The sequence below is a fragment of the Kogia breviceps genome, chromosome 3 (genome assembly GCF_026419965.1).
Source record: "Kogia breviceps isolate mKogBre1 chromosome 3, mKogBre1 haplotype 1, whole genome shotgun sequence".
Classification (NCBI taxonomy): Eukaryota; Metazoa; Chordata; class Mammalia; order Artiodactyla; family Physeteridae; genus Kogia; species Kogia breviceps.
Genome location: NC_081312.1, coordinates 148781564 through 149028050, shown reverse-complemented (window position 1 = coordinate 149028050; position 246487 = coordinate 148781564). Strand labels below are relative to the sequence as shown.

General features: G+C 39.9%; 4 protein-coding genes and 1 long non-coding RNA gene across 9 annotated transcripts; 2 read left to right on the top strand and 3 right to left on the bottom strand.

Moving 5' to 3' along the window:
• Positions 1-5069: 5069 nt before the first annotated feature.
• Positions 5070-90675, top strand: TMOD3 (tropomodulin 3). Its single transcript, XM_059056297.2, has 10 exons — positions 5070-5255; positions 40223-40418; positions 45479-45635; positions 69413-69535; positions 70839-70928; positions 74141-74271; positions 75990-76097; positions 79601-79744; positions 81563-81707; positions 86564-90675. Exons 2-10 carry the CDS (start codon positions 40293-40295, stop codon positions 86596-86598), a joined length of 1059 nt encoding a protein of 352 aa, XP_058912280.1. The 5' UTR covers positions 5070-5255; positions 40223-40292; the 3' UTR covers positions 86599-90675.
• On the bottom strand, positions 89139-106344 carry LOC131752899 (RNA polymerase-associated protein LEO1-like). Its single transcript, XM_067029861.1, has 9 exons — positions 103363-106344; positions 102588-102733; positions 101751-101835; positions 100561-100655; positions 99851-99985; positions 98989-99124; positions 97550-97691; positions 95229-95305; positions 89139-89480 (listed from the first exon to the last, which is right to left on the bottom strand). Exons 1-8 carry the CDS (start codon positions 103444-103446, stop codon positions 95250-95252), a joined length of 879 nt encoding a protein of 292 aa, XP_066885962.1. The 5' UTR covers positions 103447-106344; the 3' UTR covers positions 89139-89480; positions 95229-95249.
• Positions 106345-108785: 2441 nt separating this feature from the next.
• LEO1 (LEO1 homolog, Paf1/RNA polymerase II complex component) lies at positions 108786-156613 on the bottom strand. Its single transcript, XM_059056256.2, has 12 exons — positions 156373-156613; positions 143028-143780; positions 140340-140444; positions 136102-136196; positions 134997-135142; positions 134197-134281; positions 124310-124404; positions 123637-123771; positions 122402-122537; positions 120949-121135; positions 117875-117972; positions 108786-108997 (listed from the first exon to the last, which is right to left on the bottom strand). Exons 1-12 carry the CDS (start codon positions 156428-156430, stop codon positions 108893-108895), a joined length of 1998 nt encoding a protein of 665 aa, XP_058912239.1. The 5' UTR covers positions 156431-156613; the 3' UTR covers positions 108786-108892.
• A 15603-nt stretch (positions 156614-172216) lies between these two features.
• LOC131752182 (uncharacterized) lies at positions 172217-182531 on the bottom strand. Its single transcript, XR_010839813.1, has 3 exons — positions 182216-182531; positions 175806-176017; positions 172217-172297 (listed from the first exon to the last, which is right to left on the bottom strand). It is a non-coding gene; the product is annotated as an uncharacterized lncRNA (long non-coding RNA).
• A 4994-nt stretch (positions 182532-187525) lies between these two features.
• MAPK6 (mitogen-activated protein kinase 6) lies at positions 187526-222410 on the top strand. Of its 5 annotated transcripts, XM_067029860.1 has the most exons (8): positions 187666-187833; positions 205136-205280; positions 207582-207655; positions 207769-208949; positions 210717-210861; positions 213150-213314; positions 218788-218989; positions 220046-222410. In XM_067029860.1, the coding sequence occupies exons 4-8, from the start codon at positions 208395-208397 to the stop codon at positions 221145-221147; spliced, it is 2169 nt and encodes a 722-aa protein (XP_066885961.1). In that variant the 5' UTR covers positions 187666-187833; positions 205136-205280; positions 207582-207655; positions 207769-208394; the 3' UTR covers positions 221148-222410. The 5 variants fall into 5 exon arrangements, with proteins under 5 accessions (XP_058912221.1, XP_058912224.1, XP_066885961.1 ...); XM_067029859.1 differs by lacking the exon at positions 205136-205280; XM_059056238.2 differs by lacking the exons at positions 205136-205280; positions 207582-207655 and having other exon boundaries at positions 187526-187833.
• The last annotated feature ends 24077 nt before the right edge of the window (positions 222411-246487 follow it).

Sequence of the window (246487 nt, the reverse complement as noted above, 5' to 3'; positions counted from 1 at the left end):
GCAGGTATTCTAGATTTAATCTGAGTGAAAAATCTGTTATTTGTTGAAATTCTATCAAATATAAATGTATATTGCTAATCGGATAAGTAAAATGCTGTAATAATTGCTGATTGTGAAAGGTTTCTTTTGTCTTCAACATCGATTAAAAATAAATTCAAAAATTATTCAAAAGTATTAAGAACTTTCAAGTAGATAAGTAGGGAAATAGGTTGACGTTGCTACAAATATAAAGAGAGACTGCATTAGTTAGATAACTTAGGAAGAACAAGAATATCTTTTTTAGTCAATATATGCTTAAAATTTTAAAATAATAATACAAGGAAAGATAAGTAGAGATTACATCATACTATTATTCTTTATAGAAATCTTTGGGGGTACCTAGCATGTATAATTTAAAACCAGAATTTAATTCTCATTTAGTTCCATTTAGGACATGGCTCTGTTCATCCACTCACCTCTGCTGAAATCTGACTCTCCGGTGACTGTAGGAGAGTCTAACAGCTCACAGAACTGGGAAATTATTGTTCCTATGCTATAGTATGTTAAACTTTACTATTTTAGCACTAACATTTTAAATAATATTAAAACGATCATTTAAATTTTGGCATCAAAATTTAGGTTTATTCGTGTATCCAGAAGTTGCTCCGGACACGCAGTGTCAGCGGCCATGGTTCACGGGCCCAGCCGCTCCGCGGCATGTGGGATCCTCCCGGACCGGGGCACGAACCCGCGTTCCCTGCATCAGCAGGCGGACTCTCAACCCCTGCGCCACCAGGGAAGCCCCAGAAGTTTATTTTTTGATAGTGATATCTGTGAGCAGCCTTGGCTTCAGCTGAAAATTTAAATTCTCAGCCCTTTGGCACTTAGCTGAAATATGCATTTAGTGCACCTTCAGCGGAGGCACAGTAGGGTATGAAAATATGAGGAATGGCAAAATCAATTCCAGCTGATGGCCTTAGGGAAGTTTGAGTCAGAAACAGGCATTTCAGATGGGCAATGAAACATGAGGAAGCTTCTAACAAGCAGAGATGGGATGCTAGGGAAAGATATTTGAAGCGAAAGGCTTTGCTTGAATCCTTTCTATAAAATGCCCCAGCTATGGTGTTTGTCTTCTCTGATTCCTCCCTCCCACTGCTTTAACCAACTCCAAGCTCCCAGGGATGAAATCCTTACCTTTTAGTTACAACTTGATGTCTTTAGCTTAAGTTTTCTCAGTTCTCCTATAAAACACATTAAAAAAAAAAAACAAACTTCAGTATATTAAGGAAACTATTTCCCAAAGGAACTTTTGATAACAAGAAAATTGCCACTGGCATTAATTTGCAAATGATGATTCAGTGTGACATGCTTTATGAGTTACTCTGGCAGGAAGTTTAAAGATAACACTACTTAGGGCTTGTAATACATTAAGTAAAGTCACAGTGTCATTTTGTCAGTCACTTTCACCCTGACGAAACCCTGGAAACTAACAGGATGTGTACTCTGTTCCTTATTCAAATATTTTACCTAACAGTCTCAGATGTGTTCTCTTTCCTATGTTGAACTTAAACTGTTTTCCATTACTTGAAGTGGGATTAAATGTGTGGGGGAGGGGTGCCAGACCACTTTTATTTCAGAGGATCGCCTTTCATGGAATAGGCACTGCAGTAGTCAGCTTTGCTAGGTCAGTCTATAGTAACAAACAAACCTAAATCTCTGTTTACTTCTTGCTCGCATTACATGTCAGCACCTGTGTTCAGCCGAGGCTCTGATTCCACGTGACTTCTCATTCTAAAACCCAGGCAGAAGAACAAGACTCTATTTGGGACACGCCATTCTCTTGGTGGAAGGAAAGAGTAAGCACACGAGTAGGAAATGGCACTCTTAAAGCCTCCACTCAAAGCTGTCATATTGTCGCTTCAATTCATTTTATTGGCCAAAGCAAATTCATGTTTGTAAGCTTTGAGATTACAATATGACAGTATTTTTGTGAAGAAAGAAGGAAAAGAAGCCTGAAAATATCTACAGAGAGGCACTGCGAGTCCTATAACAGTGGGTAAGGTAGTCTTTTCCTCTACGGGAGAGCAAATAGTTGGGAACAATATTGGCAATCCACCACAGGCATTTAGTAGATTAACCTTTTCAGTTATTTGCCTTTTTTTCCCTCTTCTAGAATTGTGCTTTATCTAACTGTAAGCTAATAATGGCAACTCATAAAATGTAGTCCTTTTAAGAGAGCTCTGTCTCCATTTCAGGATGAGTTTCACTGGATCTTGTCCTGTGGAGCCAAACCCTGTCACAGCTGCTGTTTATAGCTGCATCAGGACCTTGGCTGGCATTTACCATGAACCTTGTGATCTGTATCCCACTCGTGCAGGAGGGGGAGGGAAAGTTATTCATTTATTTACAAATATTTATTGAATACCTATTGTATGTCAGGCATTGCTGCAGATGCTCAGGAGAGAGGGGTAAATGATGCAAACTCCTTAAGCTTACATGAGTAAATAAAGCAAGATGTTAGGGAGTGACAGGTGCTAAGAAGACAAAGCAAGTAAAGAGGAGAAAGACAGGGTAAGAGGATCAGAGAAGACCTTTCAGAGGTGACATCTGAACAGACCCTTCATGAAAATGAGGGCATGAGCCACGAGTATTTGGGGAAGCATTCTCCTGTGTAGTAGAAAGAACTTGAAGTGAGAAAATACTTGGCAGTATTGAGAAACCTCAGAGAGGCCACTATGACTGGAGTAGAGCAAAAGAGTGTATGTGTGGTAGGAAATAAAAATTTTCATGTAAGGACTGGTGGGGTGGATTGAATTGTAAAGGAATTTCCTTTCCTTTCCAAAGGAAATGTGTTAGGAAGCCCTAAGTGGTTTGGAGCAGGAGGGTGACATGATCTGATTTATTTTAAAAAGATCATTCTGGCACTGGTACACAGAATAGATTGTAGTTAGAGAGAGAAAGCAGTGAGGAAGGTTCTATTTTTTTACAGTTTTATCCAATACTAGGATGTTATTCTTAATATGTCTGTTACCATATGTGGTATTTAATGTATATGGGTTTAGGCGATTCATATTTGTGAGTCTTGTGATTACAATATGATAACACTTGTCTGAAGAAAGGAAAAGAATCCATCATCAAATCACTTTATTTTAGAAAAAAGAATTAGAATAAGATGAAGGCATTTGTTAGGAAAAACTTAAAGAGCTAAAAAAGAAAATATATTTAATGTATGCCCAATACCCCATATTGGAAGGTCAGGGAGGAAATGTGTCATAGTTTAAATCAGTCAGACATTGAATTAAAAGCCCTCTCTGCTTCTTAAAGAGCAAAGCAGAAGAAGCCATATTGCTGTAAAGGAAAGTCCTTCTTAAACCATATCTGGATAACCATGGTTCTCTGCTTTGCTTTTTCAGGAACTCTATTTTGTCAGTTTCCCCAGAGATGTAGCAGGAACTCACAAGAGACTTGCCAGTTACCATAACACCTATATATTAACTTATAATGAAATACAGAACTACCAAATGAATCCAGATATTCAGCTCATCCAGTCAGAACACCATCTCCCTGGATTGTGTTAGATAAGTTTTTTTTTATGTACCTTGGACATGGTCACAGATGATCTTACTTTAAAGAATTTGATGAAATTTAGGAGACAGTCTGATCAACAGTGGAAAGCATGCTAGAATTTAAGTCAGGCTACCTGTACTTCATTTCTGGATCTCCAGTTACTGGCTGTGTGACCTTGCACATATTATTTAACTTTTCTGAGTCTTAGTTTTCTCATCTGTAGAAATGGAGGATACTAATATATTCTTTGCAGGGTTATTTAGAGGATTGGATGAGATATTATAAAGGGAGTGCTGGCACAGTTCTTGGCGTGAGTTAAATATTCAATAAATATTAGATGAACCTGAATTCTGTAGGACATTGCTCTCAGCTATTATCTCCAAGAATATTTGAGAAATTGATTCCCACTAAGATGCTATAGAAAATAAGATGCAATGGCACAAGATTTAATGTTAATTGCCTTCTAAGTGTATTTGCATTTTGGAGGGTTTTTTTCCCCTTTTTTTCTCTTTCTTTCTTTCTTTTTTTTTTTCCTGAAAAACTCCAAATCATCAGTGATCTTCATGGCTAGAATCAGTGGATGTTAATTTCATGAAATTCCAGGGTGTTTACCTTGCGTGCTCCCTGCACTGAGGGGAAGAAGTAAATGCCAGGGGAGGCTTAACAATTAGTTGGCTCCCACACTGGGTGTAGCTGGAATGTATCTCAAGCAGGCACTTCAATCCTCTATCTGGCTGTATTCTTTGAGAAGGCATATCAAAGCTGAGCATTACCCCGGGGAATGGTTTATTCCTGAAGAGCAGGCCAGGAAAATTACCGGTGAGTGATTAAAGGAATGAATGCAAGGCCGTGGCTGTTCCCTATCCACAGAGCCCTGGACAAAAGGCAGCCATTTCATAGGCCACCCTGGAGCTGCCATCTGAAGTATTCCCGCTGTCTTCCTCTTCGCCTTCAGAGTGCCCACCTGCCTCAGTTCTCCCCTTTAAGCAGCCCTTCTACTTTTTTCTCCCACTTACATCAGCCCAGTTCCACTCCCTGTTGTACAGCTTGAAGCTGGAATGCGAGGATGGGATGGGGTAGAAACTGATCGCGGCGACATCACCCCTGGTTGCAAACCTAAGGAAATCACTAGGGCCACTATGCGCTTGAGGTGACATCCGCCTGATTTACGTCCCTCTCGTGCTTGACCTGTTTCCTTTTCTATCAGTTTTTCACAACAAGTTTAAAGGTCTCCATGTTATGTCCTCACATTAGCAACGAAGGGTACAACACAAGTCCTGCCTTGTGTCCCTCTTGACTAAAAGTCAAAGTAAAGAGGAAATCCTAAAAAGGAGCCTCTAGCTGCTGTTTATAGCTCCCAAAGGGTCCAAGATAGATATTTCTACTAGTAAAGGACGTTTTCTCAGGCTGGTGTAAGGCTTGGTATCCACTTCCAAAGTTCTGCACACAGAGAAGACCAGGGTCTGCGCCGAGCCGCGCCCTCCTCGCTCGAACTACAACTCCCAAGATGCCCCGCGACATGGGAGTGCGCACGCGCATCGGCGGCGGAGTGGGAACCAGGGCCGTCGAGTTGGGGGAGCTGCCGGCGCTGGATCAGACAACTCCCTGGGAGGCGGCAGCAGGCAGACGGGCGGGTACTGGGAACTGAGCGGCAGGCCGTCCCCGCGGGTCTGTGAAGGAGGTCGGTGGCCCTAGCGTGCTCCAGTCAGGTAAGCCAAGCCCGTGCTTTCCAGGAAGTCCGTCTGCGGGCGCGGGCAGGGAGTCGCACCGGCCATGGTGGCTGAGGCGGGAGACGTTGCCTTCCAACTGCCAGGCTGTGATATCCTTCCCTCCAGTCCCTCTCGGGGAGCCAGGGGACGCTGGGTGCTGCTTCGGGGCTAACGGGCCGGGGTAGGAGCCGTGGGACGCTCTGGGCGTTGCCCGCGGTGGAGGCGCGCGAATCCTGAGTTGCTGATGAATCACTCGGGGGGCCCGGCCTTGCCGGGTTCGGGACTGGCCCCTTCCCCTCCCGGCTGGAGCCTGCGCGGGCCGCGACCGTGCGAGCTCGCGGTACCTACCCTTTCCACCCCAACGAGGTGTAGCTCGGGGGACTAGTGTCTGAAAAAGTTTTTTTCACCAAGACTCCTTCAAGGGTTTCTGCTGGGTGAAAGTTGCAAAGAAGAAGAAGAGAAAAAAAAAAAAAAAGGGCACACCCTTTTCTTTTTGATTGAAATCTGGCTTGTCTTGCGTTCGCCGTTTTGATCTATCTGCTCTTAGAATAAATTCCTGGCTCCTGCGCAGCACAGCTGGAGCCGGCTGTGAAGTTTGTATGTTGGTTTGTTTTGAGGACGTGACTGGGTCGTTATATTTTTGCTAACAGAAATTGGTGTGTTTCCTCTGCAAGCCCGCATTCTGATTACAAACAAATGAGAAACAGCCGCAGGGGGATTTTTGTTCTGGTTTTGGGGTTTTTTATGTTTAGTTAAGAATCACATTTCCAACTTGCCCTTGGCTTCTCTTAAAACCAAAAGTCATCTGGTAATGAACACTGCAGTAAAACTTATCCCAGGAGGTCATACTTGAACAGGAAATAAGCCTGTGGAGATTTAAGTTAGTTATGTGCGATCTCCCTTGGTTTGTAACATTTTCATGCAGCTCATGTTTCTTTTTCTGAGAATTCCTTTAGATTTATTTTTCAGCAGATTAAATTGATTAATTAATTGGCCTGTCCAAAAGTATATTAGGCTTAGAAAAATAGTTTTGTCCAACCTCATTTACCTTTGCCAGTCTCTTCTTCCTAGTCCTAGGCACCTTTTTACCCTATCACTTCTTTAAGAGCCCACAGTCATTTTATTAGAATACTTAGAAGCACTTTTCTAACACATTACTAGGAAAGGAAAAATGTGAGATGCAGCATATTTTGGCTCGTTTAGCTTGCTTGCTTTTCAATCTCTCAGGATTTCTAGTTTGCTCATCTTTAAAATGAGGTTGTTTGGCCAGATGACCCCAAGATTGTCAGCCCTAGATATCTAATTGTAAAAATTCATTTATTTTATTCAGTCAGGAAACACTGGCCACACCTGTCATTCCAAGCCCAGTGCTAGGCATGAAGGAACAAAACTGAGTTCTTCAGGATGTCACTGACCTAATGCTCAATTTCTTTTAACAAGTTGTTACGACTAGTTACAAAGTTTTGTGGTATACTCTCCAGGCCAAATTACTCTGTAATTAATAACTTAACCTAAAGTTAAATACATACAGATCAAATCCAATTACAATGATCAGTTTCCTCTAATCAAAGATTTTTCAACTGTTAGCTACTGGTCCATTTAAATAAAACACAGGTTCAGTACAACAGAAAGGACTTGAATGGTGTAGGTGGTGCTTCTCAAATTTTAACAGCCGTAAATCACCCAGAAACTTGTAGTTTTGAAGTGGGGGCTTGGAATCTGCTGGTCAGAAAGGGAATACTGTAGTTGCAGTGGGAGGCCACACTTTGAATATCAAGGGTTGGGAGATATTTTAAGGTGTTTATAATGACAGTTTAAAGACCAGTGTTGATAAATGCTGGAGAGGGTGTGGAGAAAAGGGAACGCTCTTACACTGTTGGTGGGAATGTAAATTGATACAGCCACTATGGAGAGCTGTAGGGAGGTTCCTTAAAAAACAAAAAATAGAACTACCATATGGCCCAGCAGTCCCACTACTGGGCATATACCCTGAGAAAACCATAATTCAAAAAGAAGCATGTACCCCAATGTTCATTGCAGCTCTATTTACAATAGCCAGGACATGGAAGCAACCTAAGTGTCCGTCGACAGATGAATGGATAAAGAAGATGAGGCACATATATACAATGGAATATTACTCAGCCATAAAAAGAAACAAAACTGAGTTATTTGTAGTGAGGTGGATGGACCTAGAGACTGTCATACAGAGTGAAGTAAGTCAGAAAGAGAAAAACAAATACCGTATGCTAATACATATATATGGAATCTAAAAAAAAAAAATGGTTCTGACAGACCTACAGGCAGGACAGGAATAAAGATGCAGACATAGAGAATGGACTTGAGGACATGGGGAAGGGGAAAGGTAAGCTGTGACGAAGTGAAAGAGTGGCATGGACATATATACACTACCAAATGTAAAATAGATAGCTAGTGGGAAGCAGCCATATAGCACAGGGAGATCAGCTCGGTTCTTTGTGACCACCTAGAGGGGTGGGATAGGGAGGGTGGGAGGGAGACACAAGAGGGAGGAGATATGGGGATATATGTATATGTATAGCTGATTCACTTTGTTATACAGCAGAAACTAACACACCATTGTAAAGCAATTATACCCCAATAAAGATGTTTAAAAAAAGGCTAGTGTTGAAAGCTGAGACATGAGTGCATAGCAATAGCTTTTTCCAACTCTCAATTTAAAAAAAGTAATCCTACTCTAACAAAAAGAATTTCCTTCACAAGTTTTCTTTTCTTTCTTCTCTTCTGCTCCTTCCCTTCTCCTTTCTCTTTGATGTATCCTCTCAGCTTTTTTTTTTCCTCTCCTCCTCTGCCACCCTCAACTGTTTTCATTTACGTTAATTCAGTAATTCAATAATTCAACTTGTGTTTTGCCCCATCCTGTTCAAGGTATTGTCTTAGGCTCATGGTGAATACAGACATAGAAGACATGTTTTTTGTCTGGGAGCCTACTCCCTCTGAGATTAGGCATGTGTACTTGTTTGTAGTTCAGAGCACTGTAAGAGTTGTCTGTAGGGAATAAAAACTTGCAGTAGGAGTTCAAACGGAGAGATCTACAGTTTTCAGGGTAGGAAACAAGTGAAGTCATCTTTTTCCCACTCAGTGGTCATCTGTTTTCCCCCAGGCTGTACTCTCTATACTGTTTGAGTGTGTTTATGACATATCTACATAGAATATAGTACAATTTCATAAATTAATTTATTAGGAACTTGGGGTGAGCTGGCTATATGAAAATCAGTTAGGTCTGAGCAGTATCCTAGGGAGGATGAGAGGTGGTGAAGATGAAAATAGACCTGGAAAGAGGCGCAGAGGAGGACTCAGTAAAACAGTAGAAAAGGTCTTGGTGGTTTTCAGTCGTCTGTCTGATGTACAGTGCTCTTGTTATTTAGGATGCATTATCTTTTAAAGTTCAAATTAGCTGGCAAATTATGCCAGCTTTTCAATTGTTCTTTTTTTTTTTCCATCCAGAGGTCTTTATTTATTTTTTTCACATCTTCATTGGAGTATAATTGCTTTACAATGGTGTGTTAGTTTCTGCTGTATAACAAAGTGAATCAGCTATACATATACATATATCCCCATATCTCCTCCCTCTTGTGTCTCCCTCCCACCCTCCCTATCCCACCCCTCTAGGTGGTCACAAAGAACCGAGCTGATCTCCCTGTGCTATATGGCTGCTTCCCACTAGCTATCTATTTTACATTTGGTAGTGTATATATGTCCATGCCACTCTTTCACTTCATCCCAGCTTACCCTTCCCCCTCTCCGTGTCCTCAGGTCCATTCTCTACATCTGCATCTTTATTCTGGTCCTGCCCTTAGGTTCTTCAGAATCATTCTTTTTTTGTTTTTGATTCCATATATATGTGTTAGCGTACGATATTTGTTTTTCTCTTTCTGACTTCACTCTGTTTGACAGACTCTAGGTCCATCCACCTCACTACAAATAACTCAATTTCGTTTCTTTTTATGGCTGAGTAATATTCCATTGTATATACGTGCTGCATCTTCTTTATCCATTCATCTGTTGATGGACACCTGGATTGCTTCCATGTCCTGGCTATTGTAAATAGAGCTGCAATGAACATTGGGGTACATGCTTCTTTTTGAATTATGGTTTTCTCAGGGTATATGCCCAGTAGTGGGACTGCTGGGCCATATGGTAGTTCTATTTTTTGTTTTTTAAGGAACCTCCCTACAGTTCTCCATAGTGGCTGTATCAATTTACATTCCCACCAGCAGTGCAAGAGTGTTCCCTCTTCTCCACACCCTCTCCAGCATTTATAGTTTGTAGATTTTTTGATGATGGCCATTCTGACTGGTGTGAGGTGATACCTCACTGTGGTTTTGATTTGCATTTCTCTAATGATTAATGATGTTGAGCATCCTTTCATGTGTTTGTTGGCAATCTGTATATCTTCTTTGGATAAATGTCTGTTTAGGTCTTCTGCCTATTTTTGTATTGGGTTGTTAGTTTTTTGATATTGAGCTGCATGAGATGCTTGTAAATTTTGGCGATTAATCCTTTGTCAGTTGCTTCATTTGCAAGTATTTTCTCCCACTCTGAGGGTTGTCTTTTGGTATTATTTATGGTTTCCTTTGCTGACAAAAGCTTTTAAGTTTCATTAGTTCCCATTTGTTTATTTTTGTTTTTATTGCCATTTCTCTAGGAGGTGGGTCAAAAAGGATCTTGCTGTGATTTATGTCATAGAGTGTTCTGCCTATGTTTTCCTCTAAGAGTTTGATAGTGTCTGGCCTTACATTTAGGTCTTTAACCCATTTTGAGTTTATTTTTGTGTATGGTGTTAGGGAGTGTTCTAATTTCATTCTTTTACATGTACCTGTCCAGTTTTCCCAGCACCGCTTATTAAAGAGGCTGTCTTTTCTCCATTGTATATCCTTGCCTCCTTTGTCATAGATTAGTTGAACATAGGTTCATGGGTTTATCTTTGGGCTTTCTATCCTCTTCCATTGATCTATATTTCTGTTTTTGTGCAGTACCGTACTGTCTTGATTACTGTAGCTTTGTAGTATAGTCTGAAGTCAGGGAGTCTGATTCCTCCAGCTCCGTTTTTTTCCCTCAAGACTGCTTTGGCTATTCGGGGTCTTCTGTGTCTCCATACAAATTTTAAGATTTTTTGTTCTAGGTCTGTAAAAAATGCCATTGGTAATTTGATAGGGATTGCATTGAATCTGTAGATTGCTTTGGGTAGTAGAGTCATTTTCACAATGTTGATTCTTCCAATCCAAGAGCATGGTATATCTCTCCATCTATTTGTATCATCTTTAATTTCTTTCATCAGTGTCTTAGAGTTTTCTGCATACAGGTCTTTTGTCTCCTTAGGTAGGTTTATTCCTAGGTATTTTATTCTTTTTGTTGTAGTGGTAAATGGGAGTGTTTCCTTAATTTCTCTTTCAGATTTTTCATCATTAGTGTATAGGAATGCAAGAGATTTCTGTGCATCAATTTTGTATCCTGCAACTTTACCAAATTTATTGATTAGCTCTAGTAGTTTTCTGGTGGCATCTTTAGGATTCTCTATGTATAGTATCATGTCATCTGCAAACAGTGACAGTTTTACTTCTTCCTTTCCAATTTCTATTCCTTTAATTTCTTTTTCTTCTCTGATTGCCATGGCTAGGACTTCCAAAACTGTGTTGAATAATCGTGGTGAGAGTGGACATCCTTGTCGTGTTCCTGATCTTAGAGGAAATGCTTTCAGTTTTTCACCATTGAGAATTGATGTTTGCTGTGGGTTTGTCGTATATGGCCTTTATTATGTTGAGGTAGGTTCCCTCTATGCCCACTTTCTAGAGATTTTTTATCATAAATGAGTGTTGAATTTTGTCAAAAACTTTTTCTGCATCTATTGAGATGATCATATGGTTTTTATTCTTCAGTTTGTTAATATGGTGTATCACATTGGTTGATTTGCATATATTGAAGAATACTTGCATCCCTGGGATAAATCCCACTTGATCATGGTGTATGATCCTTTTAATGTGTTGCTGGATTCTGTTTGTTAGTATTTTATTGAGGATTTTTGCATCTATATTCATCAGTGATATTGGTCTGTAATTTTCTTTTTGTGTATTATCTTTGTCTGCTTTTGGTATCAGGGTGATGGTGGTCTCATAGAATGAGTTTGGGAGTGTTCCGTCCTCTGCAATTTTTTGGAAGAGTTTGAGAAGGATGGGTGTTGGCTCTTCTCTAAATGTTTGATAGAATTCACCTGTGAAGCCATCTGGTCCTGGACTTTTGTTTGTTGGAAGATTTTTCATCACAGTTTCAATTTCATTACTTGTGATAGGTCTATTCATATTTTCTATTTCTTCCTGGTTCAGTCTTAGAAGGTTATACCTTTCTAAGAATTTGTACGTTTCTTCCAGGTTGTCCATTTTATTGGCATAGAGTTGCTTGTAGTAGTCTCTTACGATGCTTTGTATTTCTGTGGTGTCTGTTGTAACTTCTCCTTTTTCATTTCTAATTTTATTGATTTGAGTCCTTTCCCTCTTTTTCTTGATGAGTCTGGCTAATGGTTTATTAATTTTGTTTATCTTCTCAAAGAACCAGCTTTTAGTTTTATTGATCTGTGCCATTGTTTTCTTTGTTTCTATTTCATTTATTTCTGCTCTGATTTTTATGGTGTCTTTCTTTCTACTAAGTTTGGATTTTGTTTGTTCTTCTTTCTCTAGTTCCTTTAGGTGTAAGATTAGATTGTTTATTTGAGATTTTTCTTGTTTCTTGAGATAGGATTTTATTGCTCTAATTTCCCTGTTAGAACTGCTTTTGCTGCATCCCATGGGTTTTGGATCGTTGTGTTTTTTTTGTAATTTGTCTCTAGGTATTTTATGATTTCCTCTTTGATTTCTTCAGTGATCTCTTGGTTATTTAGTAACGTATTGTTTAGCCTCCATGTGTTTGTGTTTTTTACATTTTGTTCCCTGTAACTGATTTCTAATCTCATAGCGTTGTGGTCAGAAAAGATGCTTGATATGATTTCAGTTTTCTTAAATTTACTGAGGCTTGATTTGTGACTCAAGATGTGTTCTATCCTGGAGAGTGTTCCATGTGCACTTGAGAAGAAAGTGTAATCTACTCTTTTTGGATGGGATGTCCTATAAATATCAATTAAATCTATCTGGTCTGTTGTGTCATTTAAAGCTTCTGTTTTCCTTATTAATTTTCTGTTTGGATGATCTGTCCATTGGTGTAAGTGAGGTGTTAAAGTCCCCCACTATTATTGCATTACTGTCGATTTCCTCTTCTATATCTGTTAGCAGTTGCCTTATGTTGCCATATTGAGGTGCTCCTATGTTGGGTGCATATATATTTATAATTGTTATATCTTCTTCTTGGATTGATCCCTTGATCATTATGTAGTGTCCTTCCTGTTTCTCTTAACAATGTTTATTTTAAAGTCTACGTTATCTAATACGAGTATTGCTACTCCAGCTTTCTTTTGATTTCCATTTGCATGGAATATCTTTTTCCATCCCCTCACTTTCAGTCTGTATGTGTCCCTAGGTCTGAAGTGGGTCTCTTGTAGACAGCATATATATGGGTCTTGTTTTTATATCCATTCAATGAGCCTGTGTCTTTTGGTTGGACATGTAATCCATTCACATTTAAGGTAATTATTGATATGTATGTTCCTATTCCCATTTTCTTAATTTTTTTGGTTTTGTTATTGTAGGTCTTTCCCTTCTCTTGTGTTTCCTGCCTAGAGAAGTTCCTTTAGCATCTGTTTTAAAGCTGGTTTGGTGGTGCTGAATTCTCTTAGCTTTTGCTTGTCTGTAAAGGTTTTAATTTCTCTGTTGAATCTGAATGAGATCCTTGCCAGGTAGAGTAATCTTGGTTGTAGCTTTTTCCCTTTCATCACTTTAAATATGTCCTTCCAGTCCCTTGTGACTTCAGAGTTTCTGCTGAATGATCAGCTGTTAACCTTATGGGGATTCCCTTGTATGTTATTTGTTGTTTTTCTCTTGCTGCTTTTAATATTTTTTCTTTGTATTTAATTTTTGATAGTTTGATTAATATGTGTCTTGGCGTGTTTCTCCTTGGATTTATCCCGTATGGGACTCTCTGTGCTTCCTGGACTTGATTGACTATTTCCTTTCCCTTATTAGGGAAGTTTTCAACTATAATCTCTTCAGATATTTTCTCAGTCCCTTTCTTTTTCTCGTCTTCTTCTGGGACCCCTATAATTCGAATGTTGGTGTGTTTAATGTTGTCCCAGAGGTCTCTTGAGACTGTCCTGAATTCTCTTCATTCTGTTTTCTTTATTCTGCTCTGCAGTAGTTATTTCCACTATTTTATCTTCCAGGTCACTTATCCATTCTTCTCCCTCAGTTCTTCTGCTATTGATTCCTTCTAGAGAATTTTAAATTTCATTTATTGTGTTGTTCATCATTGTTTGCTCTTTAGTTCTAGGTTCTTGTTAAACATTTCTTGTATCTTCTCTGTTCTATTTCCAAGATTTTGGATTATCTTTACTATCATTACTGTGAATTCTTGTCCTGAACTCAGCTCTCCCACCTCAGAGGCACGGGCCTGACACCCAGCCAGAGCACCAAGACCCTGTCATCCACACGGCCAGATATGTGGGGAGTTTCTTGCCTTTTGGGAAGTCTGAGGTCTTCTGCCAGCATTCTGTAGGTTTTCTGTAGGAGTTGTTCCACATGTAGATGTATTTCTGATGTATTTGTGGGGAGGAAGGTGATCTCCATGTCTTACTCCTCCATCATCTTGAAGGTCTCCCCTTCAGTTGTTCTCAAATTTAAATATCTATGACTCTGTCTTGATAAAAATAGTTGAGAGCCTTTTTCTTTAGGCTGTGATAGTGTTCAAAGCACTGTTGTCCTTACTTGCTGACATTTGATTTACATGCCTTACTCTTTCTCAGTCAGTTTTATATCTGACCCTTTAAAATGACAACTATAAAATCATTGAGAGGAAAATGGTAAAGAAAACAGAAAATTCTACTGAACTTCTCATAGTCCATTAGGTATGTATTGAAATTGTGAAGAATCAAACTTGATTTGCCATTTATGAAAAATTAAACATGAACAGATACAATTATATTGATCTACCTATGTGCATCTGTAATCCATTAGGTGATTTGCAAAAATGAAGGAATAGAGATGTCAGTAATCCAAAGTGGAAAGTAATTGAACATGTGGTGGGGGGTATTCTAGAATTTCATTTGAAACAAAATCATATCTTGAGTGCTACTTTGTATTGTTTTACTGAGGTGTAATTAACATTCTATAAAATGCACATATCATTAGTGTCCAGTTCAACGAGTTCTGCCAATTTTGTACACTGTACTTCTACCAAAAGAGATAGAAAATATTTGTGTCACCATAGAAACTACCCTCATACCACTTTCCAGCCATTTCCCTCACCCACCCTCTGAAAGGTCACCACTCTCTTACTCTGTATTTCTGACACCATAGGTTTGTTTTGCTTAGTCTTGGACTTGACATAAATGGAGTCATACAGTAGTATGTGCTTTTTGTGTCTGCCTCTTTCCTGTAACATGATGTTTCTGAGATTTATCTGTGTTGTGTGTATCAGTGGTTTGTTCTCTTTTATTGATGAATAGTATTCCATTGTATGAATATACCGCAATTTGTTTAACTCATTTCTTCTTTTAAAAAAAATTTATTATTTATTTTTGGCTGCATTGGGTGTTTGTTGCTGTGTGTGGCTTTATCTAGTTGTGGTGAGCAGGGGCTACTCTTCGTTGTGGTGCACAGCCTTCTCATTGCAGTGGCTTCTCTTATTGCAGAGCACAGGCTCTAGGCACGCAGGCTTCAGTAGTTGTGCCTCCTGGCTCTATAGTGCAGGCTCAATAGTCATGGTGCACAGGTTTAGTTGCTCCACGGCCTGTGGGATCTAACCGGACCAGGGCTCAAACCTGTGTCCCCCACATTGGAAGGCGGATTCTTAACCACTTCGTTCTCAGGGAAACCCTACACAGTTTTAAAAAAATATTTGTTTATTTGGCCGCACCAGGTGTTAGTTGCGGCATGCGGGATCTTCATTGCCTTGTGCAGGATCTTTTGGTTTCGGCATGCAGGATCTTTAGTTGCTGCATGTGAACTGTTAGTTGCTGCATGTGGAATCTAGTTCCCAGACCAGGGATCGTACCAGGCCCCCTGCATTGGGAGCACAGAGTCTTAGCCACTGGGCCACCAGGGAAGTCCCCAGATTTTAGTTTTTAATGTTGCCAAATGTTAGTGCTATCAGCCTTTTTTATTTTAGCCATACTAGAGGATGTAAAATAGTACCTCATTATGGTTTTAAGTTGCATTTTCCTGACGATTAAGGATGTTGAATGCTTTATCATGTGCTAATTAGCTATCCTTTATTTTCTTTTGTGAAGCATCTGTTCAAGTCTTTTGTCTATTGTTTTCATTGGGTGGTTCATCTTTTTATTGTTGTTTGCAGGAGTTCTTTATATATTCTGAGTACAGGTCTTTTGTCTGGTATGTGTGTTGGAGATTTTTTTTAACATAGGCTTTGGCTTCTCTATTTATTTTCTTAATGATGTGATGAGCAGAAATTTTTTATGGAGTCATTTTATTAACTTTTAATTTTATGGTTAGTGTTTTTTATGCCAATCCCATCCCCAGGGTTGCAAATCTTTCTTTAAAAAAAGCTTTTCTTCTTTAAAGCTTTCTTTTTCTAGGTTTTACATTTTAGATCTTTGTTCCATCTCAGATTAATTTTTGTGTTATGATGGGAGGTAGGGGTTTAGGTTTATTTTCCTTTCATACAGATATCCAGTTGTTGCAGCAACATAGGTTAAAAAATCTTTGCCATTAGATTGACTTGGCAACTTAATTGAAAATAAGCTGAGCTACTTTGTAATTTAGTTTTGCTTATATTGTCAGTTTCTTAAGAAGGGTCCTGGATCTTTAAAACAAACAAACAAACAAACAATGCAACAACTTTTATGCACCTTTTCCATACTGCAGCTAGACTGAGATTGATCCAGGGCTAGTTACCATTATTTCCTGATGGAGGTGCTAATAATGAATTTGAATTTTATTTTATTTATTTATTTTTTGGCCACACCACGGGGCATGTGGGATGTTAGTTCCCCATCCCTGCACCCCCTGCAGTGGAAGCACAGAGTCTTAACCACTGGACCTCCAGGGAAGTCCCTAAATTTTAATTTTAAATGGCTTTTCTGTGGGTTGAGTTAATGGAGCCGATCTCATTTCAGTAGAAGTTGCACCCTGAGCAAGCTATAGAGAGCTTAATATTTTCCTGTTTATTGACTTGGTCAAAATAGATGTAAATATATATATACATATAAGACCCATGCATTTTAGTTTTCATCTTCCTACTACACTACTCCAGTCCAATCCTTTTTGACACAGTTCCCGAATTTGTCTTGGAACAGTTTCTAAGGAGACAGGTTGGTTCTTTTTTCTTCCAGATTTTACTGACTGATAACACAATACAATGATAACATTTTTAAGAACATCACCTTAACCATATTACTCTAATGTAACTGTTTCATTTTTCCTCATTTCCTTCCAGGCTTTGTTCATTCACACACATATTTTTGTGTGGTTGAAATCATAGTGTACATGTCCTTTTCTGTGGTAACCAGTGGACATCATGTTCTGTATGTGGGTCACCCTTGTTAGTAAAGATAAATAAAGCTGGAGATGGAGATGAGACCACTAGGGGACTTAGCAGTGGGAAATCTTGAATCCAAAGCTTAATTAAAATTGAAGTAGAACAAAGTTAAGATTTTCAAAGACAGGGTTACCCTTCCGTGGAAATGCAGGACAACTTTGGTTTCCTTATTCTCTCTCTCTTTTTAATGTATAACAGCTTTATTGAAATATAATTCACATATACAATTCACCCATTTAAAGCGTACAAGACAGTGGATTTCAGTATATTCACAGAGTTGTGCAACCATCACCACAGTTCATTTTGGAACATTTTCATCACACCAAAAAGAAACCCCTGGGACTTCCCTGACAGTCCAGTGGTTAAGACTCCAAGCTCCCAATGTAGGGGCGTGGGTTTGATCCCTGGTCGGGGAACTAAGATCCCACATGCCGTATGCTGTGGCCAAATAAATAAATATCAATAAATTAAAAGAAAAGAAAAGAAAAGAACCCCCTTGACCATTAGTAGTCACTACCTACTTCCTCCCAACATGCCTAGCCATAGGCAACCATTCTGCTTTTTGTCTCTATGAATTTGCCTATTCTGGACATTTCATATAAATGGAATCATACAATGTATAGTCTTTTGTGACGGGCCTCTTTCACCATTATACTCTTAATAGTTTGCTTTGAGAATCGTATTACAAGGTAGGTTCCTCCACAGATGTGCACACTTTTTGACCTGTAGAGAGATACACTCCCTTGGGTACATATGCTGAAACATTTACACCTACTCACTAAGGGAGGAACACAAACACACCAAGATGAACTTACAAACTAAGGTAACTGATACATGGAGATAACCCTTTACAAATAAACAGTTTCATATCTGGGCATATCTAAGCACTAATATCACTACACGTACACACATGTGAACACAACTCCTGAAGCATATGTGAGAAAATGGGTGAGAATATGATAAACTGGGAGGAAAAGAGGCCTGAGTGGACAAGAGTGAATGAGAGTGTGATGGCAAGTTGTGTTTATTTCAAAGTGTATTCTCCTGGTGTTTAAAACACTTTCTAGAGCTTTTCATCTTTTAAACCAGTAGCAATTGTCTGTTGTTTGTATTATTTAATATGTATATAGACTTGTAGGAAAGATTGTTGTAATTAGTTTATTATATAGCAGTCCTTTTGAGCAGGATGTTTTTCATTGTAAAGTAGGGGATTTGCACATGGAAAAGTATAACCAACAAAATATTTTAGTTCCCTGGGTGTGGTGTTATCATTTTAATGAGGAGTTGTTAAGGAATATTTCCTTGATATGCATACCAGTGAAAAGAGGATACACTGTAATGTATACAAACATATACATTATAAGTCTAACATCTTCAGGCAGCGCTTACCCCGGAGCAAGTATGGCAAGATTTGATATAACCCCAGGATTTATTTTTGTTAATGGTGGGCGATTATTAACCCAAGTTAGTATTCTTAAAGAACTGTTCCTTTTTTTTCTTTTTTTTTCTTTCTTTTGTCTTTAGTGGCCACTGGGATGCTTGCTTGGTGTGAGGGTGGGATTAGGGGGTGGGGTGGGTTGGGAGGGGTGGGGAGATGGGGAAGAAAGTTTAATTTGATTGGGAAATATCAATAAATGATTATTTAAAATTCAGGCCCCACCCCTTTTTTTCCACTCATTTGTCCCAAAGATCTACAGTTTCTTAGAGAAAATCACAGAACCATACACAGAAATGGACCTCGACAGATTTGCACAGTTTTATCTCTGCAAAGCCTTCTGTGCAGCTCGGCCCTTCTGTCAGCTATCAGCACACCCTCTACACCTGCTTTTTCTTTGCCACTTTTCTGGAGCCGCCATTACTCCTCCTCGTCAAATGATCTCACTTCGTACTCTCCTAAGATATCAGACGACATCGCAAGTGAACTGCTGGATATAGTTTGCTCCCCACCACAGGACAGCCCTCGTCACTGCATTCAGCTTCTTAGTTAGCCTTCCCATCTGCCCTATCCTCTTTTCTGTCTTTTCCCACTGCCAGAAAGGAATTCAGGGTTATAACTCCTTTTGAATGGGATACCAGGAGAGCCTCTTCAAAGAAATGTTCTAACTGGTCCCTGAAACATGTGAAAGGATTTGAACATGAAAAAAGGTAGAAAAGGATATTTCAGGTGTAACGAACAGTGTAGTCTGTGGGCTGGAGGCGGAATAGCAGGGAACTGTATTTACTTCTTTGGCTATGATACAGGGTGTGTGAAGGTCATGCCTTCCCCTTGACTATTCTTCCTCTTTTCCCCTGGCTCCCTTCCCATCCTCCTTCCACCGCTTTTTAGCATGTACTTTGATGTCTTTGCTTATCCTCCCCACTTCTATCTGGCTAAATCTATCTTTCCCTGACCACCCATAGCGATCTCTGAACTTCTGTATCACTAATTGCCAGTACCATTCTTTTGTCAGTTAAATATGTATTGCCTTGACTTAAAAAGGAAAAAAAAGCTTTATGTGCATGTCTCATTTTCCCAAATAGAGTTTATTAATCAAGGTTCTTAGGTCTTAGGGAACACCACGCACTTAAGCTAGGCTACTAGAAGATAAGGCAGCAGGGCTGGGAGTTGTAGTGGGTTTTTACCCTGTTACCGCAGCTGTGCTCCTTGAAATGAACTACAGCTGGGACCCAGAGCAGGCACTTGGAAAGTCCCTGTCCTTTCTCCCTCTGACTGCAGCTTTGCATGGACTGTCTTCGGCTTCTTTCTGTGCCTCTGCTTCATTCCAGAACAGTAATTTGGATTTTTAAAAATACTGTGCATAACACTATTATCTATCTTGATTACTGAGTTTCTTGGCATCCTCTTAAATCTTGCACCTGAGGCAAATGCCCCAGCGCTGCTCCATTCTCTCCTTTATAGACTGGCTTTCTCTACTCTCTCTTGCTTTCTTTCTCTCTTTTGCCTTCACCTTAGCTTCAGCTTAAATGTGACTTTAGCTTGCTGTGATGCTGCCTCCAGACTGGATGATATATGATCTCTCGGCTTAGGTTTTGTTTCTCAGCTTTCCAAATTCCTGGAGAAGAGCTGGATTTGATCTGTCTTGCTTGGGCTAGGGGTACTGCCTGTACTGAATATCTGTGAGGAGGGGCATTGTTACGGTTGTGTACTTCACAAGGCCTGGGGTAAGGGTCCCAGAGAAGGGGGTTTAGGGTTGGTCATCCCCAAACACGCTTACTTTAGTACCAGAGGTCAGAGGGAAGTGACCATGTCATTGTTTTTGTATCTGCACTGCATTTGGCAGATTAACAGCTAAAAAGTGGGTGTGCCTCTTTAGTATTTGTTTATTGCTATGACTCCCTGACCATTTGACCATTAGGATTACCTTTTGGGCATAACAGGCTAATCAGAGAAATATTTTTTAAATAAATTTATTTATTTATTTAGGCTGCATTGGGTCTTTGTTGCTGCATGTGGGCTTTCTCTAGCTGTGGTGAGTGGGGGCTACTCTTCGTTGTGGTGCATCGGCTTCTCATTGTGGTGGCTTCTCTTGTTGCAGAGCCTGGGCTCTAGGCATGCGGACTTCATTACCTGTGGTGCGCAGGCTCAGTAGTTGTGGCGTACGGGCTTAGTTGCTCAGCAGCATGTGGGATCTTCCCGGACCAGGGATCGAATCCTTGTCCCCTGCATTGGCAGGCAGATTCTTTTTTTTTTCACTCTTTATTTATTTATTTTTAACATCTTTATTGGAGTATAGTTGCTTTACAATGGTGTGTTAGTTTCTGCTTTACAACAAAGTGAATCAGTTATACATATACATATGTTACCATATCTCTTCTCTCTTGCATCTCTCTCTATCCCACCCCTCTAGGTGGTCACAGACCACCTAGCTGATCTCCCTGTGCCATGCGGCTGCTTCCCACTAGCTATCCACCCTACATTTGGTAGTGTATATATGTCCATGCCACTCTCTCAGTTCGTCACAGCTTTCCCTTCCCCCTCCCCATATCCTCAAGTCCATGCTCTAGTAGGTCTGTGTTTTATTCCCATCTTACCCCTAGTCTCTTCATGACATTTTTTTTTCTTAGATTCCATATATATGTGTTAGCATACGGTATTTGTTTTTCTCCTTCTGACTAACTTCACTCTGTATGACAGACTCCAGGCCCATCCCCCTCACTACAAATAACTCAGTTTCATTTCTTTTTATGGCTGAGTAATATTCCATTGTATATATGTGCCACATCTTTTTTTTTTTTTTTTTTTTTTTTTTCTGGTACGCAGGGTTCTCACTGTTGTGGCCTCTCCCGTTGTGGAACACAGGCTCTGGTTGCGCAGCCTCAGCGGCCATGGCTCATAGGCCCAGCCACTCCACGGCATGTGGGATCTTCCCGGACCGGGGCACAAACCCGTGTCCCCTGCATTGGCAGGTGGACTCTCAACCACTGCGCCACCAGCGAAGCCCACATCTTCTTTATCCATTCATCTGTTGATGGACACTTAGGTTGCTTCAATGTCCTGGCTATTGTAAATAGAGCTGCAGTGAACATTTTGGTACATGACTCTTTTTGAATTATGGTTTTCTCAGGGTATATGCCCAGTAGTGGGATTGCTGGGTCATATGGTAGTTCTATTATTTGTTTTTTATGGAACCTCCATACTGTTCTCCATAGTGGCTGTATCAATTTACATTCCACCAACAGTGCAAGAGTGTTCCCTTTTCTCCACATCCTCTCCAGCATTTATTGTTTCTAGATTTCTTGATGATGGCCATTCTGACTGGTGTGAGATGATATCTCATTGTAGTTTTGATTTGCATTTCTCTAATGATTAATGATGTTGAACATTCTTTCGTGTGTTTATTGGCAATCTGTATATCTTCTTTGGAGAAATGTCTATTTAGATCTTCTGCCCATTTTTGGATTAGGTTGTTTGTTTTTTAGTTATTGAGCTGCATGAGTTGCATATAAATTTTGGAGATTAATCCTTTGTCAGTTGCTTCATTTGCAAATATTTTCTCCCATTCTGATGGTTTTCTTTTGGTCTTATTTATGGTATCCTTTGCTGTGCAAAAGCTTTTAGGTTTCATTTGGTCCCATTTGTTTATTTTTGTTTTTATTGCCATTTCTCTAGGAGGTGGGTCAAAAAGGATCTTGCTGCGATTTATGTCATAGAGTGTTCTGCCTATGTTTTCCTCTAAGAGTTTGATAGTGTCTGGCCTTACATTTAGGTCTTTAACCCATTTTGAGTTTATTTTTGTGTATGGTGTTAGGGAGTGTTCTAATTTCATACTTTTACATGTACCTGTCCAGTTTTCCCAGCACCACTTATTGAAGAGGCTGTCTTTTCTCCACTGTATATTCTTGTCTCCTTTATCAAAGATAATGTGACAATATGTGTGTGAGTTTATCTCTGGGCTTTCTATCCTGTTCCATTGATCTATATTTCTGTTTTTGTGCCAGTACCATACTGTCTTGATTATTGTAGCTTTGTAGTATAGTGTGAAGTCAGGGAGCCTGATTCCCCCAGCACCATTTTTCATTCTCAAGATATCTTTGGCTATTCGGGGTCTTTTGTGTTTCCATACAAATTGTGAAATTTTTTGTTCTAGTTCCGTAAAAGAATGCCAGTGGTAGTTTGATAGGGATTGCATTGAATCTGTAGATTGCTTTGGGTAGTAGAGTCATTTTCACAATGTTGATTCTTCCAATCCAAGAGCATGGTATATCTCTCCATCTATTTGTATCATCTTTAATTTCTTTCATCAGTGTCTTATAATTTTCTGCATACAAGTCTTTTGTCTCCTTAGGTAGGTTTATTCCTAGGTATTTTATTCTTTTTGTTGTAGTGGTAAATGGGAGTGTTTTCTTAATTTCACTCTCAGATTTTTCATCATTAGTGTATAAGAGTGCCAGAGATTTCTGTGCATTAATTTTGTATCCTGGCAGGCAGATTCTTAACCACTGGGCCACCAGGGAAGTCCCAGAGATATTTTTAATATTAAAAATATTAGCAAAATTTGTTTTATCATCATTTGAAAGATTTCTAATTTTAGAGCAGATTAACTATTTTTAAAACATTTTTGAAATTTATTTTCTAGTTCAGAAAGAATAGAGGAGTAGAATATTGATACTCAATTAAATAAAAAGTGATAGTAAGTCTTTACAGACTCTGCCCCCCAGTCCTATTAGGATATAGTAAAATCAGGTACTCCCATCATTGATCTCAAATCTTATTGAGTCCCACCCCCTTATTATTTTGTTATATACTTAGTATCTGCTATGTTGCAGGCACTATGTTGGGCTGATAATATAAAAATAAGTGCCTGGTGACTTCCCTGGTAGTACAGTGGATAAGATTCCACGCTCCCAATGCAGGGTCCCTGGGTTTGATCCCTGGTCAGGGAGGTAGATCCCACATGCATGCCACAACTAAGAGTTTGCATGCCACACTGAGGAGCCTGCCTGCCTCAACTAAGACCTGGTGCAGCCAAATAAATAAATACTTTAAAAATAAATAAATAAATAAATTCCTGTCCTTAGAGGGCTCACAGTCTATGAAGAAGATATGCATTAAGCAACTGATTATGATAAGTGTTGATAGAAGTGTAGGCAAAGTGGTGACTTAACACCTCTCTTCTTCTGTTGCTTTCTTTGTACATTCATCATCTCTCATTTTTTTATATTCCCTTTTTTAGTCTTCATTGCTCTCACCCAATCTTTTCAATTAATTGTCCTGATTATATGGATCTCAGTATGGTAATATCTCATTTACCTAGTATGAAATAATGAAATATTCTTTAAAAATGAATTTTGAAGATAATGACTTTATTGGCTAAAATTTGTTGAACCCTTGCTCTGTGTCAAAACTGTTCTAATTGATTTATATGTATTCATTTAATGAATTAATGTATCAGCCCCATGAGATATGAACTGTTATTATTCTCATTTTAAAAACAGAAAGACAAAATGTAGTTTACTATCTTGCCTAAGATTACAAAGTGAAATATCTGTTTGAGATCTTTTTTAAAAATCTATTTTAAATGTCATTTTTGGTAAAATGCATTATAAAGATTTTTCTGGTCTTCTTAAATGAAGTTCTTCAAACTTAATTTAACCAAGATGATTTGGAGGATATAGAATTTTGAATTCATTGCATTCATCAGGTATTATTCTGTTCTACTGAATTGCCTTCTGAGGTTGTTGCAGTTCATTGGACTGTTGGTAATTACGTTAAATTGTCCCACACTTTAGTGCTTTAGTTACTTTATAGTTTTTCCTTTGCTTTTGCCTCCAGCTGTGGCTTCTTAATTACCAATTACTGTCATATCAGTAACTTGCTTCTGTTAATGTGGTATGTAGTAACATAAAAGTAAAAGCATGGTAGAAAGTAAGTATTTTATAGAGGCAGTATGATACAGTATAAAAAGCATGGATTTTAGGGTCAGGTTTAAATCTCACATCTACTGTTGAGAAAGAAGTTATATATCCTTGGGCAGGCTCTTTATTCTGAGCCTTAGTTTCATCATTTATGAAATGGGGATAGCAGTATTTTGCAGAGTTATTATGAGGAGATATATTTGGTAAAGTAAATACCTGGCAACTAATAGGTATGCAAATAAAAATTGATCGCTTTATTTTTCTCTTCATTATGTTGGAATATGGCATATGGCCTCTTTGTTAATCTGAGAAACTCAGGTAAATGAAAGAAACTTGTTTCTAAGATGTAAGAAAGATGTAGACACTTTTATTCTATCACTTAAAAATATTAGTTTACAGTTGGTGTCATAAGCGTTAATTTGAGTATTACCCTAAACTTCTGTTTTGGGTCCTTGTACTAAGCTCTCAGTAACCTCCTCTCCTTCTCTGCATTAAAGTTGCCTTTACTTCTTTCTGGGTGGCTTTCTTGACTTTCCTTGTTTGTTATTAAAGGAAAAATGTCCTTTAGCCCTTTTCAAAAGAACCTATGCCAAGGCAGGCCTTATGACACTGGGGGCAATAAACCAAGCTTCTTGGCCAATAACAGTGACTTCTTTTTTTCTTTTTTTTTTTTTTTTTTTTGCGGTATATGGGCCTCTCACTGTTGTGGCCTCTCCCGTTGCGGAGCACAGGCTCCAGACGCGAAGGCTCAGCGGCCATGGCTCACGGGCCCAGTAGCTCCGCGGCATGTGGGATCTTCCCAGACTGGGGCACGAACCCGTGTCCCCTGCATCGGCAGGCGGACTGTCAACCACTGCGCCACCAGGGAAGCCCAACAGTGACTTCTGAGACTTCCTTTCTTTCATCAGTTCTGCTTTTTTCAGCTATCTCCAGCTTAAATATGAATTTGTTTTTCTTTCTAGCCCCACCCCCTTCCATTTCTCTCTTCTCAGAAAGTATCCACATTAGCTGTATGGTTGTTTTTTCACTAGTTTTATACAGTTTGGTTTTTATTGTGTGTGTATATGTATTTCTCAAAGGCTATATTTTGGTAATTTTTATTTATAGGGAACTCTCCTATCTTAATATGATAAAAAATTTGTCACCAGAGGTTTTGCCTTCTGTCTTGAAATTCCAGTAAAAACCTGTGATACCCTCTCCTTACTGGACTGTCAGATGCTTCACCACATGCAAGTACTCCAGCTCAAATGACCAACAAAAGTTTGTGAACAATTTTACTGAAGCATAATTTACATATCATAAAATTCATCCTTTTTAAGTGTACAGCTCAATAATAGCAAATAACATTTTCCTATCAAAAACTCTTCAGTGCTGTCTTTAGTTTATAAGAGGATAGTCATCTTTTTGTTCCCAAGGTCATTTATGGTGGGTTGTGTGGTCTTGCTCCTGGCTGCCGTGTGGTTACATACACGTACCCCATCTGTTGGTTATTGCTTCTGTTATTCACTCTGGATATCATAGTACTTCATTAACAGTGAGGTTCTCTATAGTTGGGACACTGAGTCAAAGTGTGGGACACTACCATTTTGTTGAAGAATGGCTCCTTTTTGGCATTAACTGAGGGAACTCATTCTCTCATCTTAGGTATTCTCCACCTGATGAGAATTATACCCTAACTCCAGGGCCTTCCAAATCTCTCTGATTGGTTCTGTATTCCCCACTTCCTCCTTGAGACATCAAGACACATTATGTAAATTTAGGCATGTGCCTCTCCAAACATAACTGCTTCTCCATGTCACCCTGAAAATTAATTCAGTAATTGCTATAGCAAACTTGGTAGGTCCCTAGTCCCCTGAAATTGATCAGGGTAGAACGAGTGGTATCCCTAAAAGTCACAAGTGTGCTATTTCTCCAAAGGTGTATGTGAAATACTTCACCATGTAGGAGTGAGGCATGGTCCACTGGGGGGCATGCATTCATAGCAGGCGGGGCACCAGACACCTGAATCAATGGCAAGTATTGGGGCTAAATGTTGTGGTGCATCCTGAGTGTTGTTGACCTTCAGACTGGAAAAGAGGCCAAGTAGGGTTGGAGGAGCTAAGAAGGGCTTTGGAGAAGATGGACTTGAGCTAGTCTTTGGAGGAGGGTATGCAAGTTTGGATAGGATGGAGAAGTGAAATTTGGGGTTGGCGTCGGGAGGATTGTTGAAGAGAAGTGCAGACCATATTGGGAAACAAATGAGGCAAAAAGGTAAAAGTGAACTTAGGATATTTGTGAGACCCTGAGGGAACCAGCCTGATTAGAGCTGAGGATTCCTAGTAATTCGTAGTGAAAGTAGGAAAGTGGAGTTTTATCAAAATCACAGGAGAAACCCTCAAAATACAAGCACCTAACAAATAAGAAAAAAATTATTACCAAAGGAATGAAATGTAAAAGCAGTGTTTCAGGAAGCATAGTCAGGTAACTGTGATCAAGATCGTTAGAGCAGGAAGGCAAGAGCTTATTAGTCAGGCAAGGCGTTTGCTTGCCCCTAGGAGGAAGGGCTTGGTAAAGCATTGTTTTTTGCTTCCTTTCTTTATGAGACTCCAGAAATTTCCTCAGGTACTGGAACTGTTCCTGGGAAGGGGCAGGGTCCAGAAACACAAGGCTCTGAAGGCCTGCACAGAACTTCAGAAAAGTTATTTCTCTTGATGTTTCCTTAGGGAAAAGGAATAAAACACCCCAAAACTGGCCCCATCCCAGTTTCAGAGTCTCAGTTATATAGGGCCTTTGGGCCCAAGCTGTGGAGCTTTGTAGAATGTATAATTTTATATCTCTTTAAATGATTCTTACTATTGGTCTCATAGATTGTTAGGTTTTTTTCCCCCTTAATTAATGTTCTGAAATTCTTTTAATAGGACTCTCTAATGGTTGATGCTTTTCGTTGTTTTGCTTTTCCACCAAAGCACTTTTTGCTATTACCTGGGGGTGACATGCATAAAGTCAGAGGCAATATTTGTTACTGTTTTTTCATACAGCAACAAAATGCAACAAATGATTGAGTTATTATTTAAATTAAAAATAAAATAAATGCACATGATACAAAACTCAAGAGTGACCACTGGATATCTGGTGAACACTCTCCCTGTATCTTTAGCCCTCTAGTTTGTCTCTGGTTCTTGTGGACCTTTCCAGAGTTATCCCCAAGGCACTTATTTTTAAAAGTTGAGTGATCTTAGACTTTTAGATTTGGAAGGACCATAGGGGTCATTTGTCAACTGTTAGTGTTTCTTGTGGTATAGAGAAAAGTGGGCCAGATTTGAGGAATGGACATGGATGAATTAATGGGGTTGAGTGACTCCTCTAAAATTTCTTAGAATATCACCATCTGAAACTAAAGCCTTTATGAAGCCTGTTTCCCAAAGGTCTCTTTCCTAAATTCCAAATTTTTCCAATCTATTTTCTTTGTTCTAAAGTCTTTTTCCTAATATCTTCCAGTACTGTCCTACTCTTGATTGTCTTGGATTTAACATTTAATTAAAATAGAGACAGTAAGATACTTTTAAATTTATTTTTTAAAAAAATGAAATAAAGAACAAGACAGAAGTGCATATGCTGCTTTATACTTCAGTAGTTTTACTATATTACTAAAATTTATATTTAATTTTGTGATTAAAATTCTTTTGCATTCATTCTTATGATTTATGATGTATTGGGAATTCATGTTTTCATAGAAACAGTTCTAATTTTATTATGGGAAAATAGGAAATGATCTGTAGAAATTTGCTTTATTTGGCAACTTTCAAGAAAGCATTTATTGGGCTTCCCTGGTGGCACAGTGGTTGAGAATCCGCCTGCCGATGCAGGGAACATGGGTTCGTGCCCCGGTCCGGGAGGATCCCACATGCTGCGGAGCAGCTGGGCCCGTGAGCCATGGCCACTGAGCCTGCACATCCGGAGCCTGTGCTCCGCAACGGGAGAGGCCACAACAGTGAGAGGCCCGTGTATCACACACAAAAAAAGCATTTATTAATATGATCATTCCACTTTAACTTCTTTTTCTCTAGTACATAACAACATAGGCCCATGTTTGACTTCATTATTTACTTATTTACGTTTTTTCATTGTTTAATCTGTTCTGGTTTTTCAAGTCACTTTCCTAAAGTATTTCACTTTATTGTTTTTGTGCTTACCTAGCATGATTCAGCTCTCATATTTTTCCTTTCTACTTTTACATTGTTCATGTTGGCAAGTTTGAGTTAGTGTTTCCTTAAGACCATAGACATTAGAGCTACAAGAGACCTGAGGACATTGAGCCTGGGAATGAAGTGAATAGGCTTCATCCCTTTGCCACTTCTCATCTGTTGATAGTGGCTGCCTAAAGACTGAGGCAGAATTTACCCTGACTGGGGAAAAGGCTGTTTTATTTCCCGTGTCTGGACGTGGAGAAGTCTACTGTCAGAACTAGGACATATCTTGGTTATTCCTCATCTAGCCCAGAAAACTGAGGAGTGACGTGACTTGCTCAAAGTCACAGAGCCCTTAAGTCCATGGATCTACTGACCCTCAATGCTAGGAGCTAAGTGCTAGGCCTTTTTCCTCCTTAAGAATTCTGGATTTCTTTCTGGATATTTTGGTTTTTTTTGTTTTCCCTCCTCGAGTGATAATTGAATTCTATTAAGTACATCAGCTTGTCACAGTTTGTTGTATCTTCAGGAAAGACTCAGAAGTATTCATCAGGCAATTTAAAAATAGGCTTTTCCTTATTCTAGGAAAGAAAGGGGGCTTGAGTTACATAGTCTAGCTAAAACTGAGAACTTTCTTTTCACTTATTTTTTTTAGTGTAAATTTATTTATTTATTTGTTTGTTTTTGGCTGCGTTGGGTCCTCGTTGCTGCGCACAGGCCCTCTCCAGTGGCAGCGAGCGGGGGCTACTCTTCGCTGCGGTGGGCGGGCTTCTCATTGTGAGTGGCCTTCCTTGTTGCAGAGCATGGGCTCTAGACACACGGGCTTCAGTAGTTGTGGTACACGGGCTCAGTAGTTGTGGCTCGTGGGTTCCAGAGCGCAGGCTTAGCAGTTGTGGCACACAGGCCCAGTTGCTCCACGGCATGTGGGATCCTCCCAGACCAGGGCTCGAACCCGCGTCCCCTGCATTGGCAGGCAGACTCCCAACCACTGCGCCTTCAGGGAAGTCCCAACAGGCAGATTCTTAACCAGTGTGCCACCAGGGAAGTCCTCACTTATTTTTAAGACTGAACGTTTCCCCATTAAACTTTTAAAACTTATCCTCATTACTATCCAACCAGACCCACCCTCCCCAAAAGGGAGGAAAAGTAGAATTTTATGAGAAAGAGTGAATTTTATTAGAGTGAGTTTGTTGGTTCAAAACAAAATCTGATCTAGAAGGATTAAAACACTAGCAGAATGAGACAGGGTAGGGAGGTCCTTTAATAACGTTTAACTTTCGACATTTATCAACTGTACTATTTGACATTTTGGCCAAGACCATGCATTATTTTGCAATTATGAATACAGGTAACACAATACACTAGATAAATAACAATAGTAGCTATATTCTGTGTGTATGTTAGTATTTATTTTATGATCATTGATTTGGGAAAACTTCATATTAAAAAATGTGTATTTTCTCTGACATCTTCTACATCTTATGGGCTTATTTTGGTGGTTTAGAATAGTTCTGGTAATTCCTTAGAGCACTTTGTCCCAAGTATTACCAAAACCTTAACTTTTTTAAGACTCTAGAATGCTGGGACAGCTTTCACACAAAATATTTTGATGCCTTATTAACTGTTAACCAGCAGGTCTGCAAGTATTGCCAACAACAGTTATGTACATCTTCATCAAGTCTCGTTTTGTTGAGAATAGTTGATTTCTCCCAGGATAGTTTCCTCATTTGGAGGTATATTTTTCTATATAAACACATTTTCAGTTGAACAGTGATATACTTCTTAATCCTTTTTTGTGGCACAATTATTGATACACAGCGTTGCTAGAGGATAGGGTTCTGCATACCCATGGATGTAAAAAGGGAGTGGAGAAGAGAAGAGACATGCCAGTGAAGGGTTCTTTCCAGTGTGCCACCTGGCTGTACTCTTATGATGGAAGGTGGCGAGAGAAGGTGTGAGGGAGAATCAGATTTACTTTCACTATATGCCCAGCTTTGCTGATCACCAGTTTTGCATATTGAGAGAGCACAACAGTGTATCCAAAGAAAACTTTAAAGTGTGGAGATTGAATCTGCATTTAACATTACATCTACAGTTGAATATTACAGTCTCTGTGCCCTATTTTTGCCATGTCTTTGATTCTTATAATCTTTTAAATTCCAGTTTGAGAAACACTTATAATGTGGGGAGAGAGAACAACAATCTGTTTATACAATTTTCTGAAATTCTTTTCCTCTCCTTCCCGTGGTCCCTTTCCTCTCCCTATGTCCTATGCCCCTCCGGTCCAATGTCTCCCTTCCCCAGGACAGCACATTAAATGTAATAGGCACTTAATAAATATATACAAATACATATTGATCTGAAGATGGGGAAATTGGTAAGGTTGAAAAGAGTTTTTTAGAATGAAGGAAAAAATCTGGTTTGAAGCCCAGGAAATTCAGAAGGGTGAAACTGAGGAAAGATGTTGCCGTTCACCTTTTGTTCACTGCCTAAAACTCAACTTGATCTCAGCATGATTTCTTTAAGATCTAGCCTAGTTTATTTCAGGATTTTGTATATAGTTTTACTAACTCAGTGTATCAAGAAAATTCTTGCAAGAGGAAGAATGAGTCATAGCGATACTTCCCTTGGTAGAGAGAGAGAAAGAAAACCCTCAGTCTCTCCATTATATACTTGGAATGGATTCAGCATTTTGATTGATGGCTGAGCACTGATAAGTTTTTCTTGCAAGCCACGTCACGTCATATTTGATTTTGTCCACAGTATAACTGGTAGAAGAATCTTTTAGGTTAACCAGCAGAGAGAGATAAAGAGCTCTGTAACCTGATTATCCTGAGAGACTTGTTTATGATATATCATTCCTATTTTAAGATTTTTTTGAGTTTGCAATAACTTTTAGAAAAGCTTGAGCATTTCCTCCTCTGCCCAATCTATTAAACAAACAAACCAAAAAGACTGGAAAACATTTGGTACTGAGAAACGGGTGTGTTAAGGGTGTGGCTGGTGTGGCGTTCATCCCAGCACAGAGTGGGTTCCTCTCTGACATTGCCTTGTACCTCTGTTGCTGCAACTCCACAAAGAATAAATAGAGAGGAGGTGGGCTACGACTGGCAGCTGGTTTGGCTGCTTTGAGCCAGAAAAGGAAATGGGGGTAATCACATGGGAGCCACAAAGTCTCTCCGTAGAGTCTTGTTGAAAGATTGTTTTTGAAGTGCTATGAGTAACCTATGAAATATTTCTCCTAATGGTCACAGAAATGACCTTGCTGCTTTCTACTTTAAGGTTGCCCTCAGTAACCTGCTTCCAATTAAATCTCTTCTCTGTTCTGGCCCTAACAAGTTTTTCCGGACTGCCCTCAGACTTCAGACTTTATTTTCTTTCCTTGTGCTTTTGGGATCTACATACAGATCTCATTTTAAAAAAATCGAGATGGCATCAGTTGCAGTGACAGGAAAGACGGGGCTGCTTAGCTAATCTCATACTTAGTGAAGGTTGGTAAGTTTCCATGGAATTTTACACAGAATAATCAACCACCAGTTTCTCAAACTTCTGTGTGCTGAACACCTACCCCTCACTTAGATGTGCTCACATCTGGGTCAACCATAGCATCCTAAGAACTCTGCAAAAATCATTACTTAATGCACTGCCTTTTATACTTCATTGTATAGAAGAGGCAGTGAACAGAACAGAAGGATAGATTTAGCATCCAACTTATTTCCTTTAAAAATGTCTTATTTACTACAAAAGTAATATACATAATATACAACTAAAATAAAATGGTTTTTATTTTTTAGAAGGTAAATACTGTGTGCGTAGTGCTTTGGATGCAGTGAGCACTAAGTACATTTTTTGGTTATAATTAGTGTTATCTAGAATCATAAGCTCATAAAAAGGAAATGACCTTATGAGACTCTTAAACTCCCTTGCAGTTGAGGAATCTGCTACACAATATCCCAGACAGATAGTCATACTCAGCCTGTGCTTTAGCAGTGCCAGGAATAAATAGATGACTTTCTTTACTCCAGCCTTCTCCATCAAAGAGAATGTTCCTCAGACCAGCAGAGATGAAACTAAAGGCCGACATTAAATGGGACAACATTTAGATGCTTTAAATGTTAAAATCTCCAGGTAGAGATAACTTATTTTATTTTATAAGTATTTTTTGTGTGTTTATTTTATTATTTTATTTTATTTTTTTTGGCTGCAACATAATACATGTGAGATTCATTCATGTTTTTGCACATAATCATAGTTGCTCTTTAGTGTAGAATTGTCTTTTATAACTGTGCCACAGTTCATTTGTGTATTCTCCTGATAATGGACATTTGGCTCATTTTCTATTAGTTTGGAGATATTATGAGTAAAGCTGCAGTGAGCATTTTTGTACATCTTATTTTATTAACACAAACACTGTTTCTCTTGGGTAGATAGCTAGGAGTGAAATTGCTACACCATTGTGGTATGAGTATGTTTAGTTTTAGTAGATACTACCAAATACTTTTCCAAAGTGGTTGAATCAATTTGCACTCCATTAGCAAATTATGAATATCAGTTGCTCCACATCCTTGTCTACACTTGGTATTGTCATTCTTTTTCATTTTAGCCATGCTGGTAGGTATATGTATTTTTATTTTTAAAAAGACAAGTTATGAAGAAAAAAAAAAGCCAGGCCATCTCAGCAATTTAATATGAGAAACTTAAAAGTACAGAGTTAGGCAGCTCAGTCGAGTGTTCACTTTCCTGTTCTTAGCTTAATTTATTTACTGCTTAATAAATAAGCCTCGATTTAGTTCTTAAACAACTTCTTAACTTAGATCTGATCTAGGAAGAAACATCATAAACAAAGCTACTGGCATATAAAGGTAAGAGGTTAGTGTTTCAATAATCTTGAATGACTCCAGGTTAACTTAAGTGACTTTAATAAGTTTACACTTAGCCTTGAAATTAGATATATCTGCTGTTTTTTAGTACTTGGCATGTGCCATGATCTATTCTCTGTTGAGGATGTAGTAGTGAACAAAAGAGAGTCTCTGACTGAATATAGTTTAGATTTTAGTGACAAGATATAGATGATGAATCAATAAATATATAGCATGTCAGATAATAATACAGAGGGAAATACAGGGTAAGAAAATAGAGATTGCCTAGTGCAGTAGTGGAAGGGCCTGAGGGAGTTGATATTTTGTATATAGTGGACAGGGAAGTCCCCTCTAAGCAATTGATATTTAAGCAGAGATCTTAAAGAAGTGAGGGAACAGGTCATTTAGCTGTTTCAGGGAAGAGTTTTCCAGGTAGAAGGAACATCAAGTGCAAAAGCCCTCAGGCAGGAGTATGCCTGGTTTGTTGGAGGAAGAGCAAGAAGATCAGTGTTGCTGAAGTGCTGGGAGCAAAGTGGAGAATGGTTGGAGATGAGTTGAGGCTTAGTGGGGTGGGGGGATTGTGTACGGCCTTGTGGACCATTGTAAAGCCATTTGGCTTTTATTCTGATTGAGATGAGATACCATTAGAAGATTGTGAGTAGCAGAAGTAATGGAATCTGGCCAGAACACACAAGAAACTGTACACAAATAGACACTTTATTTGTAGTAGTCAAGAACTGTCTTTTGGGCTTCCCTGGTGGCGCAGTGGTTGAGAGTCTGCCTGCCGATGCAGGGGACACGGGTTCGTGCCCCAGTCTGGGAAGATCCCACATGCCGTGGAATGGCTAGGCCCGTAAGCCATGGCTGCTGAGCCTGCGCGTCCGGAGCCTGTGCTCCACAACAGGAGAGGCCACAACAGTGAGAGGCCCGCATACCACACACACACACAAAAAATTATTGTGGATACTAGTGTTAATTGATTTTTGCAAAAACTAAATTGCCATTGATGGGAATATGGTACTGACTGCTTCAATACAAGTTCTCTTTGAGTTCACTGCGCCTCTCTGACCATCTACCATGTGCAGGTATAGCTCTTTTACTATTTTTCTTTTTTATACAGATTTTTTTTAATTTTATTTTTTTATTTTTGGCTGCATCGGGTCTTAGTTACAGCACAGGGATCTTCGTTGCTGTATGCTGTTATCTTTCGTTGCGGCATGCGGGCTTCTCTGTAGTGGCATGCTGGTTTTTCTCTCTCTAGTTGTGGTGCGTGGGCTCTGTAGTTGAGGCACACGGGCTCTGTAGTTGAGGCACATGGGCTCAGTAGTTGCAGCACTTGGGCTTAGTTGCCCCACGGCATGTGGGATCTTAGTTCCTTGACCAGGGATCGAACCTGCATCCCCTGTATTGGAAGATGGATTCTTGACCAGCGGGGAAGTCCCCTTCTACTATTTTTCTATGTTTGAATCTCAGAGAAACCTTTGGTTATGTAGTGCTGTGTCTCCATTTTGTGCAAATGCATCATTTAGGTATTAAGACTGCCTCTGTATTAGTTTAGAACAATTAAGGCAGTTCTACCTGGTGCTGATGCAATCATAAATATAAATGTAAATATGGCATCTGAAATCTCACAGCAGTGCTTCATTTAAAGTGATCCCAAAGATCTAGAATACAGCTATTTAAAAAGTATTTAAATAGAAAGCTAAAATTTTAAACATCTGTGAAATGAGATGGCTGAGAATCCACCTGGAAATTAGCAGGGTCCTGAAAGTCTTGTGTGAAAAATAAGGAGAATTCTAGAGACTAGTAATACATGAAAAGGAAGTTGGTTAATGGAATGAAAGCTTTTGGCCCAGAATATTCCAGGAGGTTCCTTATGTTCCTCGGTATTGCCTCCGCTAACTGAAATCCAGTGAAGCAGTGGCAGAGTGAAAAGGAAAGCGTACCATGGCAACAGTTCCCGTAGACTTTGGGGACCATTTTAACAAATTTCTTCAGCCTGTGAGTAGGACAAGATAGACTGCCACAAGAATGTGAGACCTAGTTGTCAGAATTTACAAATTTATGAAGTCAGTTCCTCTAGGGCAGTGCCTCTCAAAGTCTAGTTCCTGACCGGCTGTATCAGCACCACCTGGTAGCTGGTTAAAAATTCAGATTTTCAGCCCTACCCTATAGACCTATTCAATCAGGAAACTGGGGGTGGGGCCCAGGGGTGGTGTCCTAACAAGCCCTCCAGGGGGTTCTGATTCAGTCTAAAACATGAAAACCACTGCTGTAAAAAGTGAGTTAAGGATGGAGAATTAAACAGTCTGATCATACCAGAATTTCAAGTTAAAACATTTTCTACATCCGCCTGAAAGTTTACCTAACTTATCTGGCAAAACTAACTTTTGCTTATATGCAACCTTTAGGAAAAAAAAAAAACTGAGAATATTATGCTTAAAAAAATCTATTCCTGTGCTGTGTAGATTATGAAGTATATTTTTATGAAATGTATTTTACATTAGCTTGGGGATTAAAAAAGTTCCTATAGACCCAGAGTAGATTTAAGATACTTTTCTAGCACACTGGTTGAAACCATTCAGAATTTGTTCCCCTTCCAATATACAGATGTCAGCGGACAAGCAAGAGAGGACATGTTATCCATGGGACAGAAAGCAGAGCAAAGCAGGGCTTCCAGAGCTTCCCTTCTTAAGGAGCTCTGAGCTTCTCTTGCTAATACTTGGCACACTGTCAGCACACAGATAATCCTCAGTAAAGGATGAGAGTTGAGAGAGAAGGTACAATCAAGTTCGAGACTCTGAGAATGTGAACACTTGTGGTGAGTTTTGAGCAGCATTAGGTAGGATGAGCAGCAGTTGTTTTCTTGTTACTGAAGTAGAATTGAAGCTTCTGGGAAACTCTGATATAGTACCTGGAAGTTCTTGGCAAGATTTCATAATCCGAACTTGAAGGAAATGCCTTTCCATTGCTTTGAAAAGGAAAAAACAAGCCAAAGAAGTAAATTCCTTAAATAATTAAATGAAAAACACTTTGATATGTTTCCCCCTAGAAATACCTTAATAAACTAATGAGTTAAAAGAAAATGGAAGAGATTTTTAACATATAACTGACAAGATTAGTATCCAGAATATAGTAAAGAGCATCTGTTTTTTTTAAAGATAACACAATATAAAAATGGGCAAAGAGGGCTTCCCTGGTGGCGCAGTGGTTAAGAATCCGCCCGCCAGTGCAGGGGACACAGGATCAACCCCTGGACCGGGAAGATCCCAAATGCCGCAGAGCAACGAGCCCATGCTCCACAACTACTGAGCCAGCGCTCTAGAGCCTGGGAGCCACAGCTACTGAGCCCTCCTGCCACAACTACCGAAGCCCATCTGCCTGGAGCCTGTGCTCCGCAACAAGAGAAGCCACTGCAATGAGAAGCCCGCGCACCGCAACAAAGAATAGCCCCCACTCGCTGCAATGAAGACCTGATGCAGCCAAAAATAAATAAAGTAAATAAATTTATTTTTTAAAAAAACGGGCAAAGATTCTTCATAGACTAAGGAACACCACTATGTCTAAGTGACTAAGGCCAAGAACGTATGAAAAGATACTCAGTCTCATCATAACTCAGCAAAATGCAAATTAAAACCACAATGAAATATCATTTCACATCCACCAGAATGGGCAAAAAACCCCCACAACAACTGATAATATCAACAATCAGCGAGGATGAGCAACATGAAATTGTCATGCATTGAATCTTCTAGGAATGTGAATTGGTACAACCACTTTGAAAATAGTTTGACATTACCTAGTAAACTTGAGTAATACCATACCCTTTTCCCAGCAATTCCATTCCTAGGTTTGGACAACTTGAAGAAACTCTTGCACATGTATACCAGGAAATAGGTAACAGCAGAAAAGTAGAGCAGGAAAGACTACAAGTAATTCAGATGTTCATTTATACAACAGTATATGAGATAGAAATGAAAATGAAAGAAGTTCAGCTCTAAGCATGAACTCAAAGCAATGCTGAGTGTAAAAACCAAGTCACAGAAGGATACATACTGTGTGAGTCCATATATATATATATATATATATATATATATATATACACACACATATATATATATGTGCAAAAACAGCAAAACTAAAACTGTTTAAAGATATGTACATTTAAGGTAAAACTAAAGAAAGTAAGGGAATGATTAATTCAGAATTCAGTACAATGGCTACTTCTTTTGGGGGAAGAGATGCAACTGGAAAGGGGAACATAAGAGTACAAAGTAATATTTTCTTTCTGAGGCTGGGTGGTGTGTTCATGGTGTTCATTTTATTGATCTTTAAGCAATACTATAAACATGCTTTGTGTGTGACAGATTTTACTTTGGGATAAGGAGCCATCTCTTGGAGTAACCTGTTTAGTCACTCTAAGGAATGTCATGTTCCAAACCTATAGACCCTGGGTGGCATATAACATTGCCTTTGCCCCGAACACCTCATTCCTATCATATTGCCCATTATAATACCTTATTAGTAGGATAACCATTGAATTTATGGCCCAAACTGGAACACTTGAGAGTAAAGTGAGGGGATGCTCAAAATAATTAATACATATTTCTTTGAAATATTTATTGAACAAGAAGTTGGTTTTATTGTATGTTATAAACCTCAAAAATAAATTATATTAAACTACATTAAAAACTTTTTGGATTGATTGTCCAAACATTAAAAAATAGTGAAAACTAAATAATTACTCATGGTACCTATTCATGTACTTTTGTCAATTTCTTACCCTTATCTGTTTCAAATACCATATCATTGGTATTTTAATAAAGGGAGTATTTTTTCAGAATGTTCTTCTATTTATTTTTTCTCCTAAAATTGCCTGCCACCTTCTTTATTTTATTTTATTTTTTTAAAGTGAATTATTTATGTATGTACGTATGTATGTATGTATGTACGTCTGCGTTGGGTCCTCATTTTTGTGTGCGGGCTTTCTCTAGTTGTGGCGAGTGGGGGCTACCCTTCGTTGCAGTGTGCAGGCTTCTCATTGTGGTGGCTTCTCTTGTTGTGGAGCACGGGCTCTACGCGCGTGGGCCTCAGTAGTTGTGGCACATGGGCTCAGCAGTTGTGGCTCACGAGCTCTAGAGCTCAGGCTCAGTAGTTGTGATACATGGGCTTAGTTGCTCAGTGGCATGTGGGATCTTCCCGGCCTAGGGCTTGAACCTGTGTTCCCTGGATTGGAAGGCGGATTCTTAACCACTGCATCACCAGGGAAGTCCTGTGCCATCGTCTTTAAAATTGCATTTTATGGTTAATATATTTGAAAGTGCTGATACCTTCTATTGAATCGTCTCCTCAGACTGTATTATTTTTAACTGAGAAAATACACTCTCAGGATACTTGGTAAGCTTGTTGTCTTAAAGTTGGAAATACAAAAATGTTTTCCAAACTTAGTAATGACAACAATGATAATTATGTGTTCAAAAAAGCGAAAAAAATACAAGGTAACTGCTCAACCAATGAAGTGCCAGTAGAACAGGAGTAAGCCAGACCTGTCTTGGGCAGTTACACAAAATGCCTGCAATTTAACATCTGCATAAGCACAGCTCTGTTAATTTGCTTGTTATTGGTCCCAGATGCTTGCTAGCTGACAGACCCCTGTGGTGAAACTTCCTGTCTTCATAGGAGATGAAAACACATAAAAGGGTCCATAAAATGTTACTAGTTTGAGGAGGAAAATATATTAGTTAAAATATTAAGTTGGGAAAACTTGGGAGAAGGGAGTAGAAAGTATATCCAAACTTTGAAGTACTGGGCGTTTTACAGCCAAGAAAAATTTAGCCAAATCAGGAAGTCTAAGGATTATTTCTTTTTCACATAGGAACATTTTATGAGGCAAATGATCTACACATATGGCTAGAATTTATAGAAATACTTCATTTTTACTTCATGCTTTTTGCAGTACTTATTTTAAGTATTTTTTTCCCTATAGAATTGTCCTGCTATATCTGGAAAGATGCTGCTTTTTGAGTCACTTCATAGCTGTTTGGGAGGGATGAACATGGTGAGGAAATGGTGAAGATCCTTTCCTACCACCAGACCCTCCTGACCAGTCTTGCCAGTCAGTGGATGACATATCCCAGCATGGTTTTGAGCATTTTGCTGAAACATTTTCAGAATGCTATGTTTTTTCCTTTAAAAATGCCTTTTCCTAATAAGAATGCTAGTATGTATTGGTTAGAATACATCTAATATTTCATATTTAAAAAATAATCAGTACACTTCAGAATTTTCTTTTATTTCAACTTGTAACCTAGATTACTTTGCCAAATAAATGTATTGTTTTCATAATGCAACAAAATATAAATTAGAAGAAAAAACGCAAAAAAAATTTTTAAATGAACCTTCTCAAAAAGTGTTTTTTCCATTGGCCATTCCTCCCATGGAGAGTATATTAATATCTCCCCTATATTAATATGAGTCAGAAAATAATCTTCTAAGCAATTTACAGGAAAACAAGCATGCCTCAAACATACTGTGCTTAAAGTATTCTGGTAGCAATCATTTGAAAGCAATTGATGGAAAAAATTATATTTTGGTAAATATTATAAGTTCTTCCCCCCTAAAACTCAGTTATCAGGAATCTAAATTCTGTCAAGTATCTGTTTTAATGGATTTCAATTTTATTCTCTTCTCCTCCTCTTTTTTCCTAGTGTGGCTTTTTGTTTTTGTTTGGCTGCTTTTTGTCAAGAAAAGACAAAAGGTAAAGACATTGAATGATTCATAGGCAAGGGTGGTGTGTGATATGTAGTCAAAGAATATATGACACATGGAAATTACATTTCATTTAACCTACAATTGATCTAACTAGGTGGGGATGACTTAATATTTTAAATGTTTTTGTTTCTTCTCTCCGTAGCTTTAAGAAAAAAAAAATAAGAAATCACTTCTGACTGTACTGAATAGCAATAATTAAGTAACTGCAAACCATGGCACTATCGTTCCGGAAGGACTTAGAAAAGTACAAGGACGTTGATGAAGATGAACTCCTTGGGAATCTATCAGAAATAGAACTGAAACAACTGGAAACTGTGCTGGATGATCTTGACCCTGAGGTAGGTGCTAGGCAATAAAGAGAAATGAAATAATTTTTCAAACCCTTTGATACTAAGTAGCTGCCTTTGAACAGTTAGCTTTTCCATGACTTTTCCCTGACACTGCCATCCCCCTCCTCCTCTTTATCCAAATGAACTTTTGGCCTCCTTTCCAGTACCCCCACTTCTTCCTGGTATCTCTAATGACATGACTGTTCTAAACCATTTTCTCCAACATTTTTATTTTCAAACATCTCCTGAAATTTTCTTCCCTTTAAGAAATCTTTTCTCTCTGGGCTGGGAAGAACGTTTTTGGTAAAATGCAGCAGATGATTAGCTCTTTGACATACGCCAGCCTCTATGCCTCTTCAGGGCTTCTGTACCAGGATGGCTGCAGCGTAGAGAGTGTCTCTAGAGGGTCCTTCATGACCTTAAATCTAATTATTACGTTTCTGAAAGATGCTGACCAAATTGGATCAAAGTTTCTAGTTATTGGTAGACTAGATCTAAGCAGACTCTGGGCAATACTGCAATCCATATGGAGCAGACCTGAATATATGTATATATGTTTTAGTTTGCAAAATGGCTGTTGCTTACCTTATGCATTACATAAGGCTAAGGTAGAGACCCTTGATCCTGGAATTGTTAATCCCTGGTATGTTTGGAGCGGTTGTTGTGGCAGGGCGTGTGCAGCTGGGAGGCACTGAGGGGAGAACACTAAGGTTGTGGCTCCTTGATCTGAAGGTAATGGCAATTTGCTAGGCTGCTTTTCTTTACCACATTTTATTATGACAAGACATTGTCTTTAAAAAAAAAAGACATTGACTTTTAGTGCCTTTTAAGGACTGTGGTAAGAGTTTGTTTTATGAAAGTGTTCTTGTCACTACCACACATTTATTTCCTGCTAGAAGGTTTTCTGATTTATATTGGGAACTATACTCCTTTTCTCAGCATTACTTTAGCACTTGGGTAATATGTCAATACCACTGATCAAATCCCTTAACCATAATTGTTACTATAAGGAAGAGTTTTCAGTGCACCTAAGTCTGTGGGGTAACTCAGAATAACAGTGCTGTTTTGCATGTCACAGCAGTATCTGCTCCAGGCAATTCAACCTATCAGACCTATTTGAATCAAATGGTAGGAGCATAAGAGTTCATCTGGTCCAGCGTTTCTCAACCCTGGCGCTGTTGACATTTGTGGCTGGATAATTCTTTGCTGTGGGGCTGCCGTGTACATTGTAGGGTGTTTTGCAGCATCCCTGGCCTCTACTCACAACATACTAATAGCATACCCTCCTGATTTAAAATGTACCTAGGATTTTGTTTTAATCGCGTCTGGTAAGATACCATACAATACATGGAAATTTCCTTGAAAGAAGAGTTTATTACTTTCAGTTCCCAACAGCAGGAGGCTCACCAAGCCACCCAGGGCCACATGGGGGAGCTGTTGGGTTGGTCAGGAGGTAGGAGTGAGGAGCAAGTGTGGCCCAGAACTTTTATTGTGTTTTCCAAGGGAAGGAATAGGTGAGACAGGGTGGGCAGATTTGAGCAAGTTTAGAATTGGATAGTTTGAATAATTTCAGTGGCTCTGGGCTACAGGAGTGGTCTCTAGTTGTCCAGTTCTTGGCCCTGGGCAGTTTAGGGCAGGGGAAGTATTGGCTTGGTGTGTGAAAGATGAAAGAGGTGGTTGGGGGTGTGGGCTCTGGAATGGCTGGTTTTCATATGAGAGGCACATGGCAGGGGCTGGGGGGGAGTTGTTTGCTATCCCTAGGAATTAGTTAGCCCTGGGAGGGGCAGTCTTTCCAGGTTTAGCAAGGCCCCCAAGATGTCAAAGCATCATAAAATACAGAAAATTTTAAAAGTGATTAATATGCCCTCCCCCCAACTGTGACAATAAAAAATGTTTCCAGGTATTGCCAATTGTCCCCTGGGGGGATGAAAACACCCCTGGTTGAGAAACACTGATCTAGCGCTTGCCCTCTGTTTCACAGATGGAAAACAAAAGTTAGGTGAATTGCCTCTGTTATTACAATTAGGGAAAGAACTGAGACTAGATCCTTTACTACCTGATTGATCCCTGGCAGAGTCTAGTGGTCTTTCTGTTAAACTACGGTAAGTCAGTCCCCTTTAACTTGTGCTTTATTCTATAGGTCTAAAAGCTGATGGCTTATATTTTCTTATTTGGAAATCCATGGCCTGCTTCTTGTATGGGGAGGCTTGAGTTCTAACTTCTGGATGTATTTTGCAACTCCCCAACCCTAGTTGTAACTTCCCCAACCTCAGATACTGTTAGCTGAGACTAGAAGAACAGTGATGTTTACTGACAGCTTGCCACTCGTTGGGTGACGTTTTTGGAAAGTGTTTCAGTAAAGGACCATGGGAGACAAGAGGGCCAGGGTAGCAGCAGCTACTTCAACCAGAGGAACACACTGCACCTTACAAAGTCTCAGAAGGTAGATAAGAGAAGAGCAGATGAAGTTTGTATATGGTGCTATTTTGTTATATTCTGGAGGGCTATTTTACTTTCCTTACTCTGCATTCAGTATATTTATTTGCTAACTTAACTGTGTTTTCTCAAAACTTCTGTCTCAAAAAGACAGCCAGCTAGCCTAGGCAAAAGGTTTTTTTTTATTTCTAAGACTGGGAATAAATTATTACAACAAAATTCCACTGCAAGGGAGAAGCATGTAATTTTAAGTGGAAGTCATTTTAATGAGATTTTTATCTATTTGTTAAGTAATTATGATCCATTAACTTTCTTGATTAAAGTGTGCTTCTAATAAAGCTTAGCTCATGGCCTCCAAAGCCAGTTAGCGCTCATTTATTTTGTGGTCAAAGACTGTTTTTAAGGAGCCAGGATTCCAGCAAATATATCATTTAAAACCTGTATGTTTGACTGGGGCTTGAACAGGCAGGTGGTATAATGCAACTCCATTGCTACCACCATGAAGTAGCAGTATGTATACATGTGCCTTATTGATGGTGAAGGAAAGTAACTTATATTAATTTGCCTTAACGAGCATTTTTCTTTAAAAGTATTCTCAAATTTTTATTCAATAAGTATTGGGGTGGGGGGAAACCTATAGATCTCAGGTACTATGCTAGGCTTAGGGATATGAGAGTGATCAAAACAAATGTGGTCTTTGCCCTCATGATGTATAGTCTGGTAGAAGTGTGAGGAATTAGACATTAATCAAATAATCATGCCATATATAAGAGCATATAACGGGAGGTCAGGAAAAGCTTTCCTTGGGGGAATGGAGCTGCAGTCTGAAAAATGAGTTGCAAAATAGGATGGACAGAACATTCCAGGGAAAGAAGTATATGGCAAGTACAAGGGAGGAGCAAGGGCTGATGTGGTTAGAATGGGAGGGTGTGTGAGATGAGGCTAGGATAACCTTGGGGGGTGGGAGTGAAGGTTGAAGAGTGTCAGCAACTGATCCAGGGAGACCAGCTGGGAGGCTAATGTAATAGTCCATCCCAGCTTGGATCATAGTGTAGACCAAAGTAATGGTATTGGAGATGGAGAAAAGTGAAGCAGTTTTTTAGGAAGTAAAAATGGATAGGACTTGATGGTTTGTTGAGAATGGATTCTTCATGTACAAGTCTTGTCTTGATTTCAAAGTCTGAGGGTAGAAATCTTGTGTTCCTTTTTTATATTCCTATAGACAATCTTGTATTGTAGAAACATTTTTGGTGCATGGTTAGGAAAAACCTCTTTTGTATTTCATCTTGATAGGTGAGCTTTCTGTGTTGTGCATATACCATTACATGAGGAAAACACAAAGGCGAATTTTATGAAAATTATTGTGGATTTCAGCAAATAGCCAAAGTTGAAGTGCCATATTTTCTAGTTATAAAATGAGTATTTCGGGGCTTCCCTGGTGGCGTAGTGACTGAGAGTCCGCCTGCCAATGCAGGGGACATGGGTTCGTGCCCCGATCCGGGAAGATCCCACATGCCATGGAGCGGCTGGGCCCGTGAGCCATGGCCGCTGAGCCTGCGTGTCCGGAGCCTGTGCTCCGCAACGAAAGAGGCCACAACGGTGAGAGGCCCGCGTACTGAAAAGAAAAAAAAAATTGGTATTTCTTATTATCATTATCCATATAAGATCACTCTGTAATGAAAAATGATCTTATAACACCTAGGAGATTCAGCATCCTTGCCAATATTGTGAGGTGTTGTAGAACAGAGTTGGCCCTTTTGTGTAACTTTTCTGGCCGCCTCCCATTTTCAAAGCAAAGAGTACTTGGGAATTGTGAGACAAGGTAGTATCACCTCTTCGGTTTTTGACAAGCAAAAATATGCGTCTCACATTGTTTAGTCACCTCTTGTTATTCCTGGGCTTAGTGAAAATACAGAGTAGAGACTAAAAGAGACAACTTTAGTCCATTGCCTCTCACCCCTCCCCCACTCTCAGTTACTCCATGCACTCAGAAAGGCTGTACCCAGGTGGAAACCTAGGGATATAACTCTTGCTGTGAGAATCTCTGAGTGTCTTGAGTAGCAGTGACAGTGGCTGCTGCAGATACGTCCTAGTGCTGATATATACACACATACGTACACGTAGAAGTTGAACCTTTGCATTTAAACACAAACAAGTAAACATTAATATCCTGATACCCTACTGTATGATATACATGTTTTTCTTCTGAGAAAGTCTTTATGATGAAATAGCAGACATTATGAAGGACTATGATGTATATAGTCATTTAACATTCTTTTGCAATGGAATTATTTTCTATGTATACATATATGCTGAGCTGTTATTAAGCATTACAAACTATTTTTCATTACTGTCCCAGGATACTTAAAAAGTAAAGGGTGTTTCCTGCTAGTAGAATACTTTCTGAAGAAAAGGTGAATGTGCCTATTTTAATAATAATGTAAGTGAATTCTACCTAATTTTAAAAAACTTTGTTTGGAACACTTTTATGTTGCTGCCCTAAACCCTGTAATGAAGTCTTTAATGCCTACATCCCATTCTAGTCTATAAATCTTTCTTAGATGGTAACATCTGGACGTATACAGCATTGGCATTCTTGCTGGTCATAATGGCTGATTCATTCTCTTTGGCAGAATGCCCTTCTGCCTGCAGGGTTCCGGCAGAAGAACCAGACATCAAAGTCTGCCACAGGGCCATTTGATAGAGAACACCTCCTTTCATATCTGGAGAAGGAAGCTTTGGAGCATAAGGACAGGGAAGACTATGTGCCCTACACTGGAGAAAAAAAAGGTAAGCACAGAATTTTGAAGTCACTATTTGACAGCACTTGATTTTTCTTCTTACAGGTAGGACTGGAGAAAATATTTTTAAAGGTGCATCATTGGGCTTCCCTGGTGGCGCAGTGGTTGAGAGTCTTCCTGCTGTTGCAGGGGACACAGGTTCGTGCCCCGTTCCGGGAAGATCCCACATGCCACGGAGCGGCTGGGCCCATGAGCCATGGCCGCTGAGCCTGTGTGTCCGGAGCCTGTGCTCCACAATGGGGAGAGGCCCGCATACCGCAATAAAAAAAAAAGGTGCATCGTTGGTAGCCTCAAAGATATGATACTGTTGACTTTAAAAATTATTAGCGGGGCTTCCCTGGTGGCGCAGTGGTTGAGAATCCGCCTGCCGATGCAGGAGACACGGGTTCGTGCCCTGGTCCGGGAAGATCCCACATGCCGCGGAGCAACTAAGCCCGTGAGCCATGGCCGCTAGGCCTGCGCGTCCGGAGCCTGTGCTCCGCAACGGGAGAGGCCACAACAGTGAGAGGCCCGCATACCGCAAAAAAAAAAAAAAAAAAAAAAAAATTATTAGCGGACTTTCCTGGTGGCGCAGTGGTTAAGAATCCTCCTGCCAATGCAGGGGACACGGGTTTGAGCCCTGGTCTGGGAAGATCCCACATGCTGCGGAGCAGCTAAGCCCGTGTGCCACAACTACTGAGCCTGCACTTTAGAACCCACGAACCACAGCTACTGAAGCCCGCACGCCTAGAGCCCGTGCTCCACAACAAGAGAAGCCACTGCAATGAGAAGCCTATGTACTGCAGCAAAGAGTAGCCCCTGCTCGCCACAACTAGAGAAAGCAAGTGCACAGCAACAAAGGCCCAACACAGCCAAAAATAAATAAATAGATTTAAAAAAAATTATTAGGTAATTTGGACACTTCCTTTATATTCACCTACTTGGCCAATAAGTTCCTTGTTAATGATTTGTTAGTGAGGTTTTATTACACAGTGATTTTTAGTTCTCTTTAGAATTCTTTAGTTCTCAACTGTAACAAATATTAAAAATGTACTGAGGTAAAATTTTAAGTGCACTACTGTATTACAAAATGCAGTGATGTCAAAGTGCCACTCAATTCTAACTCCTGTCTTGAAAGTGGAATGCCATAAAAAAATTCAGGACATATTTTCAAAGACTCTTACCCTACAGCCTTCCTTATTAATTCAGTGATTCACAACCATTATAATTGTCAGTGCTTCATAATCATTACTTTCAGGAAATTCTTCTAGTCCAAGTCCTTCCCATTGCAGATTTTTTGTTTTTAATTTATTTTATTTATTTATTTATTTTTGGCTGTGTTGTGTCTTCATTGCTGTACTCAGGCTTTCTCTAGTTGCAGCAAGCAGGGGCTACTCTTCGTTGTGGTGTGCAGGCTTCTCATTGCAGTGGCTTCTCTTGTTGCAGAGCACGGGCTCTAGGTGTGTGGGCTTCAGTAGTTGTGGCACATAGGCTCAGTAGTTGTGGCTTGCAGGCTCTAGAGCGCAGGCTCAGTAGTTGTGGCAGACGGGCTTAGTTGTTCTGCAGCATGTGGGATCTTCCCGGACCAGGGATCGAACCCGTGTCCCCTGCTTTGGCAGGCGGATTATTAACCACTGTGCCACCAGGGAAGCCCCCCATTGCAGATTTTGACCTTAGCTAGCCTCAGTGGAGAAAGAGTACAGCTATAATTTTAAAAGCTGTCTATATAATAACATTTAACATGAAGTAGGTTAAATTTCTCAGCTTTCAATACAGGTTGGCCTAAGAAGCCAGATTCTGCTTGCACTCCTATTTTTTTTTTTTTTTTTTTTTCGGTACTCGGGCCTCTCACTGCTGTGGCCTCTCCCATTGCGGAGCACCGGCTCCGGACGCACAGGCTCAGTGGCCATGGCTCACGGGCCCAGCCGCTCCGCGGCATGTGGGATCTTCCCGGACCGGGGCACGAACCCGTATCCCCTGCATCGGCAGGCGGACTCTCAACCACTGCACCACCAGGGAAGCCCTGCACTCCTATTTAAAATGCTGCGCATTGGGCTTCCCTGGTGGCGCAGTGGTTGGGAGTCCGCCTGCCGATGCAGGGGATACGGGTTCGTGCCCCGGTCCGGGAGGATCCCACATGCCGCGGAGGGGCTGGGCCCGTGAGCCATGGCCGCTGAGCCTGTGCGTCCGGAGCCTGTGCTCCGCAACGGGAGAGGCCACAGCAGTGAGAGGCCCGCGTACCACAAAAAAATAAAAAATAAAAAATAAAAAAAATAAAATGCTGCGCATGGAACACGGGGGAGTGGTGGCAGCAGTAGAGTTGATCTTCAGCTCTTCCAGGCACTGGTTTTACATCTGAATCCTTAGTAGTCCAGGAGGGGAGAATGGTTAGAGCATAGTGCTTTCTCCTAGTAAGGCTTTAGCTTTTTATTTGGGAAGGAAGCCCTTCTGACCACAACTCTGTTACATGGCTATCCCTTAGCTGCAGGGGAAGGTGGAAAATTCGTTTTAGTATTCCCACCTCTGTCATAGACGAAGGTTGTGAATGGCTTTTGAGTAGGTATTCCACAAGGTCTGCCCATGCCTTTTCAAAATTATCATCCCCAACCCCTCTGTTCTTTTTATTGACTCCATTTCCCCTTATCTCTAGTTGAGAATCACTACCTTAGATACTTGTATTAGTCAGGGTTCTCCAGAGAAATAGAACCAAAAGGGTGTGTGTGTGTGTGTGTGTGTGTGTGTGTGTGTGTGTGTGTGTGTGTGTGTGTGTGTGTGGAGAGAGAGAGAGAGAGACAGAGAGATTTATTCATTCATTCATTCATTCCTTTTTGCAAAAATTGAGGTATAGTTGATGTACAATTTATAAGTTTCAGGTATACAACACAGTGATTCACATTTTTAAAGGTTATATACTTCATTTAGTTATTATAAAATATTAGCTATATTCCCTCTGCTGTACAGTATATCCTTGTACCCTATTTATTTCTTTTTAAATATGTATTTATTTAGGCTGTGCTGGGTCTTAGTTGCGGCACACAGGATTTTGAGTTACAGCATGTGGACTCTTAGTTGCAGCATGCATGCGGGATTTAGTTCCCTGACCAGGGATCTAACCCAGGCCCCTTGCATTGGGAGCTTGGAGTCTTACCCACTGGACCACCAGGGAAGTCCCTATCCTATTTATTTTATACATAGTGGTTTGTACCTCTTAATACCCTATCCCTACTTTGCCCCCACCACCTTTCCTCTCCCCCTGGTAACCACTAGTTTGTTTTCTATATCTGTGAGTCTGTTTCTTTTTTGTTGTATTCACCAGTTTGTTTTATTTTTTTAATTCCACATATAAGTGATAACATGCGGTATTTGTCTTTCTCTGTCTGACTTATTTCACTAAGCATAATACCATCCAAGTCCATCCATGTTGTTGCAAATGGCAAAATTTCATTCTTTTTAATGGCTGAGTACTATTCCATTATACATACATACCACATCTTCTTTATCCGTTCATCTGTTGTTGGACACTTAGGTTGCTTCCATATCTTGGCTATTGTAAATAATGCTGCCATGAACATTGGGTTCATGTATCTTTTTTTTTTTTTTTTTTTTGTGGTACGCGGGCCTCTCACTGTTGTGGCCTCTCCCATTGCAGAGCACAGGCTCCGGATATGCAGGCTCAGCGGCCATGGCTCATGGGCCTAGCCGCTCCATGGCATGTGGGATCTTCCTGGACCAGGGCACGAACCCGTGTCCCCTGCATTGGCAGGCAGACTCTCAACCACTGCGCCACCAGGGAAGCCCCATGTATCTTTTTGAATTAACATTTTTGTTTTCTTCAGATGTATACACAGCACTGGAATTGCTGGATCATATAGTAGTTCTATTTTTAGTTTTTTGAGGAAGCTCCATACTGTTCTCCACAGTGGCTGCACCAATTTACATTCCCACCAAGGGTTCCCTTTTCTCCATGTCCTCACCAACTTTTGTTATTTGTGGGGTTTTTTTGATGATAGCCGTTCTGACATGTGTGAGGTGATATCTCATTGTGGTTTTAATTTGCATTTCTCTGGTGATTATGACATTGAGCACCTTTTTATGTGCCTGTTAGCCATCTCTTTGTCTTCTTCGGAAAAATCTCTCTTTAGGTCTTCTGCCCATTTATTAATCAAGTTGTTTGTTTTTTTGATGTTGTATTTTATGAGCTATTTATATATTTTGGGTATTAACCACTTATCAGTCATATCATTTGCAAGTATTTTTTCCCATTCAGTAGGTTGTCTTTTCATCTAGTCAGTGGTTTCCTTTGCTGTGCAAAAAGCTTTTAATTTTAATTAGTCCTGTTTGTTTATTTTTGCTTTTCTTTTGCCTTTGGCGACAGATCCAAAAAAATACTAAGATTTATGTCCAAGAGTGTTCTGCCTATGTTTTCTTCTAGGATTTTTATGGTTTCAGGTGTTACATTTAGGTCTTTAATCCATTTTGAGTTTATTTTTGTATATGGTGTTAGAGAATGTTGTAATTTCATTCTTTTACATGTAGCTGTCCAGTTTTCCCGGCACCACTTATTGAAGAGACTGTCTTTTTTCTATTGTATATTCTTGCCCCCTTTGTCATAGATGAGTTGACCATAGGCGCATGGGTTTATTTATGGGCCCTCTATGTGTCATGTTCTTCAGGCCAAGCCTTAAAAGCCATGTTACAGTATTGTAGACATGAAGAAGGGCAAGTTTACCTTCAACAATTGGAGAACTTTGGTTGCAGAGCTCTGTTTTGAAATATAGCTAAAAGACGGCTCTTGGCTTCTTAAAGCCACCCTGGAGCTCATCCTTAAATTGGTTGGCCTTGGTTATTCATAGTCACTAATATGCCTTCCTTTCTTTGGGTCTCATCCCCAAGATTTTGATCACATTCCAGAAGGTCCTCAGAATAATTCATCTACATCGTATTAGCATACCTTCCAATCAAGCTAAATGTGAATCCCCTCCTTAGCTCTGAGAATTCAGAAGCTTGTTTTTCTAAGCTGCCTCTCCAATGACCCTTTACCTGAACACCTGGGTTAAGTCCCAGGTTTCTTACTTAATGGCTTATTTCACAGGAGATAGACTTTCAGATGGAGGATGCCTTCCCAGACAGAAGAATTTCTCCTGGTTCTTCTTAAAAGAGTTTGCAAACCTGTTAAGAAATAAAAGAATTTTACTTTTTTGGTGTACTCAGACTAGTTAGAAAATGTGCCATTGTTCTCTAAACTAAATCATTTTTCATACTAAGATGACTGGTTTCAGAGTTCAGTCCCCAATGGCAGTATTAATTTTCTGTACCAGGGAATGTTATAGTGATTCACTCAGTGCCTTGAACTCCTTCCAAGTTATATGCCAGAATCTCATAGGGATCTCTCATTGTAAATTATTTTTAAAGATGACTTCAATTCTCTTTAAAAGAAAAATTGGGAACCACTAAAAGGAATAGTTATCCAACTACTTTCTTATATTCTGAGACCAAATGATGATTCATTATACTTGTTATTTTTTAACTTAAAGGCACACTCTTTCTGGAGCTAAAATTATACAGAACTGGTATGACAAAAGGGAATCCCCATAAAACTGAAAATTGGACATTTCATGATTTTTCTTTTTGACCACAAACAAAAACTATACACTCATGCCAAATTTTATCTTTCTAGATAATCTCAGAATGCCTCGAAAAGACCTACAGAGTAAGAACACTTGAGGGTTGTTATATAGAGATATATTAATAATTTCATTTTGTGATTTGTGAAATGGTTGTTTATAATTGTACATGTTACAGAATTAAAAGCATATGTCAACATCTGAGAAGGAGGAATTCATCCTAATTAGGTGAAATTCAAGGCATTATGTCTTTGATGCATTTTGGGAACATTTTGTCCTACAGTAATAAATGTTCTGCTTTTAATAACTGTAATTTTGTTGACAGCAAAAAAGATATTAGGCAGCTAATAAGGCACAGCTGACAAAAGATATATTAAGGATTATTTTAAAGTGCATTATTTACAGTAGAATCCACAATATATATCTGTTAAGTTCATCTAAATCTAACAAGCTCATGGTAGGAATGGTATCATGGTATCAAGTAATCCTGGTAGAGATTAATGGAAATGTCTTTGCTATGAGCCGACTATGTTCAAAACATTGAGAAACGAAGTGTGTAAGAAAATTAAAACAATAACATAATTGCAATATAATGTTCCTTTTGCTTGAAGATATAATATTAAAATGTTGGGAAGCTTTTTACCTCTTTCTCCTTGAAATGTTGCAGAAGATGTAACTGAGGCATAGACCAAGGGTGAAGGAGAGTATTTATCCAGCTCTTTCTCATTCCCGAGAATGGTGAAAATGCAGATTTCTGACTGGTTATTATTTCTCATCATATTTTTACATATCTTGAATTTTCTGTCTCCAGGATAGATAAGGCTCAGAGCCTTGCCATGGATTTGACACTTAGAGAAATAATTTGGCCCAGTTTTTAATACTTCTTACTGACTGTCATTTTGCTTTGCTTTGCCAGGAGTCTTCCTCCCCACATCTAACATCACACTTTACCCTTACCTAGTCTAAGACTTTTTTTTTTTTTTTTTTTTTTTTTTGTGGTACGCGGGCCTCTCACTGTTGTGGCCTCTCCCGCTGTGGAGCACAGGCTCCGGATGCGCAGGCTCAGTGGCCATGGCTCACAGGCCCAGCTGCTCCACGGCATGTGGAATCTTCCCGGACCGGGTCACGAACCCGTGTCCCCTGCATCGGCAGGCGGACTCTCAACCACTGCGCCACCAGGGAAGCCCCCTAAGACTTTTTTTCCCCTCATTATCCCTTATTTCATAGACTAGAGCCTGCTGCACCTTGTACACTCTCTCCTGTGCATCACCAAAGAATCCCTCCCTTTAAGCCACCGACACTCCTAGGTTGGGCTCCTCCCCTCCTTGAAGAGCACTGCTGTGCTCCCAGTTGGCCCTTGGGGTAGAGCCATCTATTATTTCTGGTGGTTTCCCTTCCTCTCCTGGATAAAGGAATGCCCTTGGGTTTTCTTCCCAAGAGTCTCCTATGCCCTGCTCTGCTAACTAAAGGTGAATTTACCCAGATTGCCTTAAACTAAGGGTTCTCATATACTTTCTAGATTTTTTATTCACAGTTACCTTAGCCTTCCAGAAAACTTACTATAGTCACTCTTTTAAAAGATGCTTCCCTCATCTTTCTGAGTACATGATTTCTTTTTGGAGGAAAGGCAGACTTGATTCCTTAAACCAGAAGGATCAGTTATAAACTGCGTAAATCAGCAAGATTATGTAACTGCGAGTGTGCAGTTGGTTTCCACTAAATTCAAGATAAAGACTGGCTCTATTTTTGTACTCAAAAATCTCATAAATTCTAAATGTCCTTTATATACCTCTAAAAAGTGGTCTTATCAGGCACTGATATGTAGACTGGGCTATTTAAATTAGTCATGCAGATGCAGGCATCTCCTTTGGAGACTAGTCACTGTATCTTTTGAATGATTCACTCACTACTCCTTTGGGGTGAGGAGTTAGTCTGATGGTCCTTTGGGGTGAGGAGTTAGTCTGATGGATTGTTCATGTTTTATGGGAAACTTTCCCTTTATAAACATACCCACTCTGGATATTCCTTTCCCTCCAACATGTCTGTATATAATTTGCATACCACAGAATTTTGATTTTAATTGTTCCAGAATCATACACTGTGAGGCTCTGTTATTAGGTTTTTTCTTTTTAAATAGATCTTTATTGGAGTATAATTGCCTCACAATACCATGATAGTTTCTGTTGCACAACAAAGCGAATCAGCCATATGCATACACATGTCCCCATATCCCCTCCCTCACGAGCTTCCCTCCCATCCTCCCTATCCCACCCCTCTAGGTCATCACATAGCACCGAGCCTATCCCCCTGTGCTATGCTGCTGCTTCCCACCAGCCAACTGTTTTACATTCGGTAGTGTATATATGTCGATGCCACTCTCACTTCACCCCAGCTTCGCCCTCCCACCCAATGTCATCAAGTCCATTCTCGATATCTACCTCTTTATTCCTGCCCAGCAACTAGGTTCATCAATATCTTTTTTTTTTTTTTAGATTCCATATATATACGTTAGCATACAGTATTTGTTTTTCTCTTTCTGACTTACTTCACTCTGTATGACAGACTCTAGGTCCATCCACCTCACTACTCATAACTCAATTTCGTTTCTTTTTATGGCTGAGTAATATTCCATTGTATATATGTGCCACATCTTCTTTATCCATTCATCTGTCGATAGATATTTAGGTTGGTTCCATGTCCTGGCTATTGTAAATAGTGCTGCAGTGAACAATGTAGTGCACGTCTCTTTTTGAATTATGGTTTTCTCAGGGTATACACCCAGTAATGGGATTGCTGGGTCATATGGTAGTTCTATTTTTAGTTTTTTAAGGACCCTTCATACTATCTTCCATTGTGGTTGTATCAATTTACATTCCCACCAACAGTGTAGGAGGGTTCCCTTTTCACTACACCCTTTCCAGCATTTATTGTTTCTAGATTTTTTGATAATGGCCATTCTGACTGGCGTGAGGTGATACCTCATTGCAGTTTAGATTTGCATTTCTCTAATTTTTAGTGATGTTGAGCATCTTTTCATGTTCCTCTTGGCCATCTGTATGTCTTCCTTGGTAAACTGTCTATTTAGGTCTTCTGCCCATTTTTTAACTGGATTGTTTGTTTATTTGACATTGAGCTCCATGAGCTGTTTGTATATTTTGGAGATTAATCCTTGTCTGTTGTTTCATTTGCAAATATTTTCTCCCATTCTGAGGGTTGTCTTTTTGTTTTGTTTATGATTTTCTTTGCTGTGCAAAAGCTTTTAAGTTTAATTAGGTCCCATTTGTTTATTTTTGTTTTTATTTCCATTACTCTAGGAGGTGGGTCTAAAAAGATCTTGCTGTGGTTATCTCAAAGAGTGTTTTTCCTATGTTTTCCTCTAAGAGTTTTATAGTGTCTGGTCTTACATTTAAGTCTTTAATCCATTTGGAGTTATTTTGTGTGTATGGTGTTAGGTAGTGTTCTAATTTCATTCTTTTACATGTAGCTGTCCAGTTTTCCCAGCACCACTTATTGAAGAGGCCGTCTTTTCTCCATTGTATGTTCTTGCCTCCTTTGTCGTAAATTAGGTGCCCATATGTATGTGGGTTTATCTCTGGGCATTCTATCCTGTACCACTGATCTGTCTTTCTGTTTTTGTGCCAGTACCATACTGTCTTGATTACTGTAGCTTTCTGGTATAGTTTGATGTTGGGGAGCCTGATTCCTCCAACTCCGTTTTTCTTTCTCAAGATTGCTTTGGCTCTTCAGGGTCTTTTGTATTTCCATACAAGTTGTAAGATTTTTTGTTCTACTTCTGTGAAGAATGCCATTGGTAGTTTGATAGGGATTGCATTGAATCTGTATATTGTAGTATAGTCATTTTCACAATATTGATTCTTCCAATCCAAGAACATGGTATATTTCTCCATTTGTTTATGTCATCTTTGATTTCTTTCATCAGTGTTTTATAGTTTTCTGAGTACAAGTCTTTCGCCTCCATAGGCAGGTTTATTCCTAGGTATTTCATTCTTTTTGTTGCAATGGTAAATGGGAGTGTTTCCTTAATTTCTCTTTCTGATTTTTCGTTGTTGGTGTATAGGAATGCCAGAGATTTCTGTGCATTAATTTTGTATCCTGCAACTTTACCAAATTCATTGATTAGTTCTAGTAGTTTTCTGGTGGCATCTTTAGGATTTTCTATGTATAACATCATGTCATCGGCAAACAGTGGCAGTCTTACTTCTTCTTTTCCAATTTGTATTCCTTTTATTTCTTTTTCTTTTCTGATTGCCATGGCTAAGACTTCCAAAACTATGTTGAATAATAGTGGTGAGAGTGGACATCCTTGTCTTGTTCCTAATCCTAGTGGAAATGCTTTCAGTTTTTCACCATTGAGAATGATGCTTGCTGTTGGTTTGTCATATATGGCCTTTATTATGTTGAGGTAGTTTCCCTCTAAGTCCACTTTCTGGAGAGTTTTTATCATAAATTGGTGTTGAATTTTGTCGAAAGCTTTTTCTGCATCTATTGAGATGATCAGATGGCTTTTATTCCTTAATTTGTTAATGTGGTGTATCACATTGATTGATTTGCATATATTGAAGAATCCTTGCATCCCTGGGATAAATCCCACTTGATCATGGTGTATGGTCCTTTAAATGTGCTGTTGGATTCTGTTTACTAGTATTTTGTTCAGGATTTTTGCATCTATATTCATCATTGATACTGGTCTATGATTTTCTTTTTTGTGTGATATCCTTTTCTGGTTTTGGTATTAGGGTGATGGTGGCTTTGTAGAATGAATTTGGGAGTGTTTCTCCCTCTGCAATTTTTTGGAAGAGTTTGAGAAGGATGGGTGTTAGCTCTTCTCTCAGTGTTTGGTAGAATTTGCCTGTGAAGCCATCTGGTCCTGGACTTTTGTTTGTTGGAAGATTTTAAATTACATTTTCAATATCAATATTTGTGATAGGTCTGTTTATATTTTCTAATTCTTCCTTGTTCAGTCTTGGAAAATTGTACCTTTCCAAGAATTTGTCCATTTCTTTGTTGTTGTCCATTTTATTGGCATATAGTTGTTTGTAATAGTCCCTTATAATCCTTTGTATTTCTGCAGTGTCAGTTGTGATTTCTCCTTTTTCATTTCTAGTTTTATTGATTTGTGTCCTCTCCCTTTTTTTCTTGATGTGTCTGGCTTAGGGTTTATCAATTTTGTTTATCTTCTCAAAGAATCAGCTGTTAGTTTTATTGATCTTTGCTATTGTTTTCTTCATTTCTATTTCATTTATTTCTGCTCTGAGCTTTATGATTTCTTTCCTTCTACTGACTTTGGGTTTTCTTTGTTCTTCTTTCTCTAGTTGTTTTTTTTTTTTTTGTGGTATGTGGGCCTCTCACTGTTGTGGTCTCTCCCGTTGCAGAGCACAGGCTCTGGACGTGCAGGCTCAGTAGCCATGGCTCATGGGCCCAGCTGCTCCGCGGCATGTGGGATCTTCCCAGACTGGGGCACAAACCCGTGGCCCCTGCATCGGCAGGCAGACTCTCAACCACTGCGCCACCAGGGAAGCCCTCTCTAGTTGTTTTAAGTGTAGGGTTAGATTGTTTATTTGAGATTTTTCTTGTTTCTTGAGGGGAGATTGAATTGCTATAAACTTTCCTCTTAGAACTGCTTTTGCTGCATCCCATACGGTTTGGGTTGCTGTGTTTTTGTTGTCATTTGTTTCTATGTATTTTTTTTTTTTTCTTTTTGATTTCTTCAGTGATCTCTTGGTTATTTAGTAGCACATTGTTTAGCCTTCATATATTTGTGGTTTTTACAGTATTTTTCCTGTAATTGATTTCCAATCTCATAGCATTGTGGTCAGAAAAGATGCTTGGTATGATTTCACTTTTCTTAAATTTTCTGAGGCTTGATTTATGACCCAAGATGTGATCTGTCCTGGAGAATGTTCCACGTGCAGTTGAGAAGAAAGTGTATTCTGCCACTTTTGGGTGGAATGTTCTATAAATATTAATTAGATCTATCTGGTCTGTTGTGTCATTTAAAGCTTGTGTTTCCTTATTTGTTTTCTGTTTGGATGATCTGTCCATTGGTGTAAGTGGGGTGTTAAAGTCCCCTACTATTATTGAGTTACTGTCGATTTCTCCCCTCATGGTTTTTAGCATTTGCCTTATGTATTGAGGTGCTCCTATGTTGGGTGTATAAACATTTATAATTGTTATATCTTCTTCTTGGATTGATCCCTTGATCATTATGTAGTGTCCCTCCTTACCTCTTGTAACAGTCTTTATTTTAAAGTCTATTTTATCTGATATGAGTATTACTACTCCAGCTTTCTTTTGATTCTCATTTGCATGGAATATCTTTTTCCATCCCTTCACTTTCAGTCTGTATGTGTCCCTAGGTCTGAAGTGGGTCTCCTGTAGACAGCATATATATGGGCCTTGTTTTTGTATCCATTCAGCCAGTCTGTGTCTTTTGGTTGGGACATTTAATCCATGTACATTCAAGGTTATTATCGATATGTATGTTCCTATTACATTTTCTTAATTGTTTTGGGTTTGTTTTTGTGGGTCTTTTTCTTCTCTTGTGTTTCCCGCTTAGAGAAGTTTCTTTAGCATGTGTTGTAAAGCTGGTTTGGTGGTGCTGAATTCTCTTAGCTGCTGTTTGTCTGAAAAGCTTTTGACTTCTCCATCAAATCTGAATGAGATCCTTGCTGCGTAGAGTAATCTTGGTTGTAGTTTTTTCTCTTTCATCACTTTAAGTATATCCTGCCACTCCCTTCTGGCCTGCAGAGTTTCCACTGAAAACTCAGCTGATAACCTTATAGGGATTCCTTTTTATGTTATTTTTTGTTTTTCCCTTGCTGCTTTTAATATTTTTTCTTTGAATTTAATTTTTGTTAGTTTGATTAATATATGTCTTGGTGTGTTTTTCCTAGGGTTTACCCTGTATGGGACTCTGCTTCCTGGACTTGGGTGACTATTTCCTTTCCCATATTAGGGAAATTTTCCACTCTAATCACTTCAAATATTTTTTCAGACCCTTTCTTTTTCTCTTCTTCTGGGACCCCTATAATTCGAATGGTGGTGCATTTAGTGTTGTCCCAGAGGTCTCTGAGATTTTCTTCAATTCTTTTCATTCTTTATTCTGCTTTCGGCAGTTATTTCCACCATTTTGTCTTCCAGCTCACTTATTCATTCTTCTGCCTCTGTTATTCTGTTATTGATTCCTTTTAGTGTATTTTTCATTTCAGTTATGGTGTTGTTCATCTGTTTGTTTGTTCTTTAGTTCTTCTAGACCTTTGTTAAACATTTCTTGTATTTTCTCAATCCATGCTTGCATTCTGTTTCCGAGATTCTGGATCGTCTTTACTATCATTACTCTGAATTCTTTTTCAGGTAGATTGCCTATTTCCTCTTCATTTGTTTGGTCTTGTAGGTTTTTACCTTTTTCCTTCATCTGTGACATATTTTTTTGCTGTCTCTCTTTTTTTTTTTAATGAGTGGGATTGTGTTTCTGTTTTACTGGTTGTTTGCCCTGAGGCTTCCAACACTGGAGTTTGTAGGCTATTGGGTAGAGCTGGGTCTTGGTGCTGAGATGAGGAAGTCTATGAGATCTCACTCTGATGAATATTCCCTGGGGTCTGAAGGTGTCTGTTAGTCCAGTGGTTCAGACTCAGAGCTCCCACTGCAGGAGCTTCCACCCAAGCCCGTGCTAGCAAATCAAGATCCTGCAAACTGCATGGGGTGGCAAAAAAAAAAAGAGAACAATAACAAAGTAAAAAAAAAAAAAATTAGACTAGGAAACTAACAGATATGTTAGAAAGAATGTAAAAATAAAAATATAGATGAGTCAACAAGTGGAAGGTACATCAGTACCACAATAGTAAAAAAAAGAAGAGGAGGGAAAAGAAAAATAATAATAAATAAAAGGAGAGGGGGAAGGCCTTGGCTGTGGAGAGCAGGGCCTAAGCAAGGGCGAGGTTTGGGTGGTTGGCAGGGCCAATGCTCAGAACCCACAGCACTGGAAAAGGCCCTGGGGGCTGTGTGGGGTGGGGCTTAGGCTCAAGGAACTGAAGAGTCCCAGTCTCAGAGGGCAGGGGACCTCACCTGGGAGTACAGCAGGCTTCCTGGGCTTGAGTGGGTGGGGCAAACACCCTCCTCTCCTCTCCTGCTCCTCCGGTCTGGGGTGTGGGAGGGCCCCTCCCGCCTGCATCTCCTGATCTCCCTGGCCTCCCTCCTGTGCCCCCAGGACCCATGTGGCCTGGATGGGGCTTTGGAAAGGTGGGGAACCGGCTTGGGAGCTCAGCAGGCTCCCCAGCCCCAGTGGTCCAGGCGATCATCCTCCACTTCTCTCCCCTCTCCCGCTCGTCCCGGAGAGTCCATCCCACCTGCCTCTCCTGATCTCTCCGGCTTCAGGGGTGCCGATCTTGTCTGGCCTCTACTTCTCCTCCCCCCTCAGTCCCCCTACGTCCTACTGGTTCACTCTGGGGTTCCTCCCGTCTCCTTGGGGGTTAGAGTCCTTCATCAGTGGCCGGCACATGCCCTAGTTGTGGGGAGACGCTAACTTCCCGTCCTCCCACACCACCATCTTGACTTCTCCCCCCATGTTTTTTCTTTTTAGTTGATTTAAGCTTGTATATCCTCTTGATGCATTGCCCATTTTGTCATTATGGAATGACCTTCTTTATCCCTGGTAATATTCTGTGCTGTGAAATCTACTTAGTCTGATATTAATATAACCAATCTTGCTTTCTTTATATTAGTATTAACATAGTATATCTTTTCTATTTGTCCCATCAGTTCTTTGTTCTCTTTCCTCCTTTTTTTTTGTTTCATATCTTCCATGTCTCTATATGACATTTGAACATATGGAATATAATTATAATAACTTTTAATATCCTTACCTGCCAATTTTATCATCTGTCATTGCTCAGTCAGTTTTGATATATTGATTTTTTTTTTCTCTTCCTTATGGGTCAAATTTCCCTGCTTGTTTGCATGCTGGTAATTTTTTATTGGATACCAGACATTATGAATTTTAACTTTTTGGGTGCTGGATATTTTGATACCCCTATAAATAGTCTTGAGTTTCATTCTGAGAAGAGATTAAGTTACTTGGAAACAATTTGGTCATTTGATGCTTTAGGGTCTTGCTTTTCAGATTTGTTAGGTGGGACTGGAGCAGTGTTCAGTCTAGGGCTCATTATTTCTCCACTACTAAGGCAAGACTCTCCTGAGTTCCCTACCCAGTGCCCTGTGAATTATGAGGTTTTCCAGTCTGGCTGGTGGGAGCACATTCTATTCCCAGCCCTGCATGAGCCTGTGCACTGTTATTTCTAATTTTTTTCAGATGGTTTTTTTTCCTTGGCCCAAGGTAGTTTCATCATACACATGTGCTGCTCTGCTGAACACTAAAAGGCAGCCCTCTGCAGATCTCCAGAGTGTGCTGTGTAACTCTGTCCTCTCTGGCACTCTGTTCTATAAATGCTGGCTGCCCTCGTCTTTCTGGACCTCAGCTGTGTCTCTTTGGTTCAGATAGTTCCCCAGGCTCTGCCTGGGTTCTGTTCCCTGTGCTGCAGCCTGGACACTTTTCTCCAGGCAGTAACCTGGGCAGTCATGGAGCTCACTTTGTTTCTCATCTCACAGCAATCACTGTTCTTTCTTGCCTGATGATCAGTGTCTTATAAACTTTCTTATATTTTGTCCATTTGGGGGTTGTTTCAGTCATGGGTAAATTCTGACCCTATTATTCCATCTTGGCCAGAAGTGGAAGTCTCCAGAATCATATACAGTAGATATCCTGCTTCCCCAACTAGAGTATAAACTCTCCTCAAAGTAAGGAATCTCATATTTCATTTAACTTATGCTATCTTTCTAGCTTATTATCTAGTATATACAAGCTCACTAAACATTTGTTGAATAAAGAAGCATTTATTGGTGATCATATTGTAGTATTGAGCAGGTGTCATGTGTGCTGTTGGGTCAAACCAAAAATGCCTTTCCAGTATCTGCCCCCTCATCCTTTGGTTTGGTTGATTTGAGGTTTGTGCACTTCCTGTCAAAAGGATATCCCAAAGCCCCCTGTGGAGATTATAGTGGCCTAGTTCCCTTAAATCTTTTCTGGAACAGGGTAGCTTATAAACATACACATAGTAAAATTAGCTAGGGCCTTTCACCTCTGTAGAAATGAAATAACTAAGAGACTCCTCTGTTTCTAGTTATTGTACATTTTATATGCTTAGCAAGGATGGGACCATGGCTAAGATAATTCTTAACATTGTGGTAGCTGTAACTTGATATCAGAGCAAAAGAGAGGAGGACTTGTGAAGAAAGGTCCTGGCAATAAAATTGTTAACATGGTTCATAGTATCTTACTTATTTTAGAACAATAACAAGGATCTTGGCAAGATATTCCTTTTTTTTTTCCTCCTCTTGGCACAAACACAGGTTTGGATAAATGCCATGCATTTAAGCTACCATTATATGAATTCTTATCTTGGTTTCTTCTATTTCCTTAGCTGCCATTTTGTAGTTACAGAAACATTACTGAACTCTTTCAACATTCTTAGCAACCAAGAGTCATAGCCCTGTTTTTGTTTTGTTTCATTTGGGGGTGGCAAACATATCTTTTCATACTTGTCTAAGAGATTTTTTCTGATCTTGTCATTGCTTATTTTCATATTTTGCTACAATGTAAAGAACTGTAATTTCAGTTTTTAAAAAATCCAGTTTTAGATGTTGCTTTGTTAAATAAGGTATTTAGATAGAATGCTGTATACTGCAGAATAGAAGTGAATAATCATTTTTTAAGACATTATGTTACTTCAAATAAATACAAATATTAAAAGTTATAAGTCAGAGCTTTTTGACCATATTTTAAGGAGAGGAAAAGTAAAATTAGATCAGTACAGGAGTACTCATCCTAATCTTTTCAGAGCTGTAATTATTCAGATTAGCACTTTATCAACATGAGTAGGTAAAAATCAGAATCATGTAGAGAGCTTTTTCAAAAATATCCATGCCTAGTCAATCTTCATTTTCTGAGTTTAGGAGTCACTGATATAGGGCTTCCCTGGTGGGGCAGTGGTTAAGAATCCACCTGCCAATGCACGGGAAATGGGTTCAAGCCCTGGTCCAGGAAGATCCCACACACTGCAGAGCAACTAAGCCCATGTTCCACAACTACTGAGCCTGTGCTCTAGAGCCCATGAGCCACAGCTACTGAAATCCATACTCCTAGAGCCTGTGCTCCGCAACAAGAGAAGCCACCACAATGAGAAGCCCTCACACCGCAACAAAGAGTAGCCCCTGCTCGCCACAACTAGAGAAAACCCATGTGCAGCAACAAAGACCCAACTCAGCCATAAATGAATGAATGAATGAATGAATGAATGAATTTTTTAAAAGGAATCACTGATAAAGAAACAACAACCTCCTGGGTTGTTTGTTTTGGAAAACGCACTGTGTCTCTCTCACGTACACATGCAAGAACTACCATATGACTCAGCAATCCCACTACTGGGCATATACCCTGAGAAAACCGTAATTCAAAGAGTCATGTACCAAAATGTTCATTGCATCTCTATTTACAATAGCCAGGAGATGGAAGCAACCTAAGTGTCCTTCATCAGATGAATGGATAAAGAAGATGTGGCACATATATACAATGGAATATTAATCAGCCATAAAAAGAAACAAAATTGAATTATTTGTAGTGAGGTGGATGGACCTAGAGTCTGTCATACAGAGTGAAGTAAGTCAGAAAGAGAAAGACAAATACCGTATGCTAACGTATATATATGGAATCTAAAAAAAAAAATGTCATGAAGAACCTAGGGGTAAGATGGGAATAAAGACACAGACCTACTAGAGAATGGACTTGAGGATATGGGGAGGGGGAGGGGGAAGGGTAAGCTGTGACAAAGTGAGAGAGTGGCATGGACATATATCACTACCAAACGTAAAATAGATAGTGGGAAGCAGCCGCATAGCACAGGGAGATCATCTTGGTTCTTTGTGACCGCCTAGAGGGGTGGAATAGGGAGGGTGGGAGGGAGGGAGACTCAAGAGGGAAGAGATATGGGAACATATGTATATGTATAACTGATTCACTTTGTTATAAAGCAGAAACTAACGCACCATTGTAAAGCAATTATATTACAATAAAGATGTTAAAAAAAAAGGAATTCCAGAGAAAATAAGAACAAATAATTAACATGTGTCTATTGTGTTTACTGTATACCAGTTGCTTTATATATGTTAAATCATTTTATCAGAATGAGACTAAATTTCTATAAAGAATAATGCATGATTTTTAAAAAAACATCAGAAGAAAGATGATCATAATAAAATGGTATACTAATTTTGTTAACAGATGGTTTTGGATAAAAGCAGTATCAAATTTACACATTTCCCTTCCCTTTGCAAACGTATGTGTGCACGCGTGCGCGCACACACACACACACACACACACACACACAGAATACCTATATGTCAAATAAAAGCTGAACATTTCACTCATCCTGCAAGACATTGAGGGCACAAATCACATTAACCATTATAATGGAGATCTATTTATCAACCTCTCTTAGTAATTAAGATTTGTAACTTAAATCTAATTTATATGAGACTAATTTAAATTAACACACGTTTAGAAACGTATTTTCTGTTAATATGGAATCAATGAAGCAGTTTGCTAATTATGTATTTCCCAGAGAACAGCTGATTTTAACTAAGAAGCACAAACACTATCTGGCTGAATGTGTTTAAGGTGCAACTCACATCATAAAATTTACCCATTTAAAGTGTACAATTCAATGGTTTTTAGTACATTCACAGAGTTGTATAACTATCACCATAATCTTAAGTTTAGAACATTTTTATCATCCCAAAAGGAAACCCTGTACCTATGAATAGTCTCGATTCCTCACTCTATTCTTCAGCCCCAGAAAACCACTAATCAACTTTTTCTCTCTAAATTTGCCTATTCTGGACATTTCAAATAAATGGAATCATACAATATGTATTTATGACTGACTTCACTTAGCCTAGTGTTTGGGAGTTTCATCTGTGTCTTAGCATGTTTCAGTGTTTCATTCCTTTTTATGGATGAATAGTATTTCATTGTATGGAAACACACACTGTTTCTCCATTTATCAGTTGATGGGCATTTGGATTGTTTCCACTTTTTAGCTATTATGAATAATGCTGCTGTGAACACTTGTGTACAATTTGCTATGTATACCTAGTGGAATTGCTGGGTCACTTAGTAACTATTTTTTAACAATTTGAAGAACTGCCAAATTGTTTTCCAAAGTGGCTGCACCATTTTACATTCCCACCAGCAATGTATTAGGGTTCTCATTTCTCCACGTCCTGGCCAACTCTTGTCTGTAGGTTTGATTATAGCCATCTTAGTAGACGTGAAGTGATAACATACATTGTGGTTTTGATTTGCATTTCCCTAATGACTAATGGTATTGAGCATTTTTTCATGTGCTCTTAGACATCTTATATCTTTGGATAAATGTCTCTTCAAATCCTTTGCCTATTTTTAAATTGGGATGTCTTTTTATTACTGATTTTTGTCAGTCAATCAAAATATTTGATTTATTATTGATAAACACTTTATATATTCTAGATATGTTTCTTATCAAATATATGATTTGAAATTTTTCTTCTCATTCTGTAGCTTGTCTTTTCATTTTCTTGGTGATATCACTGTTCCACAAAATTTTAGATTTTGATATAGTTCAATTTATCTATTTTTTTCTTTTGTTGTTTGTACTTTTTTTGGTTTTACAATAACCTTTTAAATTTTATATATTTATTTATTTTGGATGCATTGGGTCTTTATTCCTGTGCACAGGCTTTTTCTTTTGTTGTGGGGAGCAGGGGCTACTCTTTTCATTGCGGTGCATGGGCTTCTCATTGCGGTGGCTTCTCTTGTTGTGGAGTGCGGGCTCTAGGTGCACGGGCTTCAGTAGTTGTGGCACACGGGCTTAGTTGCTCCGTAGCATGTGGGATCTTCCTGGAGCAGAGATTGAACCTGTGTCCCCTGCACTGGCAGGCGGATTCTTTTTATTATTTGTTTGTTTGTTTGTTTGTTTGTTTGTTTGTTTTTGGTTGTTGTTTGGGGTTTTTTTAACATCTTTATTGGAGTATAGTTGCTTTACAATGGTGTGTTGGTTTCTGCTTTATAACAAAGTGTATCAGTTATACATATATCCCCATATCTTTTCCCTCTTGCATCTCCCTCCCTCCTACCCTCCCAATCCCACCCCTCTAGGTGGTCACAAAGCACCGAACTGATCTCCCTGTGCTATGTGGCTGCTTCCCACTAGCTAGCTATTTTACATTTGGTAGTGTATATATGTCCCTGCCCCTCTCTCACTTCCTCACAGCTTACCCTTCCCTCTCCCCATATCCTCAAGTCCATGCTCTAGTAGGTCTGTGTTTTATTCCCATCCTACCACTAATCTCTTCATGACTTTTTTTTCTGCATCTGTGAACTAATGATAAAAGATTATCTAATAATCACCAGAACTCCAAAGTTTGGTACTAAGAAGATCAGTTACGTTCCACCATATAGATAAGCATTTGTTTGAGTTGAAAAGTCAACTGCTAAAGAGTTAAGTTTGAAAGCCACCAGTTTATTGGAAAAATTACTGGGATGAGAGTTTGGGAACCTGTGTTCTAGTGCTAACTCTGCTGTGTAACTTTGAACCAGGGTATTTATATTATACTTTATACAATGAGGTAGTTGAGCTAGAGGTGATCACCAGATTATTTATTCAACAAATTGGATTGCCTGCTGTGAGCTAGGAAATGTAAGGGTGGAACAGAACATTGAAAAGCTCACAGAGGACAGACAATGTAGGGATGGAATTGTAGGGATGGAATTGTAGGGATGGAAATGTAAGGATGGAACAGAACATTGAAAAGCTCACACAGGACAGACAAACATGCAAAATGAGTAAGTGTAGCCACAGTGAAATGTTCAGGGAATTAAGGGAGCACAGAAGTATACTTCATCTGGTTCAGTATTGGGACAAATGTGGTAGTTTTCTATTTAACAACCATTCACAAATTCCTTCTTCCTTACTGGCAGAATCCATCTCTGAAATAGAATGAAAAAGCCAGATGCTTGCTTTTCAAGCTACCCTTGCAGGTGGGGGCATGGACATGTGGCCCGGTGCTAGTCAGTGAGACCAGAGAAGAAATCTATTGGACAGTTTTCTTTATAAAAGTCAGCAGCTGAGAAAGTGCCCTTCCTTCCTGCCCTGACCTTACCGCATGAAGATGTGATACATAGTATTACAAAGGTCATCTTGAGACTAATGGCCTGAGAACAAAGGCTTTCATGCTAGTTATAGACAAAGAGAAAAATAGAGCCTGGATCTTTGACATCAACATTGAGCTGCTGAACCAACCCTTCAGCCACCTACCTGTGGAGTTATTAAGTGAGATAAAAAATACTTACTGTTTAAACCCCTGCTGCTTTGAGAGTGCGCTGTGGATCAGCGGTATCAGCATCACCTGGGAGGCTGGTTAGAAATACAGATTCTTAGAGCTCATGTTAGACCTACTGCATCAGAATCTGCACTTTAATAAGATCACTAGGTGGATGCCATGCGCATTAAAGCTTGAGAAGCACCAGTTTAAACCACTTTAAATTGGGTATTTTGTTATATGCAGTTAAAAGCATCCTTACTAATATAAATACATTGTAGATTGGCCAAGTGCCATTTTTTAAATAAGAAAATACTTTCCTAGAAAGACTTCTGATTCAGATGTAGGAAGTTGCAAGAGACTTCTTATTCTCACCAAAACAAGCAATATAAGCTACATTAATCATAGTTAAAAAGAAAATCAGAAAGCTTGAAGACACAAATCTTAGTGACTCAAGAAAGTGGCAAGCCCTCCATAAGAGAGGTGATCCCCCCCCCAAAAAAAGAGGTGATCCATTCTGCGTTCTTTCCTGACTGAAATATATGGAAAAGGAGGAAACTACCATAGAGAGGAGTAAGGAGAAGTCAGCCTAACTTTTAAACTTTTAATGGCTGTGTATGGGCCATCATGGTAGATTAGAAATCAGAGAAGCCCTAGAGCAACACTGTCCACTAGAACTTTATGCCATGAAGTATCTGTGCTCACCAGTAGGGTAGCTACTAGCCAAATGTGGCTAGTGTGACTGAGAAACTGAATTTTTAATTTTAACTAATTTAAACTTAAATAGTCACATACCATATTGAACATATCGTATTGAACAGTGCAGCCCTAGAGATAGGGTGAGACTGCATTACCCTCCAGTTCTTTGCTTCAGGTCTTCATTTAGTGCTAGGGATACTACTCCAAGAACCGAGGCAGTGAAGCAGAGCTGAGAGAAAATTCCTGAGGCATAGGTTTTTAGCTCAGGAGATTGAGAGTGAGACAGGAGAAATGAGAGAAATCCCTTTCAGGCCATCTCCCGCTTCACAAAGTGTAGAGCAGACAACATAAGCATCAGGCTGAAAGATCTGCCAAGGCCCCAAAAGTGGGAAAGTGGGGGCGGGGTGGAACTGGAAAATAGAGCTCCTAGAAATCTGGCAGCCGGGACTACACATCAGGAGCAATGTTGCTACTTTACAGTTCAAAACAGTAGGCAGTGGCAGCTCAGGAGATCTCCAGAACCTCACCAGAATTCTAATCCTAGGCCTTGCTGAAGATAAAGTCCTGATCCTGTCCTCAAAATGTTTGAAGCCAGTGAGGAAATGAATCAAACTAACGTTGCAACAAAAAGCCCAGATTCACCTCAACTGTAGAGCATGTTACTTCAGCACTGACCTGAGTGGCACATTCCTTTCTAGGAATAAATGTCATTTCCTTTAGTCTCTGCTATGCTTTTATACACAAATGCCCAATATGAAGTCAGAGATCTTAAGACACATGTGGCCTATAGTCAAGAAAAGTAAACAGTCAGTAGAAGACCAGAGATGACCCAAATATTGGTGTTATCAGTCAGGAACTTTATGACAAAAATCTCAGAAAATCTGGTGGACAAGGCATATGTGAAGAGATGAGGAATTTTGGCAGAGAGATGGAAACTAATTTTTTTTTAACAAGAACCAAGTGGAAATAATAAAAAAAGAAATATAATATCAGAAATTAAATCTTTTAGATGGGCTTAGCTGAAAATACCTGACCAGCTTTGGTCAGATTCCTGGGAGCAATCTGTATTGTGGAAGGATTTCTTATGAGTTACACTGATTAATATTTACCTTGAACAAGAATTGTACAACATTCACCACACTGATTATTAAGCCCACAAGCATTTGTTTTGATAGAACACTACGTAGATTCATCAGGTCACATATTCTCTCACATTTTCCTGGTAATTTTCTGATAGAAAAGAAAATAATTGGAGCTTGTGTGAATCCACACATAAGCCTTCCTAGATCACTTAGTTAGAATTTTTATCGGTCTCAGGGGGGAAACCAGAGTCAATCTTGGTAACTCAGTCCCACCATGTGTAAGCACCTCTTGTTTGGTTGGCTTGTGCTGCAGCTATATCATTATCATTTTCCATTCCCTTCATGTTTTCAGTTTTGCGTTGAACATATGGTAATAAAATACTGATTTTCACATAATAAATACTGTAGTTTTCTAGAATAACTAGTTTCTTAACAGGTAACCTTGTTAGTGTCATAGAGGCTTAGAAGAACAGTGACAGAAAGTTTCAGACTACCACTCAGGACATACAGGAATTTCTTTGCAATTAGAACTTGAATTTCTGAAATTAGAATTGCCTCTGCCATCCCCCAAGGGACTGTAGCAGTTCCTTGCTTAAGAATAAGAAAATGAATTCTGTTTTTTGCTTAATTTATAGATTTCTTGGTTTATTCATTTATTTTTTGATTTAGTATTTGTAGAATAACTCATAATCGCTCCAAAAAAAGCCTATTTTAACCTTCAGAAATGGGAAAATTTCTCGGTTCATTTCTTTTTCTTGTTCCAACTTATATAGCCAAAGTGTTGCCTTAGAAACTTATAAATACATACCAAAGATGAAACAAAATGATTGTAGATGTTAATCTTGACCTTTTACTTCAGCTTCAGTTGCACATACTTCTAATAATTTTTGTAAGAATAAAATGGTGAGTTACTAGCAGTAGTAGTGAAACTAACAAACTGCTTTATTTTACAGGGAAAATATTTATCCCTAAGCAGAAACCTGTACAGACTTTTACAGAAGAAAAAGTATCTCTTGATCCAGAACTAGAAGAAGCTTTGACAGGTGCTTCTGATACAGAATTGTGTGATCTCGCAGGTATCTCCTAAAACAAATTAATTTGTGAATGGTATAGAGGGGAGGAAAATACCAGCACACACCTTATACACATTATACAAATGCTTGCTTTGCCCAGCAGAGTGCTGTTGAATAAGTAACCATACATTTGGCTTTGTTTTTTTTTACACGATAAGTCTGACATAAAGGATTTAGTTTCTTTAAATTCTCTTAATGGTGAAATTTTTATATTAATGGAATTTATTGATTATTGGACGTCTTTTCCCATGTTGCCATCTTTGAAAGTCTTTATAAAAATCTTTCATCACCTGGTGCTCACCTAGAAACTGTCTCCAGGGTCTACTGCTATCCATTTTATTAGAAGACCCAGAAACGGGTAATTGGAAATTAGATAAAATAGTCAATCCTGAGCCATATTCACCACTTTCCCAACTTTTCTGAAGATATATGGAACATTCCAAACCTCCCTGTGATTTTCATCATTACCAGTTTCTTATCTGGACCAGTATCTGCCCCCAGCTGCCTCCACCCACACCCATTTTTCTAGATAGAAAAATATGACACATGGGGAGAGGTTAGTACTAAATAACTTCAAGAACTAACATGTTTAAAAGGAGCAGTGATGGTTCCTAGGGAAGGACCCAGGGAAGGGACAGTCAAGGTGTGGTACCACAGCTAGAGCAGGTATCTTATTCCCTGGGGGGGGCTGAGGGCTAATGGGTTTATAAATGGTACATTCATCAGAGTGGAATGGGCCAGAGGCATACTGTAGCTTCTGCCTTATTTGTGCAAAAGGCCATCAAAAACCAAATTTATTTCTCCTCCTAAGTGTCATTTTTGAGGGATGCTACTTTAATCTTAAATATGAGAATTCAACCATACTTTTAGTATTCTACTCTTAGGTAAAATACAAATGTAAATTAATATGAGAGTTAAGATTAAGTTGAAAAATCTGCCTTTTATCTTAATATGTTTGGAGAAACCCTCTGAGGATGAACAGCGACAATAGATCATTTCCATTTTCTCTCTTGGCCACCAGATGGAGCTAAGCATAGACTTAAGTTTAGGGTTAAGCTGCCTCCAGCTGTGTCTAAATTCAGAAATGTGGGGAGAAATTACAAGGGTATTGATGAGAGATTGTAGGTGGTTTTTAATCATGTTTTCTCTCTCTTTTTTTTTTAAGCTACGAAATGTGTATTTAATTGAGTAGGAAAAATCCCAGAGAGTGTTAAAATCGTTGATAGAAATTTGGGGACATAAAATTAATTCTTTGTGTTTAAAATGGATGGAAATAAAAAATAATTTTCTTGTTCTATATTTATAGCTATTCTTGGGATGCACAATCTGATAACAAATACACAGTTCTGCAATATAGTGGGAAGTAGTAATGGTGTCGACCAAGAACATTTTTCAAGTGAGTACTTATAATGCTTTGTGAATTCCAGTCCTTTGTTAATTATGTTTTGTTTTCTCCATGTAATAGCTTCAGTATTTGCATACCAAATGTTATGCGTATGTACTTGAAACCTAAGATTCCAGTTAGATGGTATTGACCTAGAAAACCATTGAGAATAGAATATTAAATATTTTATGCTTAATGTGTCAGCAAATGTAATAGGAACTACTCTCACCTCACTAAATAATACTAATGCTAAACGCTATAAAAACTAGTCAAACTTGGCTTTTACTGACATCTTGTTTTCAGTGTTCCTGATTTTCAAGAAACCCCCAACAGTGCTGACAAAGTATATTGTAAAATCAGATTCAGGGGAAAGCAAAGAACTATTCAGCCCCTAAACCTTTTAGTCTGACGCAAAGTATTAGATAACCTAAAGCAAAGCTTTTTTAAAAATTTATTTATAAGATATCTTAAAATCACCAAAGTCATGCCTATTTTGTAGTAAATCTAAACAAGACCTAAGGGCACAAAGTAAGAAGTAAAAGTGTCTCTATTCACAGTCCTACTCCCTGTACCCCACCTCTACCCCCTCCCTAACTGTTAACAATTGGGAATATATCCTTCCAGACTTTGTATTATGCTTATATAAACTTACATATGTATATGTTCTATACACGAATTGTCTTGTCTTTTCTTACAAAAATGGGATCATACTAGAGATATTTCTTGTCCCTGAATTTTTCAATAATAATACTGTTGGCTGATTTTTTTGAATGCTTACCATGGGCCATGTTCTTCTGTGCACAGCTCTTGAATGTAAATTGTTCTTAATCCTCACAACAGTTCTATGAAACCAGTATTATTATTATCTTTAATATGCCTTTGAAGGAGCTGAGGTTTTAGAATGACTAAGTAACTAGCTTTAATATCCCACGAAATCGGTGGTGAGGATTTTAATCCACGCTATATAGTATATCACTTAGCAATATATCACATTTCCTAGTTAGTACATGCAGATTTACCTCAGTCAAACATTTGTATAACATTCCATTTTATGAATGTTCTATAATTGGCCATTCCCCTATTTTTTTAACTTTCTATTGTAGAAATGTTCAAGCAAACATTATAGAAGCGGGAATAATATATCCATCATCTAGCTTCAGCTGTTTTTCACATTATGCCAGCCGGGTTTCATCCACTGTCTGCCTCCCTCCCACCCCTTCTACTCGTTTCCCTGGAATATTTTAAAGCAAATCCTGTTTGTTTGTATTACTTCACCCATAAATATTTCCATATGTGTCTCTCACAAAGGCTTTTCTTGTAACATAACCACAATGCCATTATCAAACTTAAAAATTATCAGCAATTCCTTCATATCATCTAATACCCAGTCCATGTTCAGATTTCCCATTTTCTCTCAAAAACGTCATTTCACAGCTGGTTTGTTCAAATCAGGATCCAGATAAGGGTCACATATTGCATTTGGTTGTCGTTTGGTTTAAGTTCCTCTTAATTTCTTAACAGTTCTCCTCAACTTCTTTCCCACTTTCTTCATGGCACTTATCCCTTGAAGAAACTGTTGTCATGTAGAATTTTCCACATTCTGGATCTGGCTGATTGCAACCTTGTGGTATCATTTTACTTGTTTCTCTCTACCTCCTATGTTTCTGTAAACTGTTGTTTCCTAGAAGCTTGATCAAATTTATGTGCAGTTTTTTATTTTTTTTGGCAAGAATGCTTCCTGGGTAGTGATCAAATCACTTCAGGAAGCATATCGAGTCTGGTCATTCCTCTTTGGGGAATGTGTTAAGATTGATCAGTGTATTCAAATTCTGGCAACCTGATCCATCCCATTAAAGTCCCCCACAACCTTTCTTAATGGTTTCCACATCCTGTTGACTGGATCCATTATTTCATTATAGAGCAAGGCTCTTTATACACATTCTGCAGAGAAGAAAAGGAATTTTTAGGTTTTAGAAAATTTAGAATTGAGGAAGAGCTCATTGAATTTTCCATTCAGTGAGGAAGATTTTCTCCAGTCCCCTTGATCTACCATCTTGAAGAAGACTGCTCTGCTGATCTTTCAACTGTCCTCAGGAAATTAATTTTCAGACTTTTGTCTGAGCTGATCTCTTCAGGATGCTGTGTGTAGGAGGGTGTCTGTGTGTGTGTGTGTGTGTGTGTGTGTGACATTTGAAAAGAACAAGGTACTCTTAGAGGGAATTTATTGGATGAGGAAGCAATATACTTTGTCTTAAGGTGAGTTTTGCTCCTAAAAGCTAGAGGAGGGCAGCAGGGACTAACTAAGCCAGACAGTGACCCTGTCAGTCTTTACATGTCACTTGCTCTTAATGTTGTGGTCATTCTCCTCTTTGAGAATCTGATGCTCTAGGTGTTCTCCCCAGAAAATATATCCATAAAAGTTTATCTTTTATAGGTGTTCATGGACCTCCACACATACCTCAGAGCGCATTTACATCTCACTAGAGGGTTCAAGTCTTCTGGGTCCTCTTTCAGTTTTGAATAGCTGTATTCCGGCCATGTGTGTGGGTATAAATGGTGAAGGACTGGGCTGTAGGATGAAGGAGGGCAGGGAATTCCTGTCTCAGTAGTTCTTCCACGTACCATTACCGTTCTCTGTCTCCCCATTCCCCGTTTCTACTCTTCTTCCTGATAGAGTCCTCTGCCCTTTCCCATTGCGTAGTACTCCCCACGGGAGGCACAGGCAGTGTGTCCTGTCAACTCACTCTTTGTGGAGGCTGTTTGTTCATGTCTCTGATTCTTACTGCCTTTGCATTAATTACTAGTCAAACCTCAGAGACAATGATGAGTTGCTAGATTTTGTCATATGAGAACTTTATCTTGAACATTGCTAAAAATAAATGGGATCACCAGCTTGTGTCATCAACTGTATTTTCATGGTTAAACATATCTTGTAATACACCAAGAGGCAAGAGGCAGTGAAAATACTCATTTTTGAAGACTGATACACTGCAAACAAATTAAATGTTGAATTATGTTTGGTATTTATATTCAGTAAAATTTTATTTCAGTGCTTTATATGGGAGCACATAAAGGATCTTTTAGAAATTTGGGGAAAGAAACTTATAAATTTTTTCTACTGAATATGTTTGTGTATGTGTGCTATGTGTTTCCAAGTTAATATATGCATTCACTGTAATAGTATCAACCAGTGACACTCTTGCTCTTTTCATTTGTTGCTACAGATGTGGTAAAAGGTGAAAAGATTCTTCCAGTATTTGATGAGCCCCCAAATCCAACCAATGTTGAAGAGAGTCTACAGAGAATTAAAGAAAATGATGTTCGTCTTGTTGAAGTTAATTTGAATAATATAAAGGTAGGTGTGATAAGCAAACAAAAAGTTGTTTTGAATTGCTTTGAGTCATTTGGATCTAGGATGAGAGCTGGGCAGTTTTGATATAGTCTCATCCTTTCTACCTACTGGTAAAGTTTTTACTTCTAGTAGTATGCTAACATAGATTCCTTCGATTTTAGAAGTTAAAGTATTATAGTATTTTTCTGATTTACTTTTTAAAGGCTATCACATAGAAATATAAACTCTACAGACTATCAGAGTATACCTCTCGGGCTTCCAAAGTACTGCCCACTTTTAGGAGCATTTTAGCCTTTCAGGTTTTGGTTTTTTAATCAGCTCTCTTGAGCTATAAGGCATATATACTGAAATTCTCCCTTTCTAGTGTGCAGTTCTATGAGTTAAAGCAAATGCATACAGTTGTACAACTACCACCACAGTCAGATGTAGAACATCTCACACCCCTATGTCATCATTCTCTGCCACCAGCTCTAGCCCCTGACAACCATGGATCTGTCTTCTTTCCCTATCATTTTGCCTCCTCCAGAATTTCATATAAATGGAACCATATAGTGTACAGCCGTTGAATCTGGTTTCTTTGACTTCGCACAGTACAGTCCACGCTGTTGTGTGTCTCAGCGGTTTGTTCCTTTGTGTTGTAGAGCAGCATTCCCTTGTCTGGATGTGCTGCAGTTTGTGTGTCCATTCACCAGTTGATAGACATATGAGTTGCTTCCAGTTTGGGATGATTATAAATAAAGCCACTATACACATTCACATACAGGTTTTTGCGTGAACGTATGTTTTCATTTCTCTTGAGTAAACACCTAGAATTGGGCTTTGTGGGATCTCATTGGGATTTTTAAAATGCAACTCTTCCTTGGAGTAAAGAAAGAAGAAATGAGTTAGGAGGGCATAGGGGTAATTAATTACCAAAGAGTAAACTCAAATGATCTCTTAAGGTATTAGCCATTGTATAATAGCTTCCTTACAAACTCCTCATTTTAAATCTTAATTTATCTGAATTGGAGGCAGGGAGAACATCTGGAAATTACAAGAACCTAGGGAATAAGACCTCTGTGCTCTTTTTGTGGGTGTTCCTTCCTGTGAGTGGAGGGGGAAAAGCACTAGGGAAAGCTAATATCCCTAGTTGATCACTAATCTTCTTATTTTTTAAAAAAATTCAGTTCTCGTGTATCTCTGTCTCTAAATCAATAGTAACAATCTGAAAAATAGGCAGGCTACAGGAAACTGAAGTCTTGGTACTAAGGGGAAAGATCAGTGTCTCCTAAAACTCTCTCTTTCCTCATTTCAAGAAATGTAGAGTTAATCTCTCTTAATACCTTACGGCTTGAGTGACTGAAAACAGTATGTCATCTGTCTCAGGAATCATCATAAGTAGATTTCCACATCTTTCTTTGTAGAAAAGTGGATTCACTTTAAGTACTCAAGGGCTGACTTCTCATAATACAAATAATTAAAAAGAGAATTTCTTTAACCTCAATGCTAGAGAAACAGTGATGTATGCTCTGCTCTATGCCAACGGTTTATACCATAATAGAGAAATCAAAGAGGTAAGAAGGAGGCTGAGTTGTTTTTTTTTCCAGTTGTAGACCAGCGGTTGTAATGTTACATAATTTCTGAATACATTTTAATGCAAAAAAGTACAGATGTATTTGATTAATGGACTGAATTTCCTGAAAACTAAAATGTAATAATGTTTCACATTTTTGTCTTTCAAGAATATCCCAATTCCAACCCTAAAAGATTTTGCAAAGGCTTTGGAAACCAACACACATGTGAAATATTTCAGTCTTGCAGCCACCCGAAGCAATGACCCTGTTGCTGTTGTAAGTAAGCTAACTACTAATAATATCGAAATTATGGCTGTGTAATACCAGGGCATGTTACAAAGGTGGTTAAACTGATTTTATGAACAAGATTTACTCTCTTTTAATTCAACTATACGTCAATAAAAAAATAAATTTAAAAACTAAAATAATTTTTTAATGTAGTTTCAAAATTCTGTGTTGTAAGATCAACTGTTAGTAACCATGATGTTCATCAATAAACGCAAATATCAGTAAAAAAAAAAAAAAAAATTTACTCTTTTTCAATTGATGTTTACTATTAGGCAATACATTATTTACTACCATTTTGTTTACTTTTTTCTGTATTTCCTTTCTATGAAATTTTTTAAACATAAACAGAGTCATGTAATGTAGGCTGTTCTGCAACTTAATTTTTCACTTAACCATATATCTCAGAGATCTTTCCATATCAGCATATAAAGTTCTACATCATTCTTTTAACACCTGCAGAGGGTTCCATTTATGGATCTATAGTGTTGAATTTTTATCGAATGCTTTTTCTGTGTCTGTTGAGGTGATCATGTGGTTTTATTCATGTGGTCCTTTATTCAGTTAATATGGTGTATTACATTGATTAATTGTTTTAATAATTAATTTATTTTTTTATTTTCGGCTGCATTGGGTCCTCGTTGCTGCACACAGGCTTTCTCTAGTTGTGGCGAGCGGGGGCTACTCTTCGTTGTGGCGCGCAGGCTTCTGTTGCAGTGGCTTCTCTTGTTGTGGAGCACGGGCTCTAGGCACATGGGCTCAGTAGTTGTGGCTCAGCTTGCGGGCTCTACAGCACAGGCTCAGTAGTTGTGGTGCATGGGCTTAGTTGCTCTGCGGCATGTGGAATCTTCCTGGACCAGGGATCGAACCTGTGTCCCTGCACTGGCAGGCGGAGTCTTAACCACTGCACCACCAGGGAAGTCCCACATTGGTTAATTTTTATATGTTAAATCAACTTTGCATTTCTGGGGTAAATCACACTTGATCATGGTATAAACGCTTTTCTTCTTGGCTTTGAGGATATCACTCCCTTTGATTGTCCTCCTACCTCTCTGGTCCCTACACTGGTTCCTCCTCAGCTCCCCAACATCTAATCATCTAAATGGCTCAGAGCTCGGTTCTAGTCCTTCTTTTCTCTGTCTGCACTCACGTTCTGGGTGATCTCATTCTGTTTCATTGCTATATATTACCTATGCATGCTGCTCACTCCCAATATTATTATCTCCAGTTCATACCTCTCCCCTCAACTCCAAACCCATGTCCAGCTACTGCTTAACAGCTTTACTTGTATATCTAACAGACATCTCAAACCCAAGTCCCAAACCAAACTCCTGACTTCTGTCCCATACCTGCCTCTCTCACACTCTTTCCTATCTCACTAAACGGCAACTTCATTCTTTCATTTGCTCAAGTCAAAAAAATGAAATAATAATAATAATGGAGTGATCCTTGACTTCCTTTCTCACAACTTCAAATGTTTATCCAGCTGTGTCTTCAAATATTTCCTGTATATCCAACCACGTCTCACCATCTTCACAGCTACCACCCTGGTCCAAGCCACTGGCTTCTCTCACCTGGATTATCCTAATTGAGCTGCCTGCTTCATCTCTATACACAGCGTTAGAAGTGACTCTTAAAACTTAAATGTTCTCGGGCTTCCCTGGTGGCGCAGTGGTTGGGAGTCTACCTGCCGATGCAGTAAAAATCAGAATCTTTCAGTGGCCTAATAAGGCCTTACATGAGCAGACCTCATCTCTCCTCTTGCTGTTTCTTTCATTCTGCTCCAGCCATACAGCCTCCTTGCTCTGCCTCAAACATGCCGTGCATGCTCCCAGCTCAGAGCCTTTACACTTGTTCCTCCTGCCTAGAACTTTCTCCCTGAAGATATTCCACGTAGTTTTACTTCATCACTTAAATTATTTCAGTCCTTGCTCAGAAGTCACCTTCCAGGTGAGGCCTTTCCTGACCCCCGTATATAAAACAGCAACCCCACTCCTACCCCCAGAACTCCCCATCCACCCTGCTATGCCTTTTTTTCCTCCTCTATAGCCCTTTTTACCATCTGACATTACATTTTGCTTACTTACTGTGTGGGCCCCCCACTAAAATGTAAGTTCCATCAGGTAGAGACTTGTATGTTTTATTTCTGAATTTACAGAACAGTACTTATCAAAAATAGGCCATTGTAATATTTTAACAGATGTGTGTACAGGTGGATGGATAAGGGATTTGCTCCAGGTCACATAGCCAGTTGCTATTAGAATGTTCAAGTGTGTGGATATATGTCCCCAGTTCTTTCTAGTATCACTCCGCAGTATTGCCTTTTCTTTAACTTGACTTTAATTTTAAGCTTGATCTTACCCATATTCTCTGGAGTTCGGCCTTTCTATTTTTTTTTTTTTTTTTTTTTTTTTTTTTGCGGTACGCGGGCCTCTCACTGCTGTGGCCTCTTCCCTTGCGGAGCACAGGCTCCAGATGCGCAGGTTCAGCGGCCATGGCTTACGGGCCCAGCCGCTCCGCGGCATGTGGGATCTTCCCGGACCGGGGCACGAACCCATGTCCCCTGCATCAGCAGGCGGACTCTCAACCACTGCGCCACCAGGGAAGCCCTCGGCCTTTCTTTTGACGCCTCTGCAGGGCTTTTTAAATAAACTCACACTCCTATTCTTCCTCCTCCCCCCTCCCTTCTCTTTCCCCTCTGCTCAATTACAGGCTTTGTTAATTAGTCAGTATAGCACTTATTAAACACTGGGTCAAATGCGTAGCACTGCCATATCCTGTGAGAAATGTAATGGAAGCAGATGGAAAACATACCATTCTTTGAGTTGAATATTTAGTTAGCCCCTTCTTTTCCATAGTTTTTGTGCTCTCTCAGTTCCAGTCATCTGTGATCTTTTCTGGCCTTCTGCCTTAGACAGTCCTTTTGGTCCCTGCCTTGGAAATTAGTCCATAATTTACCCTCATTTGGGCTTCACAGTAACCCAGCTGCAGCAGGACGCAAGTTAGATGTTCCAAAGAGACATTGATGGGACTTCCCTGGCGGTCCAGCGGTTAAGACTCTGCGCTCCCACTGCATGGGGGTGTGGGTTTGATCCCTGGTCAGGGAACTACGATCCTGCATGCTGTGTGGTGCGGGCAAAGGGAAAGAAAAAAGCAAAGAGACATTGATGAAGTTACTCCTACACAGAGACTCAGAGAAAGTATGAGAGATGCAGGAGAAAGAAGCATGAAGTGGAAGTAGGAATGAATAGCAGTGGAGAATGTTACCAATGGGGAATTACACATGACAAAAAAAAAATCTAAAGTCTGTGACCAAGTGCATTTGAAAATAGATACATGTGAGACCTGTGAGGTGTAGTGTGTCAAGCTAAAACAATCTAATAAGAAACATTAAAGCAGTTGTATTGATTTGTGTATTTGTTTCAGGCTTCTTCAGTGTTTATTTACTAGGTGCGGTCAAACTGTAATCTCCAAATATTTTCTTTAATTTTCAGGCTTTTGCAGAGATGCTAAGAGTGAACAAAAATTTGAAGAGCTTAAATATGGAGTCCAACTTTATTACAGGAGCTGGGATTCTAGCACTGATTGATGCTTTGAGAGATAATGAAACCCTGGCTGAGCTGAAAATCGACAATCAGGTCGGTGACGTACAGCAGCAGCTTTGAGGAAACTACAGCCCACACGTTGTGCAGGGCTTGGGGACTCAGGACGTGGGTGGGAGGAGGGCTTTCAGGGAACCCTTGGGAAAGTGGTCCTGAAAAGGAATGAGAGAACATTTGGGGCATCCAGGATATTAACTTAATGTATAGAAAGGTATACAAGCAACACTCCCTGGTTGGTCTTAAGAGAATTTAGATGGCTGGCTGTTTTGAACTGGAAGAATTCTTACAGGTGACAGTCCATCCTCAAATTTTTCAGCTCTTTGGTGGCAAGATCCACATAATAGAATTTTTGCATCTGTGGCATGTCAGTCCCAGACACAGTAGGTGAACAGAATAGGCTCAGTGAAAAACAGAAAACTCCAGTACCCAGGTTACCCAGAGACAAAGGCTCCTGTGCAGCCACACTCAGTGCTGACGCTGTAAGATAATGCTGGGTCACCCATGCCAGATGCACTTTTCTTTAAAGGAGCAGAGAAATATACATGTTAGAGGTGTTTCCATCCAGAGTGGTAATTAACTAAAAATAAAACAACATTACACATTTGACTAAAACACTTCAGTCTATTTTATTTGAAAAATAACTTCAGTTATTTTTTAAAAGTATGTGGTAAATGACTCCCTTAATCCTTCAGAGTAAGTAAATTTTGTAGATTATGAAGGTAGAGAGAAGAGTTATATCTTAAAATTTAACCAGAATGCTATTTAATCAATGTTTCCAGTTTTTTTATTGAGATATAATTCACTTACCATAAAATTTACTCTTTTAGTATACAGTTAAATGGTTTGTAGTATATTCATAGAGTTATGCAACCATCACCACTGTCTAACTCCAGAACATCTTCATCGCCCCAAAAAGAAACTCCACACCCATCAGCAGTCACTTCCTAGTCGCCCTTCCCACCAACCCCTGACAACCACGAATCTACTTTCTGTCTCTATGCATTTTGCCTATTTTGGACAGTTCATATCAGTGGAGCTATGTAATATGTGACTTTCTGTGTCTTCCTTCTTTCACTTAGCAAAACGTTAAGGAGGTTTCTTCATGTTGTAGCATATATTAGTACCTATTCCTTTTTATGGCTGAATAATCTATTATACTTGGGTTGTTTCTACTTTTCGAATTGTACAAATATGCTGCTGTGAACACTTATGTACAGATTCTTATATGAATATGTTTTCACTTCTCATGGGTATATACCTAGGAGTGGAAATGCTGAGTCATATGATAGCTCTGTGTTTAACCTTTTGAGAAATAGCCGAATTGTTTTCCATAACAATTGCACCATTTTACATTCCTGCCAGCATGCCTAAAACTCCCAATTTTTCCATATCCTTTTTGTTGTTGTTTTGTTTTTTTTAACATCTTTACTGGAGTATAACTGTTTTACAGTGGTGTGTTAGTTTCTGCTTTACAACAAAGTGGATCAGTTATACATATACACATGTTCCCATATCTCTTCCCTCTTGTGTCTCCCTCCCTCCCACCCTCCCTGTCCCACCCCTCTAGGTGGTCACAAACCACCTAGCTGATCTCCCTGTGCCATGCGGCTGCTTCCCACTAGCTTGCTAACCCTATCGTTTTTTTGATTATAGTCATCCTAGTGGGTATGAAGTGGTCTCTCACTGTAATAATCCACATTTTTTTGATGTCTGTATGATCATACACTAAACTTACATTTTTGTTTCTCTTATGTATGGTGTAAGACTTGGGAAAATTTTTAAGGAATCAGCATGTACCTGAAAAGTATTTTGATCTAGCTCATTAATACTATTCTTTATTTTCAATTATTCCAGAGGCAGCAGTTGGGGACGGCTGTAGAATTGGAAATGGCCAAGATGCTTGAGGAAAATACCAATATCCTTAAATTTGGGTATCAGTTTACGCAGCAGGGACCCCGAACCAGGGCAGCTAATGCTATAACAAAAAATAATGACTTAGGTAAGACATATTCGGTGTGAAATTGAACTTCTGAATTGTATCATTAAGCTAATGTATTGGAGGGACTTTTTTTAAAATACATTTTTACACAGGAAGATTATTTGGCCTTTGTTTCTAAAATCCACACAGTCCTTTATAATACTCACTGAATTATAGTTCAGTTTAAATGAGGTTGTAGTGATTATAGGTTAGTGGGTGACAACCTGTTTCACAGCTTTTAGTGAAATAGTTTTCTACAACAAACATTATAAAAAATGCTTCCCTAAAAAATATTTTGTTCTCAATTACAAATCACCCTTGGAGCTAGTAAAACAAAGATTTCAATGTTACAGGAAAGTTTTGCCCTTTTGATCAAAGGCCTAGATAGAAATTCAGTTTTATATGAATTTTTTAGTTTTTAAGAAATTTTTATTTATTATCCATTTGGTTGCTTCGGGTCTCAGTTGCAGCACGACGCTCCTTAGCTGCGGCTCACCGGCCTCCCAGCTCCCAGTTGCAGCACGAGGGCTCCTTAGTTGAGGCAAATGGGCTCCCCAGCTTCAGCTCACTGGTTCCTTCGTTGTGGCATGCGAACTCCTAGATGCAGCATGCATGTGGGATCCACTTCCCGGACCAGTGATCGAACCCGGGCCCCCGTGCATTGGGAGCATGGAGTCCCAAGTGCTGTGCCACCAGGGAAGTCCCTAAAATAGTTTTAACCTGAGTTTTAAGTTTGGTGTTTGTCACTGAAATACTTTAAAAAATGCATTCAGACAAGAATTAAAATAATACTTCTTAAAGCGAGTCACATTTTACCGTGATGCAGTTCTTTTAGGCTTTGGCCATATTTGAGTTTGCAGTTTTTTAAAGATTTCTGGAGCAGAACTACAGCCTCATTCCTTTCATCCAGATCACTGTGAAAAGTATTAGTTCAAACCCTTCCTGTCCTTTCATGACTGTAGTTTCCCATGGAAGATTTTAGCCTCTTGCTTTTTAAAAGAGAAATTTGGTGTGTTTTGGTGTGTTGTTGATTTTAGATGTAGTTTGCAAGGTCATGCTAATATTATAGTGTTGCTTCATTCGTTGGCTTCTATTTTTTTTTTCCTTCAGGAATTAAATTTTGCTTTTTAGAGCAGTGTTTCTCAAGTCTTAACTGAAATTCATAAATAGAGAACCTTAAGAACGTATACATTATTGGCTCTAAAAAGTTAGTTTTTTACTTACTAGGTTATACTTCATTGTAATAGTCTATTTTCAAAGACTTTAAGCTTTTGGAGGTCAGGAGCCATGTGTATCTGTTGAATTCACAACTTTCTTTAAAACCACGTGTGACAATAGTAGGTACTAAATATTTATCAAGTAAAAAAAAAGAAAGTGGTAGAATTTGAATCCTGCTTAAAGTTGAAATTTTCTGGTAACTAAGCAGCTATAAACTTAAGCCAGAAGTGTCTTCATCCTTCCTTTCCTCAGAAACCACCGTAGCTGTCCCAGGATCCCACCAACGTATTTGTAGCCCTGGCCATCTCTGTCACCTGTGTCCCTCCCAGAGGAGGTGGCGCCAGCAGCTGTCCTGCAGCAGCAGCATAGTGAGAGTCTGTACATGTACATCCCTGTATGTGAAAGGGACGCCAGCCTTTCGAGGCCTCAGCAGTTGTGCTCTTCTATGAGCCTGTTGTGGCAGGTGCTTTGCCCAGATCTTTCTAAGAAAAGAGGGCCTTATGTTAGAGCAAGGAAGATTTTGGCAGATGGAAGATGAGGGGAGCAGATGAGAACAGTTCCCTAGGCTGCTTTATGTCAACACTGAGCAGTCGAGGAGCTGTGCATAGGCATGTGTAACAGAGGATGAGGAGGCCGTGCTGAAGAAGGTGCGGTCTGACATGAAGCAGAGGCGAAAAACGGCATACAGCTTTGTGCTGGTAGCTCTCTAGACAAGCTGCCTGCCCTGCCCATGCTGTTCATTCTGATCCAAACCAGATCTTCAGACATGGGTCTTAGGCATGAAATGAGAATAAGGACATTCCTGGAGTGAGGAATTGCATGAATGAAAGCTCAGATTTGGGAGTAAGCAAGTTATTTATATGCCGAAGACAGCCTGCAGATTTTGAGAACTGACTCTCATAACAGGATGCAGGATCCAGAATAAACTTTCAAAAGCACTTGCTATTTGAAGCTAACAGAATTTAAAAAAAATTATTTCAGCGGATTAAGAGGGAATGCTGACAGGAGGCACTAAAATTACGTGGTAAGGAACTTAGATTCCTTTGGACTTTATGTGGAGGCGTTTGAGAGCCATTATAGGCCACTGAGTGCATGATTAAAATGATACTTCAAAAACACTATTCTTATTGCTCTTCTGGAGATAGAGAAGAAATGAGATTAGTTAGGATTTTTTGGCAATTGATTAATCATGAAGTATCGAGAACTTAGTGGAGTGGATTTTGGAAAGAAATTGCCAAAGAATTGTTACTAGGGCCGGATTTATTAGTCTTTCATCCACAGGATGAACTGAAGAATTGCTGAGGTAACAAGTGGGCACAAAGTGAGGAAGAGGGGTCGGAAGTGCTCTTCGCCCGCCTCCCTGTGCTGTGCTGTGTCAGAGCAGCAGCAGCCGGCCCCCCATCCACCCTCAGCTGGATTGGTTTATTAGCCCTGCACTTTGATCTCTGCCTGTAGATACAGGTGGCGAGCCTGAAGACCGTCTTCTTACTTGCATTCGGTAACTGGACGGAGATATTGGAGCACAAGACTTGAAACTTGCACAGCACCTCTGGGGCATATAGTTTTTCTTCACCTTGCAAATGGGGCTACATCAGAGCTTTAGTGTTCTGATTTTGATACTGTCTTTCCCTCTCTCATTGTTTTCTTAGTCTCAACTTTTCATTGAAATAATCCTACCTACTCGCCATCTCTTCAGCTAAGGAGTATCACGGCTATAACAGCAAAGAGGTTATATGGTGTACGTGCAATATTCGATTGAACTCTGTCTCACGTTACTATCTTTACACTAGCTAACTACATAATTAATTTTCTATACTTTCTATGTTTGTTCCATCTGTCCTATTGATCTTGTTTATAATGTGCATTTTTTGGATAACATTCTTTTTAACATCTGAAATGGTCTGCCAGTAACATCCAAACACTACTGCCATTCAAAATTTTCTTGGAAATGTTCTACCCTAAAGAATTATGTGCTTTGCCTTTCATATATATCCATGTTCTTCAGAGATCCATATACATGAATTAAGTTTGTATTTGAGGACTCAATTCTCCATTTGATTTCTTCCCCTAATATTACAGTAAATACATGAAACTTGTTCATTAACATGGACTGAAATTAGAGTTGGGGTGCACCTGGTTAAATAAGTATAAAAATGTTCATGGGGACCTGATACTTCAGTCCTCCTGGTTTTCATTTTCTGGACAAGTTTTTACGTGCATCACTTGACTGTCCAGTCTCATCTCTTGAAGGCCAGGGAACAGAAGGCAGCAGTCAGAACAGCATGAGAGCAGAATTCGTAGCCTGGCCAGGAGGCCAGTGCACCTGTTAGCTTTTCATTCCTCCGTTAAAACAGCCAGTTGAGGCTGAACAAAGGCAGGTGTCTTCCTACTTGCTTCCATAGAAGAGAGTGTAGAAATTAATAGACCAACAATGTAACTTAAACGGAGGAACTTACTGATTAGAGCATCAAAACCAATTTTGTATACATGCAAATCCTCTAACTTTATAACAGCTAAATTGACTTTCCTCATCCCGAAAAGATGGCTGACCTCAGGACCATCCCATGACCCCACTGTGGTGGGTGATGCGGCTGAGTACCCTCCACTGAATGTTTTCTGTATTAACACTACACGAAGCAGACTTTACTCGCACAGCCGTGAGGTTCAGGTATCATTTATCCCCTGTTACAGAGGATGAGTTGGGGCTCAGAGAGGTTACCTTACTTACCAAAGAGCAAACCGCGAAAAGCAACAGATTCCCACTCTTGCTGACTCCAGAACCTGTGTTCGTTTTCCTCTCTAAATAGGAGTTGCCACAATGCTGAGAGCCCTGACCTCGTGGCTCTCAGCAGATCTTCTCTGGTGGCTGACAGGTGAGAGTGAAGGTAGCAAGACCCTGACGCTGAAGACTTTGCCCTGCTGCTAGTGACCACAGCCCAGTGGCTCAGGGTCACCAGCCCGGGAAGAGGCTGGGGGTCCTCAGATGTGCACCTTCGTTTACTCCATTAACTGGACTAGTTGACCAACCACTGTGGCTGCCCAAGTTTATGGTACTGAGATGTGTGACATCATCACATTACCAGGGTCTGAGATCGTCATTACTTTGCATTTGTTGTTCTCTCAGAGCCCTGAACTGGCTCATTTTGTAGGAGATAAGAGAAGGAAAATTTGGAGAGCAGTAGCAGCAAGTCACTTACCTTTGAAACTGATAATACTATTTTTGGTATGTTCTTGCACAAACTGAGGAATTAATCAGAAGAGCATGCAAATAGTTACGTTTAATACTTTCTAATTCCAGCTGCCTGAATGTCATTTCAAAATTTAATACAGTAAGTTATTAATCATTTTTTAATGGAGGTGTAAATTTTAATACACAAATGGGACAGGCACAGTGACTTGAAGGCGACTGCTGACCATTCCGTTGTAGATTTCTAATGTTACTGCTGTGTAAGCACAGCTGAGCTTAGCCCCTCAGTTCTTATTAACAGGTAAGTAACCATGGTGAAGGATGTGAGTTTTTTATTTTAATGGCCGTCTGAACTGCAAATGGACAATTCATTTTTGTACAACTCTAACTGGATCACACAGAAACTTGTCACAAGCAGATTAACACTGTACAAACTAACAGGGATTTCTAACATTCTTTGTTTTTCTCATAGTTCGCAAGAGACGAGTTGAAGGAGACCACCAGTAAGTCTGCCAACATACAATCTTTGGAAGACTTCGAAAGTTTGCCAAGGGCCCGTGTTGTGATATCAGATGTAAAATTTTCCGCGGGAGAAGGGAAAAGACTGGAAATTCTTTTTTTAAATTTTATTTTAACTACATGTATCTTTTATCTAGTTTAAGTTGTTACCAGTTTCAAACTGTAAATCACTAGTAGGTGGTATTTTGTATTCTAAAGCATTATTTCTACTTTCTGCTAAAATCAATTTTAATTTAGCTTAATTAAATGGTTTATGATGAGTTGGGTTAAAAAAATACAATTATAAAAAAGTTTAGGAAGTCATCTATGTAGAATAATATGAACATTCTAAGGACCAATCTTTTTTTAAGTCAAAAAGGGACATTGCTGATGTCAGAATTGTTGCTGCACCTCTTAGGTACAAGGAACTTCAAAGCTTTCCTTATTCCATGGCAAGGAGACTTTTCCAAGTTTCAGAACACATGAACTTGGCAAGAGTATGGTTTTTGCTTCTATCAAGAAAGCGAAATGCCAGCACTTTAAAACAGATGACTCAAAACCTGGTCATCTGTTTTGGAGTCACAGCAGATCTCTAGGAGAGAGAAAGCAGTCTCCTGTACATTCCACAGCACTGTACGTGTCCACGGTGTCTCAGCAACACCTACAGTGTTTTTCAACAAAGTCATCAGCTTGGCCAGGTTACACACTTTGTTTAAAAGTACAGTTAGGGCCAAACTAATTACCGTTTTTTCACTGTAATAATGTGGGCATTATTAAATTTTTGTGAAGGCTCATACTAAAAAAAAAAAACATCTGAGTAGGAAAGCTATTTTTTCTTCCCTGTAAAAGGCATACAGCCAACTCTCAGTTATTTAGGGTAAAAGAAAAAAGAAAGCTGTTGTTAAACACATGAAATCAAAGTTAATAAATGGTGGAGGTTAAGTCTGAGGAGCATGCAAAACGGTCCTTTAAATTGTTGGTTACTGATGGTAAATGAGAAACTGGCCTGGGTATAAATTAAGAGCTGCACAGGATAGTGAGACGTTCCTATATGCAACACAGAGTTGTCTGAATGGTATACAATCACCACTCACTACAGATTTTTCCCAACCAATAAGGAAAATGGCTGTTCTTGATAAATCTATCTGTTTCCTTTCATCTTGTACTTTTTGGTCTACATTGTATAAAAGCAATTTCTCATAACACAAGCTGTCTTCCTATCATTCAAAGTATTAAGGTGAACAGTTAAATGGTGGTTCTGTGGTGGGAAGACTATTCCACATCCAATAGTATGATAGACAGTTTGGGCCTGCATTCATGTCCTATTTCAGGGCAGCCCCAGAGCAGGAGATGGCAGAGGCGTTACAGCTGCAGACGACAGGGGCAAAGGAGTCTGAGCAGTCCTGGCCTCGACGGTTCAGGCCTGGGTGTATCACTTACAGGGAGATTTTTCTAAAGGAACAATCTTCCAGAATAGGGGAGAGGTCTATTGTTAATTTTTTTAAACTTCTTGAAATTGAATTATAAAATGTCTGCTCCTCTGTCTTGGGTTGGACAGTTTAATGAGCTAGGCAGCTCCTTGCATGCTACAGTAATAAGCCTTCTTAACAGGCAAAAGCTTTCCTCATGAGGACTGAGTGTGTGTTTTTTTGGAATCAGTATCCATTGTTTGAAAGGGGCCAAAGATTGGCTTTGCACCGTACTGCTATTCCCTTTCAGTTATAGGGTGCTGGAGGTTTTTCCAAGTTAGCAAGTCAAGCTCACCCTCGCTCGCTCTCTCCCTCTCTCCTTTCATAAATGATTTTGGAAATGCACTTGGTTTTAGAGACTGCACAGTTCCAGCAGGGTGGGGAGTCAGCATGGAGCAGCTGTACAGAGCTACCAGTACACTTTTAGCAAGGCTTCCTTGCTTGCCCTGCCCTTTAAGTCAGTCGGTAAATTGCTAAGTATGTTACCCTTTCCTCCCCGAAGTTTTTTTTTTAAATATAGGTAGGTAGGCCCCACCTAAAATTGTGTGTTATACTTGGGGTAATATCTTTTCCACTTATTATTTATCAAAGTGTGAAGAAGTTGAGTGTTTTCCTTGTACCATTCCAGTTCTGAGCTACAATAGTTCATTATATAATTGAAGAAAAGATTTCTTAATAAATAAGGGTGAACATTCATCTGATTAAATGCAGAAAATCTTTCAAGAATTGTAATTACAAGGGAGAAAACTGATGTTTGCTTTGATCTTTAAAAATCTGGCACCTCTTACCCTTTTAGTAACTTTCAGTATTTCTGTATTTCTCTAAAATTTTTTATAACAAATTGGAGTTGTGAAATACTCTTGATTTTTAAACCAAAGATTTTCTAAGACTTTAAGTTTTTGTAGTGTAACCAATGTAAACTTATCTGGTTATCTAAGCAAAGACTATTCTTTGCATTTTTAAATTGCTGTTTTTTAAAAAGCTTTTAATTTCCCATTTTATAAAATTTTATATTCATATTGGAAGTTCTGATTCTTCCAGTTTGCATGAAATTGTATGTATTAAAAAATCAATATTAATAATATTGATATTATTAAAATGGATTTTGGTGCTGTATACTTGGAGCTAAAGCCTAGTAGAAGTCTAATTCATAGGTGAAATACATTTTCTAAGGGTGCGGTGCCTGTCGTTTAAAAGACCAAATAAACATTTCGTGTTTAAAGAATCAGATTGTTACAGATTTTAAGGAAATATATCTTGACTGTTAAATTGCAGATTCTTGTTATTTGAATGAAATAATCCACATACTTGCTTTGTACAGTAGGTGTCCTCTGGAAAAGTTACATGTATAGAGCTTTGTATATTGTTTTTCCATTGACAGCATCTTATATTCTTCATTTAAAAAGGGGAGTCCATGGTATACTGAAAATTATAAAAGAAAAAATGTTTTGATAAAATGTTAGTCATGTTCTATTGTACATTATATTTAACCCTTGCTACCATTAAAATAAGATTAAATAATTCATGAGGTTTCATAAAATCTTTAAATTTTCGCTCTGTGGTCCCAGGACTGTGTCACTTTTTCCTTATAAAATCAGGAATCACTGTTCCCTCCCAGCAGATACAAGAATCATTGTTTTTCTAGAATCCATAGCAACTTCCGTTCTCTGTAAGTTCAGTACTGTCCAGTTTTGCTCCTTTCATGTCAAATGCCACTTCACTTAAAAAATTTTTTTTCTAGTTTTATTGAGATAATTGACATATAACATCATATTAGTTTGAGGTGTACAACATAATGATTTGATATATGCACATACTGCAAAATGATTACCACAATAAGTTTAGTTAACATCTGTCACCTCATGTAGTTTTAAAAAATGTTTTTCCTTGTGATGACAACTTTTAAGGTCTGTTCTCTTAGTAACTTTCAAATATGTAATACAGTATTATTAACTGTCATAACTATGCTGTACATTACAGTCGTAGGACTTTTTCTTATAACTGGAAGTTTGTACCATTTGACCACCTGCACACATTTCACCCACTCCCCATGCCCCACCTCTGGCAACCACCACTCTGCTTCCTGTATCTATGAATTTAGTTTTTTTAGATTCTGATACGTGAGATCATACAGTATTTATTTGTCTTTCTCTCTGACTTATTTCATTTAGCATAATGCCCTCAAGACCACTCCATTTTCGAACAGTGTTAACTAAAGACATGGCACCCACAAGAACCAAGCAAACTGGATGTGTCAGAGCACCTCCTCCTATCAAGGGGTGTGAGTTCTTCAGTCTAAACATCTATAGAACCATCTTTTCCATCAGCTCCCACTACCGAACATTAATGTTTCTAGCTGTTTCTCACCATACGACAGTTAATGTTTCTACAGCTACTTCTCAAAGGAACTCTTCACAGATTTTTTACATTGAGAAAACTGTATTTACAATAAGCAAAGATTTTTATATTCTTATGTCATTTTAATGTGGTCATTCTTTCTTATGTCATATTGATTTTTCTGCATAATAATTTAGTTCCGTAAGTCTTTCCCTATAAAAACTGAAAAAATTGGAAATTTTTTTATAATAAAACATTTATAACAGTTTGTTAATACTGAACTCTAACCTGCAGTCTGATCATTCAGAGGGGCCAATCTTGTAAACCATTACCAAGTATTTTAGACAGCATTCATCACATATAAAGACTTTTACTTAGGACATCTGCTGTAGTGGCTAGATAAGAATGGATTGTAACACTGAAACACCACCAGCCATGTTTTGTTAGCATTGTTGTTTAAGTTCGTACACTTTTAAGATAAACTCCCTTGGAGTCTATATATGTGAGGCTTAACTCCCTTTTCTACAGACTATCAGTATGTTTTAAGTGCTGCAAAGTGATTAATAGTCCTAAAATTTTTCTGTCAGATACTGTAGTCCACTCAGAGAGTAAGGTTTAAGAACAAATTCTGGGTGCTTCTTGGTGGCTATGTATAGCAATTTTTAGGAGTTTAAATTTCACCTTAGCTCACAAAAGAAAAAAAGTCTTTGATCCAGTTGTTTAAACTTTTTAGATTTGTCTGCTTAAGAATTGTAAAAAACAAATTGTGAAAAAAAAAACCTGCATGCATACATGTGCATTTACACACATACATAGCATAAAAACCTTTGTAATTTTGAATAAATGCCCACATTTTTTTTCAGTCTTTTGGATGAATTATATTTGGTTTTAGTTATGTTTAAAAGCTTGAAAATTGCCTTTGTAACAGTGCATCATTCTTTGTCACATGAAATTGGGCATTTAAATACATTTTTTAACTCTAAAATACCAAAATGCTATAAATGCTTTACTCTTTCAATTTTTATAAATATAAAAACTGAATTTTATAATACTGATACTTAAATATTACAAAATATTATTATTGGCTCACAATAGCACAGTGAAGGTTCTTTTGAAAAATATGGACTATAGGCATTTAGAATTTACCACTTCATATTGAATAAATAATTTCACTAAAGTTTATCAAATATACTGTAGACTTGGACTTTTTGGAAAATCCATTTAGTGCCTATGTTCTAAAGTTCATTCCTTACACACCTCTTAAGAACAAGTTTATTACTTTCCCTGAGTTATTCTCTCCTACCCTATTAAGTTAAACCATATAAAACTGTCAATACGTGACCATTTATACCCATAAAAATAGTAAGTTCACATGGTTCAATCTCATACCATCAGTACTCCGTCTGGTCTGTCCATAAAATCAAATTGAGTTTTTTTAAAAAAACTGAGTTGACAAATATGAAGAAACAGGGACCTATGATACACTGTGTTCTGGGCCTGATGGGAGCCAATGCAGCTATTAAACTAGAGATTATTTTTTCAGTAAGACAAAGACATCTCTCATCAGTCCCCTATATCCACCAACCAAAAGAGAAAATGAGCGCAACGTGTAATGGGTTTGAGGAAACTTTTAGGGATAAACATCAAATAATTGAATTTTGAAACTTAAGGAATAACGAAATTCCCCTTGAATCTTTAATGTTGGCTGGCCTTCCAAGGATGGCTGTCAGCCTTATGTTCACATACGGGAAGTCTTGATGCCTGTTGGAGGCTCAGGTGCTTGGGTTGTCAGGTAACTCCAGCTCCTGTGAGTCTGAGTGGACGTGGTGCCAGGAGCTGTGGCTGTGGGAGACAGTGCCCTCATGCTCAGCCCAGTGGCACCCTGCTCCAAGCACCAAACGATGGGAGGGTCCAAAATCCCCAAACATCTTTTGGCCTTCAAATATTAAGCTTTCCACCGTGTCTGCAAGGGTTGAGGGCCTCTAGGCTCGGCCCAACTGCCCTGTTGCTGAAGTAGCGGAGCCTCGAGGCCAGCCCCTATAAAGAACAGCTGACCTAATCTACAGATTTAATGCGACCCCTATCAAATTACCCATGACATTTTTCACAGAACTAGAACAAATTATCCTGAAATTTATATGAAACCATAAAAGACCCATAATTGCCAAAGCAGTCCTGAGGGAAAAGAACAAAGCAGGAGGCATAACCCTCCCAGGCTTCAGACAATACTACAGTAATCAAAACAGCGGGGTACTGGCACCAAAACAGACAAACATATCAGTGGAACAGAATAGAGAGCCCAGGAAAAAACCTACACACCTATGGTCAATTAGTCTTTGACAAAATAGGCAAGAATATAAAATGGTAAAAAGATGGTCTCTTCAACAAGTGGTTCTGGGAAAGCTGGACAGCTGCATGTAAATCAATGAAGTTAAAACACACCCTCACACCATGCACAAAAATAAATTCAAAATGGCTTAAAGACTTAAACACGAGATATGACACCATAAAACTCCTAGAAGAGATCACAGGCAAAACATTCTCTGACAAAAATCATACCAATGTTTTCTTAGGTCAGTCTCCGAGAGCAACAGAAATTAAAAACAAAAATAGACAAATGGGACCTAATCAAACTTAAAGATTTTGCACAGAAAAGGAAACCATAAACAAAACAAAAAAGCTATGGGCTGGGAGAAAATGTTTGCAAATGATGTGACCAACAAGGGCTTAATTTCCAAAATATACAAACAGCTCATGCAACTCAACAACAACAACAACAAAAACCACAACCCAATCGAAAAGTGGGCAGAAGACCTAAATAGACATTTCTCCAAAGAAGACATACAGATGGCCAATAGGCACATGAAAAGATGCTCAACATCACTAACTATTAGAGAAATGCACATCAAAACTACAGTGAGGGGGCTTCCCTGGTGGCGCAGTGGTTGAGAATCCGCCTGTCGATGCAGGAGACACGGGTTCGTGCCCTGGTCCGGGAAGATCCCACATGCCGCGGAGCAACTAAGCCCGTGAGCCATGGCCGCTAGGCCTGCGCGTCCGGAGCCTGTGCTCCGCAACGGGAGAGGCCACAACAGTGAGAGGCCCGCATACCGCAAAAAAAACAAAAAAACAAAAAAACAAAACAAAACAAAAAACTACAGTGAGGTATCACCTCACACCAGTCAGAATGGCCATCATTAAAAAGTCTACAAACAGCAAATGCTGGAAAAGGTGTGGAGAAAAGGGAACCTTCCTACACTGTTGGTGGGAATGTAAATTGGTGCAGCCACTATGGAAAACAGTATGGAGTTTCCTCAAAAAACTAAAAATAGAGTTTGATGTATGATCCAGCAATCTCACTCCTGGGCACATACCCAGATGAAACTAATTCGAAAAGATACATGCACCGCTATGTTCATAGCAGCACTATTCACAATAGCCAAGACATGGAAAAACCTAAATGAATGAAATGGATAAAGAAGATATACAATGGAATATTACTCAACCATCAGGAAGAATGAAATAATGCCATTTGCAGCTCAACAGACTTGAGGTTGCCAAGGGTTTGGAGGGATAGCAAAGGGAAGGAATGGGAGTTTGGTATTAGCAGAGGCAAACTATTATATATAGGATGGATAAAAAACAAGATCCTACTGTATAGCACAGGGAATTATATTCAATATCCTGTGACAATCCATAATGGAAAAGAATGTGAAAAAGTACATATGTACATATGTATAAGTGAGTCACTTGGCTGTACAGAAGAAATTAACACAACATTGTGTATCAACTTTACTTCAATAAAATTTTTAGAAAAATGAATAGCCGACTTTATGATTGAACTGTGCGTAGTACTTCTCAGCATTCTGGATGAGTCTCTAAATGGCCTTTCTGGAGCGGGTGCTAATTATGTCTGTGTTTACTGCACAACTATGAAATTATACTTTAAAAATATAAAAGGGAGGGAAATATAACGTATATCCAGGTTTTCTGCGTGGTAAGATGATGGGCCATTTCCTTTTCTTAGACCATTTCTATTTAACAAGACTTCTAAAAAAAGTATCTAAATAGTATTCAACTCTCAGAGGTAGAGGAATATAAACATTAAATCATGAAGAATTTACATGGTCAAGTCCAAACCCCATCAAGTTGAGCAAACTGACTTCAGAGAAGGTGAATAACTTCCCCAAGATAATATCATTGGTTTGTTCATTCAATAAATACTTTTGATGCACCTATTATGTTCCAGCTACTGCACCAGTCACAAAGCTAGAAGTCAAATCTAGTGTTTTGTTTCACACTGCTCTTTTTTCTCTAAACCTTTTGGTGACCATTTCTCTCCGGTATTTTGGGTGTCTTTCTCCATAAGGTCACTAATGTATCTGCTCAGCAGTGTGACTGCTGTGCAAATAAGTTTCTGACCCTTGTCTCAAAAATGTTTTTGTTTTTAACTTAAGAAAAAGCTTTGGACAGAGGTCTTAAGTTCTAACTCAGCTTCCATGTCTGTAAAATGAGAATAACAGCAGCTGCCCTTTGAGTTGTTCTGAGGATTAGAACTGGTAAGGCCCATGCAGCACTTGGCAAAGCACTGAGTCTCCAGCGAGCCCTCCCGTGCTGTGCCTGCTCGGACAAGGAAACCCAAGACCCAGAGCAAACAGTTACCAAAATAAACTTCTCATTTGGGAAGAATGTATTTTCTAAAGTTACAGACTTGCTTCTGAACATTTTTTTAACCACAACTAGGATTAGGCAAAAGCAACTCAATTCCTCCCTTCACTCAAAACAAGTCATTTCATCATTGTTTTAAAACAAACAGTTGAAAACCATATTTACAGCAAGCACGCGTTTCATGCTTCAGTCATCCTCTTCTTCTTCTCCGCCTGCTTTCCTCTTTCTGGAGGGTTCACCTCCTGAACAGATATGAGAGAGAAGGTGTAAAATTTAATACTGAACGTTTCTGGAAATTTTGTCTTAAGTAGTTCTGAGCTGATGGGGGAGCTAGCCCTTCACGTTAGAACCCTACCCACCAGCGGCGACCTTGTCCACAAACACTGTCTCTACAGGTCAGAAAAGGGGAGCCCGGGCTTCCCTGGGCAGCAGTCCGGGCTCAGGGACACCTCAATCTATCCTGACGGGGATTCTGCTCATTATTACTTGAAATACGTACCTCTGCTTCCTCAGTACCTCACTTTCTCTATCTAAAATTCAGTATTTTAAAGCCTGTCAATTTTTTTAAAAGGACTGCTCGTGTTTTATGTGCTTTTTCAGTATGCTTTCCGAGTTTTAAATATAGTTTTTTCACATGAAGCATTAGTGCTTCCATTACAGAGTAAGGCCGATTTCTATTACTGAGATGTTTCCTCTGATCTGTAACTCCAAAACCAGCGGAGCATGTTAAGTGTTCAGAAAACACTGGATGAATGAATATGGCACAATGGCAACAACATAGTGATTTGCTTGTGTAATTAAGACTTACATTTTCTTTGCACTTGTGCTCTTGTAAGTGGAAAAGGAAATAATTGAAGGAAAATAATTTTAACAACATGGAAACAAACTAACCCTCCACTATTATCATACACATGATGAAGGTGATAGGCCCCTTGCTCTACTGCACTCAGCTACTTCTAATTCTCTGGTTGAGCCCTGGTGTCTCAGCCATGTGTCTTTTCTCACAGGCCTCTCCGTCCTCTGGCATGTCCACCCTAACACTCTTCCTTCAGCACCCAGCAAGATGGCACCTGCTCTGGGCAGTCTCCCACTACGCACAAGTGTCAGGCCCTCCTCTGGGCCATGTCTAGGCTTATTACTGCATTTATCTCACTGAGTTACAGGGAGGTGTGTAGACATCTGTCTGTGCTCCAGGGCTGAGAGCTCCTCTTCATTGCAGGAGTTGACTTGCGGCTACAGGGCAAACCCCTTTAGATTGAATAAATTTGGTTTTACCCCATCACTGGTGAGCTTCTTTGCTCTCAGTGATCTTTGAGCCTTATCTTCACCTGGTCCCTCATCACTCTCTGAAGAATACATTCTGGCCCTTTCCTCTGAAAGCAAAGGGACTTTAGATATGGGATTGACCTTCAAAGATGAAGACTCATTTATTCCTGAATTTTTCTACTCTTGAATATTGCTACTTCCCACCATATATTTCCCTTGAGGAGCCAACAATTTTTTAAAGTTTTCATGAAGAAGTATGTACAGCTTTCAAACATGCTTAAATGACTTAGACTGGAGAGGTTTTTTTTCCCTCGGAGAGATTGTCTGATCATTTTTAAATACACGAGAGGCTTCATGCACACATTTTTTTTTTTTTTTTTTTGCGGTACGTGGGCCTCTCACTGTTGTGGCCTCTCCCGTTGCGGAGCATGGGCTCCGGACGCGCAGGCTCAGCGGCCATGGCTCACGGACCCAGCCGCTCCACGGCATGTGGGATCTTCCCGGACCGGGGCACGAACCCGCGTCCCCTGCATCGGCAGGCGGAATCAACCACTGCGCCACCAGGGAAGCCCAATGCACACATTTTTTAAAAAATTTATTTATTTTTTAGTTTTGGCTACATTGGGTCTTCGTAGCTGCGTGCGGGCCTTCTGTAGTTGCAGCGAGCAGGGGCTACTCTTTGTTGTGGTGCAAGGGCTTCTCACTGTGGTGGCTTCTCTTGTTGTGGAGCATGGGCTCTAGGCACATGGGCTTCAGTAGTTGTGGTGTGCGGGCTCAGTAGTTGTGGTTCACAGGCTCTAGAGAGCAGGCTCGGTAGTTATGGCGCACGAGCTTAGCTGCTCCGCAGCATGTGGGGATCTTCCCGGACCAGGGCTCAAACCCATGTCCCCTACATTGGCAGGCAGATTCTTACCACTGCGCCACCAGGGAAGCCCCACATTTTTTAACACTACAAAGTTTAAACACTGGGTCCCTATACAAGCCTGTTACACATTTTCCTCCATAAAGACAAAAATTATTTAATTGATTTTATTTATTATGGGGGTGCCTTATTTTCCCAGCTAAGCTTTTGTGTGGCAAAGTGGTCCTAGGGAAAACAAAATAAAAGGCCTTTGTACTGTTGTCCTAAGTGAATAACAGCAAGACAGTAAGAGCCCACCAGAGCACAATCACTCCCATGGCCCTGAGATGGTGAAGTGTGACCTCCTCTGCCAACTCACCTCGGCCATGGTTCTTGCTGGCTTCACCCTCCTTACCACTGCTGGGGCTCTGGTAGGGGGCACTCGGTCCCCGCTGGTTCTGCTTTTCCCGCACATGGATGGTCTTCTGGTGAGTAGAAGCCCTCAAACGTTCTTCCTCTTTCTGTAAAAAAGCAAATAAATTACTGAACTTTAAAACAAAAAATGAACTCACTTAGTGCCCCCTTGAAACTACTTTACTATAAAGAACACGTAAATGTCTCGCCCAGGATAACACCAGTTCCTATGTCCTCAGGGTACAGTTCTCTCCATTCTACACCTCTGTTCCCACACATGGTCATCATCTTGTTCAGTTCGAAGGCGTGAAGACAACACAGGGTGAAGAGGCAAAGGCTCCCTCCCTCACACCAACCTCCCCATCAGAACTGGCACCGGCACAGCCTTGGGAGATGCAGCGTCCCCTGTGCTGCCAGGCAGAGCCCCGAGTGCGGCGACCAGCCTCAGGAACCTCGTTCATGTCCAGTGGTTGCCTGAGGGAGGTGGGTTCTCTTCACCCCTGAGACAGACACCTGACTTGCCCAGGCTCCACCAAACTACCATGGTGCCCACGTATTCCAGTCTGGGGCCCTCAAGCCAGAGAGCTCCCCACAGCTCCTGATGGCAGGATGGGGAGGTTCTGATGGGGAGGGTCCCCGAGCCCCAAAGCAGAGCCTTCATTCCCTTCCATCTGCCTGGCTTCTACACATTGGGGTTCACTAGGCAGGGCCAGTGTCAGCTGAGTCAGGAATGTCCTCTTGACCTTCCCACATCACCTCCTATCTGGCTAACACAGTTTAATGATGTATATCAAGGGTTATATTTTTATATAAAGATTTTTTTAAATTAATTTATTTTTGACTACGTTGGGTCTTCATTGCTGCATGCAGGCTTTCTCTAGGTGCGGTGAGCAGGGGCTACTCTTCATTGTGGTGCGTGGGCTTCTCATTGCGGTGGCTTCTCTTATTGCACAGCATGGGCTCTAGGCGCGTGAGCTTCAGTAGTTGTGGCTCATGGGCTCTAGAGCACAGGCTCAGTAGTTGTGGCCCACGGGCTTAGTTGCTCTGTGGCATGTGGGATCTTACCGGACCAGGGATGGAACCCGTGTCCCCTGCACTGGCAGGCAGATTCATAACCACTGTGCCACCAGGGAAGCCCGGGTTATATTTTTAAATTACTAGTTTCCCTCTGAAATCTCATAGATTGGAGAGAGAACACCTGAGGGTCCGGATTTCTGTATCTCACCATCAGCCATTGACTATGACAATTACTGTGGTTAACCACATGTTTAGAAGGTTAAGCAGGCTCCCTGATAACCACAAGAAATAAAATGGCTGTGACAATAAGAAATGATGAATTAACATTCTGGAAAACACAGTTCTTAATACCCCAAACAATCCCAGGATAAATCTCAGCCAACATACCTTAATCATCTCTGTGCGCTGGCATTCAGGATCAGGACCAGCCATTGGTAAGATTCTAATCTTCTGTGTCTTCGAGCATCTATTAGCACGTGGAAGGGTCATCTTTCTATGTGTGGCATAGTCTGTAGCATGAGGTCTGCAGGAAAGAGACAAAAACGTCTCACTGTTTACAAAGAATATTTGGAGGTAATCATACCAACAGCAAACACAGCTGCGGACAATGACACACCAGCCCCTGCGGCAGCCCTTTCCTCTGGCGCATGCACACACCAAGAGCAAGCTCGCGATCGGCAGGCTTCCCAGGTAAATGTCCCTGAAGGGAAGGGACACGCTGACCAGCAGAGCAGCACAGACAGTCCAGGCCTCTTACCAGGTGCGTCAATCAATGTGAGTTAATAACTGGTCTTCTGGTTTGTACGGCGGGCTCATGTTGGTTTCCATAGCGTGAACTGGCTCCCTGAGGGACAGCAACTTGTTGCAAAGATGAAAAATAGCATGGGAACCAGACCATGGGCCTTGGTGAGCTGCACCTCAAAATCAGGTTAATCAGGACTGAGGCGGGCTTTGTGCATAGCCAACCTCTCTGCCCTGCTGCTCTTTTTTTTTTTTTTTTTTTTGTGGTACGTGGGCCTCTCACTGTTGTGGCCTCTCCCTTTGCGGAGCACAGGCTCCGGACGCGCAGGCTCAGCGGCCATGGCTCACGGGCCCAGCCGCTCCGCGGCACGTGGGATCTTCCCAGACCGGGGCACGAACCCATGTCTCCTGCATCGGCAGGCGGACTCTCAACCACTGCGCCACCAGGGAAACCCTGCCCTGTTGCTCTTTAACTGCCAAGTAGCCGTAGGTCACTATGAATAGTTACCTGAAGGTGAGTTTGGACTTAAAGATGGCTTGTCCCTGTAGACCAGTGTCTTCCCTAATAAACAGGTGGTTGTGATTGCCCTGTATCGGGGCCTTGTAAACATCAAACACCTCATTGCCTAAATGCAGGGACAGGCTGGAAACAAGAAATAGTTCAGTTATTAGTGTGGATATTCAACAAATCCTACAGCTTCCATTCTATGCTGTTAGCTGTTCTTAAAATGCTGTGGAACTGCAGGATCCTGTCCCCATACTGAATTCATAAGAAAAACAAAAGATACTGGAAACAGCTAACCTAACCTTTCAAAGTAAAAGGTGGTAAAATCTATCTTCCTTTCAACTTCAAATATAATTGTTTTTATCATTTTCCCAATCTCTACAATTTCATTAGTAAAATAGAAACCATTTTTTCAAACACACCAATTTATAATGTCCAATAATCACAAATGGGTGCTAAGATTAGGCTTTCATCTCAATAAGGTAGATACTGTGAATTTGATAACATCTTGGGTCTATGACTAGAGTATCCCAGTGCTGCACTGTGATCTTAACCTTATTTACTTCTCCCAGGTTTCCCAGGTAATGCCAGAGACCTAGATCTTATTAATTCTTTAATGAAATATGATCCCAAATATGGTCCTACGCAGAAAACTTTATTCATCCCAGGCCTCCCCCTGGGTATTTCCATACTCTTCAGGCATTTATGCTCACCTTCCATCGGACCACTTGACTATCCGAGCATTGCTTTCTTTAATTTCATTTCCTTCTTTGTCCTGGCGTATCCTCCATCGTATAGTATTTTCTATCTGTTTCAAAACACAAAGGCATTAGAAAACCAGTGTTACTAACTGCATGTTCTTTTTTCCTCAAGTGACTTATAATCATGTGCCAAGAATTCATAGATGGTAAGAGAATAAGCTCACCACAAAATAGTTGATTAGGCAACATGGAAACCTTCCTGCTACAGATACCTAGAGATATTGGTTGAACTCAACAGGTATTTTGTTTTAATCTTCTCTGAGCTCCAGTTCATGGCAGTGGAAGCAAAAACTTTGGGGCCATATGAGGTAGGCGGTTACAACTGAGATCTCTGTCTACTGCAGCCCAACTTGAAGGCTATGAACCCAGAGAAAGAAGGACTAAAAAAGGACCCATTCGCCTAGTAAGACAGAGAAGCTCTGAGTATTAATTTAAAAAAAAAAAAAAAAAAAGAGTATACAATTAAGTAATAAACAACAGATTAAAACCTGAGACTTTTGCTTTACCCTACCCTTATGGTGGGGAACTCCAAATTACAAAACTAGCATAAAAATGGATCCCGCCACGGCTACCACTGTGGCCTCTGGCAGAAGCTCATTCAAAACCCGGTTAAAGGCAACACCATCCCTGTGAGAGCAATGGTAGGGTTTTGCCATCCAGGCCTTCTCGAGGGGGACCACCTGAAGACAAGGCCTATTTTCTGTGCATAACCTGAATTGCCATGAAGAGTCTGAGATATTCTTATTGTGGGAAGCTGCTTGGATCTACCCACAATAAAATGTGGAGGCAGTTCTGTATACCTAGCTACATTATTATTTATCCTGAAGGAAATAGCTAACAATTTTCAAGAATTTTTATCCTTACTTCTGTCGAAAAATTACAACCGCAAAAGAAAGGTTAAAAAAGTGACAATTCTACAAGGATTTTTTTAAAAAGGATATATACCTTCTCCTCTAAAAATATTCTGAAAAGATATTTAATTCCTTGTTCTAAGCAGTTATTTGTTGAATGTTTATGACAATAAACATAAAGATCATTTTATAAGCTGGTCTCAAATTGTTACCCCTGTGTTTTACTTTATAAAAGGAAAAACTCAAAAAAACCAAAAAACCAAAACACAGGAATAAAGTGTGAAATGGTACCTTTAATCTTAACCTGGTTCTATTTTCTTCATCAAGCACTGCCTCATCTTCAAATTCATCTTCATAATGCTGAGGATCGAAAGGCCTAAAAATTGTTTTTTAATGTAGTATTAGCCATCTTTACTACTGAATATAATTAATGTATAAAATAATAATCTTTACAACATGCACTAATATGTTTAAAAAATCACAGTAGACAAATAACTTCATGTAAAACTTCAGAGTATGCAAATTACTGTACTTTCTTGAAATTTGATTTTAAAACATATTACCTGAAATAAAATCCAAATGTGACTAATAGTTCAAAGTTTTTAAATTATATTTTTGTTCGGTGACGTATGTCCTCTAAAGTATAGGTGACACATGATCTATCTTTTCATATTTTTTAAGAAAAGTGTCATGTTTAATTGCATAAGAGCTTGCAACAGTGCACCATCGTGAATAATACCCATCAACACTATTTTGTTATCTAAAATTGTGGTCGTTTCTAGATTCACAAAGGCTTTTGCACTGAACATTTGTGATTTCTCGAGAAAACTTTCTCTCATTTTCCAATTTTTCAGCTTTACGATAGTGAAAAATACCTTCATCAGCTATGTCTGCTCATTTATATGAAAGTGCCAAAGTGCTAGAAGAATTATTAGCATTAAAACTTTCTCACACCAGTAATTCATCATTTTCTACCACAGCACATTCTAAATTTATTTTTTCAGAGTTACATGAGAAATCTCCCACCTCTGTGATTAGCCAACTCATTATAAATAAGAAAAATATTTACATTCCACATATTTTAACTCAATATCTTGGGGGAAAAAAAACTTTAATCAGTCCTCTTACTTGGGTTCTATGCTGAGAAATCTGGGTAGTTTAACAAAGTACAATTCATTTCCTAAATCAGAGTTGATGCTGGGAATTTCTACTTCTATTTTGGTTTCAGAAATTGGCTCTTCCTCCCGCTGGTACTGAGGCAGTCCACGTCCATCCTAAGAGAGAATCAGAATGTGAGATCCTGAGTTGACATTAGAAATGCTCTAGCTCTCCTTCTGCACTAGGCAGATGCAGGTGTGACCAGAAGTAAACTTGGACACCCCTTCGGAGATAAAGCAGTTGGCAACCCCTCCAGGCCTCTCCTTAAAATTTCATCCTCTCCCCACCCCCCAAAAAAAACCACCATGCAAAACAAGACCTGTTAGCCTGCATTACCAGAAAAAATGTTGACCTATCTAGTTTGCATGAGATATTTAGCAACAGATGTGTGAAATTATGCAACCCCTCAATGCTAAATAACTATTAAAATCAGAGAAGAATGTCAAGTAGTACACGCTTCTTGGCACAGGTTTAAATAAGAAAAACTTTTAAATCAAAGGTTTTCAAATTATGCATCCTCACAGTCTAGCCCCTGAAGTTTGGCATCAAATTCATTCTGAGCAATTCCTTCTATTCCCTTTAATATCCAGAAATTCCCACCATAGCTAAGAAAGTCACCCATTCGTCAGATGTTTCAGACTGCTATTCATTATCCATGTTCCCTCCCTACATGACCCATCAGCCTCTGAAACTTTTTTCTTAACTTTGAACCATGGGCCCAGTTAAGATTTGTAATTGGACTTACAGTAACAGGCTGTCCTGAAATGGGTGGTTGATTGTCTCCGTCACTCTCTGAAGAAATGTCATCTATGTCTCCAAACAGATCCATGGTCCCACTATAATATTCAATGTTGGGGGAAAAATGCACAGTATTAATTTCTCTCACTGAAGTTCTTCACACAGTTCTTAGCCCATCACTTCAACATATTCCCAAGATTCATAAACCAAACCTCCACTAAACCATGATCAGACTGGCTCCCTGAGCCTGGCCCTCAGAAGCCTCACAAGAGTGTCTACAGGGAAGGAAAACAGCAAAGTTAGTTGGTGGAAGGCCAAGCTGCTGTGATAGCCAGCTTTCAAGGTGGATCCCAGGGATCCCTGCCTCTGGTATTCTTGCCCTTGTGTGGTCCTCTCCCACAGGTATCACGGTTGGTCTATGTGATCAATAGAATACAGCCTCACTTCCAAGGCTCTGCATGACATTGTGGCTTTTTTGCCTTGCTCTTTCTCCCTTGGGTCACTTGCTCTGGAGGAAGCCAGCTGCTGTGATGTGAAGACACTCAAACTGCTGTGGAGAGGCTCATGCAGTGACAAACTGAGGTCTCCTGCCAAGAGCCATGTGAGTGAACCATCTTGGAAACAGATCCTTCAGCCCCAGGCAAGCCTTTAAATAATACAGTCTCAGCCAACATCTTGATTGCAGCCTTGTGGGAGACCCTGAGCCAGTGCTAAACCACTCCTGACCCTTAGAAACGGTGAGATATATTAAATGTTTGTTGTTTTAAGCTGGCGCTCTCAGGGAATGTAGTTAGGGAAGGTGAGGGATGGTATGCAGGTCACAAAAAATATGTCTACTCCTATCTCCCTTTGAATTCCCTCTGCACAAAGCCAGGGAAGCTTTGGTATCTCAACTTCATTAAATGAAGGCCACCACTGAGTTTTTTTGGTGAACCAATCAAGTATAGAGCCATGTCCAGCTATATGTCCTAACACATCAAATCCAGAATATATCGATATAAGTGCACCCATATCAGTAAATTTGGCCCCAGGTAAGTTAGTGTTTGTCCTTCATCTCACTTTCTTAGAATCCACATCCACACACATTCCCCAGGCTTTTGCTCATATTTTATAGCAAAATCTTGCAATTCTTTTGGTGTGTAAGTTATTTCTTCTTCAGTCAGAGTTTGTGCTTTCTTTACCAGAGTATGATGAGATCCTAGTGATGGGTCTGCTGGTAAAAAGTAGGTCAGACAGCACTCAGCTGGGTGATTCTTGAGGGGAATGCAGACTGCCCCAAGTGATGTTATTACAGCATTTTCAAGCAAGAAGACTAGTTTCACAACCTACTGAATGGGAGAAAATGTTTGCAAATGATAGGACCGATAAGGGGTTAATATCCAAAATATATAAACAGCTCATACAACTCAGTATCAAAAAAACAAACAACTTGATTAAAAAATGGGCAGAAGACATGAATAGACATTTTTCCAAAGAAGACATACACACGGCCAACAGGCACATGAAAAGATGCTCAACATCGCTAATCATTTAGGGAAATGCAAATCAAAACCACAGTGAGATATCACCTCACACCTGTCAGAATAGCTACCATCAAAAAGTCTACAAATAGCAAATGTTGGGGAGAATGTGGAGAAAAGGGAACCCTTGTATGCTGTTGGTGGGAATATAAGTTGATGCAGCCACTATGGAAAATAGTATGGAGGTTCCTCAAAAAACTAAAAATAGAACTACCATATGATCCAGTAATTTCACTCCTGGGTATATATCTGAAAGAAACAAAAACCCTAATTCAAAGAGAGATGTGCACGCCAATGTTCATAGCAGCAATATCTACAATAGCCAAGATATGGAAGCAACCTGTCCATCAACAGATGAACGGATAAAGAAGATGTGGTATGTATGTACAATGAAATAATACTCAGCCATAAAAAAGTATGAAATTCTGCCACGTGCAACAACATGAATGGACCTACACGGTATTATGCTTAGTGAAATAAGTCAGAGAAAGACAAATACTGTATGTTATCACTTATATGTGGAATCTGAAAAATAAAACCAACCAGTGAATACAGCAAAACAAACAGACTCACAGATGTAGAGAACAAACTAGTGGTTACCAGTGGGGAGAGTGAAGGGGGAAGGGACAAAATAGAGGAAGGAGATTAAGAGGTACAAAGTACTGTGTATAAAATAAATAAGCTACAAGGATATATTGTATAGCACAGGGAATATAGCCATATTTTATAACTTAAAACGGAGTATAATTTATAAAAATATTTGAATTACTATTTTGTACACCTGAAACTAATATTGTAAATCAACTATATGTCAATTAAAAAAAGACTTGTTTCCTCAGATATAGGAAGGCAGACTGCTTCTCACAGGCAAGGCAGGCTCAGAGGGACTAGAGAATTTGTTTTTCAGCTTTATCTGAGTCCAAACAGAAATCCCCATCCCTAGTTTCTTTCTCAATCAATACCCTTTCACATGAGAGACTTGAAGAGGCTGTGAATTCAGTTGATGTTGTAGTTCTGCAACCACACAATTACATGCATTTGATTTTCAGCTACCTCAGCCCTCTGACTACAAGATATGAGACTCCTTTAGGGCTGTCACAAGTGCTCCCTGGTTCTCTGACCATGACTTGAGCCGAACGTTTAAAGACCTAAGCTTCTGTGAAGTTAAGTCATAAAGAGAAAGACAAATACCACATCCCTTATATGTGGACTCTAAAATACAACACCAAGGAACCTATCTACAAGACAGAAACAGACTCACAGACATAGAGGACAGACTTGTGGTTGCCAAGGGGGAGGGGGTGTGGGGGGAGAAGGAATGGGAGTTTGGGATTAGTGGATGCAAACTATTATATAGAGAACAGATAAACGACAAGGCCCTCCTGTATAGCACAGGGAAAAATATTCAGTATCCTGTGACAAACCCTAATGGAAAAGAATATGAAAAAGAATATATATGTATAACTGAATCACTTTGCTGTACAGCAGAAATTAACACAACATTGTAAATCAACTCCACTTCAATAAAGTTTAAAAACAAACCAAAACTAACCTAAGTTTGTCGACTTTCTGTAAGTGCGCCAGGGCCCTCAGAAGCATCCATCCCACAACACAGTCTTTAGTCATCAGGACTGCCTAACAAGTGTAGCAGCCGCTTGAGCCCTCAATCACGGGATAATCTGGTTCATCATGATGCCAAGGCACCACCAGCATCCTGTTTCCCATTGGTGAGGAGCTCAGACCCAAACCAATCTACACATCTCATCTTTTGAGGATTTGCTTCCAGGACTACCCAGTCAGGTCCAAGTTGGGCAACAGAAAACATACCAGTTGTCTACACAGATAGACCATAATATTTTTTAAAAAGTGTAATTAGGTTTAAAGTTGTTGATTTGGTTACAAAAAGTACAAAGAGAACTCCCTAAGGGATCACAGAATTCGCAAATTCAGAGAGCAACTTCTACCCCTAGAGATGAGGGAACAAAGGGGAAAGTTAGAATTATTATTAAACTTAAAAACTTACAGACAGGGCCCCTTGGAGCTGAAACTCATACCTGAGGAAGAGAAGTGTCCAGCTGGTACTGATGTCTCTTGGGAGTACAATGAAGCTGCCTCTTCAAGTCTTGGTAAAACTGCAAACCGGACTGAGCTGCTGTGGGAAGAAACTACTGCTGCTGCTGCTGCCCCCTCAGAAAGACTGCAGGGCAACAGGAAGCCCCCAGAAAAGTTCCAAAAATAAACAGGAAGGAGCAATCTCTTCTTTGTTATCCAGGCTCCCAGTCTTCTCTGGCGCCCCCTAACAGGGGGCAGCTGGCAAAGCTGAAATGTGCTTGCAGAGCCTTGGTCCTGCATAGCCAAGCTCTGTAGAGAAGGGCAGGTTTGGAGACAAGAGACAAATCACATATGTGTCTGCTAATGAAAAAACAAAAACAATGTTGCCTTCGAAAGGACAGAGTCAAAATGAAGGTTCTCAAGAGCCAGGCACAGGAGTTTCAACTTGATAAACCAAGAAATAGCAAGGGAGTGAAGGCTTCTGAGTTTAGGAAAGAGACACAGTGGTAAGTTAGGACCTTATTCTCTTTCAATGTCACTTCTCTATAACCAGGCTTCAGGGTAAGCCTCCCACAAGCCACCTCTCCTAGACTGTATTAACAGCCCTAGTCCGTTCATAAGGAAAAGATTAGGCTGTGTAGAAGAGCACTGCAGAAAAGACAAATACATATCTTAAATATGGAATTCAAATATATCTGCTAATTCTTTACCATTTCTACCATTGAGAGGAGTCAAATTTCCCTCCCTTTGAATATGAGCTCACATCAGTGATTCACTTCTATTGAACAGAATGTGGTGGATTTTGAAAAAAAGATAATACAGCTCTCTTGGGGTGCTCACCATTGGAACCCAGCCACCATGCTGTGAGAAAGCAGGGCCACAACTAGGATGCAACACGTGAGATACTCACTTTGGTGAAAAATATTAGTGGTGCCAGAATCTCAGTGATCAAGATAAATAATACTCCAATACATTTTAAACTCCATGCAAAAAACTCCCATAAACAAAACATCAAAATTTCAAATAAAGAGACAATCCATCCAGTTCTATACTTGTGCCACTCTTCTCACTTGCCTTACCCTAATCCCAGCCCTGTTAGATCATCTTTATTTGAATTTTTGACATTTTGTTCATCATATTTTTACATTAATTTTAATTTTTTTAATGTTGTATTCCAGTATTATTAAACTTGATTACTGTAGTGGGCTGAATAGGGACCCTTCAAAATTCATATCTACCCAGAACCTCAGAATGTGACTTTATTTGGCAATAGGATCTTTGCAGATATAATTAGTTAAGATGAGGTCACACTGGATTAGGGTTGACCCTAAACCCATTGATGGGTGTCCTGAAAGGAGAGTGGGAGCTGGAGACACAGAGCAGAGACACAGAGCAGACACACAGGGAAACAAGCCATGTGAAGACAGAGGCAGAGATTGGAGTTATGCTGCTACGAGCCAAGGATTACTGGGATCCTCCAGAAGTTAGGACAATGCAGGGAAGGATTCTTCCCTTTAGAGGGAGCACAGCTCTGCCGACACCTTTATTTAGGATTTATAGGCTTCAGAACTTTGAGACAATGTGTTTCTGTGGTATTAAGTCACCCAGTTTGTGGTACTTTGCAGACCTAGCAAATGAATATAATTACGGAGGCTTTTTTGTGCCCCTTTTAAAACTCTGCACCCCAAAAGAATGCCTCACTTGCTTCACCTGGCCCTTGCCAGGCTTCTTTGTGGGGCCTGGGAGAAATTCACTAAAACCTAAGAATTAGTGTAAAGTATTAACAAAATCAGCCTGCTTTGGGAAGGGTCAATTTCTTGAATAGAGACCTGCTTTTAAAATTTTATTACAATTAAAATTACTCAAAAGCAAATCAATTTATTTCAGTCAAAATAACTCATGTTTACATCATATTTATAAAATAAACTGTACAATAAAATACATAAAGTTTCCACATTTCCTACTTCAATCATCATCTTCTTCCTCTTCATCACTGATTACATACTTCTTGTGCTTTTTATTTGCTTTATCGTCATCTTCTGCTTTTCTCTTTCCAGAAGGCTCACCTTCCTAAACAGATAAAAATCTTAAAAATCTCAAAGTTCATAGAGAATATTTCTAGAAAGGTTTATCAAAAGTAGCTCTGAGCTGAATAAACCTCTGAAAATCCCAAAATAACATAACTTTTAATTAGAACATTTACCAGCTGAATAAAACCAGTGGTTAAGGTCATGGTCAGTTTCCAAATCTACAAGTACTAGAGGCATTCAAAATGACTATGGAGTAATAACAAAACTAACCCTAAAACCCAATTTCAGGCCCATGAGGGTGAGCTAAGCAATTGCTACCCAGTCTCACAGGGGGGAAGAAGCTGCTGTACATGGAGAAGAGCTGCAGGAAAGTGGAAACAGGCTTTGCCCTGGGAAGAGTTAGGGCTCTCCCAAAGAAGTCAGCCTATATAACTGCTTGTTCTGCTGACTATTTTGACCATAATTAGGTATTTACTTAAACTTTTTCTCCACTTGCTGAGGATTTCACTTCTTCGTTATCTAAAAAGCATTCTAAAGACTATCAATTTTTAAAAATAACCATTTCTTGTTTCGGATGTACTAAAAACTCACATAATAAAATTTTTTAATATTTGAAAAAAATTTTCAAGAAATTAAAGGCCTGCATACACAAGTTTCCACTGCTTAAAGTCACACTGTATAATGTTCTAATAGAAACAAAAAATTGGAGAAGTTTTCTAAAAACACTTTTTACAGATAGAATTTGAACAGATCAACATTAAATAATATCAAAAATTGATTAAAATGAAATAATACTAAATATGATACTCCAGAATTGCCTTAATAAGACTCCTCACCAAAAATAAAACAGGGTGAACAAAGTTGAAAGGTTGAAGTTGGGGAAGGCCAAGCATCTTACTACCCCGTCCAGAGAATGCTTCTGGATGTAGCATACAAGCTGGCATAGCCACTTTTTCTGATGCCTGGCCCTCTGAGGAGAAGATATCAATACTATCTCACACTTGTTTCCTCCCTTATTATCCCAAATGCATCCCCACAGACCTGAAGTCATAGGAGAATTCAAACGGGTAAGTTATGAATCCACAGGAAGAGATCCAGAAGTCCTCCTGCACTTACTTCCCAGCTGGCAGCAATAAAGTTACCCCAACAGCAAGCCTGGAGGATGGATCCTGCCCCCAGGCTGTGACAAGCCTCCTTTCTTCTTCCCAGCCTTGAGCAAACCTAGACACTTCTCTCCCAACCCCACACTGGCAAAGGCAAGAAGCACATTCACTACTACCACCACTTTTCATTTATTTTCAGCTGATGAATCTTATCTTAAACTCTTTACATGCCAGCCTGGTTTGCGGCAACCTTTCCCAAGTAAACTTCAGTGTGTATGGTTCTCTTCAGTTCTAAAGTTCTTTAATGGGTTTAAATTTGAGTGAATAAAAGAATAACAGGCATGGTACGTCTAAAAGGTAGTAGAGCCTGTCCTAAATGAACCTAGACAGGGCCAAGCAGCTGGGAAGTCAGGAGCCAGGTCAAAGCTCTCCCAAAGAAGTCTAATCAGCACCGGTTCTAATCCACTGTCTCGGGTAAGACGCTCTGGAATTCTGCTTTAAAAATCCTTCCAGGACCGAATTCCCCAGTGGCTACAGATAAGCACAGTAAAGCCCAGCAAAGGCATGCAGGCCTGCTACTCCCAGGACTTAGAAAGTTGAGTGGCAACCTTCAGGAGACCTCATTTTGTGAAACCAGGGGTGTGGGATTCTGCCTTAGTGAACTTGGCTGGAATAAATCCGTGTGCCATGTAAATGCAACAAATGACAAAAATACTCATATTAGATGAACACAGACTGACAGGAGAAGATGGCGGAAGAGCAGGACACGGAGATCACCTTCCTCCCCACAGATACATCAGAAATACATCTACACGTGGAACTGCTCCTATAGAACACCCACTGAACGCTGGCAGAAGACCTCAGACTTCCCAAAAGGCAAGAAACTCCCCACGTACCTGGGTAGGGAAAAAGAAAAAAGAGAGACAAAAGAATAGGGACGGGACCTGCACCAGTGGGAAGGAGCCGTGAAGAAGGAAAGGTTTCCTTCCACACACTAGGAGCCCCTTCATGGGCGGAGACTGCGGGTGGCGGAGGGGGGAAGCTTCGGAGCCACAGAGAAGAGCCCAGTAACAGGGTGCGGAGGGCAAAGCGGAGAGATTCCCGCGCAGAGGATTGGCGCCGACCAGCACTCAACAGCCCGAGAGGCTCGTCTGCTCACCCGCCGGTGGGGGCGGAGGCCGGGAGCTGAAGGTCGGGCTTCGGTTGGATCCCAGGGAGAGGACTGGGATTGGCTGCGTGAACACAGCCTGAAGGGGTTAGTGTGCCACGGCTAGCCGGGAGGGAGTCCGGGAAAAGTCTGGACCTGCCGAAGAGACAAGAGACTTTTTCTTCCCTCTGTTTCCTGGTGCGCAAGAAGAGGGGATTAAGAGCGCTGCTTAAGGAGCTCCAGAGATGGCGCGAGCCGCGGCTATCAGCGCGGACCCCGGAGACCGGCATGAGACGCTAAGGCCGCTGCTACAGCTACTAAGAAGCCTGTGTGCAAGCACAAGTCACTCTCTACACCGCCCCTCCCAGGAGCCTGTGCAGCCTGCCACTGCCAGGGTCCCGTGTTCCAGGGACAACTTCCCCGGGAGAACGCAAGGCGCGCCTCAGGCTGGTGCAACGTCACGCCGGCCTCTGCCGCTCGCAGGCTCGCCCCACATCCGTACCCCTCCCTCCCCTCGGCCTGAGTGAGCCAGAGCCCCCGAATCAGCTGCTCCTTTAACCCCCTCCTGTCTGAGTGAAGAGCAGACGCCCTCAGGTGACCTACACGCAAAGGCGGGGCCAAATCCAAAGCTGAACCCCGGGAGCTGTGCAAACAAAGAAGAGAAAGGGAAATCTCTCCCAGCAGCCTCAGGAGCAGCGGATTAAAGCTCCACAATCAACTTGATGTACCCTGCATCTATGGAATACCTGAATAGGCAACGAATCATCCCAAATTGAGGAGGTAGACTTTGGGAGCAAGACTATTTTTTTCCCCTTTTCCTCTTTTTGTGAGTGTGTATGTGTATGCTTCTGTGTGAGATTTTGTCTGTATAGATTTGCTTTCACCATTTGTCCTAGGGTTCGGTCCGTCCGTTCTTTTTTATTTTTTTACTTTAAAAATTTTTTTCTTAATAATTATTTTTTAATATTAATAACTTTATTTTATCTTACTTTATTTTATCCTCTTTCTTTCTTTCTTTCTTCCTATATTTTCTCCCTTTTATTCTGAGCCATGTGGATTAAAGGCTCTTGGTGCTCCAGCCAGGCGTCAGTGCTGTGCCTCTGAGGTGGGAGAGCCAACTTCAGGACACTGGTCCACAAGAGACCTCCCAGCTCCACGTAATATCAAACGGCAAAAATCTCCCAGAGATCTCCATCTCAACGCCAAGACCCAGCTCCACTCAACGACCAGCAAGCTACAGTGCTGGACACCCTATGCCAAACAACTAGCAAGACAGGAACACAGCCCCATCCATTAGCAGAGAGGCTGCCTAAAATCATAATAAGGCCACAGACACCCCAAAACACACCACCAGACGTGGACCTGCCCACCAGAAAGAAAAGATCCAGCCTCATCCACCAGAACACAGGCACTAGTCCCCTCCACCAGGAAACCTACACAACCCACTGAACCAACCTTAGCCACTGGGGACAGACACCAAAAACAACAGGAACTGTGAATCTGCAGCCTGTGAAAAGGAGACCCCAAACACAGTAAGATAAGCAAAATGAAAAGACAGAAAAACACACAGCAGATGAAGGAGCAAGGTAAAAACCCACCAGACCTAACAAATGAAGAGGAAATAGGCAGTCTATCTGAAAAAGAATTCAGAATAATGATAGTAAAGATGATCCAAAATCTCGGAAATAGAATACAGAAAATGCAAGAAACATTTAACAAGACCTAGAAGAACTAAGGAGGAAACAAGCAATGATGAACAACACAATAAATGAAATTTAAAATACTCTAGAAGGGATCAAGAGCAGAATAACTGAGGCAGAAGAACGGATAGGTGACCTGGAAGATAAAATAGTGGAAATAACTACTGCAGAGCAGAATAAAGAAAAAAGAATGAAAAGAACTGAGGACAGTCTCAGAGACCTCTGAGATGAACACAAAGCTTCCTAATATAGCCATGAATGCAGGTCCCTAAAGACACAGGAACAGGCAGCCCACAGTTATGGAGGAGTTGTCTTCCAACAATTTATTTTTTAGACTAATTGTAAAACTCACATTAGAAACCATCTCTCAGAGTTTATTTAACCCAAGATATACCTAGGAATATATACAAATAAGGGTGTCTTAAAGTTTAAGTGACCAACACCAAGAGTGTCAAGGCTTCCAGGGAAACACATTCAGAATCCCAACCACACTGGAGGGGAAGCTGGGACTACCCTAGTTCCAAGTTGCTGATGGCTCCATAAACAGAAGGGCCTCTAACAGGTAAGGCAGGGCTGACAAGGGGGGAATGGAGGCTCCACGAGGCAGAGTTGGGGAAGGAAAGAGAGACATGGAGAGCAACGAGACCACCAGCACCACATTCTAGGCAGTCCTTGGCAGGTCATCTCTTTCATCCAAGAAAGCTGAGGCCTGGCAGTGATGCCCTTCCTTCCCACTGTCTGCATGTTCCTTTCCACGGCAGTCTTTCCCTTTTCCACAGTTTCTTCTACTACCCATCTTTCCACTTTTGCTGTAATTTAGGTTTTTTAAAGTTTTCACTGCTTACAAAAATAAGGGAAGATAAAAAGTTCTGTTTCTGTCCTTTTTTTGTAACTTAGACCCTGTTGGGGAAGGGAAGCTACTAGCATTCACCCACTTCCATATCTGTTATTTACTATAATACAACTTTACAAAGCAGAGAGCATAAACCCCATAGAACAGATGAGGAAACAGACTTGGAAATGTGAGATGACTTGCTCAAGGCCATACAAGTAGTATAAAATGGTCCAAGATTCAGTAATCCAGTTCATTCTAATCCAGACCCATGCCCTTTCCCCATATGAAGGAATGCTCTGGTGACAATGGTGGTTCTCTGGGGTGGGGACTTAGGGTCTGAAAACTCGCTTTATCTCAGAGGAATAACTAGGCTCATGGCGTGTGGGTAGGGTTTAGTGTGCAAATAAGGAGAGGGGCCTAGATCAGGTCTGACCCCTTTCCTCCTCTCTCCCATTGTGACCCATGCCAGGACTTGAACTGGGGCAATAAGGGGAGGCAGAGGCAGGGGTTGGGAGGTCCAGGCAGAAGTAAAGTCTCTGTTGTCAGGAAAGGGGAAGGGAGGGGTACAGAAAGACTTAACGGCGAGTATTTGGTTGCGAAAGGTAGAGGACAGCTCCTATAACAGACAGCTAGGAGGCATTCATAAGAGACATTTTTAAGTCAGGATGTTACAGGTTTGCAATTGCCCAGACTAGAAGAAGACTATTTGATGGATCACATTTAGAAATCTCATTTCTGAGAATACTAGAAATAAAAAGAAGTCCCATGGCACTTTTCAAGTTTTATTCACAGTTTCTGCTTGCCAAAAAATAAAACGGCATCTGCTTAGATGAGGACTCCTGTTTGCCAACAGTTCAACACACTATAAGTGCATGATTAAGATGTTTCCTATCTAATTTAAAACAAGTATGTTGCAGAATAATTTAACAATTTTTGTCTAGTTATCTTCCATAGCATGCCACTTTCAAGAAAGACTGGGAAATATTAAATGTTGTAATTAACAATAATGCAAGAACAGAATTGTTTCACATGACAAAAGAGCTCACAGAAGCTCACAGTTCACAGGCCAAAATGATAAAAATACATTAAAATCATGAATAACAGGAACACAATGTTCCCACAATATGGCAGAACAATCCTTTGAATAACCCTCCCATTGAAAATTACAATGATGAAAAACTATAAACAAACCAAAGCGATGGCAAGAAAATAAGGTGTAATCAGAGACCAAAAATTTAGCAAAAACAAGAACCCACAGAGATAAGCACAGCACTAAAGCAGTCTTTCTCCTTGAAGACATTTACCAAACTGTGTGAACATGAGCTTAGGTTTCATGCCTTGCAGGGTGCTGAGGACAGGAGACAAAGGCCAAGTGGAGCAGATTAATAGCAGACCCCAAAGGACTGTATCTTTAGTGTTCAGGTGAACTAGAAATAAACCCAGGCCCATTTCTCTGAGGCAGGGGTCAGCAAACCTTTTTGGTAAAGGGCCTGAGAATAAATGTCTTAGGCTTTACAAGACATATGTATGATTTCTGTTGCAACTAATCAGCTCTGTCACTATAGAAGGAAAACATCCATAGACAAATATGTAAATGAATAACCATGGGTGTATTCCTAAAAAACTTTATTTGAAAAAACAGGTGGCAGGCCAGATTAGGTCAGTGGGATGTAATTTGCCAACCCCTGTTCTAAATGCGTGCAAGGATTATTTCTAATCTCTAACATTAGAACTAATTAACAGGGGATTAAAACAGAAAATTAAAAATTTCTAGGAAAATTCATAAACACAAGTCAGAACCCATACTTCCAGTAAAACTAAGAAGACCTTATTCCAAGAATATAATTTAAAGTGGTCCCAAGGTACCTGGCAGAAGCAAATATATACCATCTTTGGAGGAATCCATCAATCTAGGCCACAAAAATTCCCATTGATCTGAGCTAAGTAAAGCAATCATTTAATTGCAGAACACATGGAGAAATAAGTCATCATGAAAAAGAGCCAGCAGAAGTAACTGGCAGTAAAATCACACATGTAAAGATTTTAGACATTGGAATTATCAGACATAAAAGACCATACATGTAGGTTTAAAATATTTAAAGACATTAAAAGGAGAAACTGAAAAATATAATTTAGGAGCAGAATTTTAAAAAATGACCAATTAGAAAAAGAAATTAAACCTCTAGAGATAAAAAACTAAAACAAAGTAAAAATTCAATGCAAGAGATTAACAATGTATTAGACAGCTAAAGAAAGCACTGAACTAGAAGGATCTGAAGAACTGTCCTAGAATGCAGAGATAAAGACATGGAAAATATGAAAGACAGATTGAGGATCTGTCATGGAGGATAAAGTAAGAAGGAATAACATGCATCTAATCAGAGTTTCATGAAGAAAGGAGAGACAGAATGGTACAGAAGTAATATCTGAAGAATTAATGGCTGAGAAATTTTCAGAACTGATGAAAGATACCAATCTACAGATTCAGAAAAACTAACAAATCCCAGTCAGGAAAATAAAAAGAAACACAAAGTAAGATACCATAGCAAAATTCAAGAATAGCAAAGATAAAAATAATCTAAAAAGACTTAAATAGGGACTTCTCTGGTGGTGCAGTGGGGTTAAGAATCTGCTTGCCAATGCAGGGGACACAAGTTCGAGCCCTGGCCCGGGAAGATCCCACATGCCACGGAGCAACTAAGCCCTTGTGCCACACCTACTGAGCCTGCGCTCTAAAGCCCGTGAACCACAACTACTGAAGCCAGCACACCTAGAGCCCGTGCTCCACAACAAGCGAAGCGACCACAATAAGCCCACACACCCCAATGAAAAGCAGACCCTGCTCACCACAAGTAGAGAAAGCCCGCGCACAGCAACAAAGACCCAACGCAGCCAAAAATTAATTAATTAAAAAAATAAATAAATAAAAAGACTTAAATAAGTAGGCCATGGGGATGTGATGTACAGCATAGTGACTACAGTTAATAATACTGTATTGTGGCCTTACCTGGTGGTACAGGGGTTAAGAATCCGCCTGCCAGTGCAGGGGACACAGGTTCGAGCCCTGGTTTGGGAAGATCCCACATGCCACAGAGCAACTAAGCCCATGTGCCACAACTACGGAGCCTGCGTTCTAGAGCCTGCAAGCCACAACTACTGAGCCCGCATGCCACAACTACTGAAGCCCGTGTGCCTAGAGCCTGTGCTCCACAACAAGAGAAGCCACCACAATGAGAAGCCCACGCACTGCAACAAAGAGTAGCCCCCACTCGCCACAACTAGAGAAGGCCCATGTGCAGCAACAAAGACCCAACGCAGCCAAAAATAAATAAATACTGTAATGTACAATTTAAAGTTGCTAACAGCACAGATCTTAAAAGTTCCATCACAAGAAAAAAACATATAACTAAACATATAACTATTGTGGTGTGATCATTTTGCAATATATACATATATCAATCAAATCTTTATGTTGTATACCTGAAACTAATATAATGTTATATAATGTTACATGTCAATTATATTTTGAAAAAAGACTTAAAATTTCTCAGCACCTGTACTCTTATAATTTGAAAAGGATACTGTCAAAAACGTAAAATTCCTTTGAAAATTTATTATTTCAATAATAGATGGAAATTTATTTTCTTGAATTACTCAATACTATTTCAAATATGAGTTCATCTAAATAAAAAGAAAACAGATTTTTCTACCATAAGATTTCTGTAATTTAAAAGATATATTGAAAATAAACAAAAAGAGAAAAAGAAAGAAGAGATACATGCTCTGATGTACCCACACTAATGATTTCTAGTTCTCTAGTCGAGCCTTGGTATCTCAGGGCCATGTGTCTTCTCCCAGGCCTTTCCATCTACCTGGCATGCCCACCCTGGCTGGTTTGCCCTGCACACCTAGCATTCTTCCTTCAACACCCAACAAGAGGTCTCCTTCTCTGAGCAGAGGTATCAGACCCTCCTCTGGGCCACCCCTAGTCCTGTTACTGGATTTATCTCTCTGAGCTTCAGTGAAGTGTGTAGACATCTATCTGTGCTCCTGGGCTGTGAGCTCCTCTTCATTCCAGGAATTGACTTGTAGGTACAGGGTAAACCTCTAGAATTGAATAAATTTGGTTTACCTCATCACTGGTGAGTTTCTTTGCTTTGAGTAATCTTTGAGCCTTATCTTCTTCTGATCCCTCATCACTGTCTGATGAATAGATTCTGGCTCGTTCCTCTGAAAGCAAAGGTAGAAGATTTGTGAGTGACTTTCAAAGACAATGATCCATTCATTCCCGGATTCTTCTTCTGATGAATATCTTTAGTTCCTTTGTACATTTTTTCCAGAGGAAAAAAATAATTAATTTTTTTTTAAACTTAAAGGTAAATGTGAGCTTCCCTGGTGGTGCAGTGGTTAGGAATCTGCCTGCCGGTGCAGGGGATGCGGGTTCGAGCCCTGGTCCAGGAAGATCCCACATGCCACGGAGCAGCGGAGCCCGTGCACCACAACTACTGAGACTGCACTCTAGAGCTGAGAGCCACGACTACTGAGCCTGCGTGCCACAACTACTGAAGCCCACACACCTAGAGCCCGTGCTCCACAACAAGAGAGGCCACCACAATGAGAAGCCCACGCACCGCAACGAAGCGTAGCCCCCACTTGCCGCAACTAGAGAAAGCCCACGCACAGCAAGACCCAATGCAGCCAAAGATAAATGAATAAAAATAAACTTATTTTTTTAAAAAAAGGTAAATGTAAGTTTAGATATGTTGAAATGAAGCACTTATCCTCTCAAATACAAGAATGGTTTATCTGACTTTTTTTTTTGGTATCTGACCACTTTTAAATATTAAAAAGGCTTGTGCAAGCTGATTAAAGAGACAGACACCACTATTTCCAAATAAGTTTTTAAAGTCTGAGTCATTCTTTTATCAGGGTAACAGTTAATTCCAAAAGAAGCTTTAAAGATAAAAGCAAGAGATGGTTTCCTGGTCCTGTAAAGACAGTTTGTTGCCAAGTGGACATTTCAAAGGGAGATGGAGATGAATAACAGCCTGTGCTGATGACCCAGCCCAGGTGAAACGCAGGTAGAATAAGAACAGCTGATGTTAGACCAACCCCCTCACCTCAGAATCCAATGCTCTCCCCTTCTCCCCGCTCCCTGCCTATCTGACTGTTGGACAGAACTGATTGCTAATGAACTTCTCCATTCGGTTTTTAATCACTGGGAAACTGAATATTATATAATCTCCCCTAAAAAATCCTCAATTTTTTGGTTTTTATTTAGTGTATATGTGATTTATTTCCACAGTTAATCTTTTCTGTGGGAAATCTGCACTAACAAAAAAATAAAAATAAAAGGTCTCTGTACTATAGTCCCAAAATAAATAAAATGCAGTTGTTGTGAAAAAAGGAGAAGGGAGTTTCACAGGATGGTCAGAGAAAGGGAAAATTGGGTGTTCTTATAATTTATCACTGTAACAGGACAAAACCAGGAACATGGTCACCCAGGGTATACCTTACACTGTACAGTGATTCCCAAATCTCTATCAAAGCTAACCTGGGGGGGATTAGATCCTCATTTTACACATGGGGAACTCGGTATTCAGAGACATGGAGTCACTTGCCCGAAGCCGATGAGTGGTAAGAACAATGACAATAGTTTTGGGTAACATTTATTTAGTACTTGTTATATGCCAAGGGCTGGATGAAGTATTTTATATGTATTATGTCATTTGATTCTCAAAACAACCTCATCATGGTATAAATACTATTACCAATAGGTTGTTCTTTTCTTGATAAGGTTAGCAGAAAAGAGGTACGGTAACTTTCCAAAAGTCATCCAACTAAAAAGTAAGAGAGTTGGGAATTCCCTGGTGGTCCAGTGGTTAGAACTTCATGCTTTCACTGCTGAGGCTGTGGGTTTGATCCCTGGTTGGGGAACTAAGATCCTGCAAGTCGTGTAGTGCGGCCAAAAACAAAACAAAACAAAAAGTGGCAGAGCTGAGTCCAGCCCAGGTCTTCCATCTTCAGGTTCAGTTTGCTTTTTTAAGCATGACATCTTGCTGCAGGCTGTGGGGAAACTTCTGGAGACAGACACGTCAGAAGTCAGATCGCCTTGGTTCAAGAACTGTCCACGTACCAACTATGTGTCTTTGGGCAAGCCACTCAACCTAACCTCTCGAAGTCTCCATTTCCTCAGTAAGAACAAGACAAAAATGGACCTTGAGGCATTATGCTAAGTGAAATAAGTCACACAGAGAAAGACAAACACTGCGTGATCTCACTTTTATGTGGGATTTTTAAAAAAGGAAAACAAAAAACCAAGCTCATAGATACAGAAAACAGATTAGTAGTTGCCTGAGGTGTGGTGTGGAGGGTGGAGGAAAGAGTGAAGGGAGTCAAACGGTAGGAGCTCCAGTTAGAAGATAAATCAGTCATGGGCATGTAATGTACAGTGTGGTGATTAAAGTTAATAACACTGTACTGCATATTTAAAAGTTGCTGAGAGTGCAGATCTTAAAAGTTCCCATCACAAGGAAAAAAATTCCGTAACTATCTTTGGTGGCAGAAGTTAACTAGACTTATTATGGTGATCATTTCACAATATATACAAATACCGAATCATTAGGTTGTACACCTGAAACTAATATAATTAGTTCAGTAATCAATTTTTTTAAAAAAGAACAAGACAACAGTAGTAACTGGGTCTTAACACTGTTATGAGGAACCAGTAGGGTGCATGTTTGAGTATTTGTCTGGGATTCAGTATGTGCTGAATAAATGTTAACCATCATAAATTATTGGTACTTGTGAAAGAAGGGAATATGCAATGGAGAACTTTGAAAGAAAACACATACATTCGCTGAAAAACTGAACTTCCTGATTCTTAAAAACTGAACTTCTTGATTCTTAACTAGTAATTTAAAAAGTTGAGAGAAGTTCCAAATATAATCGGCAGACTTTCAAATCAGAAAGCAGAAGCTCAAGGGATGAGTCTGAAAGCGAGAGAGCACAGGCAGCTTCTGCCCTTCCAGGCTGACCTGAAAGGATTCCACAATGACTCTTTAGCTCTTTAGACCTCAAAATGTCTCACTCATTAACACTGGTTCCTTAAAAATAAAATGTCCAGTGAGCATTCAGAGTATGCTCAATGCAAAGATAAATTCCTGGACCCTGACATGATGACATTTAATTTCTGCCCAAACTCACCTCGAATGCCCCCTTTGTATCGGTTTTTAATGGCAGCCAAGCTGATGGACTCCTCACCTTCCTCCTCCTCATCATATCGATCAGGTTCTAGGTAGCTAGCGCTCAGCCCCCGCTGGTGCTGTTTCTCTCTCATGCGGCGCTGCTGAGATTCCCTACGAATAGAAGCCCTCAAACGTTCTTCTTCTTTCTGTAAAGAAGCAAATAAATTACTGAACTTTAAAACAAAAAATGAACTCACTTAGTGCCCCCTTGAAACTACTTTACTGTAAAGAACACGTAAATGTCTCGCCCAGGATAACACCAGTTCCTATGTCCTCAGGGTACAGTTCTCTCCATTCTACACCTCTGTTCCCACACATGGTCATCATCTTGTTCAGTTCGAAGGCGTGAAGACAACACAGGGTGAAGAGGCAAAGGCTCCCTCCCTCACACCAACCTCCCCATCAGAACTGGCACCGGCACAGCCTTGGGAGATGCAGCGTCCCCTGTGCTGCCAGGCAGAGCCCCGAGTGTGGCGACCAGCCTCAGGAACCTCGTTCATGTCCAGTGGTTGCCTGAGGGAGGTGGGTTCTCTTCACCCCTGAGACAGACACCTGACTTGCCCAGGCTCCACCAAACTACCATGGTGCCCACGTATTCCAGTCTGGGGCCCTCAAGCCAGAGAGCTCCCCACAGCTCCTGATGGCAGGATGGGGAGGTTCTGATGGGGAGGGTCCCCGAGCCCCAAAGCAGAGCCTTCATTCCCTTCCATCTGCCTGGCTTCTACACATTGGGGTTCACTAGGCAGGGCCAGGTTATGAGAAGTCAGGGATATTCTGGCGTTTCTTTGATTCCTCATTTAATTGCTTTATTACTGCATACAACTCTAATTCTGTTGCTGGACATTGTTTCATTAAGTAGTATGTGGTTGTGCTGAGTTTAGAGTAAAAATCACTGTCAGTAGAATAGGGATTAAGAACAAACTAGCTGATTCCTTGTGCATTTCCATGCAAGCTGGGGATGTGAAGGAGGGCTTGGGGCATCTCTCAATGTGGTCCTGGAGTCTTCAGGTTCCTCCAGCTCCCCTACCTTCAGGAGAAAAGGGGGGAAACTTCTTGTCTATTGATATTCTACCTAGACCAAATCTCTCGAGCATTTCCACTGATTTTTGACATGGACTCTAAACCAGACATACATGATTTAATCATCCTTGAAATTATCTGTGAAAGTTCAGATTCTTTCAGTCATCTGTTTGCCAAACTCTCAGGACCTCATGGGAGAGAACCCAAGCCAGGGTTTGTTTTAGGACTATCACCATATTAACCATTTGCCAAATGCTTAGGAAATGAAACCAGCTCCGTGTTCATGCCAGCTAGAAGGATAAATAGTGGGTCAATAAGAGATGATGAACAACATTTTAGGAAATGCTATTCTTAATATTCCAAAATTCCAGGATAAAGCTCAGCCAACGTACCTTAATCATCTCTGTGCGCTGGCATTCAGGATCACGACCAGCCATTGGTAAGATTCTAATCTTCTGTGTCTTTGAACATCTATCTGCAAGTGACAGGGTCATCTTTCTATGTGTGGCACTGTCTGTAGAGTGAGGTCTGCAGGAAATGAACAAAAATACTTCATTGTTTAGTAAATACATTTGTGAGCCAGTCATATCAACATCAGAGGAGGCCAGTGACCATTTCCTATTCCCTAGAAAAGAATAGGCAGGGACACAAGACAATATACTAGATGGGGATTCTGAACTTTCTTCATTCTGTAGCTTACTAAAACATTCTTATCTCACAAGTAAAGTGAAATATGGAAAGCTGGAGTAAAAAAGGTTTGCACAGCACAATTACCCTCTAGAAGCAGTAAATGGATGGGCTTAAGCAGCATTTACTGAATGCTAAGGGCCAAGCACTGTACTTTTGTGTTTTACATATTACATGACTTCATTGTCACAGCTCCTCTATGACATAATTATTACATTTTATATATTAGGAAACTGAGGCAAGAAAAGGTTGAGAAAGTTACAAAAGGTCATGCAAGTGGAAATGGGACTCAGATACAGGTCTATCTGATTCCAAAGCCTATAATCTTGACCATTACAGTTTTCAAAACTGTTAAGTCATAACCAAGAATATTGTGCCCTCTCCAAAGATAAGAATTACCCAAGCAGGATGGTCTGCTGAGAATCAAGAAAAGAAAAACAGGAATGTTTCACTGTAGTGCCTACGCTGCCTAGACAAGGGGGATGCTCTCGCCAGCTGACCTGAGTATCCTGGGCTGCTTGGGGGACACATCCTTGGAGAGGTAATGGATGCAGCAGCCTAAAGAACAAGATGACCTCAGCCTTCACACCCACCAGCTCACTGCCTTTCCTCTGATCGCATGCACACTAACAACCTCTAATTATCGCACTGACCTGCAAGTATTCTTAGGCCTCCTGGAAGTTATAGTAATTACTGGAATTAATAAACTGACATTCTGGTTTACATAACAGTCCCTTGGAAGTTTAGTTAGCGTGACCTGGTTCCCTGTGAAACAGCAACTTGACAATATCACCTTTGAACCTTCAGAGCTGAGAAACAGATCTTGGTCTTTGGGGAACTATACTGCAAGGTTATGCCAATCAGGAGTCAGGCACTTTGAACACCACCTATATTTCACTGCTTTTATTGTAACAAATAGTACGTTGATGAGAGTAATTACCTGAATGTGAGTTTGGTTTTAAAGACGGCTTGTCCCTGTAGACCGGTACCTTGTCTTATAAAAAGGTGGTTGTGATCGCCCTGCAGTGGAGCCTTGTAAACATCAAACACCTCATTGCCTAAATGCAGGGACATGCTGAAAAGAAGGAACACTTCACATGTAGGTCAGAAAGCTTTCACTCTACCATTTTACTTCACTTAAAATGTGATTCAGCTGCTGCTTTCTCTCCTTACACAGAATTCAAAAGGAAGAATAAAGAAGGCATGATGTGGAAAACGACCTACACAGAAGTAAAACACTCTGTATGTTTATGCTTAGAAGTAAAACATGCTGTGATATTCACTCAGCCTCTACCGCCTTCCCAGTGAAGGGCAGTTTTACTAAAGCGTCAAGTTGTAAGGAGGGAGGGAAGTTGGTCTAACTTTTCCAGACTACTATGCTGGAGCCAAAGAGGATGGCCACATTTCCAGCCTACTTTTAAAGTCTTCCACAAGCCTGTATGACCCTCAACTGCCTCTTTATATTTCTCTCAGGTTTTCTTTGCAATGCCAGGGACTAAACAATGGAAATTCTTTAATAAGAGGTGTACCCCCAAATAAGCTCATATTCCAAAGCTTGATCCCTCCCAGCCACATACTGGGTATTTCCATACTCTTCAGGCATTTGTGCTCACCTTCCATCGGACCACTTGACTATCCGAGCATTGCTTTCTTTAATTTCATTTCCTTCTTCATCCCGGCGTATCCTCCATCTTATAGTATTTTCTACCTGTTTTAAAACACAAGTGACTCAGAACACTGAAGTTTGTGCTTCTTCTCTTCCCAAGAGACACAAAATCACAGAATAAATGTGCATAGATAGTGACAGAAAAAGAGACACTGAAACACTTTTGCTTTAATCACCTAGAGATGCTGGATAAAATAACAACAGGAAAGAAAGTAAGCTTAAGTGAATTTCTGAGCTCCCAGGGCTAGAACCAGAGACAGAGCTCAGTGCCAGAGCATCTGAGCAGATGCTCAATCTGTGGCAAACTCCAGAAGTTTTAAGATGCGGTAAGAGCTAGGAGGACAAGAAATATGGCTTGAGGCCATATGAGATGGCAATTTAGGATTGAGACTCCCTGTATACACAGGTTCTCTCACAGAGCTAAAAACCCAATAAATGTGGGACTAAAAACCTCTGCCAACTGGCCTAGGGAAGCTCCCCACACATGGGTAAGGAAAAAAAAACACCTTATGAAAATAAAAACCACAGGTTTGCGCAGGTTTAGAGTCTAACTTTATCTTAACTTTATGGGGTGGGTGGGGGAGAGGGAGCACCAGGCAGATGTGGAAAATATTCAAGGGCTTCCTAAAATGAAAACCACTGTTACTGAAATTGAAAACTCAATGGGGGCTTCCCTGGTGGCACAGTGGTTGAGAATCCATCTGCCAATGCAGGGGACACGGGTTCGAGCCCTGGTCCAGGAAGATCCCACATGCCGCGGAGCAACTAAGCCCGTGCGCCACAACTACTGAGCCTGCGCTCTACAGCACATGAGCCACAACTACTGAAGCCCATGCACCCTAGTGCCTGTGCTCTGCAACAAGAGAAGCCACCGCAATGAGAAGCCTGTGCACTGCATCAAAGAGTAGCTTCTGCTCTCCGCAACTAGAGAAAGCCCGCATGCAGCAATGAAGACTCAATGCAGCCCAAAATAAAATTAATTAATTTTAAAAAACAAAACAAAACTCAATGGGACTTCCAGGAAAATACAGCACACTAAATCCACATAGTTTATCCCTGCTACATTCTGGAAACACACTAAAATGACAGCAAAGAATTTAAAAAAGGATAAACTCACGAAGATAAAGAAAATGTGAATTAAGATGGCATCAAAGAGAAGCCAACATTTTGAAAACCAACAGACCTAAGCCCAAGCTTCCCTCTGCCTCTGCCCTCACCACCGACCGTAACAGGAGCTGCTCCCACTCCCAGTTAGATTTTCTGGATCTCCTCTGTTAACTGCAACTGCCTTTACAACTGAGTCCTAATGTTTTCCCTCCAGTTTCCCCCTTTACTTCTTTATTCCTCACTATATAAACAAACAACTATGAAGCTGGCTGATTAAAAACTCAATAATATTCATGAATTAAATATGATGTCAAATCTGAGATTTGTTTCCAAATAGTCTGGGTAAGGTGGGGTGGGGAATACAGATGAAACAAGATGTCCAACCTGACAACCACTGACATGAGAGATGGGTACATGAGATTTTATTATACTGTTCTCATTATATCTGTATATGTTTAAAATTTTCCTGAATAAAGGAAACAAAATAAAATGATCTGTCACAATTCCTGCCTTCCCTCTCATACAAAATAGGTTAGCCACATACAAGTATGAAGAAACATATGAGCCATTATTAACTGAGAAGCCACTTTGAAAAATGCTTCCTATTATATAAGGTGATTCAAATAATGATGCTATGAAAGTATAAAACACTCCTAGGTCTTACCCTACTGGGATAAAAGACACATCGAAGTACTTCTAAAGCCAGAGGACCTCATAGAGGTACATAAACTGTACCTGGTTCTTTGCTCATTAAAGAGTTAATTATACCACCAACTGACTCTTTAAAAATGGTCAGCCTAGTCCCTAGAACATCACTCAAGAAACCAAGGGTCCACGGTTATTTTCCATCACACATCAAGGTTTTGAAAAACAATCTGGAGAGATTGGTTCCAGATGGCAGAGTAGAAGGACGTGGGCTCACTCCCTCTTGCGAGAGCACCAGAATCACAACTAACTGCTGAACAATCATCAACAGGAAGACACTGGAAGTCACCAAAAAAGATACCCCACATGCAAAGACAAAGGAGAAACCACAATGAGACAGTAGGAGGGGCACAATCACAATAAAATCAAATCCCATAACTGCTGGGTGGGTGACTCACAGAATGGAGAACACTTATACCACAGAAGTCCACCCACCAGAGTGAAGGTTCTGAGGCCCACGTCAGACTTCCCAACCTGGGTGTCTGGCAACGGGAGGAGGAATTCCCAGAGAATCAGACTTTGAAGGCTAGCAGGATTTGATTGCAGGACTTCAACAGGACTGGGAGAAACAAAGACTCCACTCTTGGGGGGCACACACAAAGTAGTGTGCACACTGGGACCCAGGGGAAGGAGCAGTGACCCCATAGGAGACTGAACCAGACCTACCTCCTAGTGTTGGAGGGTCTCCTGCAGAGGCAGGGAGCAGCTGTGGCTCACCGCAGGGTCAAGGACACTGGAAGCAGAAGTTCTGGGAAGTACTCCTTGGCGTAAGCCCTCCTGGGGTCTGCCATGAACCCCCATCAAAGAGCCTGGTTAGGCCCCAGTGTTGGTTCACCTCAGGCCAAACAACCAACAGGGAGGGAACTCAGCCCCGCCCACCAGCAGACAAGCAGACTAAAGTTTTACTGAGCTCTGCCTGCGAGAGCAACACCCAGATCTGCTCACCACCAGTCCCTCCCATCAGGAGGCATGTGCAAGCTTCCTGATCCACCAGAGGGCAGACAGCAGAAGCAAGGAGAACTACAATCCTGCAGCCTGTGGAACAAAAACCACATTCACAGAAAGATAGACAAAATGAAAAGGCAGAGGACTATGTTCCAGATGAAGGAACAAGATAAAACCCCAGAAAAACAACTAAATGAAGTGGAGATAGGCAACCTTCCAGAAGAATTCAGGATAATGATAGTAAAGATGATCCAGGACCTCGGAAAAAGAATGGAGGAAAAGATCGAGACGATGCAAGAAATGTTTAACAAAGACCTAGAAGAATTAAAGAACAAACAAACAGAGATGAACAATACAATAACTGAAATGAAAACAACACTAGAAGGAATCAGTAGCAGAATAACTGAGGCAGAAGAATGGATAAATGACCTGGAAGACAGGATGGTGGAATTCACTGCCACAGAACAGAATAAAGAATGAAAAGAAATGAAGACTGCCTAAGAGATCTCTGGGACAACATTAAACCCACTGACATTCACATTATAGGGGTCCCAGAAGGAGAAGAGAGAGAGAAAGAACTGAGAAAATATCTGAAGAGATTATAGTTGAAAAATTCCTTAACATGGGAAAGGAAACAGCCACCCAAGTCCAGGAAGTGCAGAGAGTCCCAGGCAGGATAAACCAAAGGAGAAACACACTGAGAGGCATAGTAATCAGACTGACAAAAATTAAAGACAAAGAAAAATTATTAAAAGGAGGGCTTCCCTGGTGGCACAGTGGTTGAGAGTCCACCTGCCAATACAGGGGACATGGGTTTGTGCTCTGGTCCGGGAAGATCCCACATGCAGCGGAGCGGCTAGGCCCATGAGCCATGGCTGCTGAGCCTGTACGTCCGGAGCCTGTGCTCCACAACGGGAGAGGCCACAACAGTGAGAGGCCCGCGTACCGCAAAAAAAAAGGAAAAACAACAAATAACATACGAGGGAACTCCTATGAGGTTAACAGCTGATTTCTCAGCAGAAATTCTACAAGCCAGAAGGAAGTGGCATGATATATTTAAAGTGATGAAAGGGAAGAATCTACAAGATTACTCTACCCAGCAAGGATCTCATTCAGATTCAACGGAGAAATCAAAAGCTTTACAGACAAGCAAAAGCTAAGAGAATTCAGCACCATCAAACCAGCTCTACAACAAATGCTAAAGGAACATCTCTAAGAGGGAAAAACAAGAGAAGAAAAGGACCTAAAAAAACTAACACAAAACAATTAAGAAAATGGTAAAAGGAACATACATATTGACAATTACCTTAATTGTGAATGAATTAAATGCTCCAACCAAAAGACACAGGCTCACTGAAAGGATACAAAAATAACACCCATATAATATGCTGTCTACAAGAGACCCACGTCAGACCCAGGGACACATACAGACTGAAAGTGAGGAGATGGAAAAAGATATTCCATGCAAATGGAAATCAAAAGAAAGCTGGAGGAGCAATACTCATGCGATAAAATAGACTTTAAAATAAAGAATGTTACCAGAGAAAAAGAAGGACACTACATAATGATCAAGGGATCAATCCAAGAAGAAGATATAACAATTATAAATATATATGTACCCAACATACGAGCACCTCAATACATAAGGCAACTGTTAACAGCTCTGAAAGAGGAAATTGACAGTAACACAATAATAGTGGGGGACTTTAACACCTCACTTACACCAATGGACAGATCATCCCAACAGAAAATTAATAAAGAAACACAAGCTTTAAATGACACAATAGACCACATAGATTTAATTGATATTTATAGGACATTCCATCCAAAAACAACAGATTACACTTTCTTCTCAAGTGTATGTGGAACATTCTCCAGGAGAGATCACATCTTGGGTCACAAATCAAACCTCGGTAAATTTAAGAAAATTGAAATCATATAAAGCATCTTCTCCAACCACAATGCTATGAGGTTAGAAATCAATTACAGGGAAAAAAATGTAAAAAACACAAACACATGGAGGCTAAACAATACATTACTAAATAACCAAGAGATCACTGAAGAAATCAAAGAGGAAATCAAAAAATACCTAGAGACAAATGACAACAAAAACACAACAATCCAAAACCTATGCGATTCAGCAAACACAGTTCTAAGAGGAAAGTTTATAGCAATTCAATCCTACCTCAAGAAACAAGAAAATTCTCAAATAAACAATCTAACCATACACCTAAAGGAACTAGAGAAAGAAGAATAAACAAAACCCAAAGTTAGCAGAAGGAAAGAAATCATAAAGATCACCTCAGAAATAAATGAAAAAGAAATGAAGGAAACGATAGCAAAGATCAATAAAACTAAAAGCTGGTTCTTTGAAAAGATAAACAAAATTGATAAACCATTAGCCAGACTCATCAAGAAAAAAGGGAAAAGACTCAAATCAATAGAATTAGAAATGAAAAATGAGAAGTAACAACTGACACTGAAGAAATACAAAAGATCATGAGAGATTACTACAAGCAACTATACGCCAATAAAATGGACAACCTGGAAGAAAAGGACAAATTCTTAGAAAGGTATAACCTTCCAAGACTGAACCAGGAAGAAATAGAAAATGTGAACAGACCAATCACAAGCACTGAAATTGAAACTTGATTAATTGAAGATTAAAAATCTTCCAACAAACCAAAGTCCAGGACCAGATGACTTCATAGGTGAATTCTGTCAAACATTTAGAGAGGGGCTAACACCCATCCTTTTCAAACTCTTCCAAAAAACTGCAGAGGAAGGATCACTCCCAAACTCATTCTATGAGGTCACCAACCCTGATACCAAAAGCAGACAAAGATACTACAAAAAAAGAAAATTACAGACCAATATCACTGATGAATATAGATGCAAAAATCCTCAACAAAATACCAGTAAACAGAATCCAACAACACATTAAAAGGTTCATACACCATGATCAAGTGGGATTTATCCCAGGGATGCAAGGATTCTTCAATATATGCAAATCAACCAATGTGATACACCATATTCACAAATTGAAGAAGAAAAACGAGATGATCATCTCAATAGATGCAGAAAAAGCTTCTGACAAAATTCAACACCCATTTATGCTAAAAACTGTTCAGAAAGTGGGCACAGAGGCAACCTACCGCAACATAATAAAGGCCATATATGACAAACCCACAGCAAACATTATTCTCAATGGTGAAAAACTGAAAGCATTTCCTCCAAGATCAGGAACAAGACAAGGATGTCCACTCCTGCCACTATTATTCAACATAGTTTTGGTATCCACGGTAATCAGAGAAGAAAAAGAAATAAAAGGAATACAAATTGGAAAAGAAGTAAAACTGTCACTGTTTGCAGATGACATGATACTATACACAGAGTATCCTAAAGATGCCACCAGAAAACTACTAGAGCTAATCAATGAACTTGGTAAAGTTGCAAGACACAAAATTAACGCACAGAAATCTCTTGCATTCCTATACACTAACAACGAAAGATCAGAAAGAGAAATTAAGGAAATAATTCCATTCACCATTGCAACAAAAAGAATAAAATACCTAGGAATGAACCTACCTAAGGAGATAAAAGACCTGTACTCAGAAAACTATAAGACACCAATGAAAGAAATCAAAGATGACACAAACAGATGAAGAAGATATACCATGTTCTTGGATTGGAAGAATCAATACTGTGAAAATGACTATACTACCCAAAGCAATCTACAGATTCAATGCAAACCCTATCAAATTACCAATGGCACTTTTTACAGAACTAGAAAAAAAACATTAAAATTTGTATGGAGACACAAAAGACCCTGAACAGCCAAAGCGATCTTGAGGGGAAAAAAATGGTGCTGGAGGAATGAGACTCCCTGACTTCAGACTATACTACAAAGCTACAGTAATCACGACAAAATGGTACTGGCTCAAAAACAGAAATATAGATCAATGGAACAGGATAGAAAGCCCAGAGATAAACCCACACACCTATTGTCAACTAATCTATGACAAAGGAGGCAAGGATATACAATGGAGAAAAGACAGTCTCTTCAATAAGTGGTGCTGGAGAAACTGGACAGCTACATGTAAAAAGGATGAAATTAGAACACTCCCTAACACCATACACAAAAATAAACTCAAAATGGATTAAAGACCTAAATGTAAGACCAGACACTATAAAACTCTTAGAGGAAAACACAGGAAGAACACTCTTTGACATAAATCACAGCAAGGTCTTTTTTGACCCACCTCCTAGAGTAATGGAAATAAAAACAAAAATAAACAAATGGGACCTACTGAAACTTAAAAGCTTTTGTACAGCAAAGGAAACTATAAACAAGATGAAAAGACAACCCTCATTATAAGAGAAAATATTTGCAAATGAATCAACGGACAAAGGATTAATCTCCAAAATATATAAACAGCTCAATATTAAAAAAACAAACAACCTAATCAAAAAAATGGGCAGAATACCTAAATAGACATTTCTCTAAAGAAGACATACAGATGGCCAAGAGGCACATGAAAACTGCTCAACATCACTAATTATTAGAGAAATGCAAATCAAAACTACAGTGAGGTATCACCTCACACTGGTTAGAATGGGCATCATCAGAAAATCTACAAACAACAAATGCTGGACAGAGTGTGGAGAAAAGGGAACCCTCTTGCACTGTTGGTGGGAATGTAAATTGATACAGCCACTATGGAGAACAGTATGGAGGTTCCTTAAAAAGCTAAAAGTAGAATTACCACATGATCCAGCAATCCCACTACTGGGAAAAGAGAAAAGCATAATTCAAAAAGACACATGCACCCCAATGTTCATTACAGCACTATTTACAATAGCCAGGTCATGGAAGGAACCTAAATGTCCATCAAGAGATGAGTGGATAAAGAAGATGAATGGTACATATATACAATGGAATATTACTCAGACATAAAAAGGAACGAAATTGGGTCATCTGTAGAGATGCAGATGGACCTAGAGACTGTCATACAGAGTGAAGTAAGTCAGAAAGAGAAAAACAAATATCGTATATTAATACATATATGTGGAATCTAGAAAAATGGTACAGATGAACCAGTTTGCAAGGCATAAAGACACAGATGTAGAAAACAAATGTATGGACACCAAGGGGGGAAAGCAGGAGGGTAGGGGGGAAGGGGAGGATGAATTGGGACATATATACACTAATATGTATAAAATAGATAACAAATAAGAACCTGCTGTATAAAAAATAAATAAAAATTTTTAAAATAAAAACGTCTGTTATACACTGACATTTTGTACTCTAAGCACCAAGGTTTTAGAGTAAACTACTTATTTCTAAACTCTGATGCCTACACTACAATCTGATTTACATGGTCTTTAAAATACAGATACATTGACACTTGCTGACATATCATGATAGAACATGAGGGGAAAATGCAAAATTCAATAAAAAGTAAACAAATAAGGCACTATCACATTAATTTATATAAATGGTGAGAAAGAAGGGCAACAGAATAATGCCAGAGGTACTAAAACAGGCATGAAAAATTCAGTGTTCAGCCTAAATCAACAGATACACATGTTCTGAGGAAAGATATTAAGAGCTAACCTAATGGAGACTGGGGTGGGGTGTGGGGTGGAGAAGCAAGGGGAAGAACAGCAAAACATCAAAAACAGTCTAAGTACTATTCTTATTAATTGTGTGACCTTGACCAAGTTAATGGTGCCTGTTTATCTCCATGTTCTCATTTGATTTGCATTTCCATTAAGACAGAGGAGTAATGACATTTCACTGAAAAGCTTTGGAAGCTCATGCATTTTAGAGAAACCATCTTATATATCAAGGTTCTTTAGGTACTTGTGGATCTATCACACTTGAAGAGATGCAATTACTCTAAAAGTTCAGCCCCTGAATTCAAAGAATGCCAGACTGCCACTTCTTAATATTTTAACACCATGTACAACATCCACCAGGAAAAAAAAAAAAGTATTTACAGGAAATCCTTCAGATTTAAGCATTTTAAATGCATAGCTCCAATTTTAGTATCATGAGTTCAACTGCTTCTTGGTTTTTGTTCTATAATTAATTAATTAATTAATTAATCTATTTTTGGCTGCATTGGGTCTTCGTTGCTGCGTGCGGCTTTCCCTAGCACGGCAAGCTGGGGCTACTCTTCATTGCCGTGCGCAGGCTTCTCATTGCGGTGGCTTCTCTTGGTGCAGAGCACGGGCTCTAGGTGCGTGGGCTTCACTAGTTGTGGCATGTGGGCTCAGTAGTTGTGGCTCAAGGGCTCTAAAGCGCAGGCTCAGTAGTTGTAGTGCACAGGCTTAGTAGTTGTGGTGCACAGGCTTAGTTACTCCACGGCATGTGGGATCCTCCCAGACAAGGGATCGAACCCATTTCCCCTGCATTTTCAGGCAGATTCTTAACCACTGAGCCACCAGGGAAGTCCCAACCGCTCCTTGTTCTTTGCTACAACTCAGCTTTAAAGCATCTGCTTAAACTTACATCCTCCTTGATTAGAGGAAGATTAGAGGCTGTCCTTGGATAGAGGTAACGAGATAGTACAAGGTATCAAAGAGAAGCATTAGGAATTTAGTACAATAAAAATCTCTCCTAACAGTGAACAAGAACAATCAGAAAAATACAAAGACAGTCATATGGTAAAGTGTTAGGTACGAGTGATAAATTCTGTTTGTATCTGATTTGTTCATCCATAGATCAAAGAGCCTGAAGAAATTTCCCTTGCAGGAAGTTGTTAGAACTTAACCCACAGTACGTATGGAGGTGGCTGTCCTAAACACCAAACCACAGTACAACTTATTCTGAAGGAAGTAGCTAATAATTTTTTTAAAGCATCAAAAAAGTTTAACTGTGAGAAAAGTAACAGAAAAGTGACACCTTTTACAGAGAAAAAGCTACGTATTTTCTTTCTAAAAATATTCTGAAAAGGTAGATAATTTGTTGATAAAACAAGAAACAAAAAGTCATTTTCAAAAGCTCAAGTCTCAAGTTAATACTCCCAGGTTTTACTTTATAAAAGAAAAAAAAAAAGGACAGAATAGTACCTTTAACTTTAACCTGGTTCTACCTTCTTCATCCAGCATTTCCTCATCTTCAAATTCATCTTCATAATATTGAGGATCAAAAGGTCTACAAATTGTTTTTAAAATAAACTATTAATCACATTTTGGAAGAAATATCATTACTGTTATACAATGCAACTCTAAAAAAAATCACAATAATTAAAAATCCTAATGGTCAACTATAAGGAAGCATTCAAATTACTGTACCTTCTTGAAATTTGGTGTTAATTCATATTGCTTGAAATAAAGTGCAAGCAAGGCTAAATATTCAAATTCTTTATTATTATATGTCTTCCAAAGAGTAGACCACACATACTGTAGCTTTCCACATCATTTTGCTTAGGGAAAAAAATTTAAATCGCACAAGAGCTTGCATGTTACTTAGAATAATACCCATCAACACTGTTTAACTGTCCAAAACCATTAGTTTTTCTAGATCCACAATGGCTGCTGCCGTAGACATTTGCAGTTTCTCTAGCAAACTTCACCACTCTCAATTTCAGCTTTTTCAGGGATCCATTAGTCAGAAACAACCAAAGACTTGTGGTGTCTGTTAATTCATAAGAAATACCAGACTGCTAAAAACAATTACAAGCATTAAAAGTCTCCTTTACCAACAGTCCATACTTTTTCTATCACAGTATATACTTGATTTATTTTTTCAGAGCTACATAACCAGTTTTCCATTTTGTGATTAGTCAACTCATACAAAATAAGAAAAATATCAACATTCTACATATTTCTATCCAACATTAAAAAACACTATTAACTGATCCCCTTACCTGGGCTCTACGCTGAGAAAGTTGGGCAGCTTAACAAAATACAAGTCATTTCCTAAATCAGTGTTTACTTTGGGTATTTCTACTTCTATTCTGGTCTCAGGAATTGGCTCCTCCTCCTGTTGATCCTGAGGCAATCCATTTTCATCCTAGTAAAAGAGTCACAGAATTTTAGATCTTGATGGGACCTTAGAGGTGGTCTAGCTCAACTTCCACACTTTAATTGCTTAGGCAGATAAGAATCATAATGAGACATGACTTTAGGGCTAACATCCATCCCTACCAACCAACTTCCCCAAAACCTCATGGAAAACAAGATCTGTTTGCAAACATCAATATAAGAAAATATCTCTTTTGTGATAAATCTACCTTCCACATATTCACCGACAGAAGTGTGAAATTAATCGGCACTTCAATATGAAGTCACTCTATCAATTAGAATCAGGGAAAATTATCAACAAAACACAAAATCATTTAAATCAATGGCTCTCAATTCACAAGTCCTTGCAGTCTAGTCTCTTAAGGTATGGTGCCAACGTCATGCTGGGCAGTTCTTTCTTTCTTTCTTTCTTTTTCTTATCCATTTTTTCCCAGTGATAACATCTTGCAAAACTATAGTGCAATATCACAACCAGGAAACTGACCCTGATACAGGCAGACACAGGACATTTCCATCACCACAAAGATTCATGCTGCCCTTTTACAGCCACATCCACTTCCCTCTTGCCCTCATCCCTCCTTAATCTCCATTAATCTCTTCTCCATTTCTACAATTCTGTCATTTCAAGAATGTTATATAAGTGAATTCATACAGTATGTAACCTTCTGGGACTGGCTTTTTCTCACTCAGCATAATTCCCTGGAACTTAATCCAAGGTGTTGCATATATCAATAGTTATATCATTTTCATTGCTCAGTAGTATTCCATAGATGGATGTGCCATGGCAGTTATTTCTAATCCTCCTTATAACCAAGTGTTCCCTAATTAACTGAGAATGTCATCTGTTTGCTGTATTTTCATACTGCAATTCATTTATCGACTTCCTCTTCCCAGCAGAGAAGAGAGACTTAATACCCTCCTCCAATTTTCACTGGTAATTCTACTTACAACAGGCTGTCCTGGAGTGGGTGGTTTATCTTCCCCATCACTCCCTGAAGATATATCATCTGCACCTCCAAAGAGATCCATGGTTCCACTATTATCTTCCATATAGGAGAAAAAATGCTCAGTATTAATATCTATAACAATGTTTCTTCAAAGCTATCACTTCAACATATTCCCAAGGTTTCTAGACCAAGCACCCAGAAACCACTCAAACACAACTCTGAGCCTGGCTCTCAAAGATCTGATGAGAATGTCTGTGGAGAGGGAAGGGGGCAAATCCAGGGAAGGGCAAAGTTGCACAGGAGGCACTCCTTTCTCCCTTCACTTACTGCATCCTTGTTCTTCCACTTTCCTTTATTCCCCAGGAGCCCAAAAATATCCTCCTACAATGTAGATACTCAAATTTGGGGCTTAAGCACTTTACACAGGCCTATTCTCTATAGAGTCCCTCAAGTTTTAAAATTACAGGTCCATGTCTACCCAGGTCCCCCTCCTCTCAAGCAGAACTTCACCAGGTATAGGCAAAACAACAACATCAACAACGACCTGTAATAAATCAATAAATCAAGGTGGGGTAGTAGAGGAGGTGACAGGAAGATAGGAGGGCAGTCAAAAAGTAGACTGCTTGAAATTGGGGTTATAGAAGCGTTATGATTATTGGTAATGACATGATCTAGGATAAAACCATGGGAGTGAGTTATTGAGACAAGGTGAAGGACAGATCACTGAAAAAGAGGCAACCAAAAAAAAAGAAAAGGCAACCTATTAGAATGGCCAAAATTCAGAACCCTGACAACACCAAATGCTGCCAAAAATGTGGAGCAACAGGAACTCTCGTTCACTGATGGTGGGAATGCAAAATGGTACACCCACTTTGGAGGACAGTCTGGCAGTTTCTTACCAAACTAAACATACTCTTACCACATGCCCCAGAAATTGTGCTCCTTGGTATTTGCCCAAAGGATCTGCAAACTTATATCCAAACGAAACCTTGCACACGAATGTTTATAGCAGCTTTACTCATAACTGACAAAACTCAGAAGCAACCAAGATGTCCTTCAGTAGGTGAATGGATAAACTGGTACATCCAGACAATGGAATACAGGAATACCTAGGAGACATCTTGGGTTTGGTTCCAGACCACCACAATAAAGTGAATATTGCAATAAAGTAAGTCACATGAAATTTTTGGTTTCCCAAGGCATATAAAAGTTATATTTACACTATGCAGTAGTCTATTAGGTGTGCAAAAGCATTATGTCTAAAAAAAGTACATATCTTAATTTTAAAACACTTTAAATTTTAAAATTATTTTAAAATTATAAAATATTTTATTGCTAAAAAATGCTAACCATCATCTGAGCCTTCAGTGAATCATAATCTTTTTGCTGGTAGAGGGTTTGAAATATCACAAGAATTATCAAAATGTGACACAGAGATATGACGTAAGCAAAAGCTATTAGAAAAATGGCACCAACAGACTTGCTTAATGCACGGTTATCACAAACCTTCAATTTGCAAAGGACACAGTATCTGTGACGCACAATAAACTGAAGTGCAATATTACAAGGTATGCCTATATTACTCAGTGCTAAAAAGAAATGAGCTGTAAAACCATGAACGACATGGAGGACACTTAAATACATATTACTAAGTGAAAGAAGCCAATCTAAAAAGGCTACTTACTATATGATTCCAACTATGACATTCTGGAAAAGGCAAAACTATGGAGACAGTAAAAAGATCATTGGTTGCCAGAGGTTAGGCAGGAAGGAGGGATGAACAGGCAGAGCAGAGAGAATTTTAGGACAGTGAAACTATTCTGTATGACATGAAGATGGTGGATCCATGTCATCATACATTTTTCCAAACCCATAGAATGTGCAATACCAAGAAGTGAACCGTAATGTAAACTATGGATTTTCGGTGATTACTATGTGTCATTGAAGGTTCATCAATTGTAACAAATGTACAATTCTGGTGGAGGACGTTGATAGTGGGGCAAGCTATGCATGAGTGGGGGCAGGGCATATATGAGAAATCTCTACCTTGCCCTCAGCTTTGCTGCAAACCTTAAAATGCTCTAAAGAAAATTTTTTTTTTTAAAAGAGGAGGAAGGAGGAAGGTCACAAGTATTGAAAAGTTCATCTATATGATAAAATCACCAAAACTGCAACTCCATCCACCAACACTCTCACATCCCCATGTGATTATTTTCTTCTTAGGTCTGATCACCATCTAACATTTCATTTACTTATTGTGTTATTAGTCTCCCTACCTTACACTGACCCCACCAGAATATGGGCTCTACAAGGGAGAAGTCTTTATCTGTTTTGATTATTGCTACATTCTGAGTGCACAGAACAGTACTAGTACAAAGCAGATCCTCAATAAATAACTGTAAACAGACAAAATAATTAATATATCTAATTCTCACAACAATGCTATTAGGTGGTTAGCATCATCTCCCTCTTACAGATCAGAAAATTTAAGTGTAGTAAGTAATTAATTTGACCAAAATCATATAGTTGGAAAGTACAAAGAACCACAAAGATTCTAACTTGGATCATCTGATTCCGAAGTCCATGTACATAGATCTAAAGATCTTTAAGTAAACCACAGAGCTTTTTCTGTCCAGCTCTCTCCTTTTCTCTCTAGTTGACTCTCTAAATGTTTCCTTTATTTATACTGTTACTTGTGATAATTTATATAAGCTATTTAACATTAAAGTCTAATTACCATTCAGCACAAAAATGGTTGTGGATATCAAAACTATGTTTGCTGTAACTTTTATACTAACATCTTTACTGTATAGTAATTAGCCATTTGAAATGTAGTCACATGAAGAGGTGAACAGGTAGATCTTTTAACCTTACAACAAACCCACCTTACCTAACACAGGGTTTGTTTTTGTTTGTCTGTTTGCTTTTTGCAGTACGCGGGCCTCTCACTGTTGGAGCCTCTCCCGTTGTGAAGCACAAGCTCCGGACGCGCAGGCTCAGCAGCCATGGCTCACGGGCCTAGCCGCTCCGCGGCATGTGGGATCTTCCCAGACCGGGGCACGAACCCGTGTCCCCTGCATCGGCAGGTGGACTCTCAACCACTGCACCACCAGGGAAGCCCTAACACTGGGTTTTTATAAACTCTTCATCAAAACCAGAGCTTGGGGACTTCCCTGGTGGCGCAGTGGTTAAGAATCCACCTGCCAGTGCAGGGGACACGGGTTCAATCCCTGGTCCGGGAAGATCCCACATGTCAAAGAGCAACTAAGCCCATGCGCCACAACTACTGAGCATGTGCTCTAGAGCCTGAGAGTGACAACTACAGAAGCCCGCGTGCCTAGAGCCCATGCTCTGCAACGAGAAAAGCCACCGCAATGAAAAGCCCGTGCACCGCAATGAAGAGTAGCCCCCGCTCGCTGCAACTGGAGAAAGCCTGCCCACAGCAACAAAGACCCAATGCACCCAAAAATAAATTAATTAATTTAAATAAATAAATAAACCATAGCTTGACGAACATGGTTCTTCATCTGATATTGACCTATTAGGAACTTAAGAACAAGCTAACAGGCTTCCCTGGTGGCGCAGTGGTTAAGAATGCGCCTGCCAATGCAGGGGACACGGGTTCGAGACCTGGTCCGGGAAGATCACACATACCGTGGAGCAACTAAGCCTGTGCGCCACAACTACTGAGCCTGCGCTCTAGAGCCTGCAAGCCACAACTACTGAGCCCACGTGCCACAACTACTGAAGCCTGCGTGCCTAGAGCCTGTGCTCTGCAACAAGAGGAGCCACCACAATGAAAAGCCTGTGCACCGCAACGAAGAGTAGCCTCCGCTCACTGCAACCAGAGAAAGCCCACACGCAGCAACAAAGACCCAACGCAGCCAAAAATAAATAAATAAAATAAATAAATAAATTTATTTTAAAAAAAAAAGAACAAGCTGTGCTGGAACTGTCATTATTCAAACCAAAGAATGGACATTGCCACCTCCACCTCAACCAGAGCCTCAGCCCCTAATAGCAGATTCACTCTGACTATAAATGAAGCAGGTTCTTCAACTAATTAAGTGCAAGCAGTTTCTCATATCTGTACAACTTGCCTGCATACACTAAATGTATCCACACTCTCTTCTATGGGTCTTGCAGTCTGGGGCCAGTGCCCAGGGTTGGGAATGCACTACAGTTAAATGCAGAGAGAGGCATGGAAATACAGATATATAAAAGAAGTAACTGGAGTACCTTTTGGTACCTCAGTGTCACTATCTGCGTCTGAATCAGATGCAATTGCATTCTTGCGTTTCATTCGTAAAACTTCATCTTCACTATCACTGCCTCTTGCAGATTCTGTAAGAGGAGAATCAGAAGATCTGCATAATCACAGTCATATCATTACTCAGAATTTTGTGTTTTACAAGCAACATTAGGAAAATAAATAAATAAATAAATAAAAGCAACATTAGGGATAAACAAACTGTGGTACACCCATACAATGGAAAACTACTCAGTAATAAGTAAGAATGAGCTACTGATACATGTAACGATTTGGGTAAGTCTCAAATGCATTACACTAAGTGAAAGAAAAAAGGTTACACACTGTATGATTCCATTTATATGATGACATTCTCAAAAAGACAAAACTACAGTGACAGAACAGAGCAGTAGTTGTCAAGGGTCACAGGTGGGGAAGTATATAACTACAGAAGGTATAGAACGAGGGAGTTTTTGAGGGTGACAGAACTATTCTGTATCTTGACTGTGGTGGTGGTTACACAAATCTATACATGCATTAACACTAACAGAACTGTACATAACACACACAAAAATCAACTTACTATAGCAAATTTTAAAATAAAATTAATAAAAGGAACATTGGTTTCTGTAAACAGAAAAACTTGGGAGAATGTGAAAAGCAGTACTGAAACTTATAATTAAATTTATATACCACTCATTACAGAAGAAAAAGAAAGGTAAAAATATTGCAATGGAAGAGACAAATATATCTGGATGGTACAATTATCTACCTAACTGTGAACTTCAAACATGAACCACTATAATAAAGAAGATGTGGCACATATATACAATGGAATATTACTCAGCCATAAAAAGAAATGAAATTGAGTTATTTGTAGTGAGGTGGATGGACCTAGATTCTGTCATACACAGTGAAATAAGTCAGAAAGAGAAAAACAAATACTGTATGCTAACACATATATATGGCATCTAAAAAAAAAAATGGTCATGAAGAACCTAGGGGCAGGATGGGAATAAAGATGCAGACCTACTAGAGAATGGACTTGAGGACACGGGGAGGGGGAAGGGTAAGCTGGGACGAAGTGAGAGAGTGGCATGGACATATATACACTACCAAATGTAAACCCGATAGCTAGTGGGGAGCAGCCGCATAGCACAGGGAGATCAGCTCAGTGCTTTGTAACCACCTTAGAGGGGTGGGACAGGGAGGGTGGGAGGGAGGGGGACGTAAGAGGGAAGAGATATGGGGATATATGTATATGTATATGTATATGTATAGCTGATTCACTTTGTTATAAAGCAGAAACTAACACATCTTTGTAAAGCAATTATACTCCAATAAAGATGTTAAAAAAAAAAAAATTGTAGAACTAGTTAAGAATTAAGCAGAATGACCAGCTAAAAGATTCCTACTATGACCCTAGTTTTATGTTAGCCTGCTAGTATTTGGGAAGTAGTGCATGAGGCTTAATGATTTTGGTAACAGTACAAATAACTCTACCCAGAACTAGTTACTGAGTACTTACTGCAGTCCTATAGTCTATATAGACCTATATCCATCTCTGGAAATTTTCTGATCTCCTCTCCTAAATAATGCTAAAATGTGGTCTTGAATGCTATCCTGAGGTATGTATTACAGGGGAAAAGACCCCCTCTCTCCATACTGCAGCTCTCTAAGAAAACAGGATCAGTATGTAATTATAATCAATCACTTATAAAAATGAAGCAATCCAGATATTAATTACTTCAGGAAGACTTCCAACCTAATCAAAGCGACTTTTATATAGTACAAAAAAAGAAGATGGCTAATTGTTTTAATATTCTGTATGAGAACATGTTAACTTCAGGAAAACAGTGTAAATGACTATTATAAAATGGGGTCCAGAAGCCAAACTTCAGCTCTGTGTTTCCTGCTATCTTTAGGGAATGAATGTTCTGATCCAAGCACATCTCCCCAGGATGAGGACGCATGTGTCAAGCTATCATAGTTCATTGAGATCATCCAGCTGTGTTTTCATTTTCTGGATATTATGCTTCCCAGGTAACCTCCTGATTGTTATAATTTGGCATCCAATGTAGATTTTCTCCCAAAGGAAAGGATACAATGATAAGAGAGAAATAATTGATGCTCCTGAAATAAACCATTTTGCAATTCAATTTTTATAGTTTCCTGTGAATTTGATTAGTTTGAGTAAACTCCTTGGAGCCTGATTACCTCTGGAGGATGAAATTTTGGATCTCAAATAAACTGAGCTGGAACCTGGTGTTCACACCTCATTATAGCTGCTCTATGGGGGAGTTTCAATGGTATTGGGTTTTTTTGCCCAGGCAAATCTATTCTCACCTGAGGCATGCTCTTAGTTACCCACAAAAATGGAACTAACTATTTGACATCTAGCTACTTTAGCACTATACATCTTTTTCTAAGACTTTCCTCTTTAAATTTTTTTCTTCCTGATCTATCATCAATTAAATGCAAGGGGAATACAGAGAAATAATACATGGATTAGGAAAATGTTTAAAGGCAAAATGTACAGAGTTAGAAAAGGCTAAAATGGAGGGACAGAAGAGAAAAAACAGGGTACTTAGAAAAGTAGGAATGTGAAAAGAATAAATGAGCCCCTGCTGTACCTGAATGCTTCTACTAAACCACTATGGCTCTCATAAATGTATTACCTGACTTACGGTCCTGTTCCTCTTCATCATCTGAATGCCTGTGTTCTTCATCCGAGGCCTGTGGCCTTTCATCATCAGAATTTTGCATTTTCTCCTCATCAGACATCTGTGGCCGCTCTTCATCATCAGAATTCTGTTTCTCATCATCATTATCAGAAGCTGCTGGCCGTTCATCATCAGAATTAGCCTTCTCCTCCTCAGACAGTTGTCTCTCATCATCTGAAAGCTGAGGCCTCTCCTCATCATCTGTGTTCTGCATTTTCTCATCATCATCAGAATTCTGCAGTTTATCTTCATCAGATCCTTGTGCCCTCTCCTCATCATCAGAATTCTGTATTTTTTCATCATCTGACTGATCACTTTTATCTTCTCTGCACCATTTTTCATCATCTGAATGTGCTTTTTCAGAACCTTCCGCTTCTGAGTGATGGCTCCCTCCATCTGATCTATGACCTTCATCATCATCGTCATTATGGGCTTCTGATCCACTGTGCTGATCTACATCTGAGGGATCATTGTCTTCATGGTCAGAACGCTCAGAAGCTTCTGATCTATTGTCTGACCCTTCAGAGTGATTATCACTCCCACTATGATGAGAAGCTCCCTCATCCTCACTGTCATCTCCAAACAGTTCCTTATTACTTGGTTTTCCTGAGTCATCTCTTTCATCTTGATCACTTTCACTTCCAGAGGCATTACTGCCAGAAGCAACATTCTCTTGATCAGAATCTGAGCCTGATCCAGAATCAGAATCTAGGGGATCATATAAACACAGGGTAATGTATAAGCAAAAAAAGCAGAATAAGGAACACCAAAAGTCCATCCCAACATAAAAGCAATGAAAAAACTTGTCAAAAGCTGTTAGCATCTATTTTCTCAGACTCTGGAAACTAACTAAAAGTTTCAGCAACCAGGGGAATGCTTAACAAGAAAAAAAAGCTGAGTCTTAGTAAGAAAAAAGGAGTGTTTTAACATACCCCCCCACCCCCAACCCACCCCTTGGTCAAGGGTGCCTTGAAGATAATAGCCCAAATTTCTGGTGCATGTACCACTAATGGAGAGAGCAGAAGGCACCTCATTTGCAAAGAATCATGGTTGTTAGTTTTGATCTGTCTGGTGGATCACTGATGGATCAGAGATGGAACAGAGACTTTGGTGGCTATATACAACAAAGACTGCAGACTTTACAAAATTAGTTCAAAAGAGTCACTAAACAATAACTACTACAATAACTACAATAACTACTACAACAAAGAGCAACAGCAAACCCTGGGGGGCTGGGGGGAAGAGAGTGCTGTCCTGAGTCACCACATTATAATATTCAAAATGTCCATTTATCAACAAAAAATTATAAGGCCTGCAAAGAAAGAAGGAAGCATGGGCCATACATATGAAAAAAGGCTACACACTGTCCCTGAAGAAGCCCAGTCAAGCCAAGTCAATGAAAATGATGTCTTACCAAATAGGGAATATCAATAAAAAGACATATTATTAAAAAAAAGAACTGAACAGAATGGAGTTGGAAAGTACAATAACTGAAATGAAAAATTCACTAAAGGGACTAAACAGCAGATGTGAGTAGGAAGAAAACAGAATCAGGAAACTTTAAGATACATCAACTGAGATTATCCAGTCTGGTGAACAAAAAGAGAAAAGAACGAAGAAAAATGAAAAGTCTAAAGACTTGTGGGAAACCAGCAAATGTACCAATCTATGCATAATGGGAGTTCCAGAAGAAGAGAAAAAGAGAAAGGGACAGAAAGAATATTTGAAGAAATAAGAGCCAAAAACTTCCCAAATTTGAAGAAAGACATCAACGTACACATACACGTTGATCAAGAAATACCAAGTAGGATAAAGTTAAAGAGACCCACACCTAGACACACCATTATCAAACTGTCTAAGACAAAGAAAAAAATCCTGAAAGCAGCAAAGCAACAGGTCCCATACAAAGGGATCGTCAATAAGGATAACAGTTGATTTCTCACCAGAAACCATAAAAACCAGGAGGTGGTGGTATGAAATATTCAAAGTGCTGAAAGAAATACTGTCAACCAAGAATTCTATATCCAGCAAAACTATCCTTCAAAAATGAAGGAATTATGAGCAACAACAACAAAAGATAAATTGGATTTCCTCAAAATGAAAAGCTTTTATGCAAGAAAGGACATTATCAAGAAAGTGAAAAAACAGCTTACAGAATGGGAGAAAATATTCGCAAACCATATATCTGTCAAGTATACGTATATACTTACAGTATAGCATCCAGAATATATAAAGAATGTTTACAACAAAAAGACAAAAACCCATTTGAGAAATAGACAATAGACTTGAATAGACATTTCTGCAAAGTTATACAATTGAAACAAGTACATCAAAAGATGCTCAACATCATTAGCCATTAGGAAATGGAAATCAAAACCACAATTAGATATCACTAGACACCAACAGCAATGGCTGTATTTTAAAGAGCGGGGTGGGGGGTAGTAAAATAAGTATTGGCAAGGATATGAATAAATAGAACACTCAGACATTGCTGGTGGTAATTTAAAATGGTCCAGCTACTATAAAAAAATGGTTTGGTTGTTTCTCAAAAAGTAAAACAAAGAATTACCATATGACTCAGCAATTCTACTCCTACATATATACCCAAAAGAACTGAAAACAGGCACTCACTCAAGTACTTGTACACAAATAGCATCACTATTTAAAAGCCAAAAGATGGAAACAACCCAATGTCCATCAACAGCTGGATAAACAAATTGGGATATATACACAGAGTGGAATACTATTCAGTCATTAAAAAGAAATGAAGTACTGATACATAATACAATGTGGATGAACTTCAAAAACATGATGGTAAAAGATAGAAATCAGACACAAAGTGCCACATGTTAGGAATTCCCTGGTGGTCCAGTGGTTAGGATGCCACACTCTCACTGCCAAGGGACCGGGTTCAATCCCTGGTTGGAGAACTAAGATCCCACAGCCTCGAGGCGCAGCAAAAAAAAAAAAAAGCCACATATTTTATGATTCCATTTGTATCAAATGTCTAGAATAGATAAATCCATAGATGCAGAAAGCAGACTGATGGTTCATGGGGGATAGCAAAGGGAGCAAATGGCAAGTAACTGCTTAATGGGTATGACATTTTATTTTGAGGTGATGAAAATGTTTCAGAACTAGACAGAGACAGTGGCTACACAACATTTTTAAAGGTACTAAATACCACTGAATTGTTCACTTAAAAATGGCATATTCGGGGACCTCCCCAGTGGTCCAGTGGTAAAGAATGCACCTTCCAATGCAGGGCACTCGGGTATGATCCCTGCTCAGGGAACTAAGATCCCTACCTCACACCACAACTAGCGAGCTCGTGCGCCTCAATAAGAGAGCATGCATGCTGCAAACTACAGAGCCCATGCATCCTGGAGCCTGTGAGCCACAACTAGAGAAAGAAAAAAAATGGCATACTCTGCAACCAAACGGAAAAGAAGTAAAACTGTCACTATTTGCAGATGACATGATATTATATATAGAAAATCCTAAAGACTCCACCAGAAAACTGTTAGAATAAATAAATTCAATAAAGTTGCAGGATACAAAATCAATATACAGTTGTGATTCTATACACTAATAACGAGCTATCAGAAAGAGAAATTAAGAAAACAATCCCATTTAAAATTGTATCAAAAAAAGTAAAATACTTAGGAATAAATTTAACTAAAAAGGTGAAAGACCTGTACACTGAAAACACTGATGAAAGAAACTGAAGAAGATACAAATAAATGGAAAGGTATTTCACGCTCATGGATTGGAAGAATCAATATTGTTAAAATGTCCATACTACCCAAAGCAATCTGCATGTTGAACACAATCCCTATAAAAATTCCAATGGCATTTTTTCACAGAAATAGAACAAAGAACTCTAAAATTTGTATGGAACGAAAAAAAACCCCAAATAGCCAACGCAATCTTGAGGTAAAAGAATAAAGCTGGAGGCACCATGCCCTTGATTTCAAACTGTATTACAGACACATAAATTAATGGAACAGAATAAAGAGTTCAGAAATAAACCCACACATATATGGTCAATTAATTTACAACAAAGGAACCAAGCCAAGAATACACAATGGGGAAAGAATAGTCTCTTCAATAAATGGCGTTGGGAAAACTGGACAGCAACATGCAAAAGAATGAAACTGGACCACTATCTTACACCATATACAAAATTTAACTCTAAATGGATTAGACTTAAATTTTAGACCTGAAACCATAAAACTTCTAGAAGAAAACAGGCAGTAAGTTCCTTGACATGGTCTCGGTTATCATTTTTTGGATCCGACACCAAAAGCAAAGACAACTGAAGCAAAAATAAACAAGTGTGACACATCAAACTAAAAAGCTTCTACATGGCAAAGGAAGCCATCAACAATATTAAAAGGCAACCTACTGAATGGGATAAAATATTTGCAAATCATATATCTGATAAAGGGTTAATATCCAAAATATATGAAGAACTCATACTATTCAATAGCAAACAAACAAACAATACAATTAAAACATGGGCAGAAGACCTGAATAGACACTTTCCTAAAAAAGACAGATGGCCAACAGGTACATAAAAAGATGCTCAACACCATTAATCAGAGAAATGAAAATCAAAACCACAGTTAGAATGGCTATTTTCAAAAAGACAAGAAGTAATAAGTGTTGGAGAGGATGTGGAGAAAAGGGAACACTTGTAATTGTTGGTGGGATTGTAAAGTGCTGCAGTCACTACGGAAAACGTTATGGAAATGCTTCAGAAAAAGAAGAGAACTACTATATGATCCAGCTATTCCACTTCTGGGTATTTACCCAAAGAACACAGAAATACTAATTTGAAAAGATATATACATGTCTATGTTCACTGCAGCATTACTTACAACAGCCAAGATATGGAAACAACCTAAGTGTGCATCTAGAGAGAAATGGACAAAGAAAATGTGGTGTATGTATACAATAAAATACTATTCATGCCACTGTATATATGACATATATATATAATGGAATATTATTCAACCATAAAGAAGAAGGAAATCTTGGGAATTCCCTGGCGGTCCAGTGGTTAGGACTGGGTGCTACCATGGCAGGGGGCCCGGGTTCGATCTCTGGTTGGGGAACTAAGATCCCACAAGCCACGTGGCACAGCCAAAGAAAAAAGGAAGGAAATCTTGCTGTTTACAACATGGACGGATCTTGAGGGCATTATGCTAGGCAAAATAAGCAGACAGAGAGAGACAAATACTGTATGTATGATATCACTTACATGTGGGATCTAAAAAAACAAAAACACAAAGCTCATAGATACAGAGAATAAGTTGGTGGTTGTGAGAGACTGAGGGAAGGGGAGAGGTGGGCAAAATGGGTGAAGGGAGTCAAAAGATAGAAACTTCCAGTTATTAAAAAAATAAGTCATGGGGATGTAATATACAGCATGATGACTACAGTTAATAGACTGTATTGCATATTTGAAAGTTGCTAAGAGAGTAGATTTTAACAGTTCTCATCACAGTAAAATAAATTCTGTAACAAGATATGGTGATAAATGTTAACTAGACTTACTGTGGTGATCATTTCACAACATATATAAATATCAAATCATTATGTTGTACACATGGAACTAACGCTGTATGTCAATTATACCTTAATAAAATTAAGATGGTAAATTTTATGTTATGTAAATCTCACCTCAATAAAAACAAATTTAGAGTTTGTTGCCAGTGCCCTTCAAGAAATGCTAAAGGGAGTCCTTCAGGCCGAAATGAAAGGACAATGGGCAGTAACTTGAATTCACAAGAAGAAATAAAGAACACCAGTAAAAGTAACTAAATAGGTGAGTATAAAGGTCAGTATTAATGTATTTCTAGTTAGTGACTCCTCTTTTTTCATAAGATTTAATTTAAAAGACAATTGTATAAAACAATAATTATAAATCTACATCACTGGGCAGTGTATAAAGATGTAATTTGTGACAACAATAAAAAGGTGAGAGGACGGAGTTATACAGAAAAAAAGTTTTTGTATACTATTGAAATTAAGTTGGTATTAATACAAACTAGATTGTTAGAAATTAACATTGGGCTTCCCTGGTGGCACAGTGGTTGAGAGTCCGCCTGCCGATGCAGGGGACATGGGTTCGTGCCCTGGTTTGGGAAGATCCCACATGCCGCAAAGCAGCTGGGCCCATGAGCCATGGCCACTGAGCCTGCACATCCAGAGCCTGTGCTCTGCAAAGGGAGAGGCCACAACAGTGAGAGGCCCGTGTACCACAAAAAAAAAAAAAAAGAAGAAGAAGAAATTAAGATTAATTGTAGTCACCAGAGTGACCATTAAGAAAGTTACTAAAACTGGGCTTCCCTGGTGGCGCAGTGGTTGAGAGTCCGCCTGCTGATGCAGGGGATGCGGGTTCGTGCCCTAGTCTGGGAAGATCCCACATGCTGCGGAGCGGCTGGGCCCGTGAGCAGTACGCGTCCGGAGCCTGTGCTCCGCAATGGGAGAGGCCACAACAGTGAGAGGCCCGCGTACCACAAACAAACAAACAAAAAAAAGTTACTAAAACTAAAAATATACAGACAAAGAAACAAGAAGGGAATCACAACAGTATACTACAGAAAAAGCAGTCATAAAGGAAGACAGTAATAAGAAGAACTGAGGAACTAAAAAGACATGACATAGAAAACAAATATCAAAATGGCAGAAGTCCTTCCTTACTGGTAATTACTTTAAACATAAATAAATCAACTGCTCCAATGAAAAGGCAGAAATTGGCAGGATGAATTTTAAAAATGATCCATCCTAGGACTTCCCTGGTGGCCCCGTGGTTAAGAATCCGCCTGCCAATGCAGGGGACACAGGTTCGAGCCCTGGTCCGGGAAGATCCCACATGCCGTGGAGCAACTAAGCCCGTGCACCACAACCATTGAGCCTGCGCTCTAGAGCCCACAAGCCACAGCTACTGAAGCCCATGTGCCTAGAGCCCGTGCTCTGCAACAAGAGAAGCCACCGCAATGAGAAGCCCACGGACCACAACAAAGAACAGCCCCTGCTCCCTGCAACTAGAGAAAGCCTGCATGCACCAACAAAGTTCCAATGCAGCCAAAAATAAATAAATAAAATTTTTTAAAAAAGATCCATCTATATGCTGTCTTCAGGACAGTCTCTTTAGAACCAATACACAAATAGGTTGAAAGTGAAAAAAATGGAAAAAGATATTCCATGTAAACAGTAACCAAAAAGCACAGTAGTTATACTAATATCAGGCAAAATAAGTCTTAAGATAAATTGTTACAAAAGACAAAAAAGGACATCATAAAATGATAAAAGGGTCAATCCAACATGATGATATAGTAATTTAAAACATATATGCACCTGCATGTAAATCAACGAAGTTACAACACACCCTCACACCGTACACAAAAATAAACTCAAAATGGCTTAAAGACTTAAATATAAGACATGACACCGGGCTTCCCTGGTGGCGCAGTGGTTGAGAATCCGCCTGCCGATGCAGGGGACACAGGTTCGTGCCCCGGTTTGGGAAGATCCCACATGCCGCGGAGCGGCTGGGCCCGTGAACCATGGCCGCTGAGCCTGCGCATCCGGAGCCAGTGCTCCGCAACCGGGGAGGCCACAACAGTGAGAGGCCCGCGTACTACAAGAAAAAAAAAAAAGAACCGTGAAGACATGACACCATAAAACTCCTAGAAGAGAACACAGGCAGAAAATTCTGACATAAATCGTACCAATGTTTTCTTAGGTCAGTCTACCAAGGCAATAGAAATAAAAGCAAAAATAAACAAATGGGACCTAATCAAACTTACAAGCTTTTGCACAGCAAAGGAAACCATAAGCAAAATGAAAAGACAACATACAGAGTGGGAGAAAATATTTGCAAATGATGTGACCAACAAGGGCTTAAATTCCAAAATATACCAATATAGCTCATATAACTCAATAACAAAAAAACAAACAACCCAATCAAAAATGGGCAGAAGATCTAAACAGACATTTCTCCAAAGATGACATACAGATGGCCAACAGGAACATGAAAAGATGCTCAACATGGCTAATTATTAGAAAAATGCAAATCAAAACTACAATGAGGTACCACGTCACACCAGTCAGAATGGCCATCATTGAAAAAGTCTACAGATAACAAATGCTGGAGAGGGTGTGGAGAAAGGGAATCTTCCTACACTGTTGGTGTGAAAGTAAATTGGTGCAGCCACTAAGGAGAACAGTACGGGGGTGCCTCAAAAGACTAGAAACAGAGTTGCCATATGATCCAGCAATGCTACTCCTGGGCAAATATCTGGACAAAACTATAATTCAAAAAGATACATGCACTCCTATGTTCATAGCAGCACTGTTCACAATAGCCAAGACATGGAAACAACCTAAATGTCCATAGATAGATGAATGGATAAAGAAGATGTGAGAGACATATATATATATATATATATCATATATATGTATACACACACACATATACACACAATGCAATATTAAAAAAATGAAATAATGCCATTTGCAGCTACATGGATGGACCTAGAGATAATCCTACTAAGTGAAGTAAGTCAGAAAGAAAAAGACAAATACCATAGGATATCACTTATATGTGGAATCTAAAATATGACACAAATGAAATTATCTATGAAACAGAAAAAGACTCACAGGCATAGAGAACAGACCTGTGGTTGCGAAGGGGGAATGGGGGTGGGAGAGGGTTGGATTGAGAGTTTGGGACAAGCAGATGCAAACTATTATATACACTGAGTTGGCCACAAAGTTCATTCGGTTTTAAGTAAAAATAAAACACACATTTTTCATTTTCACGAAGAACTTTATTAAATGTATTCATTAACCAAACCAACTTTTTGGCCAACCCAACAGAATGAATAAACAACAAGGTCCTATTGCATAGCACAGGGAACTATATTCAGTATCCTGTAATAAATCATAATGGAAAAGAATATGAAAAAAATATGTAATATATATGTATATGTATATATGTATAATATATAACTGAATCACTGTGCTGTACACCAGAAACTAACACACATTTTAAATCAACTACACTTCAATTAAAATATATATATATATATATATGCACCAAAAGAGAAAAAACACCAACAGAATTGAAGGAAGAGACAGTTCAATAATAACAATTGTAAACTTCAAATACCCCACTTTCAATAATGGTCAGAACAAAAAGAAGATCAGTAAGGAAACAGAGGACTTGAAAAATGCTATAAAACAACCAGACATAATAGACATCAGTAGAACTCTCCACTCAACAGGAGAATATGCATTCTTCCCAACTGCACATGCAACATTCTCCAAGACAGACCATAATTTTAGGACACAAAACAAGTCTCAATAAATTTGAAAAGACTAAAATAATACAAAGTATGTTCTCTGACCACAACAGAATGAAACTGAAATCAATCACAGAAAAAATCTGGAAAATTCACAAATATGTGGAAATTAAACAATGCACTCAAACAGTCAAGGGTGCAAGGAAGAAATCACAAGGGAAATTAGAAAATATTTTGACATGAATGAAAATGATAACAAAGCCTACCAATACTTAAGGGACGCAGGGAAAGCAGTACTGAAAAGGAAATTTGTAGGGCTTCCCTGGTGGCACAGTGGTTAAAAATCCGCCTGCCAAAGCAGGAGACACGGGTTTGATCCCTGGTCTGGGAAGATCCCACAGGCCGCGGAGCAACTAAGCCCATGTGCCACAACTACTGAGGCTGTGCTCTAGAGCCCACAAGCCACAACTGCTGAAGCCCCCGCACCTAGAGCCCATGCTCTGCAACAAGAGAAGCCACCACAGTGAGAAGCCCGTGCACCGCAACAAAGAGTAACCCCCACCCACCTCAACTAAAGAAAGCCCGTGCGCAGCAACGAAGACCCAATGCAGCCATAAATAAATAAATAAATAAATAAATTTTTTTTAAAAAGGAAATTTGTAGCTATAAACACATACATTAAAAAACAAAACAGGGCTTCCCTGGTGGCGCAGTGGTTGAGAATCCGCCTGCCAATGCAGGAGACACGGGTTCGTGCCCTGGTCCGGGAAGATCCCACATGCCGCGGAACAACTAAGCCCGTGAGCCATGGCCGCTGGGCCTGCACGTCCGGAGCCTGTGCTCCGCAGCGGGAGAGGCCACAACAGTGAGAGGCCCGCATACCGCAAAAAAAAAAAAAAAACAAAACTCAAACTGATAATCTAATCTTTCACTTTAAGGAACTAGAAAAAGAAAACTAAACCCAAAGCAAGCAGAAGGAAAAATAATAATAAAGATTAGAGCACAGATAAATAAAATAAAGAACAGAAAAAAATAATAGAATCAATGAAAGCAAAAGTTCATTCTTTACAAATTTAAGATTGACACACATTTAGCTAGGCTAACCAGGGGAAAACAACCATCAAATTACTAAAATCAGGAATGGAAGTGGGGATTTTACTACAAATTTTTCAGAAAATGAGACTAAAAGAGAACACTATAAACAACTGTATACCAACAAGTTAGATAATTTAGATGAAATGGATTAATTCCTAGAAATACACAATCTACCAAAACTGACGCAAGATGAAACAAAATCTGAATAGACCTATAACAAGTAGAGTTTGAATCAGTAATCAAAAAGTTTCCAACAAAGAAAAGCCAGGACAACATGTCTTCACTGGTGAATCCTATCAAACATTTAGAGAAGAATTAATCCCAATCCTTCTCAAACTCTTCCAACAACTTGAGCAAACGGAACACTTCCTAACACATTCTAAGCCACCATTACCCCGATACCAAAGCCAGATGAAAAATCACAAAAAAGGAAAACCACAGACCAATATCCCTCATAAATATGTATGCAAAAGTAGTATCAAAATACTAGCAAACCAAATCCAACAACATATTAAAAGGATATACACCATGACCAAGTGGAATTTACCCTAGGAATACAAGACTGATTCAACATCTAAAAATCAAAATGAAACACAATATTAATAAAGGAAAAAATTTTGATCATCGTAATTGATGCAGAAGAGACATTTAACAAAAGTCAACACCCTTTCATGATAAAACTACTCAACAAACTAGGAATCGAAGGTCATTACCTCAACGTAATAAAGGGCACCTACAAAAAACCCACAGCTAACATCATATGTAGTGGTAAAGAAATGGATGCTTTTTCCCAAAGATTAGGAAAAAGACAAAGATGTCCACTCTCACCCTTCTACTCAACATTATACAGAAAGTTCTAGCTGGGGTAATTAATGAAGAAAAATAAATAAAAGGCATCCAAATTGGAAAGGAAGAAGTAAAACCATCTCTACTCACAGATGACATGATCTTATACGTAGAAAATCCTAAAGAATACACACACACCCCAAACAACTATTAGAGCTAATATATTCCACAAGGTTGCAGGATACAAAATTAGCAAACAAAAATCAGCTGTATTTCTACACAGCAGCAATGAACAATCCAAAAATGAAATTAAGAAAACAATTCCACTTGCAACAGTATCCAAAATGAAATACTTAGGAATAAATTTAACCTAGGAAGTGCAGGACTTATACGATAAAAACTACAAAACATTGTTGAAAGAAATTAAAGAAGACCTGGCACATTTATACATGAAAGAAACACTCTGGGCCTAGGTAGGAATTCTACCCACTGTTATACCAAGAAATCTGTTAAGTGTAGTTATTTTCTACGTCTGTCTTAGCCCAGGGAAATAATGAAATATGATGATATAACAGGAGTTACCTTGCCACATCCATTCTATGTTCAGGACCAACAGCAACCTTCAAGGACAGATTTGGAAGTAAATCCTAGAGAGTTCTATAACCTAATGGTAAGAGGGAAGAATGCAGCAGTAGACTTACAAGTAGGTAAAAACATGAAGCCCAGAGAGGAAACCATCTCCATACATCACTTCCCCATACCCTGAGTTTGCAATGGGAAAGCACTGCAGGGTACCTCCACTATTGCTTCTACCCATCCAATTATTTATCAAGTATGCATTAGGCACTGACGTAAGCTGAGGGCGGGGCGGAGGGGACGATCTTTTCATCATTATATCCCCTACATCTAGCAAAGTAGCTGAAACATGACAGGGGATCTATAAATGCTGAATGAACAACTTCACGGAAGTGAGTCACGGGAGGGTTCACATGGTTCTGTGCCTTGAAGGGTGAACAGGATATGGACAAGTACAGATGAAGGGGAAAGGAAAACATCAGCAAAGTGAGTGGAACAAGAATTAGTGTACTTGGCTCTATACTTCCAGACATCCTGACTAGAAAGAACATTCTGGATGTCCATCATGGTAGAGCCCTCACACTAGACTTCCACCTGGTGCTCCCTTAACTATACTCTAAAAAGTATGAATAAACTGAAGCTGGAGAAAGAAAAACAACCACGAAAATGCACTATGCTAAGGAAAATAGTAGATACTACATTGCTTTGAGCCTGGGGACTCGCAAGAATTCTGAACTTGGTCTTGGGCCCCTTCTGACTTCAAATATCTCCTATTCGTATTTCAAACTCAAATACCCACTCTTTGTGCGAGAAAGACTTCCTTGCACCATAAACATACACTCACTAATTCATTTCATCATCAAATCCTTCATCTCTTCTCTCCAAACACGGACCTCCTATGCTCCCCAATCTAGTATCACCGACTCAAGAAATTCTAGTTTCTGCACAGGGTCTCGGAGGACACATTATCTTCTGCGTGTAACGCCTACATGCAGCCCTACCTCGGTATCCTTCCCAATCTCCTCACCCAGACATCTCAAACTCCCCAACACGCCACGCTCTGGTTTCATTCAAGAGGGCATTCTAAGCCCCTCTGCAAATTCACCCATCCCACCCCCATGTTCTCGAACACCTAATTTCCATTCATTCACAAGAGCCCTTACTCTGCGCTGGCCTGTGCAAGGCAGGACAGAGCAGGACTCCAAGGTTCCTCCTCCGGCTGCGCTGGCTCGCCCGGCCTCCACCCCTGCCCCGCGCCCCTTCGCTCCACACGCTCCCAGGCACGGCTTGCTCCATGTACACCAAAAACCTCGAGGTACACACTCTGCGTCTGTCACTACATTCCCGCCCTCCGGGGGGAGGCTAGCACCTCCGGGAGTGCAGGGGGAGCTGAGGCAGGAGTGGAGGAAGAGCCACCACTCACCCGCGGCGCCGGAGCGCTCGCAGACCCGGAACCGGACCGCTGTCGAGCTCCCGCCGCAGAAGCCCCGCCACGCTCGCCTCCACCCAAGCCCAGCCGACCCCACCTTTACGCTCAGGATCGCTGTCGGCGTCGCTCCCAAAAAGGTCCTCCATATCCGCCATTGCCGCGCACGTCAGCTGTCTGCACCTGGGGCGGCTCCGCCGCCGTCTTTACGGCACGGAACCAACGAAACGCGACAGTGTCGCAAAGATTCGCTACAAGTTAGCTTTTCAGCTACATTGTATAGAGTGCGCAGTGAACCTGCACTCGGGTCTCTTACGTTAGCAATCCGGTGCTTTCGTCAATATCCGTTCTTATTCGCGGGGATTCTCATCCGGGTACACCCGGTCTGGGTGTTAGTGGAGCGGGCCGCAGTTGGGGGCTCCCCAGAGGGCCTGGGACCGTGTTAAACCAGCCAGGAGTCAGGCCTGAAGTCCTTTGTTTCGTATTGATGAGGGGTTTTCAAATTGTTGCACACTCCAACGTGCTTTTGTTTCTGTGGGTCATATCTATTGCTATTTACTGTAATAGTAATTAAGGCAGAAATTTTAAAAACTCGTTTAAAAATAATAAACAGGTTAACATAAATAGCATTTAAAAATTTTAACCTACTGTATTTTTTCTAAAACAAAACCAAAAAAGAAGAGTGGAATTGTTTTAGTTTTGAAAATATCTTTAGTGTCTGTCTCGAATGAAGACAGCTGAATTCTCATACCTGTTTCTACGTTCAATCTTTTGAGAAAGGTTTTGGCTGAAGCTTGTGAAGAAAATCAGACCTAACACGTATGTTGGTGATCGGGAAAGGGAGGGCCTCTCGTACCCCCAAAAGGGTCTTCTTCGGTCCACTCTTTAACAACCGCAGCTTTAGAGCAGTGAATCTCAGACATCAAAATTGTCCCATCCTAACCCAGTATACACTTTTATGTATAAAATTGAAATAAATAATTCACAAAACAATACTCATTACTAAGATGCAGTCTGAGATTTCCTATTCTCTTTTATTCTACTTCAGCTTGTTTTTAATGCGGACAGGTGGTGCATCCACTAAATTGATTTCGTGATTTACTAATGGATTGCAGCTTGCAACTAGAGAAACACTATTCAGAGGGTTCCACTGCCTTGTTTATTTTTTTGGGAAAAAGTTTAATTTTGCTAGGAAATATGGCTATACTTGTACCTTATAAAATCTGACAGTAACAGAATTTTCATAATAGGTCAGTGCTAGGTAAACCCTCTTGCTTTACATAAGCTCAAAGAAATGAAGTGACTTGCACATGTTAAACAACTAGGTCGTTTTTAGGAAGCTTAAAATTTCAGTTGTCAAAAATGTACATCCTGGGGCTTCACTGGTGGCGCAGTGGTTAAGAATCCGCCTGCCAATGCAGGGGACGTGGGTTCGAGTCCTGGTCCAGGAAGATCCCACATGCCGCAGAGCAACTAAGCCCGTGCGCCACAACTACTGAGCCTGCACTCTAGAGCCTGCGAGCCACAACTACTGAGCCCGCATGTCACAACTACTGAAGCCTGTGCACCTAGACCCTGTGCTCCACAACAAGAGAAGCCACTGCAGTGAGAAGCCTGCACACCGCAACAAAGAGTAGCCCCCATTCACCTCAACTAGAGAAAGCCCGCGCAGCAACAGACCCAACACAGCCAAAAATAAATAAATAAAATAAATAAATAAATTTTTTAAAATGTACATCCTGTGTTAAGATCTTACCTGATTAGCCCAACATGAGGGTTGGTTGGTTGGTTGGTTGGTTTTCAATATGAGGGTTTTGATCTTGGACGAGCAACAGTAGATTTTTAGTTTGGAGGTTATGAGATATATTTTTGTTGCAAATAGGAGTAACTGACGGTTCAAATGAATAAGAGGTGGGACTGAGTATGTTATCCTAGAGCTATTGTGTATAAAGTGGATGATGTAAGAGTAGGTAGATGGGATCATGTTAAAACTTTCTGAAATACTGGAAAAACAAGTATTCTATTTGATTGTGATTCAGTTTCATTTTCATTTGGAATACTATCCTTGAAAAGTGCATTGAGGACTTCCCTGGTGGCACAGTGGTTAAGAATCCGCCTGCCAATGCAGGGGACACGGGTTCGATCCCTGGTCCGGGAAGATCCCACATGCACGGAGCAACTAAGCCCATGCACCACAACTACTGAGGCTGTGCTCTAGAGCCCGTGAGCCATAACTACTGAGCCCACATGCCTAGAGCCCGTGCTCTGCAACAAGAGAAGCCACTGCAATGAGAAGCCTGTGCACTGCAATGAAGAGTAGCCCTGGTCACCGCAACTAGAGAAAGCCTGCACACAGCAACAAAGACCCAACACAGCCAAAAAAAAAAAAAAGTGCATTGATTAAATCTTAACAAATTGAATTACAGTGAGGCCTGCTAAATCACCCTAACCATATTCTTGACTAGCAGAATTAATGTGTTTATCCCATATGAATAGTGCAAAACAAATAACTTCTGGTTCTTTGTTTTTGTTTCTGCTATACTTTGTGCTGACCACTGCTCTTCAAGTTGTCTTTCTTCAGACAGGACGTAATACATTCAATTAGATTTCAACTAAATCAATCACAATCATTTTCTGGTACTGCTTGCTTGAGGTTACACCCAGATCACTATCATTGATGTTTAGAGTATTAAAATCACCTTTTTATTTACTACCAGAGATGGAGAAATTTATCCTATTGGGTTTGTGTTTTACTAATTTAACTTTGGGTATTAAGATAATCTCTTGCTTTGCTCTCAGGGATGGAGAATTTCATCTGTTAGGTGTGTAACTGGATAAAACATCTCATTTTTCCCAGTTTTTGAGAGTTTGTCTTTTTCCCATGTTCTGCCTTCATAAGTTCCTCAAAATAGTGATCAATACCCCCTAGTCCAAGAACAAAGATTCAACTAGGTTGATTAACACAATAGAATATAACACGACACAATTAGTGTACAAACACTTTCATAAGGTAACTAAATATCTTTAAAATTTCTGAAATCTATGCTTACACCAAGTTTTAAAACAGGAATATGTGTTTTAAAAATTTGTATAACATCTTAAAGACTTAGAGGAAAAACAACAGCTTGATTAAACAATACATTAACTGCAAATTCACTCCATTTATGGTAAACTGCTACTCCATGGGAGGATCATGTGGCTTATTTCTGAGTACTTTGTGGAAGGAGCTAGCTTTTAGAAGGGGCAGATTGATCTGAACTAAAGAGAAGGAGAAGTCCCAAGGTCTTTCTCTACAGCAGTAAGTGAACAATGGGGCAGCTAATTTCTTGGAAGGTGCAGAGCATTCACTTATCATCTGCCTTAACTGAGTCCCTGCAATGGGTGCTATAGGAATATAAAAATAATAGCAAACATGATTTTTTTTTCATACATACAGAAGAGCCTGGGGGAAATGAAACAAATCTCTAAAACATCTGAAGAATTAAAGTTTTAGAAATAAATTATAAACTATATTCACGTGCTGAAGAATGGGAAACAAAATGATTAATATCCCTGGAAGTTAGTCAGAAAAGGTTTCTTAGTACTATGATCTGAATGTTTGTGTCCCCCAAAGTTCATGTTGAAATCCTAATGCTCACGTGATGGTATTAGGAGGTGGGGCCTTTAGGAGGTGATTAGGTAATTTAAAAAGGATTAGTAGTCTTATTTTTAAAAGACCCCACAGAACTCTTCAGCCCTTTCTACCATGTGAGGACACAGTGAGAAGTCTCTGGCTATGAACCAGGAAGAGGGCTCTTACCAGAATGCAATCATGTTGGCTATTTGATCTTGGACCTCTCAGCCTCCAGAACTGTGAGAAATAAATTTCTGTTATTTATAAGCTACCCAGTCTTGATATTTTGTTATTAACAGTGAGAATAGACTAAGACAGACAGAATGATTCAAGCTAGAATCATGAAGTATTGGGAGGAAATCCAGTTATCAGGACATGAAATTGAGCAGAACTTAAAATTCAACAAAGCAAGACTTCAGTTAGTTTATCAAATCTATTCCTTGATTCACATGAAGTTCGAGAACACTGGGAACAAAGAGATTATTCTAAACATTTGTAGAGAGAAAAAATCAGCTGACATATAAAGAATCTGGAATTAAAATGACATTCCACAATTCTGAAAGTTATAAAACAATAGAGAATTGCTTATGAAATCCTGAAGGAAAATAATCCATTCTAGAATTTTATTCTCCCCAAGCTATCATTTAGTACTAGGGAAGAATAACGAGATTCAGTGGAAGCCAGCTTGTATGTAAGGAGCCCAACAGTCCTGAGGCTGCCATGCTGTGAAGAAGCCCAACTAGCCCATGCAGACAAACTACATAGAGATGTATGACCAGCCTTCAGCTTCTGTAGACCTCCTGCAGTTACAGCTCCAGTCTTCAGGCCACCAGTGCCCAGCTGAGCCTTTCCTGCATTCCTCTCTCACAGAAACCAGGAGATAATAAATAAGTGTTGTAGAAGAGTGCCACTAAGTTGTTTTTTTGTTTTTGTTTTTTCGCAGTACACGGGCCTCTCACTGTTGCGGCCTCTCCAGTTGCGGAGCACAGGCTCCGGAGGCGCAGGCCCAGCAGCCATGGCTCACAGGCCCAGCCGCTCCACGGCATGTGGGATCTTCCCAGACCAGGGCACGAACCTGCATCCCCTGCATTGGCAGGCGGACTCTCAATCACTGCGCCACCAGGGAAGCCCCCCCTTTTTTTTTTTGCCACTAAGTTTAGAGGTGGTTTGTTACACAGCAATAGCAATTGGAAGAGTTATTCAAAAATTGTACAATTGATGAATGTGGTCCACCAAAAAAGAAGGACTAAGCCAAGGAACAGAAAAGGTTTAGAGGCAGGAAACCCAAGACTGGCCACAGGCCAAAGGAATTACCAAGATGATGCTTAGGCCTGCAGGCCTAGAGGGATGCTGGTCCAGATTGGAACAAGAGGACAGAAGTCTCTGTGAGAGAACAGACTGAGATGGAAACAAAACTAATAGAATACCTGATACATTCACTCATCCGATAAGGATTTAAGTGCCTTCTCTGTGCCAGAAGCTATTCTAGGCACTGGAGATACAACAGAGAACAGAATAGACCAAGTGTCTGTTCTCAGAAGCTTGCATTTTGGTGGAAGATGAGACAAGAAGAGACAGAAATATACATCTCACAATACAATTTCAGCTGTTTTTCAAAATGATAGCACAGTCTTTTGCCAATCTTTTTCTTCTCACTATCATTAATCTAACTCACTTTTATAAGATTCAAATGTCAACTCCAAAGCACTAGTGAATAACTGTTCCCTATGCAAATGAGAGTTTGGACAGGCAAATATGAGCTTGGAAAATGTCCCAGTATACTTCCTATGAAAATTGGCACTGTGTTGAGAAAAAAGAACAAGAAAGATAATGAGTCAGTAACTATTCCTTAGGACTGAAGCTAAGGTTGTCCTTTTGAAACCTTTTCTCTTGAATCTAGGGTTAGGGTTAGGTTTAGGCACTGGTTTCCTTGAATAGGTAGGATTTAGGTTCCTCCTGGAAGTTTAAGGGTTACCAGGAAGCCATGTCCTTAAAAGACCTAAGCCGAAGACCAGATGAGATCGGTGCACTCGGCACTAGAAAAGCCGGAACATCAGCTACTGGGGGAAGGAATTAGAAGGAACAAAGAAAGGAGGACACAAGTGGGGGAGGGGGCGTTGTGGGTGTGGATGTTAGTACAGGCCGCTGAATAAGTAAAGTGATCTGCAGCAAGGATACCAAAGAAACTGAAAATGAGAAGGATGAGGAAGGAGAGAAAAGAAGGAAAAATATATTAATGAGACAAAAGGGAGGAATCATCTACAAGAGAAGAGCATGAAAAAAACATTTTTTAAAAAAGAACATAATAAAATAGTACTAAAGGCAGCGGGGGCGGGGGGCGGAATATTGAAACAAAAATGAGAAAACACTCCAACAATATAACCAAAGAAACAGAGAAAAAAGGAGATTTACAGGCTCCCGTGCCAACCAATATTTTTACAAATCAGAAGGAATCACTAAAACAGATTCGGCAAACACAAAACACAAAAGATAACTAAACATTTCACTTTACAGTAAAACTGCTCGTTACATCTCTTCACTAGATTTCCTTACTCAACTGGTTGTTTTAGCATCATATGAAAACACAACATAAATGCAGGGATATCATCTCACCATAGAGTGGGAACCCTACGTGCAGGCAGTTTCTGGCCCTCAGTTTATTTCATCTAATCCAGAGAAGGATTACCAAAAGGAGATACACTGTATTTCATGCTTGCAATTGCAAAAGAGCATTATGGTGTTAAACCCCTTAACAGTAATATGGCAAAAGGCCACAAGGTGGTGATGGTATACCCTGAAGAGACCTCCTTCTGCAAAATGAGACACACACACCCACATATACCCTCACCAATTTTTCCTTAACAAAAAATTGACTTGGGGTGAGAAGGAGAGATTTGAAAAACACTAACTTTAGATAGTAATCAAAACACTTCTTATAAAAATATTTAGAAATATTTATCCATTTGTTTTCTCTTTTTTCCCAATTAAAAAAAAAGCAGTACTTTTAAGACTGTCAAACATTAAGGAAATATTTTTCAGCTATTGGCACTCTGATTTTTATGTATCTACTGATAAAGTGATACATTTAAATAAAGTAACTGTTACCTTCTGGGGAAATTTAGATTTTTTTCTTGGGTTTCATAACATGAAATTTCCCTAAAGAGTCCAGTGAAGATTTCATTTCTTTGACTGTAATTTATTTCCTTACTCATTCAGGAAATGACAGGTAGGGTTAATCCCATACCTTAAATGGGTGCGACTATGTAAGGTTAATAATGATTCATATAGGGACTTCCTTGGTGGCACAGTGGTTGGGAATCTGCCTGCCAGTGCAGGGGACACGGGTTTGAGCCCTGGTCTGGGAAGATCCCACATGCCACAGAGCAGCTAAGCCCATGCGCCACAACTACTGAGCCTGCACTCTAGAGATCCCGAGCCACAACTACTGAGCCCGTGTGCCACAACTACTGAAGCCCGCGTGCCTAGAGCCTGTGCTCCACAATGAGAAGCCACCACGATGAGAAGCCCGCGCACCACAACAAAGAGTAGCGCCCGCTGCAGCTATAGAAAGCCCACACGCAGCAACGAAGACCCAAAGCAGCCAAAACCTAATTAATTAATTAATTTTTAAAAATGATTTATATATATGTATGGATACATTTAACTTTCCAATATGCAAACACACATGTTATACTTTTTATCTGCTACTTAACACAGAAACAAAATTTGGATGGGGGAATAGGGTAGAATCCTGGGCCTAAAATCCCAAAGAAGTAATTATATGGAAAATAGCCTAAAGGTTATTTAAGAGCCGTAAGACTTTATTTCCAAAAACAATATTAGTCATTAGAAAAAAATTTTTTTTCTATTTAGCATCAAGTAAATTCTTAAAAAAAAAAACCTTAAGTACTAAATACTGACCTGAAGCTAATAATATGTACAGAAACGTCATAAAAATATTCTTACCTTTGACTCTGTAGTTCTTCCTTATCAAAGAATTTATCTTAGGAAAATAAGAGATTCACCTGAAGATTTTCAAGGGTGTTTGTTATAACATTGTTTATAGAAATGAGAAATACTGTAAACACCGTAGTAAGAAATTGATCAAATAAATTATCAGACATTTATAAACTGAAATACTATGCAATCATTTAAATATGTTTTTCAGGGCATTGTCATACACCAGTGAAGGGAGTATAAAAATAAGAAACCGTCTAAAGGGACTTTGGTATCATCTATCTAAATTGTGGAATACTCTTTGATTCAACATCTCCTGCCTAGAAATTTATCCCAAGAAAATAATTTGACAAATATGCAGATATATATGGACAAAATATTCACTGAAACTTTGTTTATAATAGCCAGAAATTGGAACCAATCAAAACACCCATCAATGGAGAACTGTTCAAGTTATAATGCAGTCACAGAGTGAAGTGCTAAGTAGCAAGGATTAGGTAGATGAATGTGTTTTGAAGTAGAGGGGCATAATATATTGCTGGATTGCCAAAGCCAATGAGAAAATTGGATGTTTTCCACAGTATGGAGGTGCCTCAAAAAAATTAAAATAAAACTACCATATGATCCAGCAATTCCACTTCTGGGTATGTATCTGAAGGAAGTGAAATCACTATCTCAAAGAGATATCTGCACCCCCATATTCATTGCAACAGTATTTACAATAGCCAAGACATGGAAACAACCTAAGTGTTCATCAATGGATGAATGGATAAAGAAAACGTGGAAAAATGCACAATGGAATATTATTTAGCCATAAAAAAGAAGCAAATCCTGCTATAGAAAACATGGATGAAACTTGAGGGCATTATGCAAGTGAGATAAGACAGACAGAGAAAGATAAATACAGTGTGATCTTCCTTATATGTGGAATCTAAAAAAACCCTGTACTCATAGAGAGTAGATTGATGGTTGCCAGGGTTGGAGGTGAGGGGACACAGCAAGAAGAGAGTGAGTGAGAATGGTCAAAGGTACAAAATTCCACTTGTAAGTGCTGAGTATGTAATGTACCCCATGGTGACCATAGTTAACAATACCATATTGTATATTTCAAAACTGCAAAGAGAGCAAATCTTAAGTGTGCTTACCATACACACACACACACACACACACACACACAAATTGTAACTATTTGAGCTGATGGATGTGTTCAACTAATATTATTGTGGTAGTCATTTTGCAATATACACATGTACCAAATCACTACTGTATACAGTTTAAATTTACACGTTATATATCAATTATATATCAATAAAGCTGGGGGAAAAAAGAAAATTGGATGTTTTCTATGTTTATGTAAATAAATATTTAAATATACAGAAAATGTCTAGGAGGATATGGCATAGTGATGTTCTGGTAAAAGTTTAACAACCAGTTTTCCAGGGGGGAAAAAAAATCGTTGATAGGTGGTGTTTGCCGATCTCCACAGCGTAAGTACTCCTGCCGTGGCTGATTTCAAGCTCTTAATATATGCACACAATTAGCTTAATGAGCCAGTGTGAGCAGACTGCAGTACATCTCTATACCCCTTGGGGGTGAGATTATGAGAAGACTTTCACGTTCTACCTTACTTCTGTGTTTGTTTGCATTTTTTACAACAAAATTGCACCACTGTTGTAATCCACAAAAAAATGAATAAAAATGCCAATTTGACAAAACAAAGATTTTTAAAAGAATATTTAAAGACATGGGAGGATGCTTATGACACATTGCCAAGTAAAAATTGTACGTTTCAAAGAAGTATCTTGTATTTTCTCAATTTCATTTATGTGCATTCTTTGCACAGGAAAATGTCTGAAAGAAAATACGCCAAAATGTACATGGTGGTTATAGCTGAGTGATGGGGTTCTGGGTGATTTTGTTTTAACTTTTCAATATTTTCCATGTTTTCTACAAATGCTTTTATAATTATGTAATGCTTTCATAATCACAAAAGATGTCATTATATATAACATGCATAACCCTGCTGTCACTGCTTAGAAAGCAATTTCTTTCCTTTGGGATTGCTATTACTACAATCAGAGCATGTGACTAACATAAAATGTGGATAAATGGAATCTTTCATCTTTTTCCCCTCTCTCAAAGCTAAAAGGAGCAGTTAGTTTTTATTTATGTGGCCCAAGATCTGGAAAAAAAAAAATATATATATATATATCTCCTAACACTTAATAGAAAAATTTCCCAATCTCTTACTTTGTCAGTTATTGCCATAGCCATTACCCTAATTTTTTTGCCCACATTATTGTAACAGCCATTAGCTTCTCTCTCTCTCTCTCTCTCTCTCTCTCTCTCTGTTTCCATTTCTCCCCTAAGTCCAGTCCATACTGTAATTAGAACAGATTAGGGAGATCTACATGAATGTTGCCGAAAGATTAATCATCTTACAATATGATTTCCTTTTCATTTTGCTCAAAAGTCTTTAATGGCAGATGGCAAAAGAATATTTACAGTATGATCCCATTTCTGTAATAATTATATAAGCAAGATTACCATATGTACAGAAAAAAAATCTGGAAGAATATGTGTCAAGTTGATAGCAAACCTTTTCTCCAGGAGTGGTGGAATTATAGGGATATGTTTACATTCTAATTTTTTTTTTTTTTTTTTTTTTGTGGTATGCGGGCCTCACTGTTGTGGCCTCTCCCGTTGCAGAGCACAGGCTCCGGACGCACAGGCTCCGCGGCCATGGCTCACGGGCCCAGCCGCTCCGCGGCATGTGGGATCTTCCCGGACCAGGGCACGAACCCGTGTCCCCTGCATCGGCAGGCGGATTCTCAACCACTGCGCCACCAGGGAAGCCCCATTCTAATTTTTATATCACTGAAATGTTTTAAGAAAAGCCTAGATTACTTTCATACTGCAAAAAGAAATAACAGTGGGGATGCAATTCTTGATGAATTACCACTGCCCAGAGGATGAAATCTAAACTCCTCTCCTTTTGTCCAAATGCCGGCCTTCAAAATCCACCTATTCAATAAAACCCACCCAATTTACTCCATACTCCTCACAGGTTACTCACTTTTCTGAATTTCTACAGCACTTCCTGTCTTTGGTATTTATCTTTGCACTTTAGCACACATTGGGTCATACATTATGTAAACTGTTTCTTAATTAATTTACAGATACTTCAGGGTGGAGTTTATGTTTATTCTTTATGTCCCCCCAAAGTCTCTAAACAATGTTAGAGGCACAGTGGATGGTCCCTAAATGTTTATTAAATTGTTTTGAAACCCAACATCGAAGTAATTGGAAAGGGTATGAAAAGTTGTTTTCTTAGGGACACCCCCAGGAAAAAAATCTGTCAGGAAGAAAAGAAAGAACAAAATGGGATATACACATACATATAGGCTAAAGAAGGGGAGCAGTAAAAAGAAAATATAGAAACATCTGAGATACAGGATACTGTATTAGTTTCCTGTAACTGCTGTAACAAATTACCACACAGCCTGATGGCTTAAAACAACAGAAATTTATTCTTTCACATTCCTGGAGGCCAGAAGTTCATCAGTTTCACTGGGTTGAATAAAGATGCCAGCAGGGCTGTGTTCCCTCCAGAGACAGTAGGACAACCTGTTTCTTGCTTCTTGCAGCTTCTAGTGGCTGCTGGCACCTCTTGGCTTGTGGCCACATCACTCCATTCTCTGCCTCCATAGTCATATCGCCTTCTCTCCTATGTGTCACATCTCCTGTCATCCTATTCTAAGGATGCATGGAATTGCATTTAGGTCCCACTCAGATAATCCAGAATAATCTCCCCATTTTAAAATCCTCAATCATACCTGCAAAGTCTTAGAATTTTGGGGTTGTTTGTTTGTTTGCCATGCAAGGTAATATCCACAGAGTCCGGGGATTAGGACATGGACATTTTTGGGGAGCCATAACTCAGCCTACCACAGATACCTGTCAGAAGGAGTTCTCTTACAAAGCAGAAAAGCTCTTCATGGTCCCCAACCCTTCTTTCTCTACTCAGTTCTTCCAATTTCAAGGCTTGACATAGACAGAGAAGCTTAAAATTCATTAGACTTCCAACTCTAAAAACTTGGTGCAATAGCTATCAGGCCACTAGGGATAAACAGAGGTCTAAAAGCAGTAAGAACTTGCAGGAGAAGGACACTAAAAGTCCGTATTTTTGGCTTCTGAACACAAGCTTAGTAGTGAGGGCCCAGTGAAGTCAAGCACTCTAAGACTATTTTGGTGAAATTGCACATCTACAGTATGCTATCGTCACCTCCAAAAGAAGGATACAAAAGACTTGGAAGACACCTCCGAGTCAAAGAGTTTACAATCTAATGATTGCCCGTGCAGTAAACAGTTAAATGGAGAAAAAAAATATGACAAAGCAGCCTAGATTTTTGATACTGCCCTACTTTGGAACAGATTATGAGAATCCAGTCTAAGACCAACACAAAAGAAGCAGGTCGGTCTCCTACTGTAGTTACATAATTCCTGTGGGGAGTGAGTAATTGGGGCCATCTCTCTGCAGGTGAAAATATGATTTTATTCACTATGCAAAGTAATGCATATGTTCTAGGACAATGTCAATATTTAATAATTTCAAAAGTCAAAATGGTGTACCATTTATGCAGGATAAAAATATAGGCTTGCATAGGCAAATATGAATTTGCTTTGAGATTAGATTGTACCTCTTGGTATACTAATACAACCTATTTCATCATATTGGAAAAAAGATGAACACATTAACTTTCTTGTCCTTTGGATAGCAAAACTAAACATCATTCTCTTCTATGAGGGAAAAAATTTAGGTCTCATGCCAGAAAAAACTACTAGGGAGTTTAATTGTTTTGAAGAGTGTACTATGTAAAAAGAAAAATTAATATAAAGTATAGAAACCTTGATTATGTTTCATTTCAACAAACATGTGTAGTCTCTACTATGTGCAAGGCCTCCGGGGGAAATTAAATGAAAAAGAATGGTACCTGTACCTAAGGAACTAGTTTCCTGTCTCCCAGCAATGATAACATGTCAGAACAGGATCTTTGTCATTAAATACATACAAAGTTCGATTGGGGTCCAGAGTTGGGGATATTTACAAAGACTTTGGTAGGAGGTAGCATATGAAGTGTACTTTGCAGGATGTAGGGCTTGATCTTTGGAGAAGCAATGAGAGGACAGACCAGGCAGAAGCACCAGCATGAATAAAGGCTCACACGTAGAACAGCCTGGGGCATATTTGAAGAATAGCGAATAATCCATTCTTATTGGGATCTGGAGATACCTTTGAAGTATCTTCCTATGGGAAAAAGTCTAGGAGAAATTTAGAGGCAACTGAGGTTCTATTTAAACGGACCTAGCAAGATTAACAGTTTTGATAGGAAGAGAAAAAAAAGGAAACAGGGAAAAGAAATTGGAAGTATTAAAGCAAGATACACTTTTTGTAAATATGCACACCCATATCTATATTATCCCGAAAACCCCACCGAAAAGAATGGTGAGCAACCTGTTGTGTATTGACCTATGTGAGCCATCTTGTTCTGGTAGAGGAGATGGTGGCCATCACAGATAAGGAATGGGCTGAGCAGGCAGCTTTGGCTCTTTTGGCAAACATGAATTTAACAGACATAATGTCAGAAATAAATCTAGTCCAAAAAAAGAGAAAGAAAAAAAGAAATAAATCTAGCCCCAAACCAAAATAGAAGTGAATATCAGAAAAATGATTCTATTAAAAATGAACTTTAGAGAATTCCCTGGTGGTCCAGTGGTTAGGACTCTGAGGGCACAGTTCAATCTCCGGTCGGGGAACTAAGATCCCACAAGCCACGTGGCATGGCCCAAAAATAAATAAATAAAATAAAAATAAAACTTTAAAAAAATGAACTTCCGAGAATGAATTAATGGTCTGCCACTTCTTCCTCTACCTTCCCATTCTCTTCCCTCCCTTTTCTGTACAAATCAGTCCAAAAGCCAATTCATGGAGCCAAGCAAGGTTGGTGTCCTTGGTGGGGGTATGGAACTGTGGTGGCTGAAAGGTGTGAGGAGGGCATCTGGGTAAGAGGTCAGCCAGGTGCAGGTGTCAAAGGCCAAGAGAGGTGAGAAGGGTGTCTGTGTGGAGGGTGGCCTGACTGGGATGAGGAGCGTGTCCCCCCCAAGGAGAGGGAGACCGGTGTGGTATCCTGAGCACAGTGAGAATGGAGTCCCTGCAGAGGGTTAGCCTGTGGTTGCCAGGTGTTGGAACCCAATGAGGGTAAGATAGCTATCCACATGGGGAAGGGGGAAGGGAGAGGAAGAAAGGAGGCCTAGTGTGGGTGCAGAGATCAAGCTGGGTAAGGAGGCCATCCATTGAAGGAAGGCCATCTGGCACAGAGTGTCAGAGTCAGACCAGGGTGAGGAAGGTGACTGTGCAGCGGATGGTCCAGCCTGGGGCACTGGAGCCCAAGCAAGATACAGAAGGTATCTGCGCAGAGCAGCCACCCAGCGCAGGGTGAGGAGGTGTCCACACAGGGGGAAGGGGTAATCACAGGAGATTATTCATGCACAGAAGGATGGATGAAATATAATAGTCATACTAAGGATAATGGGAGTTATATTTGTTACTGGTAGAGATGGTAGTTACATATATGAATAATGAAAAACCTAGAATGAACTAGTTGGTGTTGGATTGAAATTGGAGGTATCAGTGTGAACTCATGATTCTGAATATATATAGATGTAAAATGTGTTTGTGTAAACATAAATGTGAATTTATATACATAAATACATATATACACATACATACATATATTTCATATATTCCCTAGATCTGTCTGCTGAAAGGGCCTAAGAACAGTGATACCTCAATAGCAATGAGCACATCTAACGTCAAGATCTTAGTTTCTGAATGCCATTCTCTGCCAAAAGGAACCAGAGCTCCTTGGAGAAATGGCTGATTCCAGGGTTGGAGCAGGAAAAGTACAAAATAAGCTTGGACTGTCTCATGCAACAAGCAAGGAAGTGCAAAAGAATGATGGAGTTATGTTAAAAGGATAAAGAAGCCAACTTGAAGGGGCTTCCACCGACCAAATGTGGAACAGTCTAAGTGTCAAAATAATGACAGTAATGGGTTATTGTCCACTGAATAAAACAGGAATTCCTTGGCTAATACAGATATAAATTTTTAAAAGAATAACTAGGAAGTATGGTGAAGAATGCGATATTTACATGGTCTCAAAGTACTTTCCCACAAAATACTTAATTATAAGGCAGATGCCACCTTAATCAAGTTAGCATCACCAGTGACATGACAGATTGAAGTCATGTGCCACCTAATAGGATACAATGAGAACATGGCATCACTTCTCTAATCGTTCCACCAAAGATAACCTGTATTTAATCATCACAAAAGCTCAGACAAACCCAGACTGAGGGACATTCTACAAAAATAAGTGGCCGTAATCTTAAAGAGTATCAAGGTCATGAAAGTAAAGCAAAGACCAGGGAACCTTTCAAGATTGAAGACTGAAGAGACAGCTAAACACAACGCATAATTTCTGGACAGAGGACACTATTGGGACCACTGACAAAATCTGTTGGGGTATGAGGATTACACCGTAACATATCAATGCTAAATTCCTGATTTTGGTATTGTACTGGGGTTATCTAGATGAATATTCACTAGTAAAAAATACATACTAAAGTATTTGTGATGACAGGGCATTTTCACAGTTCAGTCTCTGCAGGAAGAAGACTCTGAGTCAGAGTTCAGTGTCCAGGATGTTTATCAGGGAGTGCCTTTGGGATCGACACCTGTGGAATAGAAGAGAAGGAAGCAGGCTTAGAAGGAAGGAAAAGCAGGCTGCATATAAGGAAAGTCCAGTAGCCTGAACTGACCCCATGAGGAGCTTTGGAGCTGAAACGGTCCTTCAGCATTGCCCCAAACCAGGCTGAAATGGCTGGGCTTTAAAACCACGCCTTGATCAGTTAATGGATGTAAGCTGTCTCCAAAGGGGTGTGAGCTCTGATAAGGCAGCTCTCTGCTGCCTAAAGTCTAAAGGCTGTCTGCTGACAGTGCCCCAAGGAGCTGGGACAAGAAGTCCCTCTGCAAAGGGAAATCTCAATGCGTCATCTCCACGTTCATTCCCTGTGCTGCTCCCGGATCTACTTCTTCATGTACATTGAGGAGTAGCTTCTTCAGGTTTCTGATGAGCCTCTCCTCCTGGGGAGACTGAGAAGAGGAAGGCTTGTAGAACAAACGATAGCCCTCTCTGTTGCAGCTGGTCTTGGGGCTGCAATTGAAACTTACAGCCTCCTTTCTCAACCATCCTTTCTAAATTCCTCTCATTCTCAGCTACCACTTCTCTTGGCCTCAGTGACTTATCTGGGGTCATGATCTAGATTCACAACCCAGAGAGGTCTGGGCTCCTGGTCGCCATGTCCTTGCTGCATTATCCATTTAGTATTGCAACTGGGCAAGAGAATAACAAGAGGCACACACGTAGATCATCCAAGGGCTAAAACAGTCTTCCTTACCCTTATTGTATAACAACAGACCTAAGTCCTGATGATCAGGGTTAATACCCCTGCTAAGATGATTCCTCCACTTCCAGCCCACTCATCCCTGGATGCTAGGAGCCCAAAGTGCCCAGCAGAAGTTTAAGCTAGTAGTTCAAAGGGACTTTTGCTGTACCCTTGGGTGGAAATATTCCCCTTTTAGAAACAAGGTCCTCTGACCCTGCAGGGTTCTGAATCACAGGAACAGGAAGCATAAATTTCCCATTGGGTCACTGGGAATAATGATAAGCAGGTCTATTTGTACTTCCATAGTTTGCTTCTCAGACCCATGTATTCTTCCTGTGGGGGACACAGCACCAAATAAAGATCTTTGATTCAATGTGTTTAATATATCCAGGGGGATGGCACTCACAGAGCATTGCATCTCAGCTAACATGTCAGCCGCACCTTCAGCATGGCACCCCAATACTCTGTCAGGCCAGGAGCTTCAGGGTGTTGCAGTAAGTGATACAACTAGCAGATACCATTGTCATGGGTCCACTCTCACAACTTTTTACTGTAAATTGGGTCCCCTGGTCTGATGCAAGGTTATGTGAAGTCCCCTGCTGGTGGAACAAATATTGCTTAAGCCCAGAGTGAGACCTGAAGATAAGACTTTTAAATCCTTACCCAGAATATGTGTCCATTCCTGTCAGAACGAAACTTTCTACCTTTCAGTCAACTTGCCACCAACTTGTTGGTTGGTCTCCTTGAGGAACAGTGCCATATCAGGAGCTCAGCATTGATCTCTTTTGCTGTCAAGGTGGACATTTTGCAGAGGCAATAACTGATAAGTGGGAACCCATGCTAATGGGCCCAGGATAGCCTCAATGTCTGCCACATGGCCACTTTATTCAAGTATCCATTGTGCCAGAAATGGTGTGGTCATTGACCAAGAGGGAGTCAACTGGCTGAGTCATTTTATATTGAAGGATTTACAACTGCCATTTTGCCTTCTTTTCCATATGCCATGGCTTTTTGCTCCTCTATTCCTATATTTTGCCATCTTTTGTGTTAAAAAGATATTTTCCAATGTAACATTTTAATTCTCCTGTCATATATATATTTGAGTTATTAGTGGTTGCCTGGATTATGATTAACATCTTAATTTATAACAATGTTGTTCAGATTAATACCAACTTAATTTCAATGCTATTCAAAAACTTTGCTCCCAAATAGTTCCATTCCCTACATCCTCTTTGTTTTCTTTTGCTTGTACAAACCAATTAGTACCCTTATTGGCTGCCCATCTATTTTTCAGCAAGTGACACCATGTTTTATTAATTATCTCCATAACTCTCTGCAGGTCAGGGGCCCCTGGTTGCCACTTTGATCTTGCTGCTTATTATCATAATTGCGTCCACATGGTTTCTGACACGTGTGTGATGCCATCTGCTTCAATTATTTCTGGGTTGTATTAACTCCATTGCTAATAAGGAAGTCAGTTTTATAACACCATCGCCTACCATCATCAGTCCAGCCTGCAAAAGAGAACCGCTACTGAACTTCATAGTGATTCTGGTGCCCTTTCACCAGCACATTCTTTATTGATTTGGTAGATGGTGTATCCTCCAGGTCCTCCTATGGAAGAGTCATCTGGTGGGTTTTCTGGCCTGACATAGTATAGCTATAACACCATGCCCACTTCCCTGTGTCCTTTTTCAAAAATTGCAATAGCATTACATACATAAAATTCACCATTTTGAAGTGCACAACGTATTGGTTTTTAGTATGTTCACAAGACTGGGCAACCATCACCACAAACAATTTTAGAGTAGTTTCATCACCCCAAAATGTAACCCTGTGTCAGTTAGCAGTCATTCCTTATTCTCCCTACTGACAGCCCCTGGAAACCACTAATTTACTTTATGTCTCTATGAATTTGCCTACTCTGGACATGTCATTAAATGGAAGCACACAATATGTGTGGCATTGTAGGTCTGCCTTCTCTCACTTAGCATAATGTTTTCAAGGTTCACCCGTGTTGTAGCATATATCAGTCTCATTCCTTTTTATAACTCAACAGTATTCCATTGTACGGGTATAGCAAATTTCATTTACCCATTCATCAGTGGATGAACATTTGGGTTGTTTCCCCCTTTCGGTTATTATGAATAATGCTGCCTTAAACATTTGTGTACAAATTTTTGTGTGGACATTATGTTTTCATTTCTTTGGGGAATATACATAGGAGTGGAATTGCTTGGTCAAATGGTAGTTTGTTAATTTCTGCAAAAGAGTCAGCTGGGATTTTGATAGGGATTACCTTGAATCTACAGATCAATTTGGAGATTAATGCCATCTTAACAACATTAATCTTCCAATGAATGAACATGGAATATCTTTCCATTAATTTAGGTCTTCTTTCATTTTGTTCAACAAAGTTTTGTAGTCTTCAGTGTAAACTTCTTATTAAATTTACTCCTAGGTATTTTATTATTTTTGATTTCCCTTAGTGTTTTAATCCTTTCTTCTACCATCTGCCAAGATTTATGGCATTTTGATATCTCTTAGCATGTGCCATCACTTTTTCCATGCTTCATAGGATCCATCTTACTAGTAAGTTTGCACCAATTCCTGGGGTCTTTTGACAGAGTATAAATCTTATATTTTGCGAGAATGTACCCAAATTGCTTTTGAATCTTATGTTCTATCCCCCTTGATCAAGTACCCTCAGAATCTAGTCCCATGTGTTTTCCCCCACCTCCTGCAATCCATGCTGGCTAAATCTTTTTACTCCTTTGGGATATGGTTTCTTTCCTCTCTTCTCAGGCCTAGCATGTCCCCAGCTGGATTATGCTGCCACTTAACCCTAGTTATAGATTTAGTGGACAGGAGGGTTGGTGGGGGAAGATCCTGAGGAGACACATGTTGTATTGCAGGAAGAGGCCCTGGCATTGTCTCAAGCTAGGGGAGTGTATGGCTCTTGGTAGAAAAGGGTGGCTCACTTCTGCAGGCTCAGAGGATCAAAAGGAACCTGGGAATATAAGATATTGGGGGGCATCAATTCAAATGTCCCCATCCCACGTGTCAGGGTCTCATTCTTTCCCAACAACAGCCCTGTCCTTGGATTAGGAGACCTAGTTTATTAGTAGTTTAACCTTCTTGGGAGCTTGGCCACATTCATGATTTAGTGTGGTCTGGTCCTCAGCCTTCTCTGTGCTCCCTCTGTAGGTTATGAAAGCCTCTTTACCAAAGAGATCCTCTGGCTTTCATACCTCGCTTTCAGTTGCCTGCTAGCCACTCTCTTAGCTTTTTGTTTTCTTCTCCTAGAGCTTTAACAGAGCTAAGCAATAACCATCCAATCCCACTGTCCTTATAGTTACTATTGTCTCCACATATTGTACCAACTAATACATTCTCTTTCACTAGTATACTATCCCAATTCACCATGGTGAAAGTGTTAGTAACTGTACTGTTACCTTATGCCAGGGGCTATCTGTGCTCCATCCATCACCAGTGATGAGGTCCTCATACCAGCCGGGTAGTGATCCAGCTTCAAAACCCCATCTTATCATCTGCTTTCTCGATCTCTCCTGGCTCCAACTGTGGCAGTTTGGGTTTTCCAGGAAGCAGACTCTGAGACACTTTAGTGTTCAGGATAATTATGAAGACGAGCTCTTGAGATCCATGTCTATGGGTTGGAGGAAAGAAAACAGGATTGAGCAGAGGGAGATGCTGATCTGAGATACAGGCTGATAAACTTAACTAACCCCATTGGGAGCTCCTGAGCAGAAATGGCCCATGGAAGTTGCCCTGCACAGGGCCAAAATAGCCAGGCCACTCTATCCTTCCCTTGATCAGTCCTTGGATTTGGGCCACCTGGGAAAGGGGCATCTCCTTGGGCAAAGTAGCTCTCTGCAGATGAGGCCAACCCTGAAGGGAATGACAGTGGACAGATGCTTGTTGACCCCACAGCTGAGCAACAAGTCCTTCCTTGAAGGGTATCTGGTCAATGCATCTCAATTTCCACCACAGGTGTCATGCCAGCAACTTACTCTCAAATTAGTCAGTTAAAAAAAAGTTCATTATGCTAGGTGTGCAACTTTTCTATACGTTTTAATAAAAATTTAAAAAAACTTTAAAAAAATGAACATGCTTAAATAAATTAAATGTGACTTAGGAAACACCTAGAAGAAAGCCTTCTGTTGCTGATACAAAGAAAGAGGAATGGTGTTGAAGGATGAAAATTCATTTGAATGAGTAAAATATGGATCACCAGAAGAGTTAGTGGGAGGTAAGAATGAAAAGGCAAGTTGAGGCTTCATCCTTGCTGATACAACATACTTCAGAATAGGGCGATAACAGAAAATGCCTATTTCATCACAGCTAGACCTGCCTTTAATTTCATCTCACCTCTTCTGAGTAGGTAAAGTCTTTTCCAGATTATCTTTAATAGTTACTGTTTCCTATCTCCCTCTTCCTTTTGTTCCTTTCCTCTCCAAGGCCATCATGGAATTTGGAATGCGAAGATGTGAGTCTCTGCTCAGCTTCCCATACTGGGATGAAGATCATTTTTAAAATTAATCTCTGAGTCACAGAGGGAGGAGGGAAAGAATCATTTTAATCTCTTCCTTTTCCCTCCTTCATAACCTGCTGTACAGCTAAATCATTTTTTAAAATGTCTTTTTTCCTCTTCCCCAAGAATCACTTGCCTTTTATTTTTCCTTTGGAAACAGTATTTATAAACCTTCAGAAGCTTCTAAAACTGGAAGAAATTTTTCTTTGTTGAATGGGCCACCAGCTAAAGGAGATTTCCATAAGCTGCTTTCATGTAAGTAAATCTATTTCTTATAATACTGACTGTTGGGATCTGAGAAGTTATATACAGTTCCTCCTCCTCCCCTTCTCACTGTGCCATCAGCTGTACCCTGTCTGAACTTTCCCTTCATCTCTCCTGGGCTGCATAGAAGACACTCCTGTTTTCTGTGGGAGATGCAGGCAGAGACTCTTCTGGCCTTCTACCTTTGCAGCATGTTACGGCATGTCTCGTGTTTCACTATTTGACCACAATTCTTTGAGGGATATATAAGCATAGAAACAGTGAAAGCTACATTTTTAAAAAAGTGTTTACCAATTTACATACTAAACGTTGAAGAAAAGCCCTACCTAAGTTACTCAGAAAATGGCGACAAAGTTCTATGTTGGGTAAAGTAAGCACTTAAAGAATATCTGTGGAATGAATTGAATGAAAGAGAGAGCTGCCTTAACTTCAGGAAACCGTGGTTTAAACAGGCAAGCTTCTGGGTGGAGATATTAATAGCACCACTTATTTATACAGTCATTTAGCATTTTCAGAGTGCTTTCACACACATTATCTCATGAAATCCTTGGAACAAACCTGCAAGGGAGGAGAGGCACTTTTATGATAAAATTAAATGACCTGCCTGTACCCTAACAACTAATAAGTGGCAGAACTTGTGCCAGTACACAGGTCTGCTGACTACTGTTGGTGCCTGAATACCAGATGGATTTTTCTGATTTCAGAGTGGAGTCCTCAAGGATTACTGCTAGAGGACTTACTTAAAACTTTCATAGACTGTTTGAAAGTGGGCTCATATAAGAAAAGTCACTAGGCTGAGGTGTCCTTAAGCTCTCCAGAGTAGTAAACACCAAGCAGATCCATCTAAATTGAGTAAAAATAAATAAACAAGTCTATGTGAGTGGACAGAAGTATGGCAAATGAGTTTCATTCTGTACTGATTTTGGATAATGCATTTAGGTTGTTAGTCTGAAGGACACTTGAAAGAAGATGAGCTTGGAGCTATGTTTTATTTCAAGAAAGAGAACCATGAGTTATTGTTGACTGTTTCCTAAAGTCATATAGCAATAATTTCCAAGTTCTTAGCCTCCTTGCTAAAAACATGGAAAACAAAACTGAAAGCATTGTTTTGTCCTATATTCAACAAAATGGTAATGAAGCTATACCTGGGGTCAAGCATCTAATTCTGCCCCAAAACTTTAAAAAAGAGCCTAGTCAGTATACCAGGTGAGAGAAAAGAGCAACTAAAATAATCAGATCCCCTAAGAAGAAAGTTGCTTTAAAAATAGGAGTAAATAAGTGGATATTTGGAGGAAATTCTTATTTACCTTTCTGAAGTTTACGTCATAGAGGGCAATTATAATATTCAAAAACATTTCATTTTCAACAAACATTTTATTGAGAGGACACTATATTCAGACACTATGCCCCAAACTAGAGTTTACAGTGAGTAACACATAGAATTCACAGTCATTGTCAGAGAATACCAGACCAGATGAATCTTTTGTCCAACTCAGCACAGCTTTTCTTGGGTTCTTTATGAATTGGCATCTGGTTTATAGTGCAGTCTCTTGGGTTTGGTTGGTATGTGTTGGTTGCTAGAGACCAATCAACCATGGTGAACCTGCAATCAAGTTCTTCGAGCTGCAAATCTTTAGGACTGGACTCTTCATACCACCCAGAGGATAAAGTGAAGTTATTACTATTAACAACCTTCTCATTAATGTTGAGTTGTTTATCTGGGTCTTATAGACACCATCCTTCTCTGTGTTCTCAGCATTTCTTCTGAGCTAGGAAAATAAAGATAGTCCCTGTATGACTGAGTTATCTTCCCAAAAGTTAACTTCTAACTTAGTTGTTTGAAACTGAAAATGCATCTTCCCCAGAGAAACAATGTGACAAATACTGGTAGGTCCTCAGGCCAACTGTTAGAAGCCCATTTAGCCCACAAACAGCTCGACTATGAGAGGATAAGAACTGTGACCTACAGCATTGTTTCCATGGGAAAATGTGCCCCAGCAGCAGAATAAGGACTTCCTCCCCCACTTCCTACTTCCATGAGCAGAAGCCAGTGTGTTTACTACGGGAAATGCAGCTCCTGCCTGCGGGCAGCTGGGCACTGTAGCAGCCTTGGATGCCGGATCCACGGGGCAGAGATACTCTCTCACCTCTCTTGCCCTAACCCTGTCAGTGAAGAGAGTGGGGGCAGGTGTGGAGTCTTTCCCTGATCCACCATCTCAGGAGCAAGGCTGTTGGGATTCTTTTCGGGGGTGGGGGGTTCAAAGCTGGCTACATAATTTCTGGGGCCTCTTACTCAAAAAGTAGAAAAAAAAATGGATGGAGCTAAAGGTACCAAAATACAAAGCCTTTTCCCTTTCTTCTGGTCTCTCTCTCTCTTGACTTATGGTGTTTAATTTAGATAGTCAATAATCATAACTAATATTCTAAGTAAGGAAAAATTAAAAATTTAAGTTGTCAGCATGACTTTTATAATTTTTATATTGTAAGATGCAAATATAGTTTGAAATACAAATGAGTATTTAACTCCTATGTGAAATCACCAAAATGACACAATTTCTATGTTGCAGCTCCTACATGCATATATATTTTGTTCTCACCAGAGCAGTGGAAAACACTGCAGAAAACGAACTTAACCATTATCATTTCATTTCTTGATACACACATTCGAACAACACTCTCTACCTTTGACTTATTGAGGAGTAAGTAAGGGCTGAAAGGACAAAAGAAATGTTTTGGCCTGGGCTGTTGGCTAATATGGGGAAGTAATGCAAGAAAGGATACGATTGGGTTCCTTGATCTTTTGTGCTTCCTAGAACACCATTGCCTTCTTTCTGCGTTTGAAGCAAGTTCTGGTTCCAATGGAAAGCATGGCCTCTCAGAGCTATCAGCACCCCCAGTTACTCAGCTGTAGATGTAACACACCTTATACTCAGTAGCTTTTTTTCACTGAACTCCAATGCCTTGTGGGTCCACCAGAATTCTGTGCTTATGGGGCCCTAAGAAAGCTATAGGTAAACAGGGTGGCAAGGAACAGTGGACACCCATTGTGCCTCTCTTCTGCTCACATGCATGCTCTACTGTCCCATCCAAATGCACTACAAAACATGAGTTCAAAGATAAACTTATTAGGAATTTCAAGATGGCAATAGGAGAGTATTAAACCAAACATGGGGTCTTTCTGAGCGTGTGGTCCTGAATAATGCCCTGGATATGGGGCGGGGTGGAGGCCAAAGGTGGGGGAGGTCTGTGGTAGCCTGGGGTAGGAATTCACAGGGATAGAGCTACACAGGATGCGCAGATGGATCTTAAGCCTCCTGAGGGCCTGGCCATTTTCCTTTCAGAACACCACTCCTAGGGTATTGCTAGAAACAGTGAAGGCTTCAGTCAAGACTCCAGAGGTGGGACTTCCCTGGTGGCTCAGAGGTTAAGAATCCGCCTGCCAATGCAGGGGACACAGGTTCTATCCTTGGTCTGGGAAGATCCCATATGCCACGGAGCAACTAAGCCCGTGAGCTACAACTACTGAGACTGCTCTCTGGAACCCAGGAGCCACAACTACTGAGCCCATGTGCTGAAACTACTGAAGCCCGTGTGCCTAGAGCCTGTGCCCTGCAACAAGAGAAGCCACCGCAGTGAGAAGCCCATGCACCACAATGAAGAATAGCCCCTGCCTGCCGAAACTAGATGAAGCCCGCGCACAGCAACAAAGACCCAACGCAGCCATAAATAAATAAATAAGCAAACAAAAGACTCGAGGTGGGTACTGGTCTCTGGGGATGACATCTTCAGGGAAGGTTCTTCCAGTGGTGGTAACTGCCAGCTGGCAAAATATGTCAAACAGAAGGAGATCACATTGTTGAAGGTAGACCTACTGCACCGTATTATATACTGGTTGATAACTCGAGCACTCAGAATGACCAATGTAAACACACCTTCAGTATGTTTACTTAGAGTTACAGATAGTGATTACCTTCTTCCCCAAATGACAGATAGCTTGACTATTTTGGAGTACAAAAAGGAGGGGAATGACCTTGCATACTGAAAGCTGCTTTGCCCCCACAACTCAAAATATTTATCACTCTGTGGATGGGCTGAGGAACACCTTGTCTCATCTTGTATCTGCATTGGTCATGCGCTGGAGGCTCAGGTTGTTCTCAAAAACTGAGGATGTTTATAGAAGACGGTGGTCTCAAGAGTTGAAGTTTCAAAAATGTGGACTATCTCCAGAACTCAGGAGCATCTGTTCTCTTTACGCTAATGGGACTCTCAAGATAGGAGGATGGACAGAGTGTAAATAAGAAAGCCTTTGGACCATATTTCCCTAAAGCCAAGAGTGTCACCATCTCTCTGCTCCTCTTAAAAAGTGTGCGTGTGGGTGTGTGTGTGTGTGGCAGGCGGGAGCTACAAGTATTGTATTAGTCGTTTAATTCTACTATTTCTACAAATTTATCCGACTTCCACAAAATACTCACTTTCAAGGCAGATAAATTACAAGGAGGATCCTTTGATTACTCGCTGTTTTTGTAAAATTACCCCAATAGGTATTTCCCAGTACATTTATGTATTTAGTTATATAACCATTTCTCAAAAAGTAAGTGTAGGGACTTTCTTGGTGGCAAGGTGGTTAAGAATCTGCCTGCCAGTGCAGGAGACACGGTAAGATCCTGTCCCGCAAGATCCCACATGCCTCGAAGCAACTAAGCCTGTGCGCCACAACTACTGAGCCTGCGCTCTAGAGCCCACGCGCCTAGAGCCCGTGCTCCGCAACAAGAGAAGCCACGGCAATGAGAAGCATGCGCGCCACAATGAAGAGTTGCGGCTGCTTGCCTCAAGTAGAGAAAGCTCGTGCACAGCAACAAAGACCCACGCAGCCAAAAATAAATTAAATAAATAAATAAATAAAAAGTATGTGTACAGATTGTTTCAGAGATTTTGTTACAAGGAAAGCCAGGTTTTGTCTAAAAAATTTAAGTAGTTTATTGCAGCTTTCCTACAAAATCCTATTTACCATAGCCTAAGAGAATGAAATAATGTTTACAAAGTGTTTACCTGAAACAGGTTACTTGATAAATGCTATTACCATTCTCCCAAGGAGTAAGCTCTTTGCTGCCCCATCACGTTAAACCTAGGACCCTTGATCTTCATTTACAGGTGTCTCTCGCTTCAAAAAACCTTCATGTGGGGCTTCCCTGGTGGCGCAGTGGTTGAGAGTCCGCCTGCCGATGCAGGCGGACACGGGTTCGTGCCCCGGTCCGGGTGGATCCCACATGCTGCGGAGGGCTGGGCCCGTGAGCCATGGCCGCTGAGCCTGCGCTTCTGGAGCCTGTGCTCCGCAACGGGAGAGGCCACAACTGTGAGAGGCCCGCGTACTGCAAAAAAATAAAACAAACCTTCATGTGATCTGCCTCTCATTGAACTTTACATACAGCTTCAATGGATCCTGGCTGAAAACATTCTCTTCATAATCTTTAACTACAGTCAATCCTCATTATTCACAGATTGCTTGCGAATTTGCCTACTTGCTAAAATTTATTTGTAACCCCTAAATCAATATTCACAGCATTTATGACATGCACAGTGGTGAAAAAATTGTTGCCCTGTGTGTATGTTCCCATTGAGGTTGAATGAGGCAACACTGCCTTCTTGTTTCAACTCTCACATTATAAACAAATGTCCTTTCTGTGGTCTAGTTAACACCGTGTTTTTTGCATTTTTTGCTTTTTTGTTGGTGATTTAGCCGTTTAAAATGGTCCCCAAGCATAGTACTGATGTGCTGGCTATAAATTTAAGAAAGCTGTGATATGTCTTTCGGAGAAAATGTGTTAGATAAGCTTCATTCAGCATGAGTTACAGTGCTATTGGTCAGAGTTCAATGTTAATGAATCAACAACATATATTAAATAAGATGTCTTTAAATAGAAGCACACATAAAACAAGGTTATGTATTGACTGGTTGTTGAAAACATGACCAGAGGTTTGCAGGAAACTAATCCTGTATTTCCCTTAGAAGCAATGGTTCAGCAGTTACTAATTCAGTGTTCAAAGTGACCTTACAGAACATAACTACCACAAAAGACAAGAATCAACTGTACTTGGCAACCAATTTATTCAGTGGAAAGTTCTTTTGTTTACAAATCAAATTACAATGTGTTCTTTTAGAAACCATGTCTGGGAAAGTAATCATTTTAAATTAAGAGTATAAACATCGACACACAGAAGCTTCTATCAAGAGTGAGAGAAGACCTTGGATGTTATCACCTCTTTGCAGGTCCCTCCTCCTCCCAGCAATTTCTTTTATAGCATCCCTGACAGGTGGCCATTGTTTTCTGACTGAATGCTTCCACTGACGCAGTGCTCACTTCACCAGGAGGTCCTGTCCATTGTAGCTCAGTTCCAATATCCAAAACTGTCCTTTCTTACACTGAGTCAAAATCTTTCTCTCTGTAATAGCCCTCCTGGTGGTCTTAGATTTGAACTCCGGGGCAACATGGAATAAATCTACTCTCTTCTCCGCATAACAACCCTTTAGCAAATTGCTTTTCTGCAGGTTAAGCAGACCCAATTCCCTCATCTTTTCTTCAGAGAAAAAATGGTTTCCACACTTTTCCTAGATGTCTCCTCCTAATGAATTCTGATTTGTTATGCAAGGTAGCTCTTTTTATGTGGTATCTATATTTGAACACATGAGTTCAGACATCCTGAGCTGAATAGCATAGGTCTGGTGTCCCCGTGACTTGAACACTGTTTTGCATTAACACAGTCTACATTTTGTTAGTTGTTTGGTGACAGCTCACACTGCATGAATATCTGTAACTTATAGTTACATTACAAGGTCAAGCTGTTCCCCAAATCCTGGCCCCTTTCAAATGATTTTTCTGAACAAAGATACTATACTTTATATTTATTACAGCCAAATGTCATCTTCTTTAAAAGAAAAATCATGATTTTGAGTAACTATTCTGTCATCATATTCTGATTTGAGTTCTATATCTTCCTCAAATTTGATATCTTAACTCAAAACATTGATAGAAACATCGCTCAGGTCTGGACAAAGGAGGACAAATCTGCATTGCTCTTCTTAAGAACTTGAGGCCTCAAGATTAATGTCACTCCAGTAATTAGCACTCTTTGAATCAATTCTCTGCAATTATCTAAACCCATATTTCTCAATCTTATCCACAAAAGTGTCTTGACATTTTGAAATGACCAACATCTTTGTTTAGTAATGTAATAATCCTATCAAGAAAGGAAGTGGTATTTCTTTGTCATGATTTACTTGACAAGAATCCATGATGACTCCTATTGTTACATTTTCCCTAACATATCGTGTTCAATGATTAACATTAGAAAATTTCCAGGAATTGGCATCAAGCTTAGTGGTCTTATTTCTAAAATCTGCTTTTCCCTTCATCTTGAAAATCAAGATATTGACAGTTTATTTTCATGGGAAGATGGTCATCAAAATGGAAAAAGATAAAACAAGTAGTCTAATGAGGGAATTTAAACTCAAATAGGCAAAATGGGAGCAACTGGGTAACTCAAGACTTTCCCCTCATGGAGTCCAGTTGATCTGGCTCCAAGAATATCACTTGTATTGTCATCCCCTTTCTGTGCCCAATAGAGACACATTCTCTCTCTTTCTCTCATGCTTAAACCAGAGTTTGGATTGGGTTTTCTGCCACTGTAACAAAAAGAATTCTGACTTATACAGGAAAGGGCTCCTTAAAGGACATTAGAGTATTGTTACCAGTGTAAAGCAGACTGGATACAGAGCAGAAAACAACAATGGATCCTCCTGCCCTCTTCCTGTTGCCAACCTCTTGCTCATCTAATCTACCCTTCCCATTCATAGCAGAATTATCATTCTAAAATACTAGTTAGTTGAATCATCTACATTCCTCTCCTTCTGCCTTTTAACATACATCCAAAAGTTCTGGCATCCAAATAAGGCCTTCTCAACTGGTGCTAACTTGCCTTCATTCCTCCAGGCCTGTCAGACTTCTTACCAAAGTGTGCCCAGCACATTCATGCCTTTGTACACTCTGCCCTCTCATCCTGAAATTTCTTTTTTCTTCATACTTCCTGATGGAATCAAGCCCAGCTCAAATACTCTTGTCTTCTTGTTGGAACTTTCCTGATGTTCCCAGTCCTTTATCAATTGTTCTTCCAACAACAGCAGGTAACTTGCATCTCTGCTCAGGACACACTAATCTCAAGCTGCCTTATGGTGTACTTTACCTGTTCCTTTCCTGCATTCTTCCACTATAACGGTGGCTTTCAAACTCTTTTTAACAATAACATAGCTCATAGCAATAATGAGCAATAAATAGTACCATTGTAATCCAACTGGCACATTTATAGATACCTTATAGTTCAACAATTTTAAGAAGTACTTCCTCCATTTTAATATCTGAGATCAGAATGTAGCAATAGGGTATCATTATTTTGATAGTTTTTGCTTTCTTCATAGTACATAAAATAATGGTCTGTTGTAATTGATGACATTTTAGATTTGTTGGAATATGATACATAACCAAAACAAAAGTTTCACAAAACAGTGTTTACCCTTTGTTATAGGCTATGGTCTCTAGTTTGGTTTTTTTCCCTCTATTTCATTAAGAAAAAAATGAAGATCATAATCCACCAAAATGATTTCACTGTGTATGGCAGTTTGAAAAACTACTGAGAACTTAGACTATTTACAGCCACACAATAGGATTAGGACTACCTCAACATGACTTTACAACCCTAACATCTGCATAAACATGACTTCAATTCCAAGAAATTTTTGCCTGAAAAAATGAAGTTGCAAGTAACTTTATTGCAGTTTCAAGAACTTCCTCAAAGTCCATTTAACTGAACAACAGACTACAACTGACCTAGCCTTCATCAGGGTAAACACCCCTCCTCAACAAAATTACTCTTGGGTTTATCAAACCATTGTTGACTTTTCTAGGTTTGCTTCAAAACTCTCCCCCTCCTTGTGTCTACTAATTCTAAAAGATTATATAACAAATTTAGTCCCATCTCAATCATGCTTTCATTGAAAGACCTGTATTAAATTAATCCTGACCCTCTGAAGCCATCCCACTCTTGACCTCCCTCTTTGAGATGCTACTAAGAGTCTGTCAACACAGTGGTTTCTCTTACCTCCTGTAAGGAATACACTTGGCTCTGCTTGATCAACAGGTTATTTTGGTGGTCTTTGACGGAAGTTGTTATAACCTCGAAGGAAGGCACAGTACTTATCCTCTACCCCCTCCTCCTAGTGATCAAACATTGATGGATGGGGGAGGAAAGGTGTCTTAGGAATCTCAGGGGAGCCTACAGTAGGGGCAGCAGGGATGTACAATGGTCACAGGGAAGGAGCTCCTGTCTCAGAAAGGCTGCATCCAGAAATAAGAAATCCTGTGGTTAGGACAACCTTCCCCTTTCTCTTGGTTTTACCTACTCACTGTGCCCTCCACACCTGGTATTCAGATGGTATTGTTTTAAATATAAAAAATATAAAACATTCAAACTCCATCCCAACCACTTAATTTCAAGCCACTAGGTTACCTTTGAAGTGGTCGTCTTTGCCTCGTGCTTGAAGCTTGAGTATGCGCATAATAAAGGATAAAGGGCTGCCAAACGTTTGGTTCTCATCAGGAACGGTGAATAAGTAAGTCACTGAAAAAATATGTTGACCTGCGTCTCTAATTTCATAAATACCTACATACACTTCACATAAACACTAGAAGGCTTCTCGGATTCAGTAAGCCATGATGGATAAAATAAGCTTGCTTTTCGTCCAAGTGGGCCCAAGAAGGCACCAATCTACGTTTCCCACTTACCTCACAGTACTTTCCTGCTCAAATTCTACACTTCCCTCAAACTGGCCTAGTCCCACTTCCTGCAACAAGCCGGGTGCTCTCCTCTTCCCTGTCTTTGCTCATCCTGTTCCCTCCCCAGGAAAAGCCATCCCTTCAACTCCTCTGGTTTCATGGGCTCCTTCTCATTTAGCTGAAAGGTCACCAGTGGCAACCTCATTTAGAAGGCTTCCTTAGCACCTGACCTTTAACGCGTTTGCCTTGTACGATGGCAGCTGCTTTATAGCCCATATATCTTCAGGTCCAGCCTCCTAGTTCCCCGGAGGCGGGGACAAAGCCCTATTCCTCTAGGTTGTCCAGTACCTTGCACGTAGTAGGGGCGCAGTAAACGCTCCCAAGGAGTTTGGTCACTTCGCCCTCTAATGCTGGGGCACGTAACGCGAAGAGGGCCCGTCTGTTTACCTACGCGCCAGCCCCCCGGCCCGGCCCAGTCCAGTCCACCCCACCCCACCTCACGCGAGACGCCTAACGAGCCCGCGTGCCTCTCTTGCAGCCCCTGTGCCGCGCGGAACCCAGGCACGGGCGTTGAAAATTCCGGCGCCCGCCGGCGCGCGGGGCTGCACTGGGGGCAGGGGCGGGGAAACCCGTGGAGTGAGCCTGTGACGTGAGGGGGCGTGGCTCCGGGAAAACCCCGCCCCCTCTTCCTCGCCCTCTCTCGCGGGTCGGGGTTACATGGCGGCGACTGCGGCAAAGCGAGAGCCTCGGAGACGCCGCTGCCGCCAGCACAGCCGGAGACCTGAGCCGACACTGGGGGCTGTCCGTGGGCCCCGCACTCCCTCCATGAGTCGGAGAAGTCCCGTGAGTATGTGTGTGTACGTGTGCAGGGCGCGCCGGCGGGGCTGCTCGGGAGGGCGCCGCGGCGGGCCCGGCGGCGGCGGCGGCGGCGGCGGAGCCGGCTCCCTCCATTGTGTGTGACCCTCCGGCTGCAGCCGCTCAACAAAGGCGCTTTTGTTCCGTCTCCCGCCCGCCCCCGGCCCGCCCGCGGGCTCGTTAACTCGGGCCTGGCCGGCGCGGCCCCGCGCGGGCCGGCGGGCGGCGGGCCGGGGTCCCCGCGTGGGGCCGGCAGTGCGACCGGCGCGCCCCTCCCACCCGGCACGCCCCTCGCCGGCCCCGGTTCCGGGCCCGGCTGCGACTGCCGGCCCTGGGGCCCCGCTTTCCGGCTGCCGCACTGCCGCCCGCGCCCGGGTCCGCGGGTTCGAAGCCCGGCCCGGCCCCGCCGGCAGGCCCGGGGCGGCGGCCGGGAGGGGCGGTCCGCCCCGGGAGCATGAGGTGGCGCGGAGTCTCGCCTTCCTGGCACTCTGCCTTTCGAAATGCTCCCGCGTCTCCTCCCCCATCCCACTCGGGTGACTCGGCCTCAGCTGACTCCGGCCGGGCAAAGTCTCCAGTGCACTCGGCAAATTGCGTAGCGCGCCGCTCACCCGGCTCGGCTCAGAGCCCTGAAGTCCTCTGCCCGAGTTGAGTGTGGCCGTAAAGGAGGTACAGAAAAAGTCGTCTGAATCGGAATTCCTAATTTCCTCCTCCTCTACTACAGCCTTGCCTGAGCTGCGTTCGGGACGTGGAGCGGTGGTGGTCCATTAAGGTCCCCAAATGAAAACTTGTTTTGTCAGTTCACTGAAAAGGGGCCTCCTCGCTCCGCTGTGCATTTTTCCCTGACTTGGTGAGGTGCGTTGAAAAGTAAGGGCGTTTTGGCCACCTTTTGTTCCTTGGCTTAGTAAGACTGGTTCAGGTGTTATGTGGGAGCGCCCCGAAGCAGGATATTTTTTATTCCTTTCCTGTTTTATTTTTTCCTTTGCTCGCTCATTGGAAAAGGTCCAGTAAAGGGAAACCGGTGAGGTGGAATTAGAAGCCTACTGCATTTGCAGCAAAATTCATGTTCTTTCCTTCAGTGCTAAAAATGCACCCCAAAGTCAGTCTGAGTGTTAACTTTTTTACAGGTACAAGATGGTTTGTCAAGGGAAACAAAAATTAACAGGGGACAAAATGGAGCGAAAACAGTTTCAGAGTAGTTTTCTGATTGTTTGATTTGCCTAGCCGTGTCATTTTTTAAAGTTCTGATTGGACACATTCTCTCTAACGTTGGGAAACTGAGATGGTCTGACTAGAAGAATGAAGGGACCGAACAGGACTGGGCCCTGAAAGGGAACTGCCTCTAGAGTTTCTTCGTAGCAATGTCAGATATTTATGTTTGAAATATGATTTCTAACTGGATGGCAGGGACTTTACACGTCTTTAACGGGTAGTTGTTCAAACATGTTTACAAAGGGCTTGCTATGTGCCAAGGAACGTGGAGTCCTTTTACATATATGTGTTACATCACTTAATAAGAATTGCCTTGTGAAACTTGGTAAAATTGGTAAAATTGCTTATTGGTGTCCTAAATTCAGTAATTGCAGTCATCTAGGAAATATGCCAGATTTGAGCAGGATACGTTTTAATCACCTAAGTATTACTGTTCAGAAAAAAAAAACTCTGGGAAATGGAGAATTATTTAGAAGAACCATTATATATCACCATATTTTGCAGTTCACTTATTTGCAAAAGGGGATTAAAAGTGTTTGCTACTTTCTGTGATTAAGAAAGAATCCAGAGAAGATTGAAGATCAGTTAATTTTATAATAGGAAAAGCACATGTTCTAATGACAAATGTTAGTACTAAAAGTGTTGCAGCATTTTGCATAAGTTCATTTAAGCATCGTGAGAATTCATAACTGACAAAATAGGAAGGTTTGCTGACTCAGGGTACATTGCTGAAGGGGATGGGGTCGGGTAGGAGGAAGCTTAGAAGTGCTGCAAGTTTTGAGTTGGGTGATGACTCATCCTGCCCACGGACTGCTACGTGGCCTTTTTTTTTTACACACTGTATTTTTTTAAATGATAGGCTAAAATGCTCCTGTACACATTATAATTGTCTCTCTCATACAGGAGCCACAGTTTCTGTAAAAAAGTAATGGCTTCTTAAATTGCATTTTAAAAGGATATATATCCTGCAGGTGGAATTTTGTAATATTTGTTGAGAGGAAAGGTAAAATTAATTGCTGGTCAGTTGCTGCAATTAAATATTTGATACTAGCAGTTCCTTGGTTATTATTGAGAGAGATTTCTTATGGATTATTTACAAAGGACAGATAGTACTTTTATGGTGTGGATAGAAATTAACGTTTTGTTTTCACTGGTAATGTAAAAGTTATCTTTATAATATCTAGAAATTACTATAGTTTAAATAAGTGTTGTAAAAGCACAGCAGTGTTTAATCAGATAAAGCTCTTAATATGAACATTTCACTCTGATGGAATTATGTTTAGTGTTTCTCCTGATCTACGTGAATTTGCTGTTTTAATAAAGAACTTAGAATAGCTATTGTTATAGACACTATTTTTTCATCAGTCTTTTTCTAAGATAAGCTGAATGTACACCTCCAAATTTAGGACTTAATTGAAATTTGGTAATAAAATATGTTGACCATTGTAGAAAGCCATTGTTTAGCAGGTTGGCTTAAAGTAAGATTGAGGGAAAAAAGATTGAGATAGCAATTTGTTTTAAAAGTAAGAAAAAATTCCCCACTCCCAAGTTTTTCTTTGTATATATGATTTATCTTCTCAGTGATTTATTTGAAGGGTTTTGTGGGCAGTAAAGTGTATTAATGAGAATCAAATCTTTGGAGAGATTTTGGAAGAACGTTGTATGATTTATATAGGGAAACTTTAGTAAAGTTTAATTCAAACTTTAAACTGTATTTCCTACTAAAGGAAATCTAAAAATACAAATTTAAAAAAGCATTATAGATTTTCAAAGAATCCTGTCATTTAGAGGTTGAACATGTATTTCCAGTGTGTGTCTTTTGAGAATATAGGTAATTACCTGTCATGCTTCATTCAGAATTTATAAACTGGGTGTGTTAGCCTATCTCCTTTCTATGAGGTATTGCCTTATGAAACTATGAGCCTCACCGCTGCTATCCAGTTCCTTGTTTGCATTGCCTAATGTACGGCCCGTGTTAAAATAGAAGATGCCTCAAAAGTAAATTCTTTGTAGCATTGTTGTCTCCCCACTGTCAGCTCCTTCAGCCTGTTTTGTGGGCTGTTACATTACTCCACTACCTGCTAGGGGTATGGGGATTTTGGTCGGTTTTATTGCTCAGAGCCCTGACTGAGACTTTATAAAAACAATAATGTAATTGTAGTTACTTTTTTTCCCTGGGAGTTGCTTGTCATGTGGAGGTGATGCATTTCGAAAGGTTTGTCTTGTATACATGTCAGCCTTTTAAATCTGTTTCTGAAAAGTAGTACCGAGACTGATTGTCTGTAGCAAATCACATTTTCCCATTGATACTCATTTAAATTTGATATTTTTTTATGGGGAAAAAATGGTATCACAAAAATTGTTAGAATCCTAGCATTTACTTCAGGGAAGAGACTGCCTTTTCAAGAGTATGAGAAATCTGTGTGCATTTAATTCTCTACAACCATAAAACTATAAAATGTTAGTTTTTACAGAGGGGTCATGGGTATTATCTTCCCCCAGGTACATCATTTGACAGCTAAAGAAACTGAAGCCCAGAGTAATCTTAGACCTTGTTACTCACAGGGTGCTTTCTGGAGAAGCAGTATTAGCAGCACCTGGGAATTTGTTGGAAGTGCAGAATCTCGACCACATTTCAAGACTTACTGTGTTAGAACCTGCAGTTTAACTAGATTCTCAGGTGATTCAAATGCACATTCATTTCTGGAAGCACTGCTAAGTGACCATACATAAGTTGCTCAGCTGGTTAGTGACTGATTTGGAAACCTAAGGTCTTCTGAGTTGCTCTTTCCATTGGCCCTCCTGAAAAAAAAGTCAAAAGGAAGATTGAGGATCTAATCACTGTCCAGTAGAACTTTTTGTGATGATAGAAATGTTTTATTCTGTGCTATCCAATGAGATAACCACTAGCTACATGTGACTGTTGAGCATTTGACCAGTGGCCAGTGCACCTGAGGAACTGAATATTTAATTATATGTAATTTTAATTAATTTATACTTAAATAGCTGCATGAAGTTAGTGGCTACCATATTGGATAGCACAGATTTAGATGATCTTTGCCCACACTAAATTTAAAATAGTCTAAGCTGTAATTTAATAACTGATTAGGCTTTTAACGTATAATTTTCTTCTAACAGAAGGTTTTTTTGAAGGAAAAAAATTTAATCTTTCTCCTTGATTCTTGAGAAAAGTATTAGGTACTTATTAAATAGATATGTTATAAAAGCAATTGATAACTTATGAAAAATATGCAATTTATTTTAAAACTATGATATGCATGAATTTATGGCATGGTGAGTGTGATCCTAAGATGTACCGTTTGATAAGTTTTGACAAATGTGTCGAGTTGAGAGTTCATATAATATTAAAATGTAAAATATTTTTATCACCCCTTAAAAAAAAAACTGATTAGGCTTAATTTAATAATTTCCCTCTTCATTTACAAATTGGAGAGATGGTAGGTTTCTAACTACCTGCTTTTCTACTATACCCAGATATTATTTTAGTAGTTATTATAAAACAGTGCCAATTTTCTGATTGATACTCCTGTGTTCAGTAATGTAGACACTCAAAGTTGTAAGAATATGCATTTTCCCATTTGTGTCAATAAAGATATTTTCACTTGGATTTAAAAGTATTAAAAATAACCTGTTAAGTAAATGTTCCTTAATTATCTTGCAGATAGCATTGAGGGGACGGTTTTGCCTCTGGCCTAGTACCTTCAGGCTTTTTTTCCGCTTGTTGATAAGCTGCCAGATTGGTCTGCCATTTGTTATGTTATTTCCAGGCATAGAAACATTGAGTGGTTCTTAACCTCCCACCTTATGCAGTGGTAAGATTCTAACCCTAGAGTAAATCAGAGTGGCCTGTGTCCAGATCTTGACATATACTATATGTGCGATTTCAGTGAACTTGATTTACCTCTCGGAGCAAAAGTGTTCTTATTTGTAAAATGAGACTTAAAAGGTGTTGGTTCTGAGTAACAGAAGTAGTTCATTTTGGAAAGTGCCTGTCACTTAATAGATAGTAAATTTGAATTATCTTCCCTTCCCCTTGTGCTTAGCTTTTTATAGCCTTCTGTATTTAGTCTTATGTTTAAGATTCCAACCAAACTTAAGGGATATTCTGATTTTAAGTCTTGCTGGTTCCCACTGATTACATGGCTTCATGCCTTGCTTTATTCATGTTATATCCCTTGTACATTCCTCTGCTTGTGCTCTAGATTCCTTCTCTTGACTTAAGGACTCATTTCTTGCCCGCATCGTGGATTTTGCCCTTTCTATTGGGCCATCTTTATTGGTATACAAATGTGCTCTAGAGCTGTGCTGTCCAATATAGCCACTAGTCACATGTGGCTATTTAAACAAAAATTAATTTAAAAAAATTCAGTTCCTCAGTCATGCTAGCTACATTTCAGTTGCTTGGTAGCCATGTGTAGCTATTGACTTCTGTATTAGACAGTGCAGATATAGAAGAGAAATTTGTTGTTATAAACCCTCTCCTGATTCCACATTCTTCTTCTCTAGCTACTGTCTCATTTCTCTGATCCTCTTTCAAGCAGATTTTCAAGAACTGTCTTTGTGTGCTCTCTCCACTTTCATTTGCTCTTCAACTCCAGACTGGTTTCTATCAGCATCTCACCACTGAAAGTACTCTAGTCAAGGTTCCCAGTGATATCCATTTACCAGTTCTATCTTAAAGGATCTTGCAGCAAGCAGTATTCAGTATTATTGACCACAGTTTTCTGCCTATTCGCCTTCTTCTCGTAGTTTATGGGATGCATATTCCTGTTTTCCTCCTACCTCACACTTTGTCATACATTTTTTTTTTACAGGCTTCTCTCTCCTCTCCTGCCTCTAAGTATTGGCATATCCCAGAGGTTAGTCCTGGACCTTTCCCCCCCCCTTCTCTTGATTCTTTCCATAGGATGTCTCATTCAATTTAGTTTTTGTTTGTTTGTTTGTTTTTTTGCAGTACGCGGACCTCTCACTGTTGTGGCCTCTCCCGCTGTGGAGCGCAGGCTCAGCGGCCATGGCTTACGGGCCCAGCCGCTCTGCGGCATGTGGGATCCTCCCGGACCAGGGCACGAACCTACGTCCCCTGCATCGGCAGGCAGACTCTCAACCACTGCGCCACCAGGGAAGCCCCAATTTAGTTTTTTAAATACTATCTATATGTGAATAATTCTCAAGTGTGTGTTTCTGGTTTAGACTTCTCACCTAAATAGACTTAATATGTCCAAAATAGACCTCTTTCTCCCATATTGTTCTCCAAGTCTTCCCCATCTCAGTAATTGTCACCTAGGAGTTATCCTTAAAACCTGTTTTTCCCTTTATCCACCATATCTAATCCATCATCAAGTTTTCTTGGTCTCCAAAATATCATTTGGATTTGTCTCCTGTATTACATCTTCATTTCTACCAGCCTAATCTCAGTCGCCATCATCTCATGTGGCCTACTGAAATAGCTTTTAACTGGTCTCTGCTTTCACTTGACCATCTTCTTCAGTGCATTCTCCTCCCGGTAGCCAGAATCATCTTTTAAAAATGGAGATGAAACCATGCCAATTGTCTGCTTAAAATCCTTCAGTAGCTTTCTTAGTTATAAAATTCAGAATCCTGCCTCTTGTGTTTGCCATCAGTCCCTGCTCCCTATGCTCAGGATGCTGTCGCATCTTTTCTTTTCCTCCAAAATACCAAGTTATGTCCTGCTCTAGGTTGTATTTGCCTTTTCCTCTGTTTGGAACACTCTTTTCCCATCTCTTAGCAACACTGGTTCTATCTTACTATTCAGGCTTCAGTTCCTTAGATGGCCATTTCCAAGCCACCCAGTCGAAGTTGTTTACTTGTTAGTCTTTCCTCATTAGAATGTAAAGTCTTTGGAAGCAGAAGAACCTTTAACTGTCTTATTCTCCACTGTACCAGGAAACAGTGCCTGACACATGCCAAGTGCTCAGTAAATTTTTGTGCACTGTATAAAATGTTTGTTTGACTCCCTTAAACTTCTAAAGGGAAAAAGTACATTAAAGATTGCATTGTAGTCATTGTAACATGTGATTCTGAACTGGGCTTATTTAGCTCTCAAGTACGTTATTGGTACAATTGTAAAAACTTAAATGGGATCTGAGTACTAGATAGTAGTACTATGCCAGTGTTCATTTCCTGACTTTGATGATTATATTTTGGTTATGCAGAAGAATGTTCTGTCTGTAAGAAATATACTCTACCATTAAAGGGTTGGGAAGGAATGTGTAGTGTACTTGTCAGTAAATTACATTACTATTTGAGAGACGGTCATGGGCTTTGATTTGAAACCTGAGTTTCAAATTCTGGCTCTCACTGATATGTGATTTTTAATGCATTATTTAAATTCTCTAAAGATCTTAGGACCCATTTTGCAGTGTTGTTAGGAGGATTTAGTGTAAGAGTAGTATGCTTCACACATACTGTGTTCTTAAGCTTGCTATTGTTTATTCAATTCTTTTAAAATTCAACTGTTAAAAAAATTCTATTCTCATGTTCAGTGCTGTGACTTCCTTTATAATACAAATGTTTTTCATTAATTACTTTTATAAAAGCTGATAATGTAGGATAAATATGTACCAGATAATGTTATTTATATCGTTAACTTAGAACTTTTGAGCTGTACTCCATAATGTAGCTTTTAAAATACTCTTTTTAAAAAAAAAAAGTTTGACTGCACCACGTGGCATGCAGAATCTTAGTCCCTGACCAGGGATCAAACCAGTTCCCCCTGCATTGGGAGCATGGAGTCTTAACCACTGGACTGCCAGGGAAGTCCTTAAATTCTTAAAAATTATATACTTTTAAAGTAGAAAGTAGAGTGCCTCAAAATTATTTCAGTTAAAATATTTGGGAAAAAATAATAAAATATGTGTACTTATCTTGAGTAACATGGTTAATTTCTATCTTCTTTGGGAGGGTCAGTGAATCTGTGGTATGTATATATGTATGTATGTACGTATATGTGTATGTATTTATGGCCATGCCGTGTGGCACGTGGGATCTTAGTTCCCAGGCCAGGGATTGAACCCATGCCCCCCTGCAGTGGAAGCTCCGAGTCTTAACCACCCAACCGCCAGCGAAGTCCCGAATCCGTGGTATTTAAATGTTAGTGTATTAGTTTGTATTATTATTGATGTAAAAGTACACAACTGCTTGGCAAAATAAATGATTCCGTATAATTGTTGATTTACTTAGTTTTCTTTTTCCTTCCCTTTATTCCCCATTGATGGGCATGTTAGTAAGTATACATAATGGCCAAAAACGGAGAAGTTATTTAAAGATGACCCATGAGCCTTCCATTATTTATCGCAGTCTGTTTTGAATAATATAAACTACTTCACTAGCACTGCAAACCTTACGATTGCATGATTCAGTTTACTAGCACGTTGTGCTCTTATGTTTTACTTCTACATGTGCTATAACCGCTACAGTACATTATTATTTTTGCTCTAAACAATCAATAGTCTCTTAAAGACATTTAAACATGTGTTTTGTTTTGTTTTTAAGGCTTTTTGTATTTTCTAATTATTTACCCTTTCTGGGGATTTTGTTCCTTTCTGCAGATCTGGGGTTCCATTTGGTGTCATTTTCCTTCACTGTAACCAACTTCTTTTAGCATTTCTTGTAGTGAAAGTCTGTTGGAGACAAGTTCTTTTCCCTTTTGTTTCTTTGAAATGTTTCTATTTCATCATTTTTGAAGTATGTTTTCCTAGATGTAGAATTCTGGGTTAATAGTTTCTTTTGGAACTTGAAAGGTGGTTCTGTTGTCTTCTGTCTTTCATTGTTTCTAATGATAAATCAGCCATTGTTTCTATTGTTTTTCCCTAGTATATACTTTTTCTTTTTTCCATAGTTACTTTTAAGAGTTGCTCTTCCGCCCTTCCCACCCCCCAGTTTTCAACAGTTTATGATGTGCCTAAGTATGGGTTTCTTTGTATTTATCCTGTTTGCTGTTCATTGAGCTTCCAGGTCTGTGAGTTAATGTCTTTTATCAGTTTTGGAAAGTTTTTGTCCATTTTCTCATCACATACTTCTGCTTGCCCTGTCAGCTTTCTGAACCTTGGGGCTCTCTACTTTTCAGCCTAGCTGCCAGCTCTTTGGATTGCTTGGACATTTTCTTCGCTTTTCAGTACCACCTCAGGTTTTCTTTAACTTATGTTTTTGCCCATTTTCTAATGAAGAATATCTGTCTTACATTCAGAGTGACTTGGAGGGGTTTATCTCATATTCCTGTCTTGGCCTCTACCTTAAGAGGGCATCTGTCTTGTACACAGTGGAGACTTAACATGCTTCATGAGATTTTCTCTCAGCTTTCCGGCCTTGGCTTCAGACTTGTGCACTTAGTGAGGACCCATGGGGAAGAATTGGCAGGTGGGGCTTGTAACTGGGTTTCCTCTGTATTCTAATCTGTTACCTGAATCCACATTCGGCCAGTAAAATTTTTTTATAAATTTGGCTGCTTTCTTCTTAGTCCTGTTATTGGAAAATTTCTTGTTTTCTTGCCACTTTGCCAGGAATGAGAATAGCCATGGTCTCTTGTCTTATCAAGAGCTTGACATTTTCTGGAACTTAATTTATTTAGAGATCTTTGCAACCTTAACTTTCTGGTGTTTTTAAAAAATTTATTTGTTTATTTTTGGCTGCATTGGGTCTTTGTTGCTGTGCACGGGCTTTCTCTAATTGTGGTGAGCGAGGGCTTGTCACTGTGGTGGCTCCTCTTGTTGCGGAGCATGCGCTCTAGGTGCACGGGCTCCAGTAGTTGTGGTTTGCGGGCTCAGTAGTTGTAGCTCGCAGGCTCAGTAGTTGTGGCTCAAGGACTCGAGAGTGCAGGCTCAGTAGTTGTGGCACACAGGCTTAGCTGCTCCGCAGGATGTGGGATCTTCCCGGACCAGGGCTTGAACCCATGTCCCCTGCATTGGCAGGTGGATTCTTAACCACTGCGCCACCAGGGAAGTCCCCTGATGTTTAAAAACAAAACAAAGCTACAATTTTGTAGCTTATTCAGCTTATCATGGTTTATAGGGTGAGAGTAATGGTGTCTTGCAACTTTCTGCATTCTAATCAGGAGTAGAAATCCTGAGCCTTTCACTAAACTTAAAACATTTTGGAGCTGGAAGAGACCATAGAAATCACGTAGTTTAGCTCCATCATTTTCCTTATGAGGAACTAAGATGTAGAAATCTGAGATGCTTTGATTACAAAGCCAATTTAGCCGCAGATCCTGGATGAGACTTCAGATCTCTTCATGTTTCTTTGGTTTTTAATTTTTTTTAGTATAGGGTTAGTGAAATCAGACAGGAATTTTTCAGCAGTGCCAAACCATAGTGTGAATCTGAAAGGAAACTTACACTATTTTTTATTTTGCAAGCTTTGTTCAGGTCCAGAGAAAATGAGGAACAAAGGAGGACAGATATTCCAGAAAAGTTGTATGCCGTTCTGAATCTTTTTTTTTAAATTGGGGGCGGGGGGGGCTTCCCTGGTGGCACAGTGGCTAAGAATCTGCCTGCCAATGCAGGGGACATGGGTTCAAGCCCTGGTCTGGGAAGATCCCACATGCTGCGGAGCAACTAAGCCTGTGTGCCACAACTACTGAACCCACGTGCTATAACTACTAAAGCCCACGTGCCTAGAGCCCATGCTCTGCAACAAGAGAAGCCACCGCAATAAGCCCGCACACCGCAACCAAGAGTAGCCCCTGCATGCCACAGCTAGAGAAAGTCCACACGCAGCAACGAAGACCCAACACAGCCAAAAATAAATAAACTTTTTTTTAAAAAAAGGATATCTCTTAAAAAAAAAAAAAAGTTGGGGACTCTCTAACCAAGCATGTGGTTATCTCCATTTGATGAGGGTCCAGAAATGTTTTGTGTGGCCTTGCACAATGTGGCCTTCTTCAGACCCTCACCAGGGTTAGCTCAAAAGTGACAGCTGTTATATTTGATGTATAGTCTGGAAAGCTGTGGTGCTAGATGCCATAGACCCTACTAGGATGGAGTAAAGAACAGTAAAATCAGGGTGATGTCAGGGTATTGCATATCTTCATGATATGTACTTTCTGTCATATAGGCTAGTAGGACTTTTTATAGAATCCTACTCATCTGGTTATATAGGATACTGTTTCAGTGGCACAGTCGTTCTCCACTACCTCAGCAAAACAAACCAGGAGCTGTAACAAAGCTGAAGTGTTTTTGTTTCTTCAGTCTGAGTGGGTTGAAATCAGTTGCTTTCTTCAGATGTTGGCAGACCTATGTGTTCACCATAGAGGGAGGCTCTTGGAATGCATGGAAAGGAAAGTACCATATTTAGGAGTCATCACTGATGTTCCCACTTGGTGGGTCAGAATGTGATCAGATTTTGAAAAATTGAGGGTAGAGCTTGTCTTCTCCAAAACTTTCTACTACCAAGTAGAATATGTTATTTACATTAATTCATTCAGTAGTTTTTAAGGTGCTTACTAAGTACCAGGAACTATGATCAGAAAATGTCAGTAAAGCTACTTAGTCCCAAACCTTTTATTTTAAAATAGAGCTACAACAAAGGGGAAGGGAGTGGTGCCCTAGAAAATGAAGATTATAGGATTTGAAGATTAGAGATTAGATGAGATTAGGGGTGGATGGCCAAAGACAAAGGAAGGAAAATGCTATTAGAAAAGAGAAGAGAAAGAAGGCCTAGTGGGACAGGGAGGACGGTACTACAATGGAGTCTGTTGGTACTGTGATGCTCTAGGAGTGAATTTGTGCTCCATGAGGTTTTTTTTGTTTTGTTTTGTTTTACTATTTTGACCCCTTCTGTACCTTTATGCCTAAAAGAATGCCTGGTATTTGGTAAGCATTCAAGGTTTTGTTGAATAAAAATGTAGTGGATGGGGGCTTCCCTGGTGGCACAGTGGTTGGGGGTCCGCCTGCCGATGCGGGGGACGCGGGTTCGTGCCCCGGTCCGGGAAGATCCCGCCTGCGGCGGATCGGCTGGGCCTGTGAGCCACGGCCCCTGAGCCTGCGCGTCCGGAGCCTGTGCTGCGCAGCGGGAGAGACCACAACAGTGAGAGGCCCACGTACCGCCAAAAAAATAAAAATAAAAAAGTAGTGGATGGATGGAAGAATTGAAGCTGTTTTAGTGAAAGCTGTTCAAAACAATCTAGGTTCTCTGCTAATGGGCCATGTTGGGATTGCATTTCCCTACTGCCTTGAAGTTGGTGGGACAATGTGACCTGCTTTAGTCAATAAAATGTGAGTAGAAGTGAAGTGTATCATTTTTGGACGAAGATTTAGGCACCAGTGAGATATTCCTTCTTCTTTCTCTCTGGCACATTGAGTGGCAATGATAGAGATGGTAGCTACTTCAAGAGTTTAGATAACAGCTATGTTGGTCTTGTTGCATGAGTGACTTAAAAGTTTAAGTTAGAGATGTTAGGGTTATTGGTTACTGTAACACTGCATAACCTATCTTGGCTACTACAGAAATTTATATTCATTTTTGTCTGGTTGGAATCCTCAGATTTCCAAAGGTACTTGAAGAAGGAGGCTGCCTACTTGTCTCCTACTTACATATTTGCCTCAAGTGTTTCCTTACCATTAGTTAGGAGAGGAGTCTTAGAAATGAAGGCTTAGGCAGGAAGAGGATAGGAGAGGGATGGAGGGTTATTACAGAAATTTAAAATTTTCCAACAATAAATTTGTAGAAGGGATCATGTTTGTTTAATGTTAGGTTTATAGTAATTTCAATCACATTTCCACCATTCTGGGCATCCCACCATAATAAGTGGGAGCAAAAACTAGTGAAGTAAAAGACTTATATGGTACTTTCATAAATCATAGACTTTTAGAATTGGAAGAATCTTTAGAGAATCAAAGAATCTAAAGAATCTTTAGAGATTCTTTGACTTGTTTATCTGGTCTGTGAAGTTCAAATATTCCAATATTGGTACTTAGTAAATTAAATAGCAACTAGAAATGAGCATCAAAGTAAACAATGACATTTATTTTATAATGACCTTTTAAATGGTTGAAGTGTCCCTAATGTTAAAGTGTTATTTGGCAAAGTTTCAGACAATTTAAGAATAGAAGTTAGGAGTAGGAGTTTTTTAAAAACTGGATATTTTATTAGAAGCTATGTAATCGTCCATCTTTGAGAGTTTTCCTGTGTAGCTTATAGTAGTTACTGATAGCAGGCAAAGCCTGTTAGTCTTCAGGGCTCAAGTGTTAAGGTCCTCCTTCCCACACCAGCCAGTTTCCTAAGATGATTCACTGACACTGGTTTGCACTTTGGACCTCCTTTAGGTCTAAATCCTGAGAGGGGTCCCTGGTAACTCTGAGGGCTACCCTACATGAGGAGTGAGGGCTTTGTCAAGAATGCATATAAGCAAGCAGTTAAGCTGTAGCCTTTGGCCTTCTCTGCCCTGGAAACTTAGTATCTTTGATGAGAGCTTGAGAACATGATCTTAGGGAAGGGTGAATTTGCTATAACAACACCTCTCTGTGCCAGGGTTAGGAGACAGTCCTAGGTGAATGTAAGTAGAGCTCAACCTTTCCCTTCTCTCCAAAAGCAGCTGGGTTTTGGCTGAGGAGATATGAGGCTGGCTGAATGCCAGTTAACTCAAATTACTCACTTCACCCTGGAAAAGAGCTAAATAGGCAAGAGCTGGGGGTGGGTAGAGGGGTGGTTGGTGGTTGTGGTGTTTAAGTGAGTGAGTATGATCAGGCCAGATGACCCAAGTCAGCATTTAACCTGAGAAGCAGCAGAATAGAAGATGGAAGAGAAAACCAGACAAATAACCTTTATGTTTAAGGCCCTCGCCTCAAACTTTGTACTTTCTGACACTGACCAAGTTGTTCCTGGATAAAAAAGGAAAGAAAATCCAATTTCTCTAGAATGTGGAGATGGGGCAGAATGAAGTTATTCTACTGTCTTTTCTTTCTTTTGCATTTTATAACTTTACTTCATACACTTAGGCTTGACTCAGAGTACCTACATTTCTCTTGGTGTGGGGGTGGGCTAACTGACCGAAAGCAGGAGGCAATTTAGGGAAGAAAGGAGAGCTTGAGGCAACAGTTGTGGCTAATGCAGCTTCAGGAAACTGCATGTAAGTGTTGGAAGCTGGTACCCAGCCTGGGCTACATAGAGAGCTTTTACTTCCATATTATGGTGAATCACTGAAAGAAAACCAAAGAGCCAATTTCATCCTTATAAATCATTCTCTGTACTTCATTTTATTTACCAAATTGTTAAAAACAAAACAACATTGATTCAGCTAATTAAAACTTAACCAGTGACCTCTCTCCAAGCAACGCAGTGTCAGCCCTGATGTTGGTCGGAACGGGTAACATTTGGAGGCAGAAATTGCAAAGGTGGTGGGAAAGGTTGTTTTTAAGTTACTGTCCTGTCATAGTTTTCCCTTTCCTCCCTTGAAGTGTGTGGAAAGTGCAAAAGGAATATAGAACTGCAGATCTTCCCAGAGTCTAAGCCTTGAACTTTGCTTTTATGAGGTTAAACGTGAAAGATGGTGGAGAAAATGGTATAAATAAGACATTTCTAGAGGTTGGTGATGTGGATGGAGAATGCTCTGATGAGTAATCTGCTGATCCATTTGAGTTGCATGTGCATGCCCATGGAGCTCCCTGATGGATATGAAAGATGGAGGTGATTGGAGAGATCAGGATTTAGAATATAACTGCCATTAAGGGTCAAGGTGATAAGGAAGAAGCTGTTTTCATGGTCACTAAGGAGGAGCATGGGAGACCTCTGGCTTTTGGGGGCTTCCAGAGGCATATATCCTGACCTCTAATTAGGTCAGATCCCCCAGTGTCTAGGCTCTCATACCATCCTGTACCATCTGGTACCATTTGTCCCTTCTGCATTCTCCTTTATCATATTGTTAGTTTATTGTTTCCAACCATACCATAAACTCCTTGAGGGCAGGGCCCAAGCCTATTTTTACTTACCATTTTATCCCCAGTGCTTAGTATATTGACAAGTACATAACATATAATTAGCAAATACTTGCTCAGTGGAGTGGGACTGAATTGGAAACATTTACTGGATCCACTTTATCATGCAGAGGTAAAACATTACCTCCAACTTATTGTTTAAGGTGAGCTTATTCTTCAAGCTTCTGGATGAAAAGGTGCTAAATAAATAGCTTTTGGTCCAATAGATACTGAAGGACTTCAAAGAGTACTACTCACAGACAGTGAGGCAACTCACTAGGCAAGCACTATTGTAATAATGGGATATTCTCCTTCACCCCCAACCCCCAGTTTTTTATTGGTACAGTCCTCACTGTCTAGTGGAATTACAGTTTTGTTGATAAATATTACCTTCTTTCTTTAGATTGGTCTCATTTCTTTAAAGTCTGCTTAAGGCTTTCAATATAGTCATCATCTGAATCTATAATGAGAACTCTGCAGTTCTCAGTGTAGGTAAAACTCCTACCTTCCCCAAGATGAATTTTTACCCACTCTTTACCCCTATAAATGCTGACCCAGTCATTGAGATTTCTGAAGAGGCATTCTCATCCTTCCACTTGTTTCTGCACTGTAATGCTTCTTGGTCTCACTGAAATTGAAAGGGGGCAGTTGTGGTTGGAGGTCTTGAGCAGAGATCTCTCATAATCTGAGTAAAGATGTCTCTCTCATAATCTGGCTGCAATTCCTACTGTCGTGCTCTTGGATGATAGTGGTGTTTTTTTGGGGGGGGAACCGCGTCAGGTCTTCGTTGCGGCACATGGGATCTTTGTTGAGGTATGCGGGATCTCTTTGTTCCGGTGCTTGGGTTTCTCTCTAGTTGTGGTGTGTGTGTTTTCTCTCTCTAGTTGTGGCATGCGGGTTTTCTCTCTAGTTGTGGTGCGGGGGCTCTGTAGGTTGCAGTGCGTGTGCTCTCTTGTTGAGGCTTGCATGCTCAATAGTTGTGGCACGCGGGCTTAGTTGCCCCACCACACGCAGGATCTTAGTTCCGCAACCAGGGATTGAACCCACGCCCCCTGCATTGGAAGGTGGATTCTTTAGCATTGGACTACCAGGGAAGTCCCAATGGTGGTGTTTTTAGGAAAGCCTTATTTCTGCTTGCCCATGGTTGCTGTATTAGTAAACTAGAAGCTTGAGAGTACCTAGAGGTTTTACTGTTTTTATGTCAAGCCTGTTAAACTGACATAAAAATGTACATTTATCAAAAACTTAAAACTTGACTGAGCTTTAAGGAATTGTCTATGTTGGGCAAGAAGGTAGGTGTGAACAAACATTCTGTTTCACGTGGAGACTAGAAATGTAAGTTTCAGAAACACCGGACAGCCTTTGAAAAATACTGATTTTTTTTTTAAATGAACAATTTTTTTTTTAAAGAATCATTGTTATTTTGTTTATTTATTTATTTATTTATTTATTTATTTAGGCTGCACTGGGTCTTAGTTGTGGCACGCAGGATCTTTTAGTTGCCACATGCAGACTCTTAGTAGCGGCATGCATTCAGGATCTAGTTCCCCCACCAGGGATTGAATCCTGGCCCCCTTCATTGGGATCGTGGAATCTTGCCCACTGGACCACCAGGGAAGTCCTGGCAAATACTGATTTTTTTCTAAGCTATTGGTAGGGAACGGGAAGAATCAAGATGTATACAAATAGAAAAAATTGGAGTGGGGGGAGGCACACAGTATTAATTAAAGCCCTTTAAAAATCTGAAGTATTTTTTTATTTAAAAGTTTATTTGTAAACCTTAATTTAACTTTTAAATGTTTTACTACAAATAGACTGGTAAGCTACAGAATTTTTAGGAGTCTGAGGAGTCTGTGTTTTTTTTTTTTTTTTTTTTTGATTTCTGAGCAGACAAAACACAATATTAAGTAGATGTAAGAAACACTCATATTTATTAAAATAACTCAGGGATAGTAAATAATCAGTTTTTATTAAATAAGCTATTGCCATTAGGATCATTTATCTACATAGTCTCTGAGTTATTAGTATCATCAGTTTATCTTTCACACATTATTTTTAATGTTTGTGGATTTCTCAGAATTGAAGATTTGCTCAGATTGAGGCAAATGCTGTTACCTTATTTTATTTTTCAGAATCTTGTGTTTCCACATGTGAAGTATATAGGAATGTGAACGAAGCAGGCAGAAAATAAAGGCAGATTGTACGAAAGCTTCACCACTGTAAAATAGCTGATGTGTTTGGGTCCTAGCAGTTCTTAGGCCATACCTGAAGGTGATTGTAAGTTGTTATGTATTCAGGTTCAGAATGGACTGCTTTATTTCATACAATGATAAATTTTCTCCTTGCCTTTAAACAATTAGCTCTTTGAACAAAGGACTATTACAGCTGTCCTATTTCCAATCTCTTCAGACTCATTCAGAAAATAGCACTGCATATGCCCCTATACCAGCTTTAAGATCAAAAGTCAGCAACAGGAAGCCTGGGCTTCCCTGGTGGCGCAGTGGTTAAGAATCTGCCTGCCGATGCAGGGGACACGGGTTCGAGCCCTGGTCTGGGAAGATCCCACATGCCACGGAGCACCTAAGCCAGTGTGCCACAACTCCTGAGCCTGCTCTCCAGAGCCCGCAAGCTACAACTGCTGAGCCCATGCACCTAGAGCCCGTGCTCCGCAACAAGAGAAGCCACCACAATGAGAAGCCCGCGCACCACCGCAACTAGAGAAAGCCCGCACACAGCAATAAAGACCCAACACAGCCAAAAATTTAAAAAAAAAATTTTTTTTAAGCAACAGGAAGCCTTTTCATTTAAGGGGTAGTTAGGCTGTATTACATGCTCATAGGCATGTACATGTAAGTGAGCTACGACGCTGGCCTCCTAGTTGTTTCTGGGACATGAGACACTCACCTTAGTGGCTTTCAGGTCCTAGCCCCTCTGTCTACAACAGTTTCTCCCACATAGCATCCCTAAGGTATACCTGCTTCCTTACTTCCTCCTTTAGAGCTTTGCTCCAATAACACTTTATCAGAGAGGCATTTCCTAATTACCCTCCCTGTCCTCTTTCTCTGTTTTATTTTTCCACAACACTTATTGCCATCTAATATCTGTGTTTTACTTTTTTTTTTTTTTTTTTTTTTTTTTTTTTGGTATGCGGGCCTCTCACCGCCGCGGCCTCTCCCGTTGCGGAGCGCAGGCTCCAGACGCGCAGGCTCCGCGGCCACGGCTCACGGGCCCAGCCGCCCCGCAGCACGCGGGATCTCCCCGGACCGGGGCACGAACCCGCGCCCCCCGCATCGGCAGGCAGACTCCCAACCACTGCACCACCAGGGAGGCCCTGTGTTTTACTTTTTTGTCTGCCTGTATTCTTCCACTATAATGTGAGCTCTTCATTTACATACCACCTAACTCTGTAACATTCTAATAATTTGTCACACTTCAGTTTCTTTTTAAAGAACTAACACATTAAAGATATAGTTGAAAAGTGCTATGTAATCCTACCCTGATTCTTATCCCTTTCTTCATTCCTCAAGGTAATCATTATTATGAATTTGTTATTTATCAATCTTATGTTTTTTTATATTGTTACATCTGTATGCACCCTAAAAGCATCATTTTGCACTTGATATAACTGGTTTCAGCATGCACATTTCTCTCTGCAGTTTGCTTTTTAAATTTAGTGTGTATTTGGTGATTTCAACCATCTCTATTCATTTTTTACTATTATATAGTAGTTCACTATATGAGTATAACTCATTTATTCTCTTACTGTTGAAAGTTTAGGCTTTTTTTGATATTTTGCCATTACAAAGAAAATGAACATTTGCATGTTTATTTGCAAGCATTTCTCTAGGGACCTGTCTGTGAAGAAAAATTGCCAAGTCATAAGTATGATCCTTATTTATTTGCTTATGCCAAATTGCTCTTTGATGTTTTTACTGATTTAAACTCTCACCAATATTGTATGAAAGTTCCTGTTTTTCCACATTGCTCTCCAGACTTGATATTAACAGCTGACTCTTAAAAATGTTTTTCAATCGGAAATGTTATCTTCATGAAGTAATTTGATTTTTCTGATTACCAGTGAAGTTAAACATCATTTCATGTGTTTTATTCATAGGTTTATTCACTGTTTAAGTTCACTGCTATGTAAATTTAAGAACATGCTCAGCAAATTTCTTATTTGTACTGCTACACTTTTGTTCATTAGATATTGTTAGGCAGAGTTAATAAGTAAACATGTTCTTTAATGAACTAACACACTGCAGGCTATTTTATATATATATATTTAGAAAAATGTTATTAATGCTTTACACCTCAAAAATTCTAAAGAATTCTTTAAAAATATTCTGAGCCTTCCTTTGCTCATTGACATTTAAGGAATTATACAAGCTAATGACCTAAATAATATAAAGAATCTAGTATGGTGGGATCTGGAGTCTGAGCCAACACCTGTGAATTGCTTACAACATGGATTGCTGTTTTTGATTGAGGGTCATCTTTCCATTTAGTGACTATAAATACGTATGTTTAATGTACCAGGAGTAGCCTATAGCTAAATGATCAATTTGTGTCATTTTACAGAGTTGAATAAAAGAGCATTTCCTGGGCTTCCGTGGTGGTCCAGTGGTTAAGACTCCTCACTTACACTGCAGCGGGTATGGGTTTGATCCCTGGTCGGGGAAGTTCTGCCTGTCACAAGGTGCAGCCAAAAAAAAAAAAGCATTTCCTACAGTGGTGATTCTTTTCCTTCTTTTTTCTCATCCTCCAGGTTGTATCAGAGTAAGATGGACGGTAGCTTTGATTGTGATTGTGGTGAGCTGGAGCCACCTGATCACTAACAAAAGACATCTTCTGTTAACCAACAGCCACCAGGGCTTCCTGTTGAAATATATAGCAACAAAGGAAGAAAAGAAGCAAAACGGAAATAGTGCTTACCAGCACCTTAGAATGATGCTGCTCAGGACCAGTCCAACACTGAATGTATCTGCACTGTGAGGAGAATGTTCATAGAAGCCTGTTGTGTGCATATTTATTCACATTTTTGTTAAATGTTAAATCCTTCAGCACAGTAAATCTGAGTGCATAGTATGTCATTTCATTCCGTTTGAGTTTCTTGAGTGTTTTCTTTAAATGTCTGCAGAGTTGCTGCCCCTTTCTTGAACTATGAGTACTGCAATCTTTTTAATTCTCAGTATGAGTAGAGCTTTTTGAGCTTTAAATCTAAGGGGAACTCAACGGGCCTGGTTGGCATATGCAATGAAACCATCTTGCTGTGGAAGCAAAATTATTTTTTTTCTACCTTTTTGAAAGATCTCTCCTTTTGATGCCAGCTTTCTTCCTTATTTACACAAGTTCAACAATCCGAAAGGAAAAGGCAATAGTAAGGGTTTCAGAATGGCAGAGAAATTTGAAAGTCTCATGAACATTCATGGTTTTGATCTGGGCTCTAGGTATATGGACTTAAAACCATTGGGTTGTGGAGGCAATGGCTTGGTTTTTTCTGCTGTAGACAATGACTGTGACAAAAGAGTAGCCATCAAGAAAATTGTCCTTACTGATCCCCAGAGTGTCAAACATGCTCTACGTGAAATCAAAATTATTAGAAGACTTGACCATGATAACATTGTGAAGGTGTTTGAAATTCTTGGTCCTAGTGGAAGACAGTTAACAGATGATGTGGGCTCTCTTACTGAACTGAACAGTGTTTACATTGTTCAGGAGTACATGGAGACAGACTTGGCTAATGTCCTGGAGCAGGGCCCGTTACTGGAAGAGCATGCCAGGCTTTTCATGTATCAGCTGCTACGTGGGCTCAAATATATTCACTCAGCAAACGTACTGCACAGAGATCTCAAACCAGCTAATCTTTTCATTAATACTGAAGACTTGGTGCTGAAGATAGGCGACTTTGGTCTTGCACGGATCATGGATCCTCATTATTCCCATAAGGTATGTGGAAAGTCAGCTGAGACAGACCTTTAAACTGATACACATCATCAGATATAAGTGCTTATGTTTCCTTTGTGTGTTGTGGCAGAATTTTTAGTTAATTGTATTAAACTTTACATAGTACCTTTTTTCCGTTCACAGTCTCCCTGTGTTTGAAATGAAGATGGAGTAGAGTCCTGATTAAATACAAATTCTTAAAAGTGTATGGTTATTTATTATATTGATTTATATATTTATATTTATTATATAACTGAAATTCTCCCTTATTTAAAAGTAGGATATATCCTTATGTGTTTAGGACAGAAGGTGGTCCTATCTGAAGGTAATAGGGGTTGCTATTTCAACTTTTATGCCTTTTTTGCTCCATTCGAGTATACTATTCTGTTTTGCCTTGTTTAGTAAACTTAGTTTAGTTTGAAATCTAAATTCGCATAAAGTAGACAATAAGAATAGCCAAAAGGATTCATAGTAATTTTGCCTTAAATAAAAGCTTGCTTTAATTTTCTGAGCCGAACTCTGGTCTTTTAGTTTTCAAATGAAATCATATGTGGGATCCTGATGTTCAAAATATTAAAATGGAGCTGCTTTAGTTATAAAGCATCCCTGGGAGGCCTGCTTGCTTGGCTTCCCATAGCACATGTCTAAGACAAATCTTTTCATGATCATCTCACACTGAGTATAACTTAATTAAAAAAAAAAACTTTAACATAGAAATTGAGTACCAAAATGAAATGGATGACCACATCCTCTTTATGGATAGCAGTGAAGTATTGTAGATAGAACACTGAATTAGAAGTTACACTATCTAAAATCGAGTTAATTTCTACATCCAGCTAAGCTATATGACCTTAAGCAGATTCTTTAATCTGAGTGTTAATATCGACCTTCACATTGTTTTGAAGATGAAATAAGGAAATATATGTGTAACTTTTTGTCAAACAATTCATAAGTGTAAAGTAGTAAAATTGATTAGGATTGGGGTATGCAGTAAAGCCAGGCCTGCTGGATTGTCTGTAAGGAGGTTGGCAATGCATTTTTATTTTATTTTTATTTTTAATTAATTAATTAATTAATTTTTGGCTGTGTTGGGTCTTCGTTGCTGTGCACAGGCTTTCTCTAGTTGCAGCAAGCAGAAGCTACTCATTGTGGTGCGTGGGCTTCTCATTGTGGTGGCTTCTTTCGTCACGGAGCATGGGTTCTAGGTGCGCAGGCTTCAGTAGTTGCGACACGAGGGCTCAGTAGTTGTGGTGCATGGGCTTAGTTTCTCTGCAGCATGTGGGATCTTCCCAGACCAGGGCTCAAACCTGTGTCCCCTGCATTGGCAGGAGGATTCTTAACCACTGCGCCACCAGGGAAGCCCCAGCAATGCATTTTTAAGTAGCACCTCTGGTGTTCTTTCCTGCCTTTCTCTCATTGATTTAAAGCATACCTGCTCTTTCAACTTGAGACTTGAAGTGAAAAATAGCTCCTCCTCTGAAACCTGTTTTGAATATGTGGCCTAGAGTTAACACTAAATTCTTATAGTATACTTTGGTTAGCAGACTTCATGTGAACATAATTTTATAGATGGTATATTACAGGGGGAGTTTAACTTCCATTCAGGTTCACAAGTGCAAGAGACTTCAAAATAGGCATAGAGAGCAACAGTATTGTTTTAGGATTTTACAATTACAGTTTGGTTTTAGATTAAGGATTCTTTAGTGAATCATGTTTTTTATGTACTGTTATTCAGCTAAAGTAAAAAGTATATTTTTGTTTCTTTTTCAGGGTCATCTTTCTGAAGGATTGGTTACTAAATGGTACAGATCTCCACGTCTTTTACTTTCTCCTAATAATTATACTAAAGCCATTGACATGTGGGCTGCAGGCTGCATCTTTGCTGAAATGCTGACTGGTAAAACCCTCTTTGCAGGTTAGAAATTTTAAAATATAGGGGGAAAAATTATCCTGAAGAGAAATAATTGTGCATATATCTATGAATCAAGATTTATGTAAGATTTAAAATAATTTATTGTGGTTTAGAATATTACAATGAAAAGATAAAATGGTTTTAATATCTAAAAAATTGAGAAAACTTACATATTCACTGAATTGTTCACTCAGTAAATTTAGTCAGAATTCTAGTGTTCTTTAGCATATATCTTCTTAAACATAATTTCATATTTTGTAGATCCATAGTACTTGTTGGTTATCTGTGTTAAATGATACTTGAGTTGCGTGATTCTGTCCATGTTTGTCACTTCCTGGTAAAATTTTTTAGCAGTTGTTGAAAATTCAGTAATTCTTTCTGTGTCCCCTGTCAACCCTGTTTGATTTGCCATATCCTGTTGCCTGACTGCTGTGATATTTCAGAAAGAACCAATTTTTGCAGAGTTTGGTGCTATGAAGGAGTCTAAAAAAGTGCATGGGAAAGTTTTTAGTTAAGGTGGATTAAAAAAACCCCTCTGAATAATGTAATTTTCAATCTTAAACCCTTTTAAACTTTAAACATTTAATTAAAGAGAATTGTTTGTGAAATGATTTGAAAGATTCGGTGATAGTTCCCTTCTAAAGCCTCTTCGGTAGGTTGGTGAACCATCCAGTAAAAGCGACATGGGGGAGATCTAAGTGGTGATTAGCATAGGCCTCAATATATTAACAGAGCAATAAAGGCAAGGACTAAGCATTCGTTGGAAATCTGTGTGTTTTTAACCTATGGTAAGTGTCCTAGCCTTATTTTTCGGTCTTACTCAGTATCTCCACTTGGATGTCTAATGGCATCTCAAATTTAACCTATCCAAAACTGACCTCCTGATATTTCTCCCTCATACTTTTTCTGCTCTCTTCCTCATCTTAGTAAACCAGACCCACTTCTTAGTTGCTCAGGCCAAAATCTTGGCATCATCCTTCACTTCTCTCAGCACAGATCTTGCAGGTTCTTCCTTCAAAATATGTCTTGAATCTAACTGCTTGTTAGTATCTCTGTCACTACCCACCTCCTACCAGTTCAGTAAACCATTATGCCTCTCCTGGTCTAATGCATCACCTCCTAACTGGCTTTCCTGCTTTAACCTTTGCTGTCTGTGTTCTAGTTACCACATAGCAGTGTAGTAGTTCGCTGAAAACATAGCTCATGTCATTTCTCTGTTCAAAACTATAATGGCTTCTTATCAAATTCAGGATAAAGTAAACTCTCTGTGTTCTGGTACCAATGACCTCATCTCCTATCACTTCCCCCCGAGCCACTCTACTTGAGCTACACTTGCCTAATTGTTGTTTCTTGGACATCCCAAGCCCACTGTCTCCTGTAGGCCTTTGGGCCTTTTCTCAGTATGGTGTGTTCCCTAACTTCCTTAATTTTCAGCTTCTCAGTGAGGCCTTCCTTAGTCATCCTTGGTTGTTAATATAAATTAACCCTACCCCCAACAGTGCTCCTGTCCCCCTTAGCTTACTCTGTTTTTCTTCATAGCATTTGTCACCATTTGATGTGAATGTTTACAGAGTTATTATCTGTCTTCCTCCATTAGATTATGAGCTTCATGAAAGCAGGAACTTGCTCAGTTTTGTTTCACAGATGTATTCTTAAGTGCCTTGCTCATTGTAGGCATTCAAGAAAAATTTTGAATGTTGAATGAATTTCTAGAAATAAGTGGAAAAGCAAATGAATGTTTTTTTAAAAATTTTAGTTGCCCATTTAGCCTGAAGTGTTTCCCTTTTTATTTCTTTAATAGTGGTCCTGAAATGTTAACTGAGCCTAATATATAACTATAAAACTTTTTGTTTCACAAATCTAGTCCAGGCCTCTATTTTATTGATAGTGAAATTAAGTCATCACTGTGTTAAGTATTCTCAGAGTTACAGTGAGTTAATTAGTAGTACAGTTAGGACTAGACTCTAGGTCTTTAAATCACAATTCATTGCTTTTTTCACTGCTTTATGATACCTTAATATGAGGCCAGACTTGAAGTCAGTTTCTTATGGAAACAAAGCAGCTAAAACTAAACATATCAGTGAGCAGTAATTGACATAGATATGCTTTTTGAGCAAGTTGATGATGATATTCATTCAGTGCAGTGAAATCTGAATGATTCAGTTAAAACCATTTTCCCCCCAGTGTTCATTACAATATTTAAGTTACTTTCCTATAGCTTTAGAATGTTTATTGCCAATAAGTAAACAGTGTGTTTATTCCTGTTGTATTTGGTGTTTTTTTGATCTCAGGTGCACATGAACTTGAACAGATGCAGCTGATTTTAGAATCTATTCCTGTCGTACATGAGGAAGATCGTCAGGAGCTTCTCAGCGTAATTCCAGTTTACATTAGAAATGACATGACTGAGCCACACAAACCTTTAACTCAGCTGCTTCCGGGAATTAGTCGAGAAGGTATTGTGACTGAAGAGCAGGCATCATGTAATGGGGTGTTTGTGTGTAAGCAGGATTTGTGTAGGGAAGCTTTAGCTTTTTATCCTTAGATTAAGTAGCATTCTCTCAAATAGTCTTTAGACACTTAAGCATACCTAAAACTTCAGCTCTGGCTTTCCCTTTTTTGGCCTGGCACTTAGGCTGGATCTGTTTCTTTGCTCTGAATAATTTTCTAGATTCCAGAAAGTAACCCGTCTCTCCTGTTTCTAACTGCATCTACTTTTCCAGCTTACACCTCTGATTATCTACGCTAGGTGAACATATTAATCACTGACTCTCACTAAGCTGGAATGGGGTTCTGTGAGGGTTATATGATACATAAGTGTGGGATGAATATAAATGTGATTTAGATAAGAAAGAGGGAATTGAATTAGGGAAAGCAAAGATTTCAGAGCAAGGAAGAGAAGGAGGAAAGATCAAAACTCCGTATGAGCAAACTTCCTACATAAAAGTTGGCAGATCACTGTTAGTAATATTAGGTGCTAAATGTGAGAGTTTGTGCAAACTTGAAAGTGGTAGGAACTTGGGGAGAATCAAAACTGTTGACTGCTAAAGTAATTAATTTCATATCTCAAAATAAGACATATCTTTAGGGTTTGTTGATATAAATAAGATACAAAAGTCTAGCTCCTGTAATAGTTATCTGTAATAAGATAATGTTCTTTAAAAGAAGAGCATTAGACATGAAAAACATCTTTCTTAAAAGTTGATTGTGTCTTACATCTTTAAAAATTATCATACTGTATTTAGTTACATCAATGCCAGGATTATAATAGTTCTTTCATGAATCATAAAGATAGGGATATATAGTTTCCTAAACATCTTAAGCTTTTCTCATGTTCTGTTCATGATCATCAGAGGGAAAAAGCAAATAAGATTAAGTACATGTGAATTAACACATTAAGACTACTAGGAACCCTGTTCCCATTACTGTCTTTAGATGAATACCCAATCTTTTAAATTTCCCTCCATTCTTACCTTTCATCCTCCCTTTCTCTATAGTTTACCACTTATTTCTCTTTTTTTAATAGATCTTTATAGGAGTATAATTGCTTCATAATACTGTGTTAGTTTCTTTTGCACAACGAAGTGAATCAACCATATGCATAACACATGTCCCCACATCCCCTCCCTCTTGAACCTCCCTCCCCTTCTCCCTATCCCACCCCTCTAGGTCGTCACAAAGCACCGAGCTGATCTCCTGTGCTATGCTGCTGCTTCCCACCAGCCAACCATTTTATGATTTTTTTTTTTAACCCCCACATTTGTTTATTTATTTATTTTTGGCTGTGTTGGGTCTTCATTTCTGTGCGAGGGCTTTCACTAGTTGTGGCAAGCGGGGGCCACTCTTCATAATGGTGCACGGGCTTCTCACTATCACGGCCTCTCTTGTTGCGGAGCACAGGCTCCAGACGTGCAGGCTCAGTTATTGTGGCTTACGGGCCCAGTTGTTCTGTGACATGTGGGATCCTCCCAGACCAGGGCTCGAACCTATGTCCCCTGCATTGGCAGGCAGATTCTCAACCACTGCGTCACCAGGGAAGCCCAAGCCAACCATTTTATATCCGGTAGTGTATATATGTCGATGCTACTCTCACTTCGCCCCAGCTTTGCCCTCCCACCCCATGTCAAGTTCATTCTCTATATCTACCTCTTTATTCCTGCCCTGCAACTAGGTTTATCAGTACCATTATTTTTTCTTTTTTAGATCCCACATATATGCGTTAGCATACGGTCTTAGTTTTTCTCTTTCTCTTTCTGACTTACTTCACTCTGTATGACAGACTCTAGGTCCATCCACCTCACTACAAATAACTCATTTCATTTCTTTTGATGGCTGAATAATATTACCCTGGATATATGTGCCACATTGTCTTTATCCATTCATCTGTCGATGGACATTTAGGTTGGTTCTATGTCCTGGCTATTGTAAATAGTGCTGCAATGAACGTTGTAGAATGTGTCTCTTTGAATTATGGTTTTCTTGGTATATGCCCAGTAGTGGGATTGTTGGGTCATATGGTAGTTCTATTTTCAGGAACCTCCATACTGTTTTCCATAGTGGTTGTATCAGTTTATATTCCCACCAACAGTGCAGGAGGGTTCCCTTTTCACCACACCCTTTCCAGCCTTTATTGTTTCTAGCTTTTTTGATAATGGCCATTCTGACCAGCGTGAGGTGATACCTCATTGTAGTTTTGATTTGCATTTCTGTAATAATTAGTGATGTTGAGCATCTTTTCATGTGCCTCTTGGCCATATGTGTGTCTTCCTTGGTAAAATGTCTATTTAGGTCTTCCACCCATTTTTTAACTGGATTGTTTGGTTTTTTTTGATATTGAGTTCCATGAGCTGTTTTTATATTTTGGAGATTAATCCTTTGTCTGTTGTTTCATTTGCAAATATTTTCTCCCATTCTGAGGGTTGTCTTTTTGTCTTTATGGTTTCCTTTGCTGTGCAAAAGCATTTAAGTTTAATTAGGTCCCATTTGTTTATTTATGTTTTTATTTCAGTTACTCTAGGAGGTGGTTCTAAAAAGACCTTGTTGTGGTTTATGTCAAAGAGTGTTTTTCCTATGTTTTCCTCTAAGTTTTATAGTGTCTGGTCTTACATTTAAGTCTTTAATCCATTTGGAGTTTATTTTTGTGTATGGTGTTAGGTAGTGTTCTAATTTCATTCTTTTACATGTAGCTGTCCAGTTTTCCCAGCACCACTTATTGAAGAGGCTGTCTTTTCTCCATTGTATGTTCTTGCCTCCTTTGTCGTAAATTAGGTGCCCATATGTGTGTGGGTTTATCTCTGGGCATTCTATCCTGTACCCTTGATCTGTATTTCTGCTTTTGTGCCAGTACCATACTGTCTTGATTACTGTAGCTTTCTGGTATAGTTTGAAGTTGGGGAGCCTGATTCCTCCAACTGCATTTTTCTTCCTCAAGATTGCTTTGGCTGTTCAGGGTCTTTTGTGTTTCCATACAAATTGAAACATTTTTTGTCCTAATTCTGTGAAGAATGCCACTGCATTGAATCTGTAGATTGCTTTGGGTAGTATAGTCATTTTCACATTATTGATTCTTCCAATCCAAGAACATGGTATATTTCTCCATCTGTTTATGTCACCTTTGATTTCTTTCATCAGTGTTTTATAGTTTTCTGAGTACAAGTCTTTCACCTTCTTAGGCAGGTTTATTCCTAGGTATTTTATTCTTTTTGTTACAGTGGTAAATGGGAGTGTTTCCTTAGTTTCTCTTTCTGATTTTTCGTTGTTGGTGTATAGGAATGCCAGAGATTTCTGTGCATTAATTTTGTATCCTGCAACCTTACCAAATACATTGATTAGTTCTAGTAGTTTTCTGGTGGCATCTTCAGGATTTTCTACATATAGTATCATGTCATTGGCAAACAGTAACAGTTTTACTTCTTTTCCAATTTGTATTCCTTTTATTTCTTTTTCTTTGATTGCTGTGGCTAGGACTTCCAAAACTATGTTGAATAAGAGTGGTGAAAGATTTACCACTTATTTCTATATCTTAGCATACTTCAACCATTGTAGTAAATAGACTGATTTCCTCTAGAGCTGTGCTATCCAATAGCATTTTCAACAACGATGGAAATGTTTTTTATTTGCATACATTTGGGAGCTCAGCCTGACTACTTTCTTTTCTTTTTTTTCCCCGCGTTGAGTGTTTGTTGTTGCGCACAGGCTTTCTCTAGTTGCGGCAAGCAGGGGCTACTCTTCCTCGCGGTGTGTGGGCTTCTCATTGCCGTGGCTTCTCTTGTTGCACATGGGCTCTAGGCACACGGGCTTCAGTAGTCGTGGCATGCAGGCTCAGTAGTTGTGGCTTGTGGGCTCTAGAGCACAGGCTCAGTAGTTGTGGCACACGGGCTTAGTTGCTCCACGGCATGTGGGATCTTCTCAAACCAGGGATCGAACCCGTCCTCTGTATTGGTAGGCGGATTCTTAACCACTGTGCCACCAGGGAAGTCCATCAGCCTGACTACTTTCTTTGTTACCTCTGCCTCTTTCTACCTGCTATCTACTGTTCCCAAATGCTAGGAATTTTAGAGTATATTCCTCTTATGTAGCTGGATATATTTCCCTCTGAGGATGTTGATTATGCTGAGTCAACCATCCATAACTCTATGCCTCAGATTGTCTCTTGCCTTGAGACACATGGGCCCTGGCCTAAGACTGACTCTTGCAGGAGAACCAAGAACAACAGCTTGTTGTATCATGAAATGACTTCCTAGATTAGGGTGATATAATAGAGAGGAGTGGAGAAAAGGTGAAAATATAAATGGCTATATAAACGTCAGCTATTTTTCATGTTAATGAGAGATTGGGAATTGAGAATAGCATCCTTTGTAGAGTGCAGCCTAGTTTTAGAGAGAAGGGCTAGCCAGCTTTTCCTTTGAGACAGAAGGTAAGGTTAAGTAGATATGTGATAGGCCATAGTGAAGAACTAGGGGTTGAGATAAATGTGAAGTAGGTTTATCTATTGAGAATAATGGGAAGATAGATAGCATAAAGAGATGGTGAGGAACATTGCTAAGCAGTAGCCAAGGCCAAATTGAAATTCCACAGTATGTATGAATTTGTAGAAAGCTAGATATACATGTGATTTTGCATCTAGTTTTTATCAGCACTGTATGGCTAGGAAATGGAGAAAGTGGAAGGTAGGAATGATTCGGAGTTGAAGATTGGTGTCAGTACTAAGGTGTAGAAGTGTGTGGTGGTGGAGGGCTGGTGACAGAGTGGTTCAGGCTGGGTAAGGAGCTTAGGAAGGCCTAAAAGACTGAGCGGGAAGAATTGAGTTTGTGGTAGCTCCACCATAGCCCTAAAATGATGAAGTGCATTGTGTGATATGCTGTAGTGTGATTGATGTGAAACAGAAATCAACAAATTAGTACAACAGCTAGTCAGTGAGATAAGGGGAGGAAAGGGCTTTATATTAAGCACTAGACACTATACATTTAATTTTTACACCTTGTAAGACATCTATCTATATATCCATTCTACACATGAAGAAACTGAAGTTCAGCAAGGTTAAATAACCTGTCCAGTCCCACATAGCTAGTAATTCAGCTAAGCTATTGAGTTGCAGAGCTGAAATTAGGACCTATGTATTAGGTTGAGCCATATGAAATTGCTGTTATTTGACCGTTTTTGACTGACAAAAATGAAAGTTTCATATGGTTCAATTTAATATATTCTTTTTTCTTTATAACTGGCCATAATATGAGATTGGGGTATATTTCAAATATTTACTTTGTTTCTTGGACATGTGTCTTTTCAATCAGTGAATCAGGAAAGTTGGTTTTATTTCTCTGACAGAACTTAAATTAACTTACCTTTTAATTGTATAATCCCTTTTTGTCCTTTATGGGTTGGTGGACCTCCAGTATAGTTAAGGTGTTTTATTCCTCTCTTTTGCAGCACTGGATTTCCTGGAACAAATTTTGACATTTAGCCCCATGGATCGGTTGACAGCAGAAGAAGCGCTTTCCCATCCTTACATGAGCATTTATTCTTTTCCAATGGATGAGCCAATTTCAAGTCATCCCTTTCATATTGAAGATGAAGTTGATGATATCTTGCTTATGGATGAAACTCATAGTCACATTTATAACTGGGAAAGGTAAATTGACTCTAAATTAGAAAAAGATTTTTTTTTTTTTGAAAAAGATTTTATTTTCAATGAACCATAATATAGTGAGTTTTATTTTTAAATTATATATGATAAAGACAATGTAAAAGTTAAAAATTTAGAAATGGTCTTGGGTTTCTACTGAACTTACTGCTGTCTTTGAATAGCCTTTATGTGATTTAAATATTTAATAATTACTGCTTAGGATATACATAATGGGAAAAATTAAATGCTACTTTGGAACAAGAAGTAGTTAATGTTGAAATTAGCTTGTTCACTTGTTGCATTTTTTTTACTCCTAAAATGTTGAGGTAGGTATTTGAGAGTGTTTACACACATCTGCCAACCATTTTCTTTCTCCACATGAACATTTCTACCATGTGTGTATAGTTCTTTCCTCACATACCCAGATGTTTTCCAGTCTCCACATTTTCTGTCATACTTATTAGTTATCTAATCTCTTTTCTATTCCCTCCTCCTCATTCCCCCATGTTTTCATGTGTGTCTCAGTCTGCCTCTACTTGAGCATGGTGTGGTCACCTTACTGTAATGTGTCAGTAAGAGGATACCACATTCAGTAAGACATATACATGGATACTTGTTGGGTTTTTTTGTTTTTTTCTATTCATGGTGATGATTTCCATCAAGTCCTCTTCTTATCTGCCTTATTGCCAGTAGAGTGAAAATCTGTATGACACCTGATTGAGATTAGAGATCTACATTTTGTGGCCATAAAGTATTTTTTTCTATGTGTGAAACTGTTAGAATTGAACTGTAGATCAGCCACTCATGTATATATGCATTTTGTATAATTATATACTTTATTGGTAATTACCAAATACTGCCTCATATTGCTTTATATAGTAACACAGCTTACCTATCTGTTAAGATTATAAATTATAAATTCCTGGAGGAAGGCTCATGACTTAACACTCCTATTATCCCCTCATAGACCTAGCATGCAGTGTTTTGATCTAAAAGGCATGCAGTGAATTTGAAAATGAAATCATACACCTGGACTCAGACTAATGTATTAATTTTTTTCAGGTACCATGATTGTCAGTTTTCAGAGCATGATTGGCCTATACATAACAACTTTGATATTGATGAAGTTCAGCTTGACCCAAGAGCTCTGTCCGATGTCACTGATGAAGAAGAAGTACAAGTCGATCCTCGAAAATATTTGGATGGAGATCGTGAAAAGTATTTGGAGGATCTTGCTTTTGACACCAGTTACTCTACTGAGCCTTGTTGGCAATACTCAGATCATCATGAAAACAAATATTGTGATCTGGAGTGTAGCCATACTTGTAACTACAAAACGAGGTCATCATCATACCTAGATAACTTAGTTTGGAGAGAGAGTGAAGTTAATCATTACTATGAACCCAAGCTTATTATAGATCTTTCCAATTGGAAGGAACAAAGCAAAGAAAAATCTGATAAGAAAGGCAAGTCAAAATGTGAAAGGAATGGATTGGTTAAAGCCCAGATAGCTCTAGAGGAAGCATCACAGCAACTGGCTGAAAAAGAAAGGGAAAAGAATCAGGGATTTGACTTTGATTCCTTTATTGCAGGAACTATTCAACTTAGTTCACAACATGAGCCTACTGATGTTGTTGACAAATTAAATGACTTGAATAGCTCAGTGTCCCAACTAGAATTGAAAAGTTTGATATCCAAGTCAGTAAGCCGAGAGAAACAGGAGAAAGGAATGGCCAATTTGGCTCAGTTAGAAGCCTTGTACCAGTCTTCTTGGGATAGCCAGTTTGTGGGAAGTGGGGAGGACTGTTTTCTCATAAATCAGTTTTGTTGTGAGGTAAGGAAGGATGAGCAAATTGAAAAGGAAAACACTTACACCAGTTACCTGGACAAGTTCTTTAGCAGGAAAGAGGATACTGAAATGCTAGAAACTGAGCCAGTAGAGGATGGGAAGCTTGGGGAGAGAGGAAATGAGGAAGGATTTCTGAACAACAGTGGGGAGTTCCTCTTTAACAAGCAGCTTGAATCCATAGGCATCCCACAGTTTCACAGTCCAGTTGGGTCACCACTTAAGTCAATACAGGCCACATTAACACCTTCTGCTATGAAATCTTCCCCTCAGATTCCTCATAAAACATACAGCAGCATTCTGAAACATCTGAACTAAAACACTCAGCAGACATTTCTTTTTGTGTTCTTCATGAAATGTGTTTTGTCTTCTTCATTACTAGTGTTTAAGTCATTTTTTTACTTGAATCAGATGGTGTCATTTAGAAAGGATATTTTCTTGGTTTTTAAAATCCAGACTTTTTTTTCTACATGTGAGATGGTTTTCGTTTTAACTGGCATGTCGTTTGCACACAAAAATAAAGAATAGAGCAAAATAATGCAATGCAGGAGGAGACAAAAGAAATGCACTAAGACAAGTAAAAAACATTCTCTCATAGAACAATGATCTGTTTTACAGGAAACAAAAATCTTGCCTTGAAATTTACACAGTGAGACTGTACATAATTGCATGAAGATATCTATTTTTTTCCTAAAACATTTTTCATTCATGAGTATTTTCAAGTTTTTCATACTGTACACATTTCTTAAAAACACATGATACCAGCAGCAACTGAAAATGAATGCCGAATTTGGTACACATGTGTTATCTACCTCAAGGTAACAAAAGTATGTGGCAAAACATATACCACCCATAGTGCTTCACAATATGCACTTCTATTTAGCCAGCGTTTATTGTAGTAAACTATTCTTAATAAGATTCACTCACCGTTTATAAATGTTCTGGTATGCATTCTTTATAGTGAAGTGTTACTACATCACATCTTATTTATTTTAGCAAATCAATATATTTTCTGTATTTAATTAATAAAAAGTTAACGTAGTTTTTGAAATTTATTTGCAAATACACTTTTTCCATTTGGCACTATGGTTTGTTGCCTACTTAGCTGAATATATAATGTCAGCTTATCCTAAGGCTCTCCATGTACTTAATTTACTTAAGTATTCATTTTAAGTAAAACGCTCACTGTGTATAGGAATTTGTATTTTGGAGGTGCTTGATCTATCTACAAAGAAAAATTAGGAATTACTTTATTATAAAATGCTCCTAGAAGTCTTAATTGTGTTTATTTTAAAAAAAAGAACTGTAATGTTAGACTTGTGTGCATGGAAGTAATTAAGGTACATCATTATTGTAGTTTTAAAGTTGTACATGATAAGACATATTTTGTTTTTACTGTATGTTTTTACTGAATGATCTATTCCCCATCCCAAGGCAAGCATGAATAAAATTAGGTTAAATATAGCATGTGGCATCGCAGTCTCTTAGAATTTGTTTCATCTGTTTTATTTTATTTAATACTGTCTGTATCTTTGGTTATCCTGTTTGAAGAAAAAAGACAAATAAATCATGGCCGGCAAATATGGCTCTTGTTTAACTCTTTAGGTAATGAAAATAATTACCTGCTAGAATGAAAACAACTAGCAGAATCTTATTTAGTTCCACTTTTCAGCATCTTTGAATCGTGGCTACAGTTTAAACTATGTTAGGCTAAAAGACTTAAAAGAAAAAAATTCTTCATCTCCACACAAAAATCTCTTGTTGACTTATCCTCACACATTAAAATGGAATAAGGCCTTAATAGATTTCAAAACTTATTATGTAAGATGTGTGTAGAAGCTTTGAACTGTGCAGTTGGAGAAACCTCCTTTAAATGTATTTGCTCCAAAATACACCATCTTTTCCTTTGCTCAAGAACTTACCCATTTAGCTATCTGAATATAACCATTCTTCCTTTAACCTCACTTTTCTGTGTTGTCTTCCATTCCTATTTTGTACAAAGCCAGTTCTCTTAATATCTGGACTTCTACCTTTCCACTGACCTATTTATTAATTTCATCTGAATTCACAAAGGTTTTAAAAATGCATATATTTTCGATGAATTCAGTGATTTCAGTGAATATCATTGTTGTGAATTTAAATGTATATTCAAGTTATCTTAAAAAGGCAAGCTCTTAGAGGAAAAGTTTTCAGTTTTTCACCCTTGGATATGACGTTAGCTGTGGATTTTCATATGTAGCCTTTATTATGTTGAAGTAATTTCCCTCTGTTCCTATTTTGTTGAGTGTTTTTTTTTTTTTTTTTTACACTGACCTCTCACTGTCGTGGCCTCTCCTTTGCGGAGCACAGGCTCCGGACGCACAGGCTCAGCGGCCATGGCTCACGGGCCCAGCCGCTCCACGGCACGTGGGATCTTCCCGGACCAAGGCACGAAACCGTGTCCCCTGCATCAGCAGGTGGACTCTCAACCACTGTGCCACCAGGGAAGCCCGAGTGTTTTTTTTAATCATGGAAAGGTGTTGAATTTTTGTCAAATGCTTTTTCCATATTAATTGAGGTAGTCATGGGTTTTGTCGTTCATCCTGAAAATGTGCTATATTACATTGATTTTCATATGTTGGTTGATTCTTATATTCCAGGAATCCCACCTGTTTATAATGTTAATTCTTTGTGCTGTTGAATTCAGTTTGCTGGTATTTTTTTGAGCATTTTTATATCAGTATTCATCAGGTATATTGGTCTATAGTTTATTTTCTTAGATCTTTGTTTGATTTTGGCATCAGGATAATGCTGGCCTCAGAATGAGTTTGGAAGTATTCCCTCTTCAGTTTTTTGGAAGAGTTTGAGAAGGATTGATATTCTTCTTTAAATGTTAGGTAGACCTCTAGTGAAGCCATGTGGTCCTGGGCTTTTCTTTGTTGGGAGGTTTTTGATGATTGATTCAATCACCATTTCTTCACAGTTCACTCTTACAGGTTGCAAGTTTCTAGAGATTTATCCATTTCTTCTAGGTTATCCAATTTGTTGGCATACAGTTCATTATAGTCTCATATCCCTTTTTAATTTCTGTCTCTTTCGTTTCTGATTTATGTTGACTCCTTTCTCTTTTCTCTTACTCTAGCTAAGCATTTGTTAAATTTGTGTACCTTTTCTATTCTCTATTTCATTTATTTCTGTTCTAATTTTCCTTCTGATAACTGGGTTTAGTTTTGTTTTATTTTTCCTAGCTCCTTGAGGTGTAAAATTAGATTGTTGATTTGAAGCCTTTTTTTGTTTGTTTTTAATGGACTATTTTTTAGGGAAATTTTAGGTTCACAGCAAAATTACACATAAGGTACAGAGATTTCTGATACACCTACTGTCCCCACACATGCACAGTTCCCCCATTGTCAATATCCCCCAACAGAGGGGTACATTTGTTGTAATTGATGAACATACTTTTTTGACACAGCAGTATCAGCCTAAGTCCATAGTTCGCATTAATTGGGGTTTACTCTTGATACTGTACATACTGTAGGTTTGGACAAATGTATAATGATGTGTCCACCATTGTATCATACAGAGTAGTTTCACTGTCCTAAAAATCCTCTGTGTCTTACCTACTCATTCTTCCTCCACTCCCGCCCCGCCCCAAAACCGATGCAACCACTGATCTTTGTACTCTCCATACATAGTCTTGCCTTTTCCAGGATGTTATATATTGAAATCATATAGTGTGTAGCCTTTTCAGACTGGCTTCTTTTACTAAGTAATATGCATTTGTCCACTTGATTTTGTCTCATAAGTCTTTTAGGCTTTCTTCTTTTGTTCTTTTTGTTTGTTTCTCTGACTTGATAATGTCAAATGAACTGTCTTCAAGTTCACTGATTCTTCTGCTTGATCAAGTCTGTTGTTGAGCCCCTCTTGTGAATTTATAGTTTCTAAATCTTCATTGTATCCTTATTTTGTTCATGCATTGTTTTCCTGATTTTGTGTATTGTTTATCTATGTTCTCTTGTAGCACATTGAGCTTCTTTAAGATGATTATTTTGAACTATTTGTCAGGTAATTCATAGATCTCCATTTCATTTCCTTTCAGTATATGGAGATTTATTTCTTTGATTGGGCCATGTTTCCTTGTTTCTTCATGTGTCTTGTTATTTTTTGTTCTGATTTTTGCATCTGAAAAAACAGGTGCTTCTCCCTATCTTTACAGACTGGCTTGTACTGGGGAGTAATCTCACCAATCATCCCAGCTAGAGATTCTCAAACCTTTTGTGGGATTGTGTAATCTCGGTACTTGTCTGTGTTGCCACCCCACCCCCAACCCCTCATCCCCCAATCAAGTTTCTTTTCCAGGAGGTTGTCGTCTCTTGCTTTGTCTGATGTCTGTCCCAGGTCCTGCAGGTTCTCTGGTGCTGCAGCAATTCCCTGAGTTCTCTTGTTCTCAGCGGCCCCCAGGCAGCCAAAATGGTGCTTTGAGTCAGGCCAGAATGCAATCAATCTCTTGGGCAGCCCCCAAAAACCTGGAACATTGGTTGATTGTTCTAGTCCTCCCTGTCCCTCCCAAAGGAGAAGCTTCAAGGTGGGCTTTCCCTCCCAAGCACGAGCGATGCTGGCTTGAGGTTGAAACAAAACTGCTTTTCAAATTACTCACTTCATTGGGTCTGTTCTTGGCTTTGAGATTGTCTGGGGGTTCTGTGACTTTTTAACTGGGATCTGGAGTACTCATAAAGACTTTTTGGACCATGTATTGTTAAAATCGGTTTTTGTATGGGGCAGTGAGGTCTAGAGGTTTCTATTCTGCCATTTTGCTTATGTGCAAAAATAATTTACTTTTTAAATGACTAATTCTAACTTAGAGGAATGTTCCAGCTGTTGGCTTGGCATCACAATTTTTAGAGCTATTTCTGAATCTTAGATATTAGATTTAATTTGGAAACAGCAACACCCACCCCACATACACACACTTTTTTGGTTATTATTTAAATAAGATTTCAAGCATGTGGGAAAACTGTGTAGAATTTTTTTAAAAAAAACGTATAGATACTAAAGCTGTGCACCTCAGATTGGGACTTGAACACATGCTGCCGGGAGTCGAACCTGGCCAAAACCCACAGTCTTCCAACTGACATCAGACACCTGGTTTTAGGACTTAAGGAAACTCAGGTTCTTGATGTCTCATTGTAGAAAGAATTCAGTGAGAGACAAAGTGATAGGTAAGAAGTGGATTTATTTACAGAGAAACTCCACAGACAGAGTGTGGGCCACCTCAGAAGGTGAGAAAGGCACCAGGGTATGGGCTTGTCAGTTTTTATAGGAGTGGGTAATTTCATAGGCTAATGAGTGAGAGGAGTATTCCAGCTATTTCAGAAAGGGGTGAGGATTTCCAGGAATTGGGCCACTGCCCACTTTTTGATCCTTATGGTCAGTCTTGGAACTGTCATGGCGTGTGGGTGGGTGTGTCATTTAGCTTGCTGATATGTTACAGTTAGTGTGTACTGAGGCTCGAGGTCTAGTGGAAGTTGACTTGCCATCTTGGACCCATCAGTTTATGTCATGTCCTTGGGCTATGTCATTCTTTCAAAGGTTGTGCCTTGCCTCCCTCCTGTTTCAATACTACTTGCTTTATCAGTTCATCTAATGTCCATTTGCATCAGATAAACACCTACAGATACAATTGAATCCCTCTCTTTAACCCTCCCACATCTCATTTCCCTACCTCCCTCCTCAGAGGTAGACAACTTTTCTGAATTTTGTTTATCATTCTCACGCACAGTTTTGTACTTTTGACCCTGGAGGGAAGGGGGCAGGGCACAACCTTTGAAAGAATGACATAGCCCAAGGACATGACATAAACTGATGGGTCCAAGATGGCAAGTCAACTTCCACTAGACCTCGAGCCTCAGTACACACTAACTGTAACACATCAGCAAGCTAAATGACACACCCACAGGCGCCATGACAGTTCCAAGACCATAAGGATCAAAAAGTAGGCAGTGGCCCAATTCCTGGAAATCCCCACCCCTTTCTGAAATAGCTGGAATACTCCTCTCACTCATTAGCCTATGAAATTACCCACTCCTATAAAAACTGACAAGCCCATACCCTGGTGCCTTTCTCACCTTCTGAGGTGGCCCACACTCTGTCTGTGGAGTTTCTCTGTAAATAAATCCACTTCTTACCTATCACTTTGTCTCTCACTGAATTCTTTCTACAATGAGACATCAAGAACCTGAGTTTCTTTAAGTCCTAAAACCAGGTGTGTGATGTCAGTTGGAAGACTGTGGGTTTTAGCCAGGTTCAAGTCCCAGCTGCGTGGGTTCAAGTCCCAGTCAGAGTTTTGGCTGGGCTCCAGTCCCAGCATGTGGGTTCAAGTCCCAATCTGAGGTGCACGGTTTCACTTTTACTAATGATTTTTGTAGGCATGTAATACTGCATGTTTTAAAATCTCATGGCGTATTCCTATTTTTTCAACTTATGTTTTTCACTCAACATGCCTCTGAAATTTATGTTGATATATGTAGCTCTAATTCCATTTTAATTGCTGTGTTGCAATGTATCCATTTTTTTTCTTCTTTTGGGGTTGGGTGCTCAGTAGTTGCAGCATACGGGCTCTAGAGCATGTGGGTTTAGTTGCCCCACAGCATGTGGAATCTTAGTTCCCCAACCAGGGATCAAACCCATGTCCCCTGCATTGGAAGGTGGATTCTTAACCACTGGACCATCAGGGAAGTCCTATCCACTTTTTAAATGACACTTGTTTTTAAAATTTGCTGCTACAAATGCATTTGCAGTGAGAATTCTTGTAAACATGTATAAGAGTGTCTTTAGGGTATATATCTAGAAGTAAAATTGCTGGGTCACAGAGAATGCATATCTTCAAGTCTATGAGATGCTATATTGCTGTCCAAAAGTGAGCATATTGATTTATATTCCTGCGAGTATATGAGAGTTCCTATTCATCCACATCTTCCCAAATAAGAAACCAGGTATTTTCTATTCAATTAACCTTACCAGGCTTGCTGTGTTTAGTTTACTTTAACTACAGTAGGAATCAGAATTTCCAGTGCCAAACAACTTCATGACAAAGTCATGACTACACCTTAGGGATCCTTATGCAGCTACTTCAATGATGATGATTATGAGATAGTCTTGTTTCTTATTTCCTGCTGCAGTTGCTGCAGCTTGAGAACAGGTGGTTTGTATCATAAAGACTGAGCCAGTTATATAAATTTATACTGGGGCCTACATCTAAGGAGTAAAAAGAGCATTATGCATCAAACTATTGTTAAAATAAAATTCAATATGGTATCACCTTTGCTTCTAGGTTAAAATAGTGTAGGTTCTGCATAGTATTCCTTACAAAATTATTTAAAAGTACCATTTTCCATCTTATGCCATGGTGTGTAGCACATTTAGTTAGTGGGCTGGTTGTCATGTTCTCTGACTGAATTGTTCACCTAATCTTGGCCTTTTCAGTTCCCTTTTACTGTTGAATTCAAAACAAGTAGATGCTCTACCCTAAATGGGTTTATCGTGTATCTAGTATTAGTAATTGTAGTTTCACCATATGCCTGTTCATATTAGGATTGCATCCTATTCAAATCTAATATCATTAAAATCTAGATAGAGAAGAAAGGACAAGTTGGGAATTGAGAGATCAGAATTCTGGATCCACTTTCACCACTAACTCACTCTCTGTCACTGGGTGGCACATCTCTGTGGGCCTAAGGTCCTTGTTAACTTAGAAGATGAGCCTAACAATACACCCTACCTGGGACAACTCTGAACAGGACAGCACCTTGTTGAATTCTAACCCACTATAATAGCCATGATGATTAGCCTTTATCAGTATATACTGCTTATAGCTCTTATTTCTATAATAGCCGCATTGGACGGAGTGCATTAATGCCTTTTAAGCAGATTAAGAATGGAATTTGTGTTCAGTGTGTTCAGTTCCTGCATTTGGTGGAGGAAAAGAAAGAAAAGTATTAGAAGCCCAAAGTGTTTACATTTGAAAGAGCATTGTGAACTCACCAAGCTCTTTCCTCATAGGGCCTTGCCTCGGCCAGTCTCCTTAAATAAACCAGGTAAAGAAAAGGATATTTATGAGCTCTTCCAATGCTTAGTATGTAACAAGTATCTTACACAAAAGACGTTTGATTACCCATGTTGGAACACTCTCAGTTCCAGTGCAGAGGTCTAACAATCAAATTCCGCTGGATTTGCATGCTACCCTTGATGCCTTGGTATAATACACTGTCAGTGTTACAAATCTAACAAATACAGCTAAGCAGAATACTTACCTTGCATTACAACCGTCTGCATCTGCAATGCCTTGCTTAGCTCTTGGTGCTGCTGCAGTAGGGTGAGTGTGTTGCTGTGTCAGATCCTGGGTTCCTGGTTTCAAACTCCAACTTGGATTCAAATTTGTCTGTATACTTGGACTCTGCTTCCACTTGTGCTTACTACTCCCACACCCACCTAACTTGAACCTCTGAGATGACTTCAGCTGCCTACTGAGTCATTGAAACTTGCAGTATTGCTCAGTCTTTAAGCTTAAGCTCATGCTGCAGAGTCAGATCCAAACTAAGCTTAAAACTGTGTTCTACTGCTTACCAGCTATGTGTGTTATTCACCCTTTTGATTTTCCTCTTTTGTAAAATAGGGCTAATGACACCTAATTCTTGGGGTTGTTGTAAAGATTAAATGAGATGTTTCATATTTCATATTTCATATTTCATAAATTATCCTTGCTCTTGTCCCGTTTGAATTATTGCCTTTGCCTCCCAAACTGGACTGAAACTCTGAATTCTGACCTTGACTTTGCTTTCAGTATTGCATCCTCTTATCCAAGTATCTTAACAGCCGGCCTTGACCTACAGATGGCATTCTGTTCTAGTCATACTGCTCGTCAGCTCTGCCCAACTCTTGGCTCCATTTTTTGATCCTTCCTCATCAGCCCAGACCTTGGCCTGAAGTACTTCAGCACAGGCAGCTCTCAGATCCATAACGACTAGACTGAGTTCATGTCCACTTTCTGTGTTTGATGTAAATAGTCTGCATTGCCTCCCCGCTCTGCATCCCCCCGGAAGAACAAGCATCTTCATTTGGAAGCCAAAAACCTAGGAGTCATTTTGTACTTTCTCTGAAAACCCACATCCAATCCCTCAGTGAGCCTTATGGCGATATCCAAAATCTGACCACTTCTCACCATCGTGATTGTTGCTACATGATCTAATCCACCATCTGTCTGCTGGACTACAGCCATAGTCTCTTTACTGGTCTCCCTGGATCCCCTACAGTTTATTCTCCATACGGCAGTCTGAGTGATCCTTTTTAAACCATAAGTCAGACCATGTCACTCCTCTAGTTACTCAAAATCTCAATGACTCCCCTCCTCAGAGTAAATGTGAGGTTTTACCAAGGCCTACGAGGCACACCTCCACCACTCCTTCTCAAGTTCACGTGGCTCCAGCCACATGGGCTCCCACTGGTTCCCTCCTTAGGCTGTTTGCTACCTCTTCCTTCTTCCTGGAAAGCTCTTGGCCCAGAGAGCTGCATCCCTTTCTCCTTCCCTTCTCAGAAATTTCTGTTCGAATGTCACCTTATCACTGAGGCTGTTCCTGACCAATGTATGTAAAATAACACACATCCATTACTCCTATACGTGTGCCATGCTTAATTTTTCTTTCCAGCGCATACAACAAAATGTTACATCCCGATTTTTTTTAACATCTTTATTTGAGTATAACTGTTTTACAATAGTGTGTTAGTTTCTCCTTTACAACAAAGTGAATCAGTTATACATATACATATGTTCCCATATCTCTTTCCTCTTGCGTCACCCTCCCTCCCACCCTCCCTATCCCACCCCTCTAGGTGGTCACAAAACACAGAGCTGATCTCCCTGTGCTATGAGGCTGCTTCCCACTAGCTATCTAATTTACATTTGGTAGTGTATATATGTCCCTGCCACTCTCTCACTTCATCACATCTTACCCTTCCCCCTCCCCATATCCTCAAGTCCATGCTCTAGTAGGTCTGTGTTTTATTCCCATCCTACCACTAATCTCTTCATGACATTTTTATGTCTTAGATTCCATATATATGTGTTAGCATACGGTATTTGTTTTTCTCCTTCTGACTTACTTCACTCTGTATGACAGACTCCAGGTCTATACACCTCATTACAAATAACTCAGTTTCATTTCTTTTTATGGCTGAGTAATATTCCATTGTATATATGTGCCACATCTTCTTTATCCATTCATCTGTTGATGGGCACTTAGGTTGCTTCCATGTCCTGGCTATCGTAAATAGAGCTGCAGTAAACATTTTGGTACATGACTCTTTTTGAATTATGGTTTTCTCAGGGTATATGCCTAGTAGTGGGATTGCTGGGTCGTATGGTAGTTCTATTTGTAGTTTTTTAAGGAACCTCCATACTGTTCTCTATAGTGGCTGTATCAGTTTACATTCCCACCAGCAGTGCAAGAGGGTTCCCTTTTCTCCACACCCTCTCCAGCATTTATTGTTTCTAGAGTTTTTGATGATGGCCAATCTGACTGGTGTGAGATGATATCTCATTGTAGTTTTGATTTTCATTTCTCTAATGATTAATGATGTTGAGCATTCTTTCATGTGTCTGTTGGCAATCTGTATATCTTCTTTGGAGAAATGTCTATTTAGTTCTTCTGCCCATTTTTGGATTGGGTTGTTTGTCTCTCTCCCTCCACTGAGACCATAAGCTCCTTGAGGCAAGGACTTCATCGTTTTTTTTCACAGCTGTATCCCCAGCCCCTAACACAGTACTTGGCATGTAATAAGCTCTCAATATTTGTTGAATGAATGAAGGCATAAAGGAAATGAATGATGACTGCTGTTTTCTAAATTCTTCTGTATTGATGGGACTCAGGGGCAGTGAGGCTCTGTTGATATTTCTGGGGTTCACTTAATAGTTTTGAGGTTAAGTTATAGTGTTCATGGTTCTCCAACTTTTCTGTGATTTGCAGCAGGGAGTGTGTAACTTTGGGGTTCCTTCAGTGTGACTCTCCAGAACCAGCAAGCTCTAAGCCACAGTCCTAAGAGCAGTTAGAAATTCTCAAACAATGTCTGGTCCAGCATGTTCATTTTCCTGAACTGCATTTTCAAATGTCAGTGAGGTTTAGGTTAATAACTGTATTACTCCTGACTCAGCTGCTTTCCTATTATCCTGTTCTCTTTGTTGGAATGACTATACCTGTCAGAGTTGCACAATATGTTCGTGACCCAGTTAAGCCAGTGCAGGGTGGTTTATTTTTTAACTGCCACTGTGCTATTCCTGTTAATCGTAACCCTGCCAAAGGAGCCAGATGTAGATTATATGTTTAGTTAAGGATCTTTGGCAACGGAAAACATGCTAACCTTTGAAAATTCTTCAGGATTCAAGGGTGACTCATGGAGCCCAAGAACTGGGCCTCAGGAAGAACCGGAACCAGGCTGGGGGGCACCAGCAGCCCAAGGAGGGTTAGGCTGTTTCTCCCCGCTGCCTCGTTCTAGACCAACGGGGCTTCCTGGCCCAAAGATGGCTGCTCATAGCTCCAACTTCAAATGCACTGTTCCGGCTGTACAGAATTCTTCTGTCTGGCTGTCCATCACTCTATCTATTTCCTTCTCCTAAGTCAAAGTTTCTCAGGAAGAAAATCATATTGCCCCACCTCTACTTAACTATGACCAGCTGGCAGTGTTGTGTTGAGGAGACAGTGCTGCCGGAAGTCAATCCTAGTTAATGGACAGTGGCAGGCAGGTGGGGGATTGTTTTTAGGGGGCTGTCCCCAGTATGCCTGCAACACATGGTAATAAACTACCTCTTTCCTCTTATATTTTAGTCACCTTGCTATCATTCTGAAGGGCAATGCTTTTCCAACTGGACCCACTGGAGTCCTCCAGGCATTGATTCCCTGGCTTGTCTCTTGTTGGCTTCATCAGAATAATGTATAGCTTTATCAGTCTCAATCCTTTGACTTGTGTATAGTGTTTGATGATTTTCAGAGTGTACTTCTATACTTCATGTGAGTTTCACAATAACCCAATGAAGTCAAGCAGACCAGGTATTATTATCCCCAGTTGCAAGTTAAGGATACAGAAAGAGAAATTAAGTAACTAGCCGAGCTTTGGACAGTGGTGGAATCAGGACTAGATTCAGGCCACCTAATTCGTAGGTGTTTTTTCAGTTTTTTTTTTTTTATTAGAATAAAAATTTCCTTAAATCCTCTGCTGTCACACCATTTACTATATTTCTTTTTTGTTGGTGGTATTAATTACTAAGTTGCTGATAAAGCAATTTCTTATTTTTAATTTTCAAATATGTGTATATGTTCTTTTAATTTTTATACATCTATCACTTAATTATCATTAATTATAATTCTTAAAATTATATCTATTCATTGTGAGATAATAGAAATATATATGTTGGTCTCTGCTTCTGGTTCCTGGCACAGAGTTTTTAAAATCCTTGTAATTTCCTAAGTGATAGACCACTAGGAGCATCTTTTGTTCTAATATTTGGTCTTTGACCCCAGTTCTGCCACAGAGTTCCTAAATCCCTTGGAATTTCCTAGGTAATAGCAGTGTCTTTTGTTCTAATGAAGTGACCCTTGGTGGGCTCCTAGATGGGGGCTGGTCACCAGAAAGACCAAGCCATGATTAGAAGCTTAAAGTTTTCAGCCCTACTCTCCATTCTCCAGAGATGGGGGAAGGGCTGGAAATGGAGTTAATGATGGATTGTATTTATGTGATGAAGCCTCCATAAAAATTCTAAAAGTAGGGCGTCCCTGGTGGCGCAGTGGTTGAGAGTCCGCCTGCCGATGCAGGGGGTGCGAGTTCGTGCCCTGGTCCGGGAGGATCCCACGTGCCGCGGAGCGGCTGGGCCCGTGAGCCATGGCCGCTGAGCCTGTGCGTCCGGAGCCTGTGCTCTGCAACGGGAGAGGCCACAACAGTGAGAGGCCCGCGTAGCACACACACACACACACACACACACACACACACACACACACACACACACACAAATCCTAAAAGTATGGGATTCAGAGAGCTTCCGGGTTGATGAACATGTGTACATACTGGAAAGGTGACTCACCCAACTACACGGGGAAGAAACTCCTGTGCTCAGGATCCTCTCAGACTTCACCTTATGTATCTCTTCATTTGGCTGTTTATCTGCATCCTTCATCACATCCTTTATTATATAATAAACTTGTAAGCATAAGTAGGTGTTTCCATGAGTTCCATGAGCTGTTCCAGCAAATAATTAAATCCAAAGGGGAGAAGGTCATGGGAACCCCCAATTTGTAGCCAAGTCAGACAGAAGTTACAGGTAACCTGGGACTGACTTCTTGTGATTGGCATCTGAAGAGGAGGGCAGTCTCAGATCCCCTTAACCTATGGCATCTGATGCTGTCTCTGGGAAGACAATGTCAGAATTGGGTTAAATTATGCGATACCCAGCTGGCATTGCAGAATTGGAAATCTCCCCAACGGGTGGTGTCAGACTCTCGTGAGTGTGACAGTAGTGAGAGGGTAAGGAAAGGCATACACGCGAAGTGTAGGTTTTCTACTCATTCATTTAATATTTTCATTTATCTTATTTCCTTATGGATCACCACAGTCGTGTAAGTTATGATTTACCAACACATTATGTCTATGGCTGATTATCTTCTGGAATAAAAGCTTCATGAGGGTAGGGATCTTTGTCAGAGTTGTTCACGGATGTACCTCAACACCTAAATCAGGGCCTGCGTATAGTAAATCCTCAAATATTTGTCGAACCTGTTTTTGTTTTAACACAAATACATAAATGTAATTTCACACATTTTGAGTACATTTTATTTTCTTTGCTTGCTTCTCCCCAGTTGTTTACTCCCTCTCTCTCTCAGGAAGCCCCACCCTACATGCCTGGTAATCATATGTATCCTTACAGAGTATACCTATAGCATATACAGACAGACAGATATAGATATACACACAAATGCAAATATACTTTTAGAGTTTAAAAAATGATTGGTTTTCAAAAATGTCATATTGTTGGAATAAACTTCCTTGTCCATATTGCTTTAAGACAGGGAACCTACCTGACTCAATTATTTAGCTACCTTCATGCATAATGGGAGAAAAGACAAAGGAGTTCTAAGACTTCTAACAAATTAAAATGTTACCTTATATACCATCTGGACTCACAGATGTCATTTGAGTTCTGTTGTCCATAACGATCAATTAGCATAATAGAACTTTCAAGGTTCAAGTGCATGTTTCACAAAGAATACGTTAAAATTTTGAAGTCCTGATGTCTCAAAGAGACACATTCGTGATTACTAAGTATGTGACTTAGGAGTTCATTTTTATATATGTTTCCATCACCAATTCTCTTAACATTATCTTCTAAATGGCTTCATTGTTTAGAAGCTATCTCCTTTTGCACCCACATCACCAGTCTCTTCAACTGGTAAGCAGAAAGGCATGAGGACGTTCTTCTATTTCTGTTTTTTTAAACAACTAATTAAAACTCATTGAAAAATTAGAAAATGCAGATAAGCAAATGGGGAGAATTCCCCAAAACTCCATCACCTAAGTATAACCACGGTTAATTACTATTCATATATTGTACCTTCCCTCTCACCGTCTCTGCTTCCTTCCTTATTTTATCCTAAGGTAATTGCTTTATTTTTCCATATTTACCAAAGTATAAAAATAATTCAAAGGTATATAAAATAATTTCCTTCCCTCCCATACTCTCTCCCTTCCAAATATTCAGTCCTCACACGTAACTACCGTTAACAGTTCATTGTGCATTTATCCAGAATTTTTTCTATGCATATACAAACATATATACCATTACTTTTTCAAAATTGGGATCATGTTATACATACTGTTCTGTAACTTACTTTTTTTCTCTAGCAATGCATTTCAAGCATCTTTCTATGTCAGCAGTGATTGAGTTATATTATTTTTTTAATGGCTGCATAGTATCTGATGGTGAGGATACATCATTTATATAACCAATTTCCTATGAATGGACATTAATTGTTTACTACTACAGACATAGCTGTAGTAAACATTCTTTGTGTGCCTTTGAAGCATCTCTGAGGATACAATCCTAGAAGTAGAAATTCTGGGACAAAATTCTGCTTACGCTAAACATTTCAAAAATTCCCCAGGGCTGACTTTCAGCCTGTCTGCCTCAGTGTGGGAGGCTGGTTATTCTCAGCTGGTGCTTCTCACTTAGACTGTGCTGTACCCATTGAAAGGTTTTGCAGGTCACTCCTGGACACCAAATTGTCCTCCAACTGGCTGCACTAATTTACACTCACTGTTTCTCCACACGAGTGCCCCTTTCCCCACACTCTGGCCGGCACTGCATGTTTTACTGGGGAGTTCATCTTTTTCCTAACGATTTTAAAGACTGTTCTCTAAATATATTTGTTTCTCATGTTGCAAAAGTCATTTATATATATATATATATTTAACTTTTATAGTGTCTTTCTACATTGAAGATTATTTATTCCAAGGTACTCAATCTGTCAATATTGTCCTTTATGTATTCCTAGTTCTGTATCATACTTAGAATGGCCTTCCCCACACCAAAATTATTGATCCAGTCTTCTATATTTTCTTGTATTTTTAAGGGTTATTTTACATTTATATATTCAATCCACCTCAGATTATTTATCAGCTTAATTTTGATATAATTTGCATAACATATAATTCACCTTTTTTTAAACTGCACAATGAAATGCTTTTTACTATATTCACAGGGTTGTGCAACTATCACCACACTCTAATTTCAGAACATTTTCTCTCCTAAAGAAACCATGTCCCATTAGCAGTCACTCCCCAATCTCCACCCCCTCTCCATTCCCCTGCAACCACTGATAATGTTTCAATGCATAATGTTTTCAAGGTTCATCCATATTGTAGCATGTATCAGTACTTCATTTCTTTTTTTTTGCCAAATAATGTTCCATTGTATAGATACTCCACAATTTGTTTATCCATTTATCATTTGGTAGACATTTACTTTGTTTTCACTTTTGCTATTATGAATGATGCTGCAACATACATTAACATGTGATATTTGTGTGGAAGTATGTTTTTGGTTCTCTTGGGTATATACCTAGGAGTGGAATTGCTGGGTGATATGGTAACTCTATGTTTAATTTTTTGAGAAACTGCCAAATTCTTTTCCACAGTGGCTGTACCATTTTATATTACCACCAACAATGTATGAGGGTTCCAATTTTTCCACATCTTTGCCAATACTTGTTATTGCCTGTTTTTTTTCCCATTATAGTCATCCTAAGTATGAACTAGTGTCTCATTGTGATTTTGATTTCCATTTCCCTAATGACTAATGATGTTGAGATATTTTCATGTGTATATTGTATATCTTCACTGAAGAAATGTCTACCCAGATCTTTTTTTTTTTTTTTTTTTTTTTTTTGCGGTATGCGGGCCTCTCACTGTTGTGGCCTCTCCCGTTGCGGAGCACAGGCTCCGGACACGCAGGTCTAGCGGCCATGGCTCACGAGCTTAGTTGCTCCGTGGCATGTGGGATCTTCCCGGACCAGGACACGAACCCGTGTCTCCTGCGTCGGTAGGCGGACTCTCAACCACTGCGCCACCAGGGAAGCCCTACCCAGATCTTTTGCCCATCTTTAAGTTGGATTGTCTTTTTGTTATTGAGTTGTGAGAGTTCTTTATGTATTCTAGGTACAAATCCCTTATCAGATATATGATTTGCAAATATTTCTCCCATTCCGTGGGTTGTCTTCTCATAGAATGAGAAAATATTCCTTCTTCTATTTTGGGGGAGAGTTTGTGAAAGATTGGTATCAGCTCTTCTTTGAATGTTTGGTAGAATTTATCAGGGCCTAGGCTTTTCTTTGTGGGAACTTTTAAAATTAATTACTAATTATTAGATTTATTTTTGTGCATGATTTTAAGGTGGGACTCTAACTTAATTTTTTTCTAAATAGATAGTCAATTGTTCTAGCATCATTTACTGAATGATCTACCTATTCCTACTAATTGTAAATGCCACAGAAACTTCTTTAGACTATTTTGGATCTTGATTGCATCCTTACTCCTACTCCTGATGAGGCATAAAACGAATTTGCTTTATCAGTGGCTGTAATGTTGGAGCCTTGAGAAATTCTTTGTCCTGTCAGCATGTGAGGTTGGAAAACAGAAGGGACCAGGAATGGCTCATGATCTCCCTGCCTCACCGTGAATGTGTCAGTGTGGTCTGGACTGCACGCAGAGCCCACCAACACCTGCAGGCTTTTGTCCCCAGGCTGGGAGCACATCTGTAGATGCCTGCCTGCCCACACCACAGCAGAGGTCCAAGCCAGGCCAGGGGCCACCAGTCTGCTGGCCTTGCTCTTGTGGTCTGGATTCCTGCCTTTCGTGATTTCCTGGACTTTGGAGTCAGTTGGGCCTACCCATCTTTCCTGCACCTCCCTGCAATCACATTCTTCTCAGACCTTGGACTTGGTCTTTTAATGCACATCATTGTCCACTACTCCCTCCACACTTGGGAACAATGAGCTGTGTCCTCTGCTTTCTTCCAGATCCAGGACATTGACTATACTAATCAGCATCTCTCCTCTCCCCCACCAGCCCCCATTACATTCTGACCCTTTTCACCCTGACTCATCCCACAGTTGCTCATGGTTCAGTATGAACATGCAGACTCAGCCATGACACCGAGGAAATTAGACCATATACTTGATTTGACTTGATTCTGGCCCCTCCTCTCTCCCCTGATACTATTATGTATAACAGATGCATGTGAAGCCATGGGAATAAACGAGGTGGTTGAGAGCAAGAGTGAATAGTGAGAAGGGACCAAGACAAGGCCCTACGGAACACCAACATTCAGAGCCCAGAGAGGCAAGGAGTAGTCAAAGTGGAAGCTGAGAGAAAGTGACCAGAGAGGTAGATAGAAAACCAGGTGAAAAAAAAAAAATCAAAACCAGGAGAATGTGGTGCCTGAGAAGTCAAGACATGAAAATTCTCCAGGGTGGAGGGAGAGAGCAGCAAGACCAAATGCTACCACAAGAATTTCCATTAGATGCAGATTGAATACCCAATGGATTTGGCAACATAAAAGTCATTGGTGACTTGAGCAAACTTCCACATCCATGATCATCTAACACTACTGTTTAAAACCCTCAGGGCTTCCTGTTGCCCTCCAGAGAAGGTGGCCTCCACTCCAGCCTCGCCGCTCACCACATCTCCATGCACCCACTCCAGGCTCCAGCCAGGCTGAGCTGCTTGCATGGACAGATGCCACATTCTCTCTCCTGTGCTGTTCCCTCTGTCTGGAACCCTTTTCTCCTCTCAGACTCCCGTATGTGCTTCCCAAATAACTCAAGTACCATTTCCTTCAGGAAGCCTTCCCTGACCTCCAGGTTGGGTAGAGGGTGGTCCCTCTTCTCTCTTCCCATCACATCGTATATTAGGATGAGAAAGGTATGTTCTCCCCCAAGGGCATGTCTCGTCCACCTTCGTTCCCCAGTCTTCTGGTCAGGACCTGCCCCACTATGTTCCCGAGCATTCAGGGAAGCAAGCCTTGCTGATGGAAGTGGGACTTCCATCCAGCTTCCCTCTGATCAGGTCAGTAAAACACTTGTGAGGCAGACTGGCTGGCAGCGGTGGAATGGCTGCGTCAGCACCACCAGCCGCGAGCGTTTCTTTGCTCTTTTGTTTCACCTAGGTCAGGTTTGCTCAGAGACCCGTGGCCAGGAGTGCAATTCCTGGTAACCCCTTCCTCGGGGTCATTAAGTTGCAAACTCTCCAGTACCAGTTCAGGTCAGAGGCTTTTCACAGCACGATCTGTGCCTCCTGTATGTACTTGCTGGCCTCTGCCTCTGTCTGCTTCTGCACCTGCCCTCCCCACCCCCACCCCCAGCCCTTCCCTCCTCTATGTACCCATCTTTCAAGCATCTGATAACATCATGCTTATTCACATTTGCTTCTGCATTGATGAATCTCTGCCAGATCTTCCCTTGCCCGCAGGTCTCTTGCTCCTCGCTGTGACTTTGGCCTCTTTGGTTGAGTCATTAACTCCCCCAGGGCAAGGAACATGTTCTTCCTCCTTGTATTTGCTGAGTCCAAACCTTCCTAAACTGTACTTGCTAACTGATTTCAGGGAAAATGGACTTTTATATTATTACTGACCAGGGAGGCAGGTGTTCTAATCTTTCGAGCCACTCTGAGCATGGTTCTTAGGTGTGGAGGTGGAATTTAGAAATATTTACCCTTTACACATAGCTCCCTTGAAATCCCACTCCTGACTCAGGGCTCAGCTGCCTCATTACTTGAAGGCAAAACTCCCCCTTGAGGAAGAAGATAGTCTCTTCAGAAAGGTCAGACCCCTCATTCCTTTAAATCACACCTCCTTGCTCCTTTCAGAAAACACTTCCTGGGAATGACAGGTAGAATAGCTTTGCTTTTTAAAACATGTCATGTTATATATTGTTTTATTCCTGATAATAAACTAGGCCTGTTCATGTTATAAAATGTAGCAAATACAGCAAACTATAAAAAAGATAAAATAAAAAATCACCACAATCCCACCTTCCACAGATAGCCACTGCTTACATTTTGGAGTATATATATTTTTTCTATGAAAATATGAGATATGTAGAGAAACTACATAAGGATATATATGTAGTATAGAAGTTAAAATACAAGTTTAACAGGTGAGGTCATAGATGTACTTTTGAACAAAGATGTGCTCCTCTTGAGAGCAGCGTGGCTAAGCCCTGTGTCTTCAAGTCCTTGTGCCCCTGTTTAGCCCTGCAACCGCCCTTGCCCCACCTCTCAGCACTCTGGCTCCCCATCCTGCTCTACTTTTGTTTTCTTCAACACTTATCACCTTTAACCTATTACACAATTTTCTTATTTCTTATGTTTATTGGTGTTGTGTGTCTCTCCCTCACCCCCTCAATGTAAGCTACAAGAAGGCAGGACCTTGTCAGTTTTATTCAATGATGTATCCCAACTGCCTAGAGCAGTGCCAAGCACATAGTAGGTGCTCAATAACTCCTTGTGGAAGGATGCCTTAAGATTATATGCCTTCCATTTTTTTATTACTAAAAATTATAAGCATATGTAATAGAGAAAAAAGTATACTGTTACTGAACTCAGGTCTGGCTGCTCACCACTTGAAAGCCAATACTCTAGAGATGAGTGTTGACTGGAAAGGAAAAACTGCTTTATTCAGAAGGCTGGCAACCTGGGGAGAAGGCGGACTTGTGTCCAAAAACCATCTCCAGGGACTTCCCTGGAGGTCCAGTGGTTAAGACTCTGCACTTCCACTAGAGGGGGCATGGGTTTGATCCCTGGTGGGGGCAGTAAGATCCCACATGCCTCGTGGCGTGCCCAGAAAAAAACCCAAAAGACAACTCTGAATATTCTGCTCAACCGTGAACGTTTTTAAAGGGAGAAACATTTGGGAAGGGTGTCTTTGTTATCCTCCACTGTGTGCAGACTTTATTCTGATTGGTTGGTGATGAGGTAACAGGGTGGAGCTCCAGGAATCTTGTGCTCAGCCTAAAGTTAACATCCTCCGTCTGGGTGGAGGCCTTAGTTGCCAACAGAACTCAAAGGTATTTTGTTATGTATATTCTTTTTTTTGGGGGGGGGGGGAATCAGAAGGGCACAAGCAACTGATGGTTGCAAGGCAAGTTTAATAACAAAGCATAGCTGTATATATACCCCTAAAGCAGGGAATTTGCTTAGTCACCATCTTATCAGCATCAGCTGGTTGATTGGCTTCTCGGCTTAGTCACACCTTATGGGCATCAGCTGGTTGATTGGCTTCTCGGCTTCTCCCTCAAAGGCACCAATTTCCCCTCCAGGGTTGCTTTTCCTAGCTTTAGGGAACAACCAGGGACTCCCAGTAACTGAGCAGGTCCCTGGAGCAATTTGGCCAAAGGCCATCTCCTTTTTTACGTTCATACCATAAAGTCCAGGATGCATACCAAGGAGAGTACAAGCGGGCCCTGAGGCTTATGAGGGTCTTAATGGCACCTTCCTCAGAGGGCAATGCTCGCCACATTTCCCCCTCTTTTATAGCTTGATAATGCAATTTCAACCCATACACCTCCTGAAGAAGAGCAGCGAGACGGCCAACAACAAAGCATAATAAACAAGGTAAGGCAATTAACATCAACAATACACATGACCCCACGGTAATCAATCCTGTGAGTCCATTTTGAAACCAATGCATTGGATTTAACCATTGAAGCTGATCCAAGAGTCCTTGAATTAATTGTTGGGGCCCGTCTTCTTGTAGATGAGCTTCTTGAATTGCTTGCATTTCCGCATTAAGTTTTTGTCCAAACTAATGTGTCCATCAGTCCATACACTTAAAAAGTGCATTTTTACTTTGTTCCAATCCCAGTCAGTTTCATTATAAGCGTGTTGAGTCACACAAATCCAAGTATATTTAGCATGGCAAATCAAATGAATTTTCAATTTTAAAGCCATAATTTGGTCTCCTAAACCTATGAGAGCATTTTTAAAACTCATCAACCTCAGTTTTTAGTTGAGTATCAATATGACTTTGTAATGCTAATGCAATACTGGTATTTTTAGATAATTGATTAACATAATGTGCTTGTTGTACAGTTTTACTTAATGCTAAACCGGCGGTAGCAGCTGTGGCTGTTAAAGCGGCTAAGGCTAATATGCTACATATTAATATTCCAATGAATCGTTTAGGTCTTTTTAAAGCTTCAGATAATTCTAGCCAAGCTTGCATGCTAGTACTATGATACCATGGTTCAGAAATATTTACAGGCAGCATTACATAGGAAGGTTGTTTTAACATCATAACAGAAAAAGTTCCTTTCATAGGCAGAATGCAAGTACTAAAAATACAATTCTGACAAGTTATATTATATCCTAAGGAACCAGAAGTAAACTCAATCTGTAAATCTCCTATTAGCAAGGCATATGAAGGTGTAACACAAGTAATAACCGGTTGATAAGAATAAGACAATGCAAACTTCCCAAAATCCCAATGCTTATAAAAAACCAAACTATTATTAGTAACAGAAACTGAAGAAATTAAAATGGTACCATTATTATAATTTAAGGTACACCAGATTTGAGAATTCAGAATCAGATTGGGGAAAATCAGAAGGAAAAAAGGAGGGAAACTTCAAACTTATAACAGCTTTAACTACCTTTAAACTATGGCCGGCCAGTAAAGTCCCTTGTCCTCCTACATATACTTCAACACAAAAATAGTATCTTTGACTTTGCTGCTTCTATTAGAGCTCCACTTTCAGCTTTATGATTAGACCCATCTTTGTTGCTGTAATTACCAGTCTCATTCTTTCCATTTTTGTTATTGTTGCCCTGTGAAATCATTTTTTCTAGAACAGCAAGAAGATGTAAAGCTTTCTCAGCTTGGTAGGTTAATATATACAGGTCTACGAACAAAAAACACACTGCTTGGGCAAATTTTTCTTCAAAAGGTTCTATGAACTGATAAAGTTTTTCACCAATGGATATGGCTTCTGTATACTGTCGGACATGATACAGGATGACTGCTTGATTGTAATACAACATACTATTTTCAAGATCATCTAGTCCATCCATTTCTTCAACAGCCGAGTGCACCTGATTCTTCAACTGGTTAAGTGTCTGTCTTAAACTATCTGTTGTTGTCTGGTTACTTTTGAAAAACTCAGCTACTGCCGTATTCAAAATTATTTTATAATCGTCTTTGTTTATATCTTGTAGGCAGGCAAGATGTTGCAGACAGACATCATAATTTCCAGCTGTAAAAGCCTGGAAAGCACTGGTGGACAACTCCTTCTCTTGATCAGTGATCTCAGGTCGGTTCTTGGATACTTTTTGTCCCATATATTTTTACTTCTGACTATTGCCCCGAGTTACTATCAACTTTACTATGTGGCCATACTTTCACTCTTCACTCCGGGGATTCACCTACCGAGATTCAGATGTCCCTCTTGTCAAGTCCCTGCTCGGGTGCCACTTGCCGCCAGCCGCGGCGGGTCCTCAAAGTGTAGCAACAATCGACAAGAGGGGGTAGGGGAACTGAACGCACCAAGATATGAGATCAGAAGGGCACAAGCAACTGATGGTTGCAAGGCCTGTTATGTATATTCTTTGAGGAGGAACCAGAACCCTGCCCGACAGCTGCATTATTGTTTATAGGCTGCTCCTACCTTGTCTCTGCATCCCCTCCCTTCCCTGATAAGCAACTGTCTGAATCTGACCTTTGGAACTCTGGGAAGGTCTAGGAGGCTCAAGTCTTTTTCTTACAAACAAGAAATGGGGGACATGGAAAGGCTTTTGTACCTGGAAGGGCCCCACAGGGTACTGCTTGTTTTTAGGATCTGACACTATCTTCAGGTACATAGTGTCAGAATTAAGTTGAATTGTAGGACATTCAGCTGGTGTCATAGAGAATTGCTTGGTGTTGGGGAAAAACCTCCACACATTTGGTGACCAGAAGTGTCAGAAATGAAGTGTTTTGTGTGAGTAGTAAAGAAGGCACACAGGAAAGAAAGACTAGCAGGGAAGTACTGGGTTTTTCCCTAATCAGGTGGAAAACTGAGTTTTTCCTTTAGCATCTTCATCTGTCTATCTCTATTTTGTTCTAGCTCTGACTCAGGAAAAGGCCTATATATGTAAAGTGCTAAAAAAAAAATCATTTCTCATTCTCTATGGAGTTTACTTTTTATAGCTCTCTTCTCCTGAAAATCTGACGAAGGTAGAATGTCAGCTATGTTACTAGGCAACATTGCTTGTGGTAAAAATGACACACTGCATCTAGACAGTGAGGACTGTGAATGAATTAGAAAGACATGGTGGAAAGCTGTGGCTTTGAAGTTTCCTGAGAATTATGACTCTTGGAACTGGACATGTCCCTTGAGGGAACATGGAAGCAAGCTAGTCCCATAAAAATATTGCTAATATTAGGATATTGGTTTCTAACTGGAATATGAAGCTTATCTTCATTGTTTGTCTGAAATTCAAGTTTAATTGGGCATCCTGTACTTTATCTGACAACCTATGTGGGGAGGTGGTGTTGGTCTGCAAACTGGCCCCCATACATAGAAGGCCAGGAGAGACCGAAGAAAGAGGCAGACCACTCCAGATTGGTAGGTGGCAGGTTTTAATAAAAAAGATAACTTACATACCAGGCTTGTCTTAGGCTGCTGAAAGGTGAGTAGATCGCTGCACCCACCTGCCAGAAATTTAAAAGTTCATACAGTTTTTCCTCAGTATCCTCAGGGGATTGGTTCCAGGACCCCCGTGGATACCAAAATCCATGGATGCTCAAGTCCCTTATATAAAATGGCATAGTATTTGCATATAATATATGTGCATATCCTCCCTTATCTTTAGATTACTTATAATACCTAATATAATGTAAACACTATGTAAGTAGTTATAAATACAACGTAAATGCTTTGTATTCAATAAATAGTTACCAGTCCACTGGCAAATTCAAGTTTTGCTTTTTGGAACTTTCTAGAATATTTTTTTCTGACTATTTTCAATCTGAGGTTGATTGAATCCAAGGTTGTGGAACCTGTAGATACAGAGGGCTGACTGCCTTAACTGGGTTCAGTCTTGTATACCGTTCAGATGGTCTCAACAACACCTTACTCTCTCAAGGCTGCATCCTTGGAACAGCTCCCACTGTGGAAACGGTTGGCAAAGCATACATTCTAAGGACAAGGGAGGCGGTGGGGAACCTCTGATTGCCTGGGTCCAGCTCATGGGTCAACTGGCAGTCATGTTCTTTTGATGACCTCCTCGAAGGGCCAGGGGCTGGCAGTACCTAGAGAAATGCCTGCCACTGCCCTGCTGGTGGGTATGTTTCTTGTCCTGCATCCTTATTCTAAGTGAAGTCAATGCCATGTGCGGCCTGTTGCGGTGATGTGAGTATAAATGTTTACTAGAGTCTGAAAAGAACGCCAAAGTGGGCATTGTATCCTAGAAAGAATGATCAGCTCAGATGCAACAGTACCCTGAGGACCCAGACTGTGTTCTCAAAATACTATTTATTTAAAGGAAATGGCTGTTTCCACTGGGACAGCAAAAGTACAGGATGAACCTGGAGCAGCTTATCATACCAGAAAGCAGGACCACTTGAAGGCCACTATGTGCAGGTCAGAGAACTCAGAAGCTTGCAGTGGAGTGGCTGGGATTTGCTTTTTTTGCGGTACGCGGGCCTCTCACTGCTGTGGCCTCTCCCGTTGCGGAGCACAGGCTCCGGACGCGCAGGCTCAGCGGCCATGGCTCACGGTTCCAGCCGCTCCGCGGCATGTGGGATCTTCCCGGACCGGGGCACGAACCCGTGTCCCCTGCATCTGCAGGCGGATTCTCAACCACTGCGCCACCAGGGAAGCCCTGGGATTTGCTTTTTGAAGCGATAGATTGTAAGGGAGGGTATAAATGAAAAAGGATTGGTTGTGAGCTGATCATAGTTCAAGCTGGATTTTGGGTATGTGAGGATTCATTATGTCATTTCCTTTAAATCTGTATTTTTGAAATTGTCCATAATAGAAATTTAAAAATAATATAAAGCGGCTGTGCCACATAAAAAGGACCAACTTGTAAAAAAAAAATTGCAGGGATTTAAT

What these genes read in the sequence shown, in the direction of transcription:
- TMOD3 (XM_059056297.2), top strand. Translation starts at nt 40,293, where the DNA reads ATGGCACTATCGTTCCGGAAGGACTTAGAAAAGTACAAGGACGTTGAT. An exon ending in CTACACTGGAGAAAAAAAAG is followed by an intron (nt 45,636 to 69,412) that starts GTAAGCACAGAA and finishes TTTATTTTACAG; the next exon opens with GGAAAATATTTATCCCTAAG. An exon ending in AGAATTGTGTGATCTCGCAG is followed by an intron (nt 69,536 to 70,838) that starts GTATCTCCTAAA and finishes CTATATTTATAG; the next exon opens with CTATTCTTGGGATGCACAAT.
- LOC131752899 (XM_067029861.1), bottom strand. Translation starts at nt 103,446, where the DNA reads ATGGATCTGTTTGGAGACATAGATGACATTTCTTCAGAGAGTGACGGA. An exon ending in GAACCAGGTTAAGATTAAAG is followed by an intron (nt 100,656 to 101,750) that starts GTACCATTTCAC and finishes GTTTTGAAACAG; the next exon opens with ATAGAAAATACTATACGATG. An exon ending in CAGCAAGAACCATGGCCGAG is followed by an intron (nt 95,306 to 97,549) that starts GTGAGTTGGCAG and finishes ATATCTGTTCAG; the next exon opens with GAGGTGAACCCTCCAGAAAG.
- LEO1 (XM_059056256.2), bottom strand. Translation starts at nt 156,430, where the DNA reads ATGGCGGATATGGAGGACCTTTTTGGGAGCGACGCCGACAGCGATCCT. An exon ending in TGACACTGAGGTACCAAAAG is followed by an intron (nt 136,197 to 140,339) that starts GTACTCCAGTTA and finishes CCTATATGGAAG; the next exon opens with ATAATAGTGGAACCATGGAT. An exon ending in ATACAAAGGGGGCATTCGAG is followed by an intron (nt 117,973 to 120,948) that starts GTGAGTTTGGGC and finishes CTTTGCTTTCAG; the next exon opens with AGGAACGAGCCAGAATCTAT.
- MAPK6 (XM_059056238.2), top strand. Translation starts at nt 208,395, where the DNA reads ATGGCAGAGAAATTTGAAAGTCTCATGAACATTCATGGTTTTGATCTG. An exon ending in TCCGGGAATTAGTCGAGAAG is followed by an intron (nt 213,315 to 218,787) that starts GTATTGTGACTG and finishes TCTCTTTTGCAG; the next exon opens with CACTGGATTTCCTGGAACAA. An exon ending in CACATTTATAACTGGGAAAG is followed by an intron (nt 218,990 to 220,045) that starts GTAAATTGACTC and finishes AATTTTTTTCAG; the next exon opens with GTACCATGATTGTCAGTTTT.